This window comes from Balaenoptera borealis, assembly GCF_965194805.1.
Source record: "Balaenoptera borealis genome assembly, chromosome: 3".
Classification (NCBI taxonomy): Eukaryota; Metazoa; Chordata; class Mammalia; order Artiodactyla; family Balaenopteridae; genus Balaenoptera; species Balaenoptera borealis.
Window position 1 is genome coordinate 47,269,587 of NC_138866.1, and position 288,358 is coordinate 47,557,944.

At 37.6% G+C, this 288,358-nt stretch overlaps 3 protein-coding genes, 2 long non-coding RNA genes and 1 pseudogene across 12 annotated transcripts in view; 3 read left to right on the forward strand and 3 right to left on the reverse strand.

Annotated features, from left to right (window-relative positions):
• Positions 1-6,358: 6,358 nt before the first annotated feature.
• Positions 6,359-61,665, reverse strand: GPR137C (G protein-coupled receptor 137C). Its single transcript, XM_082384856.1, has 7 exons — positions 61,188-61,665; positions 31,006-31,049; positions 29,236-29,464; positions 12,367-12,516; positions 11,004-11,129; positions 10,716-10,834; positions 6,359-9,701 (listed from the first exon to the last, which is right to left on the reverse strand). The coding sequence occupies exons 1-7, from the start codon at positions 61,584-61,586 to the stop codon at positions 9,524-9,526; spliced, it is 1,245 nt and encodes a 414-aa protein (XP_082240982.1). The 5' UTR covers positions 61,587-61,665; the 3' UTR covers positions 6,359-9,523.
• LOC309625420 lies at positions 17,517-24,207 on the forward strand. Its single transcript, XR_014242516.1, has 2 exons — positions 17,517-19,472; positions 20,087-24,207. It is a non-coding gene; the product is annotated as an uncharacterized lncRNA (long non-coding RNA).
• A 516-nt stretch (positions 61,666-62,181) lies between the features above and the next one.
• Positions 62,182-199,601, forward strand: TXNDC16 (thioredoxin domain containing 16). 7 transcript variants are annotated; one of them, XM_082384824.1, is made up of 22 exons: positions 62,204-62,421; positions 69,011-69,129; positions 69,737-70,035; positions 71,033-71,115; positions 76,061-76,134; positions 76,960-77,034; positions 91,732-91,853; positions 97,087-97,177; positions 105,341-105,491; positions 122,225-122,391; positions 122,778-122,838; positions 127,168-127,291; positions 131,426-131,569; positions 132,449-132,508; positions 142,302-142,470; positions 142,812-142,948; positions 169,427-169,511; positions 171,131-171,269; positions 175,864-176,024; positions 178,645-178,835; positions 181,649-181,701; positions 183,228-183,362. In XM_082384824.1, the coding sequence occupies exons 3-21, from the start codon at positions 69,858-69,860 to the stop codon at positions 181,654-181,656; spliced, it is 2,220 nt and encodes a 739-aa protein (XP_082240950.1). In that variant the 5' UTR covers positions 62,204-62,421; positions 69,011-69,129; positions 69,737-69,857; the 3' UTR covers positions 181,657-181,701; positions 183,228-183,362. The 7 variants fall into 7 exon arrangements, with proteins under 7 accessions (XP_082240946.1, XP_082240950.1, XP_082240945.1 ...); XM_082384820.1 differs by lacking the exon at positions 181,649-181,701 and having other exon boundaries at positions 62,182-62,286; positions 183,228-199,601; XM_082384819.1 differs by lacking the exon at positions 181,649-181,701 and having other exon boundaries at positions 183,228-199,601.
• On the reverse strand, positions 123,077-127,227 carry LOC309625393 (adiponectin receptor protein 1 pseudogene; annotated as a pseudogene). Its single transcript has one exon. The product of its transcript is annotated as an adiponectin receptor protein 1 pseudogene (transcript).
• A 21,366-nt stretch (positions 199,602-220,967) lies between the features above and the next one.
• On the forward strand, positions 220,968-275,786 carry LOC309625416. Its single transcript, XR_014242512.1, has 2 exons — positions 220,968-226,011; positions 268,178-275,786. It is a non-coding gene; the product is annotated as an uncharacterized lncRNA (long non-coding RNA).
• A 7,182-nt stretch (positions 275,787-282,968) lies between these two features.
• The window catches only part of PTGER2 (prostaglandin E receptor 2), a 14,059-nt gene continuing 8,669 nt past the window's right edge, over positions 282,969-288,358 (reverse strand). Inside the window, exon 2 of the mRNA XM_082384855.1 lies at positions 282,969-286,617. Coding sequence (XP_082240981.1) covers positions 286,396-286,617 — 222 coding nt within the window. The 3' untranslated portion in view covers positions 282,969-286,395. The remainder of the gene's footprint in view (positions 286,618-288,358) is intronic.

Below are 288,358 nucleotides of genomic sequence, written 5' to 3' on the forward strand. Positions count from 1 at the left end.
TGAGCCAGAGCCCCCTAATCAGCTGCTACTTTAACCCCGTCCTGTCTGGGTGAAGAACAGACGCCCTCAGGTGACCTACACGCAGAGGCAGGGCCAAATCCAAAGCTGAACCCCCGGAGCTGTGCGAACAAAGAAGAGAAAGGGAAGTCTCTCCCAGCAGCCTCAGGAGCAGCGGATTAAATCTCCAGTCAACTTATGTACCCTGCATCTGTGGAATACCTGAATAGACAACGAATCATCCCAAATTGAGGAGGTGGACTTTGGGAGCAACTGTAGACTTGGGGTTTGCTTTCTGCATCTAATTTGTTCCTGGTTTTATGTTTACCTTAGTATTTAGAGTTATTATCATTGGTAGATTTGTTTATTAATTTGGTTGTTCTCTTCCTCCTTTTTTTATTAATATATAGATATATATATTTTTTTCCTTTTTCTCTTTTTGTGAGTCTGTATGTTTCTTTGTGTGATTTTGTCTGTATAGCTTTACTTTTACCATTTGTCCTAGGGTTCTGTCTGTCCTTTTTTTTTTTTTTTTTAGTATACTTTTTAGCGCTTGTTAGTATACTTTTTAGCGCTTGTTTAGCAAGCTACAGTGCTGGACACCCTATGCCAAACAACTAGCAAGACAGGAACATAACCCCACCCATTAGCAGAGAGGCTGCCTAAAATCATAATAAGGTCACAGACACAGACATAATAAGGTCAACCACACCACTGGACGTGGTCCTGCCCACCAGAAAGACAAAATCCAGCCTCATCCACTGGAACACAGGCACTAGTCCCTTCCATCAGGAAGCCTACACAACCCACTGAACCAACCTTAGCCACTGGGGGCAGACACCAAAAACAACAGCAACTACGAACCTGCAGCCTGTGAAAAAGAGACCCCAAACACAGTAAGTTAAGCAAAATGAGAAGACAAAGAAACACACAGAAGATGAAGGAGCAAGGTAAAAACCCACCAGACCAAACAAATGAAGAAGAAACAGGCACTCTGCCTGAAAAAGAATTCAGAGCAATGATAGTAAATATGATTCAAAATGTTGGAAATAGAATGGACAAAATACAAGAAACGTTTAACAAGGACCTAGAAGAACTAAAGAGGAAACAAACAGTGATGAACAACACAATAAATGAAATCAAAAATTCTCTAGAAGGGATCAATAGCAGAATAACTGAGGCAGAAGAACGGATAAGTGACCTGGACGATAAAATAGTGGAATTAACTACTGCAGAGCAGAATAAAGAAAAAAGAATGAAAAGAACTGAAGACAGTCTGAGAGACTTCTGGGACAACATTAAATGCACCAACATTTGAATTATAGGGGTCCCAGAAGAAGAAGAGAAAAAGAAAGGGACTGAGAAAATACTGAAGAGATTATAGTTGAAAACTTCCCTAATATGGCAAAAGGAAATAGTCAATCAAGTCCAGGAACACAGAGAGTCCCATACAGGATAAATCCAAGGAGAAACATGCCAAGACACATACTAATCAAGCTATCAAAAATTAAACACAAAGAAAAAACATTAAAAGCAGCAAGGGAAAAAACAACAAATAACATACAAGGGAATCCCCAGAAGGTTAACAGCTGATCTTCCAGAAGAAACTCTGCAAGCCAGAAGGGAGTGGCAGAACATATTTAAAGTGATGAAAGGGAAAAACCTACAACCAAGATTACTCTACCCAGCAAGGAGCTCATTCACATTCGATGGAGAAATTAAAACCTTTACAGAGAAGCAAAAGCTAAGAGAATTCAGCACCACCAAACCAGCTTTACAACAAATGCTAAAGGAACTTCTCTAAGTGGGAAACACAAGAGAAGAAAAGGACCGACAAAAACAAACCCAAAACAATTAAGAAAATGGTAATAGGAACATACATATCGATAATTACCTTAAGTGTAAATGGATTAAATGCTCCAACCAAAAGACATAGACTGGCTGAATGTATACAAAAACAAGACCCGTATGTATGCTATCTACAAGAGACCCACTTCAGACCTAGGGACACATACAGACTGAAACTGAGGGGATGGAAAAAGATACTCCATGCAAATGGAAGTCAAAAGAAAGCAGGAGTAGCAATTCTCATATAAGATAAAATGGACTTTAAAATAAAGATTATTAGAAGAAACAAAGAAGGACACTACATACTGATCAAGGGATCAATCCAAGAAGAAGATATAACAATTGTAAATATTTATGCACCCAACATAGGAGCAACTCAATACATAAGGCAAATGCTAACAGCCATAAAAGGGGAAATCAACAGTAACACAATCATAGTAGGGGGCTTTAACACCCCACTTTCACGAATGGACATATCATCCAAAATGAAAATAAATAAGGAAACACAAGCTTTAAATGATACATTAAACAAGATGGACTTAATTGATATTTATAGGACCTTCCATACAAAAACAACAGAATACACTTTCTTCTCAAGTGCTCATGGAACATTCTCCAGGATAGATCATATCTTGGGTCACAAATCAAGCCTTGGTAAATTTAAGAAAATTGAAATCATATCAAGTATCTTTTCCGACCAAAACGCTATGAGACTAGATATCAATTACAGGAAAAAATCTGTAAAAAATATAAACACATGGAGGCTAAACAATACACTACTAAATAACCAAGGGATCACTGAAGAAATCAAAGAGGAAATCAAAAAATACCTAGAAACAAATGACAATGAAAACACGATGAACAAAAACCTATGGGATGCAGCAAAAGCTGTTCTAAGAGGGAAGTTTATGGCAATACAATCCTACCTCAAGAAACAAGAAACATCTCAAATAAACAACCTAACCTTACACCTAAAGCAATGAGAGAAAGAAGAACAAAAGAACCCCAAAGTTAGCAGAAGGAAAGAAATCATAAAGATCAGATCAGAAATAAATGAAAAAGAAATGAAGGAAACAATAGCAAAGATCAATACAACTAAAAGTTGGTTCTTTGAGAAGATAAACAAAACTGATAAACCATTAGCCAGACTCATCAAGAAGAAAAGGGAGAAGACTCAAATCAATAGAATTAGAAATGAAAAAGGAGAAGTAACAACTGACACTGCAGAAATACAAAGGATTATGAGAGATTACTACAAGCAACTATATGCCAATAAAATGGACAAGCTGGAAGAAATGGAAAAACTCTTAGAAAATCACAACTTTCTGAGACTGAACCAGGAAGAAACAGAAAATATAAACAGACCAATCACAAGCCCTGAAATTGAGACTGTGATTAAAAATCTTCCAACAAACAAAAGCCCAGGACCAGATGGCTTCACAGGCGAATTCTATCAAACATTTAGAGACGAGCTAACACCTATCCTTCTCAAACTCTTCCAAAATATAGCAGAGGGAGGAACACTCCCCAACTCATTCTATGAGGCCACCATCACCCTGATACCAAAACCAGACAAAGATGTTACAAAAAAGAAAACTACAGACCAATATCACCGCCGAAAATAGATGCAAAAATCCTCAACAAAATACTAGCAAACAGAATCCAGCAGCACATTAAAAGGATCATACACCATGATCAAGTGGGGTTTATCCAGGAATGCAAGGATTCGTCAATATACGCAAATCAATCAATGTGATAAACCATATTAACAAATTGAAGGAGAAAAACCATATGATCATCTCAATAGATGCAGAAAAAGCTTTCGACAAAATTCAACACCCATTTATGATAAAAACCCTCTAGAAAGTAGGGATAGAGGGAACTTACCTCAACATAATAAAGGCCATATATATGAAAAACCCACAGCCAACATCTTTCTCAAGGGTGAAAAACTGAAACCATTTACAGTAAGATCAGGAACAAGACAAGGTTGTCCACTCTCACCACTATTATTTAACATAGTTTTGGAATTTTTAGCCACAGCAATCAGAGAAGAAAAAGAAATAAAAGGAATCCAAATCAGAAAAGGTAAAGCTGTCACTGTTGGCAGATGACATGATACTATATATAGAGGATCCTAAAGATGCTACCAGAAAACTACTAGAGCTAATCAACGAATTGGTAAAGTAGCAGGATACAAAATTAATGCACAGAAATCTCTGGCATTCCTATACACTAATGATGAAAAATCTGAAAGGGAAATTAAGGAAACACTCCCGTTTACCATTGCAACAAAAAGAATAAAATATCTAGGAATAAACCTACCTAAGGAGACAAAAGACCTGTAGGCAGAAAACTATAAGACACTGATGAAAGAAGTTAAAGATGATACAAACAGATGGAGAGATATACCATGTTCTTGGATTGTAAGATATTGTGAAAATGACTATACTACTCAAAGCAATCTACAGATTCAATGCAATCCCTATCAAACTACCAATGGCATTTTTCACAGAACTAGAACAAAAAATTTCACAATTTGTATGGAAACACAAAAGACCCCGAATAGCCAAAGCAATCTTGAGAAAGAAAAACGGAGCTGGAGGAATCAGGTTCCCAGACTTCAGACTATACTACAAAGCTACAGTAATCAAGACAGTATGGTACTGGCACAAAAATAGAAAGATAGATCAATGGAACAGGATAGAAAGCCCAGAGATAAACCCATGCACATATGGTCTCCTTATCTTTGATAAAAGAGGCAAGAATATACAATGGAGAAAAGACAGCCTCTTCAATAAGTGGTGCTGGGAAAACTGGACAGCTACATGTGAAAGAATGAAATTAGAATACTCCCTAACACCATACACAAAAATAAACTCAAAATGGATTAAAGACCTAAATGTAAGGCCAGACACTATAAAACTCTTAGAGGAAAACATAGGCAGAACACTCTATGACATAAATCACAGCAAGATACTTTTTGACCCACCTCACCTCCTAGAGAAACGGAAATAAAAACAAAAATAAACAAATGGGACCTAATGAAACTTAAAAGCTTTTGCACAGCAAAGGAAACCATAAACAAGACGAAAAGACAACCCTCAGAATGGGAGAAAATATTTGCAAATGAAGGAACTGACAAAGGATTAACCCCCAAAATTTACAAGCAGCTCATGCAACTCAATATCAGAAAAACAAACAATCCAATCCAAAAATGGGCAGAAGACCTAAATAGACATTTCTCCAAAGAAGATATACAGATTGCCAACAAACACATGAAAGAATGCTCAACATCACTAATCATTAGAGAAATGCAAATCAAAACTACAATGAGGTATCACCTCACACCAGTCAGAATGGCTATCATCAAAAAATCTACAAACAATAAATGTTGGAGAGGGTGTGGAGAAAAGGGAACCCTCTTGCACTGTTGGTGGGAATGTAAATTGATACAGCCACTATGGAGAACAGTATGGAGGTTCCTTAAAAAGCTAAAAATAGAACTATCATACGACCCAGCAATCCCACGACTGGGCATATACCCTGAGAAAACCATAATTCAAAAAGAGTCATGTACCACAATGTTCATTGCAGCTCTATTTACAATAGCCAGGATGTGGAAGTGAACTAAGTGTTCATTGACGGGTGAATGGATAAAGAAGATGTGGCACATATATATAATGGAATATTACTCAGCCATAAAAAGAAAGGAAATTGAGTTATTTGTAGTGAGGTGGATGGACCTAGAGTCTGTCATACAGAGTGAAATAAGTTGAAAAGAGAAAAACAAATACCGTATGCTAACACATATATATGGAATCTAAAAAAAACAAACAAAAAAATGGTCATGAAGAACCTAGAGGCAGGACAGGAACAAAGACGCAGACGTAGAGAATGGACTTGAGGACATGGGGAGGGGGAAGTGTAAGCTGGGACGAAGTGAGACAGTGGCATGGACTTATATATACTACAAAATGTAAAATAGCTAGCTAGTGGGAAGCAGCTGCATAGCACAGGGAGATCAGCTGGGTGCTTTGTGACCACCTAGGGGGGTGGGATAGGGAGGGTGGGAGGGAGATGCAAGAGGGAGGAGATATGCGGATATATGTATATGTATAGCTGATTCACTTTGTTGTAAAACAGAAACTAACACACCATTGTGAAGCAATTATACTACAATAAATGTTAAAAAAAAAAAGAATCTAAGGGGAAGGTGAGAGGTGTTGTAAGTTATTTCATGCAAGAATTTTTCTTAGCTTAATGTGTGAATAAACATGTACTATCTAATAGCGTATTGGTATTTTAAATTATGGCATTTCATATCAAATTCGTGTATAATACTGATTAGTGTATACCACCTGTAGATGTGAAGTACATACAGTTATCCACTTAATGATAGTTCAGCTTAAGATTTTTCAACTTTACAATGGTGCAAAAGCAACACACATTCAGCAGAAACTGTACTTCCGCTTTTGAATTTTGTTTCTCCCAGGCTAGCCGTAGGCAGTATGACCCTCTCTCGCTACCTGGGGCAGCGGCAGCACTGCAGCCCTCAGGCAGCCATGCGATCAGAAGGGTAAACAAACCACACACAACCATTCTGGACCCATAGGACCATTTTGTTTTTTACTTTCAGTACATATTCAATAAATTATGCAAGATATTCAACACTCTTATAAAATAGGCTTTGTGTTAGATGGTTTTGCCCCACTGTAGTTTAATGTAAGTGTTCTGAGCATGTTTAAGGTAGCCTAGGTTAAGCTGTGATGTTCAGTAGGCCAGGTGTATTAGATGCATTTTCACTTACGATAAGCCAAGGAAGATCTGTAATTATAAGCTCACTAAAAGCAAACGGTCATTTGTAACTCCAGGTATTTTTCTCTTTTCTATGGTAGCACTAGGCTTCTTATCCTTACATGATAGAAACTCAATCGGTGTAGTCTGTTAAGAGAGATTAAGAAAACCAGACCTCCAGGTAAAAGCACAAACACTTTTATTTTTAACAGTAGTGTTTTGTTACAATTTAGTGAAACAACAAATAAATACATTCATTGGCCACAGCTATACTTTTACAACCAGTTTGAAACTGATTATATAGCTGAGAAACACCATTAAACAATAAAAAAGGCAGCTATGCATAAAAAAGCCACTTTAGCTATAAATTACATTTTTCATAAAACTACTACCAGCTATAATGAGTGGCAAGAGTTTCAAAATTAATGACCACCCAAATGAAACGATAAAAACAAGTACTGCTAACCACTGTAAAATTACACACTTAAGCAATGAAATTCTCTGTTCTAATTAATGAACCAAAAAGAAGGTTTGAAATTGTCATCATGTGCTTCAGTGCAGGATGAACAGGGAATCGATAGCCCTTTGATTTTAAAACAACTCCTTCTTTCGAGACCAGACTTAAAGTGCTCCTAGTGCTTTGGAATTTTTAAGCAAAAACTGGGCCAGAAGTTTATCTATTTTGTCTTTGGTGATATATTGTGGGAGATGTGTATAAGGAGACAAATGCAAGAATTCAGGTACCCTGGTCAGGGGTAAGAAATTTACAAATCTCAGATTTGGAAGAATCAACGAATGCAGCTGAAAGAACGAAGTTATTTTATCTGAAATATTTTTAAAAAGTAACCTTTGCTTATCTGGTCAAATAGGAGCATTATCTAGGGAAGTCTAGGGAAGCTTTACTAGAAAAAATTTACTTTATCACTTTGAACCCCGAGGACTAACAAAGGCAACACAGATCTTCTCAGATAGTTCTAGATAATTAGATATCTAACATTATTAGGAAAATAAATAGTTGGCATTCTGAAAAGAAACCCAATAACTGAAGTCGCAATCAAAATATACTCAGGTAAGTGCATGTTATGTTGTTCTGTTACTACCAAGGTTAACTTCTATACTATAAAATTTTAAATAATTTGGTTGCATTGAGAGAATTTATTATAAATAAACCCAAAGTAACATTTATAAGTTTATGCTTTTGACTGAATTCAGAATCATTTTGTATGATAAAAAGGTGAAATTTCTTTGGCTGTGTACCAGCCTTCCAAAAGATCAAAAGCATTATAAATTTCATTTTTTTCTTGGGGTTTCACTTATTGTTATACTTTTATGAAGTTACTGAATCAATTAATCAAAAAGTTGAAAGGTATTTTATGTAAGAGTAGAAATAAAACATAACTTTCTAATCAAAGTAAAGACAGAAAAGGATAGTTGTATTAGTTCCAGTTCTGAAGAAATAGATCAGCAAACATTTGTATATATAGTTAGTCGTCTTTAAGCATGTTGTGACAGCTTCCCAGTGTGCCCGTTACCTTGGCATCTTGAGGTATTCAGCATCTACTTCTTTCCATATAGACACTGGTAGAAAGTGCATTTTAAAATTCTCTATTATCTTAGCCTACCATGTATTATTTTTTAGATCCAAGATAGGACGTTCAAGACAGTTTTAATGTAATTCTAAAAGTATTCCAATATTGTGAACCACTGGTTTTATACTTACCTAGTTAGTACATTTACATAAGTTGTTCATTTAGTCTACTGCTGGAATTAATTTGAATTAAATTTAATTTGGCTTTACCCATATACAAGATATAAAAATGTGAAAACTAAAGGAGGAATTACATGTCTTACAAAGTATTGCACTTGAGTTCACTGCAATAACGTATCATGATTTAATTTACCTGAGGATAATCCTGATTCAATAGGAATAAGTAAGATTACCTATATTTTGTTTCAGCTAAATTGAATGCCTTTGAAAGTGTATTCATGTTTTAACTCAGAGTTATACATTTTATGAATAGTTCTTAAATGCATCTGTAAACTTGTTTAGTCCCAAGAAGTTTCTACCGAAATCTCCCTATGCAAAAATTACTATTGCTTTCTTGAAGAATCATGCTTAAACTACTACATATATCTTAATCATACAAAATAATCACTTGACCAAGTCTACTCAAAGTAGCCACATAATTTTGACTGGTATACTTTCCTCTTGAAGAAATGACTGTGGCTTTCCAAAGAACACTGCTGGTCCTCACTGTAAAGGATTACTACCGTCATTTGTTTAAAATGATTATTTGAATAATTTCAGTTGGTACTGTACAATCATGCTTAAAAGAACTATCTTCAATGATTACATACTTTTTAGTAGATCTTTTAAAAGAATGGTACATTTGTATGCCTTCATTCTGTGCACTGTTCACACTATAAATTTTATTGGGTAAGAATTCCACATGGAGTACACTGCTGAACATACAGGCTTTGATTTTTGTAGGGAAATTGCCTCCTAATTTGGTGTACAACATAATATCCCAATGTGAACACCGGGTATGACTTTGGGGACTGCAGTGTACTCTTTCAGGACAAAGGTAAAAGTGCAAATATGCAACTATGCATTTGATGTTCCAAAGTCAGGATGTTTGGAGGCCATCAAGTGCCTTAAGGTCTAATCCCTCTTTTCTCCCACTCCAAACTTTCCACTGCACTTCATTTTACCAGGACGAGGTCAAAAGTAACAGCCGTGTCCCCCACTGGACACGGCCACATTTCCAGGCTTTGTTTTCGGTTGCAACAGATAATGGAATGTTTATGTAGATGTAATTTAAACACACTGGATATACACATTCATGGAAAACGATTGAAGAATCACGACTTGGTAACGCTGTCAGTTTTGTGGTGTTACATATAAGCTATGGTGATTGTTCATATCTAAATTACTACAAGTAAAGAGCAAAGGAGCAGTATCTGTCATAGGTCCATTCAGGTGGGGAGAGACTGTGTAACTGTTGCTGCCACACCCAGTCATGGTGCCATACCAGCCCAAACCTTGTGAATTTGATAAACTGCAACAAAAAAGGGCAAAAAAGCCAAAGGACTGTGATCAGGATGTAATAAGTCATGTTGGCATTTTTAGTTTTCAATGAATTTTATAATACAGTTAGTATCAAATATATTGAAATATGTTCTTTGCCAAATAACATAATGGCTCTCTACAAAATTCAATGACTTTTATCTAATATCCTTGATTCTATATCACATATTAGAAAATAATGAATTAATACCACTCAAAACTAGTAGAACTTGATTATCAGATAATAATAACAATATAGTGCTTATTATGTAGTTGGTTCTATTCTAAGACATGTTTGTGTGTGTGTATATATATGTATATGTGTATATACATACATATGTACAGTATGTTTACACACACGTACACTCATTTAATCTTTACAACAACCCTATCAGATAGGTTCTATTACCATCCCTATCTTACAGATGAAAACAGACTAAAAAAACTGAGGTTAAGTAACTTGTCCAGATGAAGTGAGGATTATAGAAAATGCTACATCAAACTCAAAGCATTATGTAGGTGTGCATTAAGGCTTTCTCTTTGCACTGACACATAGCTAATGGTATGGACTTGCAAAGATTTTGGAACAAGTAGGGCACACGAAGATTTTCTATGGCACCTAAGCTTTGCAAGAGTTTTACCTAGGGTTTCTCTGTGGATTTTGAACAGCAGACTAGATATGGAAACATATAAAATCACTATAATAGTATTTCTTCCCTGCTCACCAACCCCCATCAGCTCTGAACTAACAAGGAATCCTGCAATAAAATGATACCATTTTACCCCCAAAGGCATTTCTCAAATAAAGGTAATATATGGGCTTAGAATCAGATGATAATTCTTTATAGTACAGGTCCCATCATGGGTTTAACATCTACTGTTCTAAGCTCCAATGTTAAATGATCTTATTTATTGACATATATCAGCAAATCACCCTTTTCATATTTGGGTTAAAGCTTAGATTTGTTGTTTTGAATTTATGTCAGTACTAATTCAGTACATCTACCTTCCTTCTCTGGAACTTCCCAGTCTTGGCAAGTCATCATCACTATCATATCGTCTTGGATTGTCAAAGAAGTATGCTCTGGAACTGTAACTGTGACTATTTATCATGCCAGCAGGTGCCTGTGAACAAAGTATTAGATAGCATATGAAGATCCACTTTTCAACTAAGAAAGGAGGCCGGGATCTATAATGCTTTTTAGTCTTTGCCAAAAATAGAAAATCAATATAAATGTTCCATTATTTTTTAAAATAAGGAGAACAGACATTAGGTAATATTATGACATCATACCAAGTTCTGGTTTAATCTCTGTGCCCGGAAAAACAGTACCACCGACCATGCTGGCACATGTTCCCACAGAAAGAGGACCATTCCAAATACTATATACTCTTCTCCACTTATGTCTTTTACATGAGCCTGTAAATAGAATATGGCAGAGCAATTTTAAAATCTGTTTTATGTGTAAGAAATCACCCTCCACAATCAACTTGCTTCAGGTAGGGTAAGTTAAAACATCAACTTACAGGCACATAAAACTCTAAATTAATTTTCTATATTTTATGGTTTCTCATGTAATGATATTTATCCTTTAAAGGTCATAAAAATGCTTTGTTATTAAGTAGAATAAAGAGGTACTAACTTTTTCAATGCATCAATTTATGAAAATATTTTAAATACATGGGTAATGGGGTAGACGGTTTAGGCCCCATAGTCTAAGGAGAATTATAAAAGAGACTACTGGTTCCAGCTGCTCTAAAGGCAAAATAATTACACTTACCCTGAGTTATACCTGTAGAGAAATGTAACATGCAAGTCGCTCAGCTCTGTTGCTACTTAAAAACATGCTTTTGGGCTTAAACTCCATGTTGGATTTGTTTCTATTCTAATAGATGTGGGAAGAGAGAAATGGGAAAAGGAGTGAAGGGAATCTGCTACATGGAACCACACGTGAAAACTCCTTCTTAGAAAGATAACTGAAATTCAGATAAAATAGTATCCCACAATGCCTTAAATTCAGTACAAAGTTAAATTAACATAAATAAAGATATGACATGTACCCATGTCAAAATGTACTTCTAGGAAAAGGATGGTGAATGCTGGGAAGTCAAATATGCATAGCTAGGGCACCAGGAATCACTACAGAAAACACCTGGACACCCAAGGAACTACGAATGCTCTCCCATTATCAAGACTGATAATGCCAGATTTTCATAAAAGTCATACATCTAAAACTGAACCAAATATTTAGGTTATATGTAGCTCTTGGGTAAGAGAGAATTAATTTCATCCTAACAAATTAAAGACATAACCATATTCACTAGCTAATGACAGGCAACCAATTTATCTAGAGATATTTAAACACTATCCTTTAAAAACTAGTAAAATAGGTTTATGACCAATAGATATAAGGCACTGTTAGTATTATTAACAAAAAGAAAAGAAAATACTACTTTGGGAGAAGTTCTCTCTGAAGAATGATTTCAAGTGCCACATATAAATGAGGATTTTTAAACATAGAACTTTTAAGTATGATTACTGATAGTAGCTAGAGATTCCATACAAGTGTTTGCAAGTCAAACACTTAAAACGTTCTCCTAGTCAGGCTAACTTCATTATCATACACTTAGATTGGCAATACATGCTAGGTACTTACCTTATCTGAAAGATTATCCCAGCCATAATTAAATGGACTTTCTAATGTATCCTGAGATATGGTGATCACCACCAAATTATAACATGCTCTTGAAGAGTAGAGAAGAATGACTACAGAGCCTACGACAACAGTCTGGCACAGAGACATACCCTAAAAGAAAAAAAAATTCATCATCATGAAACCCCGCACATTTGTCATGACAAGCCATTCATCCATATACAATATAGTCACCTCTTGCAATGCACTCCTAGAAAACACTGAGTGAGCACCAGTTGAAATAAACTCTTGATTATCTTGCTTTACAATTCCTATTTTTAGAACCACTTGTGTTTAAACTACCCTGTTAATACAAATAAGTTCTTTGCCAACTTGCCCAGTGGCAGCTGGAGGAAGATTTTGTTCTGCCAAGGTTACCTTAAGTAGTATAGGAATAAACAACTTGGCAAAAGATCTGAGCTTTAATTGATGTTAATCAGAGAGATAGTTTTGTCATAATGAGAAAAGAATGGGAAATAAAAGCATTAGTCCATTTGATACACTTAATTTCCAGTAAGATGAAAAATTAAAATAGAAATACAACTCCTGTGCTATTTGCTTTGTTCTATTAGATTCTGTTAGTTGATGTTATTCCTCTGTTGATGCTGTTATGTTGATAACAAAATGATGCAGGCACCCAAATGCACTTTCAAATCCAAAATATTTTATTACTAAGGCTTTCACCATTTCCCCAAATACTGTAAATTGAGGGAAATTTGTCCTTTGTTTTTTGTTCAGAACTTTATCAAGAATGGTCAACTATTTCAGAAAGGCATGAAACTGACAGCAATACTGCTTGTGGTATGTAAAGCACCAAAGCAACACACCTGTAACAGTGTGCATTTATAGCTGTCTCAGTCACAATTTCTATGTATAGATACAAGCATCTGACTACTACATCGCCCCAAATATACATACTGAAATATTTATTAATTACTTTCCTTTTATTTCCTCTTTATATTACAGTTAGGGCAATTGCACTGAACATTTGAAGTTATGTGTGTAGGTATGTTAAACAATCTATTAATTTCAGGATAGAAATAGGTTATTAAAATGTTATTAGAAGGGGTCACTGGATTTGGTAGGATTGAGAACCATTATTATAGCTGATTTCCTTACAAGAACAACACATTTTAGAGGTATATGAGAAGTAAGCAAACTAAAAGATGAAATATATCTTGAAAGATGTTGAGATAGCAAAAGACTACCTTCTCTGAGCTGACCTACCACCATAGCAAAAAGGATGTGTGAAAATAAATAAAATTCTAGCAAGATTAAATTTTTTAATCGAGGCTAAAATTTTCTACAATGTGCATTTTTATTTTTGTGAATCCCCCCAAAAATGTTGTTAATAAAAAGCTAATCTAAAAGCAATCCAGTTTCCATTTTAAAAGTACTATATTATTAAAGAAAAGTTAGGTAGCAAGAAAAGTTAGAATGCTGTAAGCATTACTGTCCTTAAATATAACCATAAGTAAATTTACAGTCACTGCTTTGAGAAATAAAGTGACTGCTAAAAATACATCTTATAATATGGAGATACTCTGCTTATACTTGTAAATACTATAAAAACTACAAAAGTATGAGAAAAGAGCAAAGAATAATATCAAAGCAATTAATAAAACTGCAGTCAAATTACATACATATAACAGAGAAAGAAGCCCACCGATTTAGAAAACAAAATAAGATCCTTCCCACAAAATACAGGATTATAAAACAAAAGATAAGGATTCAGCCACCTGGAAAGTGCTGTCGAATAGTTAAAGAAAATCTTCCTAAACTGAAAAGTCATGACAAACAATTCCACTCAGGAGCAATCCTCAAGGAATGATTCTCCCTTCCTCCACCTCTGACATCTTCACACCACATTTTTAGAAATTCCACACTTGACATGTAAAGAAGAGTTAGACCTCACTCCAGCATGCATATCATTAACTAGAGTTCAGTATTTGTTTACAGGTATCTTTAGATGCAGATATACAGAAACCTCAACTTACCATTCATTGAGTTTTGACAAACGTGTATACAAATAAAGAACATTACCATCACTCCCGAACGTTCCCTCACATTCCTTCCCCAACAGCCAACTCCCCAGCACAAATACTCTCCTGCTTTTGTCTTTTACCACAACTTAGTTCTGCCTACTCTAGAACTTCACATAAATGGAATCATAGGATATGAACTCCTTGTGTAGGTATCATTCACTTAGCATAATGTTTTGAGATTCATCCATGTTGTTGGATGTACCAGTAGTTAGGTATTTGTATTGCTGAGGTGGACAATTAGGGTGACCAACTCCTGGTTTGCTCGTAAGTTTCCTATTTAAAAAAAAAAGTTTCCTAGTTTTAGACTGAAAGTCCTAGGTCCCCCAAGACTTCTCAGTTCCGGGCAAACCAGGACAGTTAGTCACACTAATTCCACTGTATAATTACATGAATTTGTTTACATGAGAATTTGTTTATCCATTTTTTCTGTTGATGGACTGTTTCTGTGAACGTTCTTATTCAAATCTTTTTCTGGACATACGCTGCTTTCACTTCTTTTAGGTAAATACCTAACAGTGGAATTGCTGGGTCATACGGTAGGTATAAGTTCAGCTGTATAAGAAACTGCCAGATCTTTTTCCAAAATGGATGTACTTCCAACAAAGTATGATAGTTCCAGTTGTTCCAATTCCTAGACAACATTTGGGGTTGTCAATCTTTTTCATTTTAGCCATGATGGTAGATGTTTTGGTTTTAATTTGCATTTCCCCGGATGACTAATGATATTGTGCTTATTGGCCATTTGTATATCTTCTTTGTGAAAAGTCTGTTCATATCTTTGACCATTTTTAAATTGGGTTGTCTTTTTGAAAATTATTGAGTTGTAGGCAGTCTCTATGTATGCTGGAAATGAGTTCCTTATCAGTTGTATGTATTGCAAATATTTTTTTGAAGTCTGTGGCTTGCCTTTGCATTTTGATGGGAAATTTTTGATTTTTTTGATGGGAAATTTTAAATTTTAATTAAGTCTAGTTTATGAATTTATTCTTTTGTGATTACTTTCAATGACCTGCCTAAGAGATCTTTGCCTATACCCAAATTGTAAAGATAGTCTCCTGTGTTTGGTTTTAAAAGCTTTAGAATTTTTTCAGTTATATTTAAGTTTGTGATCCATTTTGAATTTGTGTGTGTGTGTATAATATGAGATGGAGCTAAAGTTTCCTTTTATTTCATGTGGATAACCAGTTGTTCCAGCACTACTAGCTAAAAAGATTTCCTTTCCCTTTGAATTGCTTTAGCTTCTTTGTCAAAAATCAAAGACTATATAAGTGTGGATTGTTTCCAGGCCCTCTATTCTGTTTCATTGATCTGTTTTATGCCAGTAACACACTGTCTTAATTACCGTAGCTTTATACTAAGTTTCAAAGTCATGTAGTCTAAGTCCTCTTCTTTTTCAGAGTTACCTTCTGCACTGTTCAATATAATAGCCATTAGCCACATGTGAGTACTTACATATTTACATTTAAACTAAATTAAATTAAAAGATCGGTTTCTTTCAGACTAGCCCTCTTTCGAGTGCTCAGCAGTCACATACTGAATAGTGCAGATATAGAATATTTTCATCATCGCAGAAAGTTCTGTTGGAAAGTGCTACTTTTTAAGTAATTTGGGTCCTTTGTATTTCCATATAAATTTTAGAATAAACGTGTCAATTTCTATTTTTAAAACCTCAAGGTAGTATTATGATTGGAATTGCATTGAATCTATAGATCATTTTGGGGAGAATTGCCATCTTAAAAATACTGCATCTTCCAATCCATGAACAATTGTCTTCATTGATTTATGTCTTTTTAATTTTTCTCAGCATTATTTTATAGTTTTTAGTATAAAGGTATTGCTTGTTTTTTGCAAAATTTATTCCTAAGTGTTTTTTTTTTATGCTATTAATGTTATAGAATTGCTTTTTGAATTTCATTTTCTAACTGATTGCTCCTGGTATATATGAAAATACAATGTAATTTTGTATTTTGACCTTGTATCCTGAGAATTTGCTAGTAGCTGTTTAGTAGATTCCTTAGGATGCTTTACATAAACAATCATGTTATCTGCAATTAGAGACAGTTTTACTTCTTAATTTCCAATTTTATACCTTCTTGTTTTTCTTGTTTTATTAGAATATTGAATAGAAATGGTGAGAGTGGACATCCTTGCTTTGTTCCCAACCTTAGGGGCAAAACATTCAATACTTTAAGTATGACACTGATTGCAGGTTTTTTATAGACCTCCTTTATCAGATTGAGGAACATTCCTTCTATTCCCTATTGGCTGAACATTTCATTGTTGTTATTTTTAAATCATAAATTTTATTCATATTATTAAATTTTTAATAATCATGTTATTTTAAATCATGAATTTAAAATTCACGGTGTTGAATTTTGTCAAATGTTTTTTCTATATCTATTCAAATAATTATTTGGTTTTTCTCCTTTGTTCTCTCAATGTAGTGAATTACAGTGACTGATTTTCAAATGTTAAACCAATGTTGCATTCCTGGGATAAACTCTTTTTAGTCATGATGTATTATCCCTTTTTATATGTTGCTTAGATTCTGTATCTCTAAGTATAAGGGATACTAGTGTATAATTTTTATTTGTTTAATAATGTCTTTGTCAAGTTTTGGTATCAGAGTAATGCTGTTCTCATAAAACATGTTAGGAAGTGTTCCTTTCTCCTCTATTTTCAAAAGAGTTTGTTTACTATTGGTGTTATTTCTTCTTTAAATATTTGATAAAATTAACCAGTGAAACCATCTAGGTTTGGAGTTTTGAGGGAAATTTCTGATAACAAATTCAATGTCTTTAATAAATATGGGGCTATTTATATTTTGTATTTTATCTTTAATTAATTTTGTTATGTTGTATTTTTTTTTAAATTTGTCCATTTCATCTAAGTTGTCAAATTTATCCACAAGGAGTTGCTCATAATATTCTCTCATTTTTCTTTTAATGTCTATAAGATCTATTGTGATTGTCCCTCTTTTATTCATGGTATTGGCAATTTGTATTTTCACTCTGCCTTTTTTGGTACATCAAATTTGTTGATCTATTAGAAAAATTACACTGATTTATATCTTTCTCCTTTTCTAATATAGCATTTAAAGCTGTATTTTTCTCTGCAAGCATTATTTTAGCTGCATCCCACAAATATTGGTATATTGTTTTTCACTATTCTTCAGTTTGAAATATTTTCTAATTTCCCTTGTGATTTCTTCTTTTTCCCATGGGTTATTTGTAATTATGTTGCATAATTTCTAAATATTTGGATTTTTAAGAAGATATCATGTTGTTATTGATACTTAATTGCATTGTGGCCAGACTACATTCTTTGATTCTAGTCCTTTTCATTCTTTGATTGATACCTGTCTTATGGTCCACTGTATGGTTTATTTTGATGATCATTTAAATGATCAATTGAAAGGAATATATATTCTCCAGTTATTGGGAGTCAGTTGGCTCAGGGGTGTTGATAGTGTTGTTCAGATTTTCTATGTCTACTGATTTTTTGTTTTATCAACTTCTGAGTATGGGGCATTAAAATCTCCAACTATGATTGTAGAGATTTTTTCCCCTTTTTTTCTTACTATTTGGTAAGTCTTTTTTCCCCTCTTTATTCCTACTATTTGGCTTCATGTATACATTTATGATTTTTATGTCTTTCTGATGAAATGTACCTCTTTATATTTGGTAATATTCTTTGCTTACCTTTATATATCTGGTAATACCCTTTGTCTTGAAGTCTCTTTTATCTGATATTAAAGTGCCTTCTTACACTTACTGAATGAATAGTATATTAGTTTCCATCTAATTATTTTTAACTTATATCTGTCTTTATATTTATTTAAAATGCATTCCGGAAGCCAGAGTATAGATGGGTCTTGTTTTTTTAGAAATTCATTTTGACAGTCTCTACATTTTAACAGGAGTGTTTACTCCATTAACATTTAATATAATTAGTGATATGTTTAGATTTAGGTCTTATGTTTTACTATTTGCTTTCTGTTTGCCCTTCTTGTGCTATATTGTTGACATTGTTTATTTGTTGTTCCTCTATCCATCATTTTCTGCATTCTTGTGAGTTAATTTAATATTTTTTAGAACTCTATTTTAATTTATCTATTGAACTTTTAACTATACTTTTCTATTTCTTTGTTTTGTTTTGTTTTGCTTTTTGCCTTAAGTGGTTGTTCTAGGGCAACAGTTCTTAAAGTGTGGTCCAGGGACCTTAAAGATCAAAATCAAAATGATTAAAAAAAAGAGTACTAAGATGTTATTTGCCTATTATATTTTCATTCTCTTTTGTATATACAGCAGAGTTTCCCAGTGGCTCTGTGATATGTGATGGTGTCAACACTCTGTGTACATGTGTGTTCTTGTGTTTTCTAGATTCCTGATATAATAGAATTAGGGTATAAATATATGCATTTTCAGAGATTAACTCAGCTTGTTCTCTGTACCTTTACTGGGTTCTTGTTAGTTTTCTTTGGTTATACCTGCTATATCTGATAAAACCTCATTATTATCAAACAAGTAGTTATTTTGAAATCCTGAAATTGTCCTTGTATCTACATGGCAGCACAAGAATAGGTACAATTTACAGATTTGTTTTATAATATTTAAGAATTTTTTTCAAACACTTAAAATTTTTTTAATTTAATATTAGACTACTTTAGAAATTAATCATTTTACTCTAAGATGAAAAATTTATAATTTTTTTCATATTTAAGAATGGATTATTGGCTGAGGATTGGGGACTTACTGTTTCATTGGTACAAAGTTTCAGTATGGGATGATGAAGATGTTCTGGAGATGGATAGTGGTGATGGTTGCACAACAGTGTGAATGTACTTAATGCCACTGAACTGTACATTTAAAAATGGTTAAAATGGTAAATTTTATGTTACGTATATTTTGTCACAATAAAAAATATTTTTCTTTACATACAGCTTCTTTGTTTACCTCTAAGATGCTGAGAAAGATGAAAGTGTTAGAATTCTCTGGTTCAATGAAGAAAGAAATCTACATCAAAGTAATTGGGTGAAACTGATTTCTTGTTTTGTTTTATCAAATGAAGTGCAATGAAAACTAACTTTCAATAGGTTTTATAAACGTTAATAATTTACCTTATTGTGTCTGCTGTGACAGAACATTATGTCCAAGTTAAGCTGCAGCATCATTTTGAGACCAATCTTTCAGAGTTTAAAGCAAAAGGAATTGAAATTTTAAACACAGGTGTGGTGAGCACTTTAAACACCACAAATTGTTTTTATTACTTTCCAAACTAGAAATTAAAAAGCCACTCAGGCATTTTACAGGCTAAATTACTATATTGCATTGGCTGGCAAAGCACTCATAGTAGCTGAGACTAGTAAAGCCTTGTACAGTTAATATTGCTGAATGCCTGCTGGATGAAAAGTCCATAAAAGAAATTATGGCATTGTCATTTTCCAAGATAGAAATTCACTGATTCAAAGATTTAGCTGAAAACATAGTGATTTAATGTCTTGTCAATAGACTTGTATTTTTGCCTTACAAATATATTAATCTGATATAGAAGGACTAATTTTGTTTATATTCATCAATTATATTCATAATTTTTTTTATATTCAAAATTCATTCATCATTTTGTTTATATTCATTCAGTACCAACTAATCATCCAAGAGGGCATTCTTTTATGTCAATGCCTGAGAAGAAACACAAGTAGTACTGAAATATTCAAAGTGTTGAAAATTCTTCTGATTGTTTATCCTGGGACAATTGTACTGATAATCTCACTAATGGTACAAAAGCAATGGTGGGTAAAACTTTCGGTCTTAGCACAAATCAATGCAGTGTCACCAAACTGTATTGTATTCTTCACTACTATGCACTCCCAGTTAAAAAAGAAAGCTTCACTTAAGAATCTCCTTGATGAAGGGACTTCCCTGGTGGTACAGCGGTTAAGAATCCACCTGCCAATGCAGGGTACACGGGTTCAATCCCTGTTCCACGAAGATCCCACATGCCACGGAACAACTAGGCCTGTGAGCCACAACTACTGAAGCCCGCTCACCCTACAGCCCGTGCGCCGCAACTACTGAGCCTGAGTGCTGCAACTACTGAAGCCTGCGTGCCTAGATCCCATGCACCACAACAAGAGAAGCCACTGCAATGAGAAGCCTGTGCACCACAACAAAGAGTAGCCCTTGCTCTCTGCAACTAGAGAAAGCCCACGTGCAGCAATGAAGACCCAATGCAGACAAAAAAAAAAAAAGAAAGAAAAAAAGAATATCATTGATGAAGCAGGGAAAATATTTATTAAATATTGACCCTAGAGTACGTATCTATTTAATATTTTGTGTGATGGAATAAGACACGCACTTAAAGAAATTCTGCTGCATCCTGAAGCATAGTAGTTGTCTTGAGAAGCATTTATGTGATTACTTGACTTGTGAGCTGAACTAACCACTGTTTTCATGAAATTCCATTTTCTACTTAACAGACAACTATGGCAGACAAACAATGGTTATTCAGACTTGGTTAATGGGCATACATTTTTTGAAAAATAAATGAAATGAGCCTGTCATGTCAAAGAAAACATCTGACAGTATTTGTTGCCAATGATGAAATACGAACTTTCAAGTGAAAATCAGAATTTTTGAAAACTTGTAAGCATTTGTATCCACTGTAAGACTGGCAGCTTCCCAAAACTTAAATACTTTTCTGATGAGATTGCTGGTGATATTAACAAATGTGATTTAGGTTATTGTCTAATGAAATGTATCAACATTTTGAAGATCTGTGACCACTCTTTTCTAATGATCAGTGCATGATGTTACAAACTCATTCAAAGTGCAAGACAGACCAATGGAGAGTACAGAAAGTTCACTAATATCATTTTAGATTCCACATGGCAACTAACCTTTAAGAAACCTCCACTTCAGAGTTTTGGTGTAGTATTAAAGAAGAATATCCACAATTATCTGAAAAGGCTATTAAAATTCTCCTCCATTTTCCAACTACATATATTTGTGAGGATGGATTTTCTTCATATACTTCAACCTAAACAACATATCACAACAGATTGAATGCAGAAGCAGACATGAAAATCCAGCTGTCTTCTATTATGTCAGACATTAAAGAGATTTGCAAAATGTATAACAATGTCAATCTTCTCACTATTTATTTTTGTTTTGGAATATATAATTATTTAGCATAAAATATGTTATTCATGTTAACATATAATGGATTTATTATTGGTATTTTAAATGAACTAATAAATGAATATTTTTTAAATTTCTCATTTTTTTTTCTAAAATGTATATATAGGTAGATATAATCTACATAAACAAAAGCTCTTTGGGGTCCTCAATAATTCTTAGGAGTGTAATGGGATCTTGAGACCAAAAAGTTTGAGAATCACTGCTCTAGGGATTATAATATATATCCTTAACTTTTCACAGTCTAAGCAATAGTTAATATCATACCACTTGATGTAAAATGTAAGAATTGCAACCATATAGGCCCTGTCCTTGATGCTACAGTGCTATAGTTGTTATATATACTATATAGAGAATTATGTATTATATCTACATATGTAAGCCTCACATTATGTTATAATTTTTGCTTTGCACAGTCACATTTAAAGAAATTAAGAAATTATATTTACCCACATATTTATTATTTCTTGTGTTCTTCATTCCTTCCTGAAGAGCTAAAATCCAAGCCGATTTTATTTCCCATCAGTCTGTAGAATTTTCTTAGCATTTCTTGCAGTATAGGTCTGTTGGTAATGAACCCTTTTAGTTTTCTTTTATAGAATATGTTTTTTATTTCTTCATCATTCTTTATATTTTTACTTGATGTAGATTTCAGAGGTGACAGCATTTTTCTTTCAGCATTTCAAAGATATTGTTTCCAAGTTTTCTGGCTCCATTATATCTGATGAGAAGTGAGTGATCATTTGAATCAATGTTCCCTTATGTATATGTCATTTTTCTTTGCTCTCAAAATTTTCTTTTTCTTTTTGGTTTTAAGCACTTTGAGTACAATGAACTTAGGTAAGATTTTCTATATATTTATCCTGATTGGGCTTAGTTGAGCTTCATGAAACTATAAATTTATGTCTTTCATCAAAACTGGAAAATTTAGGTCATATTTCTTCAAATATTTTTTTCCAATCTCATTTTCTCCCTCTTTTCCTTTGGGAATTCCAATTATACATAATTTGGCCCTGAGGCTCTGTTTATTTTATTATCATCTTTATCCCCAATATCCTCTGTTCTTCAGATTGGATAATTTCTGTTGATTTAAGTTCATTGACTCTTCTTTCATCTCCAATCTGCTGCTAAGCACAACTAGTGACTATTTAAATATTGTATTTTTTAATTCTAACATTTCTGGTAGTTCTTAAAAATAGCTTCTATTTCTCTGAGATTTCTTATTTATTCATTCATTCAAATATATTTTCTTTCACATCCTTGAGCATATTATAAAATCTTTGTCTGATAAATCCAACATCTGGGTCATCTGTGGAGGACTGCCACCAATGATTGCTTTTTGAGTTTGATTTTTGTTCTTGAGTATGAGTTACATTTTTCCTGTTTCTTCATATATCTAGAGACCTTGGATTGTGTTTTGGACATTGTGAGTGCCATGTTTTAGAGTCTGGATGCTGTTATAGTCCTCTGAAAAGTATTGATTTTTCTTTTTTCCCTTAATTTTTTTTAAATTTTATTTTTAGCAAATAATTAACCTGGCTAGACTCAAATCCCAAACTATCTCCCATGCATGGATAGCAGCTGAAATCTCAGTTCAATTTCTTTATCCTTAACTGTGCTGCTGCTTGGAGTATGTCCTGCACATGTTTAGTTCAGGTATCAGATAAAAATTTGGCAGAGTTTATAATCAGAATTTGGAGCTTCCTCTATCTGGCTATCTTCTTCCCGAGATTTCCCACTCACTTTCCATCTGGAATAGTTTCTTGAATTTTGTCCTATGATTCTTCAAGCCAGTAAAATAGCAGGTTTCTCTTCAAGTTTTGGCTGCCCCATGGATGGGACTTTCCCTCAGGCTAGAAGCTGTAAAAAATAGGAAACTCACTCAGTGTCAGTTCCTTCTTCTAAAGGGTTGCTCTCCAGTGCCTTCAGTGCTTTTTATATTTTGTCCAGAACTTATCTTTGCTTTCTGTAGAAGGTTGGGTCCAATGGAAGCTACTCAGCTAATAACAGAAGTAGAACCCTGCACATAGTTTTTGAATTCATCTCACAAATGCTACTTCCATTTTGAAATTAGAATGCCAAACTAAGCATCAAAAATAAGAAAATAAGGTAGTCTCAATTAGTAAATTTTAAAATGTATTTTGATAACTATAAGGCCTAAAACAGTCTCAAAAAGAGTTTCATGGTGCTAAGACACAATGAAATTAGATCTCTGGCTCCTATGACCCTACCATTACAGAATAGATGGCTTTTAGTGGATGGACCTTATGACCATGGAAAAATAAAAAATTCTGAAAATGCTGGCTGGTCTAGTAAGAGAGTCTAGAAGGGAAAGCTACTTGAGCTTAGGAGTAGATAAAAGATATAAACCCAGGGTTGTAAGCAGGGATTTTTCAAATGGGACAAGTGCGTGGAGGGTTGGCTCAGCAACAGAATAGAACAGAATAGGAAATAAAGCTGGGGGTATAAGAACTGGAGTAATGAAAGCAGTAAATTAAAGAAGTACCACAGCTTAAGATAGATAAAGAAAATCCCAGTGACTCAGGAGAGAAATTATAACAGAATATTGGGAAGGTGGCAATCATTCCTATTACAGAGGATGATGCAGCCTCTATTTTTTTTTACCACCATCCTCACCAAATTCTGGTTAAGTCATATTTCAGGGTGGTGGAAGTGAGACACTAATGGCATTTTAGCCTATTTCTTTAATTATGGCCTAAATTACCATACACTCCTGCTTTAGTCTTATAGGATCAGCTGGTCTGCATGAAAGATCAGAAATGTAGTTTAGCTGAATGTTATTGTGTCTCTGCAAGATGCTAATGATGCCTCGCATCCTAATACATTAATTAATATGGCTCAAGGATTGAGTGAACATGGGACAGAAAGGTTTACATAGTAATTAAAACTGTTAGACATTCGGGAGAGAGAGAGAAAATGCATTATTTGTAAATGGCTAACTGGGAGATAACCTGACCTTGAGTCAGATAATGATGCCTTTTACACTCTTATCCAGCTATAAAATTGTATGTGTCCTTGACCAGAGATGTAAGGCTGAAAGCTTAACTTTTATTCCCACCCCACCTTAATTCTAACTTGCCATTATAGGGACTAAGCATCTACCATAGGTTTACACCTTTTTGTGCCAATCGGTTATTTTTTCCATTAAAAATGATATGTCTCCTATAGTCTTACAAATATGCTTATTTTTTTCTAAAATGGAAAGGAATATTAGAATAAAAATAATTATATTGTATGCATTTTAATGTTAAAAGTTATATTATAATTCTGATAAAAGTAAATAAATTCAAATATACCACAGAAATCATACAAATAATGGCAAAGCAAACAGCAATAAAAAAACCTTAATGGGAAAAAAGGACCAATACCAACAAACAATCATATCAATAAATAAAAACTATTTGTTTATCCTATAAAGAGTTTGTAAAAAAAGAAACTCTATAATATTTTGTTTAAAGTTAATGAGACACACTTGAAATGTCAGCAATAGACAAAAACTTAAAAGCTAATATCAAGAAAAGAAAAAAAAACAAATAAAAAGGCCATTACATAATTTCAACAATACATGTTCCAAAAATTTCTAAGAAAAATGAGTTAAACAATGAAATGTAATCTATCAGAGACTTCAACCCTTACAAAATCTGTGTGGGATGGGATATAAATAGAGTCAAATAAAATTACAATAAATTATTTAAAAGAGAGATCCTGTTCTTCAGTAATCCTTATTCTTTTACACTATTCCTTTTGAGAATTTGATTACATATATAGGATCTGTCTCCAGAAACAATTTGCCAACAATTTCAGGTATTCAAGAACTTCCTGAAGCTACATTACCATCCCTTAGTACACATTAGGATAATAATGGCTAACATTTATAAGTTAGCACATTCCCAAGTGCGAGGTATTATACTAAACACTTTATATGCATTTTAATTTCATTCTTATAACACCTTTATAAGATAGGTACTACTTTTACCCTCAAACAATCTACGAGATCAATACTGTCATTATTTCCATTTTACAGATCAGGAGAGTGACGCTTAGATGTACTGTTACTTGTGCAATGCCATACAGCCAATGAGCAGGAGAGATGGGATTTATTTAGATCCTTATCTCTCTGACCCCAGGTTTCCAGCTCTTAATCACTATGATATACTGTCTCTCACTAAGGTCTTTTCATATTAATTAAAAAATCAATATACCTGAAAAAGAGATATAAACATATCCCAAAGTATATCCAATCCCATTTTTTATTTATATCACCCTCATTGCAAAAGAGAGTTTGAAGTAGTTACAGAGATACACACAGAATAAAAAATAAACATAGGAATGTGTGGAGGTGGGGTAAGAAAGTGAGATGAAACTAGAGGTAGACCCAGAATCAAAAATGAGTATCATAAGGTCATCTACGATTGCTATAAAGGTGAGTCACATATTTGCCTCTGAACAGCATAGTAGCCAGGGAAAAGAAGAATTTAATCAATAATGTTTTACCTAGTACTGAATTGGAGGAAAAGATCTTTTCTAGGGAACATTGATTGTATGGACAATATCCTTAACAACATAATAGAGACTTTAAGATAAATGTTTCTTACAAGAATTTCGTACATATTTCTTGACGTAGGCCAAAGCAGAATGTCACAGTATATGTTGGGAAAGACAATTCTATCCAGGGTACAATGGAGTCTCAGAATACAACTCTGTAATGAACTGGATTGGGCAGAGGAGAAGATATGGAATAGACAGGGAAATGGACAGACTGTACATCCTTCAGGTAATTTTTCCAGCAATTAAGCCTCTGAATTTAACAGTTGATAGTAAATTTTTTCTAACAAGAATCTGGAGTACAGAAATTCTACATTGTTTAGTAGGCCACATTCGTATGCATGGACAATCAAGCAGAGGGTAAAACTGATAATTTCTTATGGAGGTTAAGGGGCCTGAAGAGGACAGATATCTGAATTTTAGACTTTCCACCAAAGGGAGTGTAGAGATAGTATCTATCTATATGTAGAGATAATGTCTAATTCGCACTGATGTGTAAATATGTAGTATTTGAGACATGGCTGGAATCCAAATGGAAAATTTTCTTTGTTTTTGTTAAATAAGAATGTTGCTATAATATAACGATATTATGGAAAGCTGCCAAGGCAGTACTTGAGAAAACATATTGCTCTTAATACCTTTATTAGTTTATAAAATAATAAATTAAGTATCTATATAAGAACAGATATGGAACAAAGTAACAAAAATTAAAAAATGAAAGAGCAGAAATAAACTATTCAAATTGACAATAACTAATATTTAAAACACAAGTTAGAGTTGCTACTTTGAAAAAGAATCAATCACAGCACTGTTCTAGTTGCTAAAAGAATAAAATTAAATTTAAGAGAATTCAGATAGAGAGTTATTTCTGAATTTTATTCTGGAGATGGAGGAGAAGGGACCAAATTGAGGTCATAAAAAGGGGTAACATTAGAGTTATGCCTTTAAAGTTGGGTAAGATAAGGACAAACAGGAATAGAGCACTGGGAGGGAAAAACATTCCTGTAAGATGAAACGGCCTAAGGATATACAGACAGGGAAGCATACTCTGTGCCATTTAGAAATAAGGTAGGTAAGATTGGTTGAGACAAATCATGGAGGATCTCATTATCACCAAATATGTAGAAGAAGGAAGGAAGAATAAAGAGAAAAACAGACTGAAGTCTGAACTTTACGGAAACTCTCTGAGAGATAGCAAGAAACAAGGTCAGTTTGAAAGTGGAGGATATAAATGCTCAACAGACATTTGTTGATTGAATAAAAGAAATGGCCATGACTATATGTTGTTATAGAAGTCAAAACACAAAAATGAGCCTAGTGATTTTACAAAGAGAATGTGAAAGCAAGATGACGTACTATTTGAATAAAGAAGTTTATAACCTAATTAGGAAGACCAAGAACTACAGAACATATAATACAAATAATCTAATATCTCATATTATATTTACCTTTATAGGTATGTATTTGAACATGTTTCTCTGTAGCGTTCCTAGAGAATTCTGAATCCATGTACCTTTTAAATTTAATACCTTTCATATGATAGCAAGGGGAAGGTATCTGAAATAATTCTGGAGGAGTTATCAGATGAACTTCCCTCCTGAGACTGGCAACTTAACTCTATTCAGAGAATTTTCTATATCAGAGTGAGTAAAACCAAACTTAGAAAGTTGCTAGGTATTCAGAAAAGAAGCTCTTTAAATTCAACCACATCTATGTATGCTTTATCACTAGACAACAAGAGGTATGGATTCTATGGTGATGTTATCACACTATGAAAAGGTGCTGTTGCTTTGGTGTTACCTCATAACACCAAAAGGTTATGCACCACAACAGTGAGTGCATTATTCTTAACACTGAAACTGAAGCCAGAGTTAGCTAAAATATTTAACTTTTAGGAAGTAAAAGTTTAGAAGTTGAATAAAATAATTTTCCAGGTGAGATTAATGGGTTGAAAGTAAGTCTGTCTGTCTATCTGGCTCTCTCTCTCTCCTCTATTTCTATTTTTACTTCTATATTTATATTTCTACTGATATATGTTTAAAAAATAAAGGTAACATCTCCACGTAAACTTAAAGGACAAGTTAATTACCATGCATTTAATTAACTTCAGCAGGATTATATTAAGGATAATAACAATACAGAAGTCTAAAAATATTTCATAAGACTGTTCTGTTTAAGATGCTATCTTGTTTATCTTCAGTGAATAGGCAATGAGGCCACATTAAAGCAAGCTTGTATGTATGCATAAGCCCAACGAGCCCAACGCCACTCTGGAGGCATAGATGAGGAACTCAGCCTGCGATGGGCTATGAGCCAATATCCATACATCTATACCCCACATCCAATGCCATACATACACTGGGACACTGATTCATCACTCAACCACACTGTCAATCAACAACAGTAGAAACATTCATGGTTTTCTGTTAATAGGTTAACACTGGCTTTTGTTTACTGACCTAAAGTATAAGGAAAGGGAGAAGCAAGGCATTTATAAATTTAGTTACATGACTAGCTGTTTCAAATGTCATAGGGACTTCATATTATGGGGTGAAGTAACATTTTCTAAACCTTTATACAAATAAACACCCCTTTACCAATATGACATCTTAACATTGCTAACCCAAACACGAATAGACATGATGAGGTAAATTTGTTTAATGGCAATACTGTCACCCTTACTGATGAAATCTTAAGTTGTTAGTATGGCTTTGTATATTAGACTATTTGTGATACATTCGTATAAATTCTGGTTTATATCATTTAATTAGCCTCCAGTGTAGAGGATATAAGTCATAGAAAATACAATATGCTCATGATGAGCTTCTTTTTTTAAAAAAAACATTGTTTTGTAAGGGCTAAGTTTTGAATACCTTTTAATTTCTTGTGATCATTCTTTCATGCTCAAAAATGTACCTGACATTCGAATGCTTTTTAAAGAATTATAAAATTTCCCTTAAAATATGGTTCATAGGATGAAGATTTGAAGTTAGATTTTCAAGTATAAATTTAAGAACTATACTTACCTTTGATTCGAGGTAGACATTTGCTGATGACATTTTTGTAATTTTGCATATGTAACTAACTAAAGAGATGGCACAAAGAATAAACAGGCTATCGTTAATTAATGCTCGAACAAACACAGTCCATTTCAACTGATTTTCTGGGACATCTCCGTGGACTAGCATGGCACAAGTCAAGTTCACCACTAAAAAGAGAAGGCTTGCCAATATAAAGCCCAAATGCAACAGAATTCTGAAAGAAAAAAATGAGTTTATTAGCTGTTTATAAAACTAATGAGAAATTAAACTTAATACTGAGTTAGTGTGTACTTACTTTAAGTACAATAATTCCTTCAGTTTAAACTGCTTGTAATTTCATTAAATATAAATTTAATAATTACTCGGAGTTACTTGGGATATTTTTGCCATTATGAAATTAGTATCTAAGCCATTTAAAAATGGCATGAGATTCTAAAGCACTAATTTAAAAATAATCTCATGTGGACTTGAATTCAGTTGTCTCTACCAGGAAGAATAATATTGGACTATTTTAACATTAATTCAAGTAATCCTGAATTTTTCATTTTTGTTAACTGCTGAGCATATTTTCATTGACCTTTCCATTCTAAGAATTATCAGGTTTTTATAATTTGCTTGGAAAATTAATATACAGTATATAAATTTAAATTGACCACTAATATTAACTTTAAGAGGTAAGGGAAATGTGTTTTAAACAATGTTCAGTTTTATGAACATCTGATTATCTATAGCAAACATTTCTTTCAAACAAGACTGAAGAGGAACATAGGGACAATATATGTAGAGTTTCACACACTCATCAATACCTCATCTTCTTATAAAGTTGCATATTTACTATGCATACAGAACTACTCCCAAAGTAAAATGCTTAACCACTTCCCCCTAAGAAAAATTGGACCACCTCTAATTTTTAAACTCTTCAGGTAAGGTGTGGCTGTCTGTATCAAGTAGCTGGAACAGCTTCCTGTATGAAAGTAATCCTAGTTCAAATACATTTATACCCCAAATTAACATGATCTAGAAATTTATTTGCCATTCTAATATCTTCCATTTTGGTCACTTTCAATAGTGGGAATCATAAAATGTTGTTTGCCTTTGGGAGTAATTTACACAAGGAAAAATTGAAGGTAATGTGTAATCTGTAACAAGCAATCTTTATTAAGTATACATGCAAGGTACAAAGATTTTAGTTTGAGAAGTTTAGATCTTAATATTCTCTCAGATTAAATACTAAAAACAAAAATTATATACTTTGAAACCCAAAATGGACCTTGAAATTATCCATGCATCCAGGGGATTATAGTAGTTTAGGAAACAAAGCACCAAGAGGTTAGATGAGTTGCATAGCTGGCAAGTTTGTGGGAGAATTGGTCTGAAACCCAAGGCTTCTGATTCCCAGGTTTAGCAATCTCATTTTTGAGGTGAATCAGTACTGAAATATTACTTATTTCATGGAACTGTACTATATATTCTTACTCTAAACAGCATAATCTATCTTGAGTATTTGTGGACCCTATGAAACAGTACTAAAACATCTGACATCTGAAGTGGGCCAGTGACAGAGCAGCAAAAAAAGGTGTTTGGCAGCAATACTGCTGAAGGGGAAAGACCAGATTACTCAATTCACTTCCTATGAACTAATCTAACTACTTGATCTTCTATAAAACTGCTAAGGCACCCTCAACTACAAAGCCCTTCTACCTTGAGAAGTGTACTGTGAAAAAAAATATAGATCTTGCTACTCATGAAACTTACTTGTGTTTGTCAAGTTCAGTTGCACATCTGACTTTACATATAACCTATAAAGAGAGTACAGAAAGAAAGTTTTGAAAACACATGTAATATAGTATTCTTAAATTTGTTTTGATTTTGTGTTTCAAAGTGATACAACAAATAATAGATAGCAAGCAAAACTCAAAAGTTAACAGTTGAACTACGCTGAAGAAAAAATAGTCAGATTTCCAAAGGTTTAATATAATAAATTAATAACTTTCTATGGTATAATCTTAAATTTCTATATTTTTAAACAGAATTAATTCAGTTTAAACATTTATTGAACTTATTTTTTACATTGGAGTATAGTTGATTAACAATGTTGTGTTAGTTTCAGGTGTACAGCAAAGTGATTCAGTTATACATATACATGCATCTATTTTTTTTTCAAATTCTTTTCCCATTTAGATTATTACAGAATATCAATCAGAGTTCCCTGTGCTATACAGTAGGTCCTTGTTGGTTATCCATTTTAAATATAGCAGTGTGTACATGTCAATCCCAAACTCCCTAACTATCCCTCCCTGCTACCCTTCCCCTTGGTAACCATAAGTTCGTTCTCTAAGTCTGTGAGTCTGTTTCTGTTTTGCAAATAAGCCAGACAATGGGCAGGATGGCTTGCCACCTATTCTAAACTTCATTATAGCACTCATGTTTTGTCTTAAAATGGAACAACTTACTTAAATATGAATATGGGTGAGTGTTCTCCCAATATTATTTATCCCTAAGATGAAATAAAATAGTAAAAAGAAAGAAGGGAACAAAAAATGAACACAAAGATGAGATCATATTTAGTAAAGTTACTTTCTTCATAAAGCCTTGCAAAAGGCAGGTCCTCAAATATTTGATGAATAAAGTTAAGCAGGTAGGTTAAGTAGAATTTGAAATAAACATGGTAACTTCTGAAAACATACTGTGGAAGGTCTCAATTCCTAACTGGTGAATATGGACTTTATTATTTAGATAATGGGAAGATATGGAGGGTTTTTATGTAAGCACTCCAAATCACAGAATTTCATTAATCTGGCATCAACGTAAGGCAACTGCAGAGAAACTTCAGACTAGAAGTTGAAAGACTAATTACAAGACTACTGAAATAGAGTATGAACTTTGAGTGGGGTGTGGGGGGGCCTGGAAAGAAAGAGGCAAGTACAGAACATTATAAAGGAAAACAGTGTAAGTACTCAATAACTTACTGATTTCATTCAAACAGTTACTGAGCACACACTATGAAGGGTACCATGGATTCATACATACAGTAACTGTTTCTGCCCTCAAGGAGCTCAGTATATGGAAGAAAGAGATAAACCAACTATTTTGAAACATTATGTCATCAATGCAAAAGATGCTACCACAACAGCTAAGGGAGATAGACTAATTCATTACAGGAAATGGTGAGAGGTAAGGGGAAAGAAGAGAGACTGTGTAAAGGGTCAGGCAGGCAGGACTTAGAGAAGTCACATTTGAGTCAAGTTATGAAGGATAAATGAGTGTTAGACAGGTAAATGCTCAGGCAAAGATAGCAGCCTGTGCGTCTACTCATATCTATTGTATTTTGGTTAACAAGCTAGATGTGATAGAGGATTCTAAAATACTGCCCTATTAATCTCAAATTGTACCACTTAAATCATCCTCAGATACATCTGTTTTCTTTGTCTTTACTACTATATAGCCTTTTACTTGGTCTCTCTGCTTCCATTCTTAACTCCATCTGTATCTTTAGAAGATAACTATTCATTTTGCTATTTTTCCTTTATTCTCGCCTCTCTACATGTTATATTTTTACCTAAAAATTGTACTAAAATATATATGACATAAAACTACAATTTAACCCATTTTTAAGTGAACAGTTTCGTTGCACTGAGTACATTCACATTGTTGTGCAACCATCACCATCAACCATCTCCAAAACTTTTTCATCCTCCCAAATTGAAACTCTGTATCCATCGAACAATAACTCCTTATTCCTCTCCCCTCCAGCCTCTGGCAACCACCATTCTAATTTCTGTCTCTATGAATTTGGCTACTCTAGGTACCTCATATAAGGAAAATTATACAATATTTGTCCTTTTGTGACTGGCTTATTTCACTCAGCATAATGTCTTCAAGGTTCATCCATGACATCATACATGTAGATGTGTCAGAATTTCCTTCCTTTTAAGGCTGAATAATATTCCATTTTATGTACATATCATATTTTGTTTAAACATTCATCCACTGATGATCACCTGAGTAGCTTCTACCTTTTGGATACTGTGAATAATGCTGCTATAAACATGTCCTATACATGAACATGTTCTATATATGATTTAAAAAATCATTTGAGAGTAAGTTGCATATGTGATGCCCCTTTACCTCTAAATATTTCAATGTATACTTCCTTAAAAAAGAAATTCTCTTATATAATCAGTATGATTATAAAAATCATAAAACTGGATGCTGATAAAACACCATTATCTAATCTGCAGACCTTATTCAGATTTTTGCCATTTGGTCCCCAAAATGCCATTTACGGGAGGGAAAAATCCAAGATTACACATAGATTTCATGTATATTTAATCCCTTAATTGTCATTTTTCCCCGTTGTCTTTCATGATATTCAGTTTTAAAGAGTTCAGACCAGTGATTTTGTAGAATGCTTCTCACTGGGTTTATCAGATGTTTCCTCATGATTAGATTCAGAATTTGCGTTTTGGTAGGAATACCACAGAAATGATGGTGCTGCATTCTTCTCAGTGCATTATATCATGAGGTTCCTGATGTTGATTTGTCCTGGTACTGTGATGTTAACTTTGATCATTGGTTAAGATGGTATCTACCAGGTTTCTCCATGGTTAAGTTACTGTTTTTCCCACTGTAATGAGTATCATGTGGAGAGGTATTCAGAGACTAGTAAATATCTTTTATTCATCAAACTTCCATGTGCTAGTTTTAGCATCTATCAATCATTCTTGCCTGAACAAATTATTATTATGATGGAACACCTTCTTTTAAAAAAGTAAATCTGATCATACTATTCCGGGAAAAAGCCCATACTCCTTTGATACAGAAAAGGTCTTTTATCACCTAGTTCCACCTTCCCATCATTATATCCTTTTATCCTCGTCTTCAATCTTATGGTCTGCTCATTATGAATTATTTACAACTTTCAAATAAGGGGTTTAATTTCACATCTCCGTGCCTCTGTACATGCTTTTACTTTACCTGAAATATGATTTCATGGTCATAGAGCAAATTCAAACTCATCCTTCAACACCTTATTCTATGTCATTTTTTATGTTGTCACCTTAAGTGCCTTAGGAAGAGGGAAACCACTCTGTATCCCTGCATTACAAATCATACTTTATGGCATTTATTTACATTTTTATTCCCCTCTTAAGAGAGACTGTAACTTACTCATATGTATAGCCCCAGTGCCCAGCATGATACCTGGTTCACAGTAGGTTCAGAAAATGTTTGAATAAATGAGCAGTGAATTTAGGTCAAAGCAAGTACTTTGGCATCTTGTTGTGGTGTGGGCGAGTATGGGAAATACAGCACAAGCAGAAACTGAAGGGGGAAAGCAGTCGTCCAATCACGGAGACCTTGTATAAAAATGTCAAAGGATTAGACCTTAACTCCCACAAACTCTGTAATATTATTTTATGCTCAAGTGATTTCTTAGGTGACAGTGTAGACAATGGATTAGAATGGCATAAAGAATTCCAGTTAAAAGACTGTTGCATTTGAGTGAGTCCACGCAATCTCATTCTCAGGTTTTGAATCTAAAGAACTGATAGAATGAAAGTCCCACTAACAACAATTTTAAAAAGTCAGGTCATAGAATTGATTCTTAGTTTTAAAATTTATTAGATATAGGCAGAAATAGAGATGGCAGGTGAGTTTTGGAATATAAGAAGTAAATCACAATCACCTACAGAGGTGACAGCTGCAACTCAAAGTAGAATATATTTGGGGGAACAAATGTAGAATGAGAAATCAACCTGTGATATGTTCACATTTAATAGTCAAAATGAAAAAGCCCAAAAAGTGAAGAAAAGAGAGATGAGCAAAGGACACAGACTTAAGAATCAGACTAGTCACAGCAGTGGAGTAGTTTAGAGGTGAAAGGAAGAAAGTTCAGCCTTTGTTAAATTCTGCAAAAAGTCAAGAATAATTAAGAAACAACCATTTGATTGAGGTATCTTGAAGAGAATAGTTTTCAGGGGAATGACAGGAAAAAATGCAAGGAAGTAAGATGACAAAGGCAGTAAGCACAGACTATATGAGATATATTTGAAGATAGGAGATAAGAAAAGGAAAATTTGTATTGGAAATCATGTATTGGAATATTGCAGGTTTCTGCATGCCAGGTTTTCTACTATGCAAGGGGTTTGCACAGCAAACATCCTTGAAAATTAGAGATAGTGTCTACCTTAGGGTCAGAGGGAAGATCTGTCTCCTGACTGGTATAATATAGAGAACATTTCCCTCCCTGGAGATATTCCAGGGGAGTAAAGTCTTCCTCTCTCTCCTTGGTGGAGATTTGCTTACATTCCAGAGTAAAGATAAGGTCTGTCTGTCTTCCTCATTTTGGGGTTTCTCTCCTGTAACACACCTTGCTGCATACACAGGTAACATCTGGCTCTCACTGTGTTGCCTTACAGGAATTGGGCTTGGGCACTTGATTCAAAACATCGCTTTGGTTGCTTTTTGTTTTTTTGCCATGAGTAATAAATGGTCTTTTTCTCTGACCCATGGGTCTTCTGTTTTCTGTTGGTATATGTATTATAAAACTGTGGCAGGCTAACCTGTCAGCTTTCAAGTAGGGTAAAATCCCAGACTTTCACAGTTTCTGATTTAATAATCTGCTGATCGAAAATGAACTAGAGGGAGTGAAATGGTAAATGGAGGAGAGTGGGAGTGAGGAAAGGAGAGTTCAATTGTTAAAGAAGGCTCTAGGTGAGGCAGGTCAGCCCTGAAAAGGAAAACACATACTATTGAGTCAAGAGGGTAGAAAAGATAGTTGAAAAAAAACTTGGAGGTCTGCACAGAAAATTTAAAATAATCTACAAACCCCTCTTTGCTAGAATAAGAAATGGGAGGCTTCCCTGGTGGTGCAGTGGTTGAGAATCCGCCTGCCAATGCAGGGGACACGGGTTCGAGCCCTGGTCAGGGAAGATCCCACATGCCGCGGAGCAACTGGGCCCGTGAGCCACAACTACTGAGCCTGCGCGTCTGGAGCCTGTGCTCCGCAGCAAGAGAGGCCGCGATAGTGAGAGGCCTGTGCACCGCGATGAAGAGTGGCCCCCGCTCGCCGCAACTAGAGGAAGCCCACGCACAGAAACGAAGACCCAACACAGCCAAAAATAAATAAATAAATAAATAAAAATTAAAAAAAAAAGGGGGGGGAAAGGATGGAACTAATTCATTAAAAAAAAAGAAAGAAATGGGGATGTAGCATAGACACAACATTTTGATGTAAAGAAGATGGATGAGAGAATTTGGCAGATGGATTCTATTCTTTTCTAGTAAAGTAGGAGGCAAGGTCATATCCTCAGAAGGGATGTTAGATTTAAGCCCTTGGAATATGGAAAACATTTGGAACACATGAATAGAAGGGCTATTAAAGATTATATTGAGAAGCAGAGAGGTCCAGTTAAAGTTAGGCAGTTGACAGTATATGTGGTCAGTAAGGGTTCCTAATTTGAAAATTGAAACAGTCTAACAGAAAAAAAAGATGCCATTATAAAAAGTTCAAATAACTACACTGCATTTGTCAAGCAAAAATTTAGAACTATTTAGACATGTGGAGCTATTGTAGAGAAAGAAAAAGTGGGTGAGTGAACCACATCGGCACAGCAAAGTCAAGGGATGAGGAATACTAGACTGACCATAGGTTCTAAATGCAAATAACATCAAAAAGAAGCTAATGGAGTGGGGAAACAAAAGGGGCAAAGTGAGTAAAGGTTAGGATGAGGGTAAAAAACATAAAGGGATGAATTCCAGATGTATAAGGGGAAAGAGAAGAAACTGGTTGGAAAGAATTGCTTCATTTTCAAGAGTTGATTCAAGGTGTGGTCATGCTGTTGAGTAGCTCAAATAGAAATGGAGGGTTTTAGAGCTCTGAGAAGCCACTGAATTGAGAGACATTGGATGCATTATCAATATGGGCTTTGAAGAACATCTATAGATGTTCAAGAGACAAGGCCAGGAGAAAGAAAGTGATGATTCATCCAGGAAAGTGGAAGTTATTATTATAGCCAGTGATGACCTAATCAGATGGCATGGGTTTAAGAGAGATGATGATGGTATAACATCAGAAGGAGTACTGGGAAACATAAAACAGGCTAACTGTTCTTCCCACAAATTGAGATGGGGTGTTTACAAAGGGTTGTCTGGAAAAAGCTAGATTTCAGTGAAGGCATTTAAAAGGTTCAAATGAAGAAGAGAATGGGGACAGGGTAGAAAGTGTAATCTAAAAGGTCATGGGATGGGATAAATAATGAGTGTGAGAGGGAGTTGAGCTGAACAAGGAAAGAATTAAAGGTCAGCAGTCGTCCCAGATTTGCAGAATGTTACAATGCATCATATAAACACAACCAGGTGCTTCAATCACATTGAGATTATAATAAGGTTAAAAATGATGACCTGATATTAGTAGATTCCAAGTATTTTGTAGAATATAGCTAACAGGACATGATGCTAGGTAAACAAAATTAATATAAAAAATGTCAAGCAATTATCATTTGTTAAGATGTTAAGACAGTGAATGATAGTTCATGAAGCACAGTAAACATGTACTTTATGTAGATTTCCAGAAGTTTAGAATGGTAAATAGCACACATGTAAATGATTGGCTGATGTCAATTTATGTCAGAGGGGCCATATATTTCCAGGTCTTTCTTAGTATCAGAAAAAATGAATAAATGGGCCATTTTATTTTATTTTTTAATTAAACATTTAAAAAAACTGAAGTATATTTGATTATATTAGTTTCAGGTGTACAACATAGTGATTCAAAAATTTTTAGTAAATTATACTCCATTTAAAGTTATTATAAAATATTGGCCATATTCCTTGTGTTGTATAATATATCCTTGCAGTTTATGTACTGTGTACATAGGAGTCTGTACTTCTTAATACCCTTATCTTAATACCCCCTCTACCCTCTCTCCCCAGTAACCACTAGTTTGTTCTCTATATCCGTGAGTCTGTTTCTGTTTTGTTATATTCATTCATTTATTTTTTAGATTCCACATACAAATGATAACATATGGTATTTGTCTTTCTCTGTCTGACTTATTTTACTGAGCATAATACCCTCCAAGTACATCCATGTTGTTGCAAATGGTAAAATTTCATCCTATTTTTATGGCTGAGTAGTACTTCACTGTATGTGTATACCACATCTTCTTTATCCATTTATCTGTTGATGGACACTTAGGTTGTTTCCATATTTTGGCTATTGTAAATGATGCTGCTATGAACATTGGGGTGCATGTATCTTTTTGAATTAGTGTTTTCACTTTCTTCAGATATAAACCCAAGAGTGGAATTGCTTGATCATATGGTAGCTTTATCTTTAGTTTTTAAGGAAACTCCATACTGTTTTCCATAGTGGTTGCACCAATTTACACTCCCACCAACAGTGTATAAGGGTTCCTTTTTCTCCACATCCTCACCAACATTTATTTGTGGTCTTTTTGATGATAGCCATTCTAACAGGTGTGAGGTGATATTTCAATGTGGTTTTGATTTGCATTTCTCTGATGACTAGTGCCTGTTGGCCATCTATATGTCTTCTATGGAAAAATGTCTGTTTAGGTCTTCTGCCCATATTTTAATGAGGTTGTTTGTTTTTACTGATGTTGAGTTGAATGAGCTGTTTCTGTTTTGGATATTAACCCCTTATTGGTCATATCTGCAAATATTTTCTCCCATTCAGTAGGTTGTCTTTTTGTTTTGTTGATGGTTTCCTTTGCTATACAAAAGCTTTTATGTTTGATTGGGTCCCATTTGTTTATTTTTGTGTTTGTTTTCTTTGCCTTAGATCCAAAAAAATATGGCTATGATTCAGGTTAAAGAGTGTTCTGCCTATGTTTTCTTCTAGGAGTTTTATGGCTTCTGGTCTTTAATCCATCTTGAGTTTATTTTTGTATATGGTGTGAGAATATGTTCTAATTTCATTCTTTTACATGTAGCTGTTCATTTTTCCCACACCACTTATTGAAGAGACTTGTCTTTTCCCCATTGTATATTCTTGCCTCTTTTGTCCTAGATTAATTGACCATAAGTGCATGGGTTTATTTCTGGGCTCTTTATTCTGTTCCATTCATCTATGAGTCTGTTTTTGTGCCAGTGATAGACTGTTTTGATGACTTAGCTTTGTAGTATAGTCTGAAGTCAGGAGCATATCTCCAGCTCTGTTCTTCTTTCTCAAGATTACTTTGGCTATTTGGGGTCTTTTGCATTTCCACACAAATTTTAGAATTTAAATGGGCTATTTTAGAAGGATATTATTCTTTATTCTAAAATTATGAACAATTATATGGGTTGATGGATATCAAATGTTTTTCATCATATAACCTACCTTTTTCCCTACCTACAAACTGGTAGTCCCTAATTTAGAAAATATCGGTTTATAATTTTTGAATTAATGAAGATTTAAAACACTGTTATCACTAGCAAACTTATTTTATTTTAAAATATTTAACCTATTTATGAGTGATCTGAAATGATTTTGTTATTTTATAATTCAGACTCTCATCTTTTGTCTCCCTATTTAGTTCTTCAAGTAAAGGGAAGAAAGATGAGAGTATGATAAATATATTTTATTTCTGAATGTTATCTAATATAAGTTTAGTTAATACAGGTATCCCAAGATTTGAGGAAGAGTCACCATGGAGCTATATATCATTTACTGTCCCCCATGGCATTCAGAACCATGCTTGGAGACAGTAGATAATGAAATACCTATAGAATGGGTGCTTTTCTATACAATTTCTTTTTGTCAAGTCAATTTTCCCATGTTTGTTGATTTGAAATAGAAACTTTATTGGAGAACATATCTATATAAACTTTGGAATTGATGCAAAAATAAATTGGGGTGAACAAAGTCTCTTCCCCATTCTGAATATATAGGCATATATTTCCAACTATGTAGATTTCTTTCACAGAAGAATTTTCCTTAGTTTCCATCTCAATTTAAGTTCCTATGGAGAGCAGAGCACCATTCCCAAGCTTGTCATTGCTAGTGCTGCATATTTAAAAAATGAAGCTTTTATATGCCTTAGCTATAAGGTGAGTAGCCAGACTTTTCTCAGATGTTCTCTTTCAATGCCTATCCTATATTTCATTTTTTAAAAACTCCTTTTTTTAAATCTTCTAAATATTTTTTCTTTACAGCAGCCTCTTCTTTCTAGGATACAGAGGATACAATCTCTTTTTGTCACTCCCTAAGGATACTAACATCTTTTTTTAAATTTAAAGTTTCTTCTGTTTGCTTAGTCTGTTTTCTCTCAACTTGCTTAAAAATGATTTTACACAATTAAAGTGGGGTGTTTTGATTTACAATTTAATAAAATTCCAGGTTAATACTGAAGATACATGTCTAATTGTCCTCACCTGAAACTCCACTAAAACAATAGCAAAGGGATTTTCTTAAAAGATATAAACCCATAAATGTGAGTAGAATGGGAAAGGATACAATAACAAAGTGCTGGAAGCTAGAAAACAGATGGATATGTGTGCAGAAAAGAGTTAATATAGTATGCCTGAGACTGCTATCCTTAGAAAAGCCTGCTTGTAAGGCTAGTACTTGGCTGGCATTTGGGAACTTGGATTTTTGGGAAGATTCTCACCATTCCCTAAATGATAAATGTATTTCATTGTGCTTAAGCTTTTTGTGCAAACAATATGGTTTATACACAACACCTGCTTTCCTTATGGAAGTCTGGAATTTTGGTGTTGGGCAAAGAGTGCTTACATGACTAAGCCCCAATAAAAAACTTTGGCACTGAGTTTCTAATGAGCTTCCTTGGTAAGTAACATTTCACGTGTTGTCACAACTCATTATGGAAGGAATTAAGCATATCCTGTGGCCCTACTGGGAGAGGACTCTTGGAAGCTTGTTCCTGGTTTCCTCTGGACCTCACTCCATGTGTCTTTTCCCTTTGCTGATTTTACCCTATCCATGAACTGTAACAAACTGTAACCATGAGTATAACAACTGTAAGTCCTTCTAGCAAATCACTGAGGCTGAGGGTGGTCTTAGGGATCATCAACAAAATGTGATGAATCCCAAGCCAGTAGTGAGGAGGACTGAGAACCAACCTGATAAATATTTCAAAATCTTCAAAAGGTTCAGGAACCAAGAGAACCAAGTATCACTGGAACTGAGAGGTGGAAGAGGCTAAAACAGGGGTAGATAAAAGCTGTTTAAGAGCAGTTAGATCCCTAAATCTCTTTCCCTAGTCCATGCCCTGAAATGCCACTTATTCATTCTGCCATATATCTGGGTGTTTATTCTCTGAAGAGGCTATTCTGGCCTGGAGTAAGAGTTAGATGGCAGGCACAGTTGATAGTTTGGCACCATTCCAAAAAACAGGGAGATTAGTAATGAACACCAAGTAAAGGGATTCTCCCATGCCCAAACCCTCTTCCCTGACTAGGTTCTCAAAGTGTTATAAACTACACTTTTATTCTCTAAAGGATTAGAATACTTTTCCCCCAGAGAAATCTGAGTGGCCCAAGAGGAAAGACCTAAGTATACCAGCATCATAGGTTCCCTAACAAATCGTCCAGCCAGATCACCTAGTGTGTACATGCCTCACCCACATGCTTAGAGCTTCCACTCTTAATTATGAACAGACAGCCAAGGATAACCAGATAGCTCAAAAGTTTTCAATGAAAGATAGAGATCACAGCAAACTAATAGAAAAAAGAAAACTATAAAGAAAAAACTAAACAAACAATGCTATCATTAATAGAATCAGAGAGATAAAATATTGCACTCATGAAACAAAAACAAGATGCTGTTAATAAAAAGAAGTTCAGAGGGAAAAAAAGAGCTTATAGAAATTAAACAAGCTAGTAGAAATTAAAATGTCAAGAGAAGGGCTAGAAGTTGGGGGAATCTCCCTAAAAAAAGTAGAGACAAAAGACAGATGAAAAATAGGACAGAAGAGGTAAGAAAAAGGTCTGTTTGGATGTCCAACATCCAAATGTTAGGAGTTCCAGAAGGAGAGAACAGAAACAAAGGAGGGGAGAAAATCAATGAAAAATTCAAGAATGTTTCCCTAAACTAAAGGATACATGTGACTGAATTAAAAGGGCATGTTCAATGCCCAGCAAAATGGATAGAAAACAGACCCACGTGAAGAGACATCATTTCAGAACACTAGGGTCAAAGAAAAATCTAATAGTTTTCAGTAAAGAAAAAAACAATTCACATAGAAAGGATCAAGAATCAGAATGGCTTTCAAGCTTCAATAACAACACTGGAAGTGGAGCAACACCTTAAAAATCCTCAGGGAAAATTATCTCCAACCTAAAATTCTATAAACTATCAATCAAATATGACAGTAGAGCAAAAAATATTTGACATGAAAAGCCCCCAGAAATTGCTCACCAAGCACCCTTTCTCAAGAAGGCTCTAGAGGATTACTTCACTGAAAAGTATGCAGCAAAGGATTAACTCAGCAGGCCTGAGTTGTCTAAACCCTGCACATTCCACAGAAAGATCTGGCTCTTGCCTAGCTCTTGGAAGATATTTCTGAATCCTTGGAATATCTTGCCTGATAAAAATGCCTTTGTTTACCTGGGGCCTTGGGCCATACCAAATAATTTATGCTAACAATGTGATTTATGGTGGCCATGTGTCCACCATAATTTATGCTAACATGTGATTAATGTGACCTAGGCCATTTGGTATCATTTTGACCTTTGAAGAGGTTGGAGACTGAGTAATTAAAGTCTGCCAGGGAGATGCTCCATGCCTATCTGACTGATCCCCAGTAAAAAACCTGGACAGCATGTCTTAGGTGAGCACTCCTGGTTGGCAATACTTCATAGGTGTTGTCACATATTGTTGCTAGGAGAATAAGCACTGTCCGTAAGACTCTGCTGGGATAGAACAACTGGAAACTTGTCCCGGTTTCTCCTGGACTAAGAGAAACCTTAGAGATTTAATTCAATAACTTAATTTTATAAATAAAGCTGTGCTTTAGAGATTAAGTGGATTGTCTAGGAATACACAGGAAATTGAAAGGATTAAAACCCAGGTGTCCTGACTCCTAATTCAAGGCTCATAGGGATCCTGATTTTCTTTGATACGTTTGTACATTTAGATCTTTGATGGTACATAGTTCAAGTTAATTCCTTCCTTTTTAGGGTGACAAATACTGCTTTATTAATAGTAGTGTCATATATATGTTACTGCAACTATTTGTTAGTTGTTCAAGATTTGCAGAATTAACATGCCCAAGAAAAATATATTCAGAAACCAAATGATCAGTTTAGTAAAATATAATGATCTAGAAGCAGTTTAACACCTTCATTTTGTGTTGTTTTGCAGACTATCAAGTACTTTTACCATACCCTTTACTTAACTAGAAGTATATTTTTTAAAAAATATACTTTTTTTAAAAAAGCATAAATAACTATTTTTTAAGGAATGAAGTATTAATTTTATAAGTAAGGAGGAAAATTTGTGAGCTTTCATTATTGAAAATCACCCTGAAATATAACAGGTTACTATGGATTGCTCATTAGTTTACTATGCACAGCTCTGAAGAAAATTTAACATATCTTATATTAAGGAATATAAAGAATTTATTTCTGAACTAAGAGTCTCATACATTATGGATTTAGAATTGTTAGGAAACTAATCTAAATTGTATTTGGGCTGAAACTGTGCTATCCTTTAAAAAGTTTTTCCAACAAAAAATCCCCCATTGTATATTACTGATTTTCATAAAACCTTTCATGCTTTTCAAACTAGGAAGATAGCAGAATTGCTTTTTGTAAAGATAAAGACAGAGAGCCAGAGTCATTGGAGAATATCGTTCTGACAGATAATGGTGGGGAAAAAAAGGGCAGAATGTATCAGAAGAAGTAATAGAATATCCCAAGGGAGAAAAAAGCAGAAGGAACACTGCTTACTTTCTTTCCATCTAGATTTCTTAAGGATAGTAACAGTTTGAACATAATCAGTGATGATGATCATTCACATTAGCTTAAAACCTGCTAATTCCATGGTATGACAGAAAAGTTCCCTAGAGTACACAGTATCACCTCAAACCAGCCTAGGTGGCTTGATCAGCAACTGGACAAAGTCCTACACAATAGCTGAGGAAAGAGCACAAAAGTTTAAGAAAATATTACTTAAGCATTTTTATACTGAGAGATTAAAGCTGAAAAACAATTGTAGCATGTGATCAACGTGCTAATGAAAAATGGCAGCTGTAATTGAATTTTTGTTAAAAGTTAGAACATACAGATTTGAAATATACAGCTACACCTTATTTTAGAAAGCAGATGATTCTAAATATTTAAATATTTATGTCCTAAACAACTTTGGTTTTAACATGATATGTGTAATTTAAAAATTGGCATTCATATCTCAGAGGTAGCATTCACAGACACTGTATTAGATTTCAGAACTAGGTCATAAAGTAAGAAGAGATTTTTTAAAGAAACCCTCAAATTCTAGATGCTTTATCAGTGTCAGACTATGAGAACTATAGGTTTCTTAGATATCACTGAGACTAACCACTTTACAAATTAAACAACTGGCCCAGAAAAGTAGTGATTTGACAAATACCAATTAGCCAAGTAGAACAGGATTTGGACCAGAACTCATATTCTCAGAATTCTAGTTCAGGACTATTGATGAAATTATACTACTTAAACAGACCCCTCAACAAAGTTAAAATAAAAAGATAACAATGACATCTAATTTATAGAAGTTTGTCTTTATTTAAAACAAGTTAGATGCGAAGTTCTACTTCGCTAAGTTAGATTCTGATTTTATTTGTGTGGAGGAAGAGAAGGAAATATTTCTTTTAAACTCCTTTACTTTACCATGAATTTGCTCAACCATCCAAGTCATTAAGCACTGATCACACATATAACAGTATTAGATACTGAAGAGCATGCAAAATTTCCTTCAAAACAAATGTACAATAATGGCTGACCTAAAGCAATGTATATAGTATAGTAGAGCGAGGCAGACATTGATGGTATATCACAACGGGATGTATGGTACTTTCTTTATATTTGGTCAAACTTAGAACAACATAAACTTCCCATAAGTTAAGGTGTAAATTACTCAGAGTTCATTTTAACTAATGTTGATGGGTATTAAATGTAATTTAGCTTTGTTATACGGACATTATAAAGAAAATATGGTGTTGATTTGTTTTATTCCTCTAAGGAAGATAATACAGAAAAAACAAAAGAGGGAGGAGAAGGAAATACAAATTAGTAGCCTATGGGTTGGATCTGATCCACAAAATGTTTTGTTTGGCTTAACCAGTGTTAGCCTATGGTATTTTTTTTTTTAAACAATACTTCAATTCCATTATTTAAAAAGTAGATTTCCTATTAAAAAAATCCAAATTTCTGATTTCTCTTGAAAAATCAGATGATTTGTCAATGTCATCTCACAGCTGGAACTGAATTAATGTAGTGCCCTCTTTAGATATATGCTCTCTAGCACACCATAGTCACCACCATTCCCTATTATCTCTCAGATGGTAATATCCAGGGCCCTCTAGGCCTTTGAGTTTGGGACCCCTGTTTTAAAGGACGCACTCTTTTTGAGTGAGACCCAGAGGATATAGACACAGCAATTAAGAGGCTAACTGCCATAGACTAGGCAATAGATGGTAGCAGGCACCAGGCATTGTGGATGGGAAGAAGTGAATGGACTTAAGAGATGTTAGGAGGTAACAGACAGGATTTGGTAATGGGGTGAATGTGAGATATGAGAGAGAAGGCAGCATCAATGACTCATAGGTTTCTGAACTACGTAAATACATGGATAGCAATGCCAGTCACTGAAATGGGGAAGAAAAGAGGAAGGTGAGGTTTTGGGGAAAATAGGTGTAGAGTGGGGGAGGGAGGAGGAAAGATTCTGAGCTCAGTTGAATATGTTGGATATGGATATGCTGAATCTGAGGGCTTCAGATATCCTTGAAGAGATGTCAAATAGGTGTAGAATATAGAAAGCGAGAGCTCAGAGTCTGTGTTAGGATCATAGATATGTGTATGTGAGTCATCTGCTTTTAAGTGGTACGATACCAAGAATGTGGATGCAATCACTTGGCAGGAGCAAGGGACCTAGGCTTAGGTCTTGAGAAACTTCAACCTCTGAGGGCAAGGCAGAGGCAGATGAGCATGAGAAGAAGCAAGCAAGGTAGTAAAAAAAAAAAAAAAAAAAAAACAAATCCAGGACAGTGTGCTAGCCAGTGGAAGTGTTATAGAGAAAAATATGGAGTCAATTGCTGCTGAGAGATGAACCTGGGTGAGGATTGAAAACTGTCTAATGAACTTGTTGATAGGAAGGTCACTGTGAGCCTTAGGCAACAGCTCTTTTGGTAGAGTGATGGGGCAAAGGAGATTAGAGTGGCTGGGGAAGTGAGAAGATGGTGAGTACGTACATGGTCACCCCTGAAGAAATTTGACCATGAACAAAAAGTATGAGGTAGCTCTTCGTTTTGTTAAGCCTCTTTATTATTATGTTTTCTATTTTATTAATCTCTACATTAATTTCCTTCTGCTTGTTTCCTTTGGGTTTATCTTTTTTTTTTTTTTAACATAAAATTGGATGCTTACTTAACTTGCTAAATTTCAGGCTCTTCTTTTCTAATGTAAACATTTAAAGTTCCAGATTTACTTGTGTGCCAGTTTAGCTGCTTCATATAAAGTTCTGATATGTAGTATTTTTATTATCATATTCTAAGTATTTTCTAAATTTCACTGTGATTACATCCTTTACCCATGTGTTCATAAGTGTTTAAAATTCTTCTAAATAAACTTTCACACCTTATTTCTGTTACTGAATTCAAAGAGTTATTTGGGGGTGAGAGAACATAGTCTATAAGAAATCCCAATTTTTTGAAATTTAAATTTTTTTTTCAATTAATTAATTAATTTATTTATTTTTGGCTGTGTTGGGTCTTTGTTTCTGTGCGAGGGCTTTCTCTAATTGTGGCAAGCAGGGGCCACTCTTCATGGCAGTGCGCAGGCCTCTCACTATCGCGGCCTCTCTTGTTGCGGAGCACAGGCTCCAGATGTGCAGGCTCAGTAGTTGTGGCACACGGGCTTAGTTGCTCCGTGGCATGTGGGATCTTCCCAGACCAGGGCTCGAACCCGTGTCCCCTGCATTAGCAGGCGGATTCTCAACCACTGCGCCACCAGGGAAGCCCTTGAAATTTAATATTAATAGCTAACGATCAACACCATTTGGCAGATACCACTCTAAAGATTTTATGTGAATTATATACTTCACTCCTCACAATGATTCTATGAGGTAAGTACTATTATTATTCTCATTTTTATAAATGAGGAAATAGGCATAGAGAGGTTATGTCATTTACCAACATAACTTTATGAAGTTACACAGAGCTGCTAAGTGACGGGGCTATACTTTTTACATTCTTCCTCACTTTAGGTTTTATTCTCAGATTATATTTCAAACCTCTGCACTCTTTTTGTTTGTTTGTTTTTGTTTTTGCAGGGGGAATCAATTTCATTGAGGTATAATATATGTATGTGGGTGTACAATTTGATGAGTTTTGTCATACTTTTGCAACCTGTGAAACCACCATTGCAATCAAATAATCTTTCCACACCCACTAAATTTCATCCTGCCCCAGGCCCCAAGCAATAGGTAATCCGCTTTTTGTGACTATAGGTTAGCCTGAGTTTTCTAAAATTTAATATAAATGTAATGACATAGTGTGAGCTCATTTTTGTCTGGCTTCTTTCATTCTACATACTGATTTTTTAGATACATCCATGTTGTTGTGTTTATCACTAGCACGTTCCTTTCTTACTGCAAAGTATACCTGTTTGTATGGATATACCATATTTTGTCTATCCCTTTGCTCTTTATGGATATTTGGGTTAATTTCAGTTTTGGGCCATTGTGAATAAAGCTACTACGAACATTCACATTCAAGTTTTTGTATGGACATATGCTTTTGTTTCTCTTGGGCCTCTAGGACTTCAACAGCTATTTTATGACGTTTCACTTTTCAAAAACTGTCCAACTGCTTTCCAAAGTGGTTGTAAAACTTTATATTCCTATCATCAGGGTATATTTTTTTATTAATACACATCTTTGTCAATACTTGGTATAATCTTTTTAATTTTAGTCTGTCTAGTCAATATTTAATGGTATCTCATTGTTGTAATTCTCATTTTCCTGATGACTAATGATCATGAGCATCTTTTCGTGTGCTTCTTGGCCACGCATACATCTTCTTTTGTGAAGTGTCTGTTAAAATATTTTGCCCATATTTATTGGATTCTCTTACTGTTGAGTTGTAAGAGTTCTTCATATATTCTGGATACAAGTACTTTGCCAGATACATGTGCTGCAAATCATTATCTGTTTTGCAAAAAACAAGCTTTTATTTTGATAAAGTCTTGTTTGTCAATTTTGGTTCATGCTTTTTGTTTCCTAAGAAATGTTTGGCTCCTACAAAGTAATGAAGATTTTCTTCTACGAGTTTTAGCTTTTACATTTAGGTCTATGATCCATAGCAAGTAGATTTCTAAGTATGGTGTGACGTAAGAATCAGTATTCATTCTTCCCCATATGGATACCCAATTATTTCAGAACCACTTATTGAAAAAAATGTTCGTTTCCTCACTCAATTACGTGGGCACCTTTGTAAAATGTCTATTGACTATGTATGTGTGGGTCCAATTCTGCATTCTCATTTCTTCTCCATTGATCTATATGTCTATCTTTCCCCTAGTATTACAATGTCTCAATTACTATAGCTTTACAGGAAGTCTTGAAATCAGGTAGTGTGATCATCCAACTTTGGTTTTCTTTTGCAAAATTGTTTCCGCTATTCTAAATGCTTTGTATTTCCACATACATTTAAAAATAATCTTGGCCACTGCTACCAAAAAATCCTGCTAATATTTTAATTGGGATTGCATTGAATGTATGTATCAATTGAGGGGAGAAGTGACATCTTAAAAATAATGGGTCTTCCAGGGTATTTTTGCCATTTACTTAGGTCTTCTTTAATTTCTCTCAGTAGTTTTCATTGTAAAGATCTTGCACATATATTATTACATTTATTCATAAATATTTTAATTTGGGGTGGGGCACTATCATAAATGGAATTGTTTTTATATTTCTTTTTTCAATTGTTTTCTGCTAGTATATGAAATAGTTTTATCCTGCAAACTTCTTAAATTCACTTATTAGCTCTAGTTGATTTTTGTAGGTTCATTAAAATTTTTTCCTCAATCATGTCACCTACAAATAAAGACAATTTTACTTCTTTCTTTCTAATGTTTGTCTTTTTTTCCTTACCTTGTTGCAATGGCTGAACCTTCAGCACAATGGCTAGGACAAGAAGTGAAGTACCTCCCTCTTGCCTAGGGAGTAATCTTTCAGTCTTTCATCATTGAGTATTATGTTGGCTATAGGTATTTTTGTAGATGCTCTTTAGTAGATTGAGGAATTTCTGTTCTTAGTTTGCTAAAAGTTGATTTTTTAAAAAAATCATGAATGGTTGTTGAATTTTGTCAAATTCTTTTTCTGTATCTATTGAGATGATATGATTTTCTCCACTACACTGCAAATATGGTTTATTACATTGATTTTTGAATGTTAAACCAATGTTGTATTCTTGGGATAAAACATATTTGGTCATGATATGTTATCCTTTATCTATATATTTGGATTTGCTTTGTCAAGGATTTTTGAATCAATGTTCGTGAGAGATATTTGCAATTATTTTTTTTTTAATTTTTGAAGTATAGTTGATTTACAATGTTGTGTTAATTTCTGCTGTATAGCAAAGTGATTCAGTTATACATATATATTCTTTTTCATATCCTTTTCCATTATGGTTTATGACAGGATATTGACTATAGTTCCCTGCAGTTATTTTTATAATTATTTTTTTCTGATTTTAGTATCACTTAGTCCTCACAATAACCCTATGGAGTATGCATTATTATTATCCATTTTTGGAAATGGGACATAGGCAGAGCCAGTAAGTGGTTGAGATGTACTCTCAGTCACTGTGTCTCACTGCCTCTAATTTGTTAAGTGTTGCTTTCATGCTCTAGTATGTTGTCAATTTCTAAAAGTGTTCCATGAAGTAAAAAGAAATTATACTCAATGACTGTCATTTTTTGTTATTTCTTGCATATTTTTTATATTCTTTATATTTTCTAAGAGCATAAGTAAAACTAGAAAAGTAAACAACACATTCTTGAAGAGCCATCAGGTCAAAGAAGAAAGCAAAAGGGAAATTAGAAAATATCTCAAGACATTAAAAAAAAATGATGTTAGTTGTAGCTTTTTTTTTTTGTTACACTGAAGTAATTTTTTTCTAGTCTTAGTTTGCTGAGCTTTTATCATGAAAGGGTGTTAAATTTTGTCAAATGCCTTTTCTGCATCTATTGTAAAGATGTGACTTATCTTTTGTTCTGTTAATGTGGTATATTACATTAATTGATTTTCTTGAACCATTCATATATCTCAGGGGTAATTCCCACTTGGTCATGGTGTATAATACTTTTAATGTGCTGTTGGATTCAGTTTGCTAGTATTTTGTTGAGGACTTTTGCATCTATATTCATCAGGAATACTGGCCTGTAGTCTTCTTTTCAGGTGGTATCTTCAGCTTTAGTATCAAGGTGATGCTGGCCTCATTGAACTAGTTAGGAAGTCTTCTCTCCTCTTCAATTTGTTTGGAAATGTTTGAGAATAACTGACATTAACTCTTTAAATATTTGGTAGAATTCTCCAGTGAAGCCATCTGGGTCTGGACTTTTCCTTATTGGGAGCTTTTTGATTATTGATTCAATCTCCATACTAGTTATAGGTATGTTCATACTTTGTTTCTTCATGATTCAGTCTTGGTAGGTTGTATGTTTATGGGAATTTATCCATTTCTTCTCGGTTATTCAGCTTGTTGGTATATAACTGCTTATAGTAGTCTTTTATGATCCTTTTTCTTTCTGTGGCATCAGTTGTAATGTCTCTTCTTTCATTTCTGCTTTTACTTATTTTGTCTTTTTTTCTTAATTGTCTAGCTAAGAGATTGTCAATTTTATTTAGCTTTTCAAAAAACTTAGTTTCATCAATTTTTTTCTATTGTTTTTTAATTCTCTATTTTGTTTATTTCTGCTCTGATCTTTGTTTTCTCCTTCCTTCTGCTAATTTTGGGCTTAGTTTGTTCTTTTCTCCAGCTCCTTGAGGTGTAAAGTTAGGCTGTTCATCTGAGATCTTTCTTCTTTTTAAATGTAGGTGCTTACCACTATGGAAATCTCTCTTATTACTGCTTTTGCTGGAACCCATAATTTTGGGAATGTTGTGTTTTCTTTTGTCAAGTCATATTTTCTAATTTCCTTTTTGATTTCTTCTTTGACCCAATGTTTGTTCAACAGTGTGTTAATTTCCACATAGTTGTAAATTTTCCAGTTTTACTTCTGCTATTGAGTTTTAATTTCATTCCACTGTAATCAGAAAAGATACTTTGTATGATCTTAATCTTCTTAAATGTGCTAAGACTTATTTTGTGACCTAACATGCAATCTACCCTGGAGCAAGATCCATGTGTGCTTGAGAAGAATGTGTACTTTGCTGCTGTTGTGTGAAATGTTCTATATATGTCTGTCAGTGCCATTTGGTCCATAATGTTGCTCAAGTGTTTGGTTTCTTTATTGATCTTCTGTCTGGATGTTCTATCCGTTATTGAAAGTGGGGCATTGAGTCTCTTACTGTTATGGTGTTACTGTCTTATTTCTCCCTTCAGTTCTGTCAATATTTGTTTTATATGTTTAGGTACTCTGATGTTGGATGCATATTTATAATTGTTATATCTTCCTGGTGGATTGACCTTTCATAATATAATAATATAATGTCCTTCTTTGCCTCTTATGACAGTTTTTGACTTAAAGTCTATTTTGTCTAACTAAAGCAACCCCTGCATCCTTTTGGTTACTATTTGCATAGTATCTTTTTCCATCCTTTTACTTTCAGTCTATGTGTACCCTTAAATCGAAAGTGAGTTTCTTGTAGACAGCATACAGTTGGGTCTTTTATATTTTTAGTCCATTCAGCAACTCTTATGTCATTTGATTGGGGAGTTTAATCAATTTACATTTAAAGTACTTACTGGAAAGAAACAATTTATATTGCTATTTTGTTGACGTTTTTCTATTAGCTTTGTAGTTCTTTGGTCCGTTATTTCCTCTCTTGCTGTCTTCCTGTTCTGTTAATTTTTTTTCATATTGATATACTTTGATTATTTTCCATTTTAATTTTGTGTAACTTCTATAGTGTGTGTGTGGTGTATGTCCGTGTGCGTGGTTACCTTAAGGCTTACAAAAAATATCTTATGAAACAGTCTGTTTAAAGCTGATAAATTCAACTGCATACAAAAACTCTACACTTAAACTTCTTCCACCCACCCTCCAACATTTTATTGTTGTCATAATTTACATCTGTTTATTTTGTGTATCTTTTAATACCTTTATAGTTATTTTAATATTTATTCTTAACTTTTATACTAGAATTAAAAGTGATTTACCCACCACCATTATAGTAATACAATATTCTGTATTTGTCTATATATTCGTCTTTATCAATGAGTTTCATACTTATGCTACTGTGTTACTCTTTAGCATCATTTTGTTTCAACCTGAAGAACTCTCTTTAGCATTTCTTATAAGACAGGTCTAGTGGGACCTTCAGCTTTTGTTTATCTGGGAAGGTCATAAGCTCTCTATTTTTTGAAGGCTAGTTTTGCAGAGTATGTTATTCTTACTTGGCGTTTTGTTGTTGTTGTTGTTTTCTCTTAGCACTTTAATAAGATTATCCTGCTCTTTTTCTGGCCTGCAAAATTTCTGCTGAAAAATTTCTTATAGTCTTGTAGGGGTTCCCCTGTATGTGACAAGTCTTTTCCTTCTCTGCTTTCAAAATTCAAAGGCCTTTGACTTCTGATAATTTGATTATAATGTGTCTTGGTGTGGATTTCTTTGTATTCTTTTGACTTCTTGGATCTGGATGTCCATTTTCTACTCCAGTTTTGGGAATTTCTCAGTCATCATTATCATCATCATCGAATAAGCTTTCTGGTACTTTCTTCTCTATCTGGGATTCAATGTGTATATTGATCTGTTTGATGGTGTACCGTAAGTCCCTTTAGTTTTGTTCATTCTTTTTCATTCCTTTTTCTTTTCTGACTAAATTATTTCCAATGACTTGTCTTCAAGTTCACTGATCCTGTTTGATATCTAGTCTGTTGATGAACTGCTCAAGTGAATTTTTCACTTCAGTTTTCATGTTTTTCAGCTCCATGATTTCTGTTTTGTACTTTTTTTTTGGCTGTGCTGTGAGGCTTGTGGGATCTTAGTTTCCCTACCAGGGTTTGAACACATGCCTCCTGCAGTGGAAGACTGAAGTCCTAACCACTCGACCGCCAGGGAATTCCCTTAACATTTTCTATCTCTGTTGAAATTTCTCATGCTTTGTTCTCTTGCCTGTAGTTAGCATCTTTATGACAGTTATTTTGAATTCTCTGTCAGGTAAATTATATGCCTCTGTTTCATTAGGGTTTCTGGAGATTTATCTTGCTTTGTTTGAAACATCTCTGCCTGATTCTTCATTTTTCTCAACTCTCTGCATTACTGTCTGTGCATTAGACAAAATAGGTACCTCTCCCAATCTTCATGGACTGGCCTTGGACAGTAGAACACTGTCACCAATCAACTTGTCCAGAGACTTTGGGGGCCTCTACCAACTCTTTCCCTCCTCAGGGAGTAGCAGGAAGCTGTACTTCTGGTTTGCTCGTTCTGTGCTGAGGAAGCAGGGGAGCTATGTTGTCTACCAGTTCAAATTGCTGTCTCCATTTGCCTCCAGGTGTCTAAACTGTACTGAACTCATCAGAGTTCTAAGACTGGCAAGACAGAAGCCTGATCTCTGGGGAGCCCCCTAAGAAAAGCTGGGGTGCTGGACATGTGAACTAACCCTTTCCCTCCTCTGGGAGAAGCTGAGACCTAGGAGGTCTCTTCCCAATTTTATGGCACTGTGCTGGGGTCAGGGACTCTGACGACAGTCTGTCCCAAATCTCCCTACTGGTTCTGGTGATTCTTGTTTTGTGTTCACCTGCAGTGCAGGAGCCTTTCAATTCATTTCTGGATTTCTCACAAAGGGAATTTCTGACTTGTTGCTGATCAGTATGTTTTCAGGGGGATGGAGGGTCCATCACCATCTTGCTGATGTCACTCCCAACTTGGCTTTTATTTCACCCTTATTATTGATAGTTTTATTGTGGGTAGAATTTTGCTGGTTATTTTCTCTCAGCATTTTCAGGATGTTTCACCATCTTCTGGATTCCTTAGTTGTTAATGAAATGCCAACAAAAACTAACTTTCATTCCTTTGTTGGTAATATTATCTCTGTCTAATTGTTTTAAAAACATTTTGTCTTTGGTATTTTGAGGTTTTACTCTTTGTTCATTTTCTTTTAACCTTGTCTTGGGTTTTTTGGGCTCTCTGAATTTGAAATTTGGCATCTTTCATAAATTTGGGAAAACTCTAAGTCATTATTCTTTTAAGTAATTTCTCTGAAATTCTAATTAGATATACACTGGACCTGCTCATTATATCTTCATTCTCTCTTAATCTCTTGTTCTTATTTCCATCTTTTATTTCTCTGGGTTATATTCTGGGTGAGTTTTTTCCTCAGATCTTTGAGCTTAATGATTTCTTTTTAGCTATTTAATCTGTTCAGTTCATTTCAGTTTCTAAATTTAATTGTATTTTTCATTTAAAAAATGATTTTTTTCCAAATGTGCCTAGTCAATTTTGATTATTTCTTTATCATACACCAGTGTTTACTTACTTAAATCAGATAAGTGAATATTTTATACAATCTATCTGATAATTCTGACATCTTCAATCTTTGCAGGGAAGAGTCCCTAGAGTGATTTTTCAGTTTGAGCTCATGTTCCTTCAAATTTTATTTGTCAGGATTCTAGGAGTATAGTACACTCCTCGACAGATTATTTGCATATGCTCCTTCCAGGTCCTTGAGGTTACCACCAAGCCAGGAATTTCCCCCCTCTAAAATCACAGAAGTGTGATTTCAGGCTTCAAACTTGTGTGAGAATAAGCTTGTTATGCATTTTCAGAGAAGACATTTCTTTCCTCAATTTGTACCTCCTTCACCCAGAGTCAAGGCAGAGACAAGCATAAATCCCACCACCAACCTCTGAGGACCTGCTTATTTCTCCCATAATTCATCCACTGAAGATGTGTGTTCCGAGAGTCCTGGCATTAAGTTGGAGGGGATGAATTCTTTGATTAGACCTCGCCACAAGGTATTGCCTCCTATGTCACCTCTTCAGAACCCCAGCACATTTAAATCCAGGCTTTAGGTTAGCAGGAAGCAGCTAGCAACTACCCCCAAACCCAAGACAAACATCTGTGTGGTACTTTATAATTTCATATTCACTTCTTTTTTTGTGGTTTCTTGTCTCTGAGGAACTTCCTCACTTACCAGCTCAATCATTCATTGAAAGGGATTAAATGCTCTCTGTAGCATTTTAAGGCATTTCTCTGAATCTCTGTTCAGCCAGATGGCCCTGGTTTCTATTTCTATAAACTAGGAGGCGAGGGTCATATGCTGAGTATGAAGGAGGAAAAAAGTTTTCTGGAGAGTGGAAAAGGTTTGAAATGGTGGAAAATGGGAAAGCAAGTTAAATAGTGAGCACTAAATAATAAACAGTGTTAATGGTATTCAGAAAAGTTCATAGGGAGCGATCACTTGACAAGACTTTATAGCCTGTGGGCTATGCTGTAGTCTCATTTCTGATACATATTATATTAGCCATAAAACCTTGGACAAATCACACCTTGTTTATATCTACCTATTTCATAGGGGTTATGAAGACAACTGTTAAAGACAACTGTTATGAAGTGCTTTGAAAATATTAAATCACATAGAATGTAAGGCACTGTAATCAGGTCTTTGCCATGGAATTGTATCTCAAACTCTTGCTTCACAGATGATCTCAGGAAAAACAGAATCAAGTTAATGGATAGAAGAGTTTAGAACATTTGGATAAAAACAGTTCATAATCACAGTTATGGATAAAAACCCAACATTAACAAAACCACGATTTCCAGTAAATAGTAACTGACTCATGATGTGAGACTTGCTTGTTCCGCAGACTTTTCTGTTTAATAGAATTTGTTGAAATCAAATTAGCAAAGCCCTAATTATCATGGGCCATTTGCCATGATATAAGAATAGTTTTGCTAAGCAAAACTCTAATATATTAAAGTGGCTTCATTAGTAAGATTTTACCTGTAGTAATCAGAAGTAACTAACTAAACCAAGAAAATCTAAGAGAATCTTAGCATTCATATCATAAGCAATATTTTAAGCAGAAAATATAAAGATCCCAGAAAGTACACAAATAATTTACCTCTTATATTCATCAAAATTAACTCTTAAATTTTAGATAGCTAAATATTTTCAAGATTTTAGCCTTTTCAAGATCTTCATTCAAAAATATATTCACCATTGTTCTATGAGATTAAAGTATGATAAAATAACTTCTTATCCTTAAGGAGTTTCTATTTTAGGTGGTAGAAATACTTTTGTGAGATATCACAGAACATTACAACAAAACCAAAGTACCTGTTAAGTTGCACTCCATGTTATTTGACATTCCATCAATGTTTGTTAAGAATATATCCAATGTCAGGGACAATGATAGCATCCTTGAATGTAAGAGTTAAGATTCTGAATTTAATTTTCCTAGCTGTTTTGGCATTGTGATTTAGTCACTGCATTTTATCCCAATTAAGCAACTGGCACTCATTTTACAAAATTGCAAGAAAAATGTCACTATGGGTCTTGGAGATGAACTCATTGATTTTGGCACGCATCAACAATACTCCAAAGATAGTATACTATCAACACTCATTTTTAGTCCTTTTACTTGTTCCAATGGTAGGTAGCATGTTTTATCACATAATTTGTTTTAAAGACTGAAACCTTCTCTGTTAAACATACAGGAGTGTGAACCGTTCTCTGGTAAAGTACATGTTCTATTAATCATGCCGGAAAAGTTCAATAGGTGTTTTTAACTTAGTGTACAGGTTTTTGCTTTTTTTTTTTTTTTTTTTCCAACTATCTGCTTCCAGAGGTTAAGTATGGTAAATCTAATTATTTCAGAAAGGGTTACTCCCCCTCATCTGAATTCCATTCAAGTGTAGTCAACAAAAGAAAGAGTGGTTTAGGCAGTCTTAACTTTCTTTTTAATATAAATTTATTTTTTATTTTATTTATTTTTGGCTGCGTTGGGTCTTCGTTACTGTGCGCGGGCTTTCTCTAGTTGCGGCGAGGGGCGGCTGCTCTTCTTTGCAGTGCACGGGCTTCTCACCGCAGTGGCTTCTTTTGTTGTGAAGCATGGGCTCTAGGCACGTGGGCTCAGTAGTTGTGGCTCACTGGCTCTAGAGTGCAGGCTCAGTAGTTGCGGCGCACGGGCTTGGTTGCTCCGCAGCATGTGGGATCTTCCCGGACCAGGGCTTGAACCTGTGTCCCCTGCATTGGCAGGTGGATTCTTAACCACTGTGCCACCAGGGAAGCCTGGTCTTCACTTTTTGAAAACTTATTTTTAGAAGAACTAGCAAAATATATTCAAAGTAGTAATGGTTGTTTTACTAACTTTATTTTTACACTGCTCTATGGTTCTTTGTAACTAAGTCCTTAAAGTTAGGATGTTTTTAATTAGTGAGAAATGGACACAACAAATACTTTAAAGAGGTCAAAAGTAAAATGAAATTGGCATTTAATATGACAGTAAAGACAGAGTGATTTGGTAATCAAGAAGCACAACTATTTAAAACAGATATAAGGGCCTTTTGTTAAAAAAAAGTCAAATTTTAGTTAAGTTTTGTTTTTGTCACCATGTAGACTTTCCCTACCGCTTTGCTATAATACAAAGAACTCACTGGGGGGCTTCTCTGGTGGCGTAGTGGTTAAGAATCCGCCTGCCAATGCAGGGGACACGGGTTCGAGGCCTGGTCCGGGAAGATCCCACATGCCGCAGAGCAACTAAGCCCGTGCGCCACAACTACCGAGCCTGTGCTCTAGAGCCCACAAGCCACAACTACTGAGCCTGCGTGCCACAACTACTGAAGCCCGTGTACCTAGAACCCGTGCTCCACAACAAGAGAAGCCACTGCAAGGAGAAGCCCGCGCACCGCAACGAAGAGTAGTCCCTGCTCGCCGCAACCAGAGAAAGCCCGGGCGCAGCAACGAAGGCCCAATGCAGCCAAAAATAAATAAATTTATGAAAAAAAAAAAAGAAAAAACAAAGAACTCATTGGGAAAGCTTTATTCATTCAGAATGATCAATAAGAAGTGTGCTTCCCGTTACTTGAAATTGATATAAAAATTTGAATTCAAATACTATTTTAAATATAGATTCCTTTGGATTTTTTCTAGTGAATATGGAAATGATTTCTGGTTAAAATATCTCTTTTTAAACAGGTTGAAAATTTGTTCAAGTTATAGTTATGTGTCTTAAAATTGTTAATTTTATTTAAAAAAAGGATAGACAAGCAACCTACACTCTTTCTAGGAGACACTACAAAATGAAAAAAACTTTAGTCCAGCTTGTTTCCAAATTACGTTTTCTAGGGTAATAGAATCTTATTGCTTTTTAAAAAGTACATGACACAAACAAGAGATCCATTTAACAGGAAGACTTTTAGACGTTTAAATTCTCCGTCACTAGCTTGGAATAACAGCAATCAAAAGACTGAAAACCCAATCTGGATATTGTGTAGTTTATGCCGTAGAAGTATACTTTTAGAATTTTGAGCTTAAATATAGATGTTTTCTATTGTGATAATGTTTAGTCACATGGTGTTTACCTCAGGGCGACAGGTATGACTGGGAGAGGGCACAAGGGGACCTTCTGGGGCACTGAAAATGCTGTATATTTTAATCTGGTGGTGGTGACATGAGTGTATGTAAAATTTCACCTAGCTGTATACTTAAACTTTATGTACTTCATGTTATATGTTATATTTCAAGAAAAAAGTAAAAAGAGTATTTAGCTACCTTATGAAATGCCCACCAATTATTTTACGATGAGTCATTAATATGACTCTGTTAGTCAAAAATGCATAGGGGAAAAACAAATTATCTGATACTCATGGCCTAAGGACTGCTAGTCACTCTGAGGTAAATTAACTATATCTGAAGCTAGATCAAAGCTTTAGTGATGAGATGTTGCTGGTAGTGTATCAGAAATTGTGTCAGGAATTACAGTGTATCAGCTTAACTATGAAGGATTGAAGTGTTATAACAGTTTAAACAAAGCTTTAGTGATGAGATGTCGCTGTAGTGTATCAGAAATTGTGTCAGGAATTACAGTGTATCAGCTTAACTATGAAGGATTGAAGTGTTATAACAGTTTAAACAACAACTAGAAGATCAGAACATCTTCAAATAAGTCACATGACTATGGCATGTTTATTTGATTTATTATTACCCATGCTTTTTACTTCTGCTTCTTACTGTTTGGGTTTTTGTCATTGTATTGCTTGGACTTCCAAATGATGGGGAATTAAAGCTAAATTAGTTTTGTTGCCTACTCTGAACTGTTGTTTTTAGTGTGGTAAAAAGCTGAAGTTATGACTGTGCTTTTAAAATTATGCATTCTACTTCCTAGCTATTATGGGAGAAAAGAGTTGGTTTACGCAGGGAATATAAACACTTAATCTGCCTCAAATGTTTTTTTTTTTACTTTTGCTCAGAACTATGTTAATTCTCATCACCTCCAAAAGCCTTTGAGAGGATTAGCTGCATAGACCAATATTGTTCTATATTAGTCAGTATTAAGCATATGATGTCACCTTGTTTCCTCTCCTCCTCAAGATTTTTTTTTTTTTTGCGGGGAGGGCAGGGGAATTTTTTTTTTTTTTGGCAATTCTCAAAATTCTGTGGCTTAAATACCACTAGCTGGCACACATGCTTGACAACCCTACACTCCCAAACCTGTTTGAAATGGGTTAAATACCTAAGTGCTGCAGAACAATGCAAACCAACCAGCAATTCTTCATAAAAGAGAAAGGGGGTGTGATTAGGTTCCAGCTATTAAGCAAGTTATTGCAAAAACAGTTTGGTGGTTTGTTTCTGCAAGAGGCGCAGGTTAAGCTAGTATTTTCTCTCTTAATTAGCTCAAAAAAAAAAAAAAAAAAAGACTAGGCTATAAGAGGTAGGATAAATAGCCAAAACAAAACATGAAGCAACTGGGGCAAACACACTCGGGGCTTTACGGAGGTCTTTATACTGATCCTCGACATTGGTTATTGCTTATTAACCCCGCCGGAGAACTATCGAACGGAATCTGTGTGAGGCTTATCGAGCCCGGGGAAAGGAGATGCAGGAGAGAATAAAGCTTCTAATAAAAGAAACGCAGCAACAATAGCAGAGGAACAGCTCTGCCTGGTGACGTAATGGCTGGCAGCAGTCCAGCTTCAGCAGAGCTGCTGCTACCTCAGCATCCAACCTCTCTCAACATAGTCCAGCTTCGGCAGAGCTACCGGGGCTGCTACTTTTTGCGATGCCACTCTGTCGGTGGCACCGACACCTTCCCTTAGAGGGCCAGGACGCTGAACAAAGGCTGGTCCTGCTGTTTCAAGTTGTCGGAACACACACTCTCGCTCACCCCCCGCAAGCCCCTCAGTCGCCGAGCCGATCGGCTTTTTAAGTTTAGGACGAGAACCCTGGCGCACACATCATGCGTGCCTCGGTTTCCTCCGGGCTGCTCTCGGGTCCGCCTCTCGCGGTTCGCACCCCCCCCCCCCCGGCACCGGTCCTCAGCCCGAGTTGAACTCGGCGGCCCCGCTCTCCCGCCCGGCCCCGCGTGCCGGTCCTCCCGCCTTACCTCCGCTAGGTAGAGGTTGAGGAGACAGAGCGTGGAGAACTGGAGACAGGAGGGGAAGCAGTAGAGCAGCCAGTGGGGGAAGAAGTGCAGGTGAGCGGGCGGCCGGAGCAGGGGCAGGGAGCCGCTGAGCGAGAAGGCGGCGGAGAAGAGGGTGGTCCTGAGCGCTGCCCACAGGAGACAGAGGAAGAGGCAGAGACTCTGGTAACTCAGCCGCCGCTCACGGTACAGGAGCAGCCGCCACAGCTGCAGGTAGGCAAAGGCGAAGAGCGCGGCGTAGAGCAGGGCGTGCAGGATGCTCAGCGCCAACTGCACGGAGCCCGGCACCGCGGCGCCTCCGCCGCCCCCGCCGGGCGTGGAGGGCTCGCGGCCGGCCGCCGGACCCGGCACGGACGCCCTCATGAGGGGGCTAGGGGGCGGGCGAAAGAGCGCGGGAAGCAAGGGGCCGGACTCGGAGCCGCCGTCGAGGGGGAGAAGGATGTCTCCCTGACCCCCCACCCACCCCAACCTCCAACCCCAGGAAGCGCCGTGACAGGACCCGGAGCCCCGCGGAGAGCAGCCGCGGCTCCTGGGACCCCGCCTCCTCTCCCCGCCCCCCGCCCGGGGGGTCTCGGCTCCTCCTGCTGCGGCTCGGCTCGGTAGCTGCAAAAAACAACTCTCGGCTGGAGACAATCAGCTGAGAAACCCGAGCATTTGAGGCGCTCGCTCCGCACCGTGGGCTCCCGCCGATTGGCCCAAGTGGGCTCGCCCCCTGCGCGCCGCGCTCGGAAGGCCACAGGCCGCTGGACCTGTCGCTCCAGGATGCCAAGCTCTGATTGGGTGCCAGCTTTCCCCTCTTGCTCCTCCCCTTCACTCCCCACCCATGCTGCCGATTGGCCCAGCAACTGCACTGCCAGCTCGCGCCTGCGGGCGGGCTCGGTTGTCGCCTGTCACCGGGGCGGCTGTCGCTCCGCCCCCTGCGCTTCCCATTGGCTGGGAAGGCCGCACGTAAGACCCACGAGGACCGGGAGGAGCCTCGCGGTTGTTTTTTGCCCAGCAGGCTGACTCCACTGAGCGGTGGAGGCTACTGGCGCGGAGGGTTGGGATCGCTGCGAACCCGCAGGTAGGGGGAGCGGTTCGCGGATGCCCGGCAAGCGAGGCATGGGCCCGCCTTCTGCCTCTCATCCTTCTTGTGGCGGGAACTGTCGGTCAGCCGTCCGGGTCCCAGCCCGCAGGTCTTGTCCTCAGGTCTCGATAGGTAGGTGGCAGCGCGGGTCCTGCGGGCGAGGGCTGTGGTTTCTGACGGCAGGGATGCCTGCAGGGATTCAGACCTGGCGGCTCTCCCCGATTAAGGACAGCACTGACCAGCTCTGGAGTTTGGTTTAGAAGGGGCCTCACCTGGATCCTTCTAAGGCACGTTTTGCTTTCTTCTTTTTCCCTAGCGTGAGCGGCTAGTAAAACGGGAGCCCTTCTGTGGGGAGAGGGCAAAGAATGAGGCGAAGGCTGAACGGAGCTCTAAGTAAAAGAACCTCCCTCCCTCGGGATATGTCCCAGAAGGAAGAGTGGAATTAGAGTGGGATGGATATGGAAGCCGTCTCAGAGTGGGGGGAAGGTGGGTCTTTGAAACTTAGAATTTGGAAAGATGCTGCGGGCATAAGTTTAGGCAAAACGGCAGAATCAGAATTTTAAGTCTTTGATGAATGTCTAGAGAGGAAAAGGTAGAATAGTCTGTGCTTCTTAAATTCCACATGTATTCCTTCAAGCCTTAGTCCCCTGTGTGGTGGATGGTGGCGCTATTTCTAGGGCTCAGAGATATACAGAACACATGCTATATTATGTTACTGCTGTAAATAAATGAGGAATAAATAGATCTTCCCACGTATATTGGACTGAGATAATATTTGTTGACTTTTTGGGGGGTTGTTTGGTAATAAAATGAGCAAAGTAGTGCAAAATGGTGAGGGAATAATTTGTGTTCCCCTTTGGATGGGTGGCATATCGCTAAATAAGTATCCCTGTGAAAGACAGTGCTACATTTACTGGTGCAGCTAATACTCGGCCTTTCGTAACTCACCATTCTAAGAAGAGTGTTGCTACTTTCTTTCCTAGCTAAGTGATCCACAGGGAAGGTAAAAGTCTCTTGTGCTCCAGATTGTGGGACAGTAGTTTACCCAGGCACCGGATGCTGGTGTGTTTTGGATTCTTTATAGGTGTGCTGACAAACTGTGATAGATGTTTAGGCCTGGCACTGTTATGTGGAGATCCCTCTGATGAAACATTCAGCTGAGCAGGTTGTGTTGTGCAGCCTACAGTAGGGTACAACTTGCTGTAAGAAGTTAACAGTCCTAATCGAACATAAGCGCTCTAAAGAAGGATCTCAACTTTATTGGAATTGAAGACATTTGCCTCATGGATTCATAGGGAATGTGGTTAGGGAAGTACACAGTTCTATTTGAAAGGGGACAGAGTGCTCCTGGCCCCAGTGAGGTAACTGATTGCAGTTATGTGCTTAAGCCCATAAATTAAGCACGAACTCAGAGTTATGTGCTTTTAGGCACTTGTCAAAATCAGGAAAGCCTCTTATTCTCTGGCATGGCCTATTTTTGTATCTTCTATAATCAATGAATCAGGTCACGAATAGATTTTCACCGTGAAGGGGTTTTTCTTTTTTTCCTGTATTCTCTACTCAAAGTGAGAGGAAACAACATTTGGATAGCACCCATACTAGTTTTACATCTTTGCTTGTGAGACTTTTTATTCCAGTGTCATAGCAAATCGGAATTGCCGCTTTTTTTTTCCTTCCTTTTTTGGGGGCATATATATGGGGGGTGCAGGTAGAAGATTTTGCCCTACTCCCTTGAGGGAACTCTTAAGTGGAGAGATGTTGACTCCTTTTATTGCCTCCTTTGGGTCTTAAGTGGTAAACTGTGATGAGATCTAATCAACATTTTATTTGAGGCTGGTTCAGTGAGCAGGTTCTGTTCTCTAAAAGCAGCATTAAACTGTAAGCAAGCTAATTTTTGACAGAACGTTCCTACAGGAACTTTGTAAGCATTATATGCCCCATTTGTTGCAGAATATGAAATGTGGCTTTTCCCAGAGAATGATGCCTGTAGATCTTGGTGTAATTTGTTTAATGTTTACAGTTGTTAATTTCCTCTCTTTCTTGAGAGGGGAAACCATTAGTTTTATGTTTAATTGTAAGGGAAATTTAAGCCTTTAAAGGGGAAACTAACCAAGGGTCTTCTAGAAAAGCTTGCTCCTGGGTAACCTAAAATTGGAAATATGTCCAAATGCACAATGGTTGAATATTGTTGTTTTGAGAGAGCAGATTACTCTAGCACAATGGTCTTTCAAACATTTAAAAACAGAACCATTTGCCAAGCATTATTATATATAAGACCCAATCCCAAAGTGTGATTGCTCTAGCTGAAGAGGGCCACCAGTTGCTCCACCTGCGCAGAAAGGCAAATCTTTGCCCCCTCCTCTCACTAGCAAGATGATCAGTGTTTTTCTCTTGAAGTACTTCCTCATCATTGCCCTTGGGGGTTTCCTCAGAATTCTGGTGCTGAGCAAAACCAACTTTTGTTGCCTTTAACATTTTATTTGCAAGCTTTAGCCCTTTTTGTACTATAGCCTTACTCATCCATTCTTACAGTGCCTGTCATCCTCCTGTATTTGTCCTTAGTTAAATGTCACCTATTTTTTCCAACTTTTAAATGACCTGTGCATGCATACTTGTTTAGAGTTTAGGGATCAGGCAAAAGTTACATCTTGCCTACTAACTCTGATTAGTTCCATCAGGAGCATTATACTGAAGAACTGAGGGCTCCTTCCAGCCCCAAAGGTTAAGAGTCTGCACTTAGTTGGGAGGTGTCTGTGTGTAGGAGAGGCAAACATTTGCCTATGACTTCCATTTTCTTTTCGTATTGGCACTGGTTGTGGTAACAGTTGTATTTTAAAGAGTCATCTTCCCTTTTAGAATCGTTCTAAAGTGAAATTGGGTCAATTTCTTGTGAATTCTTTGAAATATACTGCTTTAAAAATCTAGGATATGTATTTATGTTCAAGTCACTCTCCTCTTAGCTGTTAACTGAAACAAATAGGGCTAGGTCGGGTTATACTGTAATAACAACCCTAAATCTTCAGAGATTTAAAGTAACGTTTATTTTATGTTAACACAGAGCAGGCTGGGAACCTTGCCCCATGTTGTCCTCTTTCTGAGACTTGGTTTAACAGAGAAGACCTCGGTTTGAGTGTTTTCAATCATCATAGCAGAGAAAAAAGTGTGTCATGCTTCATGATACATATATGTTAACTCTTAAAAGCTTCCAGAAGTTACATATGTCACTTTGCACATTTCATTGGCCAAATCAAGTCATGGCCGTACCTAACTCAAGGAAGTGGGGAGTAGAATTTTAACATGTGTAGAGAACGAGAAACATTTGGACAGTCTACCCTATTTGTCAATAGATATTCTCCTTCCTACATGTACTTCATCATTGGTTCTTCCCAGTGGAGATAACCCCTAAATCCCATCCAGTCACTGTGTCAAGCTCAAAGGATCTCTGAGTAATGCCCAGTAGCCATAATCTCTGGTAGCCTCTATCTTTATAAATTATCTGTCTCCGTCACCCTGTTGAATACGTAGAGTAGTGTAGGGACAGATAACTATAATAAGTGTTCCTATTTGGAGAGGAGAAGAATGGAAGACATATATCAGACTCTGGACTGTAGCAATTTTGGAATCTTGCTGGGCAGATATTGCTAGGGCTCTAAATTATAAGAAAAATGAAATGAAAAAACACATCAAATGACTAGCCCAATTTAAAAATAATTAGATGCAACAGACACAAAATTACTGTGTGAAATTGCTATAAAAGCTTCTAAACATTTATATGCAATTTCTGTGTTTATCTCATTATTGTGGACCAGCGACATACAGTTCATATTCTAGCACATGCCCTGGAGCGTAGTTCTCTATGGTCCTTGGCTTTGCCCTGCAAGAGATCCTTCCATTTTTATTATCTTTGTCCCCACCTGAAGTTGGCTTTGGAGAATATGGCTTCTTTCCATGGCTGAGCAGTTTTGTCAGCTTGTTTCCGGACCCTACAAGCATGGGGGCTTAAGGATTGTTTTAAGTTTTGAACAGCTAGTCTTTTGGATGGTGGTGCTTCTTTGAGTACCTTTCTTTTAACACTTCGTTAAACACAATCAACAGCAACTATCACACAGTACTCATTTCTGTCTTCCAGCCTCTTCTCTTAGGGCCATAAATAAGTTCTTTAGCCACATGAACCTAGGTACATGCTCATAAATTCATTAGGTACTTGTCACCTCCAACTTACTGTAGCGACAGTTTCATCAAATGTTTTGTTACTCCTTAACATGGATCATTTGTTGAGGTCTTGTCTCTATGTTTCTTTGAAGAGAGTTTCCTTGAGTACTCCCAGAACAGCTTTCCTGCTGCTTGGCGCCCGAGCCAGTATGTGGGGTTCTTGTTAAGGCAGCACCTCACTTCTAGTTTGTATACCAGTGAAGATAAACTAGATTATGCTACAATAAAAACCTCCCAATCTCAGTGGCTTAAGACAACAAAGTTTATTTCTTCCTATATCATATGCTCATTGCATACCAGCTGCGGGTTCTCTGGGCTGTGCTTAATCTGGGACCCATGCTGACAAACAGCCACCATCTGGGTGTTTTCAGTGACTATGACAGAAGAAAAGAAAGCCAGGCGTATCACACAGTAGCTGTTAAACTGTTGCCTGAGACAGGCCACTTTGACTTCCATTTTATTGGCCAGGGTAAGTCACGTGGTGGCCTCAAACTTCAGTAGTGGTGGGAAGTGCAGAAAGCTAAGTGTGATCCTACGTATACCTGACAGGAGAACTGGAACTGTTTACCCCATACTGATGAACCATCACACCAAGGTAACAAGGCCACATTCCTCCCAAGGAACTCAGCACTTCGTGCTGATACTTAAATTTGGAAGCATTAAGTGTTGTTTTCTATCCCATTTTCTAATTACCAGAGAAAAAAGTCACCAAGTACCCTCTGTAGCTTTGTTTTTAACTCTGTTCTTGCTAGGTGTTCTCTTTCTTCACTATTTCCCATCCACACTTGCCTTCTCTTTGTTTAAAGTTATTTTTATGAGGAGACCATGTCTCTGGGAAAAAGCGTTTCAATTACCATGCATGTGAAATGAACACTTTTTTGTGACACCACAGGGGTAGATTGGATTGATATGAGTAGTAGCTATGGAAGATTTGATTACATACAAGTAATAATTTTTCTTCTTAAGTCAAAGTGAAAAGGTACACTGTTTAAAAGAGTCAGTTCTAGAAGGCTTCAAAATTCCCCTTGGTATCTTACCCCCTCCAATTTCTTGTTCCTTAGAGGCAATTACTTTGAACCGCTCACAGTTTCTTTTGGTGTTGATCTTTCCATTTCCAATAAACTTGGCTTTTGGTCTCGTGAAAAATGAAGATTTAGCTCTCTTTCATCCCTTTTCCCACCCTGACTGTATGCTCCCTTACTTTCTGTCTCCCCATCCACTCAACTCTGGTTGTTATGGATCTGGTTAAATCATTATTCAGTGTGTATCTTATGACCATGTAAGCTGTGTTTCTAGCTGACCCACGCAGTATTCTCTGCTTTAAGTAATTTTTTAAATAATCAAACTTACCAAAAGATGGAGCAAACTGCAAAGGTTACTACTGAGTACCTATCTCTGAATAATCACCCACATCTCGAATTGGCGAAATGCATAGTATGTTCATATGGATAATCTAATCTGTCCAATGAGGTGGATGTGGGGAAGTATTCAAGCATTGAATGTGTGTGGTTAGACCTTTGGTTCTACCAAATACATTTCTAGGTGAAAAGAGTGTGTTAACTTTAGTATCCAATTTAGTGTTTAAATGACTGAATTGTTACCACAGGGCCAGGAAAAAAGATATTTATACTTGGATCTCTCATTTGTGCTTTTATTTAAATGTTTAACCTTTTAATTAGGTTGGAGTTATTTCATATAGTAACAAATGTTATATTCTTTCAGCCTCAGGATGCATGCATCCCTCCCTCAGAATATAAGGAAAATATTGGATGACTCATTTTATACCATTTTCATTAATATAAAGTGGCTTTAAAATATGCTGGTTTAAAATGGCTTTAATGTATAATATTTTAATGTCAAGGATACCTCTTAATTATATTATTGAAATTACTTTTTATATACCGCTCTCAGTCCTCACTCCTCATTCTCCTTGAGTTTTTGAACTCTTGGCTCATTATTAAAAGTTGATGGCAAATTTGTTCACTGCTTGATATAAACTAGTTCTAGTGAAAAGAATTATTAGGAAGTAATCAATGAGTAATTAGCTTCTGTTTTAGGAATACCTGTTCCTTACGGAGAGTTATTATATGCTTATTGATAATATCGAAAGACCAGAGTATATGGAGTTTCAGCTTATCAATTCTATTGTACAATAAATTGAAGAGTAAATTTTTTCTCATTACCCCTGAAATGCTAAATTGAAGAGTTCATGGTATTTCATCACCATTGAAATGGTGTCTAATTTAGTATGATTTTTTCCTAAATTTTTTATTCTTTAATCATTTCATTCTTTACTGAAAAGTTCCACTCCTATCCTTATGAGTAATTCTTGCTATTTTCTCCTGTCTCCTGTTTTGACATAGTGATTTTTGTTTAAAAGATAAGGGTTCTATCTGAAATTAAAATTAAAACAAAATTCTCACCTATACCTGTGGGTATATCTACCGTCTAGAAGTACGATGTTTAATATAAAAACTAATTTTCCTTAACTATCTTCTTTTAAATGTAGATAATATATATCATCAGTAAAAAAGCTTCCTGAAAGAAGAAATTGTTCAAAAGAAATTTGAAAGTAGCAAAAGTTTAAGACAAAGATAATTGACAGCAGATACAGAGGACAGCATGGGAGTAAGTACAGCATGAAAGAAGATGAGAGGATGATATCTAGAGCAAATCTGAGTTCAGAAAATAGAATTGAATTAAAATATGAGTTGAAAAAGATATGTGAATTTCTAAACTGTTTAAATAAATCTAAGTCTTAGGAGTTACTAAATGTATATTAAGAAGGAATGTTCTTAAATAGTTTTAATAGATATCTTCTAGGGGATTTAAAGTAAAAAGAATGTAAACGTAGTAGACATATATTTTGGCTCTCAGTCCCACGTTAGTAGTTTTAATTGCTATTTGAGTATTAATTGTACATCTACTCTAGGTAGAGAAAGATAAAATACCCAGTTTAAAAAAAATGGATTGGATAATGTTTGAAAATTAATTTTAGAATCCTTAAAAATGATAATTAGCTTAGCATACACCAATAAGTATCTATTAAACTTAACATACTTGGTATTGCATTTTCCAGATATCTTTGATATCTTTTGCAAGTATCAAAAATTCATAGTATTATTAAATCAATGTCATTATATATCATCCCCGCTCATGTTTTTACTAGAAGGAAATAGTAAAGTATTAGCAAAATCAAACATGGAAGTAATGCCTTATATTATTCTTTTTGCAGATTTTACTTCATTCATTTATTTAATGAATTCATTCAGAAAAACTCTGTTGAACACCTACTCTTGCCAGGTATTGTCCTGGGCAACGACACAGCGGTGAACAAAATTGACTGTCCTGCCCATATGCAGCCACAGCTGATGATGTCTTCCAGTTTCAATGCACTTAGAGTTGGCATCTCTTTTGTCATGATGTGCATTTTTTATATGTCAGCAGTAGACTCTCTACCAGAGCTGAGTCCTCAGAAATTCTTCAGTACATTGCAACCAGGAAAAGCTACCTTAGCTTATTTTTGTCAAGCTGGTAAGTATTTTTTATATTCTAATATGATTTTTGTGATGTTTCTATTGCTGTTTAATCAATATGCTAGGGAGAACTTATTATCAGGATTAATAATATGTGCTTTAACGCTGCTACTATAATATGCCTGCCTGGGTTTAAATCCTGACTTTGCCACTTGACCTGCTGTGTGACCTTGGTTGAGTCACTTAGCCTCTCCACGTGTCTTTTTTGTCATCCATAATGAGGAAATAGTGTGTGCTTTATAAATTTATTGTGAGGATTAAGTGACTTTACTCATGTGCTTAGTCCATAGTAAATACTAGATAAGAATTAGCTGTTAATAATATCTGAATTTCATCATTTCTGAAAGTAAACTTTTTGATATTTTTAGCATGTAAATATTTTAAAAGTGTTTTCAAACTTTAAATATAGTATTAGTAATGCCTTAGTTTAATACTCTGCTCTAGCTGTACCATTAATTATATTGAATTAATTAATATAACTATTGAACATAAGTTATCATTATCATGGTTCCATTTAAGTTTTTTTGTGCCTTAAAAAATACTATTCTTGGAATTAGTAAATGAAGTGAATTCATATTTTTGTTGGCTCCCTTATTATAATTGTGATATGAAAATGGTATTTTAAAATCATTTTGAAAATTTTGTACATGTGTGTTGTGTATATAGTATTAAACTTGGAAAAGTAATGCCAAATGTGCCATTTAAATTAAACATTTATTTATCCAATTTATGTTTAGAAAGCTTTTAAGGTCACTTACAAAGTAAAACTATGTCATGATAAAAATATTAGAAATTAGAGTAATGAGGCAATAGGAAATAAGGGTACACAAATATGTAACTAGGTTCGTTTAGTTACTTGATTATTTGTTGTTGCATACTAGTTGGGCAAACTGATATATTTCTTTTTCAGTTTGCAGCTTTGGGCTTTAATTTTAAAAATTCATCTTTCCTAAGGGGCAAGTCATAAAACATTCATAAAACATTTCTTATTTTAGATTCTCCAAGTACCTCTGTATTTCTTGAAGAACTGAATGAGGCGGATAAACCTCTCCAGGACTATGGAGTTTCAGTCGCAAAGGTAGAAAGATACTTATGTTAATAAATTACTAGTGACAAACATTTTACAACCGTGTGACCTAAGACTGAGTATCTAAAAATACTATATTGTTTCACATCTTTTTCCAAACTGGAAAAATATTTTTTCTACCTTTTTTTTCATAAGAATAAACAGAAGTATAGATAATTCCAGATTATTGTATAAATTATAAATACAGGGGAAAAAAAGCTACTTAAAATTCTGGAGCTTAGAACTTTATTTTGTAAACCATTCTATTGGGGCTATGGTGTCACTTAATTTTTCAATCTTCTGTTTAAGTTTTTTTTTTTTTTTTTGCCTGACAAATATAATAGATGTCCATAATTTAGCTATTAAATTTTTTCTGTTAACACAAACTGAGGTACCAAAATTGAAGTAATTCAAGTGTTTTTTTTTTCTTTCCTATTCTTCTAAGTCTTTATAATTGCTTATGTGGTGGGTTCTCATATTTATTTTTAGAAAAAAGTTAAAACAACCTAATTTGAAATTACATAATTGTTTTCTCAAAAAGTGTTTGAACTTGCCATGGAGTATCATGGAAAATTTCCACATGCATCATGGTTTAGATAGCTACAGGAGCCTTTCATTTAGTTTAAACTTAGAATTTGTACCTCAGAAAACGGAATGATTAGTAACCCAGTGTTTATTGAATTCTTTCAGATTAGTGTCTCCCTGACTTTCTGTGTACATTTATTCTTTCTTAGTTCATTAGCCTTCCTCCTTTGAGAGATGGCTACTGTCCCTCTCGGTCCCTGCAGCTGGAGTTCCCAGGGCAGGAAGCATAGAAAAGTTAACTGTGACTTTTAAAGGGAAACTGTTCACTCTCACCACAGAACACTTCTGACACCAGATGTGTGAGTTTTTCATACGAAGCACTTCTGACACTCACAACCCAGAGTTAGCACAGACCCCACAGGTTAAGGGCCCAGTCCTATGAGATTGCCCCTCGCTTCAGATGCCAGTCACAAGGAGTGAGTGGGTCCCCGGGCTCCCTACGACTTCTGTAGGACTTGGCTGCAAATGGCGGTTCTCACAACCCCCTCCTCAGGTTCCATAATTGCCCATAATGTCTCACAGAACTCAGGGAAAGACTTTACTTACTATTACTGACTTCTTATAAAGGATATGTCAGGAACAGCCAAATGGAAGAGATGCGCGGGGCCACATCTGGAAGAGTCTCAAGTGCAGGAGTTTCTATCCCCGTGTGGTTTGGGGTGTGTCATCCTCCTGTACTTGGGTGTGTTCACTGGAAGCTTTCCACACCCTGTAGTTCAGGGTTTTTATGGAGGTTCTGTTATGTAGGCATGATTGGTCAAATCATTGGCCATTGGTGATGAACTCCATCTCCAGCCCTAAGGTGGGGAGGTGGGGCTGAAAGTTCCCACCCTCTGATCTTTCCCTTGTCTTGCTGGCAACCAGCCCCCATCCTGAAGCTGTCCAGGGGCCCCCAGCCACCAGTCATCTCATTAGCATGCAAACAGACACTCTCATCACTCCCAGAGATTCCAAGGGTTTCAGAAGCTCTTATATTTCGGGTTAAAGACCAAATATTAGAAGAAAAGGTACTCCTGGCACTCTATCATGCAGGAAATTACAGGGTTTTAGGAGCTCTGTGTTAGGAACAAGGGGCAAAGACCAAATATATATGTCTTATTATATCATGGTTATATACCTCAAAAACCTCTTTTTTAATGTCAATTCTGTTTTGTATAGAGGTCTCAGTTAACTCTGAACCACTGTTTATACTCTAGAATGATAGTGGCACTCATCTTTAAAGAGCTTTGAATAAAAATCGAAATTGAAATTTAGAAACAAAATGCTAGGTTGGTATGATACTCAAAAAGGATAATCATGCTGTTATCTAGTAGCTAATAAACTAGTAACTAGTAACTGTGTGTCTAGTAACTAGAGTAGAATATTAAGGTTCATGCCCACAGGTTACCTTTATGAACTAACAGTTTGTAAAGCTTTTTCAGTTGAGGACTCTAAGCTATGTGCAAAGGAGACTGGGTGAAAGAGATAGACCTATATTGAGTACCTAGCTCCCTCCCTGGTGCATAGTAGATACTCAGTAATGTTTATGAGATTGAAACGAGCTTGCTATATTTAGTCTTTTATTGGATAGCAAAATGGCTAAGACCCCAGTCTCTTTCTTTGGAGAGTATATATCCAAAATGGGGCGATAAAACACATTCACAGACTTTTTTTTTTTGGCCGTGCTGCTCAGGTTGTAAGAATCTTAGTTCCCCAACCAAGGGTTGAACCTGGGCCCTTGGCAGTGAAAGTGAGGAGTCCCAACCACCGGACCGCCAGGGAATTCCCACAGACCATTTTAATAACTAGCAGAACTTGGTCATTATAATAAGAGATACAAATAAAATGCTGTAGAGGTTTAAAAGAAAGAAATCTTACATGATCCTCAAGGTGGAAGGTCATATTATGGTATTGGGAAATGCTTCACAAAAAGTAGCATTTTGAGATTGTCTTCAAAAGTTAAGATTTCAGGAGGCAGACGTAGATGGAGAAAACACTAAAATATAAATGGACTAAGTGTTCCAGTTAAGAAGAAGATTGTCAGGCTGGGAACAATAACCAAACCTAATTGTAAGCTATTTAGAAATGCATCTTAAAATAAAGGCTTTAGAAATCCTTAAAGCAAATGAGGGAAAAAATATATATCGTGCAAAGAATAACCAAAAGAAAGCTGGTATGACTATATTATTGTATCAATGTAGATTTTAAAACAAAAAACCTTTGTCATCCTTTCTGTCATAACCAATCCATCATTAAGTCCTTCAAGTTCTGCTATCAAAACTTTGCACATCTGACCACTTCCTGTACCTTCACTTTTACCCCCCTGCCCTTGTCTAAACCATCCTTACTTCTCCTCTGGGAAACCACAAGCCTCCTATTTGGCCTTTCTCCTTTCACTCTCGTCTCACTGAACCCTTCTCCACATGTAAGTCAGACGTGTCAGATCACATTGCTGCTCTCTCAGAAAGGCTTCCCATTACAGTTATGCTAACATGGAAACTCCTCTTTGGACACTTAATTCCTCTAATCTCATTTTCTGTTCCTCCACCTTGCTCAGCTTGTTCCTGACACATGCTAGTCATCTTTCTCTTACTTGGACCTTCTAGGTGTGTATTTCCGTAAGGCCTTTGCAGGTATTTCCCCCTCTGCTTAGAACTCATCTCTTCCACATATCTGTATATTTGTACGCATCATCACTCCATTACTTCGGTTCTTTGTGCAAACGTCACCTCCTCAGAGAGGTCTTCTTTGATGACTTATCTAAAATGTTCTGTCACATACTATCCCCTTAATAGTGTTTTTTTCTTTATAGCCCTTAACATGACATACTAATTAGTTTTTTTTTTTTAATGGTCCGTCTCTACTTTTAGAATGTAAGTTCTAAAGATAAAGATTTTAATTTGGAACTTAACTGTACTCCCAGTGATGAGAACAGTGACTAACATATGGTAGGTGTTCAAATGTGTGTTGAATGGATGAATGGATAAATCTGTCGTCATAATACCAACCATCCCCTATGCTCTGACTTTTAAAAATTAAAAAAAAAACTACATACACTAAAATTCAGTTTTTGGTTATGACCGTACTCTTTTCATTCGAATTCTCTAGTCCTCATATCTTTTCTGAGTATCAGTTCTCTTTTAGTAGCTTTTTTCTATAAACCAAATGTAGCTTTCCCACTTGTCACTCTGCTTCCTCAAACTCCGTTAAAATTAACTTGAGCAGCAAAAACAAAAAAGCCTCATCTAAAAAAAAAAACCAAAAAACCCTAACTTAACAAAATCCAAAACAAAATGCTAACTGTTCTTCTTCCAGACTTAGTTTTGGTAAGTTATGTCGGTGGCTACCCACTTGCCCCGTCTAAAAACCTCTTCATCCTCTTTATCTCTTGCCTTCCCCCATCTATCCCACGTGGCATATTACACGCTCAGTCTTCTCCCTAGTTTTACTTACTGTATTTGTGAAAAGTCGCTTGAATCTCTTCTGTCCTTTTCTGCTTTACTACAGGTCCCAGTCATCCCTGACCTGTACTGATGGGATACTCTATTAACCGGCTTCCTTGCCTTTGTGCTTTCATGCCTTCCATTGTATCTTCATGTTGCTGCCAGGATTGGCCTTATGTTTTTCACATAGAGTCCTGATTATAAGCTATCAAGGGCTGTTGTGGCTTCTCTAACATCATCAGGGACTCGGGTTCATTCTTTCTGTTGCACCATCCTTAGCAAAGGTTTCTTCTTTAAAGATGCCTTTTGGTCCATGATGACTGCTGGTGCCTACCCATCTTGTCAGGAAGAAGTGGGAAGAGCAAGAGTATCAGTCAACCCCCTTTTAAGATCCTTCTACGCATCCCAAACCAGTAGTGACTTCTCCTAACATCATCTAGCCAGCCTTAGCTGTTGGGGGAGTCTGGAACAGTCTTTTAATGGGGCACTTGCTTTTAATGAAATTCTGTTAGTGATGCAAAAGGGTAGGATGGATTTGGGGTTAGGAACCAGCAATATCTGCCATACCTGTGTTCCAGCTACTGAGATGCTTTCGTGGTCCCAACTTAACACTCACTTCTGTGCTTCCCGGCTTTTGCACATGATTTTCTTGTCCTGCCTTAATTGTTTCCTTCCTTTCCTACCTCGTTACCTTCTACTTCCTTCATCAGACTGAATTAAATCTTAGGTATAATTAAATATAACTCTTAGGTGTAGGAACAGTTCCTTTCTCTGGGTTACCTCAAGCACTTGAATAAGTGAGCAATTACAGCAGACAAATCAGAAAGAAAAGTAAAAAAGAAATTTGATCTGGAGACAAACTGTAATGTTTAATTTTCCTTTCTGTTTCCCTAACCAAGAAACTTGACCTTTTGATGTGTACTCTAAACGTTAAATATAATCTTTTAAAGGTTAATTGCGTCACAGAAGAAACATCGAGATACTGTGGAAGCGAAAAGGATTTGATGAAAGCATATTTATTCAGGTAAACTATTTTTAGTTTTTTTGGCTCAGATGGACAAACATAAAGCTATACTTCTAGAATATTCAAGTATACAAAATATCACTAGGCCAGAATAAAGGTATATGTAGTAGGGGTCATATGAAGCTTAGCAAGAAGTCCAACTAATAGATTTGTTACCTCCACTTTGCTTCCTAATCTGTAAATTGAGGAGATTAATACTTACCTCACAGGATTGTTTTGGATATTATATGAGAATCTTATGTAAGCGCTGACGGCAAATGCCTGGTTAAGTAAGCACTTAGCAAATTTAGTGTTCTAAGTAGGTATGTCAGGTCCATATTCGGGTGGGAAATAAATGTACTTTATTTTTGAGGGATCTGCAGATGTCCAGGTTACGGATTCCTCCGTTACTTGGGTCTGCTAATCTGAGTTTTCTCACAAATCCTTTCCTCACACTCTTGGGATTTGGCCTAGGAAGTGGGGAGAGATCCTGTCTCCTCAGGGACCTACTGCTGAGGACCCTTCTTTCTCTCTCCTGCTTGTCTCCTTCCCAGCCCATTTGGGGTATCCGTGTGTGCTGGGAGGAAGCCTTGTTGGGACTCCTGTTGCTTCCCAGTCTTTTTGCCAGGCCCAGGGCCTAAGCTTTTCAAAGTCAGTGTATCTATGCCTGTGTGTTCAGTAAATATTTGAGTGTGTATCATGGCCAGCACTCTGGTCGGTGGATCGGCTAGCGGATAAGACACAGGATCCAAGAACTGCCAGAACTTCCAGCGTAGTATGTTAGAGAGACAAGTGAATTGAATGCTAAGGAAATATTTCTGTAATGCTTTTTAAAACTTTTTGCAGGGGTCACATATTACTCAGAGAATTCCCAACCGATACCTTGTTCGATGTGGATGCCATCATTGCTCATGTTCTCTTGTAAGTACAGGGGATACCCATTTACTTACTCACTTGTTATTTGTCTATTGATTTCATTTTAGACAACCACAATCCATTACAATATTTTAGGGTCTTAGCATTATATTTGTAAGCATCAGTTTCACACATATTGCTGGTCTATCTTCCCACATAGAGGATCTAAAAAGTCTTGAATGGCAGAGGATACAGAAACATGGAGATATTCTGTATAAAAGTAGGAGGTGGCACAACACGGCCACCTGGCTCATACTATTGCTCTTGCCTTTGATTCTGTCCATGGAGTGAGGATGTTACCGGGACAGAAGCTCATCTTTGCTATTCTCACTAGGGTTTTTGAAGTGTCTAGCCTCCTTTTCACCCCAGCCTGATTTTTTTTTTCCGGAGTCTGTAGCTCCGTGCCTGCTCAGTACATGCAGAAACATTTCAGATGTTCCCAGCACGTACTGAATGTTTATTGAGAGAGAGTGAATCTAATTTAACTTGCCTGGCATGGAATCTTTAGGCCTGGGATTCAGCCCTACCTGGGGTCCACTCCTGCAGTCTCTCCTCAAATGAGGTAGTAGTATCTTTGGTAACAGAGCTAGAGGCTACGACTTTTTCAGGACACGAGTTTACAGGGACTTTTCCAATTTAACGTTTGCTGAGACCTTTGCTGACCTTGACTATCTCTGTTTTCTGTGTGGCTCCCGTCTTCCTCCTCTTCTTCTACCTGATTCTCGCAAAAATGGTGTGAAAGTTAAGTTACAGGAAACTCTAAACTTGATAGATGAAAAGTTGTGGTTATCACATGTTCCAGTACTAATAATATATTAATGAACAGTCTTTAGAAATCCCGGCCAACCGTGGACCCTGAGGCCTGTGGACTGAGCAGCCAGTTGTAAGCGATGAAAGATGGCCTTTTGAAGAAGGAATTCCAAAGACCTGTTGGGCTGCCTTCGAAGCCCTTTCCTGGGATAGAGAAGGGGTGGCTATCTTGAGAGTGGGGGTCATGAAAAGCTTAGCAAAAAGTCCAAGTCATAGATATATTTGTTCTCAGGAAGCTTACTCGTTTATGCTTTTTACAGTGGATACCTGATGACTGTCTTTGACCCAGAAACAAGGGTGAAGAATCAGAGAAAGAAGATTCTTTAAGGGATGGGGGAGGGGATACTAAGGTTGTCTTTGACAAGTCTGACAGCAAATCCTGGAGCGGCAGGTCCACGCTGGGCAACCTGATGACAAGGTGGATTCGAAACAACTGGGCCTTAGATGTGGAGAGGACCGTGTTACCTGAACTGGGTAGCCTGTGGGGCTTGTGTCATTCAATCCTGCCATGGTGTCCTGTTCCTTGTGCTGTACTAATGCTGATTTATAGAACACTAATTCCACAAATAGAGTATTCCCCACGTTCCTGCTATGTGCCAGATACTTGTAAGGCACTGGAGATGCAAGACAGCATAAGATGTGGCTCTGTTCTCCAAGAATTTAATGTTTTGTTGCAGAGACAGATATGTAAACAGAAAATATGTAGGAAGTAAAATAGTAGAAGTATGCCTGCATATGTCCACAGGGTAGTGAATAGTTCCTTGTGTCTAGAATGAGGGTGGATGTTTGTTAAGAAGCCTTCCTGAAGGAGGTGGCACTTGGGATGAGTCTTGAAGGATAAGCGGGGGTTTGCCTGGTGAAGAAATGGAAGGTGGAAGAAGCAGGGGAAACTGTGAGCCCAGGCAGGGAGGTCAGGACAGGTTGGAGAGGGTAGTTTTTACTGGAGTCTGAAATGTGAAGCAGGAGGTGAGAGCAGAGAAGTTGACATGGGGTCAGAGGAAGGGATCTTTGTTTACCATGTGAAGAAGTTTAGGCTTTGGGGTAGCCCCTGAAGGGTGAGGAGGCCAGCTCTGGGCCAGAATCCTTGTGTGATCTTTCAGACCCAACCACAGGCAGTTAGAAGCTTTGCCCGGCAGGCGTCATAGGGGGAAGGTGCTCTCCCACACCAGACTGGTGCACAGCCAGAGCATTGCAGTTTTCTAGAGAAAATTGAGGTCCAGGACTCAGACCCCTCCCCTTCCCAATCCCTCGGACCCCTCCCTCTCCCATCCTTCTGGCCAGACTGGCCTTTAGCCCCAGGCGTCTCCATTTGGAGCCTCATTATCAGGAATGCGGCCTGAGGCACCTTCCAGGTGCTTTGCCAAGACCTCCTTATCACAGGTCTTTGGCTAAACACGTTCTCTGCTTTAACTCTGTACTTTCTTCTCCTCGCCCTTCCCCTGCTCAGTCCCCCCACCATTCCACGGGTCCATAAAGAGGCGGGAGCCTTCTCTTTGCAGCTCCTTGGAATGAGATGATTCCCACGCCCACTGGCCCTGGCCTGGAGCTGTTCAGTGGCGGGCGATGGGAACGGAACATTGTGGAGCCTGTGCCTCTCCTTTTGCCTCTTGCTTGCACTGTCGCAGTAAGTGAATAAAGGCTTGGTTGTTACTTTTAGTTGGGCTCTCTGTCCTAAGTGACCACCTCAACACCTGATTGCTCAACGGAGGGTTGTAGGCAGATAAGTGATGTGACCAGATTAGCACTTGAGGGCTCTTTCTGGCGGGTGAGAGACAAATTTGTGGGATCCAAGCACGTGTAGACACCATTGTGTGGCCATTGTGCAATCTAGGGAAGTAAAGATAGCAAAGAGGGGGTTTTCATTTTAATGCTTAGGAGGTGAAATTAACCGGGCTTGGTAACGATTAATTTGATTAATCCCTGATCTCTTCTTTTCCTTCCTTCCCATCTCACTCTACCCCAAATCTGATCTGATCACCATCTGAACTAGGCAAGGATGAAGAGCAAATTTACAGGAGAAAATGCGTCTACTTTAACAAGTCGGATGCCCATCTTACCTGAGTCTTGAGTAGGCAGCTGTAGGAATTTGCGCCCCTGGGGAGTGTTGTCAACATGTAGGTCATCTAGGGAGCATCCTAGGATAACACCAACATATAAAGGAAGAAGAAACTGAGCAGGAAAACACAAATGTCAAGGAGGTAGAATTCCAAAGAGGCAATGCCCTCATTTTTGTTTAAAATGTAAGAAAACTGACTTGTGGAATACAGTATTTTACAAAAATTTTCAGTAATGATATTTAGAATCTTGAAGAACTGTGCTAAATAGTATGCCATATCATAGCTGTACCTTGCAAATTGCCATGAGGAAAAAAATGCCTCTCAAGCCGTCACCCTACTTCTTTGTGCTAAAAGCATCAGTTTGAAATACCCGGTTCCTGGCAAGCAGTTCCTCCCTTGTACTCTTTTCGGTTGTATACTATTCCTAGAAATGGAACTGAACTGTTGCTTGATATCTTTTGCCCACTTTTCTATCATTTTTTTTTTAAAGGGTGATTTTGTCCTAGAGCTGGTTATTTCTTTTATTTATTTATTTATTTATGGCTGTGTTGGGTCTTCGTTGCTGTGTGCGGGCTTTCTCTAGTTGTGGCGAGCGGCGGCTTCTTATTGCGGTAGCTTCTCTTGTTGCAGAGCACAAACTCTAGGCACACGGGCTTCAGTAGTTGCGGCACTTGGGCTTCAGTAGTTGTGGCTAGCAGGCTCCAGAGCATAGGCTCAGTAGTTGTGGCGCACGGGCTTAGTTGCTCTGTAGCATGTGAGATCTTCCTGGACCAGGGCTCAAACCCATGTCCCCTGCATGGGCAGGCAGATTCTTAACCACTGTGCCACCAGGGAAGTCCTCTATCATGTTTTGAACTTTTATTCTTATTAATTTCTAGGTGCTCTCCTTATATAAAGGAGACACAAATTGTACATTTTCCTGTTTGTCATTTATCTTTTGAATTTCCCTGTTTTGTTATTTTAAATATCATCAGGTCAAATTTATCTTTTCTCTTTTGACTTCTGGATTTTAAGTTGTACCAAGGTCTCCCTATGCCCTTGTTACAAAGGAATTCACTTAAAGAAATTAATAGACTGTTTTATAGAGCAGTTTTAGGATTACAGAAAATTGAACAGATAGTACAGAGAATTCCTCCTTTCTCCTCTGTACTGTTTCCTCTGTTAACATTTTGCATTGGTGTGGTACATTTGTTACAACTGATGAATCAATACTGACACATTATTATTAACCGAAGTGAATAGTTTATGTTAGGGTTCACTCTGTGCTGTACAGTTCTATGCGTTTTGACAACATCTGTATCATTTTGCATTACCACCTGCATTGAATGAGTTCCTGTTGCTCTACATTCTTGCCAACATTTGGTATTGTTAATTTTTTTTTTTTTTAACTGTAGCTATTCTAATACATGTGTAGTGGTATCTCATTGTTTTAATTTACAACTTCCTAAGGACAAATGATATTGAGCATCTTTTAGTATGCTTATTTGCTGTCTGTATATTTTCTTTGGTGGGGTATCCGCTCAGATCTTTTGCCCATATTTTAAATTTTTTTTTTTTCTCATTGTTGAGTTTAAGAGTCCTTTTGTATACTTTGGATACAATTCCTTTATCAGATATATGTTTTGCAAATATTTTCTCCCAGTCTGTGGCTTGTTTCTTCATTCTCTTAACAGTGTCTTTTGCAGAGCAGAAGTTTTTAATAATAATAAAATCCAACTTTACAATTTTTTTTCTTTCATGGATCATGCTTTTGGTGTTGTATCTAAAAATTCATTGCCAAATCCAAGGTCACCAAGATTTTCTTCTATGTTTTACATTTAGGTCTGTGATCCATTTTGAGTTAATTTTTATGAAAGGTGTAAAGTCAGTGTCTCGATTCACTTATTTGCACGTGAATGTCCAGTTGTTTTAGCGCCTTTATTGAAAAGACGAGCCTTTCTCCATTAAACTGCTTTTGCTCTTTTGTCAAAGATCAGACTCTATTTATGTGGGTGTATTTCTTCTCGTAATGTTTTAGCTCTTCAATTTAACATTTAAATCTTTGCTTTGTTTGGCATTTAACTAGGTGAATAGTATGAGCAATATATTAGTCAGGTGGCTAAATAATTGTCCCAACACAACTGAAATTAATCTCAGTTTTCAAGGTGCGATTTTTTATACTAAACGCTCATATATATTTGGGTCTACTTTGGACTTTGTTTCGTTAATCTGTCTATTTTTTTTTTTTTACTAGTACTGTTGCTTTAATTACTGAGGCTTTATAATATATATTGTAATATCTGAAAGGTCCAGGCCCCTTCATGTTTCTGTTTCTAGAATTGCATTTTTGTTCTGTTTACATGTGACATTTAAAATTAGCTTGTCTGGTTTCTTCCTCTCCCTGACTAAATCCTACTGGCATTAAATTTATAAGTTATTTTGGGGACACTTGACATCTTTAGAATGAATCTTCCCGTCCCAGGACCAGATGTCTTTCCATTTATTCAAGTTTTCTTTTGTGTTCTCTAGTAGTGTTTTAATGCTTTCTTCATATATGCTTGGACACTGAAATTTATTTCTGGGTATTTTATATCTTTTGTTTCTATTGTAAATGGGTTCTTTTCTTCCATTATCTTCTACTACATATACACTGATAAATTTTTATATGATCAGTGATCCACAGCTATACTTGAACTTTGCTTCTTTGTAAACAGAAAAGATCAAGGTTTTAGACAATTTCTTAGTCTCAGAATATAGAAAAATTGCAATTGGGGAAGAATTAAGTTAGTAAAATCGAAGACTAGAATAACAAGTGTAAACTTAGGGTAACCCTATACTAAATATTTACAGAATTGTATATTTTTGAACCATTATGGCCAATTAAGTAGTGTATTTTTGGAGGACATTTAAAGTATTCCTAAAACATCATTGATTAAAAATATTCTGACTAAATGGTCTACTAACATTTTTAACACATTGATTTTTCAGGATATATTAATGAAATAAACCAAGTGTTTAGAGCATAGCATAGTTCTATGTGTGTAAGAAAGGGAGTGTTAAGTCTAAAACTCTGACAGGTCTTCGATGTTACCCTCCTTGCATATACACTTGCAGAAACACCAAGCCTCTGAATCAGAAATCAGACACAGCAGTAACAGCAATCACAGTAACATGGTAGTACTGGATTTGCCATACCCAGTTCTCCACAGAGCTACAAGGTGAGAGCCATATGCTTACATATGTACTTACAGCAAGGTTTGGAGAAGGAGAACTTAAATTATGAATCTCTGAGTTTATATAGGAGCTGGCAAATCTGCTTTTTCCTTCTGGAGATAGAGTGCTTATCTTTTTCTCTGGAATTTAAACAAATTGCTTGGGGCAGTAGGAAAAGGTCTCTATGCCTAAATATAAGCATTTAGCTCCAGGGAAGATAAGGAAAGTTTTATTACCTTTGAATGGGACCAGGTGGCTCCAGAGAAAAGGAAACAAGATTAGAATGTGAAGAGGAGACGTTTTCCATCTTTGTGTACTGCCAGTTTTCATCTTCAGGAGACATGGACTGTATAGGAACACTGAGAAATCTAGGAGGGATAGTTTTCTAACAGAGACATATATAAATATTTATTTATGGCATATATGTATTTGGTATAAATATTTCAAAGTTTCACAAGAACCTGATTATTGGTTTACGGGAATGGAATGCGGAAGCTGGGATGGGGGAAGGAGTTGGAGGTGGACTTTTCACTCTTCAACTTTTTGGATACTTTTTGTGTTATGAGTCCTACGAAAGAGTTAAAATTTGCAAAATAAATAAAATTTAAAATAAAGGTAAGATTATAGATTTATAGTCTACAAATTCTCAGCTCTGTTTTCTAAAATATACATAGTCAAAACCGATGGAATTGTGTGGTTTGGTAACTGTGAGGAAAATTTCACTTCCCAGCTTCTAGATTGGGTTAAGAAGGGTAATATTTAGAAAAAGAAAGTAAAGTAACAATTATTCTTTATTTGTTGATTGAGAATACCATATGTAACCAGTCTGAGGCAAGTCAGATAGAGGTATAGGAGATTGAGGCACTATAATCTCAAATGTGCTTTGGAATGATATATGAAGAAGTCAGGGTTTATGGAGGATTTATCCATTGTGTGATCATAGCAGTTTATCTTTTCTGATTGCTAGTTTTCCTCATCTCTTAAATGTTAAAAATTGCACTGTCATTAGATTTTTTTGAAGATCAAATAAAGTAATACATCTGAAAATATGCTTTGTGTTTTACCCAGTGCTCTACAAATGTTAGTCGCTTTTTTCTATATAAATGCAGGAAATCTCATTTTGCAATTAAGAAAAAAAGCAATCCAAATTCAGATATCTACCTGCCGTTCTGTTGCACACACAGTAGTAATAGAAGTGAGTTCATGCAAGTCCGTGCTGGCGACAGTTGCTGGGAATATTTGCCATGAGGCAGCAGTTGTAAAGAAAGGCCATTTTTCCCCCTAGTCATTGTTGACTCCTGGAAATCATCAAATGATATTGATACAAAAAGGAAAGACTGTGTAGTACTGTAAGAAACAATGAAATCTCAATAACTCTTTATTAAGATGTGCTAACTGATATTCTGTGACAATATTTTGTCAAGTGGAAGATTTCTTTCCTTTTAAGTTAATGTACTACTGACGATAATATGAACTACAAATATTATGGTAATTATTTTCAACTATCATAATTTCTGCTAATATTTTATTTTTAACACATTATTGCAGAGCCTGGGTTTGAGCTTGGGTAAAACTTCTGGGGAAAGCTCCTCTCGGAGTTGTCTTTCTTTAAAACTCCTGAGCTGTGCTCAAGCTGGTCCCTTCCTAATAGGTTTTGAGCTATTGCTCCTTCCTTTATCTCTATGAGATTTGTTCCTACACAATATTATCAGGTGGGTTCCTGTTTGATAGTGACATACTGGGAAATTATAATAAAAAATTACTTGCCTTGGATTTGAATTCCTCGCAGCTCTATGTTAATTGGTAGTAATGGTTATATCCCCACTGTGCCCTCTTACACAAAGTCCTTCTACCACTGCATAGCGTCGTGTGTGACATGTATTAGGTGTTGAAAAATATTGGATTGATGGATGAATGAATTGGGAAGCTTCACTTTTTGGTTGTTAAAAATTGGAGGAGCAGAAATCTTATGTTATAAGCCCATAAGATTGTTTCTGGTGTTAAGAATTTTATAAGTGGTAAGCTAGTAGGAAAATACACAGCGTATGACAGAAAGACTTTGATGTTTTTGAACTTTGTTATTACTTGTACTCTCAATTCAAATTTCAGAGATGGCTTCTGTTTGTTTTTTTAACTGTATTAATTTAGAAAATGCCTAGTGAAACATTTTGGGATATTTCATTTTATACATGGATCTGCCTAGAATAATATACAGTCATCCCTCAGTATCCGAGGGGGATTGGTTCAGCACCTCCCACCCCCCCAGCTTCCTCACCCTCCGTGGATACCAGAATCCCCAGATGCTCAATCCCTTATATAAAATGGTGTAGTATTAGCATATAACCTATGCACATCCTCCCATCCGTATACTTATTTTTATTTTTAACATCTTTATTGGAGTATAATTGCTTTACAATGGTGTGTTAGTTTCTGCTTTATAACAAAGTGAATCAGCTATACATATATCCCCATATCTCCTCCCTCTTGTGTCTCCCTTCCACCCTCCCTATCCCACCCCTCTAGGTGGTCACAAAGCACCAAGCTGATCTCCCTGTGCTATGCGGCTGCTTCCCACTAGCTATCTATTTTACATTTGGTAGTATATATACGTCCATGCCACTCTCTCACTTCATCCCAGCTTACCCTTCCCCCTCCCCATGTCCTCAAGTCCATTCTCTAAGTCTGCGTCTTTATTCCTCTCCTGCCCCTAGGTTCTTCAGAACCATTTTTTTTTTTTTTTTTAGATTCCATATATATGTGTTAGCATACGGTATTTGTTTTTCTCTTTCTGACTTACTTCACTCTGTATGACAGACTCTAGTTCCATCCACCTCACTACAAATAACTCAATTTCTTTTCTTTTTATGGTTGAGTAATATTCCATTGTATATATGTGCCACATCTTCTTTATCCATTCATCTGTCGATGGACACTTAGGTTGCTTCCATGTCCTGGCTATTGTAAATAAAGCTGCAGTGAACATTGTGGTACATGACTCTTTTTGAATTATGGTTTTCTCAGGGTATACGCCCAGTAGTGGGATTGCTGGGTCGTATGGTAGTTCTATTTTTAGTTTTATAAGGAACCTCCATACTGTTCTCCATAGTGGCTGTATCAATTTACATTCCCACCAACAGTGCAAGAGGGTTCCCTTTTCTCCACACCCTCTCCAGCATTTATTGTTTGTAGATTTTTTGATGATAGCCATTCTGACTGGTGTGAGGTGATACCTCATTGTAGTTTTGATTTGCATTTCTCTAATGATTAGTGATGATGAGCATTCTTTCATGTGTTTGTTGGCAATCTGTATATCTTCTTTGGAGAAATATCTATTTCGGTCTTTTGCCCATTTTTGGATTGGATTGTTTGTTTTTTTTATATTGAGCTGCATGAGCTGCTTGTAAATTTTGGAGATTAATCCTTTGTCAGTTGCTTCATTTGCAAATATTTTCTCCCATTCTGAGAGTTGTCTTTTCGTCTTATTTATGGTTTCCTTTGCTTTGCAAAAGCTTTTAAGTTTCATTAGGTCCCATTTGTTTATTTTTGTTTTTATTTCCGGTTCTCTAGGAGGTGGGTCAAGAAGGATCTTGCTGTGATTTATGTCATAGAGTGTTCTGCCTATGTTTTCCTCTAAGAGTTTTATAGTGTCTGGCCTTACATTTAGGTCTTTAATTCATTTTGAGTTTATTTTTGTGTGTGGTGTTAGGGAGTGTTCTAATTTCATTCTTTTACGTGTAGCTGTCCAGTTTTCCCAGCACCACTTATTGAAGAGGTTGTCTTTTCTCCGTTGTATATTCTTGCCTCCTTTATAAAAAATAAGGTGACCATATGTGCGTGGGTTTATCTCTGGGCTTTCTATCTTGTTCCATTGATCTATCTTTCTGATTTTGTGCCAGTACCATATTGTCTTGATTACTGAAGCTTTGTAGTATAGTCTGAAGTCAGGGAGTCTGATTCCTCCAGCTCCGTTTTTCTCAGGATTGCTTTGGCTATTTGGGGTCTTTTGTGTTTCCATATAAATTGTGAAATTTTTTGTTGTAGTTCTGTGAAAAATGCCATTGGTAGTTTGTAGGGATTGCATTGAATCTGTAGATTGGTTTGGGTAGTATAGTCATTTTCACAATGTTGATTCTTCCAATCCAAGAACATGGTATATCTCTCCATCTGTTTGTATCATCTTTAATTTCTTTCATCAGTGTCTTATAGTTTTCTGCATACAGGTCTTTTGTCTCCCTAGGTAGGTTTATTCCTAGGTATTTCATTATTTTTGTTGCAACGGTAAATGGGAGTGTTTCCTTAATTTCTCTTTCAGATTTTTCATCATTAGTGTATAGGAATGCCAGAGATTTCTGTGCATTAATTTTGTATCCTGCTACTTTACCAAATTCATTGATTAGCTCTAGTAGCTCCCGTATACTTTAAATCATCTGTAGATTACTTATAATACCTAATACAATGTAAATGCTGTGTAAATAGTTGTCAGTATATGGCAAATCCAAGTTTTGTTTTTTAGACTTTTTTGGAATTATTTTTTCCAAATATTTTCCACCTGCATTTGGCTGAACCTGCAAATGTGGAACCCATGGATACTGAGGGTCAAGTGTAATTAATTTAGATAAAAGTAATTTGTCTGTCTCTCTCCTTCATCTCTCCCTCTTTCCCCCCCTCCCTCTTTGCTTTTTTTTTTTTTTCCTAGGAGTTTTGGTAAGGCAAAATAGAAGATAACTTTTTGTTTTTATTGGGTTTTTTAGAATTTGAATAATGGCAGAAATATGATATAAAAGTGGTCTTTTTTTTCTGAAAAAAGGCTGAGCAACCTGCTGCTCTAAAAGCAGGGTCCGGTAGACTCCTGAGTTCCTTTTTTTTTTTTTTCTGACACCCATTCAGTTCTTGGCCATATATCTTATCTACCTAATGATTGTGTTAGGAGGGTCTCAGGAAGAGTATGCCAAGGAAAAGGAAGGCCTTTCCGGGGCAGGAAGAGCTCCCAGGTCAGAACAGTCTCAGGCTGTTTTGCCCCATCTTTAGAGCAAGAAAATCGCAAGACAGACTTTTCCTTTAACCCATTTCTCCACTTTGGAACTGGAGTGAAGGAGCACAGCCTCATGGAATGGATCCTAGAGATCCCTAGATGTCCCCATATTCTGGAAATTAACATTAAAAAATATATTAAAGTTACAAAGCCATTGGGAACAATCACAGAGATCATGAGATTATGAATGTCATTAGTTTTGGTATTATTACCTCTTGGATAATGACTCTTTAATGAGCTTTGGGACATTAGGCAAGGTAACCTCTTTAAGGCCCATGACCTTATCTGGAAAATGCAGTTAATGATAGTAGTGATCTCAGTTGGTTGCCATGAAAATTAAGCAAGACTGAGTGTATTGTTGGGTGTTCTTAGTTATAAGCCCCAGAATCTGGGTCTGACTGGCTTAAGCAGAAAAGGATTTGGAGCAGATGTAGGAAATCTCAGGCTCACTAGAAGGGCTGGAGAACTGGACTCAGGTTTATTTGGCTCTGAATTATTTGGCTCATAATCATGGCACGGAGCTAGTCTCTGGGGGACTGCTGCATTACTTCTGGGCATTGCACGCCCCAACTTGCATTGCTAACACTACAGCTGTCATTAGCACTCTTGTCATTCTTGCCTTCAAAGCTGACTGTTGCTGCTGCTGCTGCTTCTGGAAATAATTCTGCACTGTTCCTGATTCTTTACATCACTAGCTCCCAGTCTGGCATGTCAGATAAGTGATTCTGGGTCATATAGCCTAGCAGCAGGGAGCCTGGAAAAGCAATTTACAGTGTTAGTAGCTTGTATGTGGGGACTTAGGCTCTGCCCACCATGAAGACTTAGAAAACTGGGAATTCCCAAAGCAGAAAGGTCAGGCAGTCCCAAAACTGATAAACTGCCACTACTTATGTAGTACTTAGTACTATGCCTGACATGTGGGAAGTGTCCCCCCAAACATTGGCTTTTATCAATTTATATTTGCCAGTCTTTATTGAGAAAAAAGGTTAGGGATATTTCTACTCCTAGGTTAGATTTTTGAAGCAAATGGATTAGAGCTGCTAGAGAAGTAAAGGTAAATGGATGGATGTCATTCCCAAGCCGAGAATTTACATGGCAGTCCAATTACTTCACTAGATGGTGTCTCCCAGCAGTTTTGAAGTAACTCAAGGGTAATTCTGGTCTTGCTAACCAAAACGTATGAGTAGCCAGTAGCCCAGATCGCCACTGTGACTCTCTGGCTATTCATTATTTGCCTCCCTTTTTACCTGGTTTACCATGTATGAGTGGTCAGTAATGACATAGTTTAGAAAGTTACGGGCAAAGTGTCAGAAGACCTGGATTAGAATCTCAGCTCTATCAGTGACTACTGTTATGACCTGGAGCAGGTTACTTAATCCCTGAGGTTCTTTCCTCTGTGTGTGTGTGTGTGTGTGTGTGTGTGTGTGTGTGTGTGTAATAAAGAATTTCTCAAGAATATCTTTGAGGATTTAAATGAAAACATGTGAAAGTATCTAGCAAATAGTGAGTACTGCCCAGTAAATATTTCTTTTAAAAACAAAACAAGAGCCCTGGGAGGTATAGAAATTCAAGTTTTACATTTCTTTTAAAAAGTTGGAATCTGTAATATATAGGTAAATATTTAAGCAGTGTAATTTAGGGCAGCCATTTCGGGGTGCTCCCAAAGTGACAATATTTTTATAATAATACTAAGATGTTTGCCTTTTTCACTTTCATTCTTCTATGAGTGCAGTTTCTAGAGGCTACATGATGTGTTGTGTGTGTGTTGTCACAACAGAGTGAACAAAGAAACAGATAAGAGAATCCACCTGTCTTCTATTTAGTTCGATATTAAAGAGACTTGCAAAAATGTAAAACAAGGCCACTCTTTTCATTAGATTTTTCTTTCCTTTTGGAAATTTAGTTATTTTTAATAAAAAAAGTGTTATGTTAATATGCAATGGTGTTTATTTTTATTTTTTAAAGGATTAATAAATATTTTTAATTGCTATTTTAATTTCTATTTTGGCAACTATTGATAAATGTAACCTACATAAAAAAAAGCCCTTTGAAGAGCTCAATAATTTTTAAGGGTATAAAGGGATCCTGAGACCAAAAAGTTTGAGAATTGCTGTATTAGTGGAAAGTGCTATGTTTTCCGTAAGAGGAAACTATGATTGACTAATTTATTGGAATGAACTTTTGCTTACTTAAGTATGTGGAGTTGGAACAGCTTTCAAAAATTCTTAAAGTTTAGCTTAACAAAAATATGCACACACACACACACACACACACACACACACACAGAGATGTGCATGTGGAGATTAAGTGAAATTAGTTGTTAGTGATAGAGAATTTATATAGAAGTAGAAAATTTTTAAATGAAATTCTTTTGGATGAAGAAATATGATCAGTTATTCTGATCTATACATTAAAAAGATGATTTGGGGGACTTCCCTGATGGTCCAGTGGTTAAGACTCCATGCTCCCAGTGCAGGGGGCCCGAGTTTGATCCCTGGTTAGGGAACTAGATCTCACATGCCACAACGAAGATCCCGTGTGCTGCAACTAAGACCCGGCACAGCCAAATAAATAAACATAAATAAATAGAGATTATATTAAAAAAAAGATGATTTGGAAGAATTATGGTCAAGTGGAAAGATCACTAAATTAGGAGTGAGAAGACCTGTTTTATGTTCTGTTCCTGGCCTCTCAGTTCAGTATATGTGTTTTTGAGTAAGTAAGCTCTTCAGTGTTTTGATTTGATCTTCTATTTCTTCAAATGAAGAATGGCAATAAATAATTCCTGCCCTATGTTTTCTGTCATTCATTCAACAAATACTTATTGAATACTTACAATGTACCAGGTTCTATTCTAAGTTATTATGGATATAGTGATAAAATATGCAACGTCCCTGTCACAAGAAGGCAACAGTTTAAAGAGAGAGGCAGGGATAAACAAGTAAAAAAATATATGTGAATAATTATAAATTTGATCCTACGAAGGATTAAATAGTGTGAAATTCAAGAGGAAAATGCTACAGACCTACTTATACAGGACCAACAAAGGAGGCTTCTCTTAAGTCAGTGATGTTTAAGCTGAGACCAGATATATGAGAAGGAGCAGAGGGAACAGCTTTCAACAAAGAGAATGGTGTGTGCAAATGCCCTGAGGTGTTGCCTAAAGTAGGGTGGACATGAGGAATGGTAGTACGAAATGATGTTGGAGAAGTAGGCAAGGCTTGCCATTCAGGGCCTTATAGGCCATGGAAAGATAGTTTCAGTATAGATGTGTGAAGGGCTGAAATGTGTCCATGGCTGAGAGATTTGTAAGGGATTATTTGTCCAGAATAGGATGCTAGTGAATACAGTTTAAATGTATTGAGGTGGTTGTGATGGAGGCTACGCACACTATTTCTCACAACTGTCCCTGGTTAATGTTCTCAGTGACAGACTAATGATTTAGAGGGTGATTTTAATTCAGACTTGAAATGCTTAGGTTCTTACTATTGAGAGTTTGTTCAAAAGATTAAATTTCTTTTTTGATTAGGTTCTTTAACCTACTCAAAATATGTATTAAATAACTAAGTACATGTCAGATTTTTCTACCAACTACATCTTTATTTATTTCAGTGCTCTTCTTTTTAATGAAGTAAAATATATTACCACTCTGGAAGACCTTCAGAACACAGAAAATGCTCTGAAAGGAAAAGCAAACATTGCATTCTCATATGTCAGAGCCATTGGAACACCAGGTATTTATCAAGGTTTACATTAATCTTCGTCATGCCTCTATACATGTGTGTTTATGTTGAAGGACTTAACATAGTGTATTTTGACCACAATCTTAATATTTTAAAATAAATTTAAAGCGTCTTTTACTATTATATTTTCTTTCTTCAAACAGGCATTATAGTATAGTTCTTGAACCAGAACTCTGGAGCCAGACGCCTAGGTCAGACTCCCTGTTCCACCAACTACTTACAGTATGACCTTGGACAACTTACTTATTTAGCCTGTTTCCTGGTCACTAAGGTGGTGAAAATAATTGTGCCTACCTCTTAGTGTTATTGTGAGGACCAAGTGAATTTGAATAACTAAAAACTTTCCTGGTGCTCTGTGTCAGCTATGACTGTTTTTATTTCCTTACAGTCCTCGTGGTACCTGATACAGTAGTTTATAGTATTTGATAAATGTTGTTGACTGGCTTGGCTTCGTTTTTTACCTTGGTATTTGCTGTTTTTGACGTATTTTTCTTGATTTTTAAAAAATCTAATTTTGACAGCATCACCTTGCGCATTCATAGGTAATTTTGTCATAAAGAAGTTTATAAATGTTTCATGAACAAATTATAGTTATGCTTTCAGGATTTTTACTTGTTAATGGTTATAACTTGAACATGTTAATATAAAATGTTAAAGACATTTAAAAAATTATATGTACTCTATGAAATAAAATCATTTATTGGAAATTTCAATTTTTATACACCTAAAGCTTGATAGCTACACAGTATGCCATTGAACTTTATGTACTTGTAAAATAATGCTCCAAAATCAGCCTGTTTATTGTTTACTTTTCAGGGCCCCTCAGGTTATTGTATTTTGTCCATAGTTTGTAATTGTAAATGAGAGGGATGAGCTATACAGGGAGCCAGAAATCCCTGATTTATATTTTAACAGGGTCAGTCTGACTTCTGGGTTTGGAATAGACTAGAAGGAGCAATGGTAGAATAAGGGAGAAAATCAGGAAGTTATTGCAATAATGCAGGCAAGAGATGGTGGTAGGTGGCTTGGACCAGGGTGTTAGCAATGGTGGTGGCAATACATTTGAACTTTAGCAGTAGTTTGGATGTAAGACTAACTGACTTTTCTGATATACTGGTTGTAGAATGAGAGAGGAATAGCAGAGACCAGGGTGGCTCTGGGGTTTTGGCCTGAGCTACGTGAAAGGTGAAATTGCTGATAACTAAGGTGGGGAAGAGTGGAAATAGTTTGGAGAGGAAGCTCTAGAATCCACTTTTGAACATTATACTTGTGCAGTACCCATTAGACAGCGAAGTACAGATATCAACAAGGTAATGGGATTTTACTAGTCTGCATTTGATAGTGGGGATACAGACTAGGGATATACATTTGTGACATAAAGTTGTGAGGCCAGAGGAGACCATGAAGGGAGTGAGGCTGGATGGAAAAGAGAAGAAGGCTGAACTCATTAGATACTTCATCTTCCACAGGTCGGTAAAGGAGGCAGAAAGAATGGCCTGTGTGTAAGCAAAGTGATGATAGGATTTTAGTGACGAGATAGGAGCAGTTGTATCAAAGGATACTGAAAGGTTAATTAGGATAAGAACTACCAGTTGACCATTATGCTTAGCAGTATGGAAGTTACCCATGCCCTTGATGCACACAATTTTTGTAGAGTGGTTGGGGTAAATGCCTGACAGGGGTGTAAGAGAATAGGTAGAGAGCAACTGGAGACTGTGACTATAGAGACTCATCGGAGAAGTTTTCCTTTTAAGGGAAGGAAAAATATGGGGCAGTGGCTGGAAGAGTATGTGGGGTCAAGTGAAGAATTAAAAAAAAAATTTTTCTTCTTTATTTTTGGCTGCATTGGGTCTTCGTTGCTGCGCGCGGGCTTTCTCTAGTTGCAGAGAGAGGGGGCTACTCTTCCTTGCGGTGCATGGGTTTCTCATGGCAGTGGCTTCTCTTGTTGTGGAGCACGGGCTCTAGGTGCACAGGCTTCAGTAGTTGCAGCACGTGGGCTCAGTAGTTGTGGCACATGGGCTCTAGGGTGTGTGGGCTTCAATAGTTGTGGCTCGCAGGCTCAGTAGTTGTGGCTTGCAGGCTCTAGAGCACAGGCTCAGTGGTTGTGGTACACAGGCTTAGTTGCTCCGTAGCATGTGGGATCTTCCTGGACCAGGGCTCAAACCCATGTCCCCTGCATTGGCAGGCAGATTCTTAACCGCTGCACCACCAGGGAAGTCCTCAAGAATTTTTTAAGAAGCATATTTGTATGTTGACAAGAAAGTTCTTGTAACAAAAGGAAAATGCATCGTGGAGGAGAAAGAGGGCAGAATTACTGGAGCAACATCTTTGAATAGACTAGAGGAAATGGAATCTAGTGATCCGGGGGAGGGGTTGTTCTTTACTGGGAGCACAGAAAATTCGCCTATGGTATTAGAAGGGAAGACAGAATATGGACATCAATTTAGTTAAGGGGGCAGATAGATATGGTGCTGGGAGCTTTTTTGGGTTTTTCTTAATTTGTTCATTTTCTCAATGAAATAGAAATAAAGTGATCAGATAGTTTGAGGAAAGAAGAGATGAAATAGTTGTTTTAGAAGGCCTGAAAATAAAGAATGGTTGCTAGGCAGCAGTAATAGTTGATGCCAGTAATCTAAAGTGAAACCATTGACGTGGTGATGCTAGCAGGTTCTTGTTTTCTTTCCTTTTTTTTTTTTTTCCCCCAGCCATATTCACTTTCATGGATGTAAGTACAGAATAGGCAGATTATTTGATTTAACTTGGACTGTGTTTTAGCAAGACAGGCGGGGGAGTGATTATAAAGACTGACCATGGAATTTAAGCTGGGTTAGGAGGGAAGAGAGGACATGAGGTGGATAAAGGACAGTGAAAATGGTAGGATTGTACGTCCGGGAAGGTTAAAGTTATGTACTAGACAGAGTGACCTGGAGATGGAAGGGTGTGTGTGTGTGGGTGTGTGTGTTGGGAGGAGTGCTGGACATTTTGGAGGGATTTGCAGTGATTGGTGATTACAAAGCCTGGAGTGGGACCCTGGCAGTGAGTGGGTAAGGCAGGACTGAAGAGAGATCACTGGAATCTCCAGAGAAGACCAAGGACTGAAAGGCTAGGATTTTGCGAGGATCATCTATGGGGATAGTAAAATCACCAAGGTTATGATAGGAGTAGTATCGGAGAGTGTGACAGTGTGACAGAAGCGAAATTTTTCATGGAATGAGGGGGATTAACCCTGGCTCGGGTTGTAGATGACTCCAACAAGGCAGAGTGGTGAGTGGAATAATCTGATGATATGTGATTCAAGTGGTAGAAGATTAGGTCGGGGAGGGGAAGATAACTACCCAGAAATGGCAGTGAGGAGAAAAGGGAAAATAAGATATGAAAAGGAAGGAATCTTCAAAGAAATACTTGAAGAAAATTTCCCAGAACTGAAGGATTTTGAGCTTCCAAATTGAAAGGGCCCACTGAATCCCAGCAGAGTGTTTAAATGTAGAGCCACAGCAGAGCATCTCATATTGAATTTTCAGAATATTGGGAACAAACGCTATTCTAAAATCTTCAAGAAAGGAAAAAATATTGCAGTTAAAGGATCAAGAATCAGAAGGCGGGGCTTCCCTGGTGGCGCAGTGGTTAAGAATCCGCCTGCCAATGCAGGGGACATGGGTTCAAGCCCTGGTCCGGGAAGATCCCACATGCCGCGGAGGAACTAAGCCCGTGTGCCACAACTACTGAGTCTGCGCTCTAGAGCCTGCGAGCCACAACTACAGAGCCCATGTGCCACAACTACTGAAGCCCTTGTGCCTAAAGCCCATGCTCTGCAACAAGAGAAGCCACTGCAATGAGAAGCCTGCGCACCACAAGGAAGAGTAGCCCCTGCTTGCCGCAACTAGAGAAAGCCCGTGCGCAGCAATGAAGACCCAACGCAGCCAAAAATAAATAATAAATAAATTAAAAAAAAAAAAGAATCAGGATGGCTTTGGACTTCTCAGTTGTAGTCCTGGGAACTGAAGACAGTGGAGCAATGCTTTCAAAATTCTCAGGGGAAATGCTAGACTGCTCCATGCCGACAACTATAGTTAGTTATGAAAGTAGAATAAAGACACTTTGAGAAGTGTAAGGTTGCAAAAAATGTGTATTCCATATATCCTCTCCCAGGAAGGAGCTAGAGAATGGGAGCAAGGGAACAAATTAGTCAAGAAGATGTGGGTAACAGGCCAAGGACCCAATGTAAGAGTGAGAATCAGAGCATCCCCAGGGTGACGATGAAGTGAGTCCCCGGGATGAAAGTTGTGCGGCGGGTTGAGCAGCAGAGTCCACACTGGAGCAAATCAGAAGGCTCTGCAAAAATGTCTGCCACAAGAGGGTGTTGATAATATAACTGATGTATTTGAAGTATTCAGAGCATTAGACAATTGTGGAAGAATTTAGGAATAAATTAGCAAGAAATCTAAACAAAAATTTAAAAAGATACCTGTAACTGTAGTGAAAAAATTTCAAAAGGAAATAGTATTTACTGAGTCCCAACAGTGTAAATCCTGACTATTGAGCTAATAAAAATTAGGACTATATTGAGCACGTTGAGGGGTTAGAATTGTGTATATTTGTGGAGTGGGGTTTTGGAAAGGAGAGCTAATTTATCACCTTCCATAGTGGGAAGTCAATAGAAAATACTAACACTAAAAAAAAAAAAAAAAAAAAAAATCAGGAAATAAGAGTATAAGAAGGTCATTTAGAGACTTGGAGGTAAATACCAAAAGGAAGAGTAAAAGAGTTGAAAGTCGCTGTCCCTTGGGAGTTGGAAATAGTGGTTGAGGGTAGAGGAACTGTTCATTTTCTTAATAACACCTTGTAGAGTTGTCTCTTTAAACTATATATAAGAATAAGTTTGATTAAAAAAAACGAAGCCAGAAATAGTGTACACATATTTGTATATAAAATATAACATATGAAAGTTGTATGATGAACTCATATTGTCTTCCCTACTACTGGGAAGAAACTATCACAGATTTGTCATATATTCTCAAGTATAGCTCATTTTCTATTCCCTCTTAGTTCTTCTCTTACCTTGACTAGAACAGACTTTTTATAACTTCTTTAACTGCCTGCATTTTCCCAACTGGGATCCCTACAAAGGCTTTTTCTTTAAACATAATAGAGCATAAAAGGGTGTAGGAAAGTATTCTGAATAGAATAACTCCTCCTCTCTCCCAACTTCTTTCTCTCTCTTCAGAGCACAGAGCTGTCATGGAAGCTGCTTTTGTGTATGGGACCACGTACCAATTTGTCTTAACCACAGAAATTGCCCTTTTGGAAAGTATTGGGTATGTATAAGAAGCATAAGTTAACAATTTTAAGTTCACTTATTTCACATTACTTATTCAGCATTTCCATCGTACTCCCACAGTGTGGACTCATCTGAGAGGAATCGTAACCAGATGTGAATATATAAGTGAAACCTGAAATCCTCTTCATCACTATTATCTGCTGTACTAAAATGAACTTAAATATACAGAAGGAATGTTAAACTAAGGTGAACGAAGGCAGTATGGATAAGCCACAAGATGTGATCCCTTGAGTGGCCACGTGTATTTTATGAATAGATCTGCCACAGTGATCAGATAGGTGATAAAATAACAGCTTTCATAACTAAGCTCCAGAGATTCTTCCTGAGAGTTCCATAAGTTACTATACCAGAAAAATCTTATATATATTTGAGTACAGTTTTGAACAGAATGTTTTAAATGTTTAATTTTCTTGTCTAGTTTCTAGCTTACAATTTTAGGTAGAGACCTTCTTTGGACTGCTTTTGGCTGGGCAACCTAGGGTTAAAGTTTTTCTTCTGTTTAGTACATGGGGACACAAGGAATAACCAGTGCATTTGAAGACTTCTAAGTTTGGCTTCAAAATGCTCTTCAGGAAAATGAAAACAAAGCAGGGCAAAATGGTGATTGTGTGACCTTTTTAAACCATGCAAGAGTTTTTAATGAGCCCTCCTGCTCACCTCTCAGAAAATAGTGACTATTTGATATACCACACACAATTAATTAAATCCCAGACATTTTACAACTTTGTAAACATAGAGGTTAGTACACAGAAAACTGATAAAGTGAAACAATTTTTTTTTTTTTTTTTTGCGGGGAGTGGATAGGCAGAGAGTGAAGTGCTTGCAAAGAAAAGTTATGTTTTTATTGCTCTGTATGACATTAACCAGCATTCCTTTTTCTATCTTCTTATTGAACTGCCATTCTGCTGGTTCCCTCAGTGAGTTAAATAAAACTTTGATGCATGTTTGCTATTTGTATAAGAATTAATGTTTTTAACAATTTGAGAATCATGCTGACAATACCCTAAAACTTTACAGTAAGTAGTCACTGAGTCTCAAGATACTTACAGTGAGCAGTACTGTAGCCAGCTACTTTGCTACTCCCAATGTAGACTACCAATATCCCATCTTGGAATGGGGGAACCTTGAGATTCTCAGTCCCATTATGATTCTGTGCTAGCCCCACACTTTCTCTGAGGGTTGTTTGTATTTTCTCTTGCATTACTAGCTTCTTTATTTTTCTGTTAATGAATAATTGCAAGTAACGGTGACATGCTTAAAACATAGAGGTTTGGTTATTTACTGGCAAGGTATAAGTCCTCTCATTTATTTTACAAATACTATTCAACAAGACAGACTATATATTGATCTATAACTAAACATTGTAATGTTCTGGAAGGATTTATGCTTTCCCCCATTTTAAAAATGAGAATTTAAAAATGTACAGTTATTCTGTTTTTCATAAACTTTTGAGTACATGACATATTGGAGAAGTTTGCATTCTCATTTATTCATGGCTACAAAATGGTGAGGAGTCATATCTGGACCTGATGTGATAGTGAAGGACTGTGGATTCAGAATAATGTAGTCCTGGGACATCACTTCTGAGTGAAGTAGTTAGTGATGACTTCGAGTTGTCTCCTAATGGGGAAGAGGTGAATGTATCTTTTCTTTCATTTGTTCTTTTTATTTTCTTCTTTCCTTTGGTCATTGTTTCATTCAACAAATATTTATTGAATGCCTTCTATGTTCTAGGCACTATTCTAGTTGCTGGGGCGATAACACTGAATAATCTAGTATATTAATTGTTATATCATGTTGGACCTGAGTATGTTTGAAATGTCGGTTAAGAAGGGTATATATGCTCTGTAATGGCCTATATGGGAAAAGAATCTAAAAAAGAGTGGAGAGATATATATATATATATATCTGATTCACTTTGCTGTACACCTGAAACTAATACAACATTGTAAATCAACTATACTCCAATAAATTTTTTTTTAAATGGTAAAAAAATTTAAAAAGAAGGGTATATGTGATAGGTAGTACAAGAGGTAGCATGCTATAGAGACACCAGTACTTTCTGCTACCTCCCCATATTCCCTTCTTAAAGAATCTGTGTATAGGCCAAGAAGGGTGTTACCCCTACCTCATACATATCACAGTCAATTAAGTTGGAGGTGGCCACCTGACCTAGAGTCATCCAATCCATGGACTTACCTGAGCAGATAGGATGCCTTTTCCAGGAACTTGGAATTGGGCATGGAGAAGCTGGACTATACAGCATTTTGGCTCTCTTGCCCGCAGGAATGTTTTGCGCATGTAGAAGTAAAGCAGAGAGAGCGGGGAGGTAAAAAGTGTTGATGGCCAAATGTCCCTGAACTCTTGCTGTTCAGATCTATACATTTATTCTGTGATCCAGTTACTTGAATTTTCCGTGTATTCTGTGAGATGCTCTTCTGAACTACCAGTAAATCCCCCTCACTCCCACCTTTTTGCTGTCTGTTACCTACAACCAAATGATCCCTGATTAAATAACTTTCCAACATTATTTTATTCTTTCAGAGGTTATGATAGGTAGTCCAACCTCAGCTGGGTCCTCTTGCTCTCAACACTTTCCTTTCAGCAATATGTGACTATTTATGGTTCCTCTCAAAAAGTTATACACTTTGCCAGCAAGGATCTCATTCAAATGTGATGGAGAAATTAAAACCTTTACAGACAAGCAAAAGCTGAGAGAGTTCAGCACTACCAAACCAGCTTTACAACAAATGCTAAAGGAACTTCTCTAGGCAAGAAACACAAGAGAAGGAAAACACCTACGATAACAAACCCAAAACATTTAAGAAAATGGGAATAGGAACATACATATCGATAATTACCTTGAATGTAAATGGATTAAATGCTTCCACCAAAAGACACAGGCTGGCTGAATGGATACAAAAACAAGACCCATATATATGCTGTCTACAAGAGACCCACTTCAGACCTAGAGACACATACAGACTGAAAGTGAGGGGATGGAAAAAGATATTCCATGCAAATGGAAATCAAAAGAAAGCTGGAGTAGCAATTCTCATATCAGACAAAATAGACTTTAAAATAAAGACTATTACAAGAGACAAAGAAGGACACTATATAATGATCAAGGGATCGATCCAAGAGGAAGGTATAACAATTGTAAATATTTATGCACCCAACATAGGAGCACCTCAATACATAAGGCAAGTACTAACAGCCATAAAAGGGGAAATCGACAGCAACACAATCATAGTAGGGGACTTTAACACCCCACTTTCACCAATGGACAGATCATCCAAAATGAAAATAAATAAGGAAACACAAGCTTTAAATGATACATTAAACAAGATGGACTTAATTGATATTTATAGGACATTCCACCCAAAAACAACAGAATACACATTTTTCTCAAGTGCTCATGGAACATTCTCCAGGATAGATCATATCTTGGGTCACAAATCAAACCTTGGTAAATTTAAGAAAATTGAAATCGTATCAAGTATCTTTTCCGACCACAACGCTATGAAACTAGATATCAATTACAGGAAAAGATCTGTAAAAAATACAAACACATGGAGGCTACACAATACATTACTTAATAATGAAGTGATTACTGAAGAAATCAAAGGGGAAATCAAAAAATACCTAGAAATAAATGACAATGGAGATACGACGACCCAAAACCTATGGGACGCAGCAAAAGCAGTGCTAAGAGGGAAGTTTATAGCAATACAAGCCTACCTCAAGAAACAGGAAACATCTCGAATAAACAACCTAACCTTGCACCTAAAGCAATTAGAGAAAGAAGAACAAAAAAACCCCAAAGCCAGCAGAAGGAAAGAAATTATAAAGATCAGGTCAGAAATAAATGAAAAAGAAATGAAGGAAACAATAGCAAAAATCAATGAAACTAAAAGCTGGTTCTTTGAGAAGATAAACAAAATTGATAAACCATTAGCCAGACTCATCAAGAGAAAAAGGGAGAAGACTCAGATCAATAGAATTAGAAATGAAAAAGGAGAAATAACCACTGACACTGCAGAAATACAAAGATCATGAGAGATTACTACAAGCAACTCTATGCCAATAAAATGGACAACCTGGAAGAAATGGACAGATTCTTAGAAATGCACAAACTGCCGAGACTGAACCAGGAAGAAATAGAAAATATGAACAGACCAATCACAAGCACTGAAATTGAAACTGTGATTAAAAACCTTCCAACAAACAAAAGCCCAGGACCAGATGGCTTCACAGGTGAATTCTATCAAACATTTAGAGAAGAGCTAACACCTATCCTTCTCAAACTCTTCCAAAATATTGCAGAGGGAGGAACACTCCCAAACTCATTCTACGAGGCCACCATCACCCTGATACCAAAACCAGACAAAGATGTCACAAAGAAAGAAAACTACAGGCCAATATCACTGATGAACATAGATGCAAAAATCCTCAACAAAATACTCGCAAACAGAATCCAACAGCACATTAAAAGGATCATACACCATGATCAAGTGGGGTTTATCCCAGGAATGCAAGGATTCTTCAATATACGCAAATCAATCAATGTGATACACCATATTAACAAATTGAAGGAGAAAAACCATATGATCATCTCAATAGATGCAGAGAAAGCTTTTGACAAAATTCAACACCAATTTATGATAAAAGCCCTGCAGAAAGTAGGCATAGAGGGAACTTTCCTCAACATAATAAAGGCCATATATGACAAACCCACAGCCAACATTGTCCTCAATGGTGAAAAACTGAAACCATTTCCACTAAGATCAGGAACAAGACAAGGTTGCCCACTCTCACCACTATTATTCAACATAGTTTTGGAAGTGTTAGCCACAGCAATCAGAGAAGAGAAAGAAATAAAAGGAATCCAAATCGGAAAAGAAGAAGTAAAGCTGTCACTATTTGCAGATGACATGATACTATACATAGAGAATCCTAAAGAGGCTACCAGAAAACTCCTAGAGCTAATCAATGAATTTGGTAAAGTAGCAGGATACAAAATTAATGCACAGAAATCGCTTGCATTTCTATACACTAATGACGAAAAATCTGAAAGTGAAATTAAGAAAACACTCCCGTTTACCATTGCAACAAAAAGAATAAGATATCTAGGAATAAACCTACCTAAGGAGACAAAAGACCTGTATGCAGAAAATTATAAGACACTGATGAAAGAAATTAAAGATGATACAAATAGATGGAGAGATATACCATGTTCCTGGATTGGAAGAATCAACATTGTGAAAATGACTCTACTACCCAAAGCAATCTACAGATTCAATGCAATCCCTATCAAACTACCACTGGCATTTTTCACAGAACTAGAACAAAAAATTTCACAATTTGTATGGAAACACAAAAGACCCCGAATAGCCAAAGCAATCTTGAGAACGAAAAATGGAGCTGGGGGAATCAGGCTCCCTGACTTCAGACTATACTACAAAGCTTCAGTAATCAAGACAGTTTGGTACTGGCACAAAAACAGAAATATAGATCAATGGAACAGGATAGAAAGCCCAGAGATAAACCCACGTACATATGGTCACCTTATCTTTGATAAAGGAGGCAAGCATATACAGTGGAGAAAAGACAGCCTCTTCAATAAGTGGTGCTGGGAAAATTGGACAGGTACATGTAAAAGTATGAAATTAGAACACTCCCTGACACCATGCACAAAAATAAACTCCAAATGGATTAAAGACCTAAGTGTAAGGCCAGACACTATCAAACTCTTAGAGGAAAACATAGGCAGAACACTCTATGACATACATCACAGCAAGATTCTTTTTGACCCAGCTCCCAGAGAAATGGAAATAAGAACACAAATAAACAAATGGGACCTAATGAAACTTAAAAGCTTTTGCACAGCAAAGGAAACCATAAACAAGACCAAAAGACAACCCTTAGAATGGGAGAAAATATTTGCAAATGAAGCAACTGACAAAGGATTAATCTCCAAGATTTACAAGCAGCTCATGCAGCTCAATAACAAAAAAACGAACAACCCAATCCAAAAATGGGCAGAAGACCTAAATAGACATTTCTCCAAAGAAGATATACAGATGGCCTACAGACACATGAAAGAATGCTCAACATCATTAATCATTAGAGAAATGCAAATCAAAACTACAATGAGATATCATCTCACACCGGTCAGAATGGCCATCATCAAAAAATCTAGAAACAATAAATGCTGGAGAGGGTGTGGAGGAAAGGGAACACTCTTGCACTGTTGGTGGGAATGTAAATTGATACAGCCACTATGGAGAACAGTATGGAGGTTCCTTAAAAAACTAAAAATAGAACTACCATACGACCCAGCAATCCCACTACTGGGCATATACCCTGAGAAAACCATAGGTCAAAAAATATCATGTACCACAATGTTCATTGCAGCTCTATTTACAATAGCCAGGACCTGGAAGCAACCTAAATGTCCATCGACAGACGAATGGATAAAGAAGATGTGGCACATATATACAATGGAATATTACTCAGCCATAAAAAGAAATGAAATGGAGGTATTTGTAATGAGGTGGATGGAGTTAGAGTCTGTCATACAGAGTGAAGTAAGTCAGAAAGAGAAAAACAAATACAGTATGCTAACACATATATATGGAATCTAAGGAAAAAAAAAAAAAAAAAAAAAAGGCCATGAAGAACCTAGTGGCAAGACGGGAATAAAGACACAGACCTACTAGAGAATGGACTTGAGGATATGGGGAGGGGGTGGGGTGAGATGTGACAGGTTAAGAGAGTGTCATGGACATATATACACTACCAAATGTAAAATAGATAGCTAGTGGGAAGCAGCCGCATAGCACAGGGAGATCAGCTCGGTGCTTTGTGACCACCTAGAGGGGTGGGATGGGGAGGGTGGGAGGGAGGGAGATGCAAGAGGGAAGAGAAATGGGAACATATTGTATATGTATAACTGATTCACTTTGTTATAAAGCAGAAGCTAACACAGTATTGTAAGGCAATTATACTTCAATAAAGATGTTTAAAAAAAAAAAAAAGTTATACACTTTGATTGGGTCTTGGCTCTATAGTTCCTTTTGTCTGAAATACCCATTAGTCTTATCTTCTTGGAGAAGTCATTCTCTCTTACTGTTTTCAGTCTCTATGATGAGCTCCCTTCCCTTCCCTTCCCTTTCTTCTCTTTACTGACTTGAGGCAGAATGAAATATTTCTTTGTTTCTCATAGCACTTTGTATATTCTAGCACTTATGAATCACATTTTCATTTTTTTACGAAATATATGTCCCTTAGCCTAAGCCCCTCAAGGATTTGAATCATCTTATTCATCTTATTCTCTTATATTCAACATAGGGCCTAACAGTGTAGGCATTAAGTAATCTTTGATCATTTCTTTAATCACTGAATATATTAGAAATTACTTTGCAATTAAATTTGAAATCAGTGAATCTTGGAGCTCAGTTGAAGCATGTGTCAAGAATTAAAATAATATTGTAAAAATAAAAATTTGCAGTATTTTGCCAAACTCTACTAATGCCATATGGAGATTTATAAAATGCTATTTTAATTTTGGCAAACCTTACTTACTCACTCTAAGTTTATCTTTGAATTCTCTTGAAGGGAATGCCAAAACTCAAATTATAAGCCATATTTGCTGAGTTTTGTAATATTTCAGATACAAACTCACTAACTCCCACAAAGTGTCACATGGTTTCTATTTTAAGGCATGTTTTGGCTGAAGTTTATTCAAAACAGATTTGGGTTTAAATTAAACCTAGAAAATTTGTGTTACAAAGCTTTATTTATTTAGCACAGCTATAGAAAAGCTACTATATTTTAAGATAATCTCATTGTCCTCAAGGTGACAGTCTTTTATCTAAAAAAAAAGATTGTGTAGACCTGTCTCTAATTTAGAAGCTACCATATGAAAGAGTTCAGGAAAAAAACTGTTTATACAACTCAGAAATTTCTTATATCCTCTTTTTTGCTTAGGTCCATTTTATTTTGTTATATTGTTTTAGGATTTTACCAAAACAGTAATTCAAAAGCATGGACAAAGAGATTTGTTATATCTTTCTGCATGGTAGAAGGATCACACGTTGAACTTCAAGTGGGTCTGTCCCTAATTTTTAATTTACAGCACTGAAGATATAGAATACGCACATCTCTATTTTTTTCATTGTAAACCAGTCTTGGACTTGACCCAGCAATGTAGGAGAACACTAATGGAACAGTCATTGACTACACTGAACATTCATCGTTTTATGAAGACAATGGAAGCACCTCTGCTGGTATGTGTCTTATTTAAATATATTAGATAATTCATATATAAGATTTATTGTTTTGATTCACAGATATGCATTTTACTTAGATGAGCTATCTCTTTCCCTCTTGGACATATTTATTTCATTTAGGCAGATTTAGGAGTAGTACCTTATTAAAGGTAGAATAGAAGATAGACTGTATTCATAAAATGATATTTTAATGCCTTGAAATGTTGTTGTTTTGAAAATGCCTTGAAGTGCTGTTCTTTTGAAATCCAATATAGCACTGTAATTATAATGGTAGTTGTAATGAACTGTGGAAATATTCTGTGGTAGTTATAAAGAACTGTGACCATTCTAAGATCACAAAGATTACATCATGGGTTAAGAAAAGACCTCTTTTGTGAATGTTTTGATCCCTGTTTTAAAAGTTCCTAAATATTGGAACTATAGCATTTCTGGTGCCCCACTTCCCTTACTGTCAGCCTGGAAGAATTTTAGAGAGACTCAGTAGGTGATCAGCAGACTTTTCTCTCTGAAAGTTCGAAGGGTTGTCCTGAGCATATGTAAAACCTTCAGTAGGCCTTCCCACTCACTATGTCCTTTTTAAATAAAAATTGTGCATATGTGCCATAAATAATCCAAACAGTGCAGCAAAGTATAAAGAATAAAAAATTTAAAAGCCACCAGTTCCCATCATTCAGAAATGAACTGTTAGATGCACACCAGTCATCTCTGCATCCATATAGATACATACAGATAGAGGGATGAATGGATTAATGGACATATATTGCATGAGTTACTTTATAGTAAGAAACATTATATTTAATCTTATTTGAATTTAAGAGAAGAAAAAGAAACTGATGTGAAACTAGAGGAATTATGGAACTTTTGAGAAATTGTTTCTTCATCAGAGGGCTTTTTAGGAAATATTGTCTTAAGTGTTGAAGTGATTGTGAACAACATTAAGAAATGAAAATCATTATTTAAAAAACTACATATTTCTATTTTAGCTAATGTTGATTTACTCTTTGCCGTGAAAGATGAGAATACTAACTTCTTACATTTATTTCCATCTCAGCTCCTCTTACCCTCCAGATTTTAGTTTTGTGTTATTTTACATTGTAAAGGTTATAATATTTATACTGTGTTCTATAACCATAATTCCCACTTTAAAAAAAAGCCTTTCTTCCACATTTAAATAGATTCAGAGCTCACCAGCCCCAATTTTACTGGCTTCATTCCTGAGTTCTTTATTTTGGTCAGTTTTTATTTGGTTAGATTTTGGCTTCAAACAACTAAAAAAAAGAAGCAGTATGTAGATCTTTTTTCCTTTCCTTTCACTGGGGTACGAGAGGGGACATTTATGTTATTTCCATGGGGAGAATATCCTCTGAATTTGGTTTGATCTTCCATTTCACCACAAATCCCAGGTCAGTTCCTTGTACAGTTCTTCACCATTTCTCTCCCTCCTCATTTCCTTTTCTTCCAATGTTGAGGTATTAAGAATTCTCAGGATTTTATCTATTCACCAGTAGACATTATCTATAAACATTAATAAAAAATGGAAACTGGGATTCAGACTTTTGGTAAATTCTGGATGCATGATCACTGCAATTATATGCATTATTTTACTTCTAAGCATGTGAAAATAGATGCAGGTTGAAGTTTTTGTGTGTGCATTTGTGTGTGTGTATTTGTATCTATTTTAAGTAGATAGGGTACTTGGGTGTTTAATTATTGTAGATATAAAAGCACAACTGCATCTTATAATCATGATAGGGGCATGTCATTTTAAGTCTTGACAAACTGAAAACAAATCTTAAGCATAGGAATTTTAAGTGATTTCAATCTTAAGTCAATTAAGTGAGATTCTGGCAGGCATGGAGTTACCCTAGATGCCTTCTTAAGATTCCCAGCAATGAAAACAGATGGGAAAATGGTACAATTATTGTGCTGTTGGCTAATACCAAGGACATTTTGGAATGCTGATGATCTTCTCTATGATCAGTTTATTCTGATAGATAGAAAAATTTTATCTGAATACTAGGAAGAATCTTCAAGTGCAAATACCTGATAAAATATTTTAAAATAGATAAATTATTATATAATCATTTTCCTGTAAATTTTTATTTATTTTTTGTTTGTGCATCTGAGATAGCTCTCTGTCTCAGACAGATCCAGAACACTTGACTTAATTTAAGCCTATTCTTATATAGGTAATTAGAAGGATGCTATTATGGTTTATTCAGTTAACTTCTATTATTTCTTGCAGGCTCATGTGGCAGTGTACAATATTATATAGCAAGGTGTTGGCTCCTGACATTATTGTCTCATATCTTTTTTTTTTTTATTGTGGCAAAAAATGCAATTTACCCTCTTCACAATTTTTACAAATATACAGTACAGTATTGTTCACTATATGCGTGTTGTTGTACAAGAGATCTCTATAACTTTTCCATCTTGAATGACTGAAACTCTGTATCCATTCAAAAACAACTCCCCTGTTCTCCTCTCCTCAGCCCTGGCAAGCACCATTCTACTTTCTGCTTCTGTGAGTTTGGTTACTTTAGAGACCTCTTATAAATAGAATCATGCAGTATGTCTTTTTATAATTAGCTTATTTCACTTAGCATGATGTCCTCAAGGTGCATCCATGTTGTAGCATTTGTTAGGATTTCCTTCTTTTTTAAGACCAAATAATATTCCATTGTGTGTGTGTGTGTGTGTGTACAGATGTACATGTATCAATATCACATTTTACTGATCCATTCATCCATTGATGGATGTTTAAGTTGCTTATACATCTTGACTATTGTGAATAATGCTACAATGAACATGGGTGTGCAAATATCTCTTTGAGATCCTGTTTTCTTTTGGATATATACCCAGAAATAGGATTGCTAGATCATATGGTAGTTCTATTTTTGATTTTTTGACGAATCTCTGTACTCTTTTCCATAGTAGCTACACCAAGTTACATTGCTGCCAGCAGTGTGCAAGAGTTCCATTTTTCTCCACAACCTTGCTCATACTTGTTGTTTTCTGTTGTTTTTGTTATTGTTTTTTTAATACTAGCCATCCTAATGATTGTGAGGTGATATTTCATTGTTGTTTTGATTTGTGTTTCATTGATGATTAGTGATATGCAGCATCTTTTCATATGCTTATTGGCCATTTATATATCTTCTTTGGAGAAATATCTGTGTAAGTCCTTTGCCCATTTTTTAATTGGTATTTTTATTACTGTTGTTAAGTTGTATGAGCTCTTTAAATATTCTGGATATTAACCCCTTATCTGATACATGATTTGTAATATTTTCTCCCATTTCATAGGTTACTTTTCCACTCTGTTTATTGTTCCCTTTGCTGTGCAGACATTTTTAAGTTTGATGTAGTTCCATTTGTTTAGTTTTCCTTTTGTTGCCTGTGCTTGTGGTGTCATTTTCAGGAAATCATTTCCATTCCAATGTCATGAAGATTTCCCCCTATTTTTTCTTCCAGGAGTTTTATAGTTTCATGTTCTACATTTAGGTCTCTAATTCATTTTGAGTTAATTTTTGTATGTGGTGTAAGATGATGCTTCCTTTTGATTCTTTTGCATGTGGATATCTAGTTTTCCCAACACCATTTGTTGAAGAGACTATCCTTTCCCCATTATATAGCCTTAGTGCCCTTGTCAAAGATCAGTTGACCATATATGCAAGGGTTTATTTCTGGACTCTCTATTTTGTTCCATTAGTCTATATGTCTGTCTTTATGCCAGTACTACACTGTTTTGATTACTGTAGCTTTGTCATATGTTTTGAAATCAGGAAGTGTGAGGCCCCAGCTTTGTTCTTCTTTCTCAAGATTGTTTTGGCTATTTAGGGTCCCTTGAGATTCCATATGTATTTTAGGATGGTTTTTCTATTTCTGCAAAAAATGCCATTGGGATTTTGAGACGGATTGCATTGAATCTCTAGATGACTGGGTAGTATGGGTAGTATTTTAATAATGTTACATCTAATCCAAGAACATGAACATGAATGGGATGTCTTTCCATTTATTTTTGTCTTCTTTTCTTTCTTTCAGCAATGTTTTGTAGTTTTCAATGTACAAGTCTTTCACTTCCTTGGTTAAGCTTATTCCTAAGTATTTAATTCTTTTTGATGCTCTTATAAATGGGATTATTTTCTTAGTTTTCTTTTCGTATTGTTCATTGTTAGTGTAAGAAACACAACTGATTTTTGAGGGTTGATTTTGTATCCTGCAACTTTTCTGAATTTATTCATTAGTTCTAATAGTATTTTTGTGGAATCTTTAGGGTTTTCTACATATAAGACCATGTCATCTGTGAACAGAGAAAATTTTATTTCTACCTTTCCAATTCGAATATTTATTTCTTTTTCTTGCCTAGTTGCTCTGGCTAGGACTTCCAGTACTATGTTGAATAGAAGTGGCAAGAGTGGACATCCTTGCCTTGTTCCTGATCTTAGAGGAAAAGCATTCAGTTTTTCACATTGAGTATGTTAGCTGTAGGCTTTTCATATGTGACATTTATTATATTGAGGTAATTTCCTTCTCTTCCTAGTTTTTTAATGTTTTTATCATGAAAGAGTGTTGAATTTTGTCAAGTGCTTTTTCTGCATCAATTGAGATGATTATGTGATTTTTCACCATTGTTATGTTAACGAGGTGTATTACAGTTATTGATTTTCATATTTTTTTATTACATGTGTACATAATTATTTTACTGTAGTAAGAATATAATATCAAAATAGGGCAAAGATACTATATACACCCACATAGAAAATTAGCTATTGATGGAAAATGTTTACATTTGAATAGCAATCAAAACTAAAATTTAGTATTTTTCCTCTATTTTCAATTTCTTTAAGAGGTTTCTTATTTTTTTTTTTGCATTTTCTTTTATTTTTATACAGCAGGTTCTTATTAGTCATCCATTATATACACATCAGTGTATACATGTCAATCCCAATCTCCCAATTCATCACACCACCACCCCCGCCAGCCCCGCCACTTTCCCCCCTTGGTGTCCATACTTTTGTTCTCTACATCCGTATCTCTATTTCTGCCTTGCAAACCGGTGCATCTGTACCATTTGTCTAGGTTCTACATATATGTGTTAATATACGATATTTGTTTTTCTCTTTCTGACTTACTTCACTCTGTACGACAGTCTGTAGGTCCATCCACGTCTCTACAAATGACCCAATTTAATTGCTTTTTATGGCTGAGTAATATTCCATTGTATATATGTACCACATCTTCTTTATCCATTTGTCTATCAATCGACATTTAGGTTGCTTCCATGACCTGGCTATTGTAAATAATGCTGCAGTGAACATTGGGGTGCGTGTGTCTTTTTGAATTATGGTCTTCTCTGGGTATATGCCCAGTAGTGGGATTGCTGGGTTATATGGTAATTCTATTTTTAGTTTTTTAAGGAACCTCCATACTGTTCTCCATAGTGGCTGTATCAATTTACATTCCCACCAACAGTGCAAGAGGGTTCCCTTTTCTCCACACCCTCTCCAGCATTTGTTGTTTCTAGATTTTCTGATGATGCCCATTCTAACTGGTGTGAGGCGATACCTCATTGTAGTTTTTTTTTTTTTTAAGAAATTTTTTTTTTTTTTTTTTTTTTTTTTTGTGGCTGTGTTGGGTCTTCGTTTCTGTGAGAGGACTTTCTCCAGTTGTGGCAAGTGAGGGCCACTCCTCATTGCAGATGCGCGGGCCTCTCACCATCGCGGCCTCTCCCACTGTGGAACACAGGCTCCAGATGCGCAGGCTCAGCAATTGGGGCTCACGGGCCCAGCTGCTCCGCGGCACGTGGGATCCTCCCAGACCAGGGCTCGAACCCGCATCCCCTGCACCGGCAGGCGGACCCTCAACCACTGCACCACCAGGGAAGCCCCCTCATTGTAGTTTTGATTTGCATTTCTCTAATAATTAGTGACGTTGAGCAGCTTTTCATGTGCTTCTTGGCCATCTGTATGTCCTCTTTGGAGAAATGTCTACTTAGGTCTTCTGCCCATTTTTGGATTGGGTTGTTTGTTTTTTTAATATTGAGCTGCATGAGCTGTTTATATATTTTGGAGATTAATCCTTTGTCCATTGATTCATTTGCAAATATTTTTTCCCATTCTGAGGATTGTCTTTTCATCTTGTTTGTAGTTTCCTTTGCTTTGCAAAAGCTTTTAAGTTTCATGAAGTCCCATTTGTTTGTTTTTGTTTTTATTTCCATTACTCTAGGAGGTGGATCAAAAAAGATCTTGCTGTGATTTATGTCAAAGAGTGTTCCTCCTATGTTTTCCTCTAAGAGTTTTATAGTGTCCGGTCTTACATTTACATCTCTAATCCATTTTGAGTTTATTTTTGTGTATGGTGTTAGGGAGTGTTCTAATTTCATTCTTTTACATGTAGCTGTCCAGTTTTCCCAGCACCACTTATTGAAGAGACTGTCTTTTCTCCATTGTATATCCTTGCCTCCTTGGTCATAGATTAGTTGACCATAGGTGCATGGGTTTATCTTTGGGCTTTCTATCCTGCTCCATTGATCTATATTTCTGTTTTTGTGCCAGTACCATGTTGTCTTGATTACTGTAGCTTTGTAGTATAGTCTGAAGTCAGGGAGTCTGATTCCTCCAGCTCCGTTTTGTTCCCTCAAGACTGCTTTGGCTATTCGGGGTCTTTTGTGTCTCCATACAAATTTTAAGATTGTTTGTTCCTGTTCTGTAAAAAAATGCCATTGGTAATTTGATAGGGATTGCATTGAATCTGTAGATTGCTTTGGGTAGTATAGTCATTTTCACAATATTGATTCTTCCAATCCAAGAACATGGTATATCTCTCCATCTGTTGGTATCATCTTTAATTTCTTTCAACAGTGTCTTATAGTTTTCTACATACAGGTCTTTTGTCTCCCTAGACAGGTTTATTCCTAAGCATTTTATTCTTTTTGTTGCAATAGTAAATGGAAGTGTTTCCTTAATTTCCCTTTCAGATTTTTCATCATTAGTGTATAGGAATGCAAGAGATTTCTGTGCATTACTTTTGTATCCTGCAACTTTACCAAATTCATTGATTAGCTCTAGTAGTTTTCTGGTGGCATCTTTAGGATTCTCTATGTATAGTATCATGTCATCTGCAAACAGTGAGAGTTTTATTTCTTCTTTTCCAATTTGTATTCCTTTTATTTCTTTTCTTCTCTGATTGCTGTGGCTAGGACTTCCAAAACTATGTTGAATAATAGTGGCAAGAGTGGACATCTTTGTCTTGTTCCTGATCTTAGAGGAAATGCTTTCAGTTTTTCACCATTGAGAATGATGTTTGCTGTGAGTTTGTCATATATGGCTTCTATTATGTTGAGGTAGGTTCCCTCTATGCCCACTTTCTGGAGAGTTTTTATCATAAATCGTTGTTGAATTTTGTCAAAAGCTTTTTCTGCATGTATTGAGATGATCATATGGTTTTCATTCTTCAATTTGTTAATACAGTGTATCACATTGATTCATTTGCATATATTGAAGAATCCTTGCATCCCTGGGATAAATCCCACTTGATCATGGTGTATGATCCTTTTAATGTGTTGTTGGATTCTGTTTGCTAGTATTTTGTTGAGGATTTTTGCATCTATATTCATCAGTGATATTGGTCTGTAATTTTCTTTTTTTGTAGTATCTTTGGTTTTGGTATCAGGGTGATGGTGGCCTCATAGAATGAATTTGGGAGTGTTCCTTACTCTGCAATTTTTGGGAAGAGTTTGAGAAGGTTGGGTGTTAGCTCTTCTCTAAATGTTTGATAGAATTCACCTGTGAAGCCATCTGGTCCTGGACTTTTGTTTGTTGGAAGATTTTTAATCACAGTATCAATTTCATTACTTGTGATTGGTCTGTTCATATTTTCTATTTCTTCCTGGTTCAGACTTGGAAGGTTATACCTCTCTAAGAATTTGTCCATTTCTTCCAGGTTGTACATTTTATTGGCATAGTGTTGCTTGTAGTAGTCTCTTAGGATGCTTGTATTTCTGCAGTGTCTGTTGTAACTTCTCCTTTTTCATTTCTAATTTTATTGATTTGAGTCATCTCCCTCTTTCTTTTGTTTTTTTCCTATTATTTATTTATTTATTTTGGCTGTGTTGGGTCTTCGTTTCTGTGCAAGAGCTTTCTCTAGTTGCAGCAAGCGGCGGCCACTCTTCATCATGGTGCGTGGGCCTCTCACTATCGCGGCCTCTCGTGTTGTGGAGAACAGGCTCCAGACGCGCAGGCTCAGTAATTGTGGCTCACGGGCCTAGTTGCTCCGCAGCATGTGGGATCTTCCCGGACCAGGGCTCGAGCCCGTGTCCCCTGCATTGGCAGGCAGATTCTCAACCACTGTGCCACCAGGGAAGCCCCTCCCTCTTTTTCTTGATGAGTCTGGCTAATGATTTCTCAATTTTGTTTATCTTCTCAAAGAAGAAGCTTTTAGTTTTATTGATCTTTGCTATTGTTTTCTTTGTTTCTATTTCATTTATTTCTGCTCTGATCATTATGATATCTTTCCGTCTGCTAACTTTGGGTTTTGTTTGTTCTTCTTTCTCTAGTTCCTTTGGGTGTAATGTTAGATTGTTTATTTGAGATTTTTCTTGTTTCTTGAGGTAGGCTTGTATAGCTATAAAGTTCCCTCTTAGAACTGCTTTTGCTGCATCCCATAGGTTTTGGATTGTCGTGTTTTCATTATCATTTGTCTGTACGTATTTTTTGATTTCCTCTTTGATTTCTTCAGTGATCTGTTGGTTATTTAGTAACGTATTGTTTAGCCTCCATGTGTTTGTGCTTTTTCAATTTTTTTCCCTGTAATTGATTTCTAATCTCATAGTGTTGTGGTCAGAAAAGATGCTTGATATGATTTCAGTTTTCTTAAATTTACTGAGGCTTGATTTGTGACCCAAGGTGTGATCTATCCTGGAGAATGTTCCATGCACACTTGAGGAGAAAGTGTAATCTGCTGTTTTTGGATGGAATGTCCTATAATATATATCAATTAAATTTATCTGGTCTATTGTGTCATTTACAGCTTGTGTTTCCTTATTAATTTTCTGTTTGGATGATCTGTCCATTGGTGTAAGTGAGGTGTTAAAGTCCCCCACTATTATTGTGTTACTGTCGATTTCCTCTTTTATAGCTGTTAGCAGTTGCCTTATGTATTGAGGTGCTCCTATGTTGGGTGCATAAATATTTACAATTGTTATATGTTCTTCTTGGATTGATCCCTTGATCATTATGTAGTGTCCTTCCTTGTCTCTTGTAACATTCTTAATTTTAAAGTCTAGTTTTTATGATATGAGTATTGCTACTCCAGCTTTCTTTTGATTTCCATTTGCATGGAATATCTTTTTCCATCCCCTCACTTTTGGTTTGTATGTGTCCCTAGGTCTGAAGTGGGTCTCTTGTAGACAGCATATATATGGGTCTTCTTTTTGTATCCCTTCAGCAAGCCTGTGTCTTTTGGTTGGAGCATTTAATCCATTCACGTTTAAGGTAATTATCGATATGTATGTTCCTATTACCATTTTCTTAATTGTTTTGGGTTTGTTTTTGTAGGTCCTTTTCTTCTCTTGTGTTTCCCACTTAGAGAAGTTCCTTTAGCATTTGTTGTAGAGCTGCTTTGGTGATGCTGAATTCTCTTAGCTTTTGCTTGTCCTTAAAGCTTTTGATTTCTCCATCAAATCTGAATGAGATCCTTGCCGGGTAGAGTAATCTTGATTGTAGGTTCTTCCCTTTCATCACTTTAAGTATATCATGCCACTCCCTTCTGGCTTGTAGAGTTTCTGCTGAGAAATCAGTTGTTAACCTTATGGGAGTTCCCTTCTATGTTATTTGTCATTTTTCCCTTGCTGCTTTCAGTAATTTTTCTTTGTCTTTAATTTTTGCCAATTTGATTACTATGTGTCACGGCATGTTTCTCCTTTGGTTTATCCTGTATGGGACACTCTGCGCTTCCTGGACTTGGGTAGCTATTTCCTTTCCCATGTTAGGGAAGTTTTTAACTGTAATCCCTTCAAATATTTTCTCAGGTCCTTTCTCTCTCTCTTTTCCTTCTGGGACCCCTATAATGCGAATGTTGTTGCGTTTAATGTTGTCTCAGAAGTCTCTTAGGCTGTCTTCGTATCTTTTCATTCTTTTTTCTTTATTCTGTTCCGCAGCAGTGAATTCCACCATTCTGTCTTCCAGTTCACTTATCCATTCTTCTGCCTCAGTTATTCTGCTATTGAGTCCTTCTAATGTATTTTTCATTTCAGTTATTGTGTTGTTCATCTCTGTTTATTTGTTCTTTAATTCTTCTAGGTCTTTGTTAAACATTTCTTGCATCTTCTCGATCTTTGCCTCCATTCTTTTTCCGAGGTCCTGGATCATCTTCACTATCATTCTGAATTCATTTTCTGGAAGGTTGACTATCTCCACTTCATTTAGTTGTTTTTCTGGGGTTTTATCTTGTTCCTTCACGTGGTACATAGCCCTCTGCCTTTTCATCTTGTCTATCTTTCTGTGATTTTGGTTTTTGTTCCACAGGCTGCAGGATTGTAGTTCCTCTTGCTTCTGCTGTCTGCCCTCTGGTGGATGAGGCTATTTAAGAGGCTTGTGCCAGTCTCCTGATGGGAGGGACTGGTGGTGGGTAGAGCTGGCTGTTGCTTTGGTTGGCAGAACTTAGTAAAACTTAATCCACTTGTCTGCTGATGGGTGGGGCTGTGTTCCCTCCTTGTTGGATGTTTGGCCTGAGGCAACCCAACACTGGAGCGTACCTGGGCTCTTTGGGGGGGCTAATGGCGGACTCTGGTAGGGCTCATGCTAAGGAGTACTTCCCAGAATTTCTGCTGCCAGTGTCCTTGTCCTCACAGTGAGACACAGCCACCCCCCGCCTCTGCAGGAGACCCTCCAACACTAACAGATCGATCTGATTCAGTCGCCTATGGGGTCACTGCTCCTTCCCCTGAGTCCCGAAGCGCACACTACTTTGTGTGTGCCCACCAAGAGTGGAATCTCTGTTTCTCCCAGTCCTGTCGAAGTCCTGCAATCAAATCCTGATAGCCTTCAAAGCCTGATTCTCTAGGAATTCCTCCTCTCATTGCTGGACCCCCAGATTGGGAAGCCTGACATGGGGCTCAGAACCTTCACTCCAGTAGGTGGACTTCTGGGGTATAAGTGTTCTCCAGTTTGTGAGTCACCTACGCAGCAGTTATGGGATTTGATTTTATTGTGTTTGCGCCCCTTCAGCCATCTCATTGTGGCTTCTCCTTTGTCTTTGGGTGTGGGGTATCTTTTTTGGTGAGTTCCAGCGTCTTACTGTCGATGATTGTTCAGCAGTTAGTTGTGATTCTGGTGTTCTTGCAAGAGAGAGTGAGAGCACGTCCTTCTACTCTGCCATCTTGAACCAATCCTGATTTTCATGTGTTGAACCATCCCTGCATCCCAGGAATCAGTCCCTCTTGGTCATGGTGTTTAATCCTTTTAAAGTGTTGTTGAATTCATTTTATTAGTATTTATTGAGGATATTTGCATCAGTTTTCATCAGGGATATTGGTCTGTAGTCTTCTTTTCTTATAATATCTTTGTCTGGTTTTGGTATGAGAGTAATGTTGGCCTAATACAATAAGTTTGGAAGTGTTCCCTCCTCTTCATTTTTTTGAAGAGTTTGAGAAGGATTGGCATTAATTCTTTTGAAATGTGTGATAGAATTCTCCAATGAAGTCATCTCTGCCTGCACTTTACTACGTTCGGAGATTTTTGATTGCTGATTCAATCTCTCCTTACTAGTTATATGTTCAGAGTTTCTGTTTCTTCTTGATTCAGTCTTTTTTTTTTTTTTTGGCCATGCTGTGTGGCATATGGGATCTTAGTTCCCCAACCAGGCATCAAACCTGTGCCCCCTGCTGTGGAAGCACAGAGTCTTAACCACTGCACCACCAGGGAGGTCCTTGATTCAGTCTTGGTAGGTGTATATGTCTAGGAGTTTATCAGTTTCTTCTAGTTTATCTAATTTGTTGGTGTGTAATAGTTCATAGTAGTCTCTTATAATCCTTCATTTTCTTATATCGTTTTTTGAAAATTTCTAAATTATAATCTCACCCCTAGTGCAAGAGTGCTTCTGTCACTTTTGTATATTTTATACTAATTTATAATTTTTAAAATATATACATATTTTTATAGATATATAAAATTATTAGTAATTTTTATGGTACTATTAGCAATCTTCTTGGTACTATTCTATTACTTTTTCTACCTATCAAGGACATTTGTAATTTTGTCTTTTGTCTAATGGAATGGATTATAACTTTAAGGAACCACGGGGTTTTAGAAGAAGTATACCAGCTTGTATGGAAAGGGACAGAAACAGCACAAAATGAAAAGAAGTCTTTAGACTCCCCGTATTCTATGGACAGGAAATGACTGAGGAATCTGCTCAGCTGCAAACACAGGCTCCTTTTTTTGTAAACAAGAAAGGATGAGTTGGAGGGCAGGTCAAGAGCCCAAATATGTAACCCAGAGCCTCAGAGAGCAAAGCCTTAGGGAGTAGGACTGAGCCCTAATCAAGGAACTGGCCCATATGCCTGGATGGGCTTCAGAATCCCTACACACTAGTGACCATTTTATGCTTCTGCTTTCTCCCCTTTCAAACAGTAATATATATATAGTGGTTATCTTTTGCCTGTTCCATCATTGTCTATTGAGAATGGGGAAAAATCATTCATTCATTTCTTCAAATTGAGAGGAACCGTTCTCAAGGAGCTATATCCAAGAGACCACACTAGACCTGAATGTAGATGATGAGATCTTAGAGTTTGCATTGGTCTCAAAGTCTGATGGGATGAGGCTTGGAAATCTTGGAGAGAAGTGTGGTTTGCATGTGATAGGGGTGGAAATTGTAGCCAGAGAGTAGACCATTGACTACAACAATTCACATCTGTCCCACTTGCAAAATATACTCACTTCTCTCTCCAAGCCCCCCAAAGCCTCATCCTATCAGACTTTGATTAAATTTTCCAAAGGTGGCAATAACAACTCTCCCATCTCATAAACTCTTATCATGTGACTTTATCAATGTGCCTGTCCAGTGGTAGAGTCTATGTCTTCTCTCCTTGACCATCATTGAGCCTTTGTGACTGCCTTGACCAGTAGAATAAGGCTGAAATGATGATATGTGGCTTCTGAGGCTATATGTCATAAAATGCCATGTGCTTCTGCCTTGCTCTCTTTGATTGCTCATTCTTGAAACCCAGCTACTTTGCTGTGAAATTAAGCCTGAGGAGAAGTCATGTGAAGAGAAATTGAGGTCCGCAGCCCACAGTTCTGGCTGAGCTCATCATAGTCAGCAACAGCTTGCTAGCCAGTGAATGAGCCATCTTTAAAGTGGAACCTTCACCCTCCAGTCGAAATGCCCCACTGATGCAATGTGGACCAGAGATGAGCTTGCAGACATATGGACAAAAGAAATGATTCTTGTTATTTTAAGCCATCAGGTATTGGCATGCTTTGCTACATACACAGTGATAGATGCTTGGAACACACCCTCATCTGTTTCTATGGCATTACCTACACTGATTCTCAGATTTGAATTTTCAGGTCACATGTTTCTTCGGAGTTCCTGTCCCATATATTTAACTACTAACTAGATGTCTTTCTCCTAAGCTCTACATGTCCGACATTAATGTGTTATCCTTTACCACCTGTTCTTTCTCCATTATCTTGGTTAATTTATTGTCCAGTCATTCATGGCAGAAACCTGGAAAACCATTCTCAATTCCTACATCTCTCTGCATCTAATTTTAGATCTTAAATATCTTTTGAATTCTTCATTCTAACAGCCAGCACTTTAATCCAGGTTCTCCCTCTCTCTTGTGTACTATTTTAGCAATAGCAACTGATGTGGTCTATATTGTATTCCTGTACTTCACTCTCTTTAAGTTTATGCTCTCTGTTGCTTGCAGAGTGATATGTTTTATTTATTTATTTATTTATTTATAAAACATCTTTATTGAGATATAGTTCACATATCATTTAATTCACCCATTTAAATTGTAGGATTCATTGGTTTTTAGTATATGTCTTTTTGTTTCCGTTCTTTGGTTTTTTTTGGCCACATGGCATGTGGGATCTTAGTTCCCCATAGTCTTAACCACTGGACCACCAAGGAAGTCCCCTTTTTCTTTTTTTTTTAAACAGAGTGATATATATATATTTTTTTTTCTTAACCATATTTGCTTATTTATTTATTTTTATTTTATGGCTGTGTTGGGTCTTCATTTCTGTGCGAGGGCTTTCTCTAGTTGCGGCAAGTGGGGGCCACTCTTCATCGCGGTGTGCGGGCCTCTCACTATCGTGGCCTCTCTTGTTGCAGAGCACAGGCTCCAGACGCGCAGGCTCAGTAATTGTGGCTCACGGGCCTAGTTGCTCCGCGGCATGTGGGATCTTCCCAGACCAGGGCTCGAACCCGAGTCCCCTGCACTGGCAGGCATATTCTCAACCACTGCGCCACCAGGGAAGCCCAGAGTGATATATTTTAAATACACATATATGATCTTGTTACAATAATTTTTGCAGTTCCTAACTGGCTTCCAATTATTTACAGAATAAAGCCCTATCTTCTTAGGAGGATATATATAGTTTTTAATGATTTGGCCCCTTGCCAGATCTCCAGCCTTACTGTCTTTTCCCCCTTTTTACTTTTTAATACTAAATTTGTTATAGTTCTCCAAATACACAAAGAAGAAACGAGGCTTTTCTACTCCTTCAGGCTGTTATACCCATTCAGGTTTTGGCATAATTCAGCTCTGTGTTGTTGTAGCACTGAGGTTCCCACCTTCTTGCTGGCTGTTGGCTGGTGTTGCTCTTACCTCCTACAGGCTGTTCTCAGATCCTGACCACGTGGCCCCCTCAAAAAATTGCCGTTTTCTCCCTCAAAACCAGCAGACAATCTCACTCCATTGTGCTATGACAGTCTTACATGGTGTGACCTAATCAAGGGAATGACTATGCTATAAGTATCACCCACACTCAAGGAATTAGTATTATACAAAATGTGTACACCAGGAATCTTGGGGACCATCTTAGAATTCTGCTTACCATAGGTAAATATAGATTTCTCTGTGAAAACTTTTAAGATTAAAAAAAATCCTCAATAATTAGAAAATTTACAAGAATGCATCTTCCCGTGTATCTGCTTTTATCCACTATGCTGGTTACTCAGTGGGCTCTTTCAATCTGGCAGCTCATGCTTCTTCAGTTGTGGGAAACTTTTGTGTGTATTTCAGTGATGATTTCTTCCCTTCTGTTTTCTCCCTTCTCTCTTTCTGGGACTCCTATTTGAATGTTGGACCTCTTGAACTAGTCCCTCAATTTTATCTCTTCTATTATCCATCTGTCTTTTGCTATACTTTCTGGCAGATTTATTCAACTTTATTTTTCATTTCTTTATGAATACTCTATCTTCCCATCTTTTTGAGCTTACCAGTGGTAGTTTTCTGAACCTTCTTCTGAATAGTCTGTTTCCTCCACGTTACTTGTTTTTCTGTTTGTTCTGGTCTCTGTCTTTCATGTTACAGGCTTTCCTCAGATGCTTGTAACAAGCATCTTGTTCATGATTTAGAATATGAAACTAAAAAAGCTGATTGGAAATTCTGAGGCTGTAGATGGGACTTGTTAACTCTGAGCTCCGTAGGGTGATTGGATCTGGGCTGCTTTCTGGTGAACCTCAATGTCAGTAGCTTTAGACATTTTCTTGTGGTTACTCAAGATCCCCAGAAAAGGAACTTCCAGTTTTCTGCTGGTGTACAGAAGTCTGGCTGCTAGCATACTGGAAACTGAGTGGGGAAGGGCTAAAAGGAGTCTCAGCATTTGGGTACTCAATCCCCCCTGCTTTGGGTATGGTATTCCCACTCTCAGGTGTTCCTGCAGTCCGGCCAGATTTCTTCTGGTGTGGGGGAGGGACCTAAGTTCATGGAGTTGGGGAGGGGAATCTAGGGATCTAATGCTTCCCAAAAGGTTTTACCTATTCCTCCTTACTTTGGAGCCTTCCTGCCATCCCCCTTCCAATATTTCTCTCCCAGTTCCAGAGACGCCAGGCAGTGACAGTTCCTGAGCAATTTTAGGATTCTACAGTTAAAGTGAAATTGTCTCTTAGCTTTTCCTCTCTCATGGCTTTAGGGTTTTGTTCTCCAGCTTCCAAAATTTTGCTGCCTTTTCTCTTTTCCTTTCTTCACATATGTATGTTTATCTCTTTTGAAAAATCCTACTGCTGTAGTTGTGCTGGGATTTCTGGAGGGAGTGAAATTAGATGTGTATATTCAAGCTGATGTCAACTCAGATGTTCCTCATTGTTCTGTAATATGTCATTATATGTTAAATTCTTATGTGGAAGAATTTGTTCCTTAGTTATCTGTTCTGTTTTGTTTCAAATATCTATCTCTTTATTTATCAGTACCACAGTTTTTTATTGTTTTTTTTGTTTGTTTCTTTATGATATCCTTATTCTTTATGGTTGTAAATTTCTGTTTAACTCCTTGTAAAATTTGTTCGTTTCATAATTTTTAAACTATATAGGTACACTGGGAGCATTAAACTTAGAAAATCATGAGACCATTTCTGTTAATGTTAATGGATTTATTTCACAGACTTGCTTTTTCACTCATCTTTATTGATAAGAATTAGCAGGGTTTAAATCCAAACGTTGGAACATTATTATCACATAGTAAAGACGTTTTGTTCTTTTTCTAAATGAAGACTGAAGTTGCTGAAGATCCTCAACAAGTTTCAACTGTTCATCTCCAACTAGGATTACCACTGGTTTTTATTGTTAGTCAACAAGCTACATATGAAGCTGATAGAACAACTGCAGAATGGGTTGCTTGGCGTCTTCTGGGAAAAGCAGGAGTTCTGCTCTTGTTAAGGTATTTTAAACATAAAGTAGTCACTCTACTGTATTTAGCAGAACACTAATATTTTTCTTATATGGCAATCTGTTCACTTGTAAATAAAATCAGATCTCTAATGGACTCTAATATAGTTAAAACCAGTTGCTGAGCTAAAGTCTTTAATTATCAGCTTGATTAATATTTAGACCTTTAAACTGCTAAATGAAGCTGTAGATTAAGACAGAGGGTAGAAAATCTGATCTGTATTTATGTGTAAAATTTCTCAGGCTCACTAAATTGTAATCTTTCTTCATAAACATTTTTTAGTATAAGAACTTACAGCTCTATTTTAGATTGACATCCTGGATGACTATTTTTCTTGAGATTAACGACGTAAAACATTTATTTCCATTTTGAAAAAGGGACTCTTTGGAAGTGGACATTCCTCAGAATGCTAATGTGGTCTTCAAAAGAGCAGAAGAGGTTAGTCATTTTATATATCGGTCTACAGTGTCTGCTTATTTAATACACGTGGTCCTAAAGTAACATACACTTATTATAGGAAAATTCTGTGAATTGCCACTATTCAAAGATAATTGCTGTTAACATTTTGGTTTGTTTTTTTCATCTGTTACTCTGTCTCTCCGTGTGTGTGTGTGTGTGTTTATTTAAATATATATATATTCTTTATTTTATTAATTTTTTTTGAATGCCAAGTATCTTCTGTACTCTTTTATTATCATCATAGTCTTTGCATCAAGATACATAGCAATGATAGCAGGTTTCTTTTTAAAGCTTAGTATTAAATATTAAATATCTTTCCCCACTTTAATTTTACATTACTCTGCCAAGAAAAAAATTAAAACTCAAGTTATCTGAAGCCTGGACACACTTCCATGATTAGCCGGGCTGTGTAAAAGTTGGTGGCTTTGTTCTTCCTGCTGTGTGAGCAGGTCCAGGCCCTAGAAAGGTGGACGAGGTTATCATTGTTTTTCAAAAGTGTGCTACAAAAACGGATGGCCTGTTATAAGCCAGGTTACAGAGTCAAGACGGGGGTGAGGGAGGGACAGTTTCTTCTAGAAACAGAATTTCTGAAGAGTCCCAGTCCATCATTTTTCCCCAGAATGGTTGGAGGGGGGGTAAAATCTCAACATGAGTTTCAAAGCCCCATCTCTGTGAGGGGACAGTAGTTGCCTTACTGAGGAGGGCGCGGCTGAGCGGTGGGGCGGCCACGTCTGCCCATCCCCACTGTTCTCAGTGAGGGAATGGAGTTTATTGCCCAGTGAGTGTGAAGTGGGCTGAAGCTCGGTTGGTACTGAATTCTCTAAGAGGTTTCTTCTAGAAACAGACAACTCAGACTCTTCCTCTCACTTCAGCAAAGAAGTTATTTTAAAAGCACTTGGGAAGTTCCTCCTGTGCCCTTGCAGGGCGGCTCAGAGGAGGGAGTCGTCAGTACAGCCCCCTTCCAGGGCGTATCGGAACTCCTGAAAGTTGGAGACCCTGTAGAAGTGGACGAAGGCGGCTGCCACCACCAGGACGTGGAAGATCTGATGAGACTAGAACCATATGTCGGATTTTCCAGGGAAGAAGCGCTCGGGAATCCGTGCGGCATAAAGGCCAGCTCTGGTGATGTACATCGCAGCCATGAGGAAGAACCAGCCCATCTGGCCCACCGTGGTGGCCTTGACGAAGCCCTCCGCGATTGTAAAGTGCGTGGTGGGCACGACGCCACTCAAGTCAAGCCCCAGGAACACCCTTGCTCTTGTCTGCCGGTGCTTAGGAGTGGCAAACCGGTCCCACTGCACCACAATGATGGCAGAGATGCCCACGATGGAGAGGTAGATGAGCCGTGGCTGTGGGGAGCAGTAGAAGGAGTAATAGAGCCAGGGGACAAAGCTCCCCATAATCAGCAGGGCAATCCCTGAATAATCCAGTTTGGAAAAGGTCCGAGAGACCTTCTCTGAGTGACAATAGACAGTGTTAAAGAGCCAGGAGAAGCTGAGGCAGAGCACCGCGCCCAGGAAGAACATCCCGAACACCACCTTCTCCTGAAGGGGGGCCGTGAAGTACATGTTTCTTCTGAGCATGGTCAGGATTCCCAGAAAGAGAAACAGCAAAAAACCAAGCAGTTGGGTCCAGATGTTGCCACTCTCTGTGTGGATGAGGAAGATGCTCTTGAAGCAGGCCCGGAAGGAGGGCATGGGTGGCCTGTGGCCGTGCAGCAGGTAGTCTTTGTCCTTCAGCCACTCGGGAAGCACGTCATATGGGATGACCCTCCAGCGCCCCTCCCAGACCTTATACACAAACTCCTCCATCTTCTCCATGGCATGGTGGGCTTGCAGGGGAAGTGTCAGCACCCGCCCCTCCTCCTCCTCTTCCTCTTCCTGAGGCCCTGGGCATGCCTGCTCTTCTTCAGCTTTGGTTGGGCTGGCGACGCCCTGCTTGCCTAGCTCCTCTAGCAGGGGGCCCAGCTTAGACAGCTCCACTGTGTCAGCCTCGCTGTTCCCGGCAGGAACCCCACTGCCCTGGGCCACCACAGGTCCTTTGTGAGAAGACATCTGGCAGGTACCTCAATGCCCTGTGGCTTCAGCTTGGGGGAACGGTGGGGTATCTCGGGCCCAGGGAGCAGAGAGTTCCCTGTGATGGAAGACAGGCGGGCGGCGGGCTCTGCTCGGGGTCGCGGACCCCGCGCTACATCCCACGGCACTAGAGGCGGCCTGTGGCCGAGCGGCGCGAATCTTCTGCCTATATATATATTGTAAAGAAATTTAGGATCATGCTATATATCCTGCTTTTCATGTACAGTTATATTTCATTATTTGCTATTGTGCTGTGATGCCTGCCTTTGTACACTGTTTTGGACATCACTGATTCTTTCCTTTTGCTAAATTTCTGGAAGTAAGTTTTATTAAAGGAAATGGGAATTTTTAAGACTTTTAAAATACATTGTCAAATTTCCCTCCAGAAGGGTTATACTTTTACCAGCAGGGTTTGGAATTTCTTGTTTCTCAAACATCTTTGCCAGTACTGACCAGTAATCTTAAAAAAAAATCATTTCTATACACAAAAAAAGTTTCAGTAGTAATTTGCATGTCTTTGATAACTTTGACTAGTTAGGTCATTTGTATTTCCTCTGTAAATTTCTGTTAGTGTCCCTTTTTCCTTAAATTTTTCTTAATTAAGAACTCTTTAATTCTGAACATCTTGTAAATATTATATACATATGCTAAAAAATTATTGATATGTTTATGAACTGCCAGACAGTTTAAACTTAAATTCTCTTGCATAAGTCTATGATAGGAATACTGGGTTAAAGAGTCAGAAGACTTGGATTCTGTTGCTGCTAGTTCTGGGTCCAGATAACTGAATTAACTTCTTCAAGCTCAGATTTCTCATTTGTGAAATAGTCATAAAACCTCCCTTCTAACTTACAAGAAATTTTATAAGACCAAATAGAAAGATACTTTGAGAACTGTAGTATTGTTCAGATGTGTACACTGTGGGGCTAGTATGCTTTGCTTTTTGACCAGATAATGGAAAGAATACTTTCTGAAGCTATTTTTTTTACTATTAGGTAAAGACCCCTAAGTAGGAAATTACTTTATTTGTTATCGGGAAATAGGTTTTATAGAAGAATTAAAGTTCATGTTGTTGTCCCAGTGCATATAAGTTATATATACACTACACCGTAGTCTAGTAAGTGTGCCATAGCATTATGTCTAAAAAAAACCAATGTATATGCCTTAATTAAAAAATTCCTTATTGCTAAAAAATGCTAACCATCATCTGAGCCTTCAGTGAGTTGTAATCTTTTTGCTTGTGGAGGGTCCTGCCTTGATGTTGATGTGGCTGCTGACCGACCAGGGCAGTGGCTGCGTCAGTTTCTTAAGATCAGACGACAGTGAAGTTTGCCCCGTTGATCGACTCTTCCTTTCATGAATGATTTCTCTGTAGTATGCTACAGAGCAATGCTGCTTGGTAGAATTTTACCCAGAGTAGAACGTCTTTCACAATTGGAATCAATCCTCTCAGACCCTGCTGCTGCTTTATCAACTTAGTTTTTGTAATATTCTCAATCCTTTGTTGTCGTTTCAACAGTTTTCACAGCATCTTCACCAGGAGTGGATTCCATCTCAAGAAACCACTTTCTTTGCTCATCCATAAGAAGCAACTCCTCATCCCTTCAAGTTTTATCATGAGGTTGCAGCAGGGATAATTTACTAAAATAATCCAGTGGCCTAAAATTTCATGTTTTAAAAATGTTTTGGTTGAGGCTTAGTGAAAGAAACTTTAATGGAATAATTTCAATGGAGTAGAATTTGGTATTCTTAAAATACCTAGGGGCAGATAGTATTTTTATGTTTATGGCTAAACAGGCAATTAAACTTTTTAGTGGAATTTTTTTAGATGAAGTATTATTTTGAATATTTCTGTAGAATACAAAATAATTTTGTCTCTGTTTGCAATAAAATTGTATATATTTTTATACCTCAGTTGTATTGAGGTAGGACTTACTATTATATGTAAAATGCTTCAGATGTCAGTATAATGTAATTGTGACAAGAAGCAAGCGAGACTTTCGGTTCTTTTTTGCCCTCTTTTTCAGTAGCGCACACTATCTTTCTATAATGTATACTTTGGATGCTCTTAATAGTGATCGTGGAGTTAATTTACCTTTTTAAAAAAAAATATTAAAATTGAAGTTCACAGGTTTAGTTTCATTTCATTTTAGTGTCAAACAAGTAAAACATTTTTATATTAAAATGCTTTGTTATATTTTAGTCATATCTTTTAAAATTAATGTATTTCTAGGGAGTGCCAGTGGAATTTTTGGTGTTAAATAATATTGATTTAATCGTATCCCGTGTGGAAAGTAATATGCACATTGAGGAAACGCACGAAGATGAAGACAATGACGTTGAAGGTCCAGATATGGGTAATATGTTTTTTTGATGATCATGCTCCCCTCCCATTTATGCCCAGCATCCTTAAGGTCAGTGAAATTTCAGTGAATTAACTGTCACATTCAAGAATGTGAAGAGACCTGAAGAAATTAATTTTGAATCGCATTTTAGCAAGTTGATGAGGTGTAAAGATATAAGGATGCTCTGTTTTGTTTAGTGCGATACCTTTCATTGTTACATGTCAGGCTTCTAGCTTTCCACAAGTGTGCCTTTATCCACCACATCAGTTCTTTCAGCCCTACTGGTCTACTCCATGTTTAAAAAGGACCCAGGAGCCACAGTATGATATTTTATTTTTATTATTCCTATTAGGATATGAAATTCTGATAAATATAGTTGTATTTGTAGTTATAAATGAATCCGATTGTTAACAGTATAGGGAGTAAATTTTGATAACATTTTAATAATTCTTTTTAACATGTTATTTCTCTTTTTCTTTTTATTGCTCTTATTGCTTACATTTTTGAAGTATTCTATAGTTTTCAAGGCTATTTCCCACACATTATTTACTTTGATAGCTGTCCTCTGAGTTAGCTGAGGTCACCTTCGTTTTGTAGAGGAAAAAATCTGTGTTTTAGCTCAGTTAAGTGATCTGCCCAATGTCACACAAATGGCATGTGGAGCATTCTGACTTGAAATCTTACTTATGATCATTATCATTCCTAGTACTTCTTTTATAACATCAGTCCTATTCTGAAATTGCTTATTTACTTTTCTCTCTTCTCTGTTGGTCTATAAAATTTCTAAGGCAGGGATTATGTCTTGTGCATTCTTGTATCCCATTTAGCAAATACTTGAATTTTTATATAGTACTATTATCATGAGTCCCATTTAGTAAATACTTTTTAAAAAATTAATTACTTAATTAATTAATAATTAATTTTTGGCTGCGTTGGGTCTTTGTTGCTGTGCGCGGGCGTTCTCTAGTTGCGGCGAGCGGAAGCTACTCTTCGTTGCAGTGCGCGGGTTTCTCATTGTGGTGGCTTCTCTTGTTGTGGACCATGGGTTCTAGGTGTGCAGGCTCAGTAGTTGTGGCTCACAGGCTCTAGAGCACAGGCTCAGTAGTTGTGGCACATGGGCTTAGTTGCTCCACGGCATGTGGGATCTTCCTGGACCAGGGATTGAACCCGTGTCCCCTGCATTGGCAGGTGGATTCTTAACCACTGCACCACCAGGGAAGTCCCTTAAATACTTTTTATATAGTCCTATTATCATGAGTCCCAAGATGGAAGTAATTTACATATTGTTTTCATGAGGTCCATTTATTATGAGGATCAACATCTATATTATAAATTTAATAAGGGCTCTGAGCTTTAACTGTTACCGGTGACCAGCTTCTTGGTTTGAGCACTGCTCTATAGTTTTTTTCTGATATACAGAGGTTAGAATTGCTCGTGATTTAAGCCAGAGTTCTTCTTCATAGCATCGTCATTGTATAGGCAGATCTGTGTTCTGCTCTCTTGCTCCCTGGTTTATTCCTATCATGGCTCATATATTCTTCAGAGTGAGAGGAATCATCCACCAATTTAATAAGATTCCTGTGCTCAGTGGTAGTTGCCTGTTTCAAAATTTCATTGTTGCCATGTCCCCTGTTTTACTTCCTGATTCTCTGGCTTTAGTTTGCCCTCTGGTGCTGCCTTCTCTTTTTTTCTAACTCTCCCCTATCTTCTCTCCTCAGCCCAGTTCTCATGTTTCTTTTACAGCTTTCTTGTGGAATTTTTTGTTTTGTTTTGTTTTTTGGGGTTTTTTTTTTTTTGGTCTTAACTTCCTATGTTTGTAATCCATATTGACCCATAATATAGTTTGATGTCGTGCCCGTATACAGTTTCCCTCTCATTTTCATTTCATTCCCATTTATATGAGAAATGGATGAGGGTTTGGAAAGAGTTTGTTACCATGTAAGAGCGGAATATAAAGAAAAATGTCCTTCAAAGGAAATGGGCACAAGATGAATCAGAATTAAATGGACTGAGGTCTCCAAAAGGAGAGTATGAAAAAAAATAACAAACGTGTGGCTAAAAAGAGAGTGTGTGTGTGTATATATATTACACACTATATATATGTATATGAATTGGTGAAAGTTTGAGCTGAGGAATAAATAAATTTATAAATTATAAATTTATAAATTTATAAATGAGGGTGGCTTATTAAGAGAATGGGGAAGCAAGAAGGAGGTGTTAGGACAAGATAAGAGAAGAAAGGGTGGATTGGGAAATAAGAATGGACTGGCAGGAAAATGAAAATACATGAATAATAAGAAAAAAATACAGTAAATGAGAAAATTGGCCTTTATTAATTTTGGTATTGAGAGCATAACTTTTAGTGTCATAGAATGTGGTATTTAAAAGTACCTTAAAATTAATAGTCAAACTCTTATGTTTCACAGGTTTGAATATTGAGACACAGAGTTATATAATTGACTAGAGTTACACAGCTAAAAATTGCCAATATGGTACCGAAATCCAGACCTAGTATTTTATTTTATAGTATTAGCAATCATATGGAAAATAATAATTTAGTTTTCTGAATGCATTGCCTTTCTCACTTCCTCCCTTCCTTTCTTTTTAATATGTTGTTACAGAGAATTATAAACTTAACCATAAAGTAGACGGCATAATAGAACAAATCTCCAGGTACCCATTACCTGGCCTCGCCCAGCCACCATCAGTTTATGGCTAATCCTATTCCAATCACTGCCCTCCCTTTATTATTTTGCAGCAAATTCCAAACATATAAATTCATCCATAAATATTTCCCTGTGTATTTCAGAAATGTAAGGATTCTCCTTTTAAAATTAACATAATTAATGCTATTACTACATCTACAAAGTTAACAATAATTCTTAATATCAGAGAGTCAGTGTTCAGATTTCAACTTCATCATGATTTTTCATGCCACTGTTGCTTTGTACATGCTGTTCCTTTTACTCCATATGCCTCTACTGCCTGCCTAAGTTTTATTTTTCTTTTAATGTTCAGCTCGTGTCAGTCAACTCTTCTAGGAAGCTTGTCTCTCTTATCAAGTTAGATGTCCCTCCAGTGTTACCATACAATAAATTCCAATAGGATATTTGTGAATTCATAATGTGTTTTTTATTTTTTATTTTTTTACCACATACTTGGATGGATGGATGGATGGATGAATGGGTGGGTGGATGGGTCTATCTGTCTATCTTAATGAAAAGATTTTTGTTTGTTTTTGATTTAATTGACATGTAACATGTTAGTTTTAGTTGTACACCATAATGATTCAATATTTCTATATATTGTGGTTAATGAAAGTTTTTTACATATTCAGAATCCGCCCTTAACTCAGTACACTTAGAATAAAATCCAAAATTCTTGGCTTATATGGCCTCTTACAATCCAGCTGCTGTCTAGCCTAGAGTTTTCTCATGTTATTTCTTCTGGCCATCTTGTTTTAGTCAAATTTGCCTTCCCTCAGTACCTAGAATATGCTTAGCTCTTATTTCTCAGAGTTTTGCATGTGTTTTCCCTTTGCCTAAAACATCCTTTTATTGATTCTCTATCTGGTGGACTTTGGATCTCCCAATCTAAATCTCCCTGTTAAAATCTCTCACTGTGTATTTTACCTTTCCTCTTAAACTGATCACATTTATAGTTATATATACTTATTTAGTGATCAGTTTATTGACTGCCTTTTCCATAGACAGAGGCTCTATGTGGTCAGGGACTATGTCTGCTTTGTTTACCACTTTCCTTAGTGTCTGTCACAGTGCTTGGCATGTAGTAGAAGCTAAAGAAACACTGTCAAACATGTATGGTAGGACTTTTTTGGCTTATAAATTAATATGTTGATTAGAAATAAAAGAGCAATATTTGTATTATTTCTCGACAAGTTTAACGCCTTTTGGAATTGACTAAAACTTGACAGTTTCTGGGTCAGGAAGCATCTGAGAGTCATTTAAGATAGGAAGCCAGACAACTGGAAAGTTTTCTAAATATCATGCATTTTAAATATTAAGATTGTATGAATTCAAAAGTTTTTATAAAATACCAAATTTTCACATGCTTGCCTGGGAGAAGAGCTTAAATTTTTAAAATTATACATTTATATTTATATTAATTCCTCTTCAAACATTTTAGATATTCAAGATGATGAAGTGGCAGAAACTGTTTACAGAGACAGGAAGAGACAGTTACCTTTGGAACTCACAGTGGAACTAACAGAAGAGACATTCAATGAGACAGTAACAGCTTCTGACAGCATAGTGCTTTTCTATGCTGGTTGTGAGTATGAGCCTTTAGAGGTGACTACTATATTGCATATTAGGGCATTTAAAGTAGGCAGATTTTATTTTTGCATTCTGTTATTGCACATTGTAAAGTGACATAATTTTCATATGTTCCATACTTTGAAATATTTACTTCTAGCTGATTCTGGGGTTGTAAAACTGATTATATATATCTGACTTACAAATTGAAGGTTAATAATTAAACTAGATGTTAAGCTTACTAATTTAGAAAAATTATTGTTATTCAAGCTAATGACTGATTAACAGTTATTATAGATTTATAGGCACTATATTGCTTTTATCCTCAAACAATAGCTGTTCAAGTATACTCCTTGCAGTATGAACGTAGAAACCCTCTTAAATGTTTGGACAATACTGACTACTGCATACTAGGATATTTCTTACTAATAAATAACAATTTGGGGAAACCCCATAAATCTATATGTTTGTTATATATAAGTATGGATGCTTTAGAGCAGGGGTCCCCAACCCCCGGGCCACAGACCGATTCTGGTCTGTGGCCTGTTAGGAACCAGGCCGCACAGCAGGAGGTGAGCAGCAGGCAAGCGAGCGAAGCTTCATCTGTATTTATAGCCACTCCCCATTGCTCGCATTACTGCCTGAGCTCTGCCTCCTGTCAGCATTATGGTGAGTCATATAATTATTTCATTATATATTACAATGTAATAATAAGGGAAATAAAGTGCACAACAAATGTAATGTGCTTGAATCATCCCGAAACCATCCCCTCACCCTCCAGTCTGTGGAAAAATTGTCTTCCACGAAACCAGTCCCTGGTGCCAAAAAGGTTGGGGACCACTGCTTTAGAGATATGTACATTGTAATATCTGTTTAATTTTTTATTTTAATGTAGGGCAAGCAGTATCCATGGCATTTCTGCAGTCCTACATCGATGTGGCAATTAAGTTGAAAGGTATACTGTGGTATGCATGCTTATTTTCCTGATTTTGAGCCATAGCTATTTGTATAACTGTGTCTTGCTAAAGATGTAGAAACCCATGTAAAATTTCAGGTTATTATGTTTGTGTCTTCAAGGTTAATAAGTTAATGAACCATGAGTTTCAGAATTCTCAGAAGCATTCACTTTGATTGTCTTCATAAAACTGTCTTGTAGCTACATAGTTAATCCAATAACCTTTTTGGCTGAATTCAGTCATTCAGCAAACATTTATTGAGTGCCTACTCTGTGCCAGTTACTGTTAAATATTATTAAATATATACTAAATACTATTAAATAAAATTTTGGTAGATAAGACCACATCCTAATGAAGGAACTAAGATACCAGTGTTCTTGAAGCTATACAATTAGGATATTTTTTAATAGCCAGGATCTTTTTATTTTAACTATCCTATGAAACCTGATTCAGTGGTAGACAAATAAGAATCCAAGGAATGGACTCAAAATGTCTATGCCACCATCCCAGCAAAGAAAAAAGGAGGAGTAGGGAGGCCTCTTAGCATTAGTAAGAGAGAGATAGTGTTGGCTTAGGTAAGTATAATGTTTTGTAATCATTTGAATAAGACACAATATATCATGCTTTGTGTCTTTAATATGATTTCCTCCTACTCCGTTTTTCTTGTTAATAAAAGCTATTATGGCTAAATAGGCTTTTTCTTGGGGCTACTCCAAGAATGCATCCACCATTTAGTTTTGAGGCACTAGCTTACAGGCTCTTTCATTATTTGGTAAGTTCCTTATGGGTGGAGAGTGTGTCTTATACTCGGCTCACTGGACTTGGTGCATTGCATTACGTTACAGAATATCTGGTGTTTAATAATTGTTGAGTAAATGATTAAGCAAATGTAGTAGAGTTTCATAAATTTTGTTTTATTTAGTGGAAAACGTGTACTGGTATACAACTTATATATTTATATTGGGGACTTCTGTGAACTCAAGAAATTGATTCCAGAAAGTCAGTCCTAAATGCAACATGTTCTATAGTAATAAAAACAACAGAGGTATAAAAAATCATTTTTGAACTATTTCTCTTCCATTCATTTCCCAACCACATTTGATCCAACTTTTGATTATTTCATTCCCCAAGTGAAGAGATGATTAAGTCTATAGATACTGTGATCCCTCACTTTTTTTTTTAAAAGCAATCTTGTCATTCTCTTTTAGATTCTCCTTTATGGTTGCAATTTATAGACAGATTTAAGTTTCTTCTCTTAGGTTTTCCAGCCTTATTGGTAAATAATTAGAAGAAAGAAAAAGGAGGAAAATATAAACCACAATGAAATAGTAATTGTATAATGTCCCTGAATAATAGAATTATTCCCCCCTCCCCAGCCCATTTGGTTAGATACCAAATGAAAATGGAAAAAGATTCTCTTACTTTCTTCTCTGTTAATGACCAAATAAAGATGTGACCCCTCAATGCAAGGACTCTTAGTTGTATGTGTTTGTAGAATAAAAAGCAGATAACCAACCCAAGGGCTTGATTTCCTTTTTTGATTAGTATGTTCTTTATGAATAACAATCCTGTTAGTAATTAGATATCAGATAAATGGATTATTTTGGAAGTTCATGAGGCTTAATATAGAAATGCATACTATATGTAACAAGAGTGTTTTGTGTGTATGGTGAAGCCTATACTGTAATTTTGTAAATTGGGAAAATATTGTAATACTTTGGTCCTTTAGTCCTGTAATCTCTCATGTTGACTTGGGAAAAAGCCACTTTTTATCTCTTAGTACAAGAGGATGGAGAATATTTTATACTCAGTCACAAGGTGGCAGCAAATGTCAAGTTTTTATAATTACATAGTATCTGTAGCTAAGAGAGTCTGTTTTGTTTTCTTTTTCTTTTAAATTAAGACCCCTATTTGGAATTGCTGCATTGATAAAGTATGTGGAATGTAATACTACAGTCATCTTAGAATGTTTCCATTTGAAACATGATTAAGTATTGAAACCATTTTACAAGAAAGAAAATAAAAATGTGATAACTTTAATATAAGTAGCCTTATAACTTTTAATGATATGTATCAATATTCTTTTTCCAGTTTTAAAGATAACATCAAAGTTTTCAACTTGGACAAAGGAGTAATAACATTTTTAGCAGTAGACCCATTGAGGATGCTTATTGAAGGGAAAGAACTACATTTGTAGTAACACCATGTTCCATCCTTGGGTGGCAGTACATAATATGATATTGTCTGAACAAGCACCAGTACAAGCACCACTAGATATTTATTGACTAAATGATTAAAATAAAGGATAAGAGAACTTTATAGAGTAGATCCAACTTCACAAGAAATAAGGATTTATTTTTGTTTATATGCTCATATAATATTCAGGTATTAATATACTTTAGTGTAAACATTGAAAATTTGTTCACGAAGAAATATCAGGGCACATTTCACTAATTTTTATCGGGCACATAATATGTAACGGACATTGTACTAGGCAGCAGGTTTATAGTGGTGAATAAGACAGACTAGACCCTGCCTATATTATCAAACAGATTGCTAACACTAAATCTAAGGTGGTAAGTTATTGCACCTATGAGATATAATCTAGGATCATTTAAAATGTAAGAAAGAATTTTCAGTATTAAAACTTTTGGCAAAAACATATTAAAATACTGCATTTCACAATTTTAATCATACGGGTAAATAACATCTTAAAGTAGGATATAACCTATATTGATACACAAAGATCCCTTCTTTGATCTAATATTATATTAAAGTTTCCTTTTATTAGAATTTATTCCTTCCTTTCATTAGCTGAGTTGTGTGGTGCTTTGTCATTTGTTTTTTGATATCTCTTCACCTAATTAGTTACACATTTTGGAGGGCCTTGCATATACAGTTGACTTAAACAACACAAGGATTAGGGGCGTTGACCCTCTGTGCAGTAGAAAATCCGAGAATAACAGATTTGGCCCTCTGTATACATGGTTGCTCCATATCTGAGGTTCCACATCCATGGATTCATCCAACCTTGGAACGTGTAGTACTGTAGTATTTACTATTGAAAAAAATCCACATATAAGTGGACCTGCACAGTTGAAACCTGTGTTATTCGAGGGTCAACTGTATTAGTATAGAACAAGTAGAAATTTCTCTTTGGGATTCCACTATGATGTGTTTTCTTGGGCTGAGAAGAAATTATGTTTTAAATAAATAAATAAATTATAATATTTAGACAGGATAGGTATGTGAAGCCCTAGATGAATTCCATGTGTTTAGTTTATTCACACACATATTTAAGGTGTTTCATGTTCAAGGACCACTCTAGGTGCTGGAAAATCAGTGACAAGGAAAACAGACACAGTCCCTACTCTCAGGGAGCTCTAATCATACAACAACACAGATGAGTACATAATTACATGATGAGATAGGGAAAAGAGCTTGGTCCTCTAAGAGTATAGGAATCTGATGCAGATCAGGGTGTCAGAGGAGGCTTCCTTGAAGTGGTCACACGTGCAGAGATCTGAAGGGGTGAAAAGACCTGACTGCAGAAACTGGTGGGTGTGGGCTGGTAGCAAAGTAGATTTGAGTTTTGAAAAGATATCTCTAGCTTCAGTGTAGAGACATATCGAATTCAGGGAGATAAATTAGGAGAAATGATAAATAGTGGCAGTGAAGAGAAAGGGACAGTTATAAGAGGTATTTAAAATTCAGGTGGTAAAATTGAAGGGCATGCTGATTGATGTGATTAGACCTGTGGAGTTTAGGAATGGGGAGGTGCAAGAGATGATACTTTGTTTTCCGAGTTATACAAAGATGGCAACATTCACCACTATTCAGAGGAAAGAAACCATATTTGTTTTAGACATCTTGAGTTTGAGGATGTTTCCGTTCAAAGGGAATTAGAGAAGGCAGTAAGAATACATTGGTCTGGAACTTTAAAGGATGAGCCTGGGCCAAAGCTATAAATTTAGGATTCATTAGATTGTCGATGATTATTGAGATTGTCTAGAAGAGAGGGTAGAACAAGAAGAGACAGCAGCTTAAACTGAGCCTTGGGGGAACTCCTGACTCCACTGGCAGAAGAGCCTGCAAAAGGGACCAAAAAGGAGCAGCTAGAGAGTCGGGGGTGGGGGTGGGAGCCAATAGAGGAAGGTGCTGCAGAAAATCAAGGGAAGAGAGTGTTTCAGCTGGAGTGTTTCATGCTGCTGAGAAGTTGTAATAAGAATGGGATATAGAGGCAGGGTCAAGATGGCCGGGTGGGAAGATGCAGAGTTAGCATCTCCCCACAACTAGGACGCCTGCCGGCTGCTGGTGGGGGACTCTGATCCCCAAGGAGACGGGAGGAACCCCAAAGTGAAGTGGCAACTTGCAGGATCCTGGTTCACAAGCCCGGGGTCTGGCCAAAGCTCCTGCAGTGGGAGCTCCGAGTCCAAACCACTGGACTAACAGAGAACCTCAGATTCCAGGGAATATTCATCAGAGTGAGGTCTCAAGGAGGTCCTCATCTCAGCACCAACACCCAGCTCTACCCAATAGGCTACAAACTCCAGTGTTGGAAGCCTCGGGCCAAACAACCAGTAAGACAGGAACACAATCCCCCTCATAAAAAAAAAACAAAAACAATGAGATGGCAAAAAAATATGTCACAGATGAAGAAGCAAGGTAAAAACCTACAAGACCAAATAAATGAAGAGGAAATAGGCAATCTGGCTGAAAAAGAATTTATAGTAATGATAATAAAGATGATCCAGAATCTCGGAAATAGAATGGAGGCATGGATTGAGAAAATACAGGAAATGTTTAACAAAGATCTAGAAGAAGTAAAGAACAAACAACAGAGATGAACAATACAATAACAGAAATGAAAAATACACTAGAAGGAATCAATAACAGAATAACAGATGCAGAAGAACGAATAAGTGAGCTGGAAGACAACATGGTGGAAATAACTGCTGAGGAGCAGAAAAAAGAAAAAAGAATGAAAAGAATTGAAGACAATCTCAGAGACCCCTGGGACAACACGAAACGCACCAACATTCGAACTACTGGGGTCCCAGAAGAAGAAGAGAAAAAGGAAGGGTCTGAGAAAATATTTGAAGAGATTATAGTTGAAAACTTCCCTAACATGGGAAAGGAAATAGTCAAGTCCAGGAAGCACAGAGAGTCCCATACAGGATAAACTCTAGGAAAAACACACCAAGACATATATTAAATCAACAAAAATTAAATTCAAAGAAAAAATAATAAAAGCATCAAGGGAAAAACAAAAAATAACATACAAAGGAATCCCCATAAGGTTATCAGCTGATTTTTCCGTGGAAATTCTGCAGGCCAGAAGGGAATGGCAGGATATGCTTAAAGTGATGAAAGAGAAAAACCTACAACCAAGATTACTCTACCCAGCAAGGATCTCATTCAGATTCGACGGAGAAGTCAAAAGCTTTTCAGATAAGCAAAAGTTAAGAGAGTTCAGCACCACCAAACCAGCTTTACAATAAATGCTAAAGAAACTTCTCTGAGTGGGAAATACAAGAGAAGAAAAAGACCCACAAAAACAAACCCAAAACAATTAAGAAAATGGTAATAGGAACATACATATCGATAATAAACTTGAATGTAAATGGATTAACTGCCCCAACCAAAAGACACAGACTGGCTGAATGGATACAAAAGCAAGACCCATATATATACTGTCTACAAGAGACCCACGTCAGACCTAGAGACACATACAGACTGAAAGTGACGGGATGGAAAAAGATATTCCATGCAAATGGAAATCAAAAGAAAGCTGGAGTAGCAATACTCATATCAGATAAAATAGACTTTAAAATGAAGACTGTTACAAGAGATAAGGAGGGACACTACATAATGATCAAAGGATCAATCCAAGAAGAAGATATAAAAATTATAAATATTTATGTACACAACATAGGAGCACCTCAATACATAAGGAAAATGCTAACAACCATGAAAGGAGAAATCGACAGTAACACAATAATAGTAGGGGACTATAACACCCCACTTACACCAATGGACAGATCATCCAGACAGAAAATAAATAATGAAACACAAGCTTTAAATGACACAATAGACCAGATAGATCTAATTGATATTTATAGAACATTTCACCCAAAAGTGGCAGAATACACTTTCTTCTCAAGTGCACATGGAACATTCTCCAAGATAGATCACATCTTGGGTCACAAATCAAGCCTTGGAAAATTTAAGAAAATTGAAATTGTATTATGCAACTTTTCTGACCACAACGCTATGAGATTGGAAATCAGTTACAGGAAAAAAACCTGTAAAAAACACAAATACATGGAGGCTAAACAGTGCACTACTAAATAACCAAGAAATCACTGAAGAAATCAAAGAAGAAATAAAAAAATACATAGAAACAAATGACGATGAAATCACAATGACCCCAAACCTATGGGATGCAGTAAAAGCAGTTCTAAGAGGGAAGTTACAGCAATACAATCTCACCTCAAGACACAAGAAAATTCTCAAACAATCTAACCCTACACTTAAAACAACTAGAGAAAGAAGAACAAAGAAATCCCAAAGTCAGTAGAAGGAAAGAAATCAAAGATCAGAGCAGAAATAAATGAAGTAGAAACAAAGACAACGATAGCAAAGATCAATAAAACTAAAAGCTGGTTCTTTGAGAAGATAACAATATTGATAAACCCTTAGCCAGACTCATCAAGAGAAAAAGGGAGAGGACTCAAATAAATAAAATTAGAAATGTAAAAGGAGAAATCACAACTGACATTGCAGAAATACAAAGGATTATAAGAGACTACTACAAACAACTATACGCCAATAAAATGGACAACCACGAAGAAATGGACAAGTTCTTGGACAAATGGACAGAACTTTCCAAGATGGAACCAGGAAGAATTAAAAGTATAAACAGACCTATCACAAGTAATGAAATTGAAAGCAGAATTAAAAATCTTCCAAGAAACAGAAGTCCAGGACCAGATGGCTTCACAGGCGAATTCTATCAAACATTTAGAGAAGAGCTAACACTGATCCCTTTCAAACTCTTCCAAAAAATTGCAGAGGAAGAAACACTCCCAAATTCATTCTACAAAACCACATCACCCTGATACCAAAACCAGAAAAAGATATCACAAAAAAAGCAAAATTATAGACCAATATCACTGATGAACATAGATGCAAAAATCCTGAACAAAATACTAGCAAACAGAATCCAACAGCACATTAAAAGGATCATACACCATGATCAAGTGGGATTTATCCCAGGGATGCAAGGATTCTTCAATATATGCAAATCAATCAGTGTGATACACCACATTAACAAATTCAGGAATAAAAACCATATGATCATCTCAATAGATGCAGGGAAAGCTTTTGACAAAATTCAACATCGATTTATGATAAAACTCTCCAGTAAATGGGCATAGAGGGAACCTACCTCAACATAATAAAGGCCATATATGACAAACCCGCAGCAAGCATCATACTCAATTGTAAAAAACTGAAAGCATTTCCACTAAGATCAGGAACAAGACAAGGATGTCCACTCTCACCACTATTATTCAACATAGTTTTGGAAGTCCTAGGCACAGCAATCAGAGAAGAAAAAGAAATAAAAGGAATACAAATTGGAAAAGAAGAAGTAAAACTGTCACTGTTTGCCAATGACATGATACTATTCATAGAAGATCCTAAAAATGCCACCAGAAAACTACTAGAACTAATCAATGAACTTGGTAAGGTTGCAGGATACAAAATTAATGCATAGGAATCTCTGGCATTCCTATACACCAACAACAAAAAATCAGAAAGAGAAATTAAGGAAACACTCCCGTTTACCACTGCAACAAAAAGAATAAAATACCTAGGAATAAACCTGCCTAAGGAGGTGAAAGACTTCTACTCAGAAACTATAAAACAGTGCTGAAAGAAATCAAAGATGACATAAACAGATGGAGAAATATACCATGTTCTTGGATTAGAAGATTCAATATTGTGAAAATGACTAAACTACTCAAAGCAATCTACAAATTCAATGCAATCCCTATCAAACTACCAATGGAATCCTTCACAAAATTAGAACAAAAAAATTTTCAATTCATATGGAAACACAAAAGATCCCGAATAGCCAAAGCAATCTTGAGAACGAAAAATGGAGTTGGAGGAATCAGGCTCCCTGACTTCAGACTATACCACAAAGCTACAGTAATGAAGACAGTTTGGTACTGGCACAAAAACAGAAATATAGATCAATGATACAGGATAGAATGCCCAGAGATAAACCCATGCACATATGGGCACTTAATTTATGACAAAGGAGGCAAGAACATACAATGGAGAAAAGACAACCTCTTCAATAAGTGCTGGGAAAACTGGACAGCTACACTTAAAAGAATGAAATTAGAACACTACTTAACACCATACACAAAAATAAACTCCAAATGGATTAAAGACTCAAATGTAAGACCAGACACTATAAAACTCTTAGAGGAAAAACACTCTTTGACATAAGATCTTTTTTGACCCACCTCCTAGAGTAACAGAAATAAAAACAAAAATAAACAAATAGGACTTAATTAAACTTAAAAGCTTTTGCACAGCCAAGGAAAGCATAAACAAGACAAAAAAGACCACCCTCAGAATGGGAGAAAATATTTGCAAATGAAACAACAGACAAAGGATTCATCTCCAAAATATACAAACAGCTCATGGAGCTCAATATCAAAAAAAAAATCCAGTTAAAAAATGGGCAGAAGACCTAAATTGACATTTCACCAAGGAAGACATACAGATGGCCAAGAGGCACATGAAAAGATGCTCAACATCACTAATTAGTAGTGAAATGCAAATCAGAACTACAAAGAGGTATCACCTCATGCCCGTCAGAATGGTTCTTATCAAAAAATCTAGAAACAATAAATGCTGGAAAGGGCGTGGTGAAAAGGGAACCCTTCTGCACTGTTGGTGGGAATGTAAATTGATACAACCACTATGGAAAACAGTATGGAGGTTCCTTAAAAAACTAAACATAGAACTACCATACGACCCAGCAATCCCACTTCTGGGCATATACCCTGAGAAAACCATAATTCAAAAAGAGTCATGTACCACAGTGTTCATTGCAGCTCTATTTACAATAGCCAGGACATGGAAGCAACCTAAGTGTCCATCATCGGATGAATGGATAAAGAAGATGTGGCACATATATACAATGGAATATTACTCAGCCATAAAAGGAACAAAATTGAGTTATTTGTAGTGAGGTGGATGGACCTAGAGTCTGTCATACAGAGTGAAGTAAGAAAGAGAAAAATACCATATGCTAACGCATATATATGGAATCCCCCCCCAAAAAAATGGTACTGATGAACCTAGTTGCAGGGCAGGAATAAAGTGGTAGACATAGAAAATGGACTTGTGGACATGGGGTGGGAGGGCGAAGCTGGGGCGAAGTGAGAGTAACATCGACATATATACACTACTGAATGTGAAATAGTTGGCGGGTGGGGAGCAGCAGCATAGCACTGGGAGATCAGCTTGGTGCTTTGTGATGACCTAGAGGGGTGGGAGGGAGGCTCAAGAGGGAGGAGATATGGGAACATGTGTATGCCTATGGCTGATTGGCTTTGTTGTGCAATAGAAACTGACACAGTAGTGTGAAGCCATTACACTCCGATAAGGATTAAAAAAAAAGAATGGGATATAAAAAATATTGACAATTCTCAACAAATGAGTTTTCTACATTAACATTTATAAAATGTGCATTTTCCTTTTATTTAGGCACCTCTACTATGCTGCTTACTAGAGTAAACTGTGCAGATTGGTCTCATGTATGTGCCAAGCAAAATGTTACTGAATTTCCTGTTGTAAAGATGTACAAGGAAGGCGAGAACCCAGTATCTTACGCTGGTATGCTAGGAACTGAAGATCTCCTAAAATTTATCCAGCTGTAAGTATTCAGCTTCACCCTAAGATTTTTAAAATTTTAGGTCTATAAAACTTCTAATTCCCATACTTTGTTGACACACTTTGGATAGGTTAAGGAGGTATGAATTGAGATCACAGGGGAAACATTAATGAGCAGAGCCTATCTATTACGTTCCATCACTTTTAGGGAGATGGAAATTTTGTTTAATGAAGCTGATTTTTTGTTTAGGATAGTATTTGTGTTTATTTTGTCAGATGCTTATCCTGTGGAATATGCTACGTTCAGTATATTTTATTATTTAATTTACAAGCTGAAAAGTATCTTTAAAAATTAATTTTGAATATAGTTAAATATTCATCCAGCAACAGGATTTCATGCCCAGTGAACATTACGTCTGTCCAAGAAGCAGAAGAATATTTAAGTGGGAAATTACATAAAGACCTGATCTCCTATTCTAGCGTGTCAGTACTGGGGCTGTTTAGTCCAACTATGACAACAGGTAAGTGGAATTGAACATTTAAATTATGTAATATGTAGCTAAAGACTCGTTTACTAGGTTTTTTTTTTGAAAGAATTAATATCTTTTTAAATTAAAGAGAATTCAATTAGAGAATTTTGAAAATACAGAGAAGTTTGAAGAAAAAAATAAAAATCTGTAATTATTTAGAGTTGTTGAACTTTAATGTAATTCCTTCCCTGTTTTTCTGTGTACCTGTATATCGCATATTTATATACATTTTAATGTAATTGGGCTAGTACTATGTATTTAGGTTAGTATCTGCCGTTTTTATTTAACATTAAGTGGGTGCCTTTTTTCATGTGATTAATATTCTTCAAAAACATCATGGCTGTATAATATTTGATTGGATGAATATACCATAATTTATTTAACTATTTGCCAACAAATAATATTTTTGTTTCCCTTTTTTCTTTTTGCTATATGTAAAGAATATTTTTATTTATGAGTCTTTGTGTAGATTTTAGGATTCTCTATGTACAGTATCATGTCATCTGCAAACAGTGACAGCTTTACTTCTTCTTTTCCGATTTGGATTCCTTTTATTTCTTTTTCTTCCCTGATTGCTGTGGCTAAAACTTCCAAAACTATGTTGAATAATAGTGGTGAGAGTGGGCAACCTTGTCTTGTTCCTGATCTTAGAGGAAATGGTTTCAGTTTTTCACCATTGAGAACAATGTTGGCTGTGGGTTTGTCATATATGGCCTTTATTACGTTGAGGTAAGTTCCCTCTATGCCTACTTTCTGGAGGGTTTTTATCATAAATGGGTGTTGAATTTTCTCTAAAGCTTTTTCTGCATCTATTGAGATGATCATATGGTTTTTCTGCTTCAGTTTGTTAATATGGTGTATCACATTGATTGATTTGCATATATTGAAGAATCCTTGCATTCCCGGGATTAACCCCACTTGATCATGGTGTATGATCCTTTTAATGTGCTATTGGATTCTGTTTGCTAGTATTTTGTTGAGGATTTTTGCATCTGTGTTCATCACTGGTATTGGCCTGTAGTTTTCTTTCTTTGTGACATCTTTGTCTGGTTTGGTGGTGATGGTGGCCTCATAGAACGAGTTTGGGAGTGTTCCTCCTTCTGCTATATTTTGGAAGAGTTTGAGACGGATAGGTGTTAGCTCGTCTCTAAATGTTTGATAGAATTCGCCTGTGAAGCCATCTGGTCCTGGGCTTTGTTTGTTGGAAGATGTTTAATCACAGTCTCAATTTCAGTGCTTGTGATTGGTCTGTTTATATTTTCTGTTTCTTCCTGGTTCAGTCTCGGAAGGTTGTGCTTTTCTAAGAATGTGTCCATTTCTTCCAGATTGTCCATTTTATTGGCATATAGTTGCTTGTAGTAATCTCTCATGATCATTTGTATTTCTGCAGTGTCAGTTGTTACTTCTGCATTTTCACTTCTAATCCTATTAATTTGAGTCTTCTCCCTTTTTTTCTTTATGAGTCTGGCTAATGGTTTATCAATTTTGTTTATCTTCTCAAAGAACCAGCTTTTAGTTTTATTGATCTTTGCTATTGTTTCCTTCATTTGTTTTTCATTTATTTCTGCTCTGATCTTTATGATTTCTTTCCTTCTGCTAACTTTGAGGGTTTTTTGTTCTTCTTTCTCTAATTGCTTTAGGTATAAGGTTAGGTTCCTTATTTGAGATGTTTCTTGTTTCTTGAAGTAGGACTGTATTGCTATATACTTCTCTCTTAGAACTGATTTTGCTGCATCCCATAGGTTTTGGGTCGTCGTTTTTTCACTGTCATTTGTTTCTAGGTATTTTTTGATTTCCTCTTTGATTTCTTCAGTGATCTCTTGGTTATTTAGTGTATTGTTTAGCCTCCATGTGTTTGTATTTTTTACATATCTTTTCCTGTAATTGATATCTAGTCTCATAGCATTGTGGTTGGAAAAGATACCTGATAAGATTTCAGTTTTCTTAAATTTACCAAGGCTTGATATGTGACCCAAGATATGATCTATCCTGGAGAATGTTCCATGAGCACTTGAGAAGAAAGTGTATTCTGTTGTTTTTGGATGGAAGGTCCTATAAATATCAATTAAGTCCATCTTGTTTAATGTATCACTTAAAGCTTGTGTTCCTTATTTATTTTCATTTTGGATAATCTGTCAATTGGTGAAAGTGGGCTGTTAAAGTCCCCTACTATGATTGTGTTACTGTCAATTTCCCCTTTTATGGCTGTTAGCATTTGCCTTATGTATTGAGGTGCTCCTATGTTGGGTGCATAAATATTTACAATTGTTTATATCTTCTTCTTGAATTGATCCCTTGATCATTATGTAGTGTCCTCCTTTGTTTCTTGTAATAGTCTTTTTTTTTTTAACATCTTTATTGGAGTATAATTGCTTTACAATGGTGTGTTAGTTTCTGCTTTATAACAAAGTGAATCAGTTATACATATACATATATTCCCATATCTCTTCCCTCTTGCGTCTCCCTCCCTCCCACCCTCCCTATCCCACCCCTCTAGGTGGTCACAAAGCACCGAGCTGATCTCCCTGTGCTATGCGGCTGCTTCCCACTAGCTATCTATTTTACATTTGGTAGTGTATATATGTCCATGACACTCTCTCACCCTGTCACATCTTACCCCTCCCCCTCCCCATATCCTCAAGTCCATTCTCTAGTAGGTCTGTGTCTTTATTCCCGTCTTGCCACTAGGTTCTTCGTGACCTTTTTTTTTTTCCCTTAGATTCCATATATATGTGTTAGCATACTGTATTTGTTTTTCTCTTTCTGACTTACTTCACTCTGTATGACAGACTCTAACTCCATCCACCTCACTACAAATACCTCCATTTCATTTCTTTTTATGGCTGAGTAATATTCCATTGTATATATGTGCCACATCTTCTTTATCCATTCATCCGATGATGGACACTTAGGTTGCTTCCATGTCCTGGCTATTGTAAGTAGAGCTGCAATGAACATTTTGGTACATGACTCTTTTTGAATTATGGTTTTCTCAGGGTATATGCCCAGTAGTGGGATTGCTGGTTTGTATGGTAGTTCTATTTTTAGTTTTTTAAGGAACCTCCGTACTGTTCCCCATAGTGGCTGTATCAATTTACATTCCCACCAACAGTGCAAGAGTGTTCCCTTTTCTCCACACCCTCTCCAGCATTTATCGTTTCTAGATTTTTTGATGATGGCCATTCTGACCGGTGTGAGATGATATCTCATTGTAGTTTTGATTTGCATTACTCTAATGATTAATGATGTTGAGCATTCTTTCATGTGTCTGTTGGCAATCTGTATATCTTCTTTGGGGAAATGTATATTTAGGTCTTCTGCCCATTTTTGGATTGGGTTGTTTGTTTTTTTGTTATTGAGCTGCGTGAGCTGCTTGTAAATCTTGGAGATTAATCCTTTGTCAGTTGCTTCATTTGCAAATATTTTCTCCCATTCTGAGGGTTGTCGTTTGGTCTTGTTTATGGTTTCCTTTGCTGTGCAAAAGGTTTTAAGTTTCATTAGGTCCCATTTGTTTATTTTTGTTTTTATTTCCATTTCTCTAGGAGCTGGGTCAAAAACGATCTTGCTGTGATGTATGTCATAGAGTGTTCTGCCTATGTTTTCCTCTAAGAGTTTGATAGTGTCTGGCCTTACACTTAGGTCTTTAATCCATTTTGAGTTTATTTTTGTGTATGGTGTCAGGGAGTGTTCTAATTTCATACTTTTACATGTAGCTGTCCAGTTTTCCCAGCACCACTTATTGAAGAGGCTGTCTTTTTTCCACTGTATATGCTTGCCTCCTATATCAAAGATAAGGTGACCATATGTGTGTGGGTTTATCTCTGGGCTTTCTATCCTGTTTCATTGATCTATGTTTCTGTTTTTGTGCCAGTACCAAACTGTCTTGATTACTGTAGCTTTGCAATATAGTCTGAAGTCAGGGAGCCTGATTCCTCCAGCTCCATTTTTCGTTCTCAAGATTGCTTTGGTTATTCGGGGTCTTTTGTGTTTCCATACAAATTGTGAAATTTTTTGTTGTAGTTCTCTGAAAAATGCCAGTGGTAGTTTGATAGGGATTGCATTGAATCTGTAGATTGCTTTCGGTAGTAGAGTCATTTTCACAATGTTGATTCTTCCAATCCAAGAACATGGTATATCTCTCCATCTATTTGTATCATCTTTGATTTCTTTCATCAGTGTCTTATAATTTTCTGCATACAGGTCTTTTGTCTCCTTAGGTAGATTTATTCCTAGATATTTTATTCTTTTTGTTGCTATGGTAAACGGGAGTGTTTTCTTAATTTCACTTTCAGATTTTTCATCATTAGTGTATAGGAATGCAAGAGATTTCTGTGCATTCATTTTGTATCCTGCTACTTTACGAAATTCATTGTTTAGCTCTAGTAATTTTCTGGTAGCATCTTTAGAATTCTCTATGTATAGTATCATGTCATCTGCAAACAGTGACAGCTTTACTTCTTCTTTTCCGATTTGGATTCCTTTTATTTCCTTTTCTTCTCTGATTGCTGTGGCTAACACTGCCAAAACTATGTTGAATAATAGTGGTGAGAGTGGGCAACCTTGTCTTGTTCCTGATCTTAGTGGAAATGGTTTCAGTTTTCACCATTGAGGACAATGTTGGCTGTGGGTTTGTCATATATGGCCTTTATTATGTTGAGGAAAGTTCCCTCTATGCCTACTTTCTGCAGGACTTTTATCATAAATGGGTGTTGAATTTTGTTGAAAGCTTTCTCTGCATCTATTGAGATGATCATATGGTTTTTCTCCTTCAATTTGTTAATATGATGTGCCACGTTGATTGATTTGCGTATATTGAAGAATCCTTGCATTCGTGGAATAAACCCCATGTGATCATGGTGTATGATCCTTTTAATGTGCTGTTGGATTCTGTTTGCTAGTATTTTGTTGAGGATTTTTGCATCTATGTTCATCAGTGATATTGGCCTGTAGTTTTCTTTCTTTGTGACATCTTTGTCTGGTTTTGGTATCAGGGTGATGGTGGCCTCGTAGAATGAGTTGGGGAGTGTTCCTCCCTCTGTAATATTGTGGAAGAGTTTGAGAAGGATAGGTGTTAGCTCTTCTCTAAATGTTTGATAGAATTCGCCTGTGAAGCCATCTGGTCCTGGGCTTTTGTTTGTTCGAATATTTTTAATCACAGTTTCAAGTTCAGTGCTTGTGATTGGTCTGTTCATTTTTTCTATTTCTTCCTGGTTCAGTCTCGGCAGGTTGTGCATTTCTAAGAATGTGTCCATTTCTTCCAGATTGTCCATTTTATTGGCATAGAGTTGCTTGTAGTAATCTCTCATGATCATTTGTATTTCTGCAGTGTCAGTTGTTACTTCTGCATTTTCACTTCTAATTCTATTAATTTGAGTCTTCTCACTCTTTTTCTTCATGAGTCTGGCTAATGGTTTATCAGTTTTGTTTATCTTCTCAAAGAACCAGCTTTTAGTTTTATTGATCTTTGCTATTGTTTCCTTCATTTGTTTTTCATTTATTTCTGATCTGATCTTTATGATTTCTTTCCTTCTGCTAGCTTTGGGGTTTTTTTGTTCTTCTTTCTCTAATTGCTTTAGGTGCAAGGTTAGGTTGTTTATTCGAGATGTTTCCTGTTTCTTGATGTAGGCTTGTATTGCTATTTACTTCCCTCTTAGAACTGCTTTTGCTGCATCCCATAGGTTTTGGGTCGTCATGTCACCATTGTCATTTGTTTCTAGGTATTTTTGGATTTCCCCTTTGATTTCTCCAGTGATCACTTCGTTATTAAGTAGTGTATTGTGTAGCCTCCATGTGTTTGTATTTTTTACATATCTTTTCCTGTAATTGATATCTAGTCTCATAGCGTTGTGGTCGGAAAAGATACTTGATACGATTTCAATTTTCTTAAATTTACCAAGGCTTGATTTCTGACCCAAGATATGATCTATCCTGGAGAATGTTCCATGAGCACTTGAGAAAAATGTGTATTCTGTTGTTTTTGGATGGAATGTCCTGTAAATATCAATTAAGTCCATCTTGTTTAATGTATCATTTAAAGCTTGTGTTTCCTTATTTATTTTCATTTTGGATGATCTGTCCATTGGCGAAAGTGGGGTGTTAAAGTCCCCTACTATGATTGTGTTACTGTCGATTTCCCCTTTTATGGCTGTTAGTATTTGCCTTATGTATTGAGGTGCTCCTATGTTGGGTGCATAAATATTTACAATTGTTATATCTTCTTCTTGGATCGATCCCTTGATCATTATATGGTGTCCTTCTTTGTCTCTTGTAATAGTCTTTATTTTAAAGTCTATTTTGTCTGATATGAGAATTGCTACTCCAGCTTTCTTTTGATTTCCATTTGCATGGAATATCTTTTTCCATCCCCTCACTTTCAGTCTGTATGTGTCTCTAGATCTGAAGTGGGTCTCTTGTAGACAGCATGTATATGGGTCTTGTTTTTGTACCCATTCAGCCAGTCTGTGTCTTTTGGTGGGAGCACTTAACCCATTTATATTTAAGGTAATTATCGATATGTATGTTCTATTCCCATTTTCTTAAATGTTTTGGGTTTGTTATTGTAGGTGTTTTCCTTCCCTTGTGTTTCTTGCCTAGAGAAGTTCCTTTAGCATTTGTTGTAAAGCTGGTTTGGTGGTGCTGAACTCTCTCAGGTTTTGCTTGTCTGTAAAGGTTTTAATTTCTCCATCAAATCTGAATGAGATCCTTGCTGGGTAGAGTAATCTTGGTTGTAGGTTTTTCTCCTTCATCACTTTAAGTATTTCCTGCCACTCCCTTTTGGCTTGCAGTTTCTGCTGAAAGATCAGCTGTTAACCTTATGGGGATTCCCTTGTGTGTTATTTGTTGTTTTTCCCTTGCTGCTTTTAATATGTTTTCTTTATATTTAATTTTTGACAGTTTGATTAATATGTGTCTTGGCGTGTTTCTCCTTGGATTTATCCTGTATGCGACTCTCTGTGCTTCCAGGACTTGATTAACTATTTCCTTTCCCATATTAGGGAAGTTTTCAACTATAATCTCTTCAAATATTTTCTCAGTCCACTTATTTTTCTCTTCTTCTTCTGGGACCCCTATAATTCGAATGTTGGTGCATTTAATGTTGTCCCAGAGGTCTCTGAGACTGTCCTCATTTCTTTTCATTCTTTTTTCTTTATTCTGCTCTGCAGTAGTTATTTCCACTATTTTATCTTCCAGGTCACTTATCCGTTCTTCTGCCTCAGTTATTCTGCTATTGATCCCGTCTAGAGAATTTTTAATTTCATTTATTGTGTTGTTCATCATTGTTTGTTTGCTCTTTAGTTCTTCTAGGTCCTTGTTAAACGTTTCTTGTATTTTTTCCATTCTATTTCCAAGATTTTGGATCATCTTTACTATCATTATTCTGCATTCTTTTTCAGGTAGACTGCCTATTTCCTCTTCATTTGTTAGGTCTGGTGTGTTTTGACCCTGCTCCTTCATCTGCTGTGTGTTTTTCTGTCTTCTCATTTTGCTTATCTTACTGTGTTTGGGGTTTCCTTTTCACAGGCTGCAGGTTCGTAGTTCCCGTTGTTTTTGGTATCTGTCCTCAGTGGCTAAGGTTGGTTTAGTGGGTTGTGTAGGCTTCCTGGTGGAGGGGACTAGTGCCTGTGTTCTGGTGGATGAGGCTGGATCTTGTCTTTCTGGTGGGCACGTCCACATCTGGTGGTGTGTTTTGGGGTGTCTGTGGCCTTATTATGATTTTAGGCAGCCTGTCTGCTAATGGATGGGGCTATGTTCCTGTCTTGCTAGTTGTTTGGCATAGGGTGTCCAGCACTGTAGCTTGCTGGTCGTTGAGTGAAGCTGGGTCTTGATGTTGAGATGGACATCTCTGAGAGATTTTCGCTGTTTGGTATTACGTGGAGCTGGGAGGTCTCTTGTGGACCAGTGTCCTGAAGTTGGCTCTCCCACCTCAGAGGCACAGCCCTGATGCCTGGCTGGAGCACCAAGAGCCTTTCATCCACACGGCTCAGAATAAAAGGGAGAAAAACTAGAAAGAAAGAAAGAAAGAGGATAAAATAAAATAAAGCTATTATAATAAAAAATAAGAAAAAAATTTATTAAGAAAAAATTTTTTTTTAATTTTTTAAAATAAATTTATTAATTTTTTATAATAAAAATAAGAAAAAATTATTAAGTAACAAATTTATTAAGAAAAAAATTTTTTAATTTTTTACAATAAAAAATATGAAAAAACTTATTATGAAAAAATGTTTTTAATTTTTAAAAATAGAAAATAAGGAAAAAATTATTCTGAAAACATTTATTAAGAAAAAAAAATTTTTAAGTAAAAACCAAAAAAAAAACAAACAGACAGACCGAACCCTAGGACAAATGGTGACAGCAAAGCTATACAGACAAAATCTCACCCAGAAGCATACACATATACACTCACAAAAAAAGGAAAAGGGGAAAAATTAATATATCCTTCTCCCAAAGTCCACCTTCTGAATTTGGGATGATTCATTGTCTATTCAGGTATTCCACAGATGCAGGTACATCAAGTTGTTTGTGGAGCTTTAATCTGCTGCTTCTGAGGCTGCTGGGAGAGATTTCCCTTTCTCTTCTTTGTTCATACAGCTCCCGGGGTTCAGCTTTGGATTTGGACTGGCCTCTGCATGTAGGTCGCCTGAGGACGTCAGTTCATCGCTCACACAGAACGGGGTTAAAGGAGCAGCTGCTTCGGGGGCTCTGGCTCACTCAGGCGGGGGGTGGGGGGGGAGGGGGGAAGGGTATGGATGTGGGGCGAGCCTTTGGCGGCAGAGGCCGGCGTGACATTGCAGCAGCCTGAGATGCGCCGTGCGTTCTCCCGGGGAAGTTGTCCCTGGATCACAGGAGCCTGGCAGTGGCGGACTGCACAGGCTCCCGGGAGGGGTGGTGTGGATAGTGACCTGTGCTTGCACACAGGCTTCTTGGTGGCAGCTGCAGCAGCCTTAGTGTCCCATGCCCGTCTCTGGGGTCCGCGCTGATAGCTGCGGCTCGCGCCCGTCTCTGGAGCTTGTTTAGGCGGTGCTCTGAATCCCCTCTCCTTGCACACCGCGAAACAAAGAGGCAAGAAAAAGTCTCTTGCCTCTTCGGCAGCTCCAGACTTTTTCCCAGACTCCCTCCCGGCTAGCTGTGGTGCACTAACCCCTTCAGGCTGTGTTCACACAGCCAACCTCAGTCCTCTCCCTGCGATCCGACCGACCGAAGCCCGAGCCTCAGCTCCCAGCCCCCGCCCACCCCGGCGGGTGAGCAGACAAGCCTCTCGGGCTGATGAGTGCTGCTTGGCGCCAAGCCTCTGTGCGAGAATCTCTCCGCTTTGCCCTCCGCACCCCTGTGGCTGCGCTCTCCTCCGTGGCTCCAAAGCTTCCCCCCTCTGCCACCTGCAGTCTCTGCCCGCGAAGGGGCTTCCTAGTGTGTGGAAACCTTTCCTCCTTCACAGCTCCCTCCCACTGGTGCAGGTCCCGTCCCTATTCTTTTGTCTCTGTTATTTCTTTTTTCTTTTGCCCTACCCAAGTACGTGGGGAGTTTCTTGCCTTTTGGGAGGTCTGACGTCTTCTGCCAGCGTTCAGTGGGTGTTCTGTGGGAGCAGTTCCACGTGTAGATGTATTTCTAATGAATCTGTGGGAAGGAAGGTGATCTCCGTGTCTTACTCTTCCGCCATCGTGCCCAGACCCCCCCCTCTTGTAATAGTCTTTATTTTAAAGTCTATTTTGTCTGATATGAGAATTGCTACTCCAGCTTTCCTTTGGTATCCATTTGCATGGAATATCTTTTTCCATCCCCTCACTTTCAGTCTGTATGTATCCCTAGGTCTGAAGTGGGTCTCTTGTAGACAGCATATATACGGGTCTTGTTTTTGTATCCATTCAGCCAGTCTATGTCTTTTGGTTGGAGCATTTAATCCATTTACACTTTAGGTAATTATTGATATGTATGTTCCTATTACCATTTTTTTCATTGTTTTGGGTTTGTTATTGTAGGTGTTTTCCTTCTCTTGTGTTTCCTGCCTAGAGAAGTTCCTTTAGCATTTGTTGTAAAGCTGGTTTGGTGGTGCTGAATTCTCTTAGCTTTTGCTCGTCTGTAAAGGTTTTAATTTCTCCGTCGAATCTGAATGAGATCCTTTCTGGGTAGAGTAATCATGGTTGTAAGTTTTTCCCTTTCATCACTTTAAATATGTCCTGCCACTCCGTTCTGGCTTGCAGAGTTTCTGCTGAAAGATCAGCTGTTAACCTTATGGGGATTCCCTGTATGTTATTTGCTGTTTTTCCCTTGCTGCTTTTAATATTTTTTCTTTGTATTGAATTTTTGATAGTTTGATTAATATGTGTCTTGGCGTGTTTCTCCTTGGATTTATCCTGTATGGGACTCTCTGTGCTTCCTGGACTTGATTGACTATTTCCTTTCCCATATTAGGGAAGTTTTCAACTATAATCTCTTCAAATATTTTCTCAGTCCCTTTCTTTTTCTCTTCTCCTTCTGACACCCCTATAATTCGAATGTTGGTGCATTTAATGTTGTCCCAGAGGTCTCTGAGACTGTCCTCAGTTCTTTTCATTCTTTATTCTGCTCTGCAGTAGTTATTTCCACTATTTTATCTTCCAGGTCACTTATGCGTTCTTCTGCCTCAGTTATTCTGCTATTGATTCCTTCTAGAGAATTTTAAATTTCATTTATTGTGTTGTTCATCGTTGTTTGTTTGCTCTTTAGTTCTTCTAGGTCCTTGTTAAACGTTTCTTGTATTTTTTCCATTCTATTTCCAAGATTTTGGATCATCTTTACTATCATTATTCTGAATTCTTTTTCAGGTAGACTGCCTATTTCCTCTTCATTTGTTTGGTCTGGTGGGTTTTTACCTTGCTCCTTCATCTGCTGTGTGTTTGTCTTCTCATTTTGCTTAACTTACTGTGTTTGGGGGTCTCCTTTTCTCAGGCTGCAGATTTGTAGATCCCGTTGTTTTTGGTGTCTACCCCCAGTGGCTAAGATTGGTTTAGTGGGTTGTGTAGGCTTCCTGGTGGAGGGGACTAGTGCATATGTTTTGGTGTATGAGGCTGGATCTTGTCTTTCTGGTGGGCAGGACCACGTCCAGTGGTGTGTTTTGGGGTGTCTGTGACATTATTATGATTTTAGGCAGCCTCTCTGCTAATGGGTGGGATTATGTTCCTGTCTTGCTAGTTGTTTGGCATAGGGTGTCCAGCACTATAGCTTGCGGGTCGTTGAGTGGAGCTGGGTGTTAGCATTGAGGTGGAGATCTCTGGGAGAGTTTTGCCATTTGATATTACGTGGAGCCAGGGGGTCTCTGATGGAAAAATGGTCTCTTGCCTCTTAGGCAGTTCTAGACTTTTCTCCAGACTCCCTTCAGGTTAGCTGTGGTGCACTAGCCCCCTTCAGGCTGTGTTCATGAAGCCAATCCCAGTCCTCCTCCTGGGATCTGAACTCCGAACCCCGAGCCTCAGCTCCTAGCCCCCACCCACCTCGGCGGATGAGCAGACAAGCCTTTCAGGCTGGTGAGTGCTGGTAGGCACCGATCCTCTGTGTGGAAGTCTCTCCGCTTTGCCCTCTGCACCCGTATTGCTGCACTCTTCTCCATGGCCCGGAAGCTTCCCCCCAGCCCACCACTCGTCTCTGCCTGTGAAGGGGCTTCCTAGTGTGTGGAAACTTTTCCTCCTTCACAGCTCCCTCCCAGAGGTGCAAGTCCTGTCCCTATTCTTTTGTCTCTGTGTTTTCTTTTTTCTTTTGCCCTACCCAGGTATGTAGGGAGTTTCTTGCCTTTTGGGAAGTCTGAGGTCTTCTACCAGTGTTCAGTATGTGTTCTGTAGGAGTTGTTCCACATGTAGATGTATTTGTGATGTATTTGTGGGGAGGAAGTTGATCTCCACATCTTACTCCTCTGCCATCTTGAAGGTCTCTCCGAAAACAATCTTGAGAAAGAAAAATGGAGCTGGAGGAATCAGGCTCCCTGACTTCAAACTATACTACAAAGCTACAGTAATCAAGACAGTGTGGTCCTCCTGGCACAAAAACAGAAATATAGATCAATGGAACAGGATAGAAAGCCCTGAGATAAATGCATGCACATATGGTCATCTTATCTTTGATAAAGTAGGCAAGAGTGTACAATGGAGAAAAGACAGCCTCTTCAATAAGTAGTGCTGGGAAAACTGGACAGCTACCTGTAAAAAATGAAGTTAGAACACTCCCTAACACCATACACAAAAATAAACTCAAAATGGATTAAAGACCTAAATGTAAGGCCAGACACTATAAAACTCTTAGAGGAAAACATAGGCAGAACACTCTATGACATAAATCACAGCAGAATCTTTTTTGACCCACCTCCTAGAGAAATGGAAATAAAAACAAACATAAACAAGTGGCACCTAATGAAACTTAAAAGCTTTTGCACAGCAATGGAAACCATAAAAAAGATGAAAAGAGAACCCTTATAATGGGAGAAAATATTTGCAAATGAAGCAACTGACAAAGGATTAATCTCCAAAATATACACACAACTCATGCAGCTCAATATCAAAAAAACAAACAACCCAATCCAAAAATGAGCAGAGGACCTACATAGACATTTCTCCAAAGAAGATATACAGATTGCCAACAAACAGATGAAAGGATGCTCAACATCACTAATCATTAGAGAAATGCAAATCAAAACTACAATGAGGTATCACCTCACACCAGTCAGAATGGACATCATCAAAAAAATCTACAAACAATAAATGCTGGAGAGGGTGTGGAGAAAAGGGAACCCTCTTGCAGTGTTGGTGGGAATGTAAACTGATACAGCCACTATGGAGGACAGTATGGAGGTTCCTTAAAAAACTAAAAATAGAACTACCGTATGACCCAGCAATCCCACTACTTGGCATATACCCTGAGAAAACCATAATTCAAAAAGAGTCATGTACCACAGTGTTCATTGCAGCACTATTTACAATAGCCAGGACGTGGAAGCAACCTAAGTGTCTATCGACAGATGAATGGATAAAGAAGATGTGGCACTTATATAGAATGGAATATTACTCAGCCATAAACAGAAATGAAAATGAGTTATTTGTAGTGAGGTAGATGGTCCTAGAGGCTGTCATACAGAGTGAAGTAAGTCAGAAAGAGAGAAACAAATACTGTATGCTAACACATATATATGGAATCTAAGAAAAAAAATGGTTCTGTTGAACCTAGGGGCAGGACAGGAATAAAGACACAGCTGTAGAGAATGGACTTGAGGACACAGGAAGGGGGAAGTGTAAACTGGGATGAAGTTAAGAGAGTAGCATTGACTACATACACTACCAAATGTAAAATAGATAGCTACTGGGAAGCAGCTGCATTGCACAGGGAGATCAGCTCGGTGCTTTGTGACCACCTAGAGGGGTGGGATAAGGAGGGTGGGAGGGAGATGCAAGAGTGAAGCGATATGGGGATATACATATGCATAGAGCTGATTCACTTTGTTATACAGCAGAAACCAACACAACATTGTAAAGCAATTATACTCCAATAAAGATGTTAAAAATTATTTTATTGAAGTATAGTTGATTTACAATGTTGTGTTAATTTCAGCTGTACAGCAGAGTGACTCAGTAATACATATATATTCTTTTTCATATTCTTTTCCATTATGGTTTATCACAGGATATTGAATATAGTTCCCTGTGCTATACAGTAGGACCTTATTGTTTATCCATCCTATATATGATAGTTTGTGTCTGTTAATCCCAAACTCCCAATCCTTCCCTCCCACACACTCCTCCCCCACTTGGCAACCACAAGTCTCTTCTCCATGTCTGTGAGTCTGTTTCTGCTTTTGTAGATATGTTCATTTGTGTTGTATTTTAGATTCCACATATAAGTGATATCATATGATATTTGTCTTTTACCTTCTGACTGACTTTGCTTAGTATGATAATCTCTAGGTCCATCCATGTTGCTACAAATGCATTTTTTCATTCTTTTTTATGGCTGAATAGTATTCCATTGTGTGTGTGTGTGTGTGTGTGTGTGTGTGTGTGTGTGTGTGTGTATATCTCACTCCTTCTTCCTCCATTCATCCTTCAATGGATATTTAGGTTGTTTCCATGTCTTGGCTATTGTGAATAGTGCTGCTGTGAACATAGGGGTGCTTGTATCTTTTCGAATTATAGTTATGTCTGGGTATATGCCCAGGAGTAGGATTGCTGGATCATATTGCAACTCTATTTTTAGTTTCTTGAGCGACCTCCATACTGTTTTCCATAATGGCTGCACCAATTTACATTCCCACCAACAGTCTAAGAGGGTTCCCCTTTCTCAACACCCTCTCCAACGTTTATTATTTTTAGACTTTTTAATGATGGCCATTCTGACTGGTGTGTGGTGGTACCTCATTGTAGTTTTGATTTGCATTTCTCTAATAATTAGCGATGATGAGCATCTTTTCATGTCCCTATTTGCCATCTGTATGTCTTCTTTGGAGAAGTGTCTATTTAGGTGTTCTGCCCATTTTTTGATTGGGTTTTTTGCTTTTTTTGTTATTGAGTTGTGTGAGCTGTTTATATATTTTTGAAATTAAGTCCTTGTCGGTCACATCATTTGCAAATATTTTCTCCCAGTCTGTAGGTTGTCTTTTTGTTTTGTTTATGGTTTCCTTTGCTGTATAGAAGCTTGTAAGTTTGACTAGGTCCCATTTGTTTATTTTTGCTTTCATTTCCATTGCCTTGGGTGACTGAACTAAGAAAATGAATTCATTTTATATTTAATTTCAAATTAATGTTTTTGCTTTCAGCTTTGATACAGTGCTTACAGCAATTAGTTTTACTTTTTTTTTTAACATAGTATCATTGGCTATAGTGTTCTTTTAATATTACAACTTCCCTATTCTTAAACTCCTATTCTTTATTTTTTTTTTTTTCTGTCCTTCATAAGACTGTGTCTTTCAGTAAATTTTAAAGAAAGAGTACACAGGGCATTTTTTCTGACCAATGGTATTACTTGGAATGTTATTCTCTTGGCTTTGGAGAGGGATGGCCTCTCCAAAACCTGGGTAGCAAAACCCTTAGTGTTTTCCTTATCATGTCGACTGAAAAAAACTGCAACACATGAGAGTTGTGAGTTAAGCTTTATTTGAGGCAAAATGAGGACTATAGCCTGGGAGACAGCATCTCAGATAGCTCTGAGGAACTGCTCCAAAGAGGTAGGGGGTAGTCAGTATATACGTAACTGTGGTGAAGGGGATACATGCAGTCAAGGACATATTTTGGCAAAGGATTGCTGCTAGTCACAAGAAGGTTGTTGCTAGTCACGAGGAGCAGATGTCTCTGTTAATGATTTTAGTGCTGCTTTTCTAGGTAAGAGAAGATGCAAGAAACTGGGCCCATAAAATCTCCTGAAAATAGCTGGCTATCTGAAGGCCTGTTCTGCCAGTTTTTCCCAGAGCACAGAGTGCTTCATTATTAATCTCACCCTGAACTCCTTTCAGGGTGTGTTGAAGGTTGGTGACTGCAGTGGCTAGTGACCTCATCCTTGCAGAGGTAGATGGCAAGTAACAATTTTTAGTTGGCAATCTCATGCTTACTCTTTCCATTTATGTAGCAAACTTCCCTCCTTTTTATTTTTCTTTTATTTAAGATGGATTTCAAATTCTGAATGAAATATCTTAAGGATATTTGTATGGGAAGAAGATCCCCAAAGTCTAGCATTATAATTTTATTTAGTAGATACTATTAAGTACTTATTAAATTTTGCTTTCTACAAATTACTGCCTAGTGATTTTCCCCTTCTACTTTGTCTTCAAAAATTTTTTAAATAAAAGCCAAAAGAACTCACTAGAAAGAAATAAAAGGAATGTTAACGTGTGCAATGTGGCTTACCATCTTAGAGGGCAAAATCCAGATGGCATAACCTTCTAATTTGTATTCTCTCTATGAAAAATCATGAAGTAAATGACTCTGTGTTTTACTCCGTCTTTCCCTTTCTCATGTTTTTGCACCCACAGTTGACTTTGTTTTCTACCTACCTCAAGTGCCTGGTGTCCTGAAGTTCTCATTTATTATTTACACTGGGCCTCCTTCCAAAAAGAATTAGTCTTCAGATAATAAAAAGCACAAATACAATAAAATCATTAAAATAAGGATAAGAGTTAAGCAATAAAAGTAGGGGATAATTATGTAGAATACCTAGAAACACTGCGGTTGATCATAAAACTTAACCCTGAGCAATCTGGTAGCAAATAGAAACAGAAAGATAAAATTTTTGCCAATTTATTATCATTATACAATAAATGGCACAATACAAGTTAGGGTGCTGAGTCACCCATAGACAAACTATTTCTCTGATTGTACATGCTGAGAGGAATTTTTCACATATGTATATATACATGTATATTTTATTTAGAGATCAACATAAGGAGCAGTGTACTTGATCATACTTCTGTACAAATGATGATAAAATTTACATGTAGTTATCTCTCAACAGAAGTCAAAAGCATAATGTTAAAGTATATAAAGGTGGTCTGGTGTGCCAGAATGATGTAATCTGGATATGATGCTTTTTAATTATTTTACTGGATTGATTGCTTCTAAGCCTTTTAAGTCAGGTATTAGCTCCTCTTCCTGTTTTTGTTTTTTGCAGACAATCATATGATAGTTGCTGGATTTTCAACATGTATTGGATGAGAAAACATATAACAATAAAAGGCTCTTATAATCCATTAACATTTTTATGTACATTTGGATTTTATTCATAAACGCTAACTACTAACATTTGCTGATCACTTATTTTGTATCAGATATTAATTTGTTGTTCATATAGATACTAATGGTTTGAAGAATAATGTGAGTTCCATGAGGGGTGAAATGTCTCTTTTATCTACTGGTGTATCTTTCAGGCCCCTCTACTAGAAAGTTACTACTTTTTGCTTTGTAGTTAATAAATATCTTGTAGGGATATAGTTTAAAACTCTGTAAATGTCCTGTTTCTCATTTTACTTTTGCACAGCAGTTTTACAATTCACTGCCTGCAAGAGGTATTACTATGACAGTTGCCAAGTGGGAGATTTCTAACTCCATTATTCCTTCTACCTTTATTAGTTGGCATACTACTCATTTGTTTGTTTATCAGTATGGATGGCTGAGTTCTTATTTTATTCAGTGCATTATAATCAGTTACTATCATTAGATTGCTCAGGTTATCCTAGATGGATTTGGTCAGTGGGAGCCTTTCACTCTGACTATTATGTCCTTTTTTTTTTTCATTTCCGTCCTGGGTACCTATGACCTTTTGACATGTCGCCATTATTTTTTGAAAATGTCCTTTTGTCACATGATGTTCCTAGCCCCATTCCTAGAATCAGACAATTCTCCAAGGAGTCCAGTTTCCTTTTAGTGGGACATTGAATTTAGAAACCAAGATCTAGGGGTTAGGAATATTTTAGTAATGGGGGTGTTCTTGCCTCTCAACTCTTTTGCTGACAGAGCTAAAATATAGATGTATCTGTATGTGTATAAATATAACTGTAATAAAATGTGACAGTGGAAAAAAACAGTATTGCTAAATTAATGTATTTATTTATTTTTAACATCTTTATTGGAGTATAATTGCTTTACAATGGTGTGTTAGTTTCTGCTTTATAAAAAAGTGAATCAGCTATACATATACATATATCCCCATATCTCTTCCCTTTTGTGTCTTCCTTCCTCCCACCCTTCCTATCCCACCCCTCTGGGCGGTCACAAAGCACTGAGCTGATCTCCCTGTGCTATGCAGCTGCTTCCCACCAGCTATCAGTTTTACATTTGGTAGTGTATATATCTCCATGCCACTCTCACTCGGTCCCAGGTTACCCTTCCCCCTCCCCGTGTCCTCAAGTCCATTCTCTAGTAGGTCTGCGTCTTTATTCCCATCTTGCCCCTAGGTTCTTCATGACCATTTTTTTTTTTTTTTAGATTCCATATATATGTGTTAGCATACAGTATTTGTTTTTCTGACTTACTTCACTCTATATGACAGACTCTAGGTCCATCCACCTCACTACAAATAACTCAATTTCGTTTCTTTTTATGCCTGAGTAATACTCCATTGTATATATGTGCCACGTCTTCTTTATCCATTCATCTGTCGATGGACACTTAGGTTGCTTCCACATCCTGGCTATTGTAAATAGAGCTGCAATGAACATTTTGGTACATGACTCTTTTTGAATTATGGTTTTCTCAGGGTATATGTCCAGTAGTGGGATTCCTGGGTTGTACGGTAGTTCTATTTTTAGTTTTTTAAGGAACCTCCATACTGTTCTCCATAGTGGCTGTATCAATTTACATTCCCACCAACAGTGCAAGAGGGTTCCCTTTTCTCCACACCCTCTCCAGCATTTATTGTTTCTAGATTTTTTGATGATGGCCATTCTGACCAGTGTGAGATGATATCTCATTGTAGTTTTGATTTGCATTTCTCTAATGATTAATGATGTTGAGCATTCTTTCATGTGTTTGTTGGCAATCTGTATATCTTCTTTGGAGAAATGTCTATTTAGGTCTTCTGCCCATTTTGGATTGGGTTGTTTGTTTTTTTGTTATTGAGCTGCATGAGCTGCTTGTAAATTTTGGAGATTAATCCTTTGTCAGTTGCTTCATTTGCAAATATTTTCTCCCATTATAAGGGTTCTCTTTTCATCTTTTTTATGGTTTCCTTTGCTGTGCAAAAGCTTTTAATTTTCATTATGTCCCATTTGTTTATTTCTGTTTTTATTTCCATTTCTCTAGGAGGTGAGTCAAAAAGGATCTTGCTGTGATTTATGTCATAGAGTGTTCTGCCTATGTTTTCCTCTAAGAGTTTTATAGTGTCTGGCCTTACATTTAGGTCTTTAATCCATTTTGAGTTTATTTTTGTGTATGGTGTTAGGGAGTGTTCTAATTTCATTCTTTTACATGTAGCTGTCCAGTTTTCCCAGCACCACTTATTGAAGAGGCTGTCTTTTCTCCATTGTATATTCTTGCCTTCTTTATCAAAAATAAGATAACCATATGTGTGTGGGTTTATCTCAGGGCTTTCTATCAGTTCCATTAATGTATATTTCTGTTTTTGTGCCAGTACTATACTGTCTTGATTACTGTAGCTTTCTAGTATAGTCTGCAGTCAGGGAGCCTGATTCCTCCATCTCTGTTTTCTTTCTCAGTATCGCTTTGGCTATTTGGGGTCTTTTGTGTTTCCATACAAATTGTGAAATTTTTTGTTCTAGTTCTGTGAAAAATGCCAGTGGTAGTTTGATAGGGATTGCATTGAATCTGTAGATTGCGTTGGGTAGTATGGTCATTTTCACAATGTTCATTCTTCCAATCCAAGAACATGGTATATCTCTCCATCTGTTTGTATCATCTTTAATGTCTTTCATAGTGTCTTATAGTTTTCTGCCTACAGGTCTTTTGTCTCCTTAGGTAGGTTTATTCCTAGGTATTTTATTCTTTCTGTTGCAATGGTAAATGGGAGTGTTTCCTTAATTTCACTTTCAGATTTTTCATCATTAGTGTCTAGGAATGCAAGAGATTTCTGTGCATTAATTTTGTATCCTGCTACTTTAGCAAATTTGTTGATTAGCTCTAGTCGTTTTCTGGTAGCATCTTCAGGATTCTCTATGTGTGGTATCATGTCATCTGCAAACAGTGACAGTGTTACTTCTTCTTTTCTGATTTGGATTTCTTTTATTTCTTTTTCTTCTCGAATTGCTGTGGCTAAAACTTCCAAAACAATGTTGAATAATAGTGGTGAGAGTGGGCAACCTTGTGTTGTTCCTGATCTTAGAGGAAATGCTTTCAGTTTTTCACCATTGAGGATGTTGGCTGTGGGTTTGTCATATATGGCCTTTATTATGTTGAGGTAAGTTCCCTCTATGCCTACTTTCTGGAGGGTTTTTATCATAAATGGGTGTTGAATTTTGTTGAAAGCTTTTTCTGCATCTATTGAGATGATCATATGGTTTTTATTCTTCAATTTGTTAATATGGTGTATCACATTGATTGATTTGCATATATTGAAGAATCCTTTCATTCCTGGGATAAACCCCACGTGATCATGGTGTATGATCCTTTTAATGTGCTGCTGGATTCTGTTTCCTAGTATTTTGCTGAGGATTTTTGCATCTATGTTCATCAGTGATATTGGCCTGTAGTTTTCTTTCGTTGTGACATCCTTGTCTGGTTTTGGTATCAGGGTGATGGTGGCCTTGTAGAATGAGTTTGGGAGTGTTCCTTCTTCTGCTATATTTTGGAAGAGTTTGAGAAGGATAGGTGTTAGCTCTTCTCTAAATGTTTGATAGAATTCGCCTGTGAAGCCATCTGGTCCTGGGCTTTTGTTTGTTGGAAGATTTTTAATCACAGTTTCAATTTCAGTGCTTGTGATTGGTCTGTTTATATTTTCTGTTTCTTACTGGTTCATTCTCGGAAGGTTGTGCTTTTCTAAATATTTGTCCATTTCTTCCAGGTTGTCTGTTTTATTGGCATATAGTTGCTTGTACTAATCTCTCATGATTCTTTGTATTTCTGCAGTGTCAGTTGTTACTTCTCCTTTTTCATTTCTAATTGTATTGATTTGAGTCTTTTCCCTCTTTTTCTTGATGAGTCTGGCTAATGGTTTATCAATTTTGTTTATTTTCTCAAAGAACCAGCTTTTAATTTTATTGATCTTTGTTATTGTTTTCTTTGTTTTTGTTTCATTTATTTCTGCTCTAATTTTTATGATTTCTTTCCTTCTGCTAACTTTGGGTTTTGTTTGTTCTTCTTTCTCTAGTTCCTTTAGGTGTAAGGTTAGAGTGTTTATTTGAGATTTTTCTTGTTTCTTGAGGTAGGCTTGTATAGCTATAAACTTCCCTCTTAGAACTGATTTTGCTGCATCCCATAGGTTTTGGGTCATCGTGTTTTCATTGTCATTTGTTTCTAGGTATTTTTTTGATTACCTCTTTGATTTTTTCAGTGATCTCTTGGTTATTTAGTAGTGTATTGTTTAGCCTCCATGTGTTTGTATTTTTTACAGATTTTTTCCTGTAATTGATATCTAGTCTCATAGCGTTGTGGTCAGAAAAGATACTTGATACGATTTCAATTTTCTTAAATTTACCAAGGCTTCATCTGTGACCCAAGATATGGTCTATCCTGGAGAATGTTCCATGCGCACTTGAGAAAAATGTGTATTCTGTTGTTTTTGGGTGGAATGTCCTATAAATATCAATTAAGTCCATCTTGTTTAATGTATCATTTAAAGCTTGTGTTTATTTATTTATTTTCATTATGGATGATCTGTCCATTGGTGAAAGTGGAGTGTTAAAGTCCCCTACGATGATTGTGTTAATGTCGCTTTCCCCTTTTACGGCTGTTAGCATTTGCCTTATGTATTGAGGTGCTCCTATGTTGGGTGCATAAATATTTACAATTGTTATATCTTCTTCTTGGATTGATCCCTTGATCATTATGTAGTGTCTTTCCTTGTTTCTTGTAATAGTCTTTGTTTTAAAGTCTATTTTGTCTGATATTAAAATTGCTACTCCAGCTTTCTTTGGTTTCCATTTGCATGGAATATCTTTTTCCATCCCCTCAGTTTCAGTCTGTATGTGTCCCTAGGTCTGAAGTGGGTCTCTTGTAGACAGCATATATATGGGTCTTGTTTTTGTATCCATTCAGCCAGTCTATGTCTTTTGGTTGGAGCATTTAATCCATTTACATTTAAGGTAATTATTGATATGTATGTTCCTATTACCATTTTCTTAATTGTTTTGGGTTTGTTATTGTAGGTCTTTTCCTTCTCCTGTGTTTCCTGCCTAGAGAAGTTCCTTTAGCATTTGTTGTAAAGCTGGTTTGGTGGTGCTGAATTCTCTTAGCTTTTGCTTGTCTGTAAAGGTTTTAATTTCTCCATCGAATGTGAATGAGCTCCTTGCTGGGTAGAGTAATCTTGGTTGTAGGTTTTTCCCTTTCTTCACTTTGAATATGTCCTGCCAGTCTCTTCTGGCTTGCAGAGTTTCTGCTGAAGGATCAGCTATTAACCTTGTGGGGATTCCCTTGTATATTAGTTGTTGTTTTTCCCTTGCTGCTTTTAATATTTTTTCTTTGTATTTAGTTTTTGATAATTTGATTGATACGTGTCTTGGCGTGTTTCTCCTTGGATTTATCTTGTATGGGACCCTCTGCGCTTCCTGGACTTGATTAACTATTTCCTTTCCCATATTAGGGAAGTTTTCAACTATAATCTCTTCAAATATTTTCTCAGTTCCTTTCTTTTTCTCTTCTCCTTCTGACACCCCTATAATTCGAATGTTGGTGCATTTAATGTTGTCCCAGAAGTCTCTGAGACTGTCCTCAATTCTTTTCATTCTTTATTGTGCTCTGCAGTAGTTATTTCCACTATTTTATCTTCCAGGTCACTTATGCGTTCTTCTGCCTCAGTTATTCTGCTATTGATTCCGTCTAGAGAATTTTTAATTTCATTTATTGTGTTGTTCTTGATTGTTTGTTTATTGTTTAGTTCTTCTAGGTCCTTGTTAAACATTTCTTGTATTTTCTCCATTCTGTTTCCAAGATTTTGGATCATCTTTACTATCATTATTCTGCATTCTTTTTCAGGTAGAGTGCCTATTTCCTCTTCATTTGATTGGTCTGGTGGGTTTTTACCTTGCTCCTTCATCTGCTGTGTGTTTCTCTGTCTTCTCATTTCGCTTAACTTACTGTGTTTGCAGTCTCCTTTTTGCAGTCTGCAGCTTCGTAGATCCTGTTGTTTTTGGTGTCTGCCCCCAGTGACTAAGGTTGGTTTAGTGGGTTGTGTAGGCTTCCTGGTGGAGGGGACTAGTGCCTTTGTTCTGTTGGATGAGGCTGGATCTTGTCTTCCTGGTGAGCAGATCCGCGTCTGGTGGTGTGTTTTAGGGTGTCTGTGACCTTATTCTGATTTTAGGCAGCCTCTCTGCTAATGGGTGGGGTTGTGTTTCTGTCTTGCTAGTTGTTTGGCATAGGGTGTTCAGCACTGGAGCTTGCTGGTCGTTGAGTGGAGCTGGGTCTTGGCGTTGAGATGGAGATCTCTGGGAGATTTTCGCTGTTTGATATTACGTGGAGCTGGGAGGTCTCTGGTGGACCAGTGTCCTCAACTTGGCTTCCCCACCTCAGAGGCACAGGCCTGACGTCCGTTTGGAGCACCAAGACCCTGTCATCCACCCGAAAAAGAGAAAAAGGGAAAAAAATATATATATATATTGTTGCTCCCAAATCCACCTCCTCAATTTGGGGTGCTTTGTTGTCTATTCAGGTATTCCACAGATGCAGGGTACATCAAGTTGATTGTGGAGATTTAATCTGCTGCTCCTGAGGCTGCTGGGAGAGATTCCCCTTTCTCTTCTTTGTTCGCACAGCTCCTGGGGTTCAGCTTTGGATTTGTCCCTGCCTCTGTGTGTAGGTCGCCTGAGGGCGTCTATTCTTCGCTCAGACAGGACGGGGTTAAAGGAGCAGCGGATTAGGGGGCTCTGACTCACTCAGGCCGGGGGTAGGGAGGGGTACGGATGCGGGGCGAGCCTGCGGCGGCAGAGTCCAGCGTGACGTTACAGCAGCCTGAGGCGCGCCCTGCATTCTCCCGGGGAAGTTGTCCCTGGATCATGGGACCCTGGAAGTGGCGGGCTGCACAGGTTCCCGGGAGGGGCGGTATGGCTAGTGACCTGTGCTCGCACACAGGCTTCTTGGTGGCGGCAGCAGCAGCCTTAGTGTCTCATGCCCGTCTCTGGGGTCCGTGCTGATAGCCGCGGCTCCCGCTCGTGTCTGGAGCTCTTTTAAGCGGCGCTCTTAATCCCCTCACCTCGTGGACCATGAAACAAAGAGGCAAGAAAAAGTCTCTTGCCTGTTCGGCAGCTCCAGACCTTTTCCCGGACTCCCTCCCGGCTAGCTGTGGCGCACTAACCCCTTCAGGCTGTGTTTACGCCGACAACCCCAGTCCTCTCCCTGCGATCCGACTGAAGCCCGAGCCTCAGTTCCCAGCCCCCGCCCGCCCCGGCGGGTGAGCAGACAGGCCTCTCGGGCTGGTGAGTGCTGGTCGGCACCGATCCTCTGTGCGGGAATCTCTCCGCTTTGCCCTCCGCACCCCTGTGGCTGCGCTCTCCTCCGTGGCTCTGAAGCTTCCCCCCTCTGCCACCCGCAGTCTCTGCCCGCGAAGGGGCTTTTTAGTGTGTGGAAACCTTTCCTCCTTCACAGCTCCCTCCCACTGGTGCAGGTCCCGTCCCTATTCTTTCGTCTCTGTTTTTCCTTTTTCCTTTTGCCCTACCCAGGTACGTGGGGAGTTTCTTGCCTTTTGGGAGGTCTGGGGTCTTCTGCTTGCGTTCAGTAGGTGTTCTATAGGAGCTGTTCCACGTGTAGATGTATTTCTGATGTATTTGTGGGGAGGAAGGTGATCTCCACGTCTTACTCTTCGCCATCTTGAAGCTCCTAAAGTATTTATTTTATGCAATTAAAATATGTTTAAAGTTAAAACAGCTAAATATTGTAAGTCACCGTTAATATTAAACCTCAAGTATATTTATAGTGGTTTAAAAAACTTCTTATTTAGATAACTGATTTTTTCCTCATATTTGGGTTGCCATATATTCTGACATATATGCAGTTTTCACCAAGGAGGAGAATGTGCCTGGTTTCAGATATTCAAAGGAGAATTTACACTTTGATTTAGTGGGAATGGATATGCAACTGAGGTCTACAGTCTTAAATGCTCCCATTCCCCAAGGAACTTAGACTTATGTACAAGTGGTTTCATGCAGAGCCTTGCAAGAAACATATTCATGAGTTTAGAGTCTTCTTCATGAGGAAATTATATGGGAATATTAGTGTAATTTTCTTATCAAAAAAGAAGAAGCTAAAACAGATTCCATTATGTCATTGCTTTAGATAACAATCATCAATTATTGATCAGAATTTAGAGAAATTTCTCTTAGAAATGAAAGTACAGCACTCAGTTCTTTCTAGTTGCCTAGTTTTCTTATGAATCTTTTCTACTTTGGTATAGCACAGGCTAAAGAAAATATTTTCATGGGTTACTCATTTCTCATGAAATTTATGATTAGAAATGAGCTCTCAGTGCTGCCTGCTGGTGGATTTTGCCACTCTAGTAAGCTGGCTTTCCTACAGTGTTTCTCAGTCTAGTGGAAAGTATGCATCGTTTTTAAAGAAAACAATCTTGTGGTTACCCAGTGTTAACAGTGTTGACGCTCACATCACGAATATAGTGCAGACTACTAAGGTACAGATCTTTTGGGTTCAGCATACCCAGACCTCTAGGTGCTTTATGATTCAATTCTTCCATCATAGTTTTTCTATTTCAACTGCTATGAACCTTTTGTGCAGCGAGCTGAGCTATCATCTGGCTTTCAATTGTCAAGAATACATCATTTATATCAGTCTACCTTTGCTCTTTTCTCATTAGTCTACAACTGTTTAATTCAGACTTGCTTCTTGGTTATAAGGTCCAGAATATGCTATTCTTTATGAAAATGTATTCAGAAACCTACAGAGATAATAGTTCTTATTTTGAATATGTATATCATAACAAATGGGAAAAGACTGATACACAAATTAATCAAAGTTTAAAAGTAACAAAAACACATTACAGAAAATACAGAAAATAAAAGAAGAAGATAACAAATCCCTCATAATTATAGAACCCTAACACAGACACTGTTAGAGGACTAGAATTTCCAGTCTTCTATTTTTTCTATGCATATGAGCACTTTTAGATTTTGTGGTTATAATGTGTGTATCATTTCACTTACCTGCTTTTCTTTCCAGGCTACATATAGGACAGTTGTCTCCATTTACCTTGCCTTAGGAGTAGATCAAAAAGCAACCAATATTTATTTACTAAATCTGTATGATTAGAATCCTATAAATCTTATAAATTACAGTTGACCCTTGAAAACGAGGGGGTTAGGGGTGCTGACCCCCTGCACAGTTGAAAATCCCCAGACTGCTGTCTCTGCCTCAAAAATAAAGGAATTGATAAATGACCCACCCAAGGGCAGGAAGCTCAGTTTGGATAGAATTAGGACTCAAACTCTACTTCTTTTGATTCCGCATATTGTGATCTCTTGAACACAGTTGAACACATACTTTTCCCCACACTTAGTTAGTTCAAAGGTCTGTTAAATGAAAATACAGGTACTATATTTATTGAAAAAAATTCATGTATAAAGTGGGCCCATGCAGGTCAAACTCGTGTTGTTCAAGGGTCAACTGTACATTTGGAGTACATTTATTTACAGAACCAGAATTGTATTACATCAATGTACATTTCTGTAGTAATCAAATGTTATAAAAAGAACACAGATATATTTTAGAACCAATAAGGTATGTAAGGTCTGAACTTAAACATCTTTATAATTAGTGAATAATTAAGCACTATCATCTGTAAACATGTTTGTCAGTTGAATAGCATACATAACTTGAAAGGTTTCAGATTTTTAACTTGTTTGTGTATTTATAGCAAAAGAAGAGTTCACGGAAGCAGGAAACTACCTAAAAGGATATGTTATCACAGGAATTTATTCTGAAGAAGATGTTTTGACACTGTAAGTCTGTTGGTCTTCTAATTTTAGGGAGGAAGAAGTTTGCAAAATAATATATTGTTTGTCTTTACACAGTTGATGAAGGAAAATAGGGCAGCAACATAACTAAATTTTTAATTTCCTTCTGGGCAGATCTGGGAAGTACTACTTGGCTATTTAGAATTTTTAGATATTCAAAATTCTTCTTTAGGCTAGAGGCCCTCATGGGGCAACATTGGATTCATACTACTTCATCTTCCTGTAAAAGTTTTCCTCTTTGGATTCTATTACCTGCGATAAATTCTTTTCAGTTGTCATAGTTTTTTGAGGAATTTTATTTCTTGAGTGTCTGGGTTTTGATTTGCCACCAAGGTACATAAAAATCAGTTTTTCTGTATTTCTCGCAGAGTTTTAGGTGACGAACTGATAGTTCTACTTAATTTTGTTATTGCAGACATACACTTAAGCAGTGCTTTTTTTAGCCACTTAAGTTGCTTTATTTGTAGAATTCGGGGTTCCTGTGAACTATCAAATATTTCAGTTGCTGTGGAATGAAGGACTGAACTGAAAATTTGGAAATTATGAATACATATTACGTTCTACACTTATGACTCATCTTCAGATGCACGTGGAGTTAATAAGCCCCAGTTTGTGTTTATTACCCTCTGACTATATTATTCCTCATTGTCATTTCTGAGCTTAAATCTTTCATCCTAAATACTGGTGACACATGCTTTTGATGATCGAGCTCCATGAAATCAGTGATTTTTTAAAAGTGAATACAGAACTCCAGATCTTTAGGGAATATGAGACCTGTTCACCTGACACATGGACAGTCACCCACTCTCTTCTAGACCAGTAGTTTTCAGAGTATGTTTCGTTTATAACCAACTGGTTATATTACCAACAGGTAATCTGAAGACTGGGCTTTCTACTAATGCTTATAATATTATAATGTCTATACTTTTGTTTTAGCATGAATTAAGTTTTTACATGATATAAATGTGACTACATCACTGGTAATTTCACACAAGGCATTTTTTTCCTATTTAGTGATTTTCTTTGAAGTTTAGTTAGCAAAAGTAGTGGTAGGAGGGAGCAGATTTGGGCTGTGTTTCAGTGGAGAGAGCACAAACTCTGTATCTGGAATACCTCAGTGTGAATTCTGTCTCTGCTGTTTACCGCTCTTTCATCATCAGTAAACAGAGGGTTATAGGGCTGTTCTGACGGTTAAATAAAGACTTAACTAGAAGCACCTGGTATAGTGCCTGGCAAATAACAGGCCCATTCTCATAAATGCCTGTCTCCTTGGCTCAGCAGTTTGGTGAGCAGCCCAAAAAGTGGAGAACCATTCAGTGTGTTCCTAATCCTATTTGGACATTTTCTTGATAAATAAGTTGTCTAGAAAAACAGATCTGGCTAGATTACTATCTGTTGCTTTCTTCTAATCTAGATTATCAAGGTTCTTGAACTTGCTCAGATAGCCTCACATAGAAGATAAGTTTGTCTGGAAATCGAGTTCTTTTTTCCTTAGTAGGGCTTGCCATTTGCTGCCTCCATTCTGACTTCTTGGCCTAACTGTTCATATTTTTGATGATTTGCTATATTTTGGTTGGAAATTTTAATACTACATTTCTCCATAGGTCAAATAAATATGCTGTAACTCTTCCAGCCCTGCTGCTTGCCAGACACAAAGAAGGCAAAATCGAGAGCATTTCATTAGCTAACGTCCATGCTCAAGAAATAGTTCAAATAATAACAAATGCATCACTGGAAACATTTGTGAGTATATTTTATAATAAGGATGTTATTTGAAATAAGAAAATCTAGACCAGTTAAAGACAGTGTGTTTTAATATGTGATTTTCCAGCTTTTGTTGGCACAGGGCATGATGTGTTGTGATGTCAAGATTCATTGGGTTGCTCTGTTTTATTATTCACCTGTTATGCATACAGCTTCTTTAGTCCACTGCCAAAAGTTTACGTGTCTTTGGATTGTTTTTATTGCTGAGATGCTTGTGGCTGATGGCCAGTTGAAGTACTCAATCTAGGCTGAAACTTGGCATAAAGCACATAGATTCCAGAGAGCAGACTTCTGGGCTTCAGATCCTTGCTTGTCTTCCTACTGCCTGTATGTAAGCATCTCTGTGCCTCAGTTTCCACATGTGTAAAATGTAGGTGATAGTAGCCCCTGCTGCAGAGCGTTATTGTAAGGACTAAACGAGATAGGTGTTCAGTGCTCTGTGTACAGTGTTTGGCCCCTGGTAAACACTCAACAATTGTTACCTGGTATTATTACTTATACCATTTTAGAGCAAAATACTGTCTTACGAAAGTCCTTTTCTGATGCTTACTTTGTGTAATAATGGATTCAGGGGCCCAGCAGATGTAACCTGCATTTCTTGATTTTGGTTGTTTTGCATTAATATTAATTGTAGCCAGAATATTATAAATTTATGCTTTTCTACCTTTCTAAAGTGCCATAGGGGCACTATTATCAACTATAAATACTGAACGAATATCCTCCTGTTACTGTTTTTTGTCATGCTGATCTAAATGATATTACATTTTAGGCTCAAAGAAATGAATGTATTCTTTAAGTTTTTTGTGACCTCAGTTCTATTGCCTCCCCTCCCCCAATTAAAGTTACAGTTTATAATTAATCAAATCATTACTATTTTCAGGATGTGGTTTTCTAAATTATTTATAAAGTAACATTTTTGTCTTTAATGACATTATTAAATGACTTTCTTTAGCATATACATAGTGTAATATTTTTGGAATTATTATAAGACTTTAGCTTTTTTTTCCAAGATAATACAGGAAACCATAAAGAAGAAAATCAGGATAAACCATAACTTCTTTAACCAAGTTTAAATTTGGGGATATATTTTCCCGAACTTAAAAAAAAAATTCCATGTGTATATATGTGTTTATCTTTTTATATTAAGGGATATTTCCACCAAGAAATAAAGATTTGCATATTAGTTTTTAAATATTGGCATAATATTCTGTTTTACTAATAAACCACAATTTATCTAATTTCCTGTTGGTTAATATTTAAGATGTCTTTAGTTTGTTTTGTTTTGTTTTATTCCGGGACCATCCTTATAGATAATCTTTGGGTGCTGCTACGACTATATACGTATGGTAAGTTCATAGAATTTGAATTGCTAGTCCAAAGGGTAGGCACATTTTGAAGGCTTCTGACGTTTATTCCTGTTTCGCCCAACAGAAGATTTGTATCATTTTACTCTTTAATCTTTGCCTAACTGCTAGATAAAAATAGGTATCTAATTTTTTTCTTTAAGATTATATTCTTTAAGGCTGAGAAACTGTGGGCAAGCTTAGCAACTATCAATGTTTATAGTTAAGGCAAATTTACAACGTTTTGGTTTGCAGTGTTCAACTAAATAATGAACAGCTGTAATAAAATTTATTTTGCTTTTAGTTACGATCTTTTCATAAATTCTAAAACCTTCAAGTGGTTATTAAATTTCTCAGTGCTGCTTTGTGTTGGAGCTTTAAGTCTAGATAATCAGTGACTGTGTACAGTAGCCAGCTAGCAGTAATCTGTCTCCTGGCCTACACCTAGTTACCAGAAGGACTTTGGATCCTTCCTCTGGATAGGAAAGAGGAGTGGATGGCCGGTTGGTAAACATTTTTTATATAACATCGAACTTTTATTTTAATGAACCTGATGACAAATTAGTCCAGGTAAATAGTGCCCAAATCTGAAATACATGATAATTTACTATGTAAATATCATAAGTAAGCAATGATATATCCAAGGCTGTCACACTTAGAACTATTTGTTAGGTAATATGTTTAGCACTTTTCTCAGATACATGGAGTTCCTTTTTATGTTCTTATTATGAATAAGTTAAGAATATCAGAACCCACACTATTATAGTCTCTTACATATGCAAATAGCCAAAGGTCACCTTCCAGCGACCACATTTGATGACCTTTTCTGTTTCTCCTTAACCTCTGAATAGCAATCAAAACTCTTGATTGTGCTTTTCCTTCTTAAAATTCTCTCTTCCTTTGGCTATTGCAATTCAATCCTCTCTAGGTACACTTTCAACCCTCTGGCCACTCTAGAATTAACATCTTCAACCCTTTTTTCTTTTTTTGCTATGTTTTTCTTTGGGAGACTTTATCTATACCCATAACTTCTACTGTTATACTAGCTGATGATTCCTAACTCTGTTTCTAATCTTAACTTCTAAACTCACACAACTCTTACTCTTTCTTTCCTGACATAGGAAAGAGCAGTGCCTGTCACTAGCCTGTCTTTCCACAAATTCGTATTCCAGTTAGTTAGTCATCTAAAACAGGCCTAACCATGTCATTCATTTGATACAAAATGTCAGTATTCCTGAGAGCTAGAAAACCTATGGAGTCATTTTCCCATCTGGTTTGACAGCCACATTTGCCTCTTGCCTGCCTGAGTCTGGTACGCTTCACTCTCACTGTTCCCCAGATACTCTGCATGCCTTAACACCTGTCTGCACCCTCATGATGCTCCCTGTATCTGGAATCCCCGCTCTAGCGCACACCTCTATCTATCAAGGTCTTATTCCTTATGCAAGGCCCAGATCAAACACCACTTCCTAAAATCACCCATGAGCTCCCCTAACTTGTTTTTTAGTTTTAATTTAGAGCCAATAGGTTTCCTTAGTGTCACACATTAAGTTTTTTCTTGGATCACAGCAGTTTGTATACTTCTTTCCTTCTCTAAGCTATGAACTCTTTGAGGGCAGGGTAAGCATCTTACTTCTTTTTGATTCAGTACCCAGCATAAGATCTTGGAGTTCTCAATAAATTTTTGAATTGAGCAGTGATGGCTCCATTGCACCGGATTCGTCAAATCCGTTCTGCTGGCTTGATGAGATCTGTCAATTTTAGGAAGGGGACGTAACTCATGTAGAAGAGAAAAGATGATAGTTAATACAAGAATACAACACAGAGGAGTTTGGAGAAGAAGGGATCTAAGATTTAAATCGTGAAAGAGGAAGGTGTGAAAAGAGGATTTTGAGTGTGAAAGAGAAAGAATTTAAAGGAAAATGAGAATTGGCAGAGGAAAGTTGTTTTGAGAACTAAGTATGGAAAAGTATGTGCCAGAGTTTGGTGTTTGGGGATGAATCAGAGGTGGTTGGCACCATGAAAAAGATTGTTCATTTGGATTTCTAGTGTGATCCAATGAAATGGGAAGCTGGTGAACAGGATGCCTGAGTGCTAGTTTCATTTAACTCTTCCTCCTACTAAGCTGTGTGACTTCAGCAAGTCAGCTTCTCGTCTTTGGTTTCCTTATCTGTCAGCAGGGGATTAGTTTTATGATATAGGAAGATTTAATCCAGCTCATAAGTACATCCAGAAGATGAATTAATAGATGTGGTACTAAAAATGGAAAATAGTAGAAGCCTTTAATATTCTAAGTCACTGCTATTTTCTTTTTTTAATTTTTATTGGAGTATAGTTAATTTACAATGTTGTGTTAGTTTCAGGTATACAGCAAAGTGAATCAGTTATACATATACATATATCCACTCTTTTTTAGATTCTTTTCCCATATAGGCGATGACAGAGTATTGAGTAGAGTTCCCTGTGCTATACAGTAGGTCCTTATTAGTTATCTATTTTATATATAGTGTCACTGCTATTTTTAATCCTGAATATGTTAACTTTGTTTGTTACTCTTTTCAATTCTTGTTAATAACAGCCTAGACAAGTTGTCTTCTACAAATATATAAAAAAACATTGTTCTTTTTTAATTAATAAAAAGAATAAAAGGGTAAAATTTCTTATTTCTTACTAAATTTTTTCATTGTTATTTTAAACCCCAAAGAAATAAGAGACTTTTAAAATTTGTTTTAGCATATTATTGGATTACTTTAATTATGCTAAAAACTCATAATTTTGAAACAAAGTAAGATTTTATTAATTTTTAAGTAATCATAGATGTTAAAAGATTATATCTTTAAAGCTCAGCTTATGTTTTTTTTCAAAAATTTTATAAAGATATAACAAGAATTTTATTTGTCATGTGTATGTTGGCTAGTCTGATCCAGATTTTAGCATAAGAAATTATTAGAAGTGCTACATCCTTGTAAAACAGGGAGCTCCTTTAATTTATTTTCAAATTCTATTAGTAGTTTTATTTTGAAAATAACTCATTCTTAAGACAAAATGGGTTTAAATTAAAAAACTCTTGAGATTCATAGTTATTAATCAGTATAGCAAAATCTCCACTTAAATGAAAATGTTTGAAATATATTTTACAAACTAAAATTGCAAGAGTGATTTGAACATTATTTTCTACTTTATACACTATAATTCCCCGTTTCTCTTGGTTTGTTTTTTGTTTTAAACAGCCAGAAATCACTGTGGAAAATCTTCCCACTTATTTAAGACTTCAGAAACCATTACTCATTTTATTCAGTGATGGCAGCATAAATCCTCAGCATAAAAAAGCAATATTGACGCTGGTAAAAGAGAAACACTTGGATTCACTTACCCCTTGCTGGTTAAATCTGTAAGTATATATTTTTTTATTTTTTAATACATAAAAGGTAAAGAAAGTATAATTATTATTAAATTTTCATTAGGGAATGAAACTCTACCTGTGGAGTTATATATTATGGAACCAATATGTATGTTATCATGATATTTTAGCAACTAAACTCCCTCAGATTGTCTAAGATGACATTGTTTTAGATCGAATTCTGTTTTACAGTAAATTCTTTTTTTTTTTTTTTTTTTGCTGTGTGATTTTTTTTTCCAGCTTTATTGAGGTATAAATGACAAATAAAATTGTAAGATATTTAAAATATACATTGTAATAATTTGATATATGTATACATTGTGAAAAGATTCTTCCATCTAGTTAATTAACACATCCATCACCTCACATATTTGTTTTATATTTATAAACTTTGGGGGGCGGTGAGAACATTTAAGTTCTACTCTCTTAGCAAATTTCAATGATACAGTACAGTATTATCAACTATAGTCATCATGTTATACATTAAATCCTCAGACCTTATTCATCTTGCAACTGAAAAGTCTGTATTCTTTTACCAATCTCTCCTTATTTCCCCCACCCTGCAGTCCCTGACAACTTGTCTACTCTGTTTTTATGAATTTGACTTTTTTTTAAGATTCCACATATAAGTGATACTACTATGTAGTATTTGTCTTTCTTTGTCTGGCTTATTTCACTTAGCATAATGCCCTCAAATTCCATCCATGTTGTAGCAAATAGCAGGATTTCCTTCTTTCTTATGGCTGAATAATATTCCATTCTCTAAGTCTGTTTCTGTTTTATAAATAAGTTCATTTGTATCATTTTTTTTAGATTCCACATGTAAGTGACATCATATGATATGATATTTGTCTTTCTCTGACTTCTTCCCTTACTTTGATAATCTCCAGGTCCATACAAGTTGCTGCAAATGGCATTATTTCATTTTTTCAATGGCTGAGTAATATTCCATTGTATATATGTGCCACATCTTTATCCACTCCTCTGTTGATGGACATTTAGGTTGCTTCAGTGTCTTGGCTATTGTAAACTGTGCTGCAGTGAACATTGGGAGTGCATGTATCTTTTTGAACCATGTTTTTCTCCAGATATAATATGCCCAGGAGTGGGATTGCTGGATCATATAGTAGCTCTATTTTTAGTTTCTTAAGGAACCTCCATACTGGCTGTACCAATTTACATTCCCACCAACAGTGCACAAGGGTTCCAGTTTTTCCACATCCTCCCTAGTGCTTGTTATTTGTGGTCTTTTGTTGATAGCCATTCTGACAGGTGTAAGGTGATATCTCATTGTGGTTTTGATTTGCATTTCCCTGATGATTAGTGATGTTAAGCATCTTTTTATGTACCTTTTGGTCATTTGTATGTTTTCTTTGCAAAAATGTTTATTCAGTTATGTCCATTATTTAATTGAATTGTTGTTTTGTGATTGAGTTGTGTGAGTTCTTTAGTTATTTTAGATATTAATCCCCTATCAGATACATGATTTGCAAATATTTTCTCCCCTTCTGAAGGTTGCCTTTTCATTTTGTTGGTTTCCTTTGCTGTGCAGAAGTTTTTTAGTTTGATGTAGTCCCACTTGCTTATTTTTGCTTTTGTTGCCTTTGTTTTTGGTGTCATACAATAAATTTTTAAAGATAATAATTTTTCTGATTTTAAAAGTAATGGATGTTCATTGAGGGAAATTTGGCAAATACAGAAAAATAAACATTGTGTTATTTTGGCATTTTTCTTTAATTCCTTTTTCTGTATTTCTGTATTTTAAAAATTCAGCCTAAAACTTTACAGAAAATTATCAGTGCATTTACCAACAATATTTCCTGGTATATTTTCTAGATGTGTGGTTTGTGTTATTACATTTAATGTCTCTGAACACAGTTCACGTATATAGATACACTGTCCATTGTTCAAAGTCATCAGATGAAAGACATTTCATTTTTAACTCATTGGAAAAATTACAAAAATGAGGCAGTGTACACTTTTGTTGTGAAGAATTCACTAACAGTACAGCCTACTACTTGAAACAAAATTTTCCCAGGTAATTATCCTTGTAGCTATCTCAGAGTGAAATAGTCCTTTCCATAATGTGGAATGTGCTGTATTAGGAAAAATAGGTGTCTTAAACTTGTGGTTTCCTTGTATGAATACTTTAAAAAATCTTTTTAATTTGAAATTAATCCTGAGAAAAGAGACAATTTGATTTGGAAAAGGGGTATTTATTATGAGTATGTTGTTATTTTATAGTTTTGTAGCCATTTAATTTTTGAGCTGACGTGATCAGATACTTGACTAAACTTTGGAAGGAACCTATTGATTGTATTGAGACAAAATTGACAAGCCTTTGGACTATGTTTTTCATTAAAACTCATTGGTTGCCTTTTTTCTCCTAAGAGAAATACAGTAAGTACCCTATGTTAAAAGAAACTTTTTATGACTCTGATTACTAATAACATAGTTACAGACCTCTTGATTTTTAAGACATATTTTCATAAAATAAACTTCCTGGCATGATACTATATTTAAAGGTTAATATGTTTTACAAACTGTTGTTCTTGTTATTTTTTTATAGAAAGAAATATTAATTAACATGTTCAGTTGCTCCCTTTTATAGGAAGAATACTCCTGTGGGGAGAGGAATCTTGCAGGCATATTTTGATACCCTGCCTCCCCTTCCTCTTCTTGCTGTGGTAAATCTGCATTCAGGCGGCCAAGTATTTGCATTTCCTTCAGACCAGGCTATCACTGAACAGAACCTTTTATTGTGGCTGAAAAAATTAGAAGCAGGACTAGAAAGTCTTATCAGTAAGTTTCCTGTTTTAATGTGCACAATTCTATATTTTGTTACATGGATTTTTTTAAACTTAAATTATTGTTCATGGATGCTAGAATGAGTTGAATTGTAATGTTTGTAAGTATTCTAAATATTAATACGCTGATAGCATTGTCCATGGGACAGTCTCCTATATGGTAGGTATTATTACCCACAGAAAATAAGTGTCGTATGAAATTTAATAATAATAGCTAACATTTATTGAATGCTCAGTAGGTGTCTGGCTCAAAGCTACGTGATTCACATGCATTATCTCATTTATTCTCACAAGAGTCATAGGAATTATCATTACCTGTAGAAGAGTTAAGTAACTAGTTCAAAGTCATATAATTAACCAGTAAATGAGGAAGCTTGGATTTCAACATGGCTCTGTTGTACTCCAGAGCCAGAATTTTGAACCACAAGAAAATAGATCTTGACCCAGAATTTATAATGCTGGCTTATGACATGCCATAGTCCCTATTTTTCTAAAACCTATGTGGATTTATACCTGTGGTATAGATGTGTATGTTAGTTTATATACAATTGTGACAACAACAAGCCTGTTGATATAATTTAAATTAGTTAACATGTAATAATCTAGATCATTAGTCTGTTGAGGAAATAGTGTGAAATTTGATGTAATGAAAAGTTTCCTAAGGTACTTCTGAGGATTTTTTATTGGAAACCAAATGAACTATATTATAATAACATTTTGACACTGTTCATGACTGAGTTCTGAAATAAGGGTGTGTGTGTGAATATATATGTATACACACTGTGAATATATATGTATATACACACACAGTTCTGGTATATAAACTCCAATTCAGTGCTACACTGTCTCTCAGCCAGCATGCATTGTGTGAGTCTGTCATTATGTATATTTATGTATATTTAATCAGATTCTTGAATTTATTTGTTTTAAGTGCCAATCATTGCAGCACACCTGTTCTTCCCAAGAGGTCTATCTACTTCATTTCTGTTAAGTTACACAGTTTTAACTAAATTATTGTGTTTAAATAGTCTGTAAAAGGTATTTATATATTGAAATGTAATTCACATACCGTAAAATGCACCCTTTTAAAGTATACAATTTGATGTTTTTTTGGTATATTCACGAGGCTGTGCAACCATTACCGCTACTGAATTTTAAAACATTTTCATCACCGCAAAAAGAAACCCTATACCCATTAGCACTCACGCCCCATTCTCCCCTCCCTTCATTCCCTGACAACCACTCATGTACCTTCCGTCTTTATGGATTTGCCTAATCTGGACATTTCGTATAAATGGAATCATACAACATGAGGCCTTTTGGGTCTGGCTTCTCACCCTTAGCATAGGCTTTCAAGGATCATCCATGTTATAGCATGAATCAGTAGTTCATTCCTTTCTGTGGATGAATAATATTCTATTGGATGGATATACCCCATTTTGTTTCTCCATTCAGCAGTTGATGGACATTTGCATTGTCTCCACTTTTTGCTACTATGAATAATGCTGCTATGAACATTCATGTACATGTTTTTCTATCATCACGTACACAGATAGCATTATGGCAGTTGCCCCACTCTCTTGAATACAGCATCTTTGTAACAGGTTTTAAATTGGGAAATTTACATCCTCCAACTCTGTTCTTCATGTGCAGGATTATTTTGGCTTTTCTGGGTCCTTTTAGATGTATATATTTTTAAGTCTTAATTTTCTGAGATAATTTATTAGTTTTAACATTTTCCTAGGATATGTAAAAAAGTAATTAAATTGACTATTTTGTCTTCCATAATCTGAAAGAAGCCTTTCTATGATTGTTATCACTCAATGCTGGCTTCTTCATTCTAGCCACACAACATAGGGGTCCTTTCGGTTGTAGCTCTTGAACTCTTCAGATAGTCTGCGTTCTCTTCTCTATCTGCATTGCTATTTTATAGAGGCAGTTGAGTGTTGTCATTTTGCAGTTGCTGTGACACAGAGGCCTCGGGGACTCTAAGTCAGATAGGATTATATGTAAGTCGGGCCAGAGTACCTCTCCAACTGAATTGCTTTAAAAAAGGTCGTGTGATGTTCAAAGACACAGAAACCTGAGCTTCTGACCCAGCCTCCTTGATTACTAACTGTGTTTTTAGGCAAGTTTTTTCTTTGTTCCCTCCTTTACAGCTATAGAAGGAGATTAATAGTTCCTACTCTGACTACATCACAGTTATTTTAAAAATCAAAATTAAGTATACAAAGGCATACATTTTAAAGTGTAAAACCTAAAGTGTTATTATTCTTCATGTAAAGATCCTTTCCTACAAGCAGCATCCTTGGGGGCTTTGATTCCTCAACTCAAACCATTACTAGAGGAAAGAATCAGAATTATTCTTCTGAGTTTCCTGAGAGACTGGTATTTCTTCCATTGCAATTATGTTAATACCTCTGGTTTCCATTACTTCTTTGTATCACTGCTTCTGATCTTAAGTTATTCCTGCAGCCTCTGGGAATAGAGAAGAAGCAAAGGTCCAAGCAGGACTTTTCTGTATTGGGGCTTGTCTTCTGTGCTGCCAGGACCTGCTCTCACCACACCTTGGGAGACAGATCTGAGACAGGGATGTTGCAGCTACTCTTAGAATAGCCTGAATCTGTAACATGGTGCCACCAGTCCCTGCCTCACTTTGCTTGCTGCACATCTTAATTTCTGTGAAATTGTCACCACTGGCTATTCTTACTTGAGATTTACACTTAATTTTGGTCACGTTCTCTGACCTTTCTAGGCCTTGGTTTTCTCACCTATAAAATTGGGATAATAATTGTGCTTTCCTCATAGGGTTGTAAGGATTAAATACATAATGCCTGATATATAGTAAAGCCTCAATCAAGGTTGGCAATTATTATTATTATCATTACTAATTTGATAATAATGTCTTTATTGCCCATATGTGATGAGAGTACAGTTTTATTTGTAACTGAAAACATTAAGATCTTTATAGAGTTCCTTCAGGAAATAATTAGCAGAATTAAGATGTCCAGTTTCAGGCATTTTGTCGTCATCTCAGACCACTAGGCTGCAGTGTTTACCTTAAAAAATAAATACTGCTAAGTCTTTGCTGTGCTTTAAATTGGACTTTTCTTAAAGATACTTTATCTGCATATTGCAAAGTATAGTTATTCTTACTTCTTACCTAGTCATTATATTCAAGAAACTATTTTATCCGTTTGTCACTTTTGAGTCTGCTAACCTGGCACTGTAATTTGAAACATCAATTACAAGGGTAGCCTAAATGTAATACCCTGCTGATGTACCATGGATTTCATATAATTGAGTCTGAGTGAAGAAATCATATATCAATAAGTAGAGTATAGATATACATATATATTGATGCAGATTTTCGTTTGTGCTTTAATTTACTCTAGGAAATTAAAGTTTCTTAGAATGTCCTAAGCTTTTATTTGATTTATGAGAGATGCTAAAGTTTTTATTTTTGAGCATTACTTTCTTTTCATGTACCAGTGTATAGATCCTTTCACTGGAATTCATTTTTTAAATGTTTACTTTGCACATTTCCTTATATATAGTTTATTTCTCAAATAGTATTTTAAATAGGCAACTAAACTCTGAAATTGTGTGAAATCTGTTTACTAAATGGAGAAAAGCTAGTTTATCTCATATATATATGTTATCAGCTTAAATTCATTTTCTTTTTTTAATGACCAATGTTTTAAAATAATGTTAAGATTCACTGCCATGATTCCAATCACTGTCTGTTTACTGTACAGTTGATTCCATAGCAATTTTTAATGATTTCTTGCCTATAATTATTTTTATAAAATGTACTTTTTTGTTCATCAAGTATGTGCAAAGGATGTTAATCAAATCTTCCAAAACAGAAAATGCTTTAAAACGTAAGGAAATACTTGTCTAAATAATAAATCTCTATGTATGTTCCAAAATTTCTTTCTGGAATATTTCATAGTTATAGTTCTTTGGGATAAAGACAGGGATAGGGAGGGAAGCAAGAGACTTCTTCATTTTAACTTGTCCATGGCTATATGTAATCTCATTACACATATTGCTATTTTTTAAAACCTCAACAAGGGTTAACAGGCAGTGAGATTATGGACCTTTTGTGTTTTGCCTATTAATACTTATCTTTATTTAAAATAGAATAGCATTTAAAATAGAATAGCTTGTAAATGTAATCTATGAAAAATGTCTAACAATGACAAATGTATCAAGCTTCTTAGACAATGATGATAATAAAATATAGCTTTGCTCAGATAAGGAAAACTGATAAGGCCTTCACTCCTACAAATATATTTTGCAAAATAAAACATTTTCTAGTATATTCATGTGATGAAATTTTATATCTGTTCATCTTTAATGCTTGATTCTGTCTTTCTTCCAGAAATTTTACCTGCTCAGGAATGGAAACCTCCTCTGCCTGCTTATGATTTTCTAAGTATGATGGATGCTGCAACATCTCAGCATCCTGCTAGGAAAGTTCCTGAGTGTATAAAAGAAACTGATGTACAGGAAAATGATAAAGAACAGCCTGAAGATAAATTAGCAATCAGAAATGAACCTACTGGAACACTGAGAACAAAGCATTGGAATAGAAGTAATTGGTTTGAAGAAGCCAAAAAACAATTCAGGCATGATAATAAAGAATTATGATGCTCAAAAGTGAGCTAATTAATTTCATAGGGCTGTGGAAAGCTTTCTGAAGTCTTTTTGGCTTATTTGATAGACTTAAGAATTTATTTCATTAAGAAGTAATACTAGCTCACCACTATTATTCAACATAGTTTTGGAATTTTTAGGCACAGCAATCAGAGAAGAAAAAGAAATAAAAGGGATCCAAATCAGAAAAGAAGAAGTAAAGCTGTCACTGTTTGCAGATGACATGATACTATACATAGAGAATCCTAAAGATGCTACCAGAAAACCACTAGAGCTAATCAACGAATTTGGTAAAGTAGCAGGATACAAAATGAATGCACAGAAATCTCTTGCATTCCTATACACTAATGATGAAGAATCTGAAAGTGAAATTAAGAAAACGCTCCCATTTACCATTACAACAAAAGAATAAAATACCTAGGAATAAACCTACCTAAGGAGACAAAAGACCTGTATGCAGAAAATTATAAGACACTGATGAAAGAAACTAAAGATGATACAAAGAGATGGAGAGATATACCATGTTCTTGGATTGGAAGAATCAACATTGTGAAAATGACTATACTACCCAAAGCAATCTACAGATTCAATGCAATCCCTATCAAACTACCACTGGCATTATTCACAGAACTAGAACAAAAAATTTCACAATTTGTATGGAAACACAAAAGACCCCGAATAACCAAAGCAATCTTCAGAAAGAAAAACAGAGCTGGAGGAATCAGGCTCCCTGACTGCAGACTATACTACAAAGCTACAGTGATCAAGACAGCATGGTACTGGTACAAAAACAGAAATATAGATTAATGGAACTGATAGAAAGCCCAGAGATAAACCCACACACATATGGTTACCTTATTTTTGATAAAGAAGGCATGAATATACAATGGAGAAAAGACAGCCTCTTCAATAAGTGGTGCTGGGAAAACTGGACAGGTACATGTAAAAGAATGAAATTAGAACACTCCCTAACACCATACACAAAAATAAACTCAAAATGGATTAAAGACCTAAACATAAGGCCAGACACTATCAAATTCTTAGAGGAAAACATAGGCAGAACACTCTATGACATAAATCACAGCACGATCCCTTTTGACCCACTTCCTAGAGAAATGGAAATAAAAGCAAAAATAAACAAATGGGACCTAATGAAACTTAAAAGCTCTTGCACAGCAAAGGAAACCATAAACAAGATGAAAAGACAGCCCTCAGAATGGGAGAAAATATTTGCAAATGAAGCAACTGACAAAGGATTAATCTCCAAAATTTACAAGCAGCTCAATATCAAAAAACCAACCCAATCCCAAAATGGGCAGAAGACCTAAATAGACATTTCTCCAAAGAAGTTATACAGATTTCCAACAGACACATGAAAGAATGCTCAACATCATTAATCATTAGAGAAATGCAAATCAAAACTACAATGAGATATCATCTCACACCAGTCAGAGTGGCCATCATCAAAAAATCTAGAAACAATAAATGCTGGAGAGGATGTGGAGAAAAGGGAACCCTCTTGCACTGTTGGTGGGAATGTAAATTGATAACAGCCACAATGGAGAACAGTATGGAGGTTCCTTAAAAAACTAAAAAGAGAACTACCATACGACCCAGGAATCCCACTACTGGGCATATACCCTGAGAAAACCATAATTCAAAAAGAGTCATGTACCAAAGTGTTCATTGCAGCTCTATTTACAATAGCCAGGACATGGAAGCAACCTAAGTGTCCATCGACAGATGAATGGATAAAGAAGATGTGACACATATACAATGGAATATTACTCAGCCATAAAAAGAAACGAAATTGAGTTATTTGTAGTGAGGTGGATGGACCTAGAGTCTGTTATACAGAGTGAAGTAAGTCAGAAAGAGAAAAACAAATACTGTATGCTAACACATGTATATGGAATCTAAAAAGAAAAAAAAAAAGGTCATGAAGAACCTAGTGGCAAGACGGGAATAAAGACACAGACCTACTAAAGAATGGACTTGAGGATACGGGGAGGGGGAAGGGTAAGCTGGGACAAAGTGAGAGAGTGGCATGGACATATATATACTACCAAATGTAAAATAGGTAGCTAGTGGGAAGCAGCCACATAGCACAGGGAGATCAGCTCGGTGCTTTGTGACCACCTAGATGGGTGGGATGGGGAGGGTGGGAGGGAGGGAGACACAAGAGGGAAGAGATACGGGGGTATATGTATATGTATAACTGATTCACTTTGTTATTAAGCAGAAACTAACACACCATTGTAAAGCAATTATACTCCAATAAAGAAGTTAAAAAAGAAAAGAAAGAAGATACAAATTACTAATATCAAAAATGAAAGAGGAAACATCACTACAGATCCCATGGATTATAATAGTATATTAAAGGAACAATATGAACAGCTCTATGTCCACAAATTTGATAACCTAGATGAAATGGATGAATTCCTTTAAAGACAATCTGCCAAAACTCACACAAGAAGAAGTAGACCATCTGAATAAGCCTACAGCTATTGAAGAAGTTGAATCAATCATTAATAACCTTTTAAAACAGAAAGCACCATGCCCAGATGTGTTCACTGGGGGATTTTATCCAACATTTAAAGAACAAATTATACCAATTCTTTGCAATTTATTCCAAAAGATAGAAGCCAATAAAATACTTCTAACTCATTCTATGAGGCCAGCATTACTCTAATATCAAAACCAGTCAAAGATAGTACAAGAAAACTATAGACCAACAATGGGCCATGAACATAGATGCAAAAATAGTCAACAAATTGAATCTGACAATGTACAAAAAAAATTATGTACCATGACCAAGTGGGATTTATCCTTGGTAGGCAAGGATGCATCAACATTTGAAAATCAATTAATGTAACACATCACATCAACCATCTAAAAGAGAAAAATCATATGAACATGTGAATAGATGCAGGAAAAATATTTCACAAAATTCAGCACCAATTCATGATTAAAAACTCAGTGTCAGAGACTGGACATGTGGAAGGCAAGGATTATATGGGAACTCTGTACTTTCTGCTCAGTTTTGCTGGAAATCTAAACCTGCTCTAAAAAATAAAGTTTGTTAATAATTAAATAATTTTTTAAAAAAACAAGTAATACTAAATCATTTCAAGTTTCTAGACCAGTGAGGTCCAATAGAAATATAATGCGCCATTTCATGTAATTTAGAATTTTCTGTAACCCCATTAAAAAAGTAGAACTGAGCAGGTGAAATTAATTTTAATATATTTCACCCAGTAAGTATATCAAAATTGTTCAGTTAACATAAAAATAAGTTATTTTACATTCTTTTTTTCATATGAAGTCTTCAAAATCCAGTGCATATTTTACACTTACTACACATCTCACTTCAGAGTAGCTACATTTCAAGTGCTTGTTAACCACATGTGGCTGGTGACTACGGTATTAGACAGCTCAGCTCTAAACAATAACTGGCATAATTAACTTAGTTCTAGCCACAATACATTTTAAACTAAAAGATGAATGTAACTCTAGTTTAATCACAGTTGATTCCACAATGGAATCATAGAGCTGGCAGTTGTATTTGTCTTATTGTAGTCATGATGTTAAAACCAGTGTTTCTTAATCAGGGAAAAATTTTGCCCCCTCCTCTCCCCCCCCAGAGGACATTTGGCAATGTCAAGAGACATTTTTTATTTATTTTATTTATTTTAACATCTTTATTGGAGTATAACTGCTGTACAATGGTGTGTTAGTTTCTGCTGTATAACAAAGTGAATCAGCTATACATATACATATATCCCCATATCTTCTCCCTCTTGTATCTCCCTCCCACCCTCCCTATCCCACCCCTCTAGGTGACACAAAGCACTAAGCTGATCTCCCTGTGCTATGCGATTGCTTCCCAGTAGCTATCTATTTTACATTTGGTAGTGTGTATATGTCCATTCCACTCTTTCACTTCGTCCCAGCTTACCCTTCCCCCTCCCCGGGTCCTCAAGTCCATTCTCAAGAGACATTTTTGATTGGCATTATAGGGGTGTTACTGGCATATAGTGGGGCTAGTAGAGGCCAGGGATGCTTCTAAACACCCTACAATGCATTGGACAGCTCCCCTGCACCCCCCCAACAAAGAATTATCCTGCCCAAATATCAATAGTGCCAAGGTTGAATAACCCTGTGTTAAACTAGTCTGTGGCAAAATGGTAAATTTACTTTTATAATATTTTCAAAAAATAATGAAATAACCCTAAAAAGGATGCAGAGTAAGATATATATATATATATCTATAAAATATATATTCTGTTATATATAAGTTATATAATGATTCCCTTATATATAATTATATATATGTATAGTTGCCCCTTGAAAACACAGGGTTGAACTGTGGTTCTACTTATATGTAGATTTCTTTCACTACGTTCTACAGTACTGCAGGATCTGTGGTTGGTTGAATCTGTAGATGTGGAACTGTGGTTATGGAGGGCTAATTGTAAAGTTGTTTGACTCTTCAGGGGTTGGCTCCCCTAAACCTCGCATTGTTCAAGGGTCGACTGTATATTTCATTGTAACATAGATCATTGCTCCTCCCAGCACCCCTTCCTAGATGTTTTTCTTAGAGCATGTAATGTGTATTATTTCAGTTCATTCTCATTTGTTTTTATTTCTTACTTGGGAGATATGAGAGTGAACTCTAAATATAGTTTTTAGTAATAAAACATCATCAGCCTAACCATTAACTACAAGCATGTAGAAACATGAAATCAATTAGTCATTGTACCATAGCCAGCAATTTTGACAGTTAATATGTGTTCTTTTAATAATTTTAAATAAAGTATCTGGATTTCAGGCTACCTTTAAAAGCTTCTTTTAGCCTCTGTCATGCCCTCTATTGGACCACTTTCCCTGTATCAGTTGAAGTTCTCTGGTTGCAAGCAACAGAAATTCAACTTTGGTTAACTTAAGCAAAATGAGAATATCGGGTAATTCACAGAGTTAAGCTATGCTTTGAAAAGCTAGGAACCAAAGCTGTTTTGGGATCTGTGTAGCAGGAACTAACAGCTCAGTAATGGATCAGTTCCAGCTGTTTTTCTGTCTTTCATGACTCAGGGAGTCCTGGGAATGTTGGCTAGGTGAACACTAGGTACTTTAAATGGCAGCCCTAACCAGACTTCCACAATACAGAAGAGGCGAACCTCACAAGAGAAATCTAGATTCTGTTTATTAGGAAAAGGGAGAGTGAATGTAGAGAGGGAAGAAAACAACAAAGAAATAGAAAATCTATGAATCCTCAAGACTCCAGTTTCTGTTCTTCTACCTAGCCTTTGTATCCTTTTCAGGTGTTTCTACCACATCCTCCTGTCCATTTTTAAGAGCTTCAAAAGTCCTCTCTCTACCCCTAAGTGGTTGTAATTTTCCTATATATCTCCATGATTCTCTATAAGAGTTGGTGGCCAGTGCATATGTACATTCTGTATAACATCTCATTCATCATGAATCAGATTCTTTTACCCCCTCCTGACTCACCTATGCTGGAACGTAAACATCCTTGGTCCATTGTTTCCAGCCCTTGTGATGAAATATTCCATGAGCCATTTTTCAGAATTCCTAGAGTTCATTACCCAAGCTTATGCTTCTTTTAAAAACTAAGCATTTATAAGCAGAACATTAAATTCAAAGATCAGTAAGTGTCTATCTTTGGTAATAGAAAGTAATCAAATAGGTACACCTTGGGAGTTGTGCTTCCATTTAAGATACAGGAAGCTGCAAGAGAATGTTCCTCCCATCCTAAGAAGAAAAAAAAAATCATAACTTTTCTATTACACATCAGAGAGGGCAGCCAAAGGAACTGAATTTCAGAGTGACAAGCCCCTGAGACAGAATACATGGACTGTTTCACCTTTGGCAGAGAATAGGAGGCTGCCAGTAAAGAAGAAACTTGGAAAGTTCTAAGATTTCACGCTATCTGCAAGTTATAAGTTAGCTTGCCACAGTTTCTTATATCAGAGACAAGGGACTTTATTACTTGCCCAAACAGTATCAATCAGAGTTTCAGTATCTGTGCTAGTTCCCTGATCCCCAATCCTACAGGGCACTGAGTAGAGGCCAGGTAACACCTATACATGCAGTGGGTTGCATTTCAGGAAGGTACCCTGAGCTCAAGGAACCTAAATATTTTATAATGGGTATTAAGCATGCCTCCCCTTGGCTCTGGAGGGAGACATCTTCATTATGGTAGACAGTAATCAAAAGTGTCTCTCTCCCAGAGGGAAATGCTATCTCTGTTTTCCCAGGCTGAGAAGGTAGTCCAGACAGAACAAAGGCAGTCAGTGCCTCTTCACAGATCATGCACAAACATGAGAGACCCATGAAGAAGTGTCTCCCAACAGAAATCAGCTAAAATTTTAAAGAATTCTTTAAGGGCCAAGTATGGACTAAAGTATTAGAGGAAGTAGGAGCCTTGACATGACAGTAGTTCACATTCACCTGGGAGCTCCTTTCCACCAGCCTCCACTAGGTGCTAATGAGAACGATTGGGACAGGAGCCTGGTGAGAAGACATCCCTCAGTGACACAGGCATGCAGGTAGTGGTTGATCTAATAATCTTGGGTGACAGACATGAAACACTGCCCACTTCCTCAGACCTTTCTCTTGTATGAGTAAAAAAAACATAAACCACTGCTGTAGAGAGAGCATACCTTCCTGCCTTCAGGTCCCAGGCAAAGATACACTGCCTCTGAGGGAGAGGTAAATGCAAAAACCTTTGGCCCAATCCACCAAAGGGCAAACAGTGGAAGCAAGAAGAACTACAATCCTGCAGCTTGCAGAACAAAAACCACAATCACAGAAAGATAGACAAAATGAAAAGGCAGAGGACTATGTCCCAGATGAAGGAACAAGATAAAACCCCAGAAAAACAACTAAATGAAGTGGAGATAGGCAACCTTCCAGAAAAAGAACTCAGAATAATGATAGTGAAGATGATCCAGGACCTCGGAAAAAGAATGGAGGCAAGGATCTAGAAGATGCAAGAAATGTTTTACAAAGACCTAGAAGAATTAAAGAACAAACAAACAGAGATGAACAATAAATAACTGAAATGAAAAATACTCCAGAAGGAATCAATAGCAGAATAACTCAGGCAGAAGAACGGATAAGTGACCTGGAAGACAGGATGGTGGAAATCACTGCTGCAGAACAGAATAAAGAAAAAGGAAAGAAAAGAAATTAGGTAGAAAGAAAGAAATTAGAAATTAAACACATCAACATTCACATTATAGAGGACCCGGAAGGAGAAGAGGGAGAGAGAAAGGACCCGAGAAAATATTTGAAGAGATTATAGTCGAAAACTTCCCTAACATGGGAAAGAAAATAGCCACCCAAGTCCAGGAAGCGCAGAGAGTCCCAGGCAGGATAAACCCAAGGAAAAACACCCCGAGATACACAGTAATCTAACTGACATTAATTACAGGCAAAAATTATTAAAAGCAACAAGGGAAAAATAACAAATAACATACAAGGGAATCCCCATAAGGTTAACAGCTGATCTATTAGCAGAAACTCTGCAAGCCAGAAGGGAGTGGCACTATATATTAAAAGTGATGAAAAGGAAGAACCTACAACAAAGAATACTCTACCCAGCAAGGATCTCATTCAGATTCGATGGAGAAATTAAAACCTTTACAGACAAGCAAAAGCTAAGAGAATTCAGCACCACCAAATCAGCTCTACAACAAATGCTAAAGGAACTTCTCTAAGTGGGAAACACAAGAGAAGAAAAGGACCTACAAAAACAAACCCAAAACAATTAAGAAAATAGTAATAGGAACATACATATCGATAATTACCTTAAATGTGAATGGATTAAATGCTCCCACCAAAAGACTGGCTGAATGGATACAAAAACAAGACCCATATATATGCTGTCTACAAGAGACCCACTTCAGACCTAGGGACACATACAGACTGAAAGTGAGGGGATGGAAAAAGATACTCCATGCAAATGGAAATTAAAAGAAAGCTGAAGTAGCAATATTCATATCAGATAAAATAGACTTTAAAAAAAAAGAATGTGACAAGGAAGGACACTACATAATGATCAAGGGATCAATCCAAGAAGAAGATACAACAATTATATATGCACCCAACATAGGAGCACCTCAATACATAAGGCAAATGCTAACAGCTATAAAAGAGGAAATCGACAGCGACACAATAATAGTGGGGGATATTAACACTTCACATACACCAATGGACAGAACAACCAGACAGAACATTAATAAGAAAAAACAAGCTTTAAATGACGCAATAGACCAGATAGATTTAATTGATATTTACAGGACATCCCATCCGAAAACAGCAGATTACACTTTCTTCTCAAGTGCACATGGAACATTCTCCAGGACAGATCACATCTTGGGTCACAAATGAAGCCTCGGTAAATTTAAGAAAATTGAAATTGTATCAAGCATCTTTTCTGACCACAACGCTATGAGATTAGAAATAAATTACAGGAAAAAAAAACATAAAGAACACAAACACATGGAGGCTAAACAATATGTTACTAAATAACCAACAGATCACTGAAGAAATCAAAGAGGAAATCAAAAAATACCTAGAAAAAAAAAAAACCTAGAGACAAATGACAACAAAAACACAACTATCACAAACCTATGGGATGCAGCAAAAGCAGTTCTAAGAGGAAAGTTTATAGCAATACAATCCTACCTCAAGAAACAAGAAAAATCTCAAATAAATAATCTAACCTTACACCTAAAGGAACTAGAGAAAGAACAAACAAAACCCAAAGTTAGTAGAAGGAAAGAAATCATAACGATCAGAGCAGAAATAAATGAAATAGAAACAAAGGAAACAATAGCAAAGATCAATAAAACTAAAAACTGGTTCTTTGAGCAGATAAACAAAATTGATAAACCTTTAGCCAGACTCACCAGGAACAGGAGGAAGAGTACTCAAATCAATAAAATTAGAAATGAAAAAGGAGAAATTACAATGGACACTGCAGAAATACAGAGCATCATAAGAGACTATTACAAGCAAATATATGCCAATAAAACAGGCAACCTAGAAGAAATGGACAAATTCTTAGAAAGGTATAACTTTCCAAGACTGAACCAGGAAAAATTGAAAATATGAACAGACCAGTCACAAGCAATGAAATTGAAACTGTGATTAAAAATCTTCCAACAAACAAAAGTCAAGGACCAGATGGCTTCACGGGTGAATTCTATCGAACATTTAGAGAAGAGCTAACACCCATCCTTCTCAAACTCTTCCAAAAACTTGCAGAGGAAAGAATACCCCCAAACTTATTCTATGAGGCGACCACCACCCTGATACCAAAACCAGACAAAGATACTACAAAAAAGAAAATTACAGACCACTATCACTGATGAATATAGATGCAAAAATCCTCAACAAAATACTAGCAAACAGAATCCAACAAAACATTAAAAGGATTGTACACCATGATCAAGTGGGATTTATCCCAGGGATGCAAGAAATCTTCAATATATGCAAATCAATCAATGTGATACACCATATTAACAAACTGAAGGATAAAAACCATATGTTAATCTCAACAGATGTAGAAAAAGCTTTTGACAAAATTCAACACCCATTTATGATAAAAACTCTCCAGGAAGTGGGCATAGAGGGACCTACCTCAACATAATAAAGGCCATATATGACAAACCCACAGCAAACATCATTCTCAATGGTGAAAAATTGAAAGCATTTCCTCTAAGACCAGGAACAAGACAAGGATTTCCACTCTCGCCACTATTATTCAACATAGTTTTGAAAGTCCTAGCCATGGCAATCAGAGAAGAAAAAGAAATAAAAGGAATACAAATTGGAAAAGAAGAAGTAAAACTGTCACTGTTCACAGATGACATGATACTATACATAGAGAATTGTAAAGATGCCACCAGAAAACTACTAGAGCTAATCAATGAATTTGGTAATGTAGCAGGATACAAAATTAATGCACAGAAATCACTTGCATTCCTATAAACTAACAACGAAAATCAGAAAGAGAAATTAAGGAAACAATCCCATTCTCCATTGCAACAAAAAGAATAAAAAACCTAGGAATAAACCTACCTAAGGAGGTAAAAGACCTCTACTCAGAAAAGTATAAGACACTGATGAAAGAAATCAAAGATGATACAAATAAATGGAGAGATACACCATGTTCTTGGATTGGAAGAATCAACATTGTGAAAATGACTATACTACCCAAAGCAATCTACAGATTCAATGCAATCCCTATCAAACTACCACTGGCATTTTTCACAGAACTAGAACAAAAAATCTTAAAATCTGTATGGAGACACAAAAGACCCCGAATAGCCAAAGCAATCTTGAGGGAAAAAAGTGGAGCTGGAGGAATCAAACTCCCTGACTTCAGACTATACTACAAAGCTACAGTCATCACGACAATATGGTACTGGCACAAAAAGAGAAATATAGATCAATGGAACAGGATAGAAAGCCCAGAGGTAAACCCACACACCTATGGTCAACTAATCTATGACAAAGGAGGCAAGAATACACAATGGAGAAAAGACAGTCTCTTCAATAAGTGGTGCTGGGAAAACTGGACAGCTACATGTAAAAGAATGAAATTAGAACACTCCCTAACACCATACACAAAAATAACCAAAACGGATTAAAGACCTAAATGTAAGACCGGACACTATAAAACTCTTAGAGGAAAACGTAGGCAGAACTCTTTGACATAAACCACAGCAAGATCCTTTTTGACCCACCTCCTAGAGAAATAGAAATAAAAACAAACATAAACAAGTGGGACTTAATGAAACTTAAAAGCTTTTGCCCAGCAGATGAAACCATAAACAAGACGAAAAGACAACCCTCAGAATGGGAGGAAATATTTGCAAACGAATCAACAGACAAAGGATTAATCTCCAAAATATATAAACAGCTCATGAAGCTGAATATCAAAAAAACAAACAACCCAATCCAAAAATAGGTGGAAGAGCTAAATAGACATTTCTCCAAGGAAGACATACAGATGGCCAACAAACACATGAAAAGATGCTCAACATCACTAATTATTAGAGAAATGCAGATCGAAACTACAGTGAGGTATCACGTCACACCAGTCAGAATGGCATTATCAGAAAATTTACAACAATAAATGCTGGAGAGGGTCTGGAGAAAAGGGAACCCTCTTGCACCACCCTCATTCCCACTTGTTGGTGAGAATGTAAATTGATACAGCCACTATGGAGAACAGTATGGATGTTCCTTAAAAAACTAAAAATAGAATTACCATATGACCCAGCAATCTCACTACTGGGCATATACTCAGAGAAAACCATAATTCAAAAAGACACATGCCCCCCAATGTTCATTGCAGCACTATTTACAATAGCCAGGTCATGGAAGCAACCTAAGTGTCCATCGACAGACAAATGGATAAAGAAGATGTGGTACATATATACAATGGTATATTAGTCAGCCATAAAAAGGAACGAAATTGGGTCATTTGTAGAGACGTGGATGGACCTAGAGACTGTCATAAAGAATGAAGTAAGTCAGAAAGAGAAAAATATTGTATATTAACACATATATGTGGAACCTAGAAAAATGGTACAGATGCGCTGCTTTGCAAGGCAGAAATAGAGACACGGAGGTAGAGAACAAATGTATGGACACCAAGGAGGGAAAGCGGGGTTGGGGGTGGGATGAACTGTGAGACTGGGATTGACGTATATATGTATAAAGTAGATTACTACATATGTATAATGTAGATAACTAATAACCTGTTGTATAGCACAGGGAACTCCACTTCGCTGTACAGTAGAAACTAACACAACACTGTAAAACAAATATACCCCAATTAAAAAAACAAAAACAACTTTGGTCCCTGGGGAGAGGTAGAAAACCTCTTGGACCCAGGATCCTGTGCCAATACCAAGCAGAGATCTGCTATCAGTGTGAGAAGAGCATTTTACCACTTTGGGAGGCATAAGTTTGTCAGGTGACACAGGTAAGCAGGACTTGCTCAAAGCTGAGGGTAGAGCAGGAAAACAGATCCTCTGGCACCCAGGTCTAACTCAAGTACAAGTTGAGTGTAGCCCATCCCTGGAGGAACAGGCAGACTGTAGTACACCAAAGGTAAAATAATAAAATCCAAACCTGTTTTGACGGACTTGATTCACTCAGTCCCCCACACTAATGGCCACGTGTAAATATTATTTATCTCTCTCAACTATTCTCCACAAGATGTGTGGCATTCAGTCAAAAATTCTAAGGCCTAAAAAATATATATATAAGAGAAACAATCCATTGTCAAGAGATTAAACAAATGACAGAACTAAACTCAGAAATGAGCCATATATTGGAATTGTGAGACAGAGACTTTAACTATGATGAACGTGTTAAAGGATTTACCGGAAAAATAAAAAGCAAGCTTGAACATATCTGCAGAAAACAGGCAACTATAAAAGTCACCAGAGCTGATTTGAAGAACCAAATCGAACTTTTAGAAATAAAAATACAATAACTAAGGTTAAAAATTCAAATAAGACAGCTGAAAAAAGAGTAGTAACTAGAAGACAGATGATAAAAATTATTCAGTATATACCACAGAGAGACAAAAAAGATGAAATATATAGAAAAGAGATTAAAAGTCCAGGGTGATGGAATGAGAAAGATTAACATCTGTTAAAGATTAATAGGAGTTCCAGAAGGAGAGGAAAGAGAGAATGGGGGCAGAGATGCCAAATAAGAAGACAATTACTGAGGATTTTCCAGGATGATAAAAGATACCAATTCACAAATTCAGAAGCTTACAAATCCCTAATTGGATTAAATAAAAAGAAACCCACACTAGACACACAGTGAAACTATAGAACATCAGAGGCAAAGAAAATCTTAAAAGATGTCAGAGGAAAAGACAGATTATATCCACAGCATTGGCGGTTAGAGAACAGCTGAAACAAAGACTGTGGCATGATATTTTCAAAAGGCTGAAAGAAAAATAATTGCTAACCCAGAATTTTATATCCAGTGAAAATATTTTTTGAAAGAAAGGAGTAAGTTAAAGACATTTCAGAATAGCAGAGACAGGGTGGCCATCAAGAAAAATAGGGAGATTCAGGATATCTACTTCGTGTGGAAGGAAAGAGATCCCAGATGGGAGGGCAGAGAAGCAAAAAGGCATGAGGAGCAAAGTGATAAATTCATGGGTGAATCTAAATAAGCACTGAGAGTATAAAACACTCAAATGTGAAATTTAAAAGAGCAAATTTGATGGAATTAACATATTAACCAACAATATATGCTTAGGGAAAGGAGTCAATAGAGTTAATGTATCCTGAGTTCCCTGGGAAATGGATAAAGTTACTGATTAATTTTAGCTTATAACAGACAGTAAGTATGCATTTTGTAATTTTTAGAGTATCCACTAAAAGGATAGAAAACTTTCTCACTATGAGAGGGGAAAAATGTAGCTATCAAAAACAATCAAAAGAAAGCAAGAAAGGAAAATAAATGAAACATAGAACAGGTGGGATAAATAGCACAAAGTAAGACAGCAATTTAAACTGAAATGCTAGTAAACAAAATGTAAATGGACCAAATATTCCAATTAAAAGATTGTCAGGCAGGATCAAAAAGTCAATTATACAAAGTTTATAAGAGATACACATTAAACTTAAACATACAGAAAAGTGAAAGGTAAAAGGACAGGAAAAGATATACCAGTCAATTCTAGGTAAGAGGAAGTTGGTCAGATAAGATAGCCTTAATATCAGATAGGAAAGACATTAAGGTAAAAAGCATTACTGAAGATAAAGGGTCACTTCATAATGATAGAACGTTCAATTTGCCAGTACGTTGTAACAGTTGTAAATCTGTAATCACCTAATAACAGTTTCAAATTATATGACACAAAGCTAATAGAAATTCACATATTTGCCATCATATGAGATTTTTGAGTACCTAAGTAATTAATAGAGCCAGCAGAAGAAAATTTATCAACGATTTAAACAGTGTCATTTAATAAACTTAATCTAACTTTACCTGACTGCAGAATATACATTCTTTTCAAGCACACATGGAACGTTTATAAAAACTGACATGTGCTGAGCTGTAAAGCAAGTCTCAATAATTGCTAAAGGACTAAAATGATACAGAACATGCTCTCTGACCACAGTGCAATTAATCTAGGGAAAAAATGACCAAATGATAACTAGATATGTAGAGTTAAGGGGCTGGGTGTGCAAGTCTGAGCTTTAGATAAAAATCTGGGAGTCATATAGTTTATTAATGGCAAAACTTGGAATTAAACCTGAGTCTCTTTCACATTCATTTAGTGGGATGATACCGTGTAAAGGCTTTTCTTTCCATAATATTTCTTTTTGCATTGAAAATTAAATATATACAATATGTAAAAATAATACTAAAATGATCTATTACTGGATCATTGAATAAGCAGTGAATTCAAACCTATCTCCCACTTAGAGTTGATTCACGTTCTAACACTTTATGGTTGTAGGTTGTAATTTCATAGTCTTTTAAAATATGCCTATTCTTTTTTTACTAAGATATGTTAATGGAAGCTTATCTGAGATTTAGTTTGGATAACCCCAGGGTCAAGTTCTTATATAGGCCTCAAGAGCTATAAAAAAACAGATGCAGAATCTGGAGTCTTGTGAAATATTCCAGACAGACCTTCTGACATACAGTAGGCGATATTTCATGCCAGCCTTTTATTCAAATAAAGCATTCATTTCCTCTGACATTAGGTACAGTCTGAATTTTCTGTTTCTTACGTTGATACTTTATATAGTTATGAAGCCTATTTTTGAAGAATTAATTTTCCTCACATTTAAACGTATTTCCTCATTAAAGAAACAACATAACCTGCTACCCAGTTCTTTGTGCCGTGAAACTCCTTCTGAGTGCCTGGTGTCTTGTACTGAGAGTAATTAATGCATTTAAATCTCTTCCCCAAAGTTACCAGGATGAGACTCTAAGGATACACCAGCCTTAGATGGTCTTGACAAGTGTGAATGGTAAGTAAATCCCTAACGAGACACTAAAAGAAGGTAGGATCATTCCTGTTTCTAAAGATATTGATACTTATACTCGAGGGAAGGAGAGAGGGGAGGAACTATTGGAAGACAGTTTCCTTAAAAAGAGTCTAGTGAACACATCATTCAAAGAAACTCTCAGGCTTGGTAAAGAGAATTAAGAATACCTACATATCCAGAAACATCTGGGAGAGGCAGTATTGCACTGTGCTTAGAGAATGGGCTTTGGATTTGGACTGAAGAATCTTTGAGTCCAAATCGATTGGATTATTCTTCCAGTCACTGGCTGTGTGATATTGTCAAGTTACTTAAAATCTTTACATCTTAGTTTCTTTATTGGTGAACATAATGCCCACCACATAGTGTTGAGGATTAAATGGGAAAAAATGCATAGTAAGCATTTGATAAATGCCTTCTTAGAGGTGGGTTTACTTATCAGAAATTTTTTCCCATTAGCAAATTAATACATTCTTGTAACAAAAATTCAAAGAATACAGAAATATAAAAAAATGCAATAGCTGTCTCACTTGCCTCCAACTCTAATTATAGAACCAAGTGGTAACCATTACTAACCATTTGGTTTGTATTTGACCTAAATATTTCACTTCTTATTTTTAGAGTTTGAGATGCCTGTGTTAGAACATGATTTTTCTTCAATTGACTTTTTCTTTCCATATACAACACTAAAAAATTGTTTTCTTTCACTCTCTGGTTAAATCCATATTTAGTGTCCACACAGAGGTCTGGAAGAATCATTTGATCATAAATGTGGTCCATAGTTGCTTTACTATTGGAGTTTGCTCTTCCAATCTGAACTTTAAAAATTAGCATACTTATACCTACAGTGTCCTTTGGCTGAAAAGAACACCCTCCTGGCATCCCAGAGTACAATGCCTAGGCGCACCATTCTGTACTGAGTCGCGTGCCACCAGATGTCCTGCTAAGGGTGACCTCCCCCATGCATCTATGTGTCACTTGTGGTTACTAGCGTCTGATGAACACAGCTGGGGATGTGAATGTTGTATCAATTAAGAATGCTTTAACTGCATAGAACGATAATCTGACAGTAGCTTAAACATGTAGAGTTTTATCTTACCTAAGTGACAATAAGTCTGTAGATATAACGACTCCATGGTAGTACTAGGTTCTGTTTTTTGCTTTGCTATCCATAACGTAATGGCTTGTTTCCCCTTCACTGCAAGATGCTTGCTGAGGCTCAAACATCTAGCAATGTATTCAGGCAGGAAAAGAGGAGGGAGGGCAGTGCCAGATACATCTTTCTCCATTTTATATGGAAAACAAAGTCTTAATCAGAAGTCGCCTGGGAGGCTTCTGCTTGTGTATCATGCTTGGGCCAGAGCTGGGCCACACAGCCACTCCTACCTGCAAAAGAGCTGGGAAGCAAGACATGTATTTGGTTTCCCAAGCTCTATAGTGGGAAACAGCAATGGAAATTAGTGTAACCAATCCACAGTCTCTGGCACAGGAGGGAAAGTGGGAGATGAGGGGGGTGGGTTATGACTATTCTGCTTTGTTCTTCTTGTTGGTGCTGGTCTGAAGACACACCCCAGTCAAAGTGAAGATGACCCACAAGCTCTCCAATGAGAAGCTCCATGCCAAGGGAAGGCCTGGGTCCCCCAATTGTTACATCTCTTAATGACCAGCTCCCGTTGTTCATACATAGCTTCTTGCCCAGGGGGCCAAAGCCCCCTGAGGCAGGGTTGAGGCACTTCTGACATCTGCCATCTCTTGAGACCCAGGATTCCTGTTGCTCTTCTCTATCAGCTCAGCCCTGCATTCAGCCAAAAATTATCATAACTTTCTACCCTCAAGGTTTATTTTGGGGACACTTCCCTGTTTTTCCCTGCTCCTGAGCATTGTTCAGGGACACTCTGGCCCACTGGGAAGGTCTCTCAAATTCCAGGGAGCCTTATGCAAATAAGTTCACTGCTTCTTGAAATTTGCATACCAAAGGGGACTGGACTTCATATGCCCTTTTCTACAGCCAGAGGATCTTGGCTTACACTTGCTTAACATGTAAGAAGGATTCAAATGACTCTCCGAAGAACAAGGAATGTCAGGCAAGGGACTCCCTGGATTGCCTCCTTGCTTACCAGAGAAGTGGAGTTCACCTCCTCCCATCTAAAAAAAAGCTGGCTACAGAAAAAATTAGAAAATATGTATTTGCAATATGTAATATGTATGAAATATGAAAATATGTAATTGCAATACTTGCAAGTGGTATAATTGATTCTGAGGTTTCATGCAACATTTCTTTAGATCACATCATTCGTTCATTCAACCACCAAACATCTGTGGTGCCCACTAAGTGCCAGACCCTGAGCCAAGTACTATGGATATAAAGACAAATCAGGCACTGTCCTTTACCCGAAAGACCTTAGCATCCAGCGTTGGGGAGAGATGTGGAAATGATTTTTGCCTGTTATCTTACAAGTGCTAGGGCAGAGGGTTACCTAGGATGATAAGGAATCCCAGAGGATCCCAGGGCAGCTAAATAGGCTAAGGACCAGAAAACTTTCTAGGGGATGGGATGCTTAAGCTGAATTCTGAAGTATAAGTAGAAGTTGTTACGGGAATTTCCAGGGAGAGGAAAGAGCATGGGTGATGACATGGTGCCCATGGTATTGTTTCTGCATGCATCAGGTCATTTCTGCATAAACCAGCTCATTATACAACTGGTGCATGAAACAAGAGAAGGAGTTCCATATGGAGAGAAGGGTATTTGGTGAAATGGAATCTAGGAAGCCAGAGAGAAACAGGAGCCAGATACTGCAAAGTGTTGTTGAACTAATAAGCTTGAACTCTGGATCATAGGTTATAAATTTAGGTTACAAGCTTATTAGGTGATTTTTCCCTGCAAGAATGAAAAAGTAAACTTCAAATATTTCTATTTTGATGAAAGGGAAAAGTTAAACATCTATTGTGGATTGAGTGCAAAGTCCATGGTCTTCCCAAATGGATAATTACAATTATTTTAGAGTAATAGTCCCTTTCTACCAGCCTGTTTGCTTGCATTAGCTTCAGTAGATTAAACCCTCTGGGGACTTAAAAGTTGTAGGTGAATGTTTTATCCTGGAAACTATAATGAATTAGAAACTCTCTAGGGCTGAAGTCATTTCCTGCAGTATTTTTTCCAGGCTATTAGAGTATAGTTTATTCCCCTGCAATATAAAATGCACAAAATGGGGACCGAGTTAGTAAACCTCCCTTGGCATTTCAATTACTACAGTTCCAGGAAATGACTTACGTACGGGAAGAACAGAGACCAATATTTGCACATCAATTTTCTTTATTTCGGCTTCAAAGTGTTCCAATATTTCTCTAGTTTCCTAGAAGATCGGGACTTTGAGAAGCAGATTCCCACAATGAAGTCAATGTAATTCAAGTCAGACAGAGTGAATTTTATTTTTAGATGTTTTTTTAAATTTTAAATTGCAGTAAAAGCACTTTGTTTGTTGGCTTTAAAACCTCTTTATGCATTTTTTAAGGTGGTGCTCTGACCTACTCTGAGATTTTATACTGTGAGAATTTCAGAAGATTGTCAGTATTGATGCTTGTTTCTAATCCTCTGTGTGTGACGGTTGCTGCAGAAGTGATTGACAATGAACTTATTCTACTCTAAACCCCACAGAAATATTGACTCATAATACCTTGTTTTATATTCAGTTTTCCAGTTTATAACACTCTTTCCCATGTTTAACCTTCATGATATCACTATAAAATAGACTTGGCATTTTATAAGTTAGGAAAATAATTCAGAGGTTCTGGCAAGTAGATCTCATACTTAAGTCCTCATTTGCATCACCTACAGGAGCTTTTCATAAAGTAGACTCATGTGTTTACTCTCCCACTCAACCTCCAAGACTCTGCTCTAACAGGTAAAAAGATGCCCAGATGATGCTCATAGGGAACCCTGTTTAAGAGGACTTTTCTAGAGCTCTTAAGGAATGGAACCAGAACTCAAACTAGAGTTGCTGACTGTAAGTCAACAGTTTTCCCCATAGATCACAAGTCAGGTAGGAGCAGTAGGTGAGATGCAGGTATTACGGGGATAGATGTAGATGGGTGTGGATTGATGGTAAAAAGATACATCTTAGAGCAATTTTCCTTCAAAAAAGAATTTTCAGCAGTGAAGATGGAGTGATAGTCGATGGTCAGAAATTTTCAGATTGGTAACATTTTATGGGATGATGGGGAAAGAGGACAGGCAGGTCATACATGCTGTTAGTATGGATGTGATATTTGTTTCTATGCATAAAAAATAGGAAATGTGGGAAAATGAGACACAGGAAATAGTTAGATTGTTCCATGTATCTTTTCAGAAGCCACAGTGGAAAAATATCCATAAGTGGGAAAGTTGAAAACAAATAATTGAAAAAATAGCTGCCATCAAACCAAAGTAAATTCCTAGGTATATATATGGGGAAAAGATACTGCATGTTTTAGAAGATGAGTTATACTCAAGCCCTAGGAAGGAAGACCTGAGTGGTAGGTATTTCCAATTTTGTATTACAAATGATGAAACTAGGGTTCAAGGAAGTAAAGGATGTAACTTAGTATGCTTGGTGAATGTGTGGGAGAAGGAATTTAAACCTGTGAATTAAAGTTTTCTATCAAACTCTACTAATAAATGGCAGTATAAAAAAGAACCCACAATAGAAGGAAATTAGACTCTAGGAGACTGAAAGAAGGCCTAGGAAATACAACCTACAATCCATTCTGTGATGTTGATGGAATGTAATATTGCCTTCCCATGTTTTTGTCATCAAAGAAAACCACAGAGCTATGATCATGAAATTTCTTCCTGGATATTTGACACTGGGACTTTCCAAATTTTTATTATTCAGAAGTCAAGACAAAATTTCAGCCTTGGGCAGGATTAAAAAATGGATTTTGTAGAGAATAAAATTCAGAAAATTTCCTTGTGCTGACACTTACCACCTGTTGGTTGAGAATTTTTGTTTTAGATAATGCCATCTTAAGTAGTATACTACAAACACTTTATGCTTTTAAGTGTTTGTAGCTCTCAGAATCTGTGTTACATGTTATAGAGCATTTTGTAAAATGTATTTTTTTCAAGGCTATAAAGGACTTCTAGAAGTTTATTTTGATATTTTTAATCATTGATAGTCTATACAATAGATTGTTGTTTTCCCCTCCAATAAAGCTCCTTTTTGTAGACTTGTCACAAGTTTATCCCAGTCATTAGTTCACATTGTCCGGGTTTCTTCAGAAACTACGTCTCCTTTCCATTTCTTTTCCAAAGGCCTTTCCAAGTGCTAAGACTCAAAATAGGCCTCTCATGCCTCTTATGTCTTACATAAATCTGAGTTTGGCTTCAGGAAAACATTAAAGACACAATTAGCACCTAAAACTTCTTCAGTGTGAGTGTTCTGATACATCCTGAATCATTTTCCACAGTCCGTGGAAGGAATTTCTGATTGAGTCCTGCTCTCTGCTTCAGAAACTTTCTAACCATAATTTGTTTTTCCTAAGAAAAAGTAATCTTGTATATTATGAGCAGGAACCCAAGAATTCACAATGGTCATTTTCTTATAGGAACACAGGAAATGATTTGCCTTTCTAAAAGTAAATGCAAAAACCTATAATTGTTCTTTCCCAAGCCTCTAGAAATCATCTCAAATGCAATTATTATAAACATTTCAGATATAGTATTTAACACTGAGAACATAAAATTAAAAAAAAAATTTTTTTTCATAATGGAAGCCAGAAACAAAACAATACTTATCATATAGAAATTTCTTTGTTTTTCTCTTCCTTCTCATAACTATTAACAGACAGACACTGTATAAAGAATTTAAGCTCAGTGGGAAAGAATTTTGGAGTTATTTCTAGTAATTCCCTTATTCCCTTAATGGTGTCAGAATTTTAAAAAATATGTAGCTGACTTTATTTTGTTAACACTTGCTCTAATCTTAACTTCATAAAATGGAGGTTTTTCATCTCCACTAATAGAGCAGGAAATCTGAGAGTTCAGGCTCTGTCCATGGCTGTTGTTCTCCCTGAGAATGGTCTTTAGCTTTTCACCTACTAGAGGAAATAATGATTTTTATGGTTTTCAAGTGTCTTTTTAAAATAGGGCTTCTTTTTACTTTGATGACATATTTCAACTCACAGTTTATATTTTCTGAATGGATAATCCTGTGGGTAGACGCCCTTTCATACATACATATGATAGGCAGTTGAATAGACAAAACTTCCGTTAAAGAAACCATTTTGTAACTTAAAAAATATTAAGAATTGCATTCTAAATGAAAACTCATAAATTCTGGGTATGTTCATATAATTTTAGAGCTTGGCAATGTATGCCTATATAAGTGTATGTGTATATATGTGTGCCTGTGTGTGTGTGTTTCTGGTATAAACTGATTTAAGAAACTATTTTAAGAGAAAAAGATACCCTTAATTAGCTCACTCATATTTTACTTTTATTGTATGAAATTTAGCACACTGAGTGGTTTGTGCTGTTTCTGTGTTTTAACTTGTTTTGCTTGTCATTTCTGCTTTCTAATGGTTACCAAAAATAATACTTGTAAGTATTTGTAACATCAGGCATCTTGTTTCATCTTTGGTTTAATGATCTAAAATTCTTTGATCTTGAATACAAAGAGAAATCCCAGAACATTTCAGAGTGTTGTGGGAAAGGTATTGAAAAGTAATTTGAACCCAAGACCACATCCTACATAGGCATGTACTCAATACATGGTATGCTACAAATTGACTGCTGACCTGCGGCAGTGGTGACTGTGGTAGAGTGTATGTATTTGCTTCTGTGGACCTTCTTTCCATAAATATTGTATATCAAAAGAGGAGTTCTTTACTTGGAGTCCATGATACATGTAGGCAAAATGGAGTGTACATGTGCACATAGGCCTTTTTCTGAGGGTTAGATTGATAGCTTTCTTTAAACTGTCAAAGGGTTTCATAACGTGAAAAAGGCAAAAAAACTAATGAACTAAAAATTTAGAAGATGACTGTGTGCAATGAGCTATATATTTCAGATTTTCTAAACATCACTTATGTATCAGGGTTCTCCAGAGAAACAGAACCAATAGGATCTATCTATCTATCTATCTATCTATCTATCTATCTATCTATCTATCTATCTATCCATCTACCTACCTACCTACCTACCTACCTATATATCTGTTGGGTTGGCCAAAAAGTTCTCTGTAACATCTTATGGAAAAACCTGCACAAACTTTTTGGCTAGCCCAATACCTATCTATTGAAGAGTAGATTTGTTACAGAAATTGGTTCAAGCAGTTATGGAGGCCAAGAAGTTCCTTGATCTGTGGTCTATAGGCTGGAGAATCAGGACAGCTGTCCAAGTCCAAAGGTCTGAGGATAGGGGTGCTGATGGTATAAGTCCCAATCTGAGTCCAAAAGCTTGAGAACCAGGAATGCCAATGTCTGAGGTCAGCAGAAGATGAAAGTCTCCACTCAAACAGAGAGTGTGTCCTTCCTCCTCCTTTTTGTTCTATTCAGGTCCTCAACAAATTGGATGATGTCCACCCACACTGGGGAGGACCACTTGCTTTACTCAGTTCACCAATTCAACAGCTAATCTCTTCTGGAAACACTCTCACAGACACATCCAAATAAAATGTTTTACCAGCTGTCTGGGCATCCCTTAGCCCAGTCAAGTTGGCACACAAAGTTAACCATCGCAACTTAATAGCCTGACACCTAAATTCATCATGACTTTCTCTTCTGCCTCTTAAGACTGAGATGCCAGCCAAGAAACTAAAGAAACTTTATTGACATGAATGGTACAGGCATATGTCCAGAACAGAGAAAGTGCAATACAATTTCATTTTATGAGTGATGTGTTCCTGAAGACTTGGCAGAATTCAAAACTTGCATATTTCATGTCTCATTGCTCCCATAGGACTGACAAACAATGTTTACTAGTGAAAGTGGCCAAGACATATGCCAGTAACATAAACACAGTTGGTAATTCATTCATCCCTCCTCCAACTTACAATTATAATTCTTCAAGATTAAAAAATAGATTTACATTATTTCTAATTTTGTGCTGAAACTTGATTGATATTTTAAGTTCAGCCTTTTCAAGTTAACACAACTCTAATTTGCATAAGGTATGTTACACTGTGTGTGGTAAATTAAAAATTCATTCTATCTTATTTTTAGAAGGCTCAAATTTTTAACTCAATTTTATCTCTTGTAAGATACCATTCACAAATAATTTTGCACAATAAATAGTGTCACTAACACTACTATTGGTACAATTACTGGTCCAATTAATCTATAAATGGAAATAAATTTCTCTCCATTCTCCAGTAGTTGTCTATGTTTTGTTGCTTTTATATCCTGTTGCAGCCTGACAACTAAGGAAACCCAACTAGAAGGAGAGGTTGAGACAAATAAAATATCAATTAGAAGCAGGTGTGAAAAATATATATCTAATTCTGGTTTTCATAAAGTGCATGTGTGTGTATATAAGTGTTTAATTTTAATTTTGATTCAGTGTTCTGTAGATAATTTTAATTAACACTTGAAGGTGGTTTGAGGTATAGAAATTAAGCCATTCGTTTTGATTCTTGGACTTCATGGTTTCCCATCCCTATTTGGAAAGGAGGAGAGTATAAATTACCCTTGGTTTGTCTACTATACATCAGTCACAATAGCGTAAGTAAAATCTTTCAGGCTTTATAATAAAAATTAAATGGGCTTCCCTGGTGGCGCAGTGGTCAAGAATCCGCCTGCCAATGCAGGGGACACGGGTTCAAGCCCTGGTCCGGAAAGATCCCACGTGTCGTGGAGCAACTAAGCCCGTGCTCCACAACTACTGAGCCTGTGAGCCACAACTACTGAGCCCATGGGCCACAACTATTGAAGCCTGTGTGCCTAGAGCCCGTGCTCCTCAACAAGAGAAGCCACCGCAATGAGAAGCCAGTGCACTGCAACAAAGAGTAGCCCCTGCTCGCTGCAACTAGAGAAAAGTCCACGCACAGCAACGAAAACCCAATGCAGCCAAAAATAAATTAATTAATTAATAATAAAAAAAAAATACTTGTTTTAAAAAAAAATGGAGTATGTCTTTTTTTGCATTTAAGAAATTTGAATTTTAAGGACACTATGATTTATCATGAACCAAACCTCTGGCTTTTAGGTTGTTTTGGCCTCAACTTGTAAAGCTTCTTTATACAACAAGTAGTTAACCAAAAGTGGCATGTTTGGTTTTCAGTTTACAAGTAACACTGACTCTTGATTGTCTCAAATAAGGGGTCCTTGCTTTAAATACACATGGAAAAAGAGTAAGGAAAAGAGGTGTCTCGGGCCTCATGGGAACCAAGTAATAGCAATGGAACCAGAAGTCATGTAAAGACAGCCGCAGACACATATCTCGGCTATATGGCAAGCACAATGTAATTTAAGAACTAGAAGATTTCTATTCCTTAAGGTCCAGTTCTAGCTTTAGGGACCCATCATGTCACCCCGTCAATAGCAGAAGTTCAAGGAGCCCTATCGCAGTGCTCTGCCATTATTACCCCTCAGCTAATGGTATGGTCTCCTCCAGAAAGCCATCCTTAGTCACCTAAGTACCACTTCTCTATGTTCCCTTAGTGTCCCATGTGCCTTGCTATTGCAGTGTTTCTCATATTGTATTATATTTCTCTTTTTCTTGTCAGACACCTCTACTAGATTGTAAAATCATGTTCTGTGCCTTGGTCATCTCTGTATTCCTATCCCCTGGCTTGTCTGTGTGAGTTTCAGTCTTTGCTCCCCTTACCAGCTGCTTTTAACTGACTTTCTTTTTAGGACTCAATACTTTCTCAAAGGGAGAATTAGACTTGTCACTTAGTCACCATCTTCTCTGTGGGGTAGAGCGTTTGTGCCATATTACCTCCTAGCTGTAGATATAAAAATGGCTGTCCTGATCCAACAGCTACGACCAAATTGATGAGGGTGGTACCAGCATAATAATTTATGTAGTCTAGCTTGGCAATGGGTTGGGGGCGGGGCGGCATTTTGAGACCTGAGATGTGCAGTGCAAGAGATCACACCTTTTTTTGATCCAAAAACTTGAGTGAGTAAATACATGAACAACCTATATTGGTTATCATCCAGCCACTCCTTTCTGAACTATTTTCTTTTAGATTGAAGAACTAATATTCCTTTGGGGAAGAAGCATGATCTCAGTTTTCAACAGGTAAAAGTTTCATTTCCTTCATTAACATCCCTGGTAACAAGAACCAGTTGCTGAGAAATAGGTCACAGCTATGCATGAAACTCCAATCTGCTGGTGTAATAACCTCAAATGTCAATAGATCTTTAATGAAAAGTTTTCAGTTTTTGGCAGAGTTTTGGTGACTAATTTCTACTGTATAATTTGTATTTGGGATAAACCAAATTCCTCAAAATTAGGTCTGCTTTTCCCTGCCTTTCCCGATACGGTCCTTGCTAGACCCCTGGTTACATTATTCATTTCAAAGAACCATTTTTTGACCACATTGGCACTTCAAGATGTTTGTTTTTCATCTCTGGTTACCCAGCTCTTTAGAACCTTTCTTACTACTATAGTATCTAGGAAAATCAGCACAATCTGTTTCAGCTACTGTGATGGTTAATGTATTTATCAAATTGGCTAGGTTATGGTACCCAGTTGTTTGGTCAAACACCAGTCTAGATATTACTGTGAAGGTATTTGTTAGATGTGATTAACATTTAAATCAGTAGACATTGAGTAAAGCAGACTATCCTCCATCACGTGAGTGGGCTTCATACAATCAGTTGAAGGCCTTACAAGCAAAGACTTAAGTCCCTGGAGGAAGAAGGAAGATGTCCTCCCTCCAGACTGCCTTCAGGCTCCAGACTGCAAAATCTGGAATTTCTAGCCTGCTGGCCTACTCTGCAAATTTCAGACTGCCAGCCCTCTGCAATCACGTGGGCCAATTCCTTAAAATAAATCTCACTCCCCCTCTTTCTCCCTCTGTATGTATTGTATATTACACACACACACACACACACACACACACACACACCACACACACACACACACACGCACTAGGTGAATTAAGATACAGACACATAAACATCCTATTGGCTCTATTTCTCTGGAGAATTCTGGCTAATACAGCTACTATCAGCCTTATTAAAGAAGTGGGATTATTCACACCTACTGGGAATAAATTAGATCAATGGTTCTAAATCCACGGGCCCATGGAGGTGTCTCAGAGACTAGCAAAGGGAACAGGTAAAGTGCTGAGAGGAGGTGCTCTCTGTTCTTCCCTTTCTGAGCTTCAACCTGAATGGTTTGACTTTTATCTTATATATTGGAAGATGGTGCAAATAGTGCTTAGAAAATATCCCACTGCTAAAAATAAAACTTGAAAATTACAGGGTTACAGTTAGGATGAACCAACTTCTCAAAGTTTACATATATCTGGTATCTGAATTAGATTTTTAGTAAATTTTTCAGTGTAATTTTTGACTGATGAGGGGGGACTATCCCAAAATGTGCCAAATATATATTTTTTTGTAGGCTGTAAAGATATTACCTCTATGATAAGGATTTTTCAGGACCCATCTTTCCCAGTAGCTTGATTCTATCCAGCTCTATAGTTTTATACCTATCTAAGAAGATATAATTGACTTTGCTTCTCAAATGCAAGTCCATCTTCTTGAGTGGCCTTTCATTAGAGCAATAATCTCTAAAAATCATGAAAGGCAAGGAAATGTGTATTTGAGATCATATTCCTAATTTGTTTTTTACAGGATCAGTGAAAAGACTAAACCAAGATGGGGCCACAGGATCAGGGAGTGGTGGATTCTCTTGGTTGCCGCCTGCAGGAACTTGGGAAGGAAGGAAAACCTGGACTGATGTTCACCAAGTTCTGCAGAATTGGTGGCAGGTGTGAAGGGGATTAAAACCTGTGAAGTTGTGGGGTGACATGTTGACAGCATTGTGGTTGCAGAACTCAATGGTGGGCCTAAAGGAATTTGATCTTCCAGCTAGAACCAGCTAGAAACGGTGTCAGAATCCTCTCCATTTAGTCGCATTGTTTGGGTAGGAATAATAGGAGAAGATGCACCTTGTAATAGAAGTGGGCTTCCAGAAATATCTCATGAGCTGGGACCCTGCTATCCAATGTTGCATGGCCCAGCAAACCATGAAGTCTTAAGATTTCTCTGAGCTAGAAGGTCATCATATTGGTTTTGCTATTGATGGGGATAGGGATTTTGAGGACAAGTAGGAACCTGAGCAGAGACTTAAAATGCATCTGTGTAACCAAAATAATATGGTTCTGGCACAAAAACAGAAATATAGATCAATGGAACAGGATAGAAAGCCCAGAGATAAACCACACACTTATGGTCACCTAATCTATGACAAAGGAGGCCAAAATAAACAATGGAGAAAAGACAGTCTCTTCAATAAGTGGTGATGGGAAAACTGGACAGCTACATGTAAAAGAATGGAATTAGAACACTCCCTAACACCATACACAAAAATAAACTAAAATGGATTAAAGATCTAAATGTAAGGCCATATACCATAAAACTCTTAGAGGAAAACACAGGCAGAACACTCTGACATAAATCACAGCAATCTTTTAGAATCCACCTCCTAGAGTAATGAAAATAAAAACAAAAATAAGCAAATGGGACCTAATTAAACTTAAAAGCTTTTGCACAGCAAAGGACACCATGAACAAAAAGAAAAGACAATCCACAGAGTGGGAGAAAATATTTGCAAATGATGTGACTAACAAGGGATTAATCACCAAAATATACAAACAGCTCATGCAGCTCAATATCAAAGAAACAAACAACCCCATCAAAAAATGGGCAGAAGACCTAAATAGACATTTCTCCAAAGAAGACATACCGATAGCCAAGAGGCACATGATAATATGTTCAACATCGCTAATTATTAGAGAAATGCAAATCGAAACTACAATGAGATATCACCTCACACCAGTCAGAATGGCCATCATCAAAAAGTCTACAAACAATAAATGCTGGAGAGGGTGTGGAGAAAATGGAACCCTCCTACACTGTTGGTGGGAATGTAAATTGGTACAGGAGCTATGGAGAACAGTACGGTGGTTCCTTAAAAAAGTAAAAATAGAGCTACCATATGATCCAGCAACTCAACTCCTAGGCATATATCTGGAGAAAACCATAAGTCAAAAAGATGCATGCACCCCAATGTTCATTGCAGCACTATTTACAATAGGCAAGACATGGAAGCAACCTAAATGTCTATCGACAGATGAATGGATAAAGAAGATGTGGTACGTATATACAATGGAATACTACTCGGCCATAAAAAAAGAATGAAATAATGCCATTTGCAGCAACATGGATGGACCTAGAGATTATCGTGCTAAGTGAAGTAAGTCAGACAGAGAAAGACGAATAGCATATGATATTGCTTATATGTGGAATCTAAAAAAATGGTACAAATGAACTTATTTACAAAACAGAAACAGACTCACAGACTTAGAAAACAAATTTATGGTTACCAAAGGGGAAAGGTGGGGGGGAGGGATAAATTAGGAGTTTGGGATTAACATATACACACTACTATATTTAAAATAGATAACTAACAAGGACCTACTGTATAACGCGGGGAACTCTTACTCAATAGTCTATAATAACCTAAATGGAAAAAGAATTTGAAAAAGAATAGATATACACATATGTATAACTGAATCACTTTGCTGTACACCTGAAAGTAACACAACATTGTAAATCAACTATACTTCAATATAAAATAAAAATTTTTTAAATATTTAAAAACCTCACCTGTGCATCTCACACTTCTTAACAGTCTTCAAAAGTTCCCTTACTACTATAGGCTAAAGTCTAGTTGAGTGTTTTTCAAACTGTAGTGTACATCAGAATCACCTGTGGGAACATTAATTGCTGGACCCACCTCCAGAGTTCCTAATTCGGTAGGTTCAGAATAGGACCTGAGAATGTACATGTCCAATAAATCCCCAGGTGATGTTGATACTGCTGGCTCATGGACCACACTGAGAACCACTAGTCTAGGCTACTTAGCATCACACAAATGGACCTTCTTACTTCAGTCCACGCCAAGCTCTTTTGTCTATCTTCCCACATTCTGGCCCGCACTTTGCGATTCTGCAACATGGAACCGCTTATAGTGTATTTGGTGGTTACTGTGCTGTTTCCTGCTGCCTCGGTTCATGTTCTTCCCTCTGCTTGGAATGCCCACTCCTCCCTACTCCATTTATTTACCTGGCTAATTCCTATTTAGCTTTTATGAGTCCGTACCCACCATCCCTCAATAATCTTCTTTATCATTTATGTTGCCTCCCACCTCTCCCACTCCTGCTCTGGGCTAGACAAGCCTCCTCTAAGGCGTCCATCCTCTGAACACCTTTCTGTACTGCACTTATCCCCTTATGCTAGAATTGTCAATTTACGTGTCTGTTTCTTCTATAACCTGTCAATTCCTTGAAACCTGAATTTCATCTTATTCTTTGAATACACGGTGCACTCACAATGGAGGTGCAAGATAAATTGGGGGAAGGGAGTAGAAGGGAGGAGGAGGCGGGAGGGGGAAGTGAAATGTGTGTGCTTGATTGCTGGGGCCTCTATCTAATACCCAGAGAGCCTGTGGACCTGGCTTAGAGTAAAGCTTCAGGTGGCTGTCAGGCAGTAAAAGGATTCTTTTAATTCCATCTGTTCTTGATCCTGTAATCTATAGAATTTTAGTGCAAATCAAATAAACAACACACTGGGGTTATATAGCAGACAATTTTCTATCTCATTTGGCTGTGACCACTTTCCATAGCATGGAGGCCTATAATGAGGGACATGTGATTAGTGTGGCAGTGTCTGGCAGGTGTCACGTTTAACTTCCCCTCAGTTGAATGAGGTACACCTTTATTAAAATGTAGGGCAATTTTAGTAATTTACAGTTAGAATACATTGTTTTTGCCTTGTTTTCTATAGCACCCAAGGACCATTACTTGCACAATGAAGCATAAAGAGGTACTTTGGTTCACAGACTACTTTAAATAGTCACTGTTTAGGCTTTTTGGTTTTCCCATTTCTTCTGTCTGGTCTCATGATGTATTATTCTTTTCCACTCATGGCTCCATTGAGGATGAAACTCTTTAGCCCATTTTAGCCCGGAAAGAGCATAAAGAACATTCCATGTAACCCTCTCATTTTACCGATGCTGAGCGTAAGTGGTTTGTCCAGTCCCAGAGCTGGTCCGAATGGAAGACCGGAACCAGGCTCCCGCGCTCACCACTGCACCATGCTGCCCTTCATCATCTGTTTAAGAAGTCCCGTTTCACGGGCTTCCCTGGTGGTGCAGTGGTTGAGAATCTGCCTGCCAATGCAGGGGACACGGGTTCGAGCCCTGGTCTGGGAAGATCCCACGTGCCACGGAGCAGCTGGGCCCGTGAGCCACAATTACTGAGCCTGCGCTTCTGGAGCCTGTGCTCTGCAACAAGAGAGGCCGCGATAGTGAGAGGCCCGCGCACCGCGATGAAGAGTGGCCCCCACTCGCCGCAACTAGAGAAAGCCCTCGCACAGAAACGAAGACCCAACACAGCCATAGATAAATAAATAAACAAATACTTAAAAAAAAAGAAGTCCCATTTCACAAAGCAGCAGCATAATTCCAAAACAAACTCAGCCCCTAAAATAGGGCAGAGTAAATTTGAAGGTAAAATCCAAGAGATACATTGCAAAGGAAGGTACGGTTTATTACTGCCAACCATATAATCACAGGTAACATTTACTGAGGGTTTGCTATGTTGTGGGCACCACTCAAGTTCTTTGCATGCAGTATCTCATTAGATCCTCAGCAACCACCCTGTGAGCAGGTCCATTATCATTCCTAGTTTACAGATTGGAAACTGAGGCTTAAAGGTGAAATAACACCCCTCACATCTACGCTGGTAGAACCAAAATTCGAGCTCTGTCTCCAGAGCTCATGCCCTTCACCACTACACGAACAAAGTAAAACCAGACAGAAATTCCAGTCTGGTTGCAATAGTGACTGAAGCAAAACAATTGCTACCAAAGTTAAACAGTGAGACAACAAGGCGCCCAGGGGCACCTCCTGCCTTGCCTTGTGTTTGTGAAAATAGGGACATTGTAATGGGCTGGTGTCATTCTGATTTACCTTCTTGTCTTAATAACTTGTAAATAAATTACATAAACTTAGGTTTGGAAGACACCACGGAATTCATCTAGCCCAGCGTGACCAGATGAACACAGCCGCCCTTCTTCAGGATCCCTGGGGAAGAGTGTGAAGTCTTTGTTAAGACCAGCCTGTGACGGAGGGTTTGCCATGGGAGAGTCTGCTCTGGGGTTGTTGGTTCTTTCTCATCCTGAGCTAGAGCCCACCTCACCTGCCCCCTTTCCCTCCTGGCCGTAGTCTCTCAGGTAGAGGGAGGAAGTCTGCAGCCTCTGCTCTGTGACGGCCTGGAAGAAATAAAGACCACGTCTCCCTGCAGTCTCGGTCCTCATCAGGTTACACATCCCAGAACCCCTTTCAACCTCAGTGTTTTCCAGCTCCCTTACATTTGCTCACTTCTTCCGGGACATAGTATAGTTTTTTCCTATATCTTTCTCCAGAGTATAACACAAAATATTATCTTCTCAGTGCTGAGTGATGTGGGATCTCTTACTTCTTGAGTTCTGGGTATTATACTCCTATTTATACCCAAAGCTAAGTTACTGAAAGGCAACCACTTTTCCCCAAATAATTTTGTACTTATAATTAACTATATACTCAGACCTATTGAACAAGAATTGCTTTGAAGCCCAGAATTTCCTATCCCAAGGCTAAAGGATGAACTGAACAGTTAATATTTGTTTAAACTGATTATTATTTTAAACGTTTCTGTACAATATTCTAGGCCTGTCAGGATCATTTTGAATCTGTTGTTTCTGTTAATTATATGTAATTTTCTCTCATATTACTAAGAGAAAACGTTGCGCCTGACAGGGGCAAGGACAGAGACTGCCTTGTGGTGTGCAGTTAAGTGAACTTTTTTCAGAACCGGTAATCGATATTCTTTCAATGTATTATTCAATCAGCTGCACCTCCACCTAAGCAGTAATGTTAGCTTTCATTATTCTACTCATAAAAATACCATAAGAAACCTTGCCAAATGTTTTGTAAAAGTCAAGACAGTATATTGAAGATATTCCATTAATTTGCAAATTGTTTTAAAATATGTTTTCAAAAGTAGAGTCATTTGTAACCAATCATACTTCCAGTTCTAAGAGTGATGATGAGTTCTTAGGGTATGCCGACTCCCAAGGATCTCCTTTCAAGGAGGATGAGAACTCTGTCACCACTAGATTTGTCCTTGCACCAACCAGGTGAAGTAGGAAGGGTTTGCCAAGGTTGAAAATGAAAGCCTATGAGTGTGAGAGAGAGAAAATATGAAGGCCTGTTTTTTTGATGTGGAAACTGAAACTTTCTTAAAGTCACCTGGCAAGTATATAAACCAGGATTCACATCCAGCTCTTGTCCTCCAAGTTCATCCTTTACATTGAACTGAACATTCTCTCGATCTGAATCCCCTCCATGCAATTACTGTGACGAGTTCTAGCTCTCTTAGGGTCGTGAGCAAATTTCAAAATAGGGTAAACAGAGTCACAGGCAAAAAATGTTGCATTTTTATAAAATATCACTTTTTGTTTGAAGATGGAGGGCATTCTTTTTTATTGGTACAAAACCCAAAGTATTTTGGAAAGTAATGTAAAATTCACATTAAATTTAAAGATGAAACAGGAGATTTTAAAGATATCTTATGCAAGTTTTGGCCCTCTCTGAACTATCAGTTTACCACTGAGTTATATTTATTTTTCTTTGCCATTAGAGCTATTTCAGTGGAAAAATTTGAGATATTTATTATTTGGGACTTTATGAGTTGCAAGTGACAGAAACCCCAACTCAAACTGGCACAAATTAAAATGGTTAACATAAATGAAATTTTGAAGAATAGGATTTAAGAGTCATTGGACCCAAGAGCCCAAACTCTAACATGCAGACTTGAACTCTCACTTTGGTGTTCCTCTGCTTTCTTCTGAGTTCTGATTTCTCATCAAGGCTTTCTGCTAGTGGTGGTGAGATGTATACTAACCAGGCATCCTTTGCTCTCAGCAAGCCAGCTGAAAAGAGAATGATTCTCAACTGTGCCAGCAGACATTTCATGGGTCCTAAATGCATCATCTTCAGACAGAGCAATGTGGCCAGGAGCTGTGATACTCTGAGTCACATGCCCAGTCCTAGGGCTGGAGTCAACGCCTCTGGAATGTCATGGCCTGACATGTGTGAGGGCTGGCCCCCAAAGGAAGACAGGGCAGCCAGGTTCTTAACAGAAGAAGGGGAAGGAAATGCAAGTAGGCACAAAGCAGATGTCCATGCAAGCCTCATTTACACTTGGATGTCCAACAGACATCTCAAATTTTATAAGTCCAAAATGCAACTCTTTATTTTCACTCTTCCAGTCTTTTAACTTAGAAAATGGCAAAACCTTACTCAGTTGCTCAGATAAAAAACTTTGGAGTAATCCATCATTCTTCTTTTCCTCTTTCCGTAGCAAGTTTTCTTGGTTCTAATTTTAAAATACATCTTCCTTCAGACTACCTCTTACCACTTTTATCACCAGCAGCTTTTAAAAAATATCTCTCATTTGGATTACTGTAATTTCCTTACAACAAGACTCTGAACTACTGCTCTTGGTGCTTTACTATCTGTTCTCTGTATTATAGTCAGTTATTTTTTAGAAATAGAAATGAAATTTTGTATAACTCTGGTCAAAACCCTACAGTGATGGTTCAGAGACCAAACATAAAATCTAAAACAATAAACTTTTAAAATATAGGAGAAAATCTTTGTAACCATGGGTTGAACAGAGATTTCTCAGGATGTAAAAAGCATGAACCATAAAATAAAGATTGATAAATTGGATTTCACCAAAATTAAAACCTTTCTCTTTTTAAAAGACACTTAAGAAAATGAAAAGACAAGCCACAGACTGGAAGAATATATTTGCAAAATACATCTTGGATAAAGGTCTTACATCTAGATCATGAGGAACTCTTATAACCCAATAATAAGACAAACAACCCATTAACAAAATGGGTGGAAGATTTGAACAGATTCTCTTTCATATAAGAGATATGGATGGTAAATAAGCACTTGAAAATATGCTCAACCTCATCAAACATTAGGGATATGCAAACTCAAGTCACAATGAATGCCACTATATAATTACTAAAACAAACAAAAAAACTTCACAATATCAAGGGCTGGCAAAGATATGCAGCAATTGGAACTCTCAAACACTGCTGGTGGAATGCAAAATGGCACAGACATGTTAGAAGACAATTTGGCAGTTTCTTATAAAATTAAACATATCCTTACCATAAGACCTAGCAATCCCACTCCTAGATATTTCCTCAAGAGAAATGAAACATCTGTCCACACAAAGACCTGCAGGTGAATGTTTATAATAGCTTTATCCCTAATGGCGAAAAGGTAGAAACAATCTAAGTGTCTGGATAGAAAACTCGTGGTACATCCACAGTGGAGTATCTCTCAGGAATGAAAAGTAAACTATGCACTGAGACATGTAAAGACAGGGAAGAATCTCAGATGCATTATACTAAGTGAAAGAAGGTAGACACAAAAGTCTACACACTGTCTGATTCCATTCATATGCCATTCCGGAAAAGGCAAGATTATATGGTCAAAAATCATATCAGTGGTTAACAGGGTCTGAGAGTGAGGGAGGGGTAACTACAAAGGGGCACAAGGAAAGGTTTTAGAGAGATGGAAGTGTCCTGTATCTCAGTTGCGGTTGTGGTTGTGTGCTCAAAACATGTTAAAACTCATTGAATGGCACACCTAAGAAGGATACATTTTCTTGTACATAAATTATACCTCAATATATATTTGACTTAAAAAAGAAAAATGAAAAAAACAGAAAAAGAAAAATTATCTTTCAGGGGCTTTCAGGGGTTTCCCATCACTCGTAGAATAAATCCTCCTCTTTGACTGTTTGACTAACCAAATTATATATATATATAAATTATATATGTAATGGATATATATATAGGTATATATATATATATATATATATATATATATATATGCTCTTTTAAAGTCCCAGGACTATGACTATATGTGATATTATTTTGTATCCTTCAAAATAAATACATTTTTGTTGAATAATTACATTCTTATATTAGGTCATGTGATCATAAACAAGATCCCTCTATCTCTTGCCTGTGGCAGCATCTAATTATAAGAAAGTCATCTTAGTAGAGGAAAAGAGCCTTCTGACTCCAGAAGGTGCCACCTCAAATTCACAAACTTCCGGCAAAAATCACAGTGGGATTTGTCCCAGTGGTGTTAAGTAAGTTTATGATAAATGCTTTACAACAAATATCACAGTTTGCAAATAATACTCTCCAACAAAGGCTTTTCTCCATCTCCCTTTATATAAACAACTACTCATATAACTTTCAAGACTAAAATAATCATAACAATAGCTAATGTTTCATGAATGCTTAATTCATGCCATGCTCAGTGCCGAACACTCCACACAGATGATCTCATTTTTATCCCCTCATGGCCCTGTGAGGCATAAGTATGCCTCTGAAATCCTCTTCTAACAGAGGAGGGACCGACCCTCTGAGGTTGTGTAGCTTGACGGAAGTTGTGCAGCCTGTGAAGACTCAGAGTCAAAATTTGACTCCATGTCTGTCTCTTGAGGGCACATGTGTGGTCGGTTAGTACAGTCATGCCTCCCTATCTGTGGGTGGTTGGCTCCAGGACCCACAGAGATAACCAAAATCTGAGGACGCTCAAGTCTCATATAAAATGGCAGTAGTACAGGTGGGCCCTGCGGCTGACTATACTGTCTTGTAAAATCTCTGGTCCTGATGTGTTGTTGCCTCTTTGCATATTTTGCCTTGTTTTTCCAACCAGACTGTAACCTATATAAAATCAGGTATTGTGATTCATTCATCGTGCTGTTTTCAAAAGCACCTAGCATGCTGTAGCCTCAAAATAAAAATGTACTGATTGAACATTAATCCCTCAGACTTACATACCCCTCATCTCTGTCCTCTCTGGGGGGATTGGATATATGTTGCCTTAGTGAAGGGTGGAAGAAGGATGAAGGTGTTTCTTATTCTGTAGATATTATGCAAAGGAGTAGGTTACTTTCTGACTAATGATTTCAATATAGCTTTATTTGAGGTTAAACATATCAACATTGTTTCATTTACATGCTACTACATTTTAGCTCATCTCCAAATACCTATTTGAGAAGAATTAGTATTTACTATACATAATCTGAAGCATTTATATCCTATTTTTATTTCTTATTGGGGATTTCCTATAAATCACATATGGCCCCAAAACTTCTCTTTAGCACCTCCAATTTTGGGGAAAAAAATGTGATGCTGTGTGCTAGTCTGGTCTGTTCTAAATATACATTTCCTTTCTCTGAATCTGCACCATGTGGTTTTACCACAAGTGAAGAAAAAAAGTCAAAAGAAGCTAACTGGTACAAAAAGTCATTAGGTCAAAAAAATATCAAGTTTGTCATAACATGAAATTTTTAAATGCATAGTTGATTTAATATATAGATAAGCACAATCAAAGGAATAAAAAAGGATATTATAAAATGTAAATTCAACTGGCTATGATTTTTTATTGATTTAAATTCAAATTCACTACTTAGGTAGTTGTAGCACTCTTGGATAATGATATGGGGAGTATCAGTACCATTTTAAACATTACTGTGTACGTACAGTATTTATTCAACGTTCAACAGATATTTATTCAGCACCTGCTATGTGTCAGGCATAGTGCTCTGAAGTTACACTGGTAACCAAAGACAAACAGTTTCTGCCCTTATGCAACTTACTTTCTAGAAAGCCCCCCACTCCAAATAAAGAAACCCTCGTGCAGGTCCCAACCTGTCCGTGGTTTGGGGTTGCCATCTGCCTCATAAAGCAAAGTAGAGGGTTTGTCTTCTGGGAAGACAAAAGTCATCTTCCCCTCTGAAAAACCTCTTACATAGTTGGAGGGGAAAAAAAAGAAACCCCAAATAAGTAACCAAAGTGACAAATAACTGCAAGTTGTAATAAGTCCTAAAAGGAAACAAATGGGAGCTGGGATAGAGTATCAGGTTGGAGAGGGATTGAGGGGCAGAGTAAAAGTGCTTTAGATAGCATGGTAGGTGCTGGCCTTTCTGAGGAGGAAGGAGTTAAGCTGAAAATTGAAAAACGAGTAATAGACGAAAGACGTGCGTGGTGTGTGTGTGCGTGTGTGTGCGCGTGTGCGTGAGTGTGTGTATGCGTGTGCGTGTGTGCACGTGTGCGTGAGTGTGTGTATGCGTGTGTGTGAGTGTGTGTATGCGTGTGCGTGAGTGTGTGTATGCGTATGTATGCACATGCACCCCACCAACGGGAAGCCACAGATATAAAGACCATGAGGCAGGAAAGAACTTCAGGGGTTGAGCAGCTGAGAGAATCCCCTTGTGAATGGAAAAAGGTGAATGATTGAGGGGCAGTGGTAGCAGGCGAGGTGGGCACCAGCTGGATTGGGGAGGGCTTCACCAGTCATTGCAAAGGAGTTGGGATCTTATTCTAAGTCCAGTGGAAGCCATTTAAGGGTGTTAAGCCGGGACATGACAAGATCTGACTTACTGCCTAAGAAGGACACTCTCATTGTGGTGAGGAAAATGGATCCACGGAGGAATAAGGATAGAAGCAGAGGCTGAAGGGAAATGACTATGATGCTGGGGTGAAAAACGATGGTAGCTCGGACGAGGTTGGCAGTAGTGAAGGCAGACATAAGTGGATGGCTTGCTGGTGGGATGAACACGGAGGTTGAGGGAAAGAGAGAAATGAAGCTTGACTCTTCTTTTTGACTTAAGCCAAACGTAACTGAATGTGGCGGGTGGGGAACTGGTTTTGTGGGAGGTATTGATTCTGTTTTGAACATGTTGGGTTTGAAATGTTTGTATGCTATCCTACACCCCCAAATGATGTCGAATGGAGAGATGACAAGCTTACAAGTGTAAAGCTTAGAGGAGGGGGTCTCGATTAGGAATATTACTTAGGGAGGAATCAGGTTATAGAAAGTATTTAAAACTCTGGGATTAGATGAGATCACCTAGGAAAAAGAATTCAAAAATAAAGAGAAAGAGTATTTAGGAGAAATTCCTAACAAATACTACCATTTGGAGATTGGATAGGAGCAAAGGAATTCCTCCTGCAAAGAGCCAGAGGAAAAAGTGGCCAGAGGGGTAGGAGAAAAACCAGGAAGCTCCCAAGAAAGGGCAAGGTTAAGTAGTCAAAATTTGGACAAATAACCAAAATTTGGACAAGTAACCCAATACTTCTGTGCCTCTCTTGTGTCATCACTAAAATAAATGCATACATTTTTATTAAATAAGAAATTTAGAATAGTATATTAGTTTTCTATTGCTACTGTAACAAAGTACCATAAACTTAGTGGCTTAAAGAAACAAAAATGTATCATCTTACATTTCTCGAGGTCGGAAGTCCAAAATAGGTCTTTTACACTGGACTAATATCAGTATATCAGCAGGCCTGGTTCCTTCTGGAGGTACTAAGGGAAAATCTGTTTCTTTGCTTTTTCTAGCTTCTTGAGGCTGCCTGCATTCCTTGACTTCTAGGCCCCTCCCTTCTTCAAAGCTAGCAATGGCAGGTTGAGACTTGACATCTCTCTAAGCTAGCTTCCACTGTCTCACCTCCTTCGACTCTGCCTTCCAGCCTCTCTTCAACTTAATTGAAAGGCCCTTGTGATTACACTGGGCTCACCTGGGGAATCAGGCTACTCTCCCCATCTCATCGTCAGTTGATTAGCAACCTTAATTCTATCTCCTGCTTAATTCTCCTTTATTGTATAACATATTCACAGGTTCGGGGGATTAGGAAATAGGCACCTGTGGGGTTGCTATTCTACCTACCACAGATACGCCTCAGAAGACTGTTCGGAGGTATATAAAGGATGAGTGAAAACACAAAGTACATTTGCCTGGCATACAGTGAATATTCAATACACATTGGCTATTACTATGATTACTCTATTTCATTTCTACCTCAACCACTAGATAGTGAGTTTCTCAGGCAAGTATTCTGTTATATTCATCTATATAATATAGGTTATAGATGTTCATAAAATATTTGTTGAGTGACTACATGGCACAAAGAATGCTCAAGAATGTTTAGTGAATAAATGAATGCAGACACGTATACTTCAGAGAGAGTTACAGAAGCACTGTACTCACCTCATTTGACTTGACCTTTGCCGGAACATTGTGGGGTAGACTGGCATTCCTCCAAACCAGTTTGTTTTCTTGACTTCTCCATTTAAGTTCACAGACCCACCATTTACTCATGTGCGAAGCCTCAAAGTTCTTTCGTGGTATGTACTGAATTATTTACACCTAGTCTACTTCCTCTCCCATCTTTGGTTCTTTTTGACACTTTCTCCCCTTTATTCATTCAACAAACGTGTCTTTAAAGTCTTATGTGCCAGATATCAGGCTAGACATCCCCCGAACAAAGCTGAATTAACACAGTCTTAAAGGGTAGCCAAATTCTCGGCATTCTTCCTCAGTCATGTCTCCTACTTCCTCTTGTTCCAACTATTAGCTGGTTAGGACCCTCACTACCTCTCTCAGCTTCTTGGAGTCTGTTTCCCCAGTCTCCGCCACGCTTCTTTACTAAAGCACAGTAGGGCCGGTCTCCAAATGTGCCTGATATTTGCCTTCATGCTCTTGTTCACGCTTCTTCCCTCCGCCTAGAATGTCTTCACTCCCTGCCCGGTAAAATATACGCCCTCACTTTTTTCAGCCCCATTTCCCACCCCACTCTTCTCAGAAGCCTCTTTGACCCTGGCAACCAGGTCTTCTTTCTCCCTCAACATTCTTGTCTTCTTGATTTCCTGCAGAGGCACCTGGGTTGTAAACATGTCTGCATGCACTCAATTTTTCCCCACTAGGCTCTCAGCTTGTTCAGGGCAGTGACTGCATTTTATTGTAGCCACACTGACTCTAGATTCCAAGTTTGAATCTTGGCTTTGCTACTTTCAAGCTCTGTGGCTTTGGGCAAGTTATTAACCTCTCTATGCTTCAGTATCCTTATCTGCTAAATGGGGTTAATGATATTCCCGGGTCAATAGCGTTATGATGAGAACTGATTGAATAAAACACAGGGGCTTGGGACTTCCCTGAAGGTCCAGTGGTTAAGACTTTGCTTTCCAGTGCAGGGGGTGTGGGTTCGATCCCTGGTCGGGGAGCTAAGATCCCACATGCCTCATGGCCAAAAAACCAAAACATGAAACAGAAGCAATATTGAAACAAATTTAATAAAGACTTTAAAAATGGTCCACATCAAAAAAAATCTTAAGGAAAACAAACAAAAAAACACAGGGGCTAGCACATGGTAGGCACTCAACAAGCATTTGTTGAACTTCTACACATCTAGGTGATTGAGAATTTGATATCACCACTTATTTGGGGGGAGAACAGAGATTTTAAGAGTTAAATAACCCAAATCAGGAAAGAACTAGGCTTAGAAGTTACATCACTTCAGCTCCACTTCCCAAATACCTCCCACTTCTGAGTTGGAAGGAATATATTTATTTTATTTAAGAGTGTTTTGTCTTTTTCTTAAATAGAAGGCTGGAGTCAAGCTACCTAATTTTACATACTCTGGTTTTAACCTATGGGAGATGATTTGGGCAAACTTCTCAGCCTGTAAGCATTTTCACATTCTGCATTATATCTGGCCAAGCCCCAAGTCTCCGTTGTAAACTCCTTGACCTTAACCCCCTGAGCTACTTGACAGCAGGCTAGCAATTCCTCTCCATTCCGTGACATTCCCATAGTATCTGGAGGGCCCCAGCTGCTCCAGGAGGGTCCATGACATTGTTCCCAGTTACCTTGTTCCTTTACTTTGGGTTTTGTTGGGCGCAGGATGGGGGGCGGGCGGGGCAAAGGCTGGAATGAAAATCTCCAAAGTGCCTTAGATGATACAACTACCTGTTTTAAGATTTAAGGGAAAAATAAAATTACTCCAGGGCTGTAGCTGGCTGGGAGTTATCAGAATGTACATTGGGGCTTCAAGGTTTTATTCAACTGTCATCCTCTTGGGGCAGACACCGAAATGTCAGTGGATTGAAAGCCCTTCTCTGTTCCAGGAAAACCACAAATTGCAAATGCAAATCTTGCGGTAGCACCACTTGTAGAAGTAGGGCAGAAAAACTCTGGCAGCTCAAGAAGAGGCGAGATACTTGCATACCCCATTTGAACTCCACACTGGTCTGTTTTAAAACAGAAAGACGGTCACATCTTTCTCTGGTTCAAACATTTCGAATGGCTCTCTATTGCTGATGAGATTAATCTAGATCCTCTGGCCTAGCCCATAAGGTCTGCCACCACCCAGCCTCAGTTTACCTTTCTGGCTCTAAGACTGACTTTCCCAGCCCTGCCAGTTGCCACACTCCTCTTTCCAGTTGTTCTCTAAACAAAGACACAGGTGCTCTAGCCTTGCTGAGGCAATGCTAAAATGTAATTTTAAAAGGGGGAAAGAATAATATCTCACTTCTAATCTCACGGGGTATGTGATAATAATAATAATGCCTATATAACACGCATTGTATAAAAAAGCACTGCATACACATTAACTTATTTTAATCTTCATAACCTAATCACCATCACATTTTTATCCATAAGGAAACTAGGTGTTAAGAAAATTGCCCAGGGACCTATAGTTAGAAAATGATGGAGCCAGGATTCCAAGTGACAGTCTGGCTTTTTAACCACTGCGACCTTCCAGAAACACTTGTTCTCTGGGGACGGATTGTTCTGTTGACATCTGAACCTTCAGGAACTTTTACTGCCTCTGCTGGCTTCTGCCAACTTGGCTGGTTAACATGGAGCCTTGCGAAGGAGAAAATGGACAAAATCTCCTTTAAAGCCCGTGCACTTCCTAGAGCCACAGGATGCACGATAATTTGATAATTGTCGGTTTTTTTCTAAAAAGGACCAAAGAAAACTAGGTTCTCTGCATCATCTCCCTTGCTGAGAAGTTTTACTGAATTACAAGTTCATAAGAGAAATGTTTATGTGAGTTGTATCATCAAACTAAACTTTCCTCGAGAATGCTCGGAGTTAATGGCTAACAGCTGTGGGGAGCATAAAAACAACTTGGCCATACCTGGAGTGCCTCGGAGTTGCAGAAGCTAGCCTGCAGTGGCTCTCCTTCTGTGCTGCTCAGTAGAATCCCAAGAGAAGCAGAGCTTTTGAGAAATACCTGGTCACTGGGCCCCTCCCCAGACCAATTAAATTGTATTCTGGTGCATTGGTAAGTAGGGGGTCGGGGTGGGTGGGTAGGGGTGGGCATGCACTGGGAGTTTTGGAAAGCACCCCAGGTGGTACTAATGTGCAGCTATAGGGGGCTAGAAATACTGGGCTAGAGAAAAAAAATGTGTTTGTGTATTTGTTTTTAGTGATCTGCAATCCTTCACAGCGATCCCCATCCCTAATTCACTTAAAAGTTGAACAATATGGGCCTTTTTCAGCTGATCAAAATGTATTTGAGAAAATGGGAACAAATGGCAGTACTCTGAATGCTTACAGGAGTTAATGAGACAAAAAAATTTAGATCTGGGTTGTCCTTGTAGCCTTGATACTCCAAGTGTGGTTTGAAGATGGGCACCATCAACCTGACATGGGAGCTGGTTAGAGGCAGAATGTCAGGCCCGCCCCGGGATCTGCACACGGTAACAAAATCCATACATTAAAGTGTGAGAAGCACTGCCTTGGAGATCATCTTTGCCAGCTTCCTCATTTTACAAATAGGGGAAAAGGAAACAGGGTACGAATGAGTTGATGGAACTCCCACCCAGAGACTAGACTCCTATACTGGGAGCCGAGAGACCATGTTGACTGACTCCTGGACTTGTGACTTTTCCACTACGTTATGCTGATACGCCATAAAAAAATTATTGTGGGTGTCTTTCCCTGAGTGGATCCAGATTCTTATCTTTCCTCTATATCAAGGATGTTTTCAGGATGGGGCTTTTAATGGTCAGCTTATGTTTGAAAAGGGAGAAAGACTCCTATGATAAAATGTATACATGAAAAGTAGAATTGATCTGTAAAATCTAATCTTACCTTGGCCTTAAAGAAAACCATAGTAGAACTACTGTAAAATCTTTTTTTCTTAAGAAAGGGGAAAATGCTTTAAGCATTAAGTCATGAAATGGAATTATTTTCTTTAAACTTTGGTGGATAAAATAAATCTTAAATAACAAAGGTTGGGTGTCACTCCAATAAAAGTTTCCACTTCAGCTCTGCTTAAAGTTATTTGTTGGTATAAATTTTTACCGGGGTACAAATTTTTGATGTGAGGAGATATGATTGTTTATGTCTCTCCATAACTGAAATGACTTCGCTCTGCAGCGCTCAATTCTGCCAATGATGGGAAGACTTAATACTATCAAATCAGGGTCAATTGATCAAGCAGTCTCTTTGGATTAAATGCTGAGGCAAGAGTCTGAGTGTGCCCCCTCACGTGAAGGATGAGGATGGGGCAAGGGTGCTTCTGTAACATCTGGCACTGGGACAGGGTACAGGCACCACATGTCACCCCTTGTCGAGCTGAAGGGCATCACCTGGTCTGGTCCCATCAACATACCTGGCATCTGTTGCCCTCGTCTGCAGCTTTGCCTGCTGCCCTCAGGGCCATGTTACCTGCACCTGCTTTGTCTCAACTGTCCTTTCTGCTCCGGGAATCTCCCAAACTTACCTGTAGTTTCCCCAGTTCTCCCTACCCTGTTCCTGGCTGGGCCCAGAGAGGCAGAGTGCAAGGCACTGGCATTTCTCAGAGACCTACTGCGGCTGAGCCTGGAGTCTCAGAGTCTAGGAATCTCTCTTGCCTTCCTGGATGTGGAATGCCTCTCATTTTGGTGGAAACTGCTCTTACATAATTACACATTTTTTCTGCTCCATGGTTCATGGCATAAATTCCATGCTCTAATTTGGCCAGGTTGTGGCTCTTAATATTTAAAAGGAATGTGTGTGTGTGTGTGTGTGTGTGTGTGTGTAAGATTTTAAAAACTCCTTTTTCCCTCAGTGCCAGTCTTGTAGCTAAGTGGTGTCTCCCCGGGTGATCAAAATCCAGGTGCTGAAAAAGGTCTTCCTCTTTCCAGCCATGTCACCCCCACCCTCAGAGCAGTGCACAAAGAAAGCTCTCAGTATAGGCGGTGGGAACGGAGGGAAGAACAAGGGCAAAAACCTGGACAATACATTTTTAAACCAAAACATGATCCTGCCAGACTCCTGTAGACCAAACCATATTTTAAGTCCAGTAGGCTATCTTTCAATTTCTTAGGCTTCTATTTATCAGAGGCAGAGAATTCACTTGTATAAACATTTTCCAAGTACTCTGTGCAAGACACTTCATAAGGTCCTACACAGGATGCATATATAGTCCCTGTCCTCAGGTGTATATTAGGTACCTCTTGCTGCTGTAACAGACCACAACAAATTCAGAAGCTTAAAGCAACACAATTGTATCATCTTAACAGTTCTGGAGGTCAGAAGTTCAAACCTGGTTTCACTGGGCTAAAATCAAGGTGTTGGTAAGCCTGTGTCCTTTCTGGAGAGTCTAAGGGAGGACCCATTTTCTTGCCTTTTGCAGACTCTAGAGGCTGCCTGCATTCCCTGGCTCATGGTCCCTTCCTCCATATTCAAAGCCAGCAGTGTCGTGCCTTTCTTCTCTGACCTCTGCTTCCATCTTTATGTCTTCGCTCTCTGACCCTCCTGCCTCCGTCTTAATCGGTATCTTGTGATTGAGCACATCAGGTTGCCCCAGATAATCCAGGATAATCTCCCCATCTCATGATCCTTCATTTAGTCACATCTGCAAAGGCCCTTTTAGGATGTAAGGTAGCATATTCACAGGTCCAGGGATTAGGATGTGGACACCTTTGGCGGGGGTTGGGGGGCATTATTCACCACAAGGGTGCCAGGAGGAGAGGACAAGCCTGAGACACAAATGGCTGAGAAATTTCCTGAGATACAAGTTGTTGTTTTTCCTCCTGTATTTTATTCTTTATCTTCCTTCATTTAAGTAGGGAGGCAGGTTCTGACCCTGCCTTAGAGGGGGCAGAAAGCAGAAGTGGCTGGCTGGCGGGACACTTCCCTTTCTGACTTTTGATTTTTAAAAGTCTAAGTGCATTGAGGGAGCTGTGCTGGGAGACCCAGGGAGAGGAGGGAGGGCAGCAGGAGACAGCGAGGGAGGGGTTTCCCCAGCCTTGGGGGTGGGTGGGATTAGGAGTGGAGTGAGGAGCTCTTGCTCCCTGGAAGTGGTGAGACCTCAGAGAAACGACTGCATAGCTCTTGGCCTTGCCAGGATTCTAGTGCCCTCAGGCATGGCCCAGAAGCAGCATAGCTGAGAACCAGGCAGCTGTCCTGGTAACTAAGGTCCAGAGGAACCTCCCTGGGGTCCTGGTCCTGCAGAGGGCCCAAGAATGACTGAGATTGGCAGGAGGCTTGGAATTAAAATAAATTGGTTTGAAGAAAATAAGGAAATTCAATATTTCTTGCCCAACTGTCTGAACCATAAATATAAAATGAGATAAGATCACTGTTTAAAAGACATATAAACAAGAAAGTTAAGTTTCTTCATTCCTCCCAGCTCCCTTTATGCCTAGAGTGATATGCAGTCAAATAATAGGGGATTATTCTACAGCTCACTTAGTGCAATGGGGAGGCAAGAGCAGGATGCAGAGGGTCAAGAAAGACTTTATGGAAGAATTGACATCTCAGCTGATTGGGAGATGTCAGGCCTTAGTGACTGAAAAAACAGTGACAGAAAAAGGGAAGATGGGAGGAAGAATGTCACCCCAGGGGTTGAAATTCAGCAGGTGCTTTGGAAGCCAAGCTGAGCGCCCTGGGCTTGGGATCCACACCCCTATTTCCCTGGAGCAAGGGGAGGGCATTTTTCATGTTGGTCCCCCCTTTCCTCATCCACCCTTCCACCCCCCAATTCCATGGAATTCCTTACTAACATTTCCATAGGTCTCTGGGAGACCTTCTGGACATCCCAGGATGGGATGTGCCCAAGGCCATGGACAGTGTGTGTCTGGTGCTCAGACAAGTTGCACTTGAATCTTGACTCACCTGTGTAGAGGTGTGACCTGAAGCTGTGAGACTCGATGGGAGAGAAAGTAGAGATGCAAGAGAGGAAAGCGGTGAAGAGAACCATGGGTTTGATTGTAGGTCGGTGGAGTTTAAAATGCCTCTCCCCAATAGTCTGTTTTTAGTCAAGTGTTGATTTAGTTTTCCTGGCCAGTCTTCACATCATGACTTCGTAGGCCTGAACTATAATATTCCCAGCAGCAGAGAAATCCCTTCGGATTACGTTGTTTCTATTTGTTCCAACAGGGGATTCCAAGAACTCATATTTCTCCCAGAAGCAAAAGTGCCTCTTACTCCCAGCCTCTTACTTACACAGGCCTGACTTTCACATGTGCCCTAGTGACCGTGGTGGAAGATGGGGCAGGGGGGCTTCCTCCTGGCTGTGGGCAGGGAAGGAAACACCTGTGGAGATGGTGGAAGGAAGAGAGAGCAGGAGAAGTGAGGCCAAGACCCCTGCCTGCTGGCTGTGCAGGGGAGGAGCTCACGTAGCTGTGGCTCTGGAGAAGCTGGTCCCTGGGGGGCTGGGCAGAGCACCTCTGCTTTTCCTGCAAGGATTATGAAAAATCATCTATCGTATTAATAATTATTCTTCTTCATTTTTTTTCTCAATTTCACTTCTGACTCTGTCTCCCTTCACCCGTACTGGCAGATAAAAAGCATAACATCAGGTCCTCTTGGGTTTCTCGTCTCCTCACATCTTCTTGAATCCAATATCTATGGTTTGAGTGCTTCAAAAGGGCACTGGAGGTGGGAAGGAACACGTGGCCCTGGTCTATCTGGCACCTGTGGAGAGAGATGCCCACAGCTCCTGCTGCTTGGCCCATGCTTGGAGCACGGGAATTTTGAGAGGCTGCTTCATTTTCTTCCATCATTTCACCCATGTGTGGCCTGTTGGTTGGGTTTAACCAGACACAGATACTGCAGTGGACTGAATGTTTATGCTGCCCCCCTCCCAATTCATATGTCGAAATCCTAACCCACAAGGTGATGATATTTGGAGGTGGGACATTTGGGGGGTGCTTAGGTCATGAGGGTAGAACCCTCAGGAGTGGGATTAGTGCCTCTATAAAAGAGACCCCAGGGAGCTCCCTCATCCCTTCCACCATGTGAGGGCACAGTGAAAAGATGGTTATGAACAAGGAAGCAGGCCCTCACCAGACACTGAATCTTCTGGTGCCTAGATCTTAGACTTCCCAGCTTCTAGAACTGTGAGACATAAATTTCTGTTGTTCTGTTTCTGTCGGTTGCCCTAGTCTATGGTATTTTTGTTATAGCAGCATAGAAGGACTAAGATGGGTATACAGTTAGTTTGACCTACGCAATTGAGCTGATTAAAAATTAAGAGTTTGTAACTTTGGATTTGAAAAATCAGAAGGCAACACTGGGCCCCTACTCATGCTGAGCAGCTGTCAGCAGACCCTGGGTCAGAGCTGCCCTTCTAGGTGAGCCTTTTCAATCCAGGATGCCATAGCCCACCACTCCTCACTGGTTTTTTACAACCATTTGTGCTTCCCTCACTGATGTCACTTATCTAGCCCCTGTAGGCATCTGAGTTGTAACTCCTGGCCTAGACACAGACATTTCTTTTCTGGAATCTTACCATTTTTACCCCGGTCTCCTGCCCTACACACCAGCTACTGAGGACAGCATGCAGGTTATTTCTTCTCTCCTACTCTCTCCCTCAGCTGCTCCATCAGGCGGCAACTTTTCCTGTGTTTGTGAGACTCTGCCTTCCCCTTGCTGCTCAATAAGACGTTTTGTTTATGCACATACAAATTCCCTTCCCCTAAGGGTTTGTGCTTTTGGAACACAACAGCCAGAAAGACTGGAAAAGCTATTTTTATTTTTTGTTATATTCCTTGAGGAAATGCACAGAAACTGCTCGAATAAAGGGGAGGGAATAAGGGGGAAAACTCCACTGTAAATTAATCTATAAAAATATCACGTAGCCATGATTACTTATTTAACAAAATAAGGCATGCTCACTGTGACAGTTCAAACATTACAGTGGTGATCTATCAGGAAAAGGAAGTTCCCAGGTATTCCAACCATCCAGAGATGACTACTATTCACATATTCTTTCAGAATTGCTATTTATGATTTTCTTCAGAAATGGGCTTGCACTATTATATTGTTCTATAGCTTGATTTTTTTCACCTTTCCCTGTCAGTCCACTCTGATTTATCTCATTGTTTTTATTGGTAGCAAGTATCCCTGTACCTGATTGAACCATTGTTTATTTCTCAAATCCCATAGTGATGGGCCTTTTGGTTGTTTTAGATTTTTATTATAACAGAAGCAGTGAACATTCTTCTACATAATTCTCTGTACAACTCATGTAAGTATGTCCTGGAAGAGGATCTGCTGGGGCAAGAAGCATGGAAATTTAAAATTTTGGTAGATACTGCTGACGAATCCCTCAAACTCTACAGTGTCAGTAACATTGAATTAGAATTTCTATTTTTTCCACACCCTTGCCAACATTAAGCTTTATCAAATAAAACTGATTTGAATCATTCCTTACATATTAAAAATATGAATAAAATATACTTTTCTGCCTTAGAAGAAGATAGTAAGTACATTGGCAACAATGGAAACTTTCTTTAATGAGCAAGCATTTTGATGTGTTCCACTAAGGAGATGCTTAATAAAAAATTATCAGCAAGAAGAAACAGAGATGGAGAAGCCTACAGAGACCAAGTCCAGGTGAGGGTGTGGCAGATGAGGCCAGCCTCAGAACAGGTGATGGGGACCAAGGAGGTGTGCGATTTGAGGGGAGAGAAGGGGAGAGTTCATAGAGCTCATCACAATTTGTGATCATTCTATTAATATTCACCTCTTTATTCAACCATAAGCTCTAACATAATGCCTCTACTGGCCAATACAGGGCCCCACATATCATAAATGTTAATAGATGCTTGATGAATGAAATAGAGAAGGAAGAGAAAGAGAGAGGAGGTAGGGAAGGGGAGGAAAAGGGAGAGGTATGGAGGGGAGGGAAGAGCAGAGGGGAGGGGAGGAGAGAAGAGAAGAGAAGAGGGAAGAAAAAAAAGAGAGAAAGAGATACAGAGAGAGAGAGAGAGAGAGGTGGGATGTAGGACCAAGCCAGCTCGACGGTGTACCTAGCATTCAATGGAATCCCACTGGCTATCTGTGCCCTGGGGAGATGAAGGAATCTGGGGTACACTGAAGATCTGGGCAGTAGGGATCAGTAGGTGTCCTAGCTTCTTTATGTGAACAGTCTTCAAGATCATTGTCTATGTTGCTAGGCATTATGGACTTAATTATCAGACATGGGGTAGAAGTACTACCTTATTTGTAAACTCTAGAAGTTATCAGTAAGGATGCTCTTTATATAGTGTCCAGTTGGCCTGGCACTGGTTTAAGGAGGAAAGCTGTCTAAGATGGAACTAGGCCTGGGACAAAAGTTAAAGTTCAATAATTAAAAAAATATATTTGAAAAATTAAACATATACAGTAGAAAGTATTGATATATTCTAGCTTTCTATTAACTATTTTTTTAGTCAGAATGACCCTGTAACTAAATATAGGATAAATATTTATGAGTAAAATTTATAAATAAAGGATGGTCACATCCTCTAAATACAGAATACCAAAAAATACCTGCAATCTCTGATGGAAAAAGCCACTTAAGCTTTTGTTGACTTGATCATGAATCAGTTAAAATTTTTAAGTTATGGGTTTCAAAGTACTGGAATCAGATGTAGGAGGTACAAAGGAATGTTAAAAATGGTTTATTTAGTTACAGTTTGAAATATAATTGGAAGACAAAATTTAAATACAAGAAACTTGAATAACTTTACTAGATTAGAATATGAGAACTTATCATCATTTAGAAAAGAAAAATCCTTGATGAGGTTTTCAAAGACATTGGGAAGATGGGGCAATCATTGGCATGTACAGAATTCTGGGTGAGTTCTGGAATGATTCTGGCCTGGGAAATGAGAAATTATATTTGTCTGCTACTGCTCCCACTGCAAGCCCAAGTAGTAAGACAGAAGGTAGACCATATTATTACCCAGTTACAATTGAAAATTGTTTGATTTGCTTGGGCTTATGCATATGGCGGACATTTGGAAATTCTGGACTTGCCGCCTGCAGAACATTTTAACTAAAAGCAGTAAAATGAACACAGATTTTGGACTTTTAGCTAGATCATTTTTCTGTACACATGGCCATTTCTGCTTCATACTGAGAGATTTAGCTGGAAACCTTAGGAAGTTTGCATGAGAGAAAAGTTGACTCCAAAAGAAACTCGGAGAACATGAATCTGTGTTCAAAGTTCAGCCAAAGTAAAGAAGTAGTTCCATATCAGCATGAGTTGCCAATAATAATGTTATAAAAAATGTTTTCCGGAAGCCAACAGTTTTTTTTTTTTGGCCTGCATGACATAACACAAACCTTACTTTGTAAACAGAAGTTCTGGATACAGTTTAAAACAATAGATCTCCATTGCGTGACAAATACAAATAGAAAGTTAAAGATTGAGAACTTATTCATTCAAAGGTCACTAAGAAGGTTTCCCACAATAATGGGATTTGAGTAAACAAGTATTCACTGAATACCTTTTATGTGGTCAGCGTTATGAAGGTATGGTGGAGGATGGGAAGGGGGACTAACAAAACACCATACCTGGTCCCTGACTTTGAGGAGCCTTCACTGAAAGGGAGGAAAAAGCATGAAACTGCTAAGTAACCATATAAAGCAGTGTGAGGTTATGTATTTATGTGAGTAGTGAAATACTGTAAGTGTGATGGGTGGTCACGGAAAGTGAATGTAATGGAGACCAGAGGGGGTTTTCCTGGACTAGACAGGGTGTGCAGAGGGAAACCCAACAGGAAGGGCATTCCAGGAGGGGACTAACAGGAAGCAAGAACGGCATGTAAGGGAGGGAGGAGGGGACTAGTCTGGCAGAATGATCGGGTCATAGTGACCAGGTCACTTTCTAGCAGATGGAAGTCCTGGCTTCCCTGCCCACACCTGCTTACTGTATCCATCCGTTTTGCTTTACACCCAACTCCACCTCTTCGCGCTGCCCGAAACATTTGCCTCTTCTGAACACTGTGTTCCTCTCTCCCTGCCCAGACTTTTAAAATACTAAGTCAGGAGTTAGACTTCTTGGGTTGAATCCATAGCCTCAGCCAGTACCAGTGTCATTTCTCAGCACTGGCCCTGTCTGAGCTCCCCCACCCTTGGGAAATGCTTCTACAGATGGTGATCGTTAAGAGTAGAGGGGTGAGGAGGTTGGTTTTGTTTATGCACAAAGAGGAGACACTGAACAGAGACAGGCTAAGATGAAAATACCTTCTGAAAATAGTTTAAGTAATTGATTCTACAGATAGAGGAGATGAGACTTGGAATTAGGGAACCATGTCCATGAATGTGGAATTTAAGGAAAGGGGAAGAGAAAGAGGAGTCAAAGAACAGCAATCAAAGTGAAAGGAGACAAACCAGAGAAGATGCACTTATGGAAGCCGTGAGAAGAACAGTTTCAAGTTGAAGCGATTTTTATTTGTGAGCCAAATGAGTATCCCATTCCCACATCAGAATGTGGGACTCCTTTGCCTATGGTTTACCAAACATTTCTCACAAACCCTAACATTTGGTGACCCTGTCAATACTTTCAGAGGTTCTCGTGGTTTTACTCATTACTGGTAAATGCTCCTGCACACTCACCACTCTTCAAAACTAAAGAGTTGACCCTTAAACTCAGACGGCCCCAGTTCATGGAGTGCCCACCACCACCATTCTTTCCATTCTTTCTGCCACTAGTCTGTTTTCTCCTTTCCTAAAGCAGAAAGGCCAATATATAGTCGTGATGATTTTAAAATTATAGCCATGTATTTTAAACTCTTTGCATTTTTAAATGATGTAGTTCTTGTATGTAATTTCCATTTTCTTTCCTATCTCAACTTCTGCATTTCCAATTGAAGCTCATGTGTGGGGGACTGCTGTGTAGCTGCTGATTTATTATGGTCCCCTGAGCAAGTCCCTTCACCCTCTGTCCCAAGCTTCTCATTCAGGAAATTACCAATTAATTTTTAGTAAAATATCTCAGAATGATACTATAAAACAAACCTATTCCAAGGACTTCTAAATTTATTCAAGATTCTCCATCTTCCTCTTTGATGCCATCATGTTTTTGCTTTCCTAGCTCTCCTTGCTGCTCCCTAAATGTAGCCGCACCTCGGGATTCATGCAGTGACTCTCTGCTCTTTTCTCTCGTGGTATTAATCTACCCTAAGAGCTTTATATATCTCCTCTATACTGATGTCTTCAAATCTGTATCTCTGCTCTTCTCACCTAAACTTTAGTTCTACAGCTTTCGTTGTCCCCTGTTAGGTGTGCCACCGTCAGTCCAAGTTGAGCAAGGCCAGGTTCAACACGGCACCATCTGCCGGTCACTGGGACTCTCGTCTGACCTTTCGCTTTCCCCTGCCCTCGTACAAGTTCAGTTGACGAGCCCTAAAGGTTTTGTCTGCTTCTAACAGGGAGTATCCTATTCTGCCCTCTAAAACAGTCCCTATTAAACTATAATTCCCGTTTGGTTTTATGCTTTTTGAGGATAAAGATTATATCTTGTTCACCTTTAAATCCCTATAGTTCTATATGTTTGAAAATAGACATGCAACAAATATTTGCTTGAATTTAGTAGTTGAGTTTCAAAGAGAGTGTTCCATGCTCAAATATATTTATAAAGCCCTGAGTTGAAGTTAATTAGGATTCCTTATTAAATTGCTAGTGGTTATTATTATTAATTCCTAAAAGAGGCATTATATTGTAGTATGCAAGTGGGTCCAAACTTTATTGATCTTAGGAACCATTTTACACAGCACCAATTGCATCTCTCTGAACAAAGTTCCCCAGAACAAAGTTTGTCAAATGTGCTAGGATAACTGATTAACTATTCACATACAAAATTACAAAATACAAAAATAAAACCCACATGGATTAAAATGTTATATATAAAATATATATACATATACATATATACATACATATAAAACAACTAAAGAACTTTAAGAAAATGTAGGTGAATATTTCTCAGCCTTGTGGTGGGGAGGACTTTTCTAAGTATAACATGCATAGCAAGAACCATAAATATTGACATATGTGACTATATATATTTAAAAATTTTAAATGTTCCTATGCACTTAAAAAACTGTGAAATTAATTCCAACACCAGAAGATAGAAAGTTGTGAATAAAACATTTGCAATGTATGTGACAGATAAAGAATGGATATCCTTATTATATAAAAAACTCTTAAAAATTAAGAAAAAGATGAACATCTCCAAAAGAAAAATGGGGAAAAGACATACACAAGCAATTCACAAAAGAAGAAATACCTATAGATGGCCAAAAAGCACATGAAAAGATGCTCAATATCACTAACTTTAGAGGAATGCAAATCAAGACTACAATGAAGTATCACCTCATACCAATCAGAATGGCCATCATCAAAAAATCTACAAACAATAAATGCTGGAGAGGGTTTGGAGAAAAGGGAACCCTCCTACACTGTTGGTGGGAATGTAAATTGGTACAACCATTATGGAGAACAGTATGGAGTTTACTTAAAAATCTAAATATAGAACTAACATATGACCCGGTAATCCCACTCCTGGGCATGTATCTAGAGAAAACCATAATTCAAAAAGATACATGCACCCCAGTGTTCATTGCAGCACTATTTACAATAGCCAAGACATGGAAGCAACCTCAGTGTCCATCAACAGATGAATGGATAAAGAAGATGTGGTACATATATACAATGGAATATTACTCAACCATAAAAAAGAATGAAATAACGCCATTTGTGGCAGCACAGATGGACATAGAGATTATCATACTAAGTGAAGTAAGTCAGACAGAGAAAGACAAATATCAGATGATATCACTTACATGTAGAATCTAATAAAAATAATACAGATGAACTTATTTACAAAACAGAAACAGACTCACAGATCTCGAAATCAAACTTATGGTTACCAAAGAGGAAATGTGGGGGGAAGGGACAAATTAGGAGACTGGGATTAACATATACCACTACTATATATAAAATAGATAACTAATAAGGACCTACTGTATAGCATAGGGAACCCTACTCAATATTCTGTAATAACCTATATGGGAAAAGAATCTCTGAAAGAATATATATATATATGTATGTATATATATGTATAACATATACATGTATTATATGTTGTTATATATGTATATATACATATATGTATATATGTAGTTATATATATATATATATATTATATGTAGTTATATATTTAGGTATAACTAATTCACTTTACTGTGCACCTGAAACTAACACAACATTGTAAGTCCACTCCAATAAAAATTTTAAAAAAAGAAAAGAAACAAAAAACAAAAAAATAAAAAATGAAACAAAAAAAAAGAAGAAATACCAATGGTCAACAATGTTTGGGAAAAAATTCAACCCAGCTATGTATATAGTTAAATCCAAATTAATATAAAAGATTTGATGAGAATGTGGGGGAAAAACAGACATTCTGTTATACTGATGGTGGAGGAGCAAATTTGTGTAGTTATTTGAAGAGAAATTTGGCAGTATTTATCAAAAGCTTTTACCCAAAAACTCTACTATGGATTTGTGTTAATAAATTATTAAAATAAGTATTCAAAATGAATGTATAAGGGTATTCATCATAATATTGTTTATAATAGTAAAAAAATTGGAAAAAGCCTAATTGTCCAATTCCAAATGGAATTTTATACATCAACATTTAACAGGAGTTGCTCTGGATTAGGGTTAGAGGTAATCTGATTTTTTTCCTTGCACTTTTTTTGTGTGTGTGTTTCCACACTTTCTAGTTTCAACAATGTATTACTTTTGGTGTTTTTTTTTTTAGAAATAAGTGACTTACTGTTATTTTTAAAAGTGGGTAATATAATGTAATACTCAAGTTTCTGAATGAGGGAATAGAGTTTATTAACCCGAATATCTGACAACATCGCTGTTTTCATATATTAGTTCCCCTTTTAATTTTCATTCCTATTCTTCCCCTTCTCCTAATAAAACACACACAGAGAAAAAAAATGTCTTCTAGATGTGGTTTTCTAATTCCCCTACTACAAATCCTCCTTTTCCCTAAATAATCCAGCCCTCCAATCTGCCTCTGTGTGAACTTCCTCTCTTTGAATGTCAAGTTTCTTGGCTCCCTTTCCTCCAACTCCAGCTCCACTCCTGAATAGAGTCGGGAAGGAAGCCTCAAAGCAGTCCAGATGCTGCCTACGGGGTCAAGGCCTTCTCTCTCCGAGAAACCAGGAGATTTTTAGTCTAACTCATGTGACAAGTGCCCGTTCAAATTAGAGTGACAAATCTCACTTAACTGGTAGCACCGTTTGCATACAAATCTGTCCTCAGCCTAAGGATCTGCCCCTGGGTGTTGAGTAAGGATGAAAGATGTGTTTTCAATTTGCCACAAGGTAACTGCTTCTCTGAAATCAGGTTAATCATCACAAAAGACTTGGTGGAACATTCTTTGGCTTCCGTCACAAGCACATTTTCTCTTTCACTCTCTGACCTCCCCAGACTCTGCTCTGACTCCTGTCACTACCAGATTCCTAATTGTGTTTCCCAAGGTTCTGACCTCAGCCCTTCCCAAACACTTTCTACCCTGGCTGTCACATCTTCAGCACTCACCTGCCAGCCAATGCCAACCGAAGCTTTGTCTCCAGTCCAGTGGCTTTCCTGGTCCCAATTCCACGTGCCCAACCCACTGATGTAAAGCTACTCCAGGCTGTCCCCCTGGTGCCTCAGACTCAATACATTAGGTCTGAAATCAACAAACCATGTCTTCCCCAAACCCCCAGACCTTCCTGTTTCTGAAGCAAAACTGCCTTTTTCCTTTTCACTAATCCCAAAACCCCAGTCACTTTTGGCTAATTCCTCTTTTCCTTCCTCTCTGAAACTCTCCCTACCTCCCATCCTCCAGTCCTGTCAAATACTTCTTCATACCCTCTCTTCCATCCATCTTTTTTCCTCTAGTGCTACCATCTTCTCCCAAGCTCAGCTCCATCACTTATGCACAGAGGGTGTGGTGACCTCTTGAGTCTTCCCTGTCACCCCACCTCTAATGATTCCCCAACTCACCACCAAGCAAATCTGCTTTGATCCTGTAATTTCTCCACTCAAGCCCAGAGAGGGATCCTATCAAGTCCAGTCCTACAAGCCTGGCATTCAAGACCTTCTATCATCTTGCCCCAACCTACCTTTCAACCCCTATATCTTACGACTTCATAATACAAATTTAGCATCTAGTTCACCAGATATTTTGACCATTCTCCTATCCCACCTTGTCCTTCTCATCTCCATACTTCGGCAAAACTTCTTCTCTCATATTTCTTTTCCTCTATGTAAGTACCACATCCTCCTTAAATTATGATTGCTAGGTTCCTATAGTGGACTTTGTTTCAAATGACATTTAACCCATTCTCTACTGCATTACTGTTTATGTTCATATCTAGTCTCCTCCACAGGATTAAAGGCTTTGTCTTGTACATCTATATATACCCCACATCTCCTGGCGCATATTAAGTACTAACTATTAAGTAGTTGTTTAATGAGGAAATGAATGAACACTTAGATCAAGTTGGCAATTTATTTTTCAGCCTTTCTGTCTCTTAGTAGGAATCACTTCGGGATGGCCAATTGGCTATATCATCAAAGTCAGCCTATTTTGGCAAAGATGCTCACCTACAGCTACCATTTTGCAGTGTGACTTTTGTCTCTAATAAAACAAAATACAAATTGTTGTGATATTTTAGTGGAGAAGACACCAGAAAAAAATTTGCCATATCGGCAGGAGTAGAGCCAAATCTTCTGCCTGTGGCGGTTATGTTTGTTGTCTGTGTGGCAAACCCTTCCACCTTCTTTCTGGTAACGGACCCTGCATACTTTCTCTGGCCCCATTGCCCACCAGCAAGAAGAATGGGAACGTGGCAGGTAAGATCCAGCCTTAGGAGTCTATTTGTACTTGGGCACTGAGCCCAAATCACACCAATTAGATACTTCACAGAGACTTTCTTTTGGAACTAGAAGGGAAGTGTTTTTAAGGGTATTACCTCAGAACTACCATCGACCACATCTCCAGTTAGAAAACAATAGCCTTCTTATTGCCAAAACCCATTATTTGGCAATCCAAGTAATATTCACACAGGTATCTTGAGTTTTATATATCCTAAATGGAGCTCTTTATCGCTCTAATGTATTTTTCTCCCAGTCTTTCACATCAAAAGAAATGGCACCAGGATCCACCTGATTACTCTAGCAGAGGAGCTTTGATTTCCCCTTTCTTTCCTCTCCCATAGCTAATCTCTCAACAAATTCTATTCATTTTCAGTCCAAATCTGGCCCTTTCCTTATCTTCTCTGTCACAGAACAAACTCTCTGCTGGCCCACTGGCAGTTGTTTGTCCAGCCTCATTTCATACCAGTCCTCTTCCTGTTCAGTAGGCTCCGACCACACTGGCTTCCTTTCTGCTCCTCTGATGACCCTTTCTAACGACTTCACACTTTCACATTTGTTGTTCTTTCTACCTAGAACATTCTTTCCATGGCTCTGTAATAGCTAATCATTCTCAGGTCTCAGTTCAAATGTCACTTCTTTAAGAGGTCTCACCTGGCAGCCTATAAAGCCTTCTCCCTCTTCCAGCTTCTCCTCACTTCTTCATCCTGTTCATTTCTTTATGGCACTTATGACAATGAATAATTATCTTGTTTAATTTGTTTACCTTTGCAGCCTTTTACTGGAATGTAAGCTCCCCAAGTGTAGACTCTTTTCTGGTCTTCTGTTCTATGTTTGGCAGGTTCAAGGCACTTAATTAATGTTTATGGAATTATTATAACAAATTAATTCTCTGCAATATTTCCACTCTTGCTTTCTTGAAATTTCTCCTCTTTCAATATCTGAGACATAGAATTCTGTCTGTTCCCTGCCTTGTTTTTCTTACCCTTCCATCTTCTAGGAGTAAATGTTCTCTAAGATTCCACCTTTGATCTTCTTCTCTTTGGTCTACATTCTAGGAAATAAATTCCATGAAGGCAAGACTTCCGTTACCATTATCTTCCTAAGACCTCAGACAGTGTTTGGTATAGAATAAGGGCTCAATAAAAATTAATTGAATGAATGAAAGATTTCTTTCCCATGGTTCTGGCATGGCTTCAATTCTTCATGCGTGGGACACAGCCATTTCTCTATCCAGCCCTGACTGATCTTCTGATCATCTGTCCTACACTTTCAATTCCTACCTGGTGTTTGCCCCTGAACTTCTTGTGAACATGTCCATGTTGGTATTGTATTCATCACTTTCCCTTTAAGCCCTCTTCCTCCTCAGTTCCTTTCTGAGTTCCATTATCATTTCTGATGCTGACACCATCATTTTTCTAATCATCCAGGGTGAAAATCTTAGAGTCATTTTTACTTCTTTTCTCACTTATTCCCCACAGTTATTTGTTACCAACTTTTGTTAATCTCACTTCCCATCAGTCCCCTTTCCCCTAGTCCCTCTGTCCCTCTCTAATTCAGTTCTCTACCTCTTGGCTGGAGTTCTTGGCCTCCATAGTTTCCAACCTCCTTAATATTCTTTCTCACTCAAGCTGATCCACTTTCAATCCTCACTGCAGACCACTTCCAGACTTCTTTATCGAAAGCACCCTCCTGCTTGAAAACATCAATTGTTCTCTGGAATGAATACAATCAAATCTAGGCTGGAAATGTAAAGTTCTTCATTATCCATCTCAAACTTCCATTCTGACTGCATCTTCTCCTACCTCCTTTCAAGCTTTATCCTCCCTAGCAGTCCTGCATTACTCAACATTCCTGTGTCCATCTTGTGCTTTTCTTCTCTGATACCTGTACTCATACTATTCACTCTGTCTCCAATTGCTATAGTTGTTTTAATTTCCTATGACACTTAATTCTGCTTTGTATGATACCTATTTGATTGGATCCTATTTATCCCATTAAAACATAAACTCCTTGAGTACAGGAACTATGTCTAATTCATGTTTTTACCCTCCATAGGTCCAATAGTGTCTAGCACTTATCTATTGAATGCTGAGAGGGCACTGTAAGAGAGTATTTAAGGGTATGGAGGACTTGGATCCAAATTCCAGCGAGTCTGAGCACGTAATAAACCTTACTAAGACTCTGTTTCCTGAAAAATTGGAAGAATGTTGCCTATTTCATATGGTTGTTGTGAGAATTAAATGGAATAGTGCATATAGAGCAGCTGGTGCCTAATAAGTGCTATTGTAAAATGAAAGAGACCAACTTTGTCCTTTTCCTTGATCACGAGGAAGTATAAAATCTAAAGAATCCACTAAGCATGAAAAGCTGCCTTCCTTTCCCCTACTATATGCGTACCCATTCAATGCCTTGCGTTTATGAGGAGCCCAATGAGCTTGATACGCCTTACAGATGGACTAGGCCAACCAGCGGGCCCTGGAGGCTGCCTTGCCATCACTGCTTCTAAGCAGCCCTGCCACTTTTGCTTCATGGGACTAAGTACCTGATATCATTCAGAGTTTTCTGATTTCCAGACTTTGCTCCGGTTGTAGTTCCCCTACTGACTCTGCTATCACGTTTGGCCAGTCCATGTTGTTGGCGAGTTCCTGCGTCAATTCCTCTCTACTATTACTTCATTTTCTAGCCAAGAACCTAGGCCTTTCCTTGCCTGTAGTGCAGGCAGCTCTGGTCCAAAGAATTCAGAAGACTGAACTCCAAGCCAGGTACACAGGATTAGGAGATCATCTGAGGATCAAAGTTGAGGGTGAGAGTTCAGATGCTATAACAAGTGGCTGTCAAGCCCACTTCTTCAGAAAGGGTTATTTTCCTTTAAAGGAGCGATTGGTGGTCCAACTCCTTGAGACATGTATAGAAGGCTAAGAGAAAAGCAGAAGATTGAATCCCACAGTGTCTCAAGATACAGAGAGGTCAAGAAGAATAAGGATCAAGAGGAGGCCATTTGGCTTGGACACTAGGAGGTTAGTAGACTCTGGGTGAGAAATTTTAGTGGCATAGTAAAGGCAGAGTTGTCTTCTATGTCAGCTGGTCAACAAGTATTTATTGAACACCAGAGCCTGTGCTAGGCATGGAGGCATAGTATAGAAGAAAACAGACATGGTACCAGACACTCTACGAAGAGGTATAGGAAATGGCAGTTACAGCCATTTCTTTGAGGAATTAAGGCAAACCCACGGGAAAAGTTCAATATAAATTACGTAATTCTACATAATGGATCATTTCCACTCTCATAACAGGTTATAGTATATTCATAGAATTTCAGAGTGGGCTTCCCTGGTGGCGCAGTGGTTGAGAGTCTGCTTGCCAATGCAGGGGACACGGGTACAAGCCCTGGTCTGGGAGGATCCCACATGCCGTGGAGCAACTAGGCCCGTGAGCCACAACTACTGAGCCTGCGCGTCTGGAGCCTGTGCTCCGCAACAAGAGAGGCCGTGACAGTGAGAGGCCCGCACATCGCAATGAAGAGTGGCCCCCGCTCGCTGCAACTAGAGAAAGCCCTCGCACAGAAACGAAGACCCAACACAGCCAAAAATAAATAAATAAAATTAAATTAAAAAAAAAAATTCAGAGTTTAAAAGAAGCTTAATGACTTTCAAGTCTCTCTTTTAATATGAGGAAACTAAAGCCATAGAAACAAATCTGGCCAATGTCACATAGCTACCCCCCTTTCCATTGTGCAGATTTCACTTGTTATAATAACAGTTTTAGGTCGTTATTGTAAAAATCTAATGAGAAGTTTCATGTATTTCTTATGAAAATTATAACTTAAACACAGAATGACATTAACCATCTTCATGATTTTCATGGATAGCACCTTAGCAAGTATAATATGATCCAGTAACCCCACTTTTGGGTATATATCCAAAGAAATTAAAATCAGGATCTTGAAGAGATATCTGCACTCCCATGTTCATTGCAGCATTATTCACAATAGCCAAGATGTGGAATCAACTTAAATGTCTATCAACAGAGGCACAGAGAAAGAAAATGTGGTATATACATACAGTGGAATATTATTCAGCCTTTAAAAAGAAGGAAATCCTGCCATTTGTGACACTATGGATGGACCTAGAGGATATTATGCAACTGAAATAAGCCAGACACCGAAGGACAAATACTACATGATGCCACTTACATGAGGAATCTAAAATAGTCAAATCCATAGGAGCTGAGAGTGGAATGGTGGTTACCAGGGGCTGGGGGAGGGGATAATGGGGAGGTATTAGTCAAAGGGTACTAAGTTTCAGTTATGCAAGATGAATAAGTCCTAGAGATCTACTACACAGTGTAGTGCCTAAAGGTAATAATACTGTCTTGTATTCTTAAAAATTTGCTAAGAGGGTAGACCTTATGTTAAGCATTCTTATCATACACATGCAAATTAAAAAAAATAATGATAATGATAAAGAAGGTGGGAGAAAACTTTTGGAGGTGATAGATATGTTTATGGCATAGATTGTGGTGATGGTTTCATGGATGTATACTTATTTCCAAACTCATCACATTGTACACATTAAGTATGTGTAGCGGTTTCTATGTCAATCATACCTCAATTAAATGGTTAAAAAAAAATCAGTCCTAACTCCCACCTTCCCTAGCAACTGAAAAAGGAGACGATGATGGGGATGTCATAAAACAACTTCACTAGCCTATGTATTGTTCTGCTCCAGTAAAATGAAAATCCTAATCCGTTGACACTTTTTAAATGTTCTGAGATCCTTGGTTGGGTGGAGCAGTAGATACCTGTAAAGTGGTCACTTTCTGGCTTGGTGTTCTTTGATACGCTGAGAACTAGATGCCATGTTTGGCCACAGAGTAAATTAACTTTCTATTAGTTGTGTGACTTTACTGAACAGCAATTCATTTGTGGCTTGCCTTGTAGTTTCCAGGTTTCTCATACCCTTAAAAAATGCTGAGTAATCTACTGTGGGAACAAACTTAATTCAATTTAGCTCCACTTTGGAGAAAAGGTCATAAGGACAGCGTGTGTCTGGTCTATTATTACACAGTTGCTCCTGTCCATAATGGATGTTTATGATTCACTGCTTATTGAGGAACCACTTCTATGGAAAATTGCCAAATATCTTCCAAAAATCCAAACAAAATGTCTTGGCTCCCTGATTTTGGGATTAGATCTGAATGTCTCATTTTCAAGTTGCTCAGGGCCACACATCAAGCCGTTGAGAGAAAAGACCAAGGAGATTTAGGAAGCTAAGCCTAGGCCTGGGGGTGTGGAGCACCAACCTCAGAACCCAGGTCCTGCTAAAGTTCTCAGAGGAGAAAGCTTTCCTAAGGCTAGGCTGGGAGGAGGGGTGATGCAGAGGCTGTAAGTGTTCTTGTGGAATGTTTTCAAGGCACGGCAGACAGAGAGGATCTATCTATATCTTCCCACGCCGGGCTTAAGGGGCCACTGGCCAACCTCATTCTTAGAGCACCGGTCCCAAATGATGTTCCATGGAAATGTTAAGGAGAACAACTTTGGGAAATACTAGCTTAAACAAAATTAAACAAGTTTCTTTATTGAAGGATTTCTATGAGCCTTCAATATATATTCATATTCATTATGATTCATTGTGAATCTTCAGTAGAATGTTATTTTTTTCCAAATTTATTTGACCAGGAGATCTCCCCTCACTTTTTAGTAGTACAACTATTAGCATTTGAAGAACTGTTTATGGGGTTTATGAAATTCCAATCTTGAGAAAAAACCAGGAAGCTCCAAACTGACTTTGATTTGAAGAGTCTCCAGGACTTTCTGATGGCCACCTCAAAATGAATGACAGGTCTAACTCTTAGTTTTGTTTTATTTTGTTTTCATCTTTCCCTTTGGATTTTGGGTCTGGGCAGTGGGTTCCAAAGCCTAGAATGGCTCCCGAAGAGATCCATTCTCCCTGAGGGCTTTGGACCATAGCCAGTGTGTAGCTGATTGGCTCTACTGGAGTTGTGTAAAATATGCAGTGTGGTCTAGTGCTTGAGAGCACTAGTTCTGGAGCTGTGCAACTTGGATAAGTTACTTTATCTGTGTCTCAAATTCCTCACCTGTAAAATGGGGATCATAATAGCTTCTAACCCATGCGGTTATGTGAGGATTCGATGACATAATACTTTAAAAGCACATAAAACAGTACTTGGCACACAGTAAATGCTAACAGCCATTAGCTATTATTGGGTCTGGACTTCAGTCTCTGAGGCTGCCCTATACATGGAGATGGTAGGAAGGGAAGCTCTTTGTCTCTGCATTTGCCCAAGTGGGAGGCTCTCAACTGGTGGATTCAGTCTAAGTGTAAATTAGCAACAAAATTTTCTCGCAAATGCAATCTTGCCCCTCAAAACTGATCACACATAAACAGCATCATTAGGGAATGCCTGGAAACATATGCTTTCTTCTCAGAAAAGGTAAGCATTTGTTTCTATCTGAATGAAATATGATACCTGGCTTATATGATTATTTATGGCACTGTACCTTTGTGTTTACGAAATGTTCAAGAAGCACAGATCATCTTCATAGAAAATAAAAGTATCCATAAGGCTGAATAAGTTTTCCTCATCTCATCTCACTATGACCTTCAGAACTTGCTTATTCAACTTAATAGTTACTGGTGCTGGTATACAAATTGTGGGCTGCTTCTTTCTGATCCAGCTTCAGCAGTACAACTTTGAATGGGGGAGAATCCAGGGCTTCTGGCCCATTCTGGAATGATATCAGGTCATCTAAAGTTTAGAGGATATCTATGAAGACAGGAATGGAAAACACATTCTGCTTACTCCCACTACGTTCGGCTAAAGTTAAGCTCATATGTATTTTTTTGCCAGATAATACCATCTAATGGTGGTCTATGTTGAGATAACCTGATTTATTTTAACTGAGTTAAATGAACTCAATAAATCCAACAATTTAATGAGTTTAACTAAAGCTATGTATCAGTTCTCACATTTTCCCCGAGCAAATGTGAATGAAAGAGTCATAGCATTATCTCTTTCATGGATGGAAAACGAGACAACGACAAAAAGGAAAACAAATTTCGCTATGAACAGTCATTAAAGAACTCTTCATCGATTCATAATCTGCACTTATCATTGATTTACTTTGCTCTTAACATTGGATTATTTTCTTTTCTCTCATATCTTTCTAGGTAATGTATGACTGCACATATAAATAGTTGGAATGAAATGCTTTAATATGTTAATAGTTTATATTAATGTTTAATATGTTAATAATTAAAATCATGTTTAGTAATTCAGAAGTTTAGGTCGTATAGGTTATCTCTGCTGGGTTCTAGATCAGTGATGTTATTTAAGTGGGTTTCCTTGAAGAAATCACAGGATAGCTAAAATATTAAGATTCTTGGTTTACAGCTGGAAGTTAGATAAACACAGTATGGTAACATCAGTTATCTTCTAAAGATCCAACACTTGGATTGAGCAGTCCTTATTAACATAAAATAAGAAAACTAGTGAATTTATTTGCAGTTTGATGAAAAATAGTCCTTGGGTTATGAAAGATGAGAAGATGTTATCCTAAGATTTCCCCGGGGGAACTAAGACTTGTTTAACTAAATACCTTGGGTTGAAGGGAATATATACCAATAAAATTGGAAGTTATTTATGGTAGGTAAATTATAATATGTAACTATATATATAATCATTAACTGATTAAGAAAATTATAATTAATAAAGCAAGCAAGGAAGCAAAGTCCTAATGTCCCATAAATAAATGTATATTAATCATTCCACAAGATGATATAATCCATCAACAATCCTTAGTCTTGCTGAATCTCTCTGTCACCCCCAAGGTCAAAGCAGTTTGAGGATAGATTCTGTACCTAAGGATGCTAGAGTCATATTTAGATTAAAAGCTAGAAACAAAAATTCCACTTCTTGGTGTAAATCTTAGAGAAAATTGCACATGTACACCTAAAGTAATGCACAAGGAAGTTCACTGCAGCAGTATGATCTATAATATTTGAAAGTTTACAATTTTAAAATGCCCACCAGTAGGTGAAATGGATGAACAAATTATAGAGTATTCTCATAATGGAATATGACCAATAGTTAAACTGAAAAAACTAGATCTATATTATGAATCTTGAAAAAACAATATTAAGTGACAAAAACATGTTGCAGGCTGATACTTGATGGTGTGATAAGACTTGGATAACTTATTGTAAAATTTGTTTAAGATGCACAAAACCATACTGTGTGTTATTTGTGGATGTATACTTTTCATATACATATATTTGTATATATTTCACATACATATGCTTTTCATATATATGAAGTTACCTTTTCATTAGTATATAGTAAATTCAGGAAAGTAGTTGCTTCCAGGAGGGAAGGAGAATAGCTTCGGGAAAGGATATAAAAGGGACTTCAACTGTATGTGTAATGTTTTGTTCTTAAAGAGCAAATATATTAATCGTATGTTAAATTTTTAAAATTCTGAGTGGTAGGTAAGGTATCATTGTATAATACTCTGCACTTCACATGTACTTAAAATATTTCATAATAAAAAAAGGATTAAGCCATAGGTACAGGCTCTTTTAGACTCACTACTGTTATTCCACCTTTAAAGGATAAGGAAACAGAAAGTCTTTTTCCGAGGAGGATACATTTGCCTAGCCAAAGCCAAGAGACAATCCAATCTCTTCTCTTGGACAGAAGAGACAAGATATTTTATTATTGCTCCAAGACAAGTTTGCAATCTGGAAGGACTTCTAGTTAATAGTTAATACTCTTCTAGGAGTGTTACTTTGGGGAATTCAAGTAATGCACTGTTGTTTGTAAATAAACTTGAGTCTGATCTTTTATCCAAGTTTATGTGTGCTTGGGTGAGCCCTGACTAATTTCCCTGGCCCTGGTCTTTCCCAGCTTTTCCCAGCTGGCCCTCAGCTCTCTCCATCAGCAAACAGAGCGCCGCTGACTCCGGCAGGAAGTCCCTAACCAGCTTCTCTCCCTGCCTCACCACCTCTGTCTGGCCCATCTTGATAAGGACCCCGTTTTCCTGCCAGATTAACGCATGACAAGGCATGTGTGTGTGTGTTTGTGTGTGTGTGTGTGTGTGTGTGTGTGTGTGTGTGTGTGTGTGTGTGTGTGTGTCTGTCCCTAGAGATTCTGTCCACGCCTGACTGACTCTCCACACCTGAAGCTGGCTCCAGCCCCAAACCTTCAAGTCCTCTCTTGCTGCCAATAATTCAGCTGTTTCTCTTCATGAGCTCCCAGGATTCTACTGCATTTGGGAAAAATACATTTCTCTTGCATTTGGCTTGGCCGGCACTGCCCCAGCCAAGGCCAGATCTCCTGGTATTAGATGTTCTCCTCACAGCCTGGACTTCTCCTTTGAGGTCTCATCACAGCTGCAGTTAAATAATTCATTTCACAATTAGTTTAATGTTTGCTTCCTCATCTCTAATGTAGGCTCCCATGAGGGCTTGGACTATGTTGCCGACATGGCGAGCAGCACCACGATTAACGAATGACTGAGTGAAAGCAAACTTTGTTTATACACAGAAAATTGTATATGTATATTTTAAGAATAAAAGTGGAATGTCCTAAAAAAAAGTTTCAAAAAATTTTGAAAATATATTCAGAAAATAGCTGATTATAATGAACTCTTTATGCAAATACTTCTCTGTGAGTGTAAATAGTGATTAACATTTTGCCGTATTTCATCTTTTTTTAATCTATCCTTTTCTTTGCTGAAGTATTTAAAGCAAATCCTAGATGTCATGACACTTCATCCCTAAATACTTCGGTACAGTATAAACGTGAAATACAGCTCCACACAAAAAGCTCATTTTCCTAATTGCACATAACAAAATTGAGAACAATCTTTCCATCTAATATTCAGTGTGCTTTCAGTTTTTCTGATTGCCTTTCTACAATTGTAAAAAAATTCTTTCTACAGTTGCTTAGATTCAGGATTGACTTTTTTTAAACCATTTTTAAAAATTGAAGTATAGTTAATTTACAATGTTGTGTTAGCTTCTGGTGTACAGCAAAGTGATTCAGTTATATATATACATATGTATGTATGTATGTATATATATTCTTTTTCAGATTCTTTCCATTATAGGTCATTACAAGACATTGAATATAGTTCCCTGTGCTATACAGTATGTCCCTGTTGTTTATCTGTTTTATACATAGTAGTGTTTATATGTTAATCCCAAACTCCTAATTTATCTCCCCCTCCTCATCACCCCATTATGCCCTTTGGCAACCATAAATTTGTTTTCTATATCTGTGAGTCTATTTCTGTCTTGTAAATAAGTTAATTTATATCATTTTTTAGATATAAAATATCACATGTAAGTGATATTATATGATATTTGTCTTTCTCTGTCTGACTTACTTCACTTAGTATGATAATCTCCATGTCCATCCATGTTGCTGCAAATGGCATTATTTCATTCTTTTTTACAAGATTGACTTTTTGACAAGACTATTTCATAGGTGGTGCCACATCCTTTAGATTGCAGCAGCTGAGGAGGGTCACCGTAGCTAATTGTCCCACTGTTAGTGTTGGCAAGATTTATCTGTGTGGTGAAGGTAACAGCCTAGTCTCTCCAATATAAAGTTTTTCTTTCCTCCTTATAACCAATAAGTAATCAATGCTTGGCACCCTGCAAATATCTAGTTCCCACTGACCTTTCTTCTAGAGTTTTAGCACTTGTTGATGACCACAGCCTGAATTAATTACTTCATTAGGGATCGTAGAATAGATGTTTTTGGATTTTATCATTCCTTTATACACTTAGCAGCTCTAAACATTCAGTAACGTGGTGCTTTCTGGCATCTATTATGGCTACGTGGATATTTAGAAATAGAACTTGTGTAGGAAAGGCACTATAAATGTGCCAATTCTTCCCCTTTCATTGCCATTGTAGAAAGAGAGTTCATGTACAAGCTAATTCCAATGGACACAGATGATTTTTTGAGGGCTTTTTTGAGTATTTTACAAATTCCTGGATTTTTAAATATTTAGTATGATTTCAGTCAGTCTTGATTCTTTTTGATTCGCAAGCTGACTGTGGAGAACACATTCAAGTGGGCTCCCTCATTCTTTATAATTGACTGTGTTCATCTTTAAAACACTTCATTACTTTCTGGCACAACAGAATGCTCAGGGTCATGCTATACATTCCCTTCCTTCCTTCCTTCCTCTCTCTGTCTTTTTTTCTCTGCAAAACTTAGTCATTCCTCCAAGAATCCTTTTTAGTGTTTTTGTTTTTTATTTCTGGGAGTGGGGATGGTATTTAGAGATCTAACTCTAAGTATTGCAAATGATCATTGTTATTGGATTTTTCAGTGGTCAGAGGCAGAAAATATACTTTAAAAATTATGAGGTCATACTGATATTTCCAGTAAAAATATGATTACAGAATTCTTACTTAAATTGTTTAATTTTATTCTAGTATCTATTTTTAACCTAAAAATGTTGTTTCCCTATAACATTATTGCTTATTTATTTTATCCTGCCATATATAAAAGTTTCAAAATAACAGTAATAACAATATGAATATTACTATTACTAACAAAACTAATAAATGATGCTGAAACTTATTGCAGTTACTGACTATATCCCATCAAGTATATGTGGTCAAACAACTGTGTTCTGAAGTTACTTGAAGTTTTGCCTTTCTCTGTGAAGTTATGTTACCAATATGACATACAATTAGTTTCATTTATTCCAATTTGCTTTCAGTCTATAGAGATTTCTCTTTTCATTTTGACTTAATTTTATTGTTTGAATGGGTTAAAAGAAGTACATGTCTCCTGGTCAAAGTATAACAAGGTATCTTAAGAGAAATATTGCCTCCATCCCTGATCCTTCCATTCTGTTTCCTACCTCTTCTATGTGTAACAATTTTTATTAACTTTTGATTTAAACTTTTAGTGTTTATACTGTGAAAATATAAGGACATATATATGTATATATGTATTCCCCTTTGTTACCTAAAATATAGGATATTAACACGCTATTCTTCACTTTGCTTTTTAAAATAATAACTTAATAATATGTCCTGAACATCATTCTATATCACTAAATCAAGTGCTGTCTTAATTATTTTTTATAGCTGCATAGATTCAACTATGTGGAGGCACTTTGTTTTTATATTTAAACCAGTATCCCATTGATGGACATTTGAGTTGATTCCAATCTTCTGCTATTATAAATAATGTCACAATAAATAATTTGTGTATATATAATTTTTTCCTTTGGGATACATTTTTAAAAGTGGGATGACTGGGTCAAGGGTAAATATATATCATTCTTCTAGTTATTGCTAAATGCTCCTCTTCAGGGGTTGCACAATTATGCATTCCCACCAACAGTGTATAAGAGTTCCAGTTCCTAGGATAGAAAGCCCAGAGATAAACCCACGCACATATGGTCACCTTATCTTTGATAAAGGAGGCAAGCATATACAGTGTAGAAAAGACAGCCTCTTCAATAAGTGGTGCTGGGAAAACTGGACAGGTACATGTAAAAGTATGAAATTAGAACACTCCCTGACACCATACACAAAAATAAACTCAAAATGGATTAAAGACCTAAGTGTAAGGCCAGACACTATCGAACTCTTAGAGGAAAACATAGGCAGAACACTCTATGACATAAATCACAGCAAGATCCTTTTTGACCCAGCTCCTAGAGAAATGGAAATAAAAACACAAATAAACAAATGGGACCTAATGAAACTTAAAAGCTTTTGCACAGCAAAGGAAACCATAAACAAGATGAAAAGACAACCCTCAGAATGGGAGAAAATATTTGCAAACGAAGCAACTGACAAAGGATTAATCTCCAAGATTTACAAGCAGCTCATGCAGCTCAATAACAAAAAAGCAAACAACCCAATCCAAAAATGGGCAGAAGACCTAAATAGACATTTCTCCAAAGAAGATATACAGATTGCCAACAGACACATGAAAGAATGCTCAACATCATTAATCATTAGAGAAATGCAAATCAAAACTACAATGAGATATCATCTCACACTGGTCAGAATGGCCATCATCAAAAAATCTAGAAACAATAAATGCTGGAGAGGGTGTGGAGGAAAGGGAACACTCCTGCACTGTTGGTGGGAATGTAAATTGATACAGCCACTATGGAGAACAGTATGGAGGTTCCTTAAAAAACTACAAATAGAACTACCATACGACCCAGCAATCCCACTACTGGGCATATACCCTGAGAAAACCATAATTCAAAAAGAGTCATGTACCAAAATGTTCATTGCAGCTCTATTTACAATAGCCAGGACATGGAAGCAACCTAAGTGTCCATCATCGGATGAATGGATAAAGAAGATGTGGCACATATATACAATGGAATATTACTCAGCCATAAAAAGAAATGAAATGGAGGTATTTGTAGTGAGGTGGATGGAGTTAGAGTCTGTCATACAGAGTGAAGTAAGTCAGAAAGAGAAAAACAAATACAGTATGCTAACACATGTATATGGAATCTAAGGGGAAAAAAAAAAAGGTCATGAAGAACCTAGTGGCAAGACGGGAATAAAGACACAGACCTACTAGAGAATGGACTTGAGGATATGGGGAGGGGGAGGGGTAAGATGTGACAGGGTGAGAGAGTGGCATGGACATATATACATTACCTAATGTAAAATAGATAGCTAGTGGGAAGCAGCCGCATAGCACAGGGAGATCAGCTCGGTGCTTTGTGACCACCTAGAGGGGTGGGATAGGGAGGGTGGGAGGGAGGGAGATGGAAGAGGGAAGAGATATGGGAACATATGTATATGTATAACTGATTCACTTTGTTATAAAGCAGAAACTAACACACTATTGTAAAGCAATTATACTCCAATAAAGATGTTTAAAGAAAAAAAAAAAAAGAGTTCCAGTTCCTCCACAACAGAAGAAATTGTAGGAGTTTGGATTTTTGTCAATCTGTTGGTAGAGAAATAATATCTCATTGTATTTTTTTTTAACATCTTTATTGGAATATAATTGCTTTACAATGGTGTGTTAGTTTCTGCTTTATAACAAAGTGAATCAGCTATATATATACATATATCCCCATATCTCCTCTTTTTATTTATTTATTAAAAAAATTTTTTTAACATCTTTATTGGACTATAATTGCTTTATTTTTTTATCTCATTGTATTTTAATTTTAATTTTTATTAGTGTGAGTGAGGTTGAAATCTTTTCCTATGTTTAAAGGTCATATGTTTTTATTTTTCTAGAAATTACCTATTCATGGCTCTTCCAAATTTTCTATCAGGTTGTCAATCATTTCCCCCGCAGTTTTACGGAGATATCATTGACATATAACATTGTGTAAGTTTAAGATGTACAAGGTGATGATCTGACACATATATATTGCAAAATGACTAGTATAATAAGATTAGTTAACACCTCCATCACCTCACATAATTACTATTTTGTTGTTGTTGTGAGAACATTTAAGATCTACTTGCTTAGCAACTTCCAAGAACATACTATAGTATTGTTAACTATAGTCATCATGCCGTGCATAGATCACCTTATAACTGGAGGTCTGTACCCTCATTCCTCCACCCAGGTTGCCAGTCTTTTTTTCTCAGTCTATAATATAGACTCTAGATCTTTATATATTACAGAGATTAGCTCCATGATAAACATCGCAAACACTTTCCCCAATTTGTCCTTTGTCTTTTACCTTAACTTATGAACCTTTTTGTCATGTGAAGGCTTTTTTTAATCTTATTGTGCCTGGATATTGAGTCCTAGATAGGAAGATTTTCCTTACTCCGAAGTTTTAAATGAATTCACTCATGTTTTCTTTTAATACTAATATGGGTTATTTTTGTACTTTTAGACCCTTGATCCATTTAGAATGTATGCTGGTATATGGTATGAAATATGGATCCAATTTTACCTTTGTTTACATGGCTATTCATTCTAAAATTTCTAAGTCAAAAATTTTTTAATTAAAAAGAATATTTTAAAGTCCATCTTTTCTCCCCTGATTTGAAATGCCATCTATATCATTTATTACATTTCCATATCAATTTGGCTCTATTTTTGTACTTTCTATTGTTCCATTGGTCTGTCTTTTCATGTACCAGTACCATACAATTGAATTATAGAGGCTTTTATAATATGTTTTAATATTTGATAGGGGTTGTGTTTCCCCCTTCACCCCCATATTGCTCATCCTTTTCAGGCTCTTGCTCTTCTGGCTATTCTTGCTGGTTTATTTATTTATTTTTTAGCATGAAGTTTAGAATTCATTTATCTAGCTCCAGAAAAGAAATCTGATGTTATTTTTTTTATCGGGATGGCATTCCATTTATTAAATAACTTAAAACTGGTATCTTTTTCACATTGAGTCTTCCTATCCAGAAAACAATATGTCTTTCGATATGATCTGGCTTACTTGTATATAATTTTTAAAAACAAAAAGGGACAATATTTTGTAATTTGCCTTTTCATTTTATTAACTGTATATCTTGGAGATGTTCTATCCCAATATACACAGATTCATCTCATTTTTTTAAGGCTATGAAGTATTCCCTTATATGAATGCACCACAACTTTTTTGTGTCCTTTTGAGGGACATTGTTTTTGCTACTATAAATATGCTACGATGAAAGTTTCTAGACATGCATGGGCAAGTATCTTTGCAGAATCAATTCCTAAAAGGGGAATTTCTGAGCCACAGTGTATGCACACATTCAGAGTTTTGCCAAATTGCCTTCCAAGAATTATATTATTTCTCACTCCAACAAAGGTTACATGAGAATGCCTGTTTTCTCACATGCTTGCCAATACTGTATAGAATCAACGTTTTTAATCTTTATAATCTGATGCTTTAATCACATTGGCAGCAGCTCACCTCAGTCAGCTTCTCTAGTCCCCACTGAGCCTACATGTGAAATGACTGAACAGAAGTCACTGGGAGTGCTCTGCCTAGGGGTATGTTTGAAACTATTACATGGATTTTCATGGCACCTGGGGAACCCTGGGAGATGAATATGCCTCAGAGCTTTACTAACCAGGAGTGAGGAAGTTTTTATCTTCCAATTTCCCATCCACCAGTGGATTGAATACTGCTCTCAGGGTCACCAATTCTGACGCTTCTGGCTCGGCCTGCAAGCTTGCTCCCTGGCCAGGGGGAGAATCACAGGTGTTCTCAGTCATCAGTGAGGTGAACGCTGAGAGGGTAGGATGGGGCACCAACAGTGTCAGCTGGAGATCTCTGTCAGGAAACCACACTTCACGCCCAAAGAAGCAAAATAAAATAATTCTTATATTGCCGCAGAGGGTAGAACACAGTACAGAAACAGATGTAAGATGTAGAGCTCTTGGAACGGGTATAAATAAAATGTTACAGGATTGTGCGAATGGAGAGGGGAGGGGATGAGAATGACAGAGAGAGAGAAACCATTCACTGAGTTTAAAAAAAAAAAAAAAAGGTCTACAGCAGGCACTGTGCAAACCTTCTCAGTAATCTATTGATAATGGTTTGGTGCTTAAAGTCAACTTTGAGCAATTCCAAATCGCCTTGGGGCAAGGACACTGTGAGATAAGCAGACTCTGGGAGAGTGAACAGTGAGGGGAGCATTTCGACTGGACAAGAAGAAAGGTGATTCTCTTAACCGCACCTGGTGAAGGGTTTTCATTAACTCCTTAGACAGGAGAAGTTGTAAGTTTTTGTAAGAACCTCATTGTACATTTTTATACAGTTTATGGGATGTTTTAAACTAACCCCAGGGCTTCCCTGGTGGCGCAGTGGTTGAGAATCTGCCTGCCAATGCAGGGCACACGGGTTCGAGCCCTGGTCTGGGAAGATCTCACGTGCCGCGGAGCAACTGGGCCCGTGAGCCACAACTACTGAGCCTGCGCGTCTGGAGCCTGTGCTCCGCAACAAGAGAGGCTGCGACAGTGAGAGGCCCGCGCACCGCGATGAAGAGGGGCCCCCACTTGCCGCAACTAGAGAAAGCCCTCGCACAGAAACGAAGACCCATCACAGCCAAAATAAATAAATAAACTAACCCCAGTCATTCTCAACTAATTCTTCTATGATTTTCATATACAGCTCTGAGTAAAGGAACTACTGTAGGCATTGTTGTTGTTATTATTTATTTGTTTGTTTAGTTATTTAAATGTTCATTACATTCTTTCATTTCAAGAGGTAAACTACTTCCCAAAAGGTGGTACAGGCTCTGGACTCAAACTGCTTGCATTTGAAGCCCGTCTCTATAATTGCTCAGCTGGATGACCTTGAGCAACTTTCCGAACTTCTCTGAGCTTCTGCTTCCTCATCCGTAAGATAAGGAACCTACCGCTTAGGAATGTGGTGAAGATGAAAGGAGCCAAGTCTACTTAAATGCCTGGCATGTTATGAGTACGCCATAGACATCAGGTGTTTTGTTAGAATAACAGTTCTCGGAAGCCTCAATTATGGAAGTCAAGGTTCAGGTACTCCAAATAAATACAACTGGTGAAACAGGTCTCCTGGCAGAAGTCTGCTTCATCAAGCCCATCTGTGCCTGAGCACGCCCATGCTAAAGGCAGGGACAGACTGGTGAGTCTGGGTGTCAGTATTTCACATTTTCTTCTTGGCCTGTGGACACACTCAAAGTCACGTGTTTGAAGAGGAAAAGACTCCAGGGCTGTAAGTTTTTATTGGCCTAATAAAAGTAGAGGCTTGTCCTGAGGAAAGGGCACCTAAAGAGGTCCAGAGCAGCATGCTTTGTGAAAACTGGCTGAAGAGGTACTTCACTTCTACAATAAACAGCCAGGCTGCTTTTGTCACCTGGTGAGGAACTCTGTCCTATGCATGCAAAAATGCCCCTGGTGAAAATAAAAGGACTGTATCATGAGCATCAAATGCACAGTACTTCCTGGCATATTTAACGCCTTTCAAAAAGAAAAGAAAACAAAAATAAACAAATAAACAAACCCCAAAGAATTCCCTGGATGATTATTGCAAGAATATAATTCTTTGCCATTAATTAGTATCTGGCTTATGATAGAGCTGTTTTTCCTAAGGAGTCATGCAATCTAAGAAACGGGCCCAACAAGAATGTGGGCTCCTTAGAAATAAAAGCCCGTGTAGAGCCCAAATATTTCATGCCTGTTCTTTCATGATAAACAACTTCGATGAAAGCTCTCACACTCGAATCCAATTCCTCTTGTGCCAACTTTTGTTCAGAGCGTGCTTCTCTCTCTCTCTCATTTCATCACTGAATAGAATGATTCTTAGGGCCAAAAGAAGTTATGGAAGCACTGTAATTTAGTTTTAATGTACTGAAGTTTCATGCTGAGATGACAAAAATCTTATCCACTTTAGGGTCTTTTCTATTCCACTCCTGGTAAGAGACACTTGGATAACTAACTGGATAGAAAGTTTTCTCATGGAAGATCATTTAAGATGTTAATGTCACAAGCCATTGAAGAAGAAAAAGTCTCATTCAGAAATGCCACATTTATACACTGAAAATCTTGTTTTTTATCCATATATACTTTATGGAAGATAATTCTGGAGGTCAGATAATGTGAATATCTAGGATGGAGTTGCCCATCAGAATTTAAGGGCAGTGGGTTGGGATGCTTATGGGGGAAGTTCCTGTGAGAGGAATTTTGTTTGTGGCAAGTCTGGGAAGATCAGGACACCGATCTGTAAAAAGACCAGCCTCCTTAAGACATCTTTACTGGCAAAACACATTTTTCCTTAGGAAGAGCAATGAGCTATTGCATGACAGCAATGAGAAGAAAAGGGAAACCATCTGAAAAAAATGGAAACTCACCAATTTTTGGTTTCTGCTCTGCTCACTGGGATACTGAGTTAATCAGTTTATAAGAAACTACTACTCTTGAACTGTAGTTGTTCTACAGAAAGTGGAAATACAGAACCTATTCTAATTACTGAGAGTCTGTTGCTATTTTGTTGTTGCTGTTGAATTCTTTTCCCTAGTTTATGTTTCAGGTATGAATAAAATTCCATGAATGGAATTTGGTAACATTCCATATTGAGTCATAAACAACACGTAGTCAAATCCCAGTTCTCGATGGGCTATTGATCCGAAGATTTATTTCCTAATAACCCTCCCCAACACACCCCCTTTGCTGCTCAAATGGTTAGTCCTATGGCTCCTTTAGTTCAGGTATTCCATGTGGTTTGTTCCTGCAGTTTTGAGGGGCTTCGTCCTCCACGTAGGATGGCCTTATGGAGACCGGGGCAACATGAGCCCCTGAATTCCATGCCTTCCAAGGCCAGTGTGTGGAGCACGCCACACTATTGTGTGTATGCAAAGGCTGTTGTCCAGTTGGGGAATAACACACAGCTGGGTTTATATTTGGTGTGCTGTCTACGAAAGTGGAGAGAGCCAGTAGCCTGGGCTAGAAAGTGGTAGTCAATTCATTATTGTAATCATCATGTCCCTGTAAATCATTTGTGCCCCTCATATGGGAAACTAGGCTTAAGTGGAGAATCTGGGGGTGAAGAAAATTTAAGGCAAGGAAATAAAAGGAAAATGTCAAAATCGGTGTCTAAGATAAGTCATTTTAGATTGGTTCTTATGGGTATAATTCCCAGGACTTTTTGGCAAACTTGAGAAACGTGGGGAATTAGAGGAGAAACAAGCGGGGCAAAGTGTCTGCAAAGTTCTACCAGTCCTTTAGGGCCAGAGGGAGGTTATTTTAGGATCAGAAATACGTGCTTTAAAAATGTGCCTATTTTTTGAGTTTGGATTTTCCATAATTATTTCCTATGTTCTCTTTTATTTAGTCAAGTTTTTTTTTTTAATGTCAATGATAAGCCACAACAGCAAAATCAAAAGCAGTATGAGTATATGTGTTTATTAGTATAAAAGACAATACTAAATCGATTTCGACTGGGTCAAGGAGAACTAAAGAATGAGGGTGGGTGTGTGTGTGTCTCTTCTTGAGTCAGAGCTTCAGTGGGAATTAACATGGAGAAAACGTATATGACTTCCTGCGGACTTTTATTTTCTGCTAAAATCTTGGAAGATTTGTGTTTTACTTATAAGGGAGGCTGTTTCCCATTAACAACACATATAATACTAAAGTTATATTTATAAACTGCTTAATAGAACTAGAAAAATAGGATGCTTAAAGAAATTTTACTTCGTGTTATCAAAGAAGAAATATTTTCTAGGTATCATTTGTATAAATCCAAGTTTTGGTATATTAAGTTTGCTAAAGAAAGATGGAAGGTAGTTACTCTTAGGTGGTTTTTCATCTGAAAAATCTTAGTCATAGATTTCAACTTGTTTCTATTTTACTTTTTCTTTTACCTGGAATAAACTTGACTTGCTTGGTTTATTAAAAGAAATCTTGTGTTTTTATAACTACTTGTCAGACAAAAAAATGGGCAGAACCATGACACTTCATACCATTTTATTGGTAGTTCTGCAAGGAAAAGATATCAGTAATAATATTACTAATGTACTAAAAATGTTTCCCCAGGATGTTTGACTTTTAAAACTAATTTAGGGACCTCCCTGGTGGCGTAGCGGTTAAGAATCTGCCTGCCGTTGCAGGGGACACGGGCTCCATCCCTGGTCTGGGAAGATCCCACATGCAGTGGAGCCACTAAGCCCTTGTGCCACAACTACTGAGCCTGTGCTCTAGAGCCCGCGAACCACAACTACTGAGCCCGTGCACCTAGAGCCCATGCTCCGCAACAAGAGAAGTCACCGCAATGAGAAGCCCACGCACCGCAACAAAGAGCAGTCCCCACTCACCACAACTAGAGAAAACCTGTGCGCAGCAACGAAGACCCAACACAGACAAAAATAAAATTAATTAATTAATTATTTTAAAAACCCAATTTATAACCTAAAATCTACAATATTTATTTAAAGTGTGAACTACAGTGTCACAATGGAGCCAAATAGCCTACTTTAATCATTCTCTTGGGAGAGACTTCCTTCTTTCCTCTTTCTACTCCACCTCCCAACCCTAAGCATTCTAAGTAAAAACCTACTGTATATTACTATGATTTAAAGGAGTGATTTATATTACATTACTCCTTTTCAGAAAGGATCTGGGGTGATTGCTTTTTTAGTAGAAGCTTTTGACAAAAACTGAATAATGAATAAAAAGAAATGTTGACGTTTTTAGCAAGGGTAGCAGTAAGTGGAGAAGAAAGAAAAGAGTCTGGCCATTAGAGGATGAAGACAGCCCTTTGGGCTGGGGATCCCATCCCTTGCAATTGCCTAAGCTTCTGAAGGAGGGAAATGGTGTTTGGTTTCCCCATGCAGAGCTTTGAGGTGTCTCACCCTCGGAACCCACATTCAGAAGAAAAGTGAGATAAGTACACAAACAACCGTTGTTCTAAACAAATCAGCAGTTGAGTGACTTTTAAAAGTTTAAGAGGCTATTTTCAAAAGAAATACAGCTGTAGTATTGTCAAGTATATAAACTGAATTCACTGCCAAGTAATATTCTATAATTTTAGTTACTGGTGATGATTCAAGTTTTTGCTGAAATGCTAGATATTTTTTGACCTTTAAATCATGTAACATGTTCTAACTAGTTTAAAAAGAACTGATTTTAAATTTGGGTGTATGTAAATTCTAGTTTTCTGATAACTGTTTGGTTTTGAGCGTATGTCACAGGAAAAGGAAGAAAAAAGAAGTTTTGCTCGGAATCAAGCCATTGTGGTTGTTTTACTCCCAAGGTGATATTCTTTAAGGACATGTAAAGGGGGTAAGGAAAAAAATCTTAAAAGCACCAGTGTTCACATAAGCAGTGCCTGAGTTGCTTCATTGAATGTAAAGCTGAGAAATCTCCTGATAACTGGTCATCAGTCCAAGTGTTGACAATCTATTCAGCTTACCGACATTTATATGAAGCCCAGAGAGCTGAAGAAAATCAAATCAGATTTTAAAGCAGTAAAAAGAATGACATAGTTAAAATATAAATGTCTTTCTTTAAAACTGCTCATTACTGGAGAAGAAAATATCAGATTGCTGAGAGATGAAATGTCTCAGGTCACTCATTGGACCTCTGTGGGCCTCTGTGCTCCTGGAGCTGCAGAGAGATGTAATTCCGTGACTCAGAGCATCACACATCAATGTCTCCCTCACGGGCCTTCCCAGAGCCAGAGGATGGTAATTCCCAGAGCCGACTGCATGAGGGGAGAAAACTTACCGCGGGGGAAGACTGATGTTTTGCAGTAAGTGTGAGCAATTGGCTGGAGGGAACAATTACTTTTATCTTTGCTACTGAGCCTTTGGATTCCGCCAAGGATATTTATGCTGCTTGGCAAAGACTGGATTTTAATTTCTTGGCAAAACAGACACACAGACATCTCTTTTACAACATCTAGTAAAATATCCTGCTTTGTAAACACTCATTCTGCAGGGTTTAAAAACTCCAGTGGGGGATTAAATCACATCTGCCTCCTGGAACCTTCAGAGAGGAAAGAATCCTTCTGGAAAAGAGAACGTTACAGCGGGAGTTAACAGAAAGGAGTCTCCTTTGTAAAGGTATTTGGTCTGTTTCCTCTTCTTGTGAGTGTTCTCACTGATTGAGAGACAGTTTCAATTCTTGAGGCCACTTAAAAAAATAGAGCAATACCCGCCCTCCCCCCCACCCCCCCCGGCCCCCCTTTTTGTTCCTCAGAAATTCTGGAGCACGACAGGTTCATCTTATCTTTCTTCCTGTCTGATGTGAACATGGCAGTGTAATTTCAGCTCTGGGAAGTCACTGAGACCACTGGAATGAGTGATTAGTGAAGTTATTAAGTGTCACTCAGGGCAGAATTTCCTGGAAAAGCCAGGCCAAGGATCCAGGCATAAGTGAGCTCCTGACACATGGTACTAAACAAAACGGACAGAAATAAAACTTGGAGTTCCTGAAACCAACGCCCTTCTCCTATGAGAAAGTGCTCTGACAAGGAAAAGTGTTTTGCATGGCGATGCAGATGGCCTCCTGGCTGTGGCCACGCGACTTAGGAAGAGGCGAGAGAAGGCGATGGACGTTTGATGCGGGCTTGTGATCAGTCCCTGAAAAGTTACTTTGTTCAAAGGGAAAGGTATTGGGTAGAAAAAATACCACGCTGATTTTTTTTTTTTTTTTGGTCTTCTAAGTGCTAGGTATCTGGTACTTGGCAACACGCAGCCTACCCACACGCCCCAAGTTACGTGGTATATGTTACAGGCAGTCATGAAGGTGATATCCCTTAATTCAGGTTCCGATACCACTAACAAGGATTTAAATTTTCATAGTTTAAGCCCCAGTTTGATAAGTACAAATATTCTTTACACTCAGCCATGACAACTCTATAATTTCTAATACAGAACAAGGATGATGAGAGAGAGTGTGTGTGTGTGTGTGTGTGTGTGTGTATCAAATAAATAAATATAACTCTCTGGTTTGATACCGGTGTCAGACGTTGTTAATTGATCACGCATTTTAATAAGCTTTCAGGATTCTTCTCAACAGAGTCTCCAGGGAGCTATCACCCAAAAGACTCCTTAAAAGGATGTAAGAGTGTGTCATGAAACAAGAGGCAGGAATACCGGAACGCCTTGACTTGGTCCAGAAGCAGAAGGCTGTTGGAACCTTTTCTTTTCCTTTCATCTCTGTTCCTCCATGAGCATTTAGGGTACGCAGAGTAATGACCCCCTGAGATGTCCTAATTCCTGGAACCCATGAAAATGCTATTTTACATGGCAAAAGGGACTTTGATGATATGATTAAGTTAAAGATCTTGAGATGGGGAGATTGTTCTGGATTATCCAGGTGGACACAGTTTAATCACAAGGGTCCTTAAAAGAGGGAGGCCGGGGCTCAGAGAAGAAGATGTGACAATGGAAGCATAGGTTATAGTGATGCAACCATAAGTCAAGGAATGCAGGCAACCTCTAGAAGCACACGGAAAAGGCAAGGAAATGGAATTTCTCCCAGAGCCTCCAGAAGGAATGCAGCCCTGCCAACCCATTTCAGACTTCTGATCTCCAGAACTGTAAAATAATACATTTGCTTCTTTAAGCCACTAAGTTTGTGGTAATTTGTTACCGCATCAATAGGACACGAATACAGCTTTTACTTCATTTAATCCATTGTCTACTGGCTGAGAGAATGGCTATTTTTTCCTGCTCCTCAGTTCACGTGGCAAAACATGGCCTCCCCAGGGCACCCAAGCTTACATGTCGCACACAGATTCTGACTCAACCCTCTTGGTTCCATTTCCAAATTCTAGAAAGAGAATGTGATCAGGTTGGCTGGGGTCAGAGGCTCCCCCTCTGGATGGTCAGCCAAAACCAGGGTGTAGGGTCACACAGAATAAGCAAGGCTGCCAGGAAACTACCCGCATGGGTGGGCTGGGCAACTCCAGAGAAGAGAAGCAGAGCAGACCTCTCAGTCGGGTATCTACTACACTGTTAATGCCTTCATTTATTGACTTCCTAAATCTGAAATTTTATTTTACAAATTCCATGTGTTGGAGGTATTGCAGATTGATCCCACCAATGGTTTCATGCCTCTCTCTATACCTTTTGGTAGTGTCCTTCTAACCAGATCTGACCTTGGCCACATGTCTTGCTTTGGCCGATGGGACAATAGCAAACAATGCAAATGGTCTTGTAAAAGTACTTGCAGATTTCTGCTTCTTCTCTTGGAGCCTTATCCCTGTCATAAGAGCAGGCCCAGGCCAGCCTACTGGAAGATGAGAGGCCATGTAGCACAGAACCAAGTCATCCCAGCTGAGCCCATCCTAGCCAGCTGGTCCCCACCCCACCTAAGTGCTGACCACAGATGCCTAAGCGCGCCCCACTAGCCCAGCTCAGATTAGCACAATTGCCGAGCCAACCCCTAGACTCACGAGCAAGAATAGATGTTACTGTTGAATGCCACTGAGGTTTCATGGTTGTTACACAGCATTACTGTGGCAATAGATAATTGATATTTCCTTAATTCAATTGCCCTCAAGGCTGATTCTAATTATCTTAGACAAAAATTGGCTTTCAGCATCTCAGCCAGAGATCAGACCTGAAGTACCAGAAGAGTAAGAAGGCAGATTAATGTTTTTTTGCAGGTCTCCTATTTATCCAGTCCCCTGGCCCTATGCTAAGTGCTCTCACAAAGCCTACCTCATTAGAGCCTCATAAACACTCTGTGAGGTGGGTTTGTTTATAGATGAGGAAATTGAAGCTCAATGAGAGTTAAGTAACTTGCTCAAAGTTGCTTCCATACTATATCCAAGAGTGCAGATTTGATCCCAGCTCTGTCTGTTGCAAAGCCTCCTCCTGACCTCAGCCCACTGTTCGGGGCCCAGCATGTAGATGGTAGCAAATAAAAATATAGGATTCTTAAGTTTGAACTTCCAGTAAAAAATAATTTATTGTTTATTGGAAGTTCAAATTAATCAATGTCCTGTATTTTACCTGGCAAACCTACCAATGTGAAGCTCACTTTTTGGTAAGGGAGAGATCTATAGTAAGTATGGCAGGTCTCATTCCATCCTAGTAAGAATACATTTGAAAATAACCAATTGTTATACCTGCAGAAGTCATGCATGCTCCGAGGGCTTACAAGGGAAGGAGGCTGAGGCCTTACTCTCACACTCCCAAGAGCCTCTTTGTAAGTTTTGTGAAAGCAGAGTCATAGGATCGGATTTTCTAGCAGAAGAATAGCTGCATTAGAATGGGGAACCATTTTTTGAGGAAGTGACATCTGAGATGAGATCTTATAAGAAAAAGGAGCTAGCCATGCAAGGATCTAGAGGAAGAACACACTAGGAAAAGAGAATGCTCTTGTGGCAAAGGTATTTGAGAAATAAAAGTAATGCTAGTACTGCTGAGATGGAACCGAAATGGGAGAGGGGTAAGATGTGGCCCGAGGGGCAGGGTCAGGTCGTGGAGTGCTCTGTAGGCCATGGTGAAGGAGAACTGTATTCTCAGTGGGATGGATAAATATTGGAGAGCTTTAAATATAGGAGGAATGTGATCTGATTTTTAGTACTAAGGGTCACTGTGGATGTTATGTGAAGAGACCATGAGCCAGTGCAGGGTGAGTGTGGTTGACAAAAGCAGAAGTAAGGGGACCAGTTAGAAGACTATTGCAGTAGTTCCTGAGAGAGATAGGAGATGGGGACAAGGGTGCAAGAGTGGATGGATTTGGGGTATGTTAGTGGGGTGGACCTAGAAGTACTTGCTGATGGATTACAGGTAGGGAGTGAGAAAAAATGAGGAATGAAAGCAGATTTTGGCTTGAGCAGCGCAGTCGATGCGGTGCAATTTAATAACATGGGGAAGCCTGTGGAAGGAACAGGGTTGGAGTGGAAGAATAGGGTTCTGCTTTGACCATGTTAAGTCTGAGATGTTTAAGAGACACCCGAGAGGGACTAACAGGGAGTCAGCTGAACTGTCATTCTCTCCTTCCCTTGTCTGTATGTCCTCTCTTTCTTTTGCTCCATGTAAATCCAGAAACAGAACTCAGCACATCCCTTAGATACTTGAATAGAATTCAGTCACACAGAAAAGCATTAAGGAGCAATGTAAACTGAAGACTTCGTTCAGGAGATGGGGGAGGCATTTCATGTCATAAATCCCATAGCAAACAGCTTAAACACTAATGAGACAATTGTTTCCCAAAGGCTCTTCCTGGTCCTTGACCTCATCTTCACAAGAGTTTTCTCTCTCTGATCTTTCTTTTATGTAGCACACCCAGTGTCTCAGGCTCTTTTTCAAAAGTATTTCTGCTGTGCACTGACCTCCTTCAGATTGCAAATTTCTCTCTCTGCAATTAGACAGAACTGTTCAACTCTGCCACCTTGCTTATACCCAAATTTACACACTCAAGCCATCACACTGATTAGCAAAGAAAGTCTCCCTTACGTACCAAGGTCCATCCACCCTAAATATTAGAAGCTTTAGGGTTATAAATGAAAGTATTTCCTGTTTTGTAAGTATGTGTATGTATACGCATAAAAATGAATATCTTGGTCCTTGTCCTTCAATATAAAGAATTGTCCTTTAGACATAGATGAATTATTCATGAGCTATTTATCATTAGAGATTTTAGTGTTAGATGTTTTTTCCCCAAAATCACAATTGTTGTGCTTATGATTCTTCATATGTTCTCTTGATTGAGGATGACTTGAATCCTAGTATTTTTAGTTCTTTTTTGTTGTTGTTTTCTTATTCAGTCTTCTACGAGCAGAGGGTAGGAGATGCTTCCTGTGTTTTGGTTAGGTAAGGCAAACCAGGATCCATGTGATCACCTGATGTCTGCACTATTCTCTACAGATACCAACTTGGTGCCAGGTCTCGTGCTAAATAAGTAGCTCCAAGTCCCTGCTGCCAAGAAGTTTACATTCTCAAAGGGAAGGTTGTGTTCTAGAAAAATCTGGATGATGAGATGAAGGAAAAAGATTACGAATTTTATCTTGTACTCTGCTTAATGAGTAAGTACACTCTCCTTATTTCAGAAAGGCTGCTGTGCAAATAACAGTCACCCTCAGATGTAGAGAATGGACTTGAGGACACGGGGAGGGGGAAGGGTAAGCTGGGACGAAGTGAGAGAGTGGCATGGACATATATACACTACCAAATGTAAAATAGATAGCTAGTGGGAAGCAGCCGCATAACACAGGGAGATCAGCTCGGTGCTTTGTGACCACCTAGAGGGGTGGGATAGGGAGGGAGGGAGGGATACACAAGAGGGAGGAGATATGCGGATATATGTATATGTATAGCTGATTAACTTTGTTATAAAGCAGAAACTAACACACCATTGTAAAGCAATTATACTCCAACAAAGATGTTAAAAAAAAACCCAAAAAACAAAAAACAAATAACAGCCACCAATGCAACCAAATAGAAATCCCATTTTAATGTCACATTTACTGACACACAATATTTATAAATTTGCAGTGATTCTTAGGGACAGAATTCCCTGCCTTATCTCCTGTGGTAAGGTTCAAAAAGCTCAAGAACGCTAAGTCAGGGCTTCTGCCAGTTAGCCCAGCATTAGGGAGGAGTGTTTATTAGTTCCAAAAAGTAGCATGTGAATCAAGCATTCCTACGTGCTGAGCAGGCAGGCAATCGGGATGCAGCACGGCAAGAAAGAGATCTCTATTGTGGGACCGCTGAACCTCTTAGCCTCTCTGCCAAGAAGCTGTCATTTCTGAAAGAAACGTTTGAATGGCGACTCAGAATATAAAGCCCAGAAAACCAACAGCAAATCTGTTAAATAAGTGGTGGTAGCATTTTCCATTCGTTATTCTTCAGAAAACATGAGCTGGTGTCAGGACATAGCCTCAAAAGTAAATGAGTTGGAGATCACTTTTTTTCCCAGTTGTAATTATGATAGCTAAGGTAATCTAAAAAGCTATGTCTGATCAAACCAATGACATTATGTCCCATATCAGATTCAAGTCAATAAGCAAATAAATGAAACTTGGGTCTATGAAAAATATTGGGAGAACCAGGAATGGGTGATGGCTTTTGTTCTGGATTTGTCATTTGGCTGCCTTCTCTGGGAGAGAAACAGGAATTGCCCTGAGTCAATAGCAGCACACATTGTCCTGGGCAAATGGACAAGTGTCCGGGCGTGTCACTGTCCAGGGATCTCTGACCTCTGACTAGGGAGTATCATTAAAGTTGTCATTATGAGGTCTCTCCTGCAAAGAAACACAATCTGGCTGCTTGCTTTGCTTGGATCATCTCTCTCTCTCTCTCTCTCTCTCTCTCTCTCTCACACACACACACACAAACACACACACTTATTTAGTTGATTTTCTCACCGTGACAAAATGTATATGTTTATGTACTTAGTCTTTGCAGAGTTGCTTCTTACGTTATTTCTCCATATTAATAGACTATTGGTTATTTTATTCTGAAAAATTTCAGACTCACAGAAAGCATGGAAAGTAATATAACAAAGATGTCGGTGCCCCCTAAGTGTTAATAAGAATTAACACTTATTAACAATGTGTTTTATTTGCTGCAGATTTTTTAAGACATTAAAATTAGAGACAATATCCCTTTTGTGCCATCCCACTTCCTCCCTTCCATCCCCAGAGAGAAACACCATAAGAAAGTTACTGGGTGTTCTTTCCTTCTAAGATTTTGTACCTTCACTACAGATGTCTGCATTGATAGCAACATTTGGTTCACTTTGTATGTTTAAAACTTTAACACAAGTATCAGTTTATCCTATAAATCAGTTTGAAATTTGTCTTTTTTCCCTCAACTTTGTTTTTGAGACCTATCCATAGGTAAACATTTAGATCTAGTTTATTCATTCATTCTAATTGATGTGGGAGTATTCCACAGTTTATTTGTTCATTTATTTAAAGCTCTTTCCTCCCCGCCTCCTTTTGACAATAATAAAGAATGCTACTGTGAGCATATATGTACACATCTCCTTGTACCAAAACAATGTTCTCTATGGTATATTTCTAGAAGTGGAATTGCTAGTTGGTACATACCATATACAGACTTATACCTTTATCAGCTATTGCCAAATTAGCCTCCAAAGTTGCTCCAGTGTACATTATTGACCATGCGTTAGAGATGCCATTTCCTTACATCCTCACTAATACCAGGTATTATCAGGCTTTTAAAGTATTACTTGTCCGATAGGGTGCAAAATGTGTTTTCATTTGCATTTTCCTAATTACTGATGGGGCCAAATATTTTCCATATTTTTTTTTGCTGTTTAGGTTCTCTCTTCTATAAATTGCCTGACCATGTCCTTGCTCTTTTTCCCATTGTGTTATTTGTATTTCCTTGTAGATCTACACAAGTTCTTTTTAATATTCTTGATAGATTATCCTTTTGGGCTGCATGAGTGGCAAAGGTCTTTTAGGGTTTGTGGTTTCTCTTTTCACATTATTTATGGAGTCTTTAAATGTGTAGGATTATTACATTTTAATGTATACAATTTATCATTTGTGTTTTTTATTGTGATAAAAGACACACAGCATAAAATTTACCACTAGTGACATTTAGTACATTTACAATGATGAGAAATCGTCATTGTTATCCAGTTCCAGTATATTTTTATGACTCTGAAAGGGACCCCACACCCATTAAGCAGTGACTCCCTGTTCTCCCCCGATCCAGGCCCTGGCAACCGCTAATCTGCTTTCTGTCTTTATGACTTTGCCCACTCTGGATATTTCATGTGAGTGGAACGATATAATATGTGGCCTGTTGTGACTGGCACCTTTCACTTAGCATGAGGTTCATCCATGTTGCAGCAGGTGTCAGTACTTCATTTCTTTTCATGGCTGAATAACATTGATTTGTATGGATATACCGCATTACGCTTATTCATTCATCAGATAATGAGCATTTGTATTGGTTCCATGTTTCAGCTATTGTGAATAGTGCTGCTATGAACATTGACATACAATTATCTGTTTGAGTCTCTGTTTTCAATTTTTTGGGTATATTCCTAGGAACGGAATCGCTGGGTCATATGGGAATTCTACGTTTAGCTTTTTGTGGGACTCCCAAAATGTCTTCCACAACAGCTGTACCATTTTACATTCCTACCAGCAATGTATGAGGGATCTAATTTCTCTACATCTTCACAGACACTTGTTATTTTCCATTTAAAAAAATTATTTTGATTGCCATTCTAGTGCGTGTGAGTGGTATCTCACTATGGTTTTCACACATCCACAAATACCACAAAAAGTATTGATTGGAATTGCATGAAATTTATAGATAAATTTGGTGAGAATTGATACCTGTACATTATTGAGTCTTCCCACTCATGACCATAATATAACTTTATATTTAGCCAGTCTTTTATATCTTTCACTTAAGTATTATAATTATCTCCATAAAAGTCTTTCACATCTTTTGATAGATTTATTCTGAGGAACTTTGTAGTTTTTGTTGTTCATTTTTAAAAATGATATATAATTTACATTTAATATTATATATTTAATTTTTTAAAACTCTATTTTCTCATTTGTCATTGTTTGTGTATAAGAACACTATATGTTTTTCCAAATTAATCTTTTTTTCCCAGAAAACTTCCTGAACTTTAAAAAAATTATTCTAATAATCTGTCTAAAGTGCCTCTTGGATTTTCCATATAGACAATCATTATTTACAAACAATGTGTCTTCCTCTTTAGTTCTCATACTTGTTTCTGTTTCTTGTCTAACTCCATTGCTTAGGCTTCCAAGCCAATAGAGTAGGGCAGTGACAGTATTTCCTTCTTATTCTGGTCAACTGACTGTGTAGTTATATATGTTTTCCTCTATTTTGAATAATGAAACAACCTGTACTGTTCTGGGGATAGCCTGTGCAAACCATGGAGACAAGATACCTCTTTTACACTGTCAGCTCTACAAAGATCTCTCTAGAATGAGCCTCCATCTTTGTACTACTTGTTTTCCTTGGCCCAAAAGACAGCCTTCTTGGGAAAGTTGGTAGACTCACCCTTACAAACCTTGTTTATGGTATGAAGTTAAAAATATTCCCAAAGGGAGCTAGAAGCCAGATAAATCTTAATAAGAGTATTATCTTTTTTTAGGATCTCTTTCATCAGTTGAGGAGATCTAGACTAGATATCTAGGATACCTTTTATGGGACTCCCACCATTTCCTCAATGATGTGAGTGACCTGCAGAAGACCTGTGCCCTCCGGAGCAGCATGTGAGCTTGGCCCAGGATTTGAACAAGCTGAATAAGGAAATCCAGCGCCTTGTTGGAGGCACAGTGGGCCCAGCTGCTGTCCCAAGGAGATCTGGGAGGAGGTGGGAAACTAGGGGCCCAGCCACTCCTTTCCCACGCCAACAAAGTGAACTGGCAAATCCACAGCAATTGCATGAGCTGCAGTTGTACCTGACCTAACAGCAACATTCTAAGCTTAAACATGGCTGCTGCTTCACTTCTGCCTTCCAAATCCGGCAAGAATTTCTCTTGTGACCAGCCTGACCCCAGAGCCATGCAGAGAAGGGAACTGTGGGAAATGGTTCAAGCTTAACTACACTGAGAATAAAAAGTCACCACAATGTTGTCTTGCTAGATAATCAGAGAGTATCTTACGTATATTACATCTTCTTGACCGTATACAGAATGCCTTCACTGGGCCAAATTTTAAAATTTTTAATAAAAGTCTTTTAAGGGTTCTTCTGAAAAACATTTCTTGTGTTCCAACATTGGACATTATCCATTATATTTTCTAGAGCCGTCAAATCCTTTTGGAAGTATAATGGATACAAAAAATAAAAACAGTATTCCCATGAGTATTTTTGATTTTCACAGGACTTTCCAAAGAAAAGTCTAAAGAAGAATCCTCTTAATCAACTTTTGCATTTCCGGAGAAGAATCCTCTCAGTGAACATTTTTTATTTACTGATGTTTGGAAACAAGAAATACAGTCATAATGATCTCTTCATGAAGAAAGCAGAGGTTCTTTTCTTATGTGTGTATTTCCTAATTTCTCTTTTTTGTTACTGTTTCAGCCAAAGTTAAATGTCCATGTTGGTCCTAATTCTTGGTTAAGAATTCTTCTCTCCAAATAAATAGTCTGAGTAACAAACAAAACTTTTGGATAAAGATTTAAAGTGGAAGCCTACTAAAAACTTTTTTGTACATGATACCTGACCTAGTTCATTATTTATGTCACTATTTTGAGGTCTTATCTTGAATTCATAAGAAATTCAAACCGTAGTTTCTAGTTTTAACCCCTGGGGTATTGTTCTTTGGCATAAGAAATGCAAATGCCTATCAAATATCAGTTTTATTTTATGTTTTGCCCTGAGAAAAATTCATGTAAAATAATGGTTAACGCCATTATTTGTGAGATATAACTTATACTCTGAAAATTTTCCTGGAATATATAATTCTGTGGGTTCCTTATTTAAAGTTATTGCTGAGTTAAAAGATGATACGACTGGTTCACAGAGATTCATCTGACTGAATTGGGGTTAAGTGGTTTTTGTTTTTTTTTTTCTTAAAAGTTGGGTACTGTTTGTAAGATTATTTGCAGGGGAACAAACAACTAGTCTGAGGTATATTTTTTCTATCTGTATTCATTTTCTTTTGCAGATTTGGATTTGGGTCATGATACAATTCCACAAGTATCAGTGAGACGTGTATTACCGTAATTAGGATCTCACAAGCTATAGTTGATATGGAATGGGATGAATTCCTTTTAGTAATGTAAAAGAAAACATTTTAAAGTCATGACTTCAGAGGTATATATAGTTTTAGAGAAAAAACAGAGGCTGGGTTAGTTTTAGTTGCTCTAACCAGCTTTAGCAAAGGGTTACAAACATATTATTGATCATAATGTTGAATTAGTTTCATTTTCATTAATATTGTGGTAGGAAGAGGCGGTCAGGAATCCCTTCCTCAGAGAGTTAAAAATGGACAGGTGTGTACCAGGACAGGCAGATAGAGGCACTGCAGACTCAGGGACAAGGTGAGACCAGGCATGGAGAAGTGAAACCGGAAGTACCTCAGCACTGAGACAGGAGCCGGGGGTGCATGAGGTAAGAGGAGGGAGCGAGCGGACCCAGCCATCCTTGCTCATCTGCTAAGGAGCTTGGCTCTCACTCTCAGAATGATAGGGCCCAATGACGTTAGGAAACTGGCGACTTAGGAACGAATTGGTTCTGGACCATAGTCACAGGTTGGACTCCTAGGTCCTATAGGTGCAATGTTATAGAGTGGGGTTCTATTCCTGGAAACATATTTCATGAGAAGAGAAACCCCAATCATGAAAATAAACAGAAAAGAAATAATACAAAAAGATATGCTTTTACAAATGTATATTAAGAGCTACGTAGTGAAGGCTACTTTGAGGGCTCTTTGGCTTTGTTTTGTCTTTTTGCATGAATTGTGCTAAAGTTGTCTTCTTTTCCTTGTAAATCTCTCTGTAGCAAACATGGGAATATTTTATTTTTCCAAAGATCTTTGGCCTCAATTAAAAATTAGGGTCCTTTGTGCCTAAACTGCTAGCTGACAATTAGATTCATTCATTAACTTAATATTTATTGAACCCCCTGCTACATGAGATATTGTTTTAATGGTAAACGAAAAGGATGAAGATCCTGCCATCATGGAGATTTTTTTCTACTTGGAGAGAAAGACAATAAGCACACACACACACACACACACACACACACTAATGCTAGGTAGTGAGAAGGGTGAAAAGGGTGGTAAAGAAAAACAAATAGACTGTGGGGAGGGGGAAAAGAGTGATGGGAATATTTTATAGGGTTATTTTATATAAGTCAAAAAAGACTTGGCTGTGGAAGTGACATTTGAATGAAATGAGACAGTCTGGGGAAAGAAGTGTATGAATGCCTCCAAATGTCTGGGTGGTATGGAGACAAGTGGGGCAGGTGCTCAAGTCACTACTTCTTTGGTGATTCTCTGCTGTGAACACAGATATAGTTCCAATCAGCTACATCACCTCTGTCAGGGTCCCCAGTCATCCTCAGTCTTGTTGGTAACATCTGTCAAAGTCATTAGGTGGCCACAAATAGCCTGAGGTTGATGTGCTGGCGCTGGTGGTAGGGTTGGTGGTGCTGGCGGTTTGCATGTGTGTGTGTGTGCGCCTCTCGTGATAAGAAAGCTTTGGGGGCTTCCCTGGTGGCGCAGTGGTTGAGAATCTGCCTGCCAATGCAGGGGACACGGGTTCGAGCCCTGGTCTGGGAAGATCCCACGTGCCATGGAGCAAGTAGGCCCGTGAGCCACAACTACTGAGCCTGCGCGTCTGGAGCCTGTGCTCCGCAACAAGAGAGGCCGCGATAGTGAGAGGCCCGCGCACCGCGATGAAGAGTGGCCCCTGCTTGCCGCAAGTAGAGAAAGCCCACGCACAGAAACGAAGACCCAACACAGCCAAAAATAAATAAATAAACACTTAAAAAAAAAAAAAAGCTTTGAACAGCAGGGGGTTGGAACTCAATACACTATAAATATGGGATCTTAATAACATGATCATTTAAAACATCAATAATGATAAAAACCACCAGCATTTTAAAAAGCATGTGCCGTGTGTTAGACATTGCTTTAAGTATTTTATGTGACATATCCTTTGATTCTTTCAGAAATTCTGTGAGATGGACAAGTACCTCATGATAGAGGTGAGAAAAGAGGCTTAGAAAGTCTCTTAGTAACTTGCTCAAGGTTACACAGTAAGGGGCAAAGGCAGGGTTTGAAACGTGGTCTAACTTCAAAATCCAAACTTTATACCAACCATTGTGCAATTCAGCCTCCAAGGGCAATGCGCTGGCGGCAGCGTGGAGCGTGGGCAGGGGAGGATATGAGTGCTAAACAGAACAAGGCAGCACTTAGGACTAATTTCCTGACAACCTCCTCCCTCACCTGGGTATCCTGTTACATAGTCCCTAGAGTAAACAGAATCCTTCTGTGCTTTTGAGCAGAGATTTATGATTGACAGGAAAAGTGAGAAGACAGATTTCCCATGAGGAAAAGGTCTTGTGGAAATTCATCTTTAAGAATAATTAGGGGCTTCCCTGGTGGCGCAGTGGTTGAGAGTCTGCCTGCCAATGCAGGGGACACGGGTTCGAGCCCTGGTCTGGGAAGATCCCACGTGCCGCGGAGCAACTAGGCCCGTGAGCCACAACTACTGAGCCTGCGCGTCTGGAGCCTGTGCTCCGCAACAAGAGAGGCTGCGACAGTGAGAGGCCCGCGCACCGCGATGAAGAGTGGCCCCCACTTGCCGCAACTAGAGAAAGCCCTCGCACAGAAACGAAGACCCAACACAGCCAAAAATAAATAAATAAATTAATTTAAAAAAAAAAAAAGAATAATTAATCTCCATTTGTGAGATTTCAAACCTTGTTGCACTTGTGCAGGTTGAATCGAGAAACAAGAAGGATGAAGGAGGGCTACCCTGTAGATAAGGATAAACTAGTGATTCTGAGGATGCTGGGAAAGCCCACAGTTCAAATAATCACAACATGGGACTGGACCTCTGGTGGATAAACCATGTTTTCTTTTAATCACTTTCTAAAATATCTAAAATTGTCATTAAGTCGCTGCTGAAATAATTGTATTTCCCTCCAAAATAACTCATGCAAATTTAAATAACTGTTCATAACTGCAAATGCGTGTAGTTCCTTTTTTTTTCTAATGGAAACATGATGATAAGTATATAAATTCTTTAAGCCAAACCATTAGCATCATACTAGTGCTTAGCCTGACTTGTTGGTGAACAGGTTGGAAAGGTTAAGATAACAGTTCTTATAAAGAGCAGCTTTATGGACCACAGCATTCACCAGCCAGTAAGACAGTTATCATTAACATTCACTATCGTTAGTATTAGTTCTTGTTTTCATTTCATTGATAATTACTCACAGCTCAAAAACAGAATATATGAGGAAAAATGAATCAGAGTGATAGAAATTAGATTACGATTTTAGTTTACCCTTGTTAATGTCTCCCTATGTACAACAAATATGACATTTTTTTTCTTCCTCTTGCACAGAGTGTGCCTGCTGTTTTATTTTTTAATTTTTTAAATGTTGAAACAATTATAAGCTCACAGAAACATTGGAAGTACAGTACACATAACTTTTTCCCTTAAATTATTTGAGATTAGGTTTCAGAGGTGATGCATCATCACCTGCTGAATACTTCGGTGTGTGTCTCCAAAGACATTCTCTTTCCTTTGGAACCACATACATATCCTCTTATGGCCCCTCACTCCTTGAGCGCTTCCTTTTTTCTTGTACCATAAGATGTCCCTGGGTCATCTCACACTTTCTCTGCCCCAGATCTGGAATTAGACATTTCTCCAAGGAGCCCTGGTTCCTTCTAGAGGAAAGTGGCATTTAGAAATCAAGACCCAAGTGCTAGGTGTGTTCATTGCTATAGGGCAAGGAATCCCAGTTTCTCTCAGTGGACGAAATAGAGAAAACACACGCACATCTACATATGTATTTAGTTCTGTATTTATCTTTATATATTGAAAAATATGAGTTAATACCAATACCACCAATTCCAATCCAGCACTACAGAGTTCATTCTAATTTTTCTGTTTATATTTCTCCAACGGTGACAAGCCTGGTTTCCATTATCCTTAATGTATTTGCTTGTTTGATAAATCCCTCTGTTAGTAGCCAGTCTCTCATCCCTGCCATCACCCCTCCCTACGCCTCTATCTTTGGCTCAAGTTCTCACTCCCCAATCTGAGCTCCCAGCTGCCCCATGTGGACACCATCCTCACTCTGCCTGGGCTCTGGCAGCTCACGCCAGGCTGCCCCCACAGGTGCATGCCTTTCTCATTCCGCTCAGGTTCCTAAGCCCTGTCCCTGGGCCATCCCTTTACAAGGATGCCCTCGCCTCCCACTCAGGTCTGTCCTCCTGTACCAGTTCACCCCTGTGTATCAATAGATAGCCTCCTCATCCCCCTTGGGCTCTGACTCCCCACACTGCATCACTCTCCCTGTGTGGATAATCTCCTCACCCCCTTGGGGATCTGATACCCCACGCCAGGCTGCCTTTCTGCGGGGACACTCTCCCCAGTCCACTAGGGCTCCGCATCCCACACCGCCCCACCCCCTTGTGGATGCATCCTCCCCCTGTCTGAGCTCTGACCCTCCAGACCAGCCTCCCCTGCGTGGGCTCCACGACCCTGCTTAGGCTCACACATCCCCCAGCTGCAGAAGCCAACCTTCCTCTGCCCCACCTAATGGGCTTGGGATTGAGTTGTTCAGAGAGGAGGGGAAGAAGAAGAGGAGGTGGAAGACGAACTATTTTGAGTCTTTCAGACATGAATAGAGATTGTGTCCTCGACATTAGCCTTTCATTCAATCTTTAGTTCTTTCAACAAATATGTGTGTGCGTATATGTACATTTATATATATATATACCTACAACATACCAGAAACTATCCTAGGTACTGCAAATATGGTGGTGATAAAGAATGACAAGGTCCATGGCCCATGGAGTTTTCATTCCAGTGGAATATAGTCAGAAATAGAGGTCCGTTACAGATCTCCATTTCTGTGGGATCAGTAGAATGATCTCTGGGCTGGAGATCAGAAAATAGTTTAATTTTTTCTTTTTTTTTTTACTTTCCCTTTAAAGCTATGTGATTTTGAATTAGTTGCTTAACTTTGACATCTGTTTTGTCATCTGAAAAAATGGGGACAATATCTACCTTACTGCGTTATTTTGAAGATTAAATGAATATACATAAAACACTCAATACCTAGCATTGAATAATTTTCAGAATATCCAATGAATAATATACTGAGTAAATTTTTAAAACAGAAGAAGACCTTGAAATCTGTAAGATACAATTGCAAGTGTATGGGACATCTGGCCGCCGCTGTAAAATACTATAACATTAGACGTCAAAACAAAACAGACAACAATCTCTCCCTCCTGGACCTCAGATTCTAGTTCAAGGACACAGACCATGAATGTTATAAATATGTCAACTTTGAGGTATGTTTAAGGTCACTCACATTGGAACGTGATAGAGTGTGGGAAAGGGAAGGGGGTGTGTAAGGTTGGGGGGGGAATTTTAGGAAGGGGGTCAGTGAAGGCCTCACTGAGAAGGCGTCACTGGAGTAACATTTTGAAGGAGGTGAGGAAGTGAAGTGAGCCATGGCTGACTGGGGGAAGAGCATTTATTTCAGGTAGAGACAACAGCCAGGGCAATGACCCTGAAATGGGAGCCTGCTGGTGTGCACCAGGCACAGTACGTGGGCTGGGTGGCTGGAGTTAGGAGCAGGGCAGAGAGTGGGGGAGGGACCTCAGGAGTAGGGATGCATCGTGCAGATGGAAGATGTCATCCATCAGATGTCTGTATTCCAATGCCAGTTTCACCATTCTTAATGAACTTTTCGGGGTGTTGGTTTAAAAAACAGTGATCAAGGACTTCCCTGGTGGCACAGTGGTTAAGAATCCGCCTGCCAATTCAGGGCACACAGGTTCGAGCCCTGGTCCGGGAAGATCCCACATGCTGCAGAGCAACTAAGCCCGTGCGCCAGAACTACTGAGCCTGCGCTCTAGAGCCCGCGAGCCACAACTACTGAGCCCGCGTGCCTAGAGCCCGTGCTCTGCAACAAGAGAAGCCACCTCAATGAGAAGCCCATGCACCGCAAGGAAGAGTAGCCCCCGCTCGCTGCAACTAGAGAAAGCCTGCGCGCAGCAACGAAGACCCAACGCAGCCAAAAATAAATAAATAAATAAATTTATATTTTAAAAAATGTGATCGGGTTTTTTTCCCCATGTGTTTTGTCTCTTAATCCAAAATTTCTATTATGAAGCATTTTAAATAGTATTTAAATAGCATTTTAACATGCTCGAGTAAGATAAACTAAAGGCAAGACATTATTTTAAAAAGGTTTTAATACTGATAACACAAGATAATTGTGCTTCCTCGCTTAGTATTTCTTTGCAGCCACTGTGGTTCACCATAACTTAATGGAGAACACAGAAGAAATTCGTAGAAGGCAGACAGGAATCTGACTCTCCCCACCTTCCTTAGTTTTCCAAACTGGCATTTCACAAGAAAATGTGAACATCTGAGATAGTGTTTCCTCTCAGAAGTGGGTGTCTGACTCGCTAGTCACCATAATAGGTAGTAAAGAGAATGAGGACCTCTAGTTTATAGTTAAGCTTGCTCTGCTTTTATCGGAACACCTACTCCCACCAGAAAGATTCATTTTTACAGGTCAAAGAGTAGTACACCACAGTACTCAGCCGGGCGTGTTTTGGTTACTGTGTCTTTCATTTTACAAATAACATGAGGACATTTATTTTTAAAAGCATATAAAGTTAATGTTGAATTTTTAAAGGTGTATGGCTTTTGGCTTGTTCCTCTGAGCTCTTAACAATGTGGACGTGTTGAGTTTTTTAAGAGCTGAAAGATAATCTCAACTATGTCTTCAAAGGTTTAATTGTGCAGCTGTTGAATTTTTGAATGTTTGATTTATCATGACAGGTCAGGCACACTCTTAGGGCTGAGGTGAGCCTTGGTCAGTTAATTCTAGCAAAAATATCATTTGATAACTAAAAGTGGTGTGTTCCGTTTTCAAGGAAAAAATTATTTTTTGGGGTCCAGCACTGGCACCTAGTTCCACATCATCTCAAAGTCCAAGTTGTTAACACAACAGACCAAGCTTGACTGATAAGTTCGAAGCTCTCCATCACTAGTCTACAGATTCAACCCAAGAACTCACAGGCTAATGACTAATGAGAAACCAAATGACTGTGTGGTCTCAGGCAGCAAGGTCATCGCCACAGCCATAATCATAAGGGTATCTTATGAGGATGTCCTTAGTGAGCAACTCACTTCCCTCCTGCATGCCCACTTTTCCTCTCTGTAAAGTAGAAAGCTGGTGCTTCTTTCATTTGTTGAACGATATAAAGGTATAACACAGTTGCTCACAGAGCTTTGTAATCTCAGGTTACATTAACGGAAAGATAATGTCCAGATCAAGCCAGCAACTGACACATCAGCACTAAGTCCTGGAAAGACTGGTTTAGAATTATTTCTTGATGTTTGGTTATGGCTCAACATATTAAGATGGACATTGGTAACTTGGATAAGATCTGGAGGAGGGCATCAAGATGGTGGGGTGCCACATAAGGGACAGTTGAAGAAAGCAGGAAAGTTTTGCCTAGAGAAGTCTGGGGTGCTTCTACACCTAGAACTCTACATTCTACCTAGGACTCTGGGTCCTCTACATTGTCCCATTGTGCCAATTTTCATTGCATTCTCTGAAATACAAATTCATCCCGCATACTTATTATCGTCTTCATTCTTGACAGTTGCCCAGAGTTAATAAATAGATGTCACGACCCCAGCTCCACGACGGGCACTAAGAATGAGCAATCTGAATCAGACGTGTGTGAAGAGGTCAGAGGGGCCATTGAACCAGGCATCTGAGAAAGTACTAATCCCTAACCTTATTTGCATTTACCGCGTCCAGGCACTGTGCTGAATGTCCTGTATGTACTTACTCATTTAATCCTCAAAATAATTACAATAATTACAGAGGTGGATAATTTTATTATCTTTATACATGAGGAAACTGGAAGTCAGAGAGGTTAAATAACTTGTCTGAGGACACCAGCGGCAGTGTCATACATCTTTAACTCTATCACCCTTTCTTCTGCTTAGGAAGAGCTATTACGCTGTACTGCTGTGGGCAGGGAAAGCAGAAAGATGCTTCAGTCCGATCTCCTTTCTCTCCTCCAATCATATAAACTGCCTCCAGGGTTGGATAAATGTAAATGCTGAGCCTCAAGGGAACAGGGTCTAGGATAAATATTTTGGTAAGGGAATCTATAGTATTTTACGCCTTTCCATACACGTGGGGCTGATGCTTATTCCCTAAGCTTGCTAGAGGATATCTATTCGGAGTAGAAGGCAGAAAGGCTGCCCATTCTGTGTTTTCAGTTTTTGTGTTGGTGTAATTTTATTTTTTAAAATTTTTGTTGGAGTATAGTTGCTTTACAATGTTGTATTAGTTTCTGCTGTACAGCAAAGTGAATCAGCTATACATATACATATATCCCCCTTTTTTTTGGATTTCCTTCCCATTTAGGTCACCACAGAGCTGTTGGTGTAATTTTAAAAAGGAGAACATATTTTTAATCTCCTTATGCTGGATATTCTTCATCTGCCCCTCTAAGTCTACTCTCCACCTGTATTGTGGTCTTCATGGACTGCATTACCCAGGTTCCCCTTACTCTCTGGATTATAGTTGGGTTTGGCCAATGGGAGGAACAGGCAGAAGAGCAGGAAGATCTTCCAGGAAGGTAGTCCCTTCCCGCCCTCCCTGTGGTTTGGTAGCAGCTATGCTTCCCTACTTAAGGCCATAGCTTCTGTTGGGTGGGACACAGCTTTCACGGCTCCTCCCTTGTCCCTTCAGGCCTGGGAGTGGTAACAGCTTCCAAGGGCTCCTCCACCATCCCTTGTTGATTCCCTTAACCCTGCCCTTCCCTCTGTAAGTATTCCTTTCAGTCAACAGTCCTCAATTACCCTTTTCAATGTGCCAGCTCTTTCTGCTGGAATCATCACTGATCTGCTTGACTTGGCATATTTTAAAAAATGAAACACACAGATCACAGAATTAAACTACCCAAACTGACCTTTAATTGTACATACATTTTATAGGAAATACAAAAATATAATTCAAGAAAATTTACTTACAATAAAAATCATAAAACCTACCAGAAAATAAAGTAACTTTCTGAAATAAAAATTAATGCCCAATACATGGCCTTATTCCCATGTATAAATTAGACTACAGCTTCTGTGAATTGCTAAAATGACATTTATTTCCATAGTGTGTATTTCAGGTGATCAAATGCCTTGTAAATTAAAAAAAAATCAATGATAATGCTGTTAGTATAATGATTATACGTATGTTTTAAACGTGCAATCAAAGAGGAATTCCAATGGAGTTGTGTTTCATAAAGGCAGAAGATGGTCATCATGAGTAGGTATTGCAAGTCCACACATATTAAATTTGCAGGGAAGACTGTTTCTCTGTGAATGACTCAAGTAGGGGCTTCCCCCAAATTCAGAAAACCATAATTTTTGGCTTAAACCATTAGATTTGGCTAAGTGAAGTAAAAAAAAAAAACCCTCATCTTAAGTGTGAGCTAATTGTCTTCCCCTGCCTTTCAAAGTCATCGAATTCTAAACTTGACTATGTTGTTTTTTTCTTGGTTCAAAGCAGAGCTGACGTTACAATAGCAAGAGGGCAATCTGTCTTTCAAAGTGCACTGATGTGAGCCGGCAGGGGCACCAACAGTTGAACTGAATTACACTGAGAACGTAGTGTTGTGGATTGGATTTTCCCTCCACCTGCCCAGGGCTCACAGCCTCTGCCAGCATGGCTGTTTGGGGTTGGTGCTGTTTCTAGAGCCTTGCTCTGGCTCTAGGTTGTCATGGGTCCAGACCACTTTGAGATTCAAGTCTTTTGGAGGCTTTCTATAGTTTCTAAGCAAACTCAGGCCCTATCAGGATCTTTGGAGATTCAAGGCCACAGTTTAGTACCAGAGTTTCCCAGTTTTCTCTTGGGAAAGATGACCTGGGGCCACAGTGAACCATCCAGGAAATTCAGCTCAGGATAGACTGCTTTGGTCCATCCCATTTCTGGACACCTAAAGTCAGGGCTGGCATTCTGAGTTGAATATCCACTATAGTTTCTTTCTCCCTTTTCATTCCACTGACTGTCAGGGGCAAAGAATAAAATCTAGGTCTTTTTCATCAAAATTCAGTTCTCTGATATACCAGGCTAAATTCTGTGTTTTTTATTTTACTTGAAAATGAGTCAGTAAACTTAAACAGGTACGTCTGATGTGATGTGATTTTTTAAAATATTTTAAAAATTTAAAAAATATTTACATATCCAATATAAGTACTTTTTTCTATTACCTTGAAATTTCCATTAATAGTAAGCGGTTTACTATTACATAGGATTTTAACTTTCAGTTCCTTCTATGTAAATATCAGTGCAGATGAAATAACAGGATTTAGTCATTTAACACAGTGCAAAGAACAGGAGTACACTAGGAATCAAAGCTCTGGAAATCTATCAGTTTTTAATGACTTAAACTCATATTTTGGGACCACAGAGTGAAAATTTTGTTCCCACTAGTGATATTATGTCCAAGTTTGTGTTTTTAAGTTCTCAGGCATTATTCGAGAATTTTGGGGGGTGGTGAGGTATGGTGAATGATTGTACTTAACATTTTCATTTGGAGGGAAAAAAAGTCATCTGATAAAGGAAATTAATCTTCCACATTCAAAGTAACTTTAGAATTTTATGTTTAGGAATTACCCATGAGCCTAGTTAATCCTATTTAGAACAATTTCTTAACTCTAGAATACTTGGTGGACAGGGAAGATTTATTTACATGTCCAGATTTTAGCTAAGTTAAACTTTGCCTGGTTTGTTTAAATTAGTAGGAAAGCAAACCATTCATTTATTCTTTTTAAAATAAGGGATGATTTGACATAGACTGTGTCAAAATACACTGATTTCTAGATAGGTCTGGAATCACTCCTAAGTGATCATCTAGTCTGATAACTACGTACAGGAAACAGTTTTGCGTAAGCAACTCAATGAGACTAACATTCTTATTTGGTTTTTTATTACAACTGTGGTGTAATAACACTCACTGCAAAAAAATAAGGTGTCCACTATTTCAAAGATCATGCTATAAGGGAAAAAAAATCCTCTAATACCAAGTACTGTATTGAATATTTCAAACTCTAATCTGTAATGCAACCACACTTTAAAAACCTGCCAAATTAAATGAAAATTTTCCACTTTTATCTCATTTTAAAAATTATTATATCTACACTAATTATAAATTGTTGTTTGGGGGGAATTCATCACATACTATCCCATTTTCAATTTTTTGTTTTATAGTTTATTTTTGTAACATTTCAGATGAGTTTACACTGTAACTAAGATATGATTAAACAGTGCAGATTCACTGAAATATTTTATGCCGAGTTTACGTAATGCCAAACATTTAGATTTAGAACTATATTAAGATATGACTCACTGTTACATGATTTCCTATACAGTATAAGTCAAGCCATATTTCCCAGATGAATTTTGCTACAATACAAACATCCTATAAAGTAGATGTTAGTTACGGCCTCAACATCAGCATTAAAAGAGTTCCAGTGTATCTGAAGAACTGACCAGATTTTTCAGTTTTCAATCCTAATATTTGGCTTCAGACGTAGCCATTCCCTGGAAGTAGAATGAAGAGTATTAATCAGAATTACCTCTCTTAATAGTCTACTATTTATTGTTGAGAGGAAAATTCCTAGCCTTTTTGGTTACTATTAGCACGGCAGACATTATAAAATAAATAACCTGACACTCTGACACACAGCTTCTTGTGGATGGCGAAAAAGCTGACATTAACGAGCTGAGCCTACTCAGTAATACTGAGTAATACTGTTGTAAGAAGAGAGTACTCCCACATACATAAACATACAGTACAAAGTACCTATGATTTTCAGACTCATTGTCCAAAGAAAGGACGATCACAAGACACCAGGCTTGGTTGCTTGCACATATCCACTTCCTAGAGAATACGTAAGAAGTTTTATCTGGTCTGACTGTACACTGTATGTTTATAATGGTACTAGCCTAGAAGATTAAAATAGAAAACACAGTATTTACGGTTTTAAACAAATTACAAAGCTACATGCTTTCTCATTCAACAGGAAAGCTTAAATCAAAAGGCACTGGATCTTAAATGCAATTCGTTGTTCCTCTAAAGGCCAGGGAACATGCTCTTTGAGGGTAGGTTTTATAGATCCTTCCGATACCTTCCACGAAGTGCCTTGTCAGCATGTCTGTAGCCCAAACCACTGCTGAAATGTTTGTTTACTCTGTTTTATTAGGGTAGCTTCATTGTATTTATAAACTAACTTTTTTCCATTTCTCCAAGGAACCATTTCAAAATGATCTTCCAGATGCTGGCTAACTAAGCACTTCTTAACTACCATCCTCAAAGGTCAACCTATTTAGTGGCATTTGACTGTGTAGAACAGGAAGTTTGTGTTGCATCTTGTGTTCTTAATGAAACCCGACAACAGAGGACTGAACGCATTAGTCTCAGAACAGGAGGCCTCAGGATGGCAAAGACCCAAGGGTCAATTATTGAATTAATTGATAAAAATCTAAGAGCTTGGAGGTCCCACTTTTCTTTCCGGGAAGAGGTTTCATTCATATATGCAAAAATCTGTAAGAAGCAAAAGGGGAAAAGGATGTTAGTTTTACATTGTAGCAGTGGACAGGCTTAGACCATATGCAATTTCTTAAGATTGAAAAGCAAAACGTGTTTTGTGTGTGGTCGTAGTGGTGAGAGAGAGGTAGCGAAATCTCACTCCTCTCCCGCATGTTTATGCCTTATAGACACTCTGAAACATAAGTATTGTCTCTTTCTGACAGATGAGGAAGTGAGTTATTAACATGTTGCATTTACTTCCAAAAACTGAATCTGGCTTCATTACGACAATTCAGTGAGAGGGCACACAACAGAGCCTGTGTTCTGGCCATTGGGCTGCCTGGGTTTGAATCCTGGCTCCACAGATAGCTTTGGGACCATAGGTAAGAAAACTAACCTCTTTGTGCCTTCATTTCTGCATCTTTAAAATGGGTGATAATGATAACAATACCTATTCTTGGGGTTGTTGGCAGGATGACAGGAAATCATCTGGGTCAGCTACTGAAAACTGCTCACTTAATAAGTGCCCCCCCAACGTAAGTCCTTGTTATCTCCATTTTACCAGTGAGGACGCCACGGTGCAGAGGTGAGGGACTTGCCCAAGTTCCCAGGGCTGGTTAGTGGCCGACTCAGGACACAAATTCCGAGTCCCTTGACACCAGAGCAACGCTCACCGTGTGCTACATCCAGGTCGCCTATGTTAGACCAAAGGTCTTCAGAACAAAGTCCTAAACACTGGAAGGCTGACACATCTTTACGCACTGGCCAATGTCCTCAAAGCGGTATACCAGCTCTCATCCGATTTCTTAGATATTTAGCGAACAACACAACATTTGTTCAACACAACGTTTGAACAACACAACCTTTTGGTCAGATAGCAGAGAATGGACCAAACAAATGTTTGATAAAGATCAAACATTTCCACATGGCTTACAGAAAAGAGAGAAACATGTAAATCACACCTAGTCGTTTGAAACCAGTTGTTTATAGAACTCCTGGGACTTTCTTACCAAAGGCAGCTGGTGAGTTAGAGAGCTATTCCTTCTGTCCACCACTCTCCCTTGCCAGAAGAAGGAATGGTTTGTTTCCTACCACACCCACCCCCCCCAACCCCGCTACTTATTCTGCAGGCATCTGGCAACTGGATATACAAAGCAAATTGCAGGGAGGGAGAAGAGTAGTCATCTTCGGGTTGCTTATGTTAGGACAATATCAGGAAGGTTTGGCAGCCATAGGTGTTTATGCCAGAGAATCTTGGCTTAAGGGAATAGAGAAAAGACTTGGCAGATGAGTAAAGGAAAAAAAGAAAGAAAGAACTGATGGTGGATGTCCCTGGGCATACAGAGAAGAGGAAAGTTAGGTGGGGATATGCAAGGGAGCAATACTTTTCTTGTCAGCTTAACTATTTTGGATGAGGAATTAGTAATATTTATACGGTGTATTTAAGGAGCGATTTTGAAGTTTAGGAATTCAGGATAACAGTGTACATAAACCCGATAGATTAAAATATATTAGTCACCACACACACACACACACACACACACACACACACACACACACACACATACAACTGAGCATTCTGTTGTAGACAAAGTCTGTAGCTGAGTTTAGATCTAATTTTGCCAAAGAATATAATACTGGATTGTCTAGTGGGCCCTGTAGAGAGGGCTCAGCCTCTAGGGTCATGGGTCACACATGAAGATGAGTCAGGTTTTCAGTGGCAAATAACGCGAACCATACTTCCTTATCTCTTTAG

Bases quoted from the DNA above. Each gene is read 5' to 3' on its own strand.
- TXNDC16 (XM_082384820.1), top strand. From the start codon at position 69,858: ATGCAGCCACAGCTGATGATGTCTTCCAGTTTCAATGCACTTAGAGTT. The intron at 122,839-127,167 runs GTTAGTCATTTT...ATGTATTTCTAG, and splicing joins TCTTCAAAAGAGCAGAAGAG to GGAGTGCCAGTGGAATTTTT. The intron at 142,471-142,811 runs GTAAGTATTCAG...ATATTCATCCAG, and splicing joins CTCCTAAAATTTATCCAGCT to CAACAGGATTTCATGCCCAG.
- GPR137C (XM_082384856.1), bottom strand. From the start codon at position 61,586: ATGAGGGCGTCCGTGCCGGGTCCGGCGGCCGGCCGCGAGCCCTCCACG. The intron at 29,465-31,005 runs GTAAGTTTCATG...TTTTTCTTTCAG, and splicing joins ACTGAACTTGACAAACACAA to AATTCTGTTGCATTTGGGCT. The intron at 12,517-29,235 runs GTAAGTATAGTT...TTTTTCTTTTAG, and splicing joins ATGTCTACCTCGAATCAAAG to GGTATGTCTCTGTGCCAGAC.